General features: G+C 47.0%; 1 protein-coding gene and 1 pseudogene across 1 annotated transcript; one reads left to right on the top strand and one right to left on the bottom strand.

Moving 5' to 3' along the window:
• Window positions 1-70,883: 70,883 nt before the first annotated feature.
• On the bottom strand, window positions 70,884-75,300 carry LOC123145269 (3-hydroxy-3-methylglutaryl-coenzyme A reductase 1). The gene is made up of 4 exons (XM_044564639.1): window positions 74,117-75,300; window positions 72,355-72,536; window positions 71,699-72,045; window positions 70,884-71,460 (listed from the first exon to the last, which is right to left on the bottom strand). The coding sequence occupies exons 1-4, from the start codon at window positions 74,956-74,958 to the stop codon at window positions 71,218-71,220; spliced, it is 1,614 nt and encodes a 537-aa protein (XP_044420574.1). The 5' UTR covers window positions 74,959-75,300; the 3' UTR covers window positions 70,884-71,217.
• A 39,280-nt stretch (window positions 75,301-114,580) lies between these two features.
• Window positions 114,581-267,948, top strand: LOC123142624 (uncharacterized; annotated as a pseudogene).
• Window positions 267,949-288,358: the final 20,410 nt, after the last annotated feature.

The following is a 288,358-nucleotide window of genomic DNA, read 5'->3' as shown; positions in this document are numbered from 1 at the left end:
AACCGCGTTCTTGTAACGCTTCCGCTTAGCGATCTTCAAGGGTATGAAGATGCACTCCCTCTCTCTCGTTGCTAGCATCTCCTAGATTGATCTTGGTGACACGTAGGAAAATTTTGAATTATTGCTACGTTCCCCAACAGTGGCATCATGAGCTAGGTCTATGCGTAGAGACTATGCACGAGTAGAACACAAAGTAGTTGTGGGCGATGATTTGTTCAATTTGCTTGCCGTTACTAGTCTTATCTTGATTCGGCGGCATTGTGGGATGAAGCGGCCCGAACCGACCTTACACGTACTCTTACGTGAGACAGGTTCCACCGACTGCCATGCACTTGATGCATAAGGTGGCTAGCGGGTGGCTGTCTCTCCCACTTTAGTCGGATCGGATTCGATGAAGAGGGTCCTTATGAAGGGTAAATAGCAATTGGCATATCACCGTTGTGGCTTTTGCGTAGGTAAGAAACGTTCTTGCTAGAAACCCATAGCAGCCACGTAAAACATGCAACAACAATTAGAGGACGTCTAACTTGTTTTTGCAGGGTATGCTATGTGATGTGATATGGCCAAAAGGATGTGATGAATTATATATATGTGATGTGTGAGATTGATCATGTTCTTGTAATAGGAATCACGACTTGCATGTCGATGAGTATGACAACCGGCAGGAGCCATAGGAGTTGTCTTAATTTATTGTATGACCTGCGTGTCAATGAAAAACGCCATGTAATTACTTTACTTTATTGCTAACCGTTAGCCATAGTAGTAGAAGTAATAGTTGGCAAATTATGTCATAGCTTACGCTTTGGTTCTACTGTTTAAAATATGTTCCTAGAGAAAATTTAGTTGAAAGTTGATAGTAGAAATTATGCGGACCGGGTCCGTAAACTGAGGATTATCCTCATTGCTGCGCAGAAGGCTTATGTCCTTAATGCACCGCTCGGTGTGCTGAACCTCGAGCGTCGTCTGTGGATGTTGCGAACATCTGACATACACGTTTTGACGACTATGTGATAGTTCAGTGCGTAATACTAACGGTTTAGAATTGAGGCGCCAAAGACGTTTTTTGAAACGTCGCAGAACATATGAGATTCCAAAGACTCAAATTGGGATTTCAGACTAGTGCCCATGTCAAGAGGTATGAGACCTCCGACAAGTTTCTTAAGCCTGCAAACTAAGGGAGAAAAGCTCAATCGTTGAGCATGTGCTCAGATTGTCTGAGTACTACAATCGTTTGAATCGAGTGGGAGTTAATCTTCCAGATGAGATAGTGATGGTTCTCCATAGTCACTGCCACCAAGCTATTAGAGCTTCGTCATGAACTATAACATATCAGGGATAGACATGATGATCCTTGAGCAACTCGCGATGTTTGACATCGCGAAAGTAGAAATCAAGTAGGAGCATCAATTGTTGATGGTTAGTAAAACCACTAGTTTCAAGAAGGGCAAGGGCAAGAAGGGATACTTCATGAAACGGCAAATCAGTTGCTGCTCTAGTGAAGAAACCCAAGGTAGAACCCAAACCCGAGACTAAGTGCTTCTGTAATGAGGGGAATGGTCACTGAAGCAGAACTACCCTAGATACTTGGTAGATGAGAAGGCTGGTAAGGTTGACAAAAGTATATTGGATATACATTATATTAATGTGTACTTTACTAGTACTCTTAGTAGCACCAGGGTATTAGATACCGGTTCGGTTGCTAAGTGTTAGTAACTCGAAATAAAAGCTGCGGAATAAACGGAGACTAGCTAAAAGTGAGATGACGATATGTGTTGGAAGTGCTTCCAAGGTTGATGTGATCAAGCATCGCATGCTCCCTCTACCATCGAGATTGGTGTTAAACCTAAATAATTGTTATTTGGTGTTTACGTTGAGCATAGACATGATTGGATTATGTTGTTCATTTAAGAAGAATAATGGTTACTCTTTTTATTTGAATAATACCTTCAATGGTCTTGCACCTAAAATAAATGGTTTATTGAATCTCGATCGTAGTGATACACATGTTCATGCCAAAATATATAAGATAGTAATGATAGTACCACATACTTGTGGCACTGCTATTTGAGTCATATTGGGATAAAACACATGAAGAAGCTCCATGTTGATGGATCTTTGGACTCACTCATTTTTGAAAAGATTGAGACATGCGAACCATGTCTATTGGTATATATGCATGAAGAAACTCCATACAGATGGATCGTTTGGACTCACTTGATTTTGAATCACTTGAGACATGCAAATCATACCACATGGGCAAGATGACTAAAAGGCCTCGTTTTCAGTGAGATGGAACAAGAGAGCAACTTGTTGGAAGCAATACATTTTGATGTGTGCAATCCAATGAGTGCTGAGGCACGCAGTGAATATCATTATGCTCTTACTTCACAGATGATTTGAGTAGATGCTAAGTATGTTTACTTGATGAAACACAAGTCTGAATTATTGAAAGGTTCAAGTAATTTCAGAGTGAAGTTGAAGATCGTCGTGACAAGAGGATAAAATGTCTATGATATGATCATAGAGATGAATATCTGAGTTACGAGTTTGGCACACAATTAAGACATTGTGGAAATTGTTTCACAACTAATACCGCCTGGAACACCATAGTGTGATGGTGTGTCCGAACATCATAACTGCACCCTATTGGATATGGTGCATACCATGATGTCTCTTATCAAATTACACTATCGTTTATGGGTTAGGCATTAGAGACAACCGCATTCACTTTAAATAGGGCACCACGCAATTCCGTTGAGACGACACCATATGAACTATAGTTTAGAGAAACCTAAGGTGTCGTTTCTTAAAAGTTTGGGGCTGCGATGCTTATGTGAAAAAGTTTCAGGCTGATAAGCTCGAACCCAAAGCGGATAAATGCATCTTCATAGAATACCCAAAACAGTTGGGTATACCTCCTATTTCAGATCCGGAAGCAAAGTGATTGTTTCTAGAAATAGGTCCTTTCTCGAGGAAAAGTTTCTCTCGAAAGAATTGAGTGGGAGGATGGTGGAGACTTGATGAGGTTATTGAACCATGACTTCAACAAGTGTGTAGCAGGGCACAGGAAGTTGTTCCTGTGGCACCTACACCAATTGAAGTGGAAGCTTATGATAGTGATCATGAAACTTCGGACCAAGTCACTACCAAACCTCGTAGGTCAACAAGGATGCGTACTACTTCAGAGTGGTACATAATCCTGTCTTGGAAGTCATGTTGCTAGACAACAATGAACCTACGAGCTACGGAGAAGCGATGGTGGGCCCAGATTCCGACGAATGGCTCGAGGCCATAAAATCCGAGAAAGGATCCATGTATAAAACAAAGTATAGACTTTGGAAGAACTACTTGATGGTCATAAGGCTATTGGGTACAGATGGATTTTAAAAGGAAGACGGACAATGATGGTAAGTGTCACCATTAAGAAAGCTCAACTTGTCGTTAAGATGTTTTCCGACAAGTTCAAGGAGTTGACTACGATGAGATTTTCTCACTCGTAGCGATGCTAAGAGTCTGTTGGAATTATATTAGCAGTTATTGCATTATTTATGTAATCTTGCAGATAGGATGTCAAAAACCATTGTTTCCTCGACGATTTTCTTGAGGAAAGGTTGTATGTGATACAACCAGAAGGTTTTGTCAATCTTGAAAGATGCTAACAAGTATGGAAAGCTCCAGCAATCCTTTTAAGGACTGGAGTAAGCATCTCGGAGTTGGAATGTACGCTTTGATGAGATGATCAAAGATTTTGGGTTTATACAAAGTTTATGAGAAACTTGTATTTCCAAAGAAGTGAGTGGCAGCACTGTGGATTTTTGATGAGTATATGTTGTTAACATATTGTTGATCAGAAATGATGTAGAATTTCTGGAAAGCATACAGGGTTATTTGAAAAGTGTTTTTCAATGGAAAACCTGGATTAAGCTACTTGAACATTGAGCATCAAGATCTATAAGGATAGATCAAAAACGCTTAATAGTACTTTCAAATGAATACATACCGTGACAAGATTTTGAAGGAGTTCAAAATAGATCAGCAAAGAAGGAGTTCTTGGCTGTGTTACAAGGTGTGAGTATTGAGTAAGACTCAAGACCTGACCACGGCAGAAGAGAGAGAAAGGACGAAGGTCGTCCCCTATGCTTTAGACATAGGCTCTACAGTATGCTATGCTGTGTACCGCACCTGAAGTGTGCCTTGCCATGAGTTAGTCAAGGGGTACAATAGTGATCCAGGAATGGATCACATGACAGCGGTCGAACTTATCCTTAGTAACTAGTGGACTAAGGAATTTTCTCGAATATGGAGGTGGTAAAAGAGTTCGTCGTAAAGGGTTACGTCGATGCAAACTTTGACACTAATCCGGATGACTTTGAGTAGTAAACTGGATTCGTATAGTAGAGAAGTTATTTGGAATAGCTCCAAGTAGCGCGTGGTAGCTGCATCTACAAGATGACATAGAGATTTGTAAAGCACACACGGATCTGAAAGGTTCAGATCCGTTGACTAATAACCTCTCTCACAAGTGAGATATGAACAAACCCCATGGGTGTTGGATTCATTACAATCACATAGTGATGTGAACTAGATTATTGACTCTAGTGCAAGTGGGAGACTGTTGGAAATATTCCCTAGAGGCAATAATAAAATGGTTATTATTGTATTTCCTTGTTCATGGTAATTGTCTATTGTTCATGCTATAATTGTATTAACTGGAAACCGTAATACATGTGTGAATACATAGACCACAACATGTCCCTGGTAAGCCTCTAGTTGACTAGCTCGTTGATCAATAGATGGTTATGATTTCCTGACCATGGACATTGGATGTCATTGATAATGGGATCACATCATTAGGAGAATGATGTGATGGACAAGACCCAAACCTAAGCATAGCACAAGATTGTGTAGTTCGTTTGCTAAGAGCTTTTCTAATGTCAAGTATCATTTCCTTAGACCATGAGATTGTGCAACTCCCGGATACCATAGGAATGCTTTGGGTGTACCAAACGTCACAACGTAACTAGGTGGCTATAAAGGTGCACTACAGGTATCTCCGAAAGTGTCTGTTGGGTTGGCACGAATCGAGACTGGGATTTGTCACTCCGTATGACGGAGAGGTATCTCTGGGCCCACTCGGTAATGTATCATCATAATGAGCTCAATGTGACTAAGGAGTTAGCCACGGGATCATGCGTTACGGAACGAGTAAAGAGACTTGCCGGTAACAAGATTGAACGAGGTATTGGGATACCGACGATCGAATCTCGGGCAAGCAACGTGCCGATAGACAAAGGGAATTGTATATGGGATTGATTGAATCCCCGACATCGTGGTTCATCCGATGAGATCATCGTGGAACAGGTGGGAGCCAATATGGGTATACAGATCCCGCTATTGGTTATTGGCCGGAGAGGTTTCTCGGTCATGTCTGCATGGTTCCCGAACCCATAGGATCTACACACTTAAGGTTAAGTGACGCTAGAGTTCTTATGGGAAATAGTATGTGGTTACCGAAGGTTGTTCGGAGTCCCGGATGAGATCCCGGACATCACGAGGAGTTCCGGAATGGTCCGGCGGTGAAGATCGATATATTGGATGAAGGGTATTGGAGTCCGGAAGTGTTCCGGGGGTACCAGGCTATGGCCAGCATGACCGAAAGGTGTTTCGGGAGCCCCGGCAAGTGTTGGAGGGCCTCATGGGCCAAAGGGGAAGGGGAAAACCAGCCCACTAAGGGGTGGTGCGCCCCCCACACCCTTTCCCACGTTACTTGGGGAGGTGGGGCGCCTCCACCTGGCTTGGGAGGCAAGCCTCCACCTGCTTGGCTTGGGGGGCAAGTCTCCCTAGGATTTTCCCTAGGGAGATCCAATCTGCTTGGCCGCCGCCCCTAGGGGAAACCCTAGGGCGCCTCCCCCTCTCCCCTTGCCCCTATATATAGTGGAGGGGTGGGAGGGCAGCCGCACCTCTTCCTTGGCGCAACCCTCTCCTCCTCCAACTCCTCCTCCTCCTCCGTAGTGCTTAGCGAAGCCCTGCCGGAGAACCACGAGCTCCATTGCCACCACGCCGTCGTGCTGCTGGAGTTCTCCCTCAACTTATCCTCTCCCCTTGCTGGATCAAGAAGGAGGAGACGTCCCCGGGCTGTACGTGTGTTGAACGCGGAGGCGCCGTCCGTTCGGCGCTAGATCGGATCTTCCGCGATTTGAATCGCTGCGAGTACGACTCCATCAACCGCGTTCTTGTAACGCTTCCGCTTAGTGATCTTCAAGGGTATGAAGATGCACTCCCTCTCTCTCGTTGCTAGCATCTCCTAGATTGATCTTGGTGACACGTAGGAAAATTTTGAATTATTGCTACGTTCCCCAACAACATAGCAGAAGGCTCCAAAGGGAGTTATGAAGGCTGTCTTCTCCTGGTACTTAACTGCCATTTTGATCTGATGATAACCAGAATATGCATCCAAAAAACTTAAACGCTCATAACTCGCCGTAGCATCAATAATTTGATCAATACGGGGGAGGGCAAAAGGATCTGCTGGACAAGCTTTGTTGGGATCTGTGTAGTCCACGCACATACGCCAAGTGCCATTTTTCTTGAGGACCAGCACCGGATTAGCCAACCACTCAGGATGGAATACTTGAACGATAAATCCAGCTGCCAAGAGCCTGGCTACTTCTTCTCCAATAGCTTTGCATCTTTCTTCGTTGAACCGGCGGAGAAACTGTTTGACCGGTTTATACTTAGGATCAACATTGAGAGTGTGCTCAGCGAGTTCTCTCGGTACACCAGGCATGTCAGAAGGCTTCCATGCAAAGATGTCCCGATTCTCATGGATGAACTCGATGAGCGCGCTTTCCTATTTCGGATCCAAGTTAGCGCTGATGCTAAACTGCTTGGATGGATCGCCAGGCACGAAGTCAACAAGTTTAGTCTCATCAGCCGATTTAAACTTCAGGGCCGGATCATGCTCCGTAGTTGGTTTCTTCAATGAAGTCATATCTGCCGGATCACCATTTTCTTTGTAAAACTTCAACTCCTCTGTTGCACAAGCTGACTCAGCATAAGCTGCATCACCTTCCTCGCACTCCAGAGCAATCTTGCAGCTTCCATGCACGGTTATAGTTCCCTTGTGACCCGGCATCTTGAGCTGTAGATAGACATAACAAGGCCGTGCCATAAACTTGGCATAAGCTGGCCGTCCAAATAGGGCATGATACGGGCTTCTGATTTTCACCACCTCAAAGGTCAAGGTTTCTGATCTCGAGTCATGCTCATCTCCAAAAGCCACCTCCAGGGCTATCTACCAACAGGATACGCCGACTTACCAAGCACCACACCATGGAACACCGTATTGGACGGTTTAAGATTTTTATCTGTTAGCCCCATGTGACGGAAAGTTTCATAATAAAGGATATTGATACTACTCCCTCCATCCATGAGTACCTTAGTGAACTTATAAACTCCCACCCGAGGTGCCACCACCAGAGCCAGATGACCCGGATTGTCAACCCGGGGTGGATGATCGTCTCTACTCCACACAATGGGCTGTTCGGACCCGCGCAAATAACGGGGCACCGCCGGTTCAACGGCATTCACCATCCTTTTATGAAGCTTCTGATCGCGCTTGTCCAAGCTAGTGGTGAAGACATGATACTGTCCACTATTCAACTGCTTCGGGTTGCTCTGGTAACCCGACTGCTGCTGCTGCTGCTGATTGCCCTGATGATTATTGCCACCTTGGTTACCTTGATTATTTTGATTGTTGTGTCCACCCTGATTGCCATGGAATCCCGAACCAGAATTTCCTCCGCCATAACCCGGCCCATGAGAGCCAGAGCCCGAACCGCCTCCTGATCCATGATCATACCGGAAAGAGTCAGAATTTTTGAACTCTTGCATGATATAACAATCTTTCTAGAGGTGTGTAAATGGTTCCTCCTTCGTCCCATGCTTTGGACAGGGCTGGTTCAACAGATACGACAAACGGTCCGGATTAGGATTCGGCATTCCATTCCGCTGGTGTGGTTTACCCTTACGCCGCTGGCCCTTATCGTGCGTATTAGTGTTAGCCACAAAGTCTAAGCCGTGTTCCGCTTTATGATTGCCGCCGTTTCCATGACCCACCGGGTTGTGGTGCTGCCCCTTGGCGTTGCCGCTCTTCTTTCCCTTCCCTTTCTTATCATCGTCAGACTCGGGATCCTTGGTACTATCAGAGTCGGCATACTTCACCAGTGCAGCCATGAGGGTTCCCATGTCATTACAATGACGTTTGAGCCATCCCAACTTCAACTTCAAGGGTTGAAACCAGCAATTGCCTTCCAATGTTAAAACTGCGGTGTCAGCGTTGATGCGGTCTGATGAATGCAAAATCTCCGAAACCCCAATGGGTTGTTGACTCTCCTTCCTCCTGGACACAGGCAGCTAAGTCCACAATTGACATGGGCTGCTTGCATGTATCCTTGAAATTCTGAACAAACCGGGCTCTCAACTCAGCCCATGACCTGATAGAATTAGCTGGTAAACTCTTTAGCCAAGTGCGGGCCGTTCCTTCTAGCATCATGGTGAAGTACTTCGCACATGCCGCATCATCCACATCCAGCATCTCCATGGCCATCTCGTAGCTTTCAACCCATGTTTCAGGGGACAAATCGGCGGTGTAATTCGGCACCTTGCGCGGGCCCTTGAAATCTTTGGGCAGGCGCACATTGCGCAACGCCGGGACAAGACATGGCACTCCCAAGGAACTAGAGGTAACTCCTGGTTCCACCGATGTGGTTGGACGAACCGGAGTAAGCTGACGGGCCTCGTGCTGTGCTGCTAACTCGGCCTCTCTGCGTGCCCGAGCCCGGTCCACCACATCCTAAGCATCACCGGCACCACCCGCCGGGTTATGGCCACGGGGCGGATCACGGTTTCGCGCATTGCTTAACACTGCCGGTTCATCCATACGCCTGCTGTAACCCCGGCTTGGACGGGGAGTGGAATGAATCCGATCGCGACTATATGAATAAGCCTCCTGTTGAATCAAGGCTGTCTGAAGAAGCTCCTTAACCCGACGCGTCTCGACCGTTGCTGGAGAATCGCCTTCGATCGGGATGGCCGCCAGCCGTGAAGCGGCAGCGACAATGTTGTCCATTGGGTTAGAATAATGATCCGGTGGTGTGGGGACATGAGGTACCACAACGTTGTTCTGACGAGGCGGATCCACCAAACGTGGCTGAACCGGCGCCCCTGCTCCGGGTGCCTCTGCCCAGTTTACCACCGGCGGATTACTGGTTCCTGCCCCTGGGGTGTTAAAGAGATTTCTAGCATCGTAAACCGGCGGCAGGTGAGATCAGTGCCTCCTCTTCAGGACTTCGTTCGACGCACTCTGATCCAGCACAATCCGGTAGGCTTGTGCATCCAAAGCGGCCCGCTCCGCGGCTATCCTGGTATCCTCAGCTGCTAAGTCGGCTTTTGCCTGGGTGATCTGATCTTTCACTTTCGTGACTTCCGCATTGTGTGTATCCTGATCCGCCGGGTTAACCTCCGCCATCAGCGTTGCCAACACATCAAACAAATCAGATAGAACCTGAGCTGGCAGTCGCACAGGGCCTCCTGCCCCAGCCGCTGCCGCCACTGCTGACCATGAAATCATCGCCGCTGCGGTTGAAGAGTGGAGCGCTGGTTGCGTGCCGGCCATGAAGATCGCCACCCGGTTTGGCAGATTGAAGGGGTCCGTAATACTGTCACCATCGGAACAGCCCCCAATCCGGCCATCTTGTAACTGATATAACGACTCGGTCTCTCCACTCGATGACTCGTCGCCGGAATAAACGACGGTCTCACCACCAGATTCCGATCTATCCTCAGATTCACCTCCATGGATAACTCCCACGAAGGCACGCTTCATGACAGGCTTGACCCGGGCAGATCTCGCACGCTGAGCCATTTCGACGGGGTCGGTGCAGATGTCCGGCTCAGGGCCCGGTTCATCGATCTTGCCAATGAAGACGTGTATGCCACCAAAGGGGACCCGGTACCCGTACTCGATTGAGCCAGCCTCGGGGCCCCAGCCTGCATCGCCGATGTAGAGCTTGCCGCGACGACTCTTGGTCATCCGGCCCATAGCGTAACCCTTGAGTCCTTCGAAGCTGCCCTCGAAGAACTTGAAACCATCATGCGATAGCCCCACGGTGGGCGCCAACTATCGTGGTTTTGTCACGGTAGATGTCCTAGAGAAAGGACTTAGTCATGGAGCCATCACTACAGGTTAGCTTGAAGGGGTTAAAGCGGACAAGGGACGCAAGAGAGTTTTATACTAGTTCGGCCCCTTCGATGAAGGTAAAAGCCTACGTCTAGTTGTGATGGAATTGATGGGGTTTCGATGACCAGGGAGCGAATACGCTTTGCCTGTGTCTCGAGTTGTTGTCTGTTGTCCCTGAACCGCCGCCGGGTCGTCCCCTTATATACACGGGTTGACGCCCGTCGGTTTACAGACTCCGAGGCTAGCTCATAATCGTGTCCGGCTCGGTCTCTGCTACGTATATCTTACAACACAAGTTTACATCTCAATGCCGGTTTGTGTCTACATGCCTTGAACCGGCTTTGGGCCCCGGGCCTTCATGGAGCGTCACCGTCTGTCTTCATGGGCTTCAGATATAGATGAACCACTTATGAAGTTAACCCGGCCTCTCCTGGCCGGTTTACGCCCAGTGGTAATATCCCCAACAGATGGACTTTTCAAATCACTTGATTATGAATCAATTGGTACTTGCGAACCATGCCTTATGGGCAAGATGACTAAAACGCCGTTCTCCGGAACAATGGAGCGAGCAACAGATTTGTTGGAGATCATACATACTGATGTATGTGGTCCGATGAATATTGAGGCTCGCGGCGGGTATCGTTATTTTCTCACCTTCATAGATGATTTGAGCAGATATGGGTATATCTACTTAATGAAACATAAGTCTGAAACATTCGAAAAGTTCAAAGAATTTCAGAGTGAAGTAGAAAATCATCGTAACAAGAAAATAAAGTTTCTACAATTTGATCGTGGAGGACAATATTTGAGTTACGAGTTTGGTCTACATTTGAAACAATGCGGAATAGTTTCGCAACTCACGCCACCCGGAACACCATAGCATAATGGTGTGTCCAAACGTCGTAATCGTACTTTACTAGATATGGTGAGATCTATGATGTCTCTTACTGATTTACCGCTATCGTTTTGGGGTTATGCTTTAGAGACGGCTGCATTCATGTTAAATAGGACACCATCAAAATCCGTTGAGACGACGCCTTATGAACTGTGGTTTGGCAAGAAACCAAAGTTGTCGTTTCTTAAAGTTTGGGGCTGCGATGCTTATGTGAAAAAGCTTCAACCTGATTAGCTCGAACCCAAATCGGAGAAATGTGTCTTCATAGGATACCCAAAGGAAACTGTTGGGTACACCTTCTATCACAGATCCGAAGGCAAGACATTCGTTGCTAAGAATGGATCCTTTCTAGAGAAGGAGTTTCTCTCGAAAGAAGTGAGTGGGAGGAAAGTAGAACTTGATGAGGTAACTGTACCTGCTCCCTTATTGGAAAGTAGTTCATCACAGAAACCGGTTCCTGTGACACCTACACCAATTAGTGAGGAAGCTAATGAAACTTCAGATCAAGTTATTACCGAACCTCGTAGGTCAACCAGAGTAAGATCCGCACCAGAGTGGTACGGTAATCCTATTCTGGAGGTCATGTTACTTGACCAAGGTGAACCTACGAACTATGAAGAAGCGATGGTGAGCCCAGATCCCGCAAAATGGCTTGAGGCCATGAAATCTGAGATGGGATCCATGTATGAGAACAAAGTGTGGACTTTGGTTGACTTGCCCGATGATCGTCAAGCCATTGAGAATAAATGGATCTTCAAGAAGAAGACTGACGCTGACGGTAATGTTACTGTCTACAAAGCTCGACTTGTTGCGAAAGGTTTTCGACAAGTTCAAGGAGTTGACTACGATGAGACTTTCTCACCTGTAGCGATGCTTAAGTCTGTCCGAATCATATTAGCAATTGCCGCATTTTATGATTATGAAATTTGGCAAATGGATGTCAAAACTTCATTCCTGAATCGATTTCTGGAAGAAGAGTTGTATATGATGCAACTAGAAGGTTTTGTCAATCCAAAGGGAGCTAACAAAGTGTGCAAGCTCCAGCGATCCATTTATGGACTGGTGCAAGCCTCTCGGAGTTGGAATAAACATTTTGATAGTGTGATCAAAGCATATGGTTTTATACAGACTTTTGGAGAAGCCTGTATTTACAAGAAAGTGAGTGGGAGCTCTGTAGCATTTCTAATTCTATATGTGGATGACATATTGCTGATTGGAAATGATATGGAATTTCTGGATAGCATAAAAGGATACTTGTATAAGAGTTTTTCAATGAAAGACCTCGGTGAAGCTGCTGACATATTGGGCATCAAGATCTATAGAGATAGATCAAGACGCTTGATAGGACTTTCACAAAGCACATACCTTGACAAAGTTTTGAAAACGTTCAAAATGGATCAAGCAAAGAAAGGGTTCTTGCCTGTGTTACAAGGTGTGAAGTTGAGTCAGACTCAATGCCCGACCACTGCAGAAGATAGAGAGAAAATGAAAGATGTTCCCTATGCTTCAGCCATAGGCTCTATCATGTATGAAATGTTGTGTACCAGACCTGATGTGTGTCTTGCTATTAGCCTAGCAGGGAGGTACCAAAGTAATCCAGGAGTGGATCACTGGACAGCGGTCAAGAACATCCTGAAATACGTGGAAAGGACTAAGGAAATGTTTCTCGTTTATGGAGGTAACAAAGAGCTCGTCGTAAATTGTTACGTCGATGCAAGCTTTGACACTGATCTGGACGATTTTAAATCGCAAACCGGATACGTGTTTACATTGAACGGTGGAGCTGTCTGTTGGTGCAGTTCTAAACAAAGCGTCGTGGCGGGATCTACATGTGAAGCAGAGTACATAGCTGCTTTGGAAGCAGCAAATGAAGGAGTCTGGATGAAGGAGTTCATATCCGATCTAGGTGTCATACCTAGTGCATCGGGTCCAATGAAAATCTTTTGTGACAATACTGGTGCAATTACCTTGGCAAAGGAATCCAGATTTCACAAGAGAAACAAGCACATCAAGAGACACTTCAATTCCATCCGGGACCAAGTCCAGGTGGGAGACATACAGATTTGCAAGATACATACGGATCTGAATGTTGGAGACCCGTTGACTAAGCCTCTTCCATGAGCAAAACATGATCAGCACCAAGACTCCATGGGTGTTAGAATCATTACTGTGTAATCTAGATTATTGACTCTAGTGCAAGTGGGAGACTGAAGGAAATATGCCCTAGAGGCAATAATAAAGTTATTATTTATTTCCTCATATCATGATAAATGTTTATTATTCATGCTAGAATTGTATTAACCGGAAACATAATACATGTGTGAATACATAGACAAACATTGTGTCACTAGTATGCCTCTACTTGACTAGCTCGTTAATCAAAGATGGTTGAGTTTCCTAGACATGGACATGAGTTGTCATTTGATTAACGAGATCACATCATTAGGAGAATGATGTGATTGACTTGACCCATTCCGTTAGCTTAGCACTTGATCATTTAGTATGTTGCTATTGCTTTCTTCATGACTTATACATGTTCCTATGACTATGAGATTATGCAACTCCCGTTTACCGGAGGAACACTTTGTGTGCTACCAAACGTCACAACATAACTGGGTGATTATAAAGGTGCTCTACAGGTGTCTTCGAAGATACTTGTTGAGTTGGCGTATTTCGAGATTAGGATTTGTCACTCCGATTGTCGGAGAGGTATCTCTGGGCCGTCTCGGTAATGCACATCACTATAAGCCTTGCAAGCATTGTAACTAATGAGTTATTTGCGAGATGATGTATTACGGAATGAGTAAAGAGACTTGCCGGTAACGAGATTGAACTAGGTATTGAGATACCGACGATCGAATCTCGGGCAAGTAACATACCGATGACAAAGGGAACAACGTATGTTGTTATGCGGTTTGACCGATAAAGATCTTCGTAGAATATATGGGAGCCAATATGAGCATCCAGGTTCTGCTATTGGTTATTGACCGGAGACGTGTCTCGGTCATGTCTACATAGTTCTCGAACCCGTAGGGTCCGCACGCTTAAAGTTTGGTGACGATCGGTATTATGAGTTTTTGTGTTTTGATGTACCGAAGGTAGTTCAGAGTCCCGGATATGATCACTGACATAACGAGGAGTCTCGAAATGGTCGAGACATAAAGATCGATATATTGGACGACTATGTTCGGACACCGGAAAGGTTCCGGGAGGTTTCGGACATTTACCGGAGTACCGGGGGGGTTACCGGAACCCCCCGGGGAGTTAATTGGGCCTCATGGGCCTTAGTGGGAGAAGAGGAGGGTGGCCAGGGCAGCCGCGCGCCCCCTCGCCCTCTAGTCCGAATTAGACAAGGAGGGGGGGCGCCCCCCTTTTTCCTTCTCCTTCTCTCTCCCTTCCTTCCCTCTCCTACTCCAACATGGAAAAGGAGGAGTCCTACTCCCGGTGGGAGTAGGACTCCCCCCTTGGCGCGCCCTCCTCCTGGCCGGCCGCCTCCCCCCCTTGCTCCTTTATATACGGGGGCAGGGGGGCACCTCTAGACACAACAATTGATCTCTTGATCTCTTAGCCGTGTGCGGTGCCCCCCTCCACCATATTCCACCTCGATCATATCGTAGCAGTGCTTAGGCGAAGCCCTGCGTCGGTAGCAACATCATCACCGTCAACATGCCGTCGTGCTGACGGAACTCTCCCGTGAAGCTCTGCTGGATCGGAGTTCGCGGGACGTCATCGAGCTGAACGTGTGCTGAACTCCGAGGTGCCGTACGTTTGGTACTTTGATCTGTCGGATCGTGAAGACGTACGACTACATCAACTGCGTTGTGCTAACGCTTCCGCTTTCGGTCTACGAGGGTACGTGGACAACACTCTCCCCTCTCGTTGCTATGCATCACCATGATCTTGCGTGTGCATAGGATTTTTTTTGAAATTACTACGTTCCCCAACAATGCTGATGTCACTTGATATTTTAAAGGTAATGAACCCAACTCAACTCTCTCAGTTCAGACCTATAAGTTTATGCAATGTTCTATACAAGATTTCCTCCAAGGTTGTTGCGAACAGGCTTAAGCATATCTTACCAGATATCATTTCTGAGGAGCAGTCAGCCTTTGTCCCGAGGAGGCTCATAACTGACAATATTATCTGTGCCTATGAGTGTCTGTACTTTATGAAGAGGTCTAAGGCAAAAAACAAACAACTCTTATGCTCTAAAACTTGATATGATGAAGTCATACGACCATTTGGAATGGTCGTATCTGAAGGCTATCATGGGAAAGCTTAGTTTTGCTTCTTCTTGGGTTGACATTGTGATGAATATGGTTTCTTCGGTATCCTTCTCAGTCCTTTTTAATGGAGAGAAATTAGACCAGTTCAAACCTTCAAGAGGTATTCGACAGGGAGATCCTATTCCCCCTGACTTGTTTTTTATTGCAGCGGAAGGCCTTTCGTGCCTTTTAAAATCCAGTTCTCAGTCATCGGTACTTAGCGGAATCAAGGTGGCACCCACAGCTCCGGCTGTTAACCACCTTTTGTTTGCAGATGATAGCCTGCTGTTTTTCAAAGCAAGTGTTGAGGGTGCGGATGCGGTATCAAACCTGTTGGGTATTTATTGTGGAGCTTTTGGACAGAGGGTAAACAATGAGAAGTCTTCTATCTTCTTTAGTAGAGGTTGCCCTCAGACGGTTCGGGATAGTGTTAAACATGCTGTGAATGTGCACAAGAGTCGTTGAGCGATAAATATCTGGGCATGCCAACTGATGTGGGACATTCAAAGAATGGGACTTTCATATACCTGCGTGATCGTGTGTGGGAAAAGATCAAGGGGTGGATGGAGAAGCTACTTTCAGCAGCTGGAAAGGAAGTACTGATTAAATCTGTTGCCCAAGCAATCCCAGTTTACTCAATGGCTTGTTTCAGACTACCTAGAGGCCTATGTGAGAATGTCACGCCCATTATCAGGCAATTTTGGTGGGGTAGCAAACAGGGACGTCGGAAACCAGCATGGGTCCCATGGGATATAATGACTAGACCAAAGCATATGGGAGGGTTGGGATTCCAGGACCTCGTGATCTTTCACCTTGCACTCTTGGCCAGACAAGCGTGGAGGCTCTTGAATAACCCTGAGAAACTTAGCTCTATGATCTTGAAAGCAGCATATTTCCCGGACTGTGGTATTCTACAGGCTGAGTTGGGATCGCATCCATCTCAGATATGGTGTGCTATGATGGATGGGAGGGACATAATGAAACGAGGTGTGATACGGAGGATAGGGACTGGGGAAGATACACCACAAAAAAAGACACATCCGTGACATTTTGGGCCGAACGAATTTTTTTCCTGTCATACTTATGACACTTCTATGACGATAATTGTGACAAAACCCGGCATCATCATAGATGTGGTGGGGTCCTACTTATATGACAAAAAATATGACAGAAAATGGGCTTTTCGTCCGGGGCGGGCCTGAGATGCAGCTGCATGACATTCTTTGGGCCGTCCATGACGGAAAAAACTGTGGTAGAAGCGAGGGCGAGGAAAATATCGGGGTGTTCCCGGTTACGGTGGGTGGTCGGGGCCGAGCGATGCGCGTTTCTCTTGTACATGCACGCACGTGGGTGCGAGGCATTGGGCTCTAACTAAACCCGAGCGAGGCGTTGGGCTCTAACTGAACCCGAGCGATTGCAGTGCAGGCTACGCGTTACTAAACCCGAGCGATCGATCGATGGCTGTTAACTGAAGCCGATCGAGCGATTCCTTCGCTACTGCTGCTAACTGAAGCCGATCGACGCTGCCTCTGGATGAACAGAGAGCGTTGCTGGGGGGGTTTGGATGAACAGTTTCTGGTGGGGGTGGATGAACAAGACCCCGTGGTGTTGCCTCTGGATGAACAGGACCCCGATCGATCGAGCCGGTTGGGGCTGGATGAACAGGACCCCGTGGAGGGCAGGATGAACAGGACCACCCCGTGGAGGGTAGGATGAACAGTAGACGGCGTAGGGGTGGATGAATATTAGCCCGTGGAGGGGTGGTTGAACAGGAGCCCATGGAGAGGGCTGGTTGAACAGTAGCCGGTGGAGTAGCGCGCGGTGGAGGCTGGATGAACAGGAGCCCGTGGATGAACAGTCGTTGGTGGAGGCTGGAGGAGGTCGATGGTGGATGAACAGTAGCCCGTGGAGGCTGGAGGGGGTCGACAGTGGAGATGAATAGTATCCCGTGGAGTCCCGTTTTGCGGTACGCCACAGCCCTCCCGATGAACAGGACCCCCGTTTCGACCGTCGCGCTCCAACACAAGTCCGTTTCCTCCGTTTTGCAGTACGCCACACCCCTCTCGATCAACAGGACCCCCGTTTCGACCGTAGGAGGTTCGTTTCCTCCGTTTTGCGGTACGCCAGACCCCTCCCGATGAACAGGATCCCGTTTCGAACGTGGCCGGTCGAACACAAGGCCGTTTCCTCCGTTCTGCGGTACGCCAGGCCTCATTTCCATCGGCTGTTCCGTCCAAGCCCTCCCAATGAACACGACGACGCATTCCGTTCCGACCCAGCCGGTTGGCTCCCCGTGAACACGACGACGACGCTGTTTTCCGTTCCGACCAAGCCATGTACACAAGCCCTGGCCGTACGTACGCGCGAGTAGGCGTTCGAGACCCCGCCCGTATGTACGTACGTGGTCGTATTTACTTTCTTGCACCCTGGCCGCTGTACATACGTGTACATGCTACGTGCGCGCCTCTACTATGACACGTGCGCGCCTCTACATCGACCAGTATGTACGTACACGTTCGCGACCAGAATGACAATGCTACGTACGCTTCGACCAGGTGGGTCCCGACTGTCAGGCACTTCCTTGCGTGCGAAGATGTAGCTGGTGGGTCCCAGCAGTCAGGGGGCGAATCATTTTTTTCCTGGACGCACTTCCTTGCGTGCGAAGATGTAGCTGGTGGGTCCCAGCAGTCAGGGGAAATGTTTTTTTCGTGAAATACGGTGGCCCGTCCGGTGGGTCCCCGCTGTCAGGTGGAGGAATAATTATTTTGCGCATAATAAGGAGGCACTTCCTTGCTGCGGCCGTGGACCCAGCTGTCAGCCTCTACACGTACAGTCCACGTCCGATGGAAGCCGTTCCTGACCACGTTGACCATGCCACGCCAAGAGCACCAGGGCGGTGGACGACGGCGAGGCCTAGGAAGGGGACGACGCGGAGCCGGGGAAGACGCGGCAGTGGAAACCCGCGCGGAGAGGAGTACGAGGGTTCACTGGTTCGGCTGCGGTGTGAGGCTGCCGTCGCCGCAGGGCCTGGCCAGCGGTGGGAATAGTTGGGGCAGTGAGGCCTCCGCGACAGCACAGCCGGCCACGGGAGGCAGGAGCATGCGGCACGACCGGCGCTGCTTTGGGCGGCTGGAGCAACAAGACCAGCGGTTGAAGAAGCACTACGGCCGTTGGATGGACATCGTACGGTCACTGGAGCTAGAATCGTTCATATTGACTAAGTTGACAAAGCACACCGTCCCCATCAACTTAGTAGGCCCACAAGTCAGCCTCCCACCAAGGTGGGTCCCAACCAGCAGGGGGAGTATTCATTTTTTTGTGCGTAATAAGGAGGCACTTCCGGTGGGTCCGAGCTGACAGCGGGGGGAACGTTTTTTTTGCGCAATACGGTGGCCCGTCTGGTGGGTCCCAGCAGTCAGGGGGCAAACGTTTTTTCGCGAAATACAGTGGCCCGTCTGATGGGTCCCTGCTGTCAGGTGGAGGAATCATTATTTTCCGAGTAATAAGGAGGCACTTCCTTGCTGCCGTCGTGGACCCAGCTGTCAGCCTCTCCATGTATAGTCCATGTCCGATGGAAGCCGTTCCTTGACCACGTTGACCACGCCGCGCCGAGAGCACCAGGGCGGTGGGCGACGACGAGGCCTAGGAAGGGGACGACGCGGAGCCGGGGAAGACGCGGCAGTGGAAGCCCGCGCGGAGAGGAGTACGAGGGTTCACTGGTTCAGCTGCGGTGTGAGGCTGCCGTCGCCGCGGAATAACAGGGGGTGTGGGTGAGTAGAGGGATGGCCTAGCCAGCGGTGGGAGTAGTAGGGGGCGGTGAGGCCTCCGCGGCATCACAGCTGACCACGGGAGGCAGGAGCACGCGGCACGACCGGCGCTGCTTTGGGCGGCTGGAGCAAGAAGACCAGAGGTTGAAGAAGCACTACAGCCGTTGGATGGACATCGTACGGTCACTGCAGCTAGAATCATTCATATTGACTAAGTTGACAAAGCCCTTGGTACGCGTCAACTTAGTAGGCCCACATGTCAGCTTCCAAAACGGTGCGCCCCAGATGTCAGGGGGAGGAATCATTTTTTGGGCGGGTGAAGCTAGAATATCCGAGATTGAAGAAGAAGCACGGCATCCGTTGGATGGACATCCAACAGCCACTGCTGCTAGAACCGTGTGTTGACTATAATAAGTTGACAAAGCCTTGCATACGCGTCAACTTCCCTTTTTAGGGGACGCGTCAACTTAGTAGGCCCACAAGTGTGTGGGAGAGAACTTATAGCCCATTTGCGATTTGTAAGAATGTACAGCCCATTTTTGAATTCTAATGGAATTTACTACAGCCCATTTACAGTTTGTTAAAAGTACAACCCATTTTCTAGCTAGGACAACGATTAATAATTTCAACCAACCGTTCAAGACAGAGTTCAATAAAATTTCCCACATTTTGATGGGATCCGAAATATTTTTATCCCGAAATTTCTTGTCAGATTAAATATAAATTTGTATTACGTAAAAATCTAACAAAACATTGCGCGCGCAACAATTGAAAATTAAGATTTTCAAAATCCATAAATAATATTTTATAAACTAATTCCGTGCTTGGTGCATTTTTTATAGTTACTGCCCTGCTTTTATAATTACATCTCATTTATTATTTTTTAAAGCCCAGTTTCCTGTTAAGCCTAATGCATCCTTCCTAGGAAAGATTTGCAGCCCAGCGGGGTGGAGAATAACAAGTTGACCTTGCCTGGGTATTCCTAAAAAAACGTATAGCTGGGCTAGCCATTTTCATCTTGAAAAAAATTAATATCTGGGCTGGATATCTGTCCTGGGCTAGACGGGCCACAGCCCGCCCAGTTAATACCCTGCTCTCCTCTGAACAACAACGAAAACATCACCAAGAAAAACTCTGCAGTGCTCACACCTCAAAAACACAAATACAGCTCGCGCTGCTTGGTCCCAGCTGTCGGCCGCACCGTGTGCAATTCTCTCATTTATTGACTACATAGGTTAACAATGGTGTGGGATCGTGATGTCAGGAAACCAGGAGGAAGCAAAAAAAATAGTTGTACATAATAAGGAGGAACTTGCGTACGTACGGCTATGGCCCTAGTGGGTCCCTACCGTCAACCAGTCAAAATAAAGTCATCTCCTGAATCCTCATGTTCATTGACCATGTTAACAATGCTCGGCGCCACGGCGAGCGCAACAACCGAAGGACGACGGAGAGGGCCTCGCGGGCCCTACGAATGGTCTGATACAGTGCTCGCTGCTCATTCAGGAAGCCAGGATCATCGGACACCTATGAGCACCTTCGAGAGACCGAGACGGCATGAAACGGTAAGACCGCGCTTGGGAGCTCTGGTTTATTTCACAACTGTATTAAGATACAAGTGTAATTTACTCATCATCAAAAACAATGCGTAAAATACAAGCGTAATGAAACCGAGGGCCCGAGGTATGTAAGTAAAACCGGCGGGTTACGCGTGTAATTTGAGAGACCGGTGTATATTTTACTAGTCGAAATCGACCAACCAAGCGCTTCGCCCGAGACCATCTGCTTTTATTTACAAGCGTCAGTTTTACAAGCGGCTTTTGTTCGAAAATGACGATCCAATCACGGCCTAAGATGATGAGTTGGTCGGAAGATCATATGGTTTCACGTCTAACCTACCCGACTTGTCATATAGGCAATGAATGAAACATAAGACGATGAACTTGTTAAGCATGGAAACAACAGAAGAGGATGATCTTCCTAACAAGCAAATCACTGGCATTAGATCGACATGCAAAACAATATGAAGCATTATTCTCAGGAGGCACGGTGAACAGCTCGTGATGCCGCATGCCACAACATTCCAAGCTCAACTTTGCAATCAAACACAAGGCTTGGCATTACATAGACAATATTCAGAACAAACTCTTAAAATATCTTACATAAGTCAACATTCATGTGACTATGCATCTCAGTAGAGTAAATATTTACTTCTGAACTGAAGACAGGAATAGGAAGAAACGATCGACATTGCTCACAGCAAAGGGCGTCCCACTCAAAAATATCAAATGCATGTCTTCTGGCTAACATCAATCAGCAAAAATTGACAAGGTTTTCCAACTCCAATAGATTAAACTAATGTCAACTTTGACAAGCTTTTCCCATTCAAAATATGTAATGCCTATGATTGTGGAACGGGCAGGGTTTGTCATCAGTTTGTCATCTGATAGTCCGGTGGCTCAAGGTGACGACGACTGATTAGAGAACCATTCGATGTATTGTGCATGATGAAGTATTATTTTGGAGGACACGAACTATCTGAACATTTTGTGCAGTTCCACTAAAATCAAGCTGAGCATCCCTGTGGATTTCGTATTTATATGCTGCCAGAAAACAAAGACACATCAGCACACACATGAATATTGGCCCCAGTGTCAACCCACCAATCGGTGGACTAACAAACTGAAAGTACGGTAAACAGATTACCATACCCAGATGCCCCATCATTGTTGCTTAGAGTGACTTTGACAGACTTGGAGTCCTGTCCTGGCTTCTTGGTACTTGTTTGGGCACTTGTTTGCCCAGTGTTCCTCCGAACCACAAGTAAAGCAGTCATCTCTGCAGACTAGTCATGTCACCAGCGTCTACTAATACTCTGTAAAGCTTCGATCATTCCTTGTGTGATGTAGCGCAAACAGTGATTGCTTCTTTTTGCAAAGTGGTAAGACCAACTGGACCCACTAATGCAGCAGTTTGCCTTAGACACATTGGCTCCTTTTGTGCAGTTCAACTAAAATCAAAGTCGGAATAAAACCGAGCTTTAATTTTGATATCCCTGTAAGCAACAAAAGGTATAAGGGAAACAATTACTGAGAAATAACGGTTGGTTTAACATCCCAAAAATTCTAAATTTTGGAATGTTATATTAAATAGATAGTTTTGATTGATTGTTTGATTGATTGACTGAAAGTGAGTGAATTCGAAACTTTTGAAAGTTAAATGAGAGGGTATAAAAGGACTTTCCCAAACTTTCATTTTTACATTTATGGTCTCCGTGAGTTCAAATTCTTTTCAAATACAAAACCCTAGAGAGAAGATGACATGACTTCTTCCATTTAATAAAATGAAAAGGGTTTTGAAAAGATTTGAATTCCATTTGGAAATATTTTCAAAATTCAGAAACTTTAAGCAACTCAATGATTTTCATGAGAGAAGATAAAATGACTTCTTCAAATTATATGAAATATGAGTTGGGAGTTTCAAAGAAATCCAATTTAACGTCCTTTTGAAAATTATTTTTCACTTGGGAGTTATTTGGGTTTTATTCAAATTATTTTTCTCCAAAAATAAAATATATTGAAATTACGGTAAAATGATTCCCTACATCAGAAAATTGGAGAGAAATAAATTTGAATTTATTTTAGTATTTTTAAAATGATTTTTATGAGGTTTTAATTGCAACAGTAGCACTCTTTGCTTTATTTGAATTTTTGTGGATTTTATTTGATGCTAGAATAATGTTCAGCTTGTAGGAAATCTTTTTCTGAAAATTTTGATATATAATATACCTATGTTTTATTTTTAGCTTTTTCGCTTTTATTTATTTTTGCTTTCTGCAAAATGTTTTTTTTAATTCTCTTCCGACCGTACCGGGCCGGCCCAGCTAAACCAGCCAGGCGACAGCCCAGCCGGGCGACAGCCCAGCCGGCCCAACCGCCCGTTTCCTCCGCGCGTCCGACTCCAGGCGGGAGTCCGCCGCCGCCGTCTCCCTACCGGACTTCTCCTCCCTTGACCCCTCCTCCACGCCACGCGCCTTCCCCGACCCCCCATAAAGCCGCCGCCCCTCTCTCTCCTCCGCCGCGCATCGCGCCGCAGCCGCCACCGCACTCGCCGGAACCCGCCGCCGCCAGCGAGATCCGCTCGCCGCTCCCGCGCCGTTCCGACGCCGAAGTCGAGCGCCGCCACCACCTTCGGATCCGCCTCGCCGAGTCGCTTCACCCCGTGCCTACGCCCGATGCCGCCGGCCACCGGAGCCGCCGCCCCGGCCAAGACCGAAGCCGCCGCCGGCGTCCTCCCCGACTCCGGTGATCGCCGCAGTAACCGCCGCCTCCCGTCCGTTGGATCTGGATCCAACGATCCAGATCGCGTATTTCTTTTTTTTTCTTTTTTTCCAAAACGTTTTTTTGTGAGCGTTCACTAGTTCGATTTGTACAGCAAGCATATTCATTAGATTAGGTTCTGAAACGAACGTGCGTTGTTTAGTATTTTTCTTTTTCTTTTTAGTTTCGGCCAGGGACCTATTTGTAGCATTTCTTTTACAGTTTAGTCCTTGGACTTCAAACAATCACATCTTTTTGTTCGTTCATCCAAATCCAACGAAACCAACGCCCACTTCTTCGTTACGATCCCCTCTTTCTAGATAATCAACTTAAACATGTTTTTGAAAGTTTTAAAATTTGAATTTAAACAGATTTGTATTTGAACTTCCTTTGATCATAACTAGAGTTTTATAACTCCGTTTGAGTTGATTCTTTTTGCAAATTAAAGCTCTTGACCTAAACTTTCTGATAAGGCCAAATTCACATAATTTTGGTACTGTTAGAAATTGTTTTATGTTGCAAGAGTTATTTTCTTGCTTTTGATGCTTTTCGATTTGTTTTCTTCGTTCTTTCTGATCTTTTGAGTGATTGCTTATGTGTGGTTACTATTGCTAGCTCACGATAAATTGACCGGAGTGTGACGAGTAGAACTATCAGGAGTTATGAGTGCGAATCATCTTCATTCAACAGTACAAGGCAAGTAACACTTTGATCATACCCCTTTACTACCCAGTTTTATTGCATTAGATCAACCCTCAAACAATTGCATGATTAGGATCTGATTAATATGTGGGATTTGGGAAGTAGATGAGGTAGTACCTCTTACCTGTTTATTACCAAACCATTGGGAGTTACTTCTACATTTGCTTATATTGCTATGCCATGCTAGTAGACGTGGATTGGGTGAGTGTATCCATGACAGATCTGAGATTGTTAATTAATGGTTCAATTTAAGGTGGCTACTTAAACACACATCTGGGTGGATTGAGGCACCTGGGTATTCCAGCGATTGCCTTTTTTTATGGACCGCCACCCATGCTCAAAGGGATCATGAGATTATTCATGCTCGAAACTTCCGTGTGCAGCCACAAGCTATTCTGGACTCTAGCATAGTTGATTAAGTTGTGTGAACTCTTAAAGTGGTAGACTAACAGATGTAGGGGTTGTAGGTGGTACTGTCTACCCGATCGTAAGGTGCAAACGCTTCTGAAAGACTATGTCTTGGTCATCCGTTTCTCAAACATCATGTAGTGCGAGAATCCCAACGGAGGAGATCGAGTCTTGTGGGTAAAGTGTGCAAACCTCTGCAGAGTGTATAAACTAATCATGGTTAGCCGTGTCCCCGGTTATGGACATCTTGAGTATCTGGTTCTTGGATTATCATGTTGATCTCATCATGTTACTTAATTTAATTTGATTGGGTATAATCACGTTTCTTAATTGGGATTGAGTTGGGTAAACCTTCTCAATGTTTAACAACCACCATGATTGTTAAATAAAATTTATTCCTTTGCAGTAGGGAAAAATTGGCTTTTCGCAAAACTGTAACCATAGAGCTTTCCACCAGCCATATATGCATGTAATGATAGCATTTATCCTGTTCATTACTCTCCTGTGTTATCTTGCCAGTACATTCAATGTACTGACCCGTTTCGGGCTGCAACGTCTCATGTTGCAGGATTCTTACGACGAGTAAGTGATACGTTAGGGTTACGATTTCTACACTCAACTTTGCCGTTGGTGTTGATGGGAATCCACAACCTTGTTACTTCCGCTATTTGGATTGAGGTAATTGGTATTTATGTTATTTTATGCATGTGATTTACCTCTGTTATAAATCCTTCGAGTACTGTGTGGCAGCATACCTATCCAGGGATGACACTTAAGCACAGAGACTTGACCATCTGAGGTCGGGTCGCTACATGATGACTTGTACTCCTAGAAGAAAAACATCTACTGATCTACCTTATCTTAATGGGAAACAAAGCAGGAGAGTAGCAATTCTCAATCAGTGCGATTCATTCATATTAACTAGGACATTATCTTAACAATTCCTTGTTTCAACATGTATAAAGAACGACAAAGCAGAAAAGTATCATTCCTAAAACAATGCGACTGATTCATTTTAACAGAGACATTATCTTAATAATACCTTGGTTAAACATGTAGAAAGAACTACAAAGTAGGATAGTACTATTTGTAAAACACTGTAACTGATATATAATAACAGAGACATTATCTGAACAAGACATTTCTTAAACATGTACTCCGGCCGATCCCTAACATAAATGGTACTCCCGCCGATCCCTAACAAGTGTTGCAGTTTTGAACTAAGATTCAGTAGTTAATTCTGTGGAAAGTAGGTACTGACCTTTCAAGACCAAGATTTGAAACAACGCATGAGGTGGATCTAAAAGAGATCTCATCACATATATGGAAATCCGGTCTCATTTTGTGCAGTTCCACCCAAATTAAGCGAAGCAAAATGTCGCAATAGCAACAAGTTGAATAGATATCCCTGTTTTAACAGAGGCAAAAAAGGAATCAATTACTGGCCAATAAAGGAAGATGAAACATGCGGCCACAAAAATGGTAATCCCGCCAATTCCTAACAAGTGTTGCAGTTTTGAAATAAGATTCAGTAGTTAATTCTGAGAGTGGCATTGCTTAATTTTACCTGCGGCATTAGATTAACAAAAGGCATAAACAGTTCCAGGGGAGAGTGGGCGCAACAACAACATGTGCTTCCATCTACTTATAAAGGGGGTGATGCAGAGTTTGTTGTAACAAAGCAACAAGCATAATGTCTAGGTTGGTCCCATTTTTGTTCACTACTTAATGGGAAAAGACAGCAATACACTAGCTTCAATTCAACATTTATTTAAAACAGTACCAATACAAGTAGCACAACATCTCAAAACACACTGCACGATCATGTGGATGAAGGCAAGTACCAACCTGTCATGACGCATCACGTACGAATCTGCCAACACGAATAGGAAATCCAATCTCGTTTTGTGCAGTTACTCTTAAATCAAGTAAAGTCGCCGGTGAGACATTTAAGTTTGCTATAGCAACAAGTTGAATAGATATCCCTGATTTAACAGAGGCAAAAAGGAAACAATTACTACTAATAAAGGAGGATGAAACATGCGGCCACAAAAAGAAGCATCTACCTTATCTTGATGGAAAACAAAGTATAGGACAGTAGCATTTCTAAAACGGTTGCATTGATTCATAATAACAGAGGAATTCTCTTAAAATAGTTCAGTAGTTAATTCTGAGAGTGGCATTGCTTAAAATACAATAGCTTCAATTCAACATTTATTTAAAACAGTACCAATACAAGTAGTCCAACATCTCAAAACACACTGCACAATCATGTGGATGGGACATGGGACATGCCAGCACCATGTGCGTCCACACCTATAAAGGGGTGATGTAGAGTATGTAGCCAAGCAGCATATCTGCGTTGGTCCCATATTTGTTCTCTTTGAAACTTTTTCCGACGTGAGGGCAGCAAATCTAGTCCTGCACAAACTACCCGACCCCCCAGTTTCTTTCCCTTTTCAACAAAGAGTTGGGTTCCTTACAGATGTGTGTACTGGGTTACCCCCTTTTTCCCTTTTCGACCAACAGAGCGGCTGGATAGCTAGTCTATACTACTTTCCCTCCCTCCTTTCCTCACTGAACCACATCCTAGATTCATGCTCCACCCCACCGCACCCTTCTTTCCTCTTTGAACCACGACCTAGATTCGACTACAGAATCGAAAAAGATCAGCATGCGGCTAGACCAATGACGGTTTCAAAGAAACTTATACCTTAGGGTCATCGGGATGTGGCAAGGCGTGCGGCTGGAGGTCGGATCTGCCCACACTACGTACGACAGCGAGGAAGAAGGGGTCGGTGGCCCTCCCGCACAGGCGCTGGGTGAAAGAGAAAAGCGCAGCCGGCAGTGGATTGCCTCCCTCGCCGAAGGCGATAGAGTGAACGCTACACCTCCTCCCCTTCCCGGTGCGACGGGATCCGGACGCCTCCTTCGCCAGCTGTCTGTGAGGGGGGTGAGAGAGACAGAGGCCACAACGCAGTCTTATTTAGATCTGGTGAAGAGGGTGAGAGACAGTGAATATAGCAAACCCGAGCAAAGGAACCCTGAGCCTCCAGCGTGTATATATATATATGTAGTGCGGCGAGAGTGTGGAGAGTGCAAACCCTAGCGAACAAGCGGTGAGGCTCCAGCTTATATATATACTATAGTACGGACTGAGCTCCAGTGCCTTAACTGCACCTGCTTTTGGCTGTATGACAGGTGGGCCAGCCACATTTTGGGCCCACCTGTCATAAACCCAAAGGCAGGTGCACTAAAGTCAATGAATCTGCATCCATATAGTACTCGTGTATACGACTAATATATAGTGGAGTGGTTTTCTTATTCTCTCCATAACAATAGTTTTAAATTGTGTAAGTACGAAACGAAACTCTTTATTTAACGTACCAGTGAAGAAAACTACTACTCCCTCTGTTCCTAAATATTTGTCTTTCTAGAGATTTCAACAAATGACTACATACGGAGCAAAATGAGTGAATCTACACTGTAAAAAATGTCTATATACATCCGTATGTGGTAGTCCATTGCAAACCACTTGAAAGACAAATATTTAGGAACGGAGGGAGTACTTCCGATGAACTAACGATGCACGCGTCCTGGTCGCACTTCCTGTCCTTCACGTGCGGTACACTACCCTCCCTTAAGTGAACAACCACACATGCGCCAAATTATCGGAAACGTGTGAGAGTGTGTAAAAATAAAGAATTTTAATTTCAATTATCGGAAATGTTTGAGAGTATGTACAGTTTGCCCTCTCTAATAATTATGGTTTGTTGTGTTCGGCCTAAACTTGGTCAAACTTTACAAAGTTTGACTTCAGTCAAATCTAATATGCGGAGTAAATAAAAATGGAGGGCTACTACGTCCATCCGGGTTTTTAGTCCACACCACTTTTTTAATCAAAGTTAATAGCTGGACAAATAAAATTACAGGGGAGCTGGAGACAAAGTTGTGAGAAGGCTTAGAAATCAATTCAAAACTTATGCTCTTAGTACCAACTTCGATCCTTCTTCGAGGAAACATTTGGTTCATAGCCAATTGTGTGATAAAATTGCACCAACATGAAAGACGACTGTGTCTCCAACGCAACCAAGGTGAACTGACGAAGGATATCATCTTTGTGGGTAACAAGCAAAGAGCACTGATGGAAGACAACTTGTTTTTCATTGAAAATCGATCAGCTTCACCAGCCGACGCAACCATGAGGCGCAACCATGAGCATCGATAGGTCATCGTGGTGATGCATCATCCATTTGGCATCAACTTTGGGTGAGGCACCTATGAAGTTCGACAAATCCTCACTGTGGTCTGTTTCTTCTCAGTAGTCAAGCTCGAGGAAGGAAGAACCACGTGGCAGAGGACAGTGAGGCAGAACAACAATGGCCATCCAATTTTGTGCAGTTCCACTAAAATTGAGGAAGACATGCCCGGGTACGGAGATACGCATCACTGTTTCCAAAAATATAAAAAAGGGATATAGTGTTGTTACTTTGTTTTACAAGATTAACAACGACATCTCAATTGTCAATAAGAATTATGAAAAGTACACCAACAAATAGAAGCATCATGATTATCTTGATGGGAACTAAACCAGGATACCCGAGAAAAAAAACATTTCTTCATTTAACCAGTGATAGTATTAGATTAGCAGCAGCAATATGAGCATATGGACAATGACCGCACAACCACCATGTACTTTTTGTCGAAACAAAATGTATACCTCCACCGAGGCATAAATCATCACAACTTTTCGAGTGGCATTTCCTCTATAATAGTAGGTGATGTTGGACCAGCCGACGAACCCTAGCTACTATACATGGGGAGCTGGGAGTAGTCGCATAGAAGAAAACCCGCATGCAGTGACCTGGGGAGCTGGACCAGTACAAGAAGTTATACCTCAGGTGGGCGAGATGTCGATTAGGCGGGCGGGCGGGATCTGCCCACACGGCGGCAGCGAACAAGGACGTGGAGGACCTTCGTCCGCGCCAGCGCCGGCTCCGAGAGGACGGTGCGCATCGGCTTCCTCCATCGCCGACGGCGACAACGTCAACGCTGCACCTCCTCACCTCCCGCAGCGGACGAGATTCGGCCAGATCTGTGACCACCGGTGAGGAGAGAGATAGTGTGGACACTGTCATCTTGTTTTGATATGGAGAGGGTGAGAGAGCGAGACACGAGAAACTCTATCAAACAAGAGGCTATAATGGAGTAAAACAATCTCTCCATAGCAGTGGTTTTAAATAGAATACGCGCGTTCCCGGAAAAAGAAACGAAAACTGGCGACAATCTTTTAACGTACCAAGAAAGAAAACTCGATAAAAAACACGCCCCCGCTTCCAGGTCGCGAGAGTCGTCGCGCAGACACACATAGACATAGACATGCATATCCGTGTTTACGTAAAATTCCATTTCCATCTCCATCTCCAATCATATTTGTCCAACTGGCACATTATTTATGTTGTTAATTATATACGCGGCAATATTAACGTACAACATCTCTTGTTTGCGGGCGTCCGGACCGCTGCCACGGCCGCTCCTGACCAACCTGAACCCTCTTCATCACCCGCGCGTGCTTCCCGCACGAAACGGTCCGTGCCGCATTCATGCCCGGCCAAAGCGGACGCGACCTCTCATTGGCGTCGGCATTGAAGTGGCGCGTCGGCCGAGAGAGCGTCGCCCGCGCCGCTTACTGGTGCACGTGACTACTCCGCGTTCAAAGGTCGCAATAGCCGGCCACAACATGCATGTAAAAAGTTCTTGGGAGTCCGTGCTACAGCTAGCTGTCCTCCCCAACTCGTCAATCTCTTCCAGTAGTACTAGTACTCCATGGCGCGATCCATCGACAAGCAGGCGGGAAAGTTATCGTATACTCGGTTTGCGGTGAGTGGCATGCCGAGCGAGCGTGTGGGGTCGAGCCGTGGAGGAGGGTGAGACACGAACGCAACAGACGTGATTTAAACGTTGGTTTTGCTCGATGGCGCGATCCAACGAAACGAAACGTTGGTTTCTCTCCGTTTCCATTTTTTCTCCGGAAAAACGGAACTTTCCACTCCATTTTCATTCGTACTCCATGGTTGCCCCGTTACAACATTCCATCAAATACAAAGGAAAACTAACACGCATGCTGATGCATCTCAATGATTCACAGATCATAGCCAATATTTACTTCACAACTAAAGAAAAAAGTTGTGAGAGCGTGTACGAAAGAAAAACTACTGATGGGGTCACTACGACTTAAACCCTAAACCCTAAACAGGATTTAATTTCCTGGCCAGGTAGAACCTATCGAAGGAAAGACGGCTGGCACCCTCGGATCATACGATGCTTTTGTGCAGTTCCACTAAAATCGAGCTGAGCATCCCTGATGGCAAAGATATTGAAGAAGTTGTGATTAGAATAATAGTACTGGCACAAGTTCATGAGACATAAACTCATCACAAGTAGAAGCCGGTAGAAGTAGAGAAAGTTCGACATGGAGATGGAGCTACGTGGGGAGCTGCGGCAGTGGAGCAAGCCGGCTCCAAAAGGAAGATGGACTACCTGGGACGTCGGGCTGTAGCTAGAAGGGCGGTTGGGACGCAGCATTGGCCCATACCGCAGTGACCCCCAATTGGGACGCACCGACTGTGGATTTTCTCCCTCGCCGATGTCGACCGCGTCTACGCAAAACATTGTTCCCTTCCCCCAGCTGCAGGATTAGGCTGGATATGTGACCAGCGGTGTGGCCACCGTCGTTCTATGCTTGTGAAGAGAGCAACCCAAGCAAGCAGGCTTGTAGCTTAGGCTCCTGCTAGTGTGTATATAGTAGTTTTCTTTTTCTCTCCATATCAACTATTTTATATTGCGTACGTGTCATTGAAGAGTGAAATGATGGTTGCTTCTTCCGACTAACTTACTGTGTGATTTGACTGCTCCTTTAGTGGCCCCTACACGTACTCCCCCTACGTGTATGCAACAGTCACACGTACACATGGACGCAAAAACGCACGCTACGCCCTAATGCATGCATGTCCGAGCACATGACGGAACACACACGGTCACGCTCAAGTGCTCAACCTACACATGCATGCACACACATACTCAGCCAGGGTGAGCTAGTGACCGTATAAACACCGGAAAATGTATATATTGAGCGCAATGAGCGTATTATGAAGTCCACTGACCGTATTTTTACAAATATATAGTGACAGACAGCGTATTTATCTCGTTAGAAATTAAGCCATATTAACCGGAGAGGGGGCAGTATGGACTAGCATTACTACTTTGCTGTGTCCCGTCAACTTGCCGAATGAGGAGAAGCTTGCAGGATGGGAGAAGCTTGCGCGCGGTGGCTCGCAGGACAAGGAGAAACTTTTGACTAATGCAAGTTGTCCTTCGCTCAGGCGGTGGACGTGCAACAGTTAATTCGGTGTCAGATTGCCAGAAGCATACACTATACTAGTACTAATATTGTTGCACTTCCCGAAGAGGCGAACAGCCAAGCGCAAAGTTTACTAGTACTACTACTATAGTCTATAGAGGTACTATACTAGTACTAGGAACCGGATGGAGGAGCGTCTGCACTCTTATTATATTTTTAAAATGAGATAAAGCAATCTTCAACACATTTGGTTCTCTTCGAGGGTTCATGCATGTGATAATGGAAGTTGATTGCATGGAACACTCGCCACAATTCTCGCTTAATTCTGACTCATATCCTGTTACAAAGAGGAGCGCTCGGTAATATTTCCTCTTTTTTCGTTATTCAGCATGTAAACAGGTCAGCAAACCTTGCGGCGCATCTTTGTGCGAACCGTGCTTGCTGCACTTTGAATGTGGCCGAGAGCTGGCTTGATGAAACACCTCGCTTCCTACTTCTTTTTTTGCGGCGTACCTCGCTTCCTAGTGACCCGTGTCTTGGCTGATCGTCCTAAGAATGCTTATATATGAATAAAGCTCTCTCATTTACCTGCAAAAAAGATTAAGCCATATTAACCGGAAAGGAGGGAGTATGGACTAGCACTACTTGTTGGTGTGTCTCGTCAACTCGCAGAACGAGGAGAAGCTTGCAGGACAAGGTGAAGCTCGCTTACGCCTTTTGACTAATGCAACGTACCCTCGCCCAGGCGGTGGACATGCATCAGTTCATTCGATGTCAGATTGCCAGAGGCATATGCTACCTCTTGAGCACTGCGTTGGTTTTCCCTTGAAGAGGAAAGGGTGATGCAGTAAAGTAGCGTAAGTATTTCCCTCAGTTTTTGAGAACCAAGGTATCAATCCAGTAGGAGACCACGCACGAGTCCCTCGCACCTACACAAACAAACAAGAACCTCGCAACCAACGCGATAAAGGGGTTGTCAATCCCTCAACGGTCACTTACGAGAGTGAGATCTGGTAGATATGATAAGATAATATTTTTGGTATTTTTACGATAAAGATGCAAAGTAAAATAAAAGGCAATAAAAATAGCTAAGTGTTGGAAGATTAATATGATGGAAAATAGACCCGGGGACCATAGGTTTCACTAGTGGCTTCTCTCGAGAGCATAAGTATTACGGTGGGTGAACAAATTACTGTTGAGCAATTGACAGAATTGAGCATAGTTATGAGAATACCTAGGTATGATCATGTATATAGGCATCACGTCCGAGACAAGTAGACCGACTCCTGCCTGCATCTACTACTATTACTCCACACATCGACCGCTATCCAGCATGCATCTAGAGTATTAAGTTCAAAAGAACAGAGTAACGCTTTAAGTAATATGACATGATGTAGAGAGATAAACTCGTGCAATATGATATAAACCCCATCTTGTTATCCTCGATGGCAACAATACAATACGTGCCTTGCCGCCCCTACTGTCACTGGGAAAGGACACCGCAAGATTGAACCCAAAGCTAAGCACTTCTCCCATTGCAAGAAAGATCAATCTAGTAGGCCAAACCAAACTGATAATTCGAAGAGACTTGCAAAGATAACCAATCATACATAAAAGAATTCAGAGGAGATTCAAATATTGTTCATAAATAAACTTGATCATAAACCCACAATTCATCGGTCTCAACAAACACACCGCAAAAGAAGATTACATCGAATAGATCTCCACGAGAATCATGGAGAACTTTGTATTGAGATCCAAAGAGAGAGAAGAAACCATCTAGCTAATAACTATGGACCCGAAGGTCTGAGGTAAACTACTCACACATCATCGGAGAGGCTATGGTGTTGATGTAGAAGCCCTCCGTGATCAATGCCCCCTCCGGCAGGACGCCGGAAATTGCCCCAAGATGGGATCTCACGGGTAGAGAAGGTTGCGGCGGTGGAATTAGGTTTTCGTGGATGCTTCTGTTGGTTTGGGGGTACACAGGTATATATAGGAGGAAGAAGTACGTCGGTGGAGCAACGTGGGCCCCACGAGGGTGGAGGGCGCGCCCCCTACCTCGTGCCTTCCTGGTAGCTTTCTTGACGTAGGGTCCAAGTCCTCTGGATCACGTTCGTTCCGAAAATCACGTTCCCGAAGGTTTCATTCCGTTTGGACTCCGTTTGATATTCTTTTTGTGCGAAACACTGAAATAGGCAAAAAACAGCAATTCTGGGCTGGGCCTCCGGTTAATAGGTTAGTCCCAAAAATGATATAAAAGTGTATAATAAAGCCCGTTAAACATCCAAAATAGAATATAATATAGCATGAAGCAATCAAAAATTATAGATACGTTGGAGACGTATCAGCATACACTGTAGTACCGAACATCCGCAGTACCATCATTGTTCGACTTCACGAAGAGGCGAAGAGCCAAGCGCAAGGTTTAGTAGTACGAGTAGTACTACTACTAGAACCGCATGGTGGAGCCTCTGTACTCTTATTTTTCTTAATCTTTGATAAAGTACACATTTATTCCAGAGAAGGGCGGAAAACAGCAGCCCAACATGTAATGATGATATCGATCAACCATGCTCGAATATATCTTGGCCTTCGTGCGGGCCCGTCTGTGTGTTCTCGCTCCTTGTCTCTCTCAAGGAATGGCGGGTTGGCCATTTTGCCGTCAATTGAGATCGGTTTGCTCACACTCCGGTCCCACATGTCAGTGATATGCCAAGAGGAGGTGCGTTGACCGACTGGCCATGAGCGTACTTGGTTTTGCACCTTCATACTACTCCTCCCTCCGTCACAGTTTACAGGGCGCGCTTCATTATGATGCATTTCTCTCAATGCATTTCCACCACCAGAGAGACTTTAGACGCGTTTGGTTTAATGCTCAATTAATTAGGGCGTGGTAACCGCAATTTTCTCTCGATGTAGTACTACGAAGTGGAGTAAGTGCATGCATGTGTCTACTCGGGGTGGAAGCACTGCATGCATGTGTGTACGCATTATTTCCTCTAGTAATAGACGCCGTGCTATAACTACCAATGCTATTTTTCAGGCCGATCGCTAGTCGCCTTGGTCCCAGAGATTTTCTCTTTTTCTGAAGCGCGCTCTATAAACAGTGACGGATGGAGTAGTATGAGCGGATTCAAAGAAGAGCGTATTGATGGTTGCTTATTCCGAGCAACTTATAGTGGGAAAGGTGGGGCTTATGATTTGACTGCTCATTACTCACTATTAATGCGGCGCAACGACCAGTCTGAGTCTCCCATGCGGCTGTGCATTACCCCCTCGGTTCTTAAATATACTTTGGAGTATTTGTCTTTCTAGAGATTTCAATGAGTGACTACTCAAATATTTGTCTTTTTAGAGATTCAAATGGACTACTACATACAGATGTATATAGACATATTTTAGAGTGTAGATTCACTCATTTCGCTCTGTATGTAGTCACGTGTTGAAATCTCTAGAAAGACAAATATTTAGGAACGGAGGGAGTACACATACGAAGCAAAATGAGTGAATCTACACTCTAAAATATGCCTATTTGAAATTTGTAAAAAGACAAATATTTAGGAACGAAGGAGTATAATTTTGTGCATGGCACATGGACCCGGATGCCGAAGAGGCTTCTGGCAATGCTATCAAGCTTCGAGCATTTGTTTACATAATTGACGTACTATACAAATAATTTTCCAGCGACATGAAATTGTACAATGGTGTGAGCTTTCAGCTTTTGTTTCGTGTGTCTTGCCATCCATGCTCTTTCGGAAATAATAAAAAACTAACTTCCTTGCTAATTAGAGCTAATATTTACATCACAACTGAAGACAAAGTTGTGAGAAGGTGTTAAATTAAAATTGATCCATGCTTTCATTGGCAGCAACGTCCCCCCAGCTCTGTCTAAATCAACAAGGCATGTTGGGAAAAAAGTAGCTGTCTGGAGCATGCAACATTCCGATCATTTTGAGTTCCACTAAAATAGAGCTGAGCGTCCTTGTTCCAAAGATATTAAGTGTGATTACGATAATAGAGGACTGCTGATGAAACAATAAACACACAAATAGAAGCCGGTCACCTTTGCAGTCTCTCTTAAGACTAACTAGTTGGAGAAGATTAGGCTCGGAGTTGGATGAGGAGGATAGAGCAAAACCAATCTCCCTTTGTGCAGTCGCAATGAAATGTAGAGACGTTGCCCGTGTGACATTTTGGCAGAACTGCACAAAACACTCTTAAGAAAAAAGTGATTTGTACAGTTCACCAAAAGGTCGCAATAGCAACGAGGTGAAATGGTAGCCCTGTTTGCAGAAAAGAGGTAGAAAGGAAACAATTACTAGCCAATAACAGTTGATGACACATGCGACGACAAAAAAGAAGCATATTCCTTGTCCTAAGGGAAGATAACAACACGGTTGTGTTTGTCTAAAATGGTGTGAGGACGAGATTGCAATATGGAAAGTACGCCGGACGAGCTACGTTTTGGGCAAAGAACTATGGAAGATCCACATGCAGCGACGTGGGAAGACGGGCAGTGGAGCAAGGCCGGAGGGGATACCTGGAGGTCGTCGGGATGTAACTAGGTGAGCGGCGGCGGGCGGAATCTGCCCATACTGCGGCAGCGAGCAGGTGGCGTAGGCCCTACCACACCGGAGCTTGGTCAGAGAGAACGGCGTGTACCGCAGATCGGGACGTGCTGCCTCGGCGCCGTCGAACGGAGAAACGATGCACGTCCTCCGTTTCCGCCGGCAGACGGGATGCGGCCGGATCAGTGACCAACGGTGAGAGAGAGAGGCCACTACAGCCTTGTGTGAGATACTCTGAAGAGAGACAAACCAGGTAGGCAGGCTCCATTGTATATAGTGGAGCGGACTACCTTTTTCTCCATAAAAATCGTTTTATATTCTGTGTACGTGCCATTGAGCGATATAACTTTATTTAGAAATAACGCGCCAATGCATCAAGTCGAACTTTGTTTCGTGCACACGTGGTACACGACCTCCGTAGGTAAACAACCGCTACACGCGTTCAAATTAGCACGTGGGCTGCCATTTTCGTACAGAAATGAGCTCCACCGTGACCCCGTGCGGGTGTGGCTGGGCACGAAGCGTGAGTACGTGCACGGTGCACCTATTATCTTCTTGTATATGTACACCACCTACGTGAGGTTGTGTGAGAGAGATACAAACGTAGAGAGATATAGTGTGTGGGTTCATGAGAGTTTGGGGGGGTGGGGTAAATCAAAAAATGTAACATATGCAATGTGTGTGAAATAGAGTCCTGGATATATCATATATATAGAGGGGGCGATCCACGAGAAGAGAGTGGAGGCATCATCGGCTTGAGGTGTCCATAGAATCGAAGAGAGGGATGATGTGTGTGTGTGTGCGCGCGCGTGATCGATAAAGAGTGCCATCAAATTTGTGTGTGCCCACGTCAAAGATATAGAGTGGCTGGCCTACTGGAACGTGAGAGGGGACAGGTGCAGTTTGTCTCTGTGGTATGGATACCTACCTACAGCGCTCGACTATCGGTGTGTGGTGGGGGGGGAGGCCTAATTAACTATAGAGGTACAATCGTTGGTATATGTGTGGAGGAGGAGAGAGGCCTACCTCATGTATTAAGGGAGATCGATCTACCTCATGTATTAAGGGAGATCGATCGGCGTCCATGCATATGTGTAGGAGAGGAATAAGGTTGGGAGAGAGACAGAGCTAGAGTGTTGGAGGGGGTGGTAGTGGAGGTTCTTCTAACAAATGGTGGGATAGGCTTGCTAGACAACCGGAGGGCACGCCTGCAATATCAATAAGAGAGGGGATGGCTGCCTGTCTGTGCACGTGCGTGTGAGAGACGGGTCAGGAGGCATGCACGAATGATGAGGGGGGGGCGATATGGATGTGGTAAGCAGACATAACTACATAGGAAGATCAATTATCCTTTGTCAGAGAAAGGAGAGACATAACTTGTGAGGTACGTCGATCGATGGGGGGAATAGTTAAAGTCGACCTACGTATATGTTGGGAGATCGATCGGTATACATGCATGTGTGTGTTAGAAGCAAATGAGGCACGGGGAGAAGGATAGAGAGAGAGGGATGCATCTAGGAGGTGGTGCGAGAGTCATACTATATCGAGGGGGGAGAAGTGTGCGAGTACGAGATCGATGAAAAGAGTGGTGGGAGTGAGGCATGGACGGTGATAAGAGAAGAGGGGAAGCTTGTGTTTTGTGCTAGGCACACCTGGCTAGAGAGGCATATCGATCGATGTGTGCCGTAAAGAAGGAGCTGGGGGGCCTACACATCATGGGTGAACGACCTAAAGTGAAAAGACGAATTTGCGCGATGGAGCTAGAGAATGCTGAGGGAGGGTTAGAGGGATGCGGGCGTCTGCATGCACGAGAGAAAGTTAGCGCTAGCTAGCTACAAAGATAAGAGGATTGTGTGGGTGTAAAAGACGAACAGAGATCATACTTCATTATAAAAAGCGAATTCGGATATTTGAAGAATTTATCATAGTGTTTTAAACCGACGCATATGTGAATATATATAATGGTGATACACATGGTGTGGTTATGAACATGTTATACTACATATAATATATTTTGACTCTACTCTTATAAAAAAACGGAGTTGTTGATGATGGTGCCATCCTGCAATATAGGCCGTCCGATTTATATCTGACGGATAGGAAGGAAACTATGGCAATTTTGAAAAAAGATACCCAGACCCCTCTCCATATTTGCAAATTAGGCCTCCCCTTGATCATGTTGATGTTCTGTGGAACGCATGGGCATCTTGCTAGTACTACGTATAACATATAGAACATTGATCATAATTTGGGCTAATGTGTGGCTTTTGCAGCTCAGGTCTAAATACTTGTCATAATGTAGGGGGCGGGGCACTATACTATGTGTGATAAACACGGTGTACACGTATGGAACATGGTTTAGATTATGAATATGTAGTTAGTACATCAAATGTACTATTATTTGGAATCAACATCAAGTGTATTCAAGAAATAGAATTCGAGTTCATGTAGTACACATAGTTCATATCTATCTCTATAGTAATCATGTGGTGTGTTATTAAGGTAATACACAAATTATGGTTGAAGTTGGCAACAATCATTATTGTAGATTTGTTATTGAAATAGAGAAACGAATTCAAATTCAGTTCGAATTGCAGCGGTAGTATAGACATTTGGAATGCACTAAAATGTTGGTATGAGTAGGTTACATGCATTATACAGCAAGCGAAAAAATTTAACTGGACATAACATGGATTCATACTACCGAATAGCATTTAATTGCACTAAATTATTGGTATGAGTAGCTTTAAATAGCATTTTATAGTAAAACGGGGCAAGACTCTCTCTTTGTGTGGTGTGAATAGTTTTATTTTTTCGTTTTCTTTTTGGTTGAGGGAAGTGTGAATTGATTTGGTACGTACAAGTACAATATTATACGTTAGGATTGTCCCTAAAATTCAACCCGTGCCTTGTTATATCCCGAAAATTCAGATATCGTGCTCCCAAAACTGGCGCCATCACAACCCCGCGCCTTGCTATCCCGAAATTACAACGCGCGCGAAAACTCCCTCCAGCTGCCAAATCCCGACACGCGAAATCCCCCTTCTAACCCTGAGCCGAAAGGGCCGCTAGTTCAAACCAGTGCGGGGTACTTTCGTAACATACCCTACATTTTGGACAAGTGCGTCCCTAAGTCATGGTTCACCCCCTCCCATCGCCTCCTTTTTGCCATTCGAAATCCCAGGCCGCCATAACCTCTCTGCTCCAGCTGCGAAACCCGACCCTCCTCCGTCCGCCACCTCACCACTGCCCAGCCGGAGCCTCTTCCCCGACGACGTCGTCCACCGCAATAGCTCGATGTCCCTCGTCCACCTCCCCGGATGAGGATCCGTCGTCCATCTCGTCGTCCCGCCGGTTCAGCCGCCCCATCCTCCACCTCCAAGGAGCTGCTCCGACGATCGCCTCGTCTATCGCGGATGCTTCATCCCCACAGCGCCGCCTTAACCTGCTCCACCGGAACCGCAACATCCTCACCGACTCCTCAGACGAAGCCGAGGCCTACTCGGCGCCACCAAAGAGGTTGTACACTCATCGCATCGCACTTTCTCCTTAGCTCGACCTCCCGGCGCCGACGGTGCTTCATCCCGCACCCCCATGGAGCGGCTACCTTGAAGCCGGCGCCGCGGGCGACATCTCCATGGCGGCTCTCTCCCAGTGCGAGGCCCCTTCGCCAGCGGCGTCCATACCAGCCGGATCTGCTGCTGCTGCTCCGGCTCTCGCTCGCTCGCTCGCGCTGCTGCTGCTCCGGCTCTCGCTCGATCGCTCGCTCACCCAGCTGGTGCTGCTCCGGCTCTCGCTCGCTCGCTCGCGCTGCTGCTGCTCTCCCCCTCGCTAGTGCTGCTGCTCCGCTCCGATTTAGCTACACTTCAGTCGACTGAATCGACTTTTGGGTCAGCCGATTTTCAGGGGGTGGGGCGCTCGCCGGAGTTAAGGAAGAACCACCGACAGCGGGGACGGGGGCTCGCCGGAGAGGTACCCCACTATCTATCTTAGGGTTCAGGGTGGGGGTGGGGGCCTATAGGGCTCGGGGCGGCGAGGCGGCGCTGGGGCCGGCGGTTCAGTCGGTGGTGGCTGGCGGCTCAGGGGAGTGCAGGTTGAAGATGAACTGCAGGTCCTCCCTAAACTACATGTCAAGCGCCTCTCTGCTACCATTGCGTTCAGTTTTGACAGTAACATTCAGATTCCATAGTAAATTTCAGTTTCGGCAGTTAAGTTCAGAGTCAACAGTTTTTACCTCATCTGTTGTAGTCAGGTGGTTTTTGGTGATGTAAATTTTACATCTATTTTACATCATCTATTGGAGATGCTATTAGAATCCCACTTGAGATTGATGATGTCTGTCTTGTGCTGCTTCAGCCTTGACGTCTTACGACTCACCGGGGCTGCTTCAGCCTTGACGTCTTACGACACATGTCGAGGAAGCAATGAATAGTATCTCTGTCTAATATCTGGTTCACCTAGGGTATGCCTATATTGTTCATCTTGGGTGGGAAACAAATAGTAAAGCAATCATCATATGTCTTTTTATTAAATTAAAGCAATCATCAGCCTGCTATCATTATTTTTGGATCCATCCACTAGTTGTTACCATCACTCTAAATTTCTGCATGCTCTCCTTACATAATCTCACCATATTTTTTTCGTATGCATGTCAGATATTGTACACAGTCATGCTGAACATGTAGAGAAAAAGAGAAGAGTTTTGTGCGGCAATACAATGTCATGCAGACATCGCTCCATGGTGGGTTCAATGGCAAACCCTCTCCCACCCCTCTCCAGATTGTAATCCAGAGGAAGATATCTGTTCTGAGGCAGATTCAGACGCCGCTGACCACTCCTATTTACCCCCCAAGGTGTTTGCTCTACCTTGGCATGATGATGTTAGTCATATCATGCATATGTTGCCTTGCAGTGCCTACTTTTGACATCATATATGTCATCTGCTTAGTTTAGACATGTTCTGTAATGCCACATGTTTAGTTTCTATATCATATATGGGAATTGTGCAGTCTCATGTCTTTTAGCCAGCCATAATATACGTGAAATGTGCAATGCCATCCTGTATAACCAGGCATCATATATTTGAATAATATCTTGCACATCCTTTTCTTCATTACATTTCCATTTGTCGATAATGTTTGTACATTAAACTACTCTTCCTGTGAATCAGCCATTTGGGTGGGAGATTGAAAAATCTGGAGTGAAAACAAGGCCTTCAGCGCAGACAGTGCTACCTGTCGAAGCAGATCTCTTGTTGGGTCCCGATAGCTCCTCAGAGATGGATTCAGAGACATATGACCAGTCCTATTCCCCCACCAAGGTGTATGCTCTAACTTGGCATGGTTATACCGCTCATATCATGCATATGGTGTCTTGCATTGCGTAGATTAGACATCATATACACAATATTCAACACCATGTTCTTAGTTCAGACATCATATCTAATGCCCTCTGTTTAGCATATAAATCACATATGTGAATTAAATGATGCGATCCTGATTACTTAGATAACATGTAGGTGAATTATGTCATGCGATCCTGTTTAGTTATTCATCATATCTTTGAATTATGTTATGCTATGCTATCCAGTTTAGATAGACATCATATATGTGAAATTATGTCATGATATCCGTTTTAGTTAAACAATATACATGTCAACTATTTCATGCCCTCTTTTTTCCACACTATATATTGCATCTGTCTCTCATACAATGTCTGTACATTCAACTGTGTTTCCTGTTTATCAGCCATTTGAATTGGAGCGGGTGATGCTAGCATCTAGCGGACTAAAAACACGGTCTTCAAATAAAACAGTGCTACCTCTTGGTGGAGATAGCACCCCGGTTGTACATGCACGAGAACCAGCCCTACCACACATAACCCAAACTCTCGCAAATTGTACCCCTACTGCGATGGACAGAGAACCAGCTTCATCCAATCTAACCCCAACCCCAGCAGATAGTAACCCAGTTCCTGTTGACACAACACCATCTCCACCATAGAGCTCCCAAACAAGAGCAGTTAGTAAGGCAGCTCCAGTGCCCAAAGGGCTAGTACTACCACAGCGAACCCAACTCCACCAGTTAGTACGCCTATTCCTGTGGAGGAAGCACAACCAGCTAGTCGTAGTTTAGCATCTATCGCATTTGATGTTGTTAAATCGTATGTGCGTATCTTCCCATCTTGGAAATATTATACTAAAGATGAAGGAAAATGCTAGTTGCAGGTGTTTGTTCAGGAGTTATGTGTAAGTAATGTTATTCATGGCAATTACTTTGCTTTGTCCCATACATCCTACCTCCATGATGGTTATAATACATCAAATTTTCCCATTTTTCTCTATAGAGAAGGACCGATTTGGAAACTCAGGATGAGGTAACCTGTGCTAATACCTCTGCTATCTTCAAGAATGCTTGGTGGCAGTATCGGAATTATCTGAAGAAAACGTACTTCACCGGCAAAGAAACTCATCAAATTCCCTTACGTTCTCCTGAGACACATTTACTGGACGATGACTGGGAACGCCTTGTTCCGTACTGGACCCGAACCAAGAACGTGGTAAGGTCTATGAGCTCATTTCTATTTTTAAGTACTATATTCGTGCGTCTTACTGTACTCTGTTCATGTAGAACAAGTGCCTAAACCTGAAGAACAACTATTCTAATTTAAGATTCCATTTCTATCATAGTTCAAAAAAGCGCTAGGCGTTAATTGTGCGTTTTGCCACCGCCTTGCGCTTTACTGACCAAAGCGCATGCTTATGCGCAGTTATGCACAGATTAAGCGTAGTTATGCGCAATGCGTTTCGCCAACGCCTAGAGCCTAGGCGCGCTTAAGCGCTCGCTTAGGCGCGCCTTTTTAACTATGATTGCTATCGTGCATACTGCTTTGCTCTTGTATCACTGTATTTACTCATACAAACTTATTTTTAAATTGAAGGATCCAATCAAGACTTCAATGGCACAGCAGGTATGTTCACGCATGTTTCTTTAACAGGCTTGCTCTTATCAATAGCTCTGTTGATTTCAATTTCAATTGTGTATACAGTTGACTTCTCATATCATGCACATTACTAGCATCACAACAGAGCCAATAGTGTTGTTGTACATGTAGACCCGTGGTACCCATCTGAAATCTTGTTGTGCCGTGTAGTTTCCCACGCTTTGTATTCTTTCACTGCTGCTTTGTCTTGAACTGATATGATTTGAACCGTGTCTCTATTTTGATTTGGCAGGACAATGCAGTGACCATAGGACATAGATATATGTTTGTTTGATGCTTTTATTATGTACTAGTACTTGGCAATAGAAGACTTGGTATTTTAATCCTGTCCACCTTACTAATGAACTGGTTCACCGAAATGAGTTTCATATACTAGTACATGCTAAACTGTTATGTGTCTGCTTGTTTCTTCTTTTAGAATGCTGACAGAATATTGGGGAAGAGTGCCTTATTAAGCAATGGTAAAGGAAGTAATGCAGATAAGGTTCAGGATAGTGACACATCCTTGTTGGTCTCCAACAAAGCTGATAAAACAGCTAAGGAAGTGTCGGAGTAAATAGCCACGGGTAGCCTAACCGACTGCCCCTGGCTATTCAAGAAATTATCAGGCCATTTGGGCCTTTGAGCATTTCAAGCATTGGGCCGCCTTCCCCGGCCGGCTACCTCTGAAGCCGACTCTCAGAAGGCGACCCAGCCTCAGCAACCTCCCCCCAAGATAACCACGGGATGGCCGACTCCAGGAAGCCGGCCATAGAGGATGCCGACTCCCCAGAGCCGGCCATGAAGAACGCCGACTCCCCAGAGCCGGCCACGAAGAGCGCCGACTCCAAGAAGCCGGCCAAGACCGCACCCACCAAAACTACACCCACATAACGGTGACAAGACGGGGTGTGGCCACAGTGCGGCCCACTACCCCCGAAGCCCGAGGCAGGCATGGCCACAGGACGCCGTACGGGACGGCCATCTCCCGTCCGGCTCGGCACTGTAGCCATGCTGGCCTCAACGTCACCCACGACAGACGCCAGTACGGCCCACGGGCGGCGGGCCCCTTTAGCCAGAGAGAGGCGCGAAGGCGGCCCGGCCTCCCCTAGTCGGCCAAGGGCGTAGCCGGCCCCCAGAAGCCGGCTACCCCCTCCCTCGAAGCATGTGCCACATTAAGGAGACAAGACGAGGTAAGGCTACAGTGAGAGCCCTCGAGGCGGCACACTGTAGCCACGCTTACCTCGACGAAGCCCTCGTCATCAGGGGCGAGGCTACAGTAAGCAGCCGCCGACAAGACCCTAGGCAGTGGGGCCGGCCTGTCGACCAAGAGGCCGGCAGCCGGCGGGACCCACCAGTCGGCGGGCCCCAACGGCCGGCGGAGAAGCCGGCGAGCGTAGACACTGACGGCTGGGACCAGCGCCCAGCCGGATTACAATTGTACCCCCGGGGGGTAGGCCTATATAAACCCCCCGGGGCACCCATGCAAAGGGTTGGCTTCTTAGAGTTACACACACACCATAGAGAGAGGGAAGCAAGAGCTAGCCTTGTTCTTCTTCTCCCTTGAACCCAACAGCTCTAGGAGCATTTGTAGCTACTCTTTCTGATCTAGTGATCATGCGGAGACCCCGCAGAGCAGGACTAGGGGTGTTATCTCCTCGGAGAGCCCCGAACCTGGGTAAGATTCGCCGGCGTGCATGTCTTCGCCTCATCCCGTTTCCAGGCACCGGCGACGTCTTACTGGCACCCACCATGATAAGCCACCCGTTGGCATATGTCGCACCTACCACCCGACATTTGGCGCCCACCGTGGGGCCAGGTGCACCGTCGTCCGGAGACCTGTTCTGGACGGGAACCCTCTTCCTCCCCCGCGAGCGCAGCCAGCCTGCTGCGCCCGATGGCGTTTGCCTCGACGCGCTGCAAGGCGTCGACGACGCCTGCGCGGCGAGCTGCCTCGCCGATCTTCTCGGCGAGACTCGCATCTCCGACGAGCCCGCGTCCGACGCGGGCACGGACTACCCCGAGAGCCGCCTCGTCAGCCTCCTCGACCAGCTTCACGTCTCTAGCGAGCCTGCTGCAGATGTGGAGTCGGTCGGCTCCACCGACCCGATGCTCGTCGACTCCGACACGGCATCGCTCGACGCCTACCCCTCCGACGTGGTGGTCTTCGACGATCCTCTCCCTCGAGCTGACAGTGGCAGCAGCGCTGTCACCGAAGTGTTGGTCATCAGCCACGTCGCCAACTCGGGCGAGAACGCCCACGACGCCCTGCAAGCGGCGATGCACGACCTCTCCGTCCCCATCCCGGCCGACGCCGACGCCGAGACCCTGGAGGCACGTCGCCTCGCCCTCGTCGCGGAAGGCCAGAAGATAGCCTCCATGAGACGCCTCACCGAGGCCCACCAGCGCGAAGTCGACCGCGCCGCCTTCGGTACGCCGCCGCCTAGCGGCCGAGCCGAGCCGGCTTCGTCCAGAAGCGCGGCGCGGCTATCGCCAGCATGCTGGGGGCAGATCGCCCCGTCTACGCCACCCCGCTCGAGAATCTGCGAGCCGCTCAGGCGGCCGCCGAAGAGCTAAATGGGCTGGGAGCCGACGAGCTCCCCTACATGACAAGACGGATCCAGCAGCTGATCGACGCGGCTGCAGAACGGCACGAAGCCGGCGCCCGCGCCGATAGTCATCCCCCGCGCCGAGAGCACGCCGCGACGTCCCGCTCGCCGACTGCGAGCGGCGCCCGCCAGAAGAAAGACAAGGAGCCGGCTGCTAGCCGCAGCCGGACTCGTATCACCATCGAGCGCGACGCGGAAGGCCGCCCTCGAGCGGTGGAGCGCCAAGGAAATCTGCCTCCTCCCCCGCCTCGAAGAGAAAGACGTCTCACCCCGCCGCCCGTCACGCACCCGACTCTTGGTGACCGACTAGGCCGCCGAGAAGGAGTCGGCGAGAACGACGCCCGCCACCGGATCGACCGCCTTGCTCGATCCCTGGCGTTAGAAGAAGAAGACGATGTCGGCCCGCCATGCTTTGGCCCCCGCATCCGCGACGAGCCCTTCCCCAAAGGGTTCTCGCTCCCCAGAGACACGCCCAAGTACAACGGCTCAGTGAAGCCGGAAGATTGGCTCATCGACTACTCCACTGCTGTCAGCATAGCCAACGGCAATCGGCGCGTAGCCGTGAAGTACGTCCCCCTCATGCTGCAAGGCACGGCGCGCACCTGGCTCAACAGCCTCAAGCCCTACAGCATCAACAGCTGGCTGGACTTCACGGAAGTCTTCGTCCGCAACTTCACCAGCACGTACAAGAGGCCTCCCAAGCCTCGCCAGCTCTCCCTGTGCGTCCAAGGACCCAACGAGTCGACCCGCGACTACCTCACGCGGTGGGCCGAGCTTCGCAACTCCTGCGAGGGGGTGCACGAGGTTCAGGCCATCGAGTACTTCACCGCCGGGTGTCGAGAGGGCACCCTCCTCAAGCACCGACTCCTCTGCGACGAGCCGGCTACCCTCGACGAACTGCTGATCATCGCGGACAAGTACGCCACGGCCGACTCCTCGATGAAGACCGAGCTTCGAGTAGACGCCTCTGGGAAGGTGATTGCTCCGGCTCCCAAGACGCCGGCTGGCGACTCCAATCGGCGCCCCTACCAGAACGATCACAAGCGCAAGGCCCCCATGCCGACTTCCACCAGTCGGCAGGTGGCCACAGTTGAAGATGAGCAGCCCGAAGAGCGGCCCGCTCCCAAGAAGAAGGGTGGCAGGCCGGCTTGGCAGCCGGCTTTCTCTTACGAGCAGACTCTCGACGCCCCCTGCAAGTTCCACAGCGGCGCGAAGCCGTCCAACCACACGACCCGAAAATGCCACTGGCTCACGCGAATCTCCAAGGGCGAAGGGTTGTTGCCGCCTCCGCCTCCCGGCCCGCCGCCTCCAGCCCCCCAGCAGCCGGCGGCTCGGCCGGCAGTCGGAGCCATCCAAGATGAGTTCCCTGAAGAGCACGCCGCCTACGTCGTCTTCACCAGCCAAGCCGATGACAAGCGTAGTCGGCGCCGTCAGCATCAAGAGGTCAACGCAGTCGCCTCTAGCGCTCCCGAGTTCATGCACTGGTCAGAGAAGCCAATCAGCTGGAGCCAGGCCGACCACCCAGAGGTGATGCCATCCCCTGGCTCCTATGCACTGGTCTTGGATGTCACCCTCGCGACGGAGAGGCGAGCTGCCCGATTCTCCCGCGTCCTGATAGATGGCGGAAGCAGTATCAATATACTGTACCGCGATACCATGGAGAAGCTGAACATCAAGGCGAAGCAGCTTATGCCAAGCCGAACCGTGTTCCATGGTATCGTCCCCGGCTTGTCTTGCTCCCCAATCGGCAAGATTAAAATGGATGTTCTCTTCGGAGACAAAGATCATTTTCGCCGAGAAGCGATCTGGTTCGAAGTAGTGGATCTGGAGAGCCCCTACCATGCTTTGCTTGGCCGACCTGCTCTGGCCAAGTTCATGGCTGTGCCCCACTACGCCTACCTGAAGATGAAGATGCCGAGCTCGAAGGGGATCATCACGGTAGCCGGCGATTACAAGAAGTCCATCGAGTGTGCCATGGCCAGTAGCCGGCTGGCCGAGTCCCTCGTAGTGGCAGAAGAGAAGAAGATGCTGGAGCGGGTTGTGGCCATGGCCGGCAAGCAGCCGGCCCTGTCCCCCAACCCCAAAGATTGTGATGCGCAGGGCTCCTTCCAGCCTGCCAAAGAGACGAAGAAGATACCTCTGGACCCGGAGAATCCGGAGAGGTTTGCTGTCATTGGGGCAAACTTGGACAGTAAATAGGAAGGCGAGCTCGTCGACTTCCTCCGTGAGAATCGAGACATTTTTGCATGGTCCCCAAAGGACATGCCGGGTGTCCCGAAGGATTTCGCCGAGCACAAATTACATGTCCGAGCTGACGCGAAGCCGGTCAAGCAGCCCCTCCGCCGACTGTCAGAAGAGAAGCGAAGAATCGTAGGAGAAGAGATAGCCCGGCTCCTTGCCGCTGGCTTTATTATGGAAGTGTTTTTTCCAGAGTGGCTTGCCAACCCAGTTCTGGTATTGAAGAAGAATAACAAGTGGCGTATGTGTATAGACTACACCAGCCTGAACAAGGCCTGCCCCAAGGATCCGTTTGCTTTGCCACGGATTGACCAAGTGATAGACTCCACAGCCGGATGCGAGCTGTTGAGTTTTTTGGATGCCTACTCAGGGTACCATCAGATCAAGTTGGACCCAGCAGACCGCCTGAAGACTGCCTTCATCACACCATTTGGAGCTTTCTGTTACCTGACTATGACATTCGGCTTGAGGAATGCCGGTGCCACTTTTCAGCGTTGCATGCAGAAATGCCTCCTGAAGCAACTCGGCAGAAATGCCCACGTCTATGTAGACGACATTGTGGTGAAGACAGAGAAGCGCGGCACCCTGCTGGAAGATCTCAAAGAAACATTCGCCAACTTGCGCCGATTCCAAATCAAGCTCAACCCCGAGAAGTGCGTGTTCGGAGTACCAGCCGGCCAGCTGCTAGGCTTCCTGGTCTCCGAACGCGGCATCGAGTGCAACCCTGTGAAGATCAAGGCCATCGAGAGGATGGAGATTCCCACCAAATTGCGAGATGTGCAGAAGTTCACCGGGTGCTTGGCCTCCCTGAATCGCTTTATCAGCCGACTAGGAGAGAAGGCTCTCCCCCTGTACCGACTCATGAAGAAGTCCACTCACTTCGAGTGGAATGACCAAGCCGACCAAGCCTTCCATGAGTTGAAGAAGATGCTGACCACTCCGCCTGTCCTGGCAGCGCCGACTGAGAAGGAGCCCATGCTCCTCTACATTGCCGCGACTAGCCGAGTAGTCAGTACAGTTGTTGTGGTCCAGCGCCCGGAAGAAGGCCGAGCCCAGCTAGTCCAGAGGCCGGTGTACTACCTAAGCGAAGTGCTATCCAGCTCAAAGCAGAACTACCCGCACTACCAGAAGATGTGCTATGGGGTGTACTTCGCCGCCAAGAAACTGAAGCCCTACTTCCAAGAGCATCCCATCACGGTCGTGTGCACCGCCCCGCTCGCCGAGATCATAGGCAGCCGGGATGCATCCGGCCGGGTGGCTAAGTGGGCCATTGCATTGGCACCATACACGATCTTCTACCAACCCCGCACCGCCATCAAGTCCCAAGCACTGGCCGACTTCCTCGTCGACTGGGCCGAGACCCAGTACCTACCGCCGGCTCCCGACTCTACCCATTGGCGGATGCACTTCGACGGGTCCAAGATGCGCACCGGCTTGGGAGCCGGCATCGTCCTCACCTCTCCCAAAGGCGACAAGCTCAAATACACGCTGCAGATCCACTTCGCCGCCTCCAACAACGTGGCCGAGTACGAGGCGCTCGTACATGGGCTCCGGCTAGCCAAAGAGCTCGGCATACGCCGGATCCTGTGTTACGGCGACTCAGACTTGGTGGTCCAGCAGTCGTCTGGCGACTGGGACGCCAAGGACGCGAACATGGCGAGCTATCGATTCCTCGTCCAGCAGATCAGCGGGTACTTCGAAGGGTGCGAGTTCCTTCACGTGCCAAGGGCCGACAACGACCAAGCAGATGCCCTAGCACGGATCGGCTCCACCCGACAAGCCATACCGACTGGCGTCTCCCTCCAGCGCCTCCTCAAGCCGTCCATCAAGCCGTCTCCAGAGTCGGACTCTATCTTCGTACCGCCTGTGCCAGATGCAGCCGGATCCGACTGGAGGAACCCCGCAGGCGGCACGGGGACTTCGACAACTGGCCCGGGGACTGCCGTAGTCGCACCCGGCCCGGGGACTTCAGAACCCGGCCCGGGGACTGCAGCAGTCGGCCCGGGGACTGCAACGACACAAGAAGCGGTGGCCGACTCCAACTCCACGCCACCCAACCCACCCACCCGAGTCATGGTGGCTACGCTAACAGAAGAAGAAGTCACAGCTCCATCATGGGCCCAGCCCATCCTCAAGTTCCTAGTCAGCAGAGAGCTGCCGGCTGATGAGATCTCAGCAAGACTAGTGCAACGACGAGCCGGAGCATATGCAATAATCAACAGAGAGCTTGTGAAGCGCAGCGTCACTGGAGTCTTCCAGCGTTGTGTCGAGCCAGAAAAAGGAGTGGCAATCCTCAAGGATATCCACCAAGGCGAATGCGGCCACCACGCAGCCTCAAGATCACTTGTGGCCAAGGCTTTCCACCATGGTTTCTTTTGGCCGACTGCCTTGGAAGATGCCAAAGAGATAGTCAAGAGCTGCAGAGGATGCCAAGTCTTCAGTTCCAAGCAACACCTGCCGGCTTCTGCACTCAAGACCATTCCCCTTACCTGGCCCTTTGCCGTCTGGGGACTGGACATGGTGGGCCCTTTCAAGACAGCCCGCGGCGGCTTGACACATCTGCTTGTCGCCGTGGACAAGTTCACCAAGTGGATCGAAGCGAAGCCGATCAAGAAGCTGAACGGGCCGACTGCCGTAACATTCATCACCGACATCACTACTCGGTACGGCGTACCGCACAGCATCATCACCGACAACGGCACGAACTTCGCCAAAGGAGCACTGGCACGTTTCTGCGCGACGCAGGGCATTCGACTGGACTTAGCGTCCGTTGCCCACCCGCAGTCAAACGGCCAGGTCGAGCGAGCAACCGGCATCAAGCCCCGACTGGTTGTACCACTGGAGCGATCGGCCGGCTGCTGGCTCGATGAGCTGCCGGCTGTCCTCTGGAGTCTGCGCACTACACCCAACAAGTCAACTGGCTTCACTCCGTTCTTCCTTGTATATGGTGCCGAGGCTGTCATCCCAACCGACATCGAGTTCGACTCGCCTCGGGTCACCATGTACACGGAGGCGGAGGCCAAGGAAGCAAGAGAAGACGGCGTCGACCTACTAGAAGAAGGCCGGCTGTTAGCACTCAGCCGGTCCGCCATCTACCAGCAAGGGCTGCGCCGCTACCACAACCGCAAGGTCAAGCCAAGATCCTTCCAAGAGGGCGACCTTGTGCTTCGGCTGATCCAGCGAACAGCACAAGCTCTCGGCCCCTTGGGAAGGCCCCTTCGTCATCAGCAAGGCACTAGGCAACGACTCCTACTACTTGATCGACGCGCAAAAACCAAGAGCACGCAAGAGAGATGACTCCGGCAAGGAGTCGGAGCGACCATGGAACGCGAACCTCCTGAGAAGATTTTACAGTTGAAAGCAGTATGTATCATGCTACCCTTTTGTATTAAGTACGAACCAACAGGCCCCCCGAACAGTACTCGGGGACTGCCTTCATTTATCTATGAATGACGAGTGTCATATCCATGAATGTATTATTACATTTGATTTCTTGTCTGGCACCGGGTTCGACTAGTCGGCCCGGGGACTGGCCGCCTTGAGCTATATTAAAAGTTCTACCTGAAGTCAGACAAGTAGTGTGCCGGCTCCCGAGTCCTCTCTTGTTGAAAGTCGCAGCTCGAAGAACCGACTGTCCGACTAGCAAGAGACAAGGCAGAAAGGATGCCCACACGAAAAACGGCTAAGGACCAACGAACTTATATAGCAAAAAGACGGCCTCCAACTACGCCTGCCGGCTGTCAGAACAGCCGGCTGGCCGGCTTCCTAAACACTTAGCTCTAATCCAACAAAGCTAGAGTACTTGCCCTCCCAATTGGCCAAGCACTTCTCCAGCCACAGATTGCAGAGCAACTGTCTGACTGGGGAGGCGGCAACCAAGGGAGGGCGGCAAAGGAAACAGCAGAAGGATGAAAAGCAAAGTACGAGGAAAAGCCAAACGCATGCATAAGTCGTATATACATATAAAGCCCCCAACAGGCCGGCAATAGACATAAGTTCGAATACACCCCCAGTGGGTGGAATTGTGCAGACTTAACAGAATATTGTTCCAAAAGTGACAAGACAGGAAAACAAAAGATAGCAGACTAGACTAAGGCGCGGTGCGGGAGCCAGGCTGGTCGGTGGAGATGGCGTCGCCGGCTGAAGGAGTGGCCGGCTGGCGGGTCTCGGCTTGGTCACCACCGGTGGCAGGCGACGCACCCGCGCGTGACGTGGTGCTGGAGGCGCGGTCAGGCTGAGGCTGGTCGGCCGCTCCACCATCCGGCTCGGCGTCTTCACCCTCCTCCTCCTCCTCCTCGCCCTCGTCGCTGGAGTCGATCTCCTCCGCCGAGTCTTCACCGTCTGCCGGGTTCAGCCCGAACCACTCCTCCGGCTGGGCGACACCGTTGTCATCTACATCAGGGGCGAAGACGCTGGTGTCGGTGTAGTCGGCGATCGCCGAAGCCCGCCGGATGATAGCCGGCCGCGCCGGCTCCAGCTCCGTGTCGGCTTGCTGCCGCCAGGTAGCCAGCTGGTCCAGGCTCAGGCCGGGGTACCAGGCCTTGACGAACTCCAGCGCCCGCCTGGCGCCGGACCGAGCCGCCGAGGCCTTCCAGGCTTCGAAGCGACCGACCGCCACCTCCAGCCAGTCGGCAGTCCGACTGGGGGTGCGGGGAACCACTTCGCCGGGCCAGAGGGCGGCCAATACTTGCGCCCCGGCACGCTGAAGCCGGCGGAGCAGTCGGTGAGCCGGCTGGAGACGGGCCTGGATCGCCAAGAGCTGCTCCTCCAGCGAACGGCCAGCGCTTGGTGCAATCTCGAAGCCAGCTTGCCTTCGCGCTTGGCGGCGGGCCTCGATGATCTGGTTGGCGGCGGTAGAGTAGCCAGGGAAGTACTCTGCGCAAGAAAGAAAGAGAAAGAAGAGAAAACACCAAGTCAGAAAACGAGCCAAAAGCGGCGGACGGCAAGAAAGGACGAAGAAGTAGGCGGCTTACCGTCAACCAGATCTTCGATCTGACCATAGCCATTGATCAGAGTCTGCCTTGCTTCAGGCCAGCTAGCCGCTTATGTCTCGTACTCGGCCTGGAGGGCGGCTTCGCGGTCCTGCACCGCCTTCAGAGCCGCCTTATGGCCCTCCTCCTGGTCGGCCAACCTCTTGGCCAGGCGGTCACGTTCCTGCACCAAGGCGGCAAACTCGGCCTCCTTGGCACGAAGGGCAGTCTGAGACTCTCCCAGTTGTGCCCTCAGACTGGCGTTGGCCGCTGCAGGGACGGCAGAAAAAGAAGAAACAATAAGAGGAAGTCGTCAAGGAAGATCCGACCCGACTGCTCAGCAGTCGGCCCGAATCTCAGGGACTACACCCAGTGGATGCGCTGACGCGCCCCCACGTGAGATAAAGAACAAAGCACTTACCCCGGCTCTCAGTTAGGTCGGCGGTCTTCTGGGTCAGCTCCCGAGCCTGGGAGTTGAAGGCAGCCGCGCGAAGATTGTGGTAGTCCTGCAAGACAGGCAGAAGATCGAAGTAAGAACAAGAATAGCAAAGCCAAATCCACTAAGAAGTTCCAAGCCGCCTGCTCAGCAGCCGACTCGGAACTCGGGGACTACACCCAGTGGGTGCGCTGACGCGCCCCCACGGAAGAAACCAAGATCAAGAAGAAGCAAGATAAGAAGACTAACCCGGATGGCCGCCCGCGTCGCAAGGAATTCGTCGGTGTATTGCCTCAGCGCCGTAGCCTGGGCCTGGAGCCGGGTCCGGACGTCCTGCGCGGCCACGTTCATCACGGCCGTCCCTCCGCCCGGCGTCCACCCCGAGGTGGCGCTGGCCACCTCCACATCCTGGGCCGACGAGCTAGAGCCCGCGGCCGGCTGCGGCTCCGACGCAGCCTTCTGTGGCTCTGACGCAGCCTTCCCCGCGCGCCGGCTCGGCGGCATCCGGACCGCCAGCTCAGTCCTCGCGGCCGGCTCGCCCCCCGCCGACTGCGCAGGCGGCAGATCAGGCCGGCCGCCTTGAGCCGCCCCAGTCGGCGGGGTCGGCACCGGCGCCCTCTCCAGGATGACGACGTCGTCATCCCTCTCCAGCCCGGCTGGTCACCGCCGGCTTCTTCTGGTGGGGCCTCCGGGGCCCCAGGCGCTGCGACGCGCAGTGGGGTGACCAACAAGGCCCCCTCCGCCATCGCCGCAGCTGCAGCCTCCGCTTGGGCCTTGGCTGCGGCGTCGGCGCGCGCCTTCGCCGCCTCCTCCTCCTGCGCCGCCTGGGCGGCGGCCGCCTTCCGCGCCTCCGCCTCCCGCTCCTCCCGCACCTCCCGCGCGTTCCGTTCCGTCGCCGCCTGAAGGTCGGCACGGGGGTCCACGCGGCGAGTGGTGCTCCCAGATCCCCTCGGCGACTCAACGACGGAGGCGGCAGCCGCCCGCTCGAGCGACAATGGAGCTCTGGTCGTTTTGAGAAAAAGACAAGGATTCAGGAGCCACCAGAGAAAAGAAAAAAGAGTACACGAAGGAGTTTGAACTTACGCCGACACCGTCTATGGTTGCTTCACCGTTTTGCGGAAGCGAGCCGCCTTCGTGGCCGCCTCCTCCCGCCTAGTCGCCGCTGCCCCGCCTCGGGGCTTCTTCGTCCGACTACCAAACAAACCCTGCACGGCACGATGCTTTTGCCCGCCGCCCCGAGCAGGCGGTGCAGCGGAGGAACCCGCGCCGCGGCCAGACACCGGCTGACGGCGCGGGACGACTTCGGCCTCGTCGTCGTCCGGCCAGTCGTCGAAGCTGACTCCATGCCCGGAGCCGCCTGCTTTGCCGCCGGCTCGGTGTTGTCGTCCATAGCAGCCGCCCCCAAGTCGGGGTCCTCCAGATCGTGCTCCGTCCGGTCGGGGACAAATCGGCGCTCTGCGTCCGGCCCGCCGGCCGGCCGAAGAAGAGGGCTCTGTCAAAGACAAGCCAACTAGTCAGAGTCGGCCAAAGGAACTCGGCGATAAAACTGAGAGAAGAAGAGACAAGGAGAACATACCGTGGGCGGCGGATTGGCTCGGCTATATGGCTCCTTGCCGAACTGCCACTCTGCAGAGAGTTTGTAGTTCGCGAGGTAGTTCACCATATAGGCCACCTCGTCGTGCGGCATGTCCTTGGTACACATCCGGCTTGGATCGAGCTGGCCGCTCATCTGACAGATCAGATGAGGGCGGCTCTGGAGCGGGAGTACCCGGCACGTGACGAAGGCGGCCAGCAGGTCGGACCCCGACAAGCCCTCCGACTGGGTCATCCCTCGCACTCGGGCGACGGCTGCGGTTCCAGCCGGCGTCAGCGTCACGGCCCGGTAGGACCACTGGGGCCGCCTGCCCGCCGGTGGGCCGGCTACGTAAGCCGGCAGATTGACGTAGTCGCCCTGCGGGGCGACGTTCTTCACGTAGAAGTATGACTTTTGCCATAGCTTCACCGACTGGATCAGCGTGATAATGGGGAAGGGGTTGTCGGCGGCCACCCTTCGCATCGCGATGAAGGCGCCGCTCTGAGCCGGCACGCCTTGCGTGCGCGTGCCCAGCTTGGACTGGAAGAACTCCCCCCAGAGCTCGAGGGTAGGGAGGACGCCGAGGTAGCCTTCGCACAAGGTGACGAAGGCAGACAGCAGCACCACCGCGTTCGGGGTGAGGTGGTGCGGCTGGAGCTGGTAGAACTCGAGCCAAGAGCGGAAGAAGGCGCTCACGGGCAGGCCGATGCCGCGCAAGAAATGCGAGCGGAAGACCACCCGCTCGCCCTCCCGCGGCTCCGGCGTAATCTCCTTCGCCGGCGCGAGACGGACCTCCACCTTGTCCGCGCCGGGCAGCCGCCGCGTCTTGCGGAGGAATTCGACGTGATCCTCATGGACGTTGGAGCCGTCCCAATCCCCGCCATACTACTCCGTGGAGGGAGGCATGGAGAAAACGAGCGCGGCGGCGGAGCAACGAGTGGTGGAAGAGCGCGGCGGCGAGGCGCTGTTGCAAGAAAGGGCAGGAGGAAGAAGATGGTGGAAGAGGAGGAGCGTGCGAGAGCCTGCCGCTCTCCCCCTCCCCCTACTTATAGCTTCGCAAGGTGAAGCCGGGGAGGCCGGACGTGGGGTGAGACGTGGGATTAACTGCACCCACTCCCCCCACGCCTCGCGATTATTGCGCCCTAAAAGCGTGTCGAAACTGCCGCAGGGAGACGTGCGGCGGTTTCGGGCTACAGAGAATCCACGCCTGGGCCCAGGCGTGGGCGTGGCGGGCCCCCGCCCTGCGGCGACGTCCCGTCGCGCGCGTGGGCTGGCAGGCTTTTTTTAGCCTAGAGAGGCCACGTGGTTCGCAGGCGGCAAGTGGTCGGCCCGCGGCCCGGTGCACGCGCTGGCGAGCTCCCGCCCTCCGACTCCAAAATTTGTGGCCGAGACGGCGCGCCCAACCAAAGCCGGCTCCCAGCTGCCGGCTTGTCGAGATAGGAAGCTGATCGAGCTTCTCGACTCCTACCCAACCTCGAAGCCCAATCAGCTTCGGGGACTACTGTCGGAGTAAATAGCCATGGGTAGCCTAACCGACTGCCCCTGGCTATTCAAGAAATTATCAGGCCATTTGGGCCTTCGAGCATTTCAAGCATTGGGCCGCCTTCCCCGGCCGGCTACCTCTGAAGCCGACTCTCAGAAGGCGACCTAGCCTCAGCAACCTCCCCCCCCCCCTAAGATAACCGCGGGATGGCCGACTCCAGGAAGCCAGCCATAGAGGACGCCGACTCCCCAGAGCCGGCCATGAAAAACGCCGACTCCCCAGAGCCGGCCACAAAGAGCGCCGACTCCTAGAAGCCGGCCAAGACCGCACCCACCAAAACTACACCCACATAACGGTGACAAGACGGGGTGTGGCCACAGTGCGACCCACTACCCCCGAAGCCCGAGGCAGGCATGGCCACAGGACGCCATACGGGACGACCATCTCCCGTCCGGCTCGGCACTGTAGCCATGCTGGCCTCAACGTCATCCACGACAGACGCCAGTACAGCACACGGGCGGCGGGCCCCTTTAGCCAGAGAGAGGCGCGAAGGCGGCCCGGCCTCCCCTAGTCGGCCAAGGGCGTAGCCGGCCCCCAGAAGCCGGCTACCCTCTCCCTCGAAGCATGTGCCACATTAAGGAGACAAGACGAGGTAAGGCTACAGTGAGAGCCCTCGAGGCGGCACACTGTAGCCACGCTTACCTCGACAGAGCCCTCGTCATCAGGGGCGAGGCTATAGTAAGCAGCCGCCGACAAGACCCTAGGCGGTAGGGCCGGCCTGTCGGCCAAGAGGCCGGCAGCCGGCGGGACCCACCAGTCGGCGGGCCCCAATGGCCGGCGGAGAAGCCGGCGAGCGTAGACACTGACGGCTGGGACCAGCGCCCAGCCGGATTACAATTGTACCCCCGGGGGGTAGGCCTATATAAACCCCCCGGGGCACCCATGCAAAGGGTTGGCTTCTTAGAGTTACACACACACATAGAGAGAGAGGGAAGCAAGAGCTAGCCTTGTTCTTCTTCTCCCTTGAACCTAACAGCTCTAGGAGCATTCGTAGCTACTCTTTCTGATTTAGTGATCATGCGGAGACCCCGCAGAGCAGGACTAGGGGTGTTATCTCCTCGGAGAGCCCCGAACCTGGGTAAGATTCGCCGGCGTGCATGTCTTCGCCTCATCCCGTTTCCAGGCACCGGCGACGTCTTACTGGCACCCACCATGATAAGCCACCCGTTGGCATATGTCGCACCTACCACCCGACAGGAAGACTATCTCAAAGACAGTGAGACAACCCCAAAGTCCTGTCTTGGTTTAGTGTTCGAGTTACTGGCCACTACCGCTTGCACAAGCTATTCAAACTCACTGTCTGAATCAGTTCGGTTTTTTGAGTGTTAACTACAAGCTGAAAGACATCGATCAGCTGCGTTGCGACAAGAAGCGGAAGGACTGCGGAAGTCCCTGGAGCATTCAGATGCATACTTTCTGGTGCAACAGCAAGCGTTGGAGGATTTTAGCGCCAAACAGGACAAAGCTAATAAGCTTGCTAAGCTTATTGCCAGCATGGTGGATACCACGTTTCTTGAGCTCTTATGAAGTTGTTTCAGTTATGCTCGTGTTTTGCTGCCGTGTTTATTTGCACTTGTGGCCAATTTTGACGGCTAGTGTATGTAATATGCTGCTTTGTTCCCTATATTTGCACTGGTGGCGAACTTTGATGCCCAGTGAATGTAATATGTGTAATAGCGGTAATAGGCTAGCGTTAATTGCTTACTTATTTATTTCCTTATTATCTTGTTTAGTTGTTTGCTTCTAGTCACTGCAGTTCTTTTTCTGTGTTTTTCTAGTGGCCACAATAACCTATTTTTAGAAACTAGGCCAAAATAATCATGGCAACACACGGACTGTTGTAACCATGGGCCTCCTGCCGGCCGTATGATCCATGGGCCTTCTATGGGCCGTAGGATCCATTGGCCTTCTATACGGGCCGTAGGATCCATGGGCCTTCTACGGGCCGTACGATCCATGGGCCTTTTACGGGTCATAGGATCCATGGGCCTTCTACGGGGAGTATCGTCATTTCGCCAATCATGGGCCGTACTATTCGTGGAGAATAACGGGCCGTTTATTGGCCGTATTAACTCTATGAAAACAGCCCAACGGGTTTTTTTCGACATGAAAACGGCCCAACGTATTAACGGGCTACAAACGGGCCGACTGTACCACGGGCTAAATTTGGCCCACAAGCAGAAAATGACAGTAACGGGCCGTAAGTAACCGAATGCTGGAAATGAGCCCAAGAATAAATGGGCCCTGAGAAGGCCGAAAGATATCATGGGCTGGAAACGGCCCAACGGAATAATGGACCGTTAATGGTATAAAGTGATACACTGTTCATTACGGGACAGTTTTACCATGGGACGTTAAGGGGCCGAGGGTTATTAAGGGACTCATATGGGCCGAAAGGCGTTATGGGCCATACATGGGCCGGAAGTTAAAACGGGCTGGAATTATATTGGACGGCCCAGATGACGCTACTGGGCCTAATTCGGATAGGCCGTAAACGGGCCCTGGGATAGCGCGCTGTAAATGGGCTATATGCGAACAGGCGGTTAACAGGCTTGCCGTGGGCCGGCCCGCCACTTTTTGACCAAGTCAAACGGGCCGGCCTTTTCACAGGAATGGGCCTCTGTTGGGCTGTGCCACGTATCGGCGTATCATAGGCGCTTTGGGTCCAATGAGTGGATGACATCTGTCCCAACGGTGAGCCGACACGTGTTTCCTCCAGCCAATGATGATTTTACACGTGGAAAATCCCCATTGGCCGGGGCTGTTAACGGGTTATCGGATCCAAAACCGGACCCGATAGCTTAACGGCGTTCCGTTACGGTGGATGCCACGTGTCGGTCACCCTTGACGAAAGCACTTCTGTGACGCGCGATTTATCGTCATGGAAGTGCACACTTCCGTGATGATAATTTTGGTAATGTCATGGAACACTTCTACGACAGCACAGGTATGACTATCTTGATTCTGTCATAAATTTGTCATGGATGTACATGCATGACAGAAAACGTGACCTACTGTGACAAACACGTATCATCACGGAAGTGTATTTTTTGTAGTGATACACTTATATGGGAGCATAACTGGATTCTGGGACAGGACATACTTCGGCCGATCACATCTCTAGTTGCTGATCCACCAACACGGGTACATGAACTGGTAGAACAATCCACTTCGTCTTGGCGGGAGGAGCTAGTAAGAGCAGTTTTTATACCTATTGATGTTGAAGCAATTCTCAAAATACCTTTGTGTACAATGCGAGTTGATGATTTCTGGGCCTGGAGTAAGGAGAATCGAGGAAACTTCACTGTGCGTTCTGCCTACAGGATGATTCAGAATACTAAGTTGATGAGGGAACACTGGCTGTATCAAACGGGGGGCCCATCCAGTATTGCTGAGAGCAACGGCTGGACTTCTTTGTGGCGCACACAGGTTCCAAGTAAAATTCGAGTGTTCCTCTGGTGTCTAGCGAGGGAATCAATCCCCACTAATGATCTCCTCCATCATCGCAACATGGATGACTCGCAGGCGTGCCGGCTGTGTGGTGCGGCGGATTCGTGGAGGCACGCACTGCTCGAGTGCAATATGGCGAGGAGCATCTGGGCTTTAGCCCCAGAATCGCTGGTTGAACATATAAGCATCGACACTAATCCAAATGCCACGAGATGGTTGTTTAATATGCAAAGCCTGCTGAATCACACTGAGTTCACGCGCCTGTGTGTCACTCTTTGGGCGATTTAGAGTTCTAGAAGGAAAGTGATACATGAGGATATACACCAGACTCCCTTTGCAACCAATGCATTTGTGAACTCTTTCATTAATGAAATGCAGGTGTTGACGCAGCCCCGAGGCGTGCAAACGGCAGCCCAGCCAAGGTCCACCCGTTGGATAGCTCCACTGTAGAACTTGGTCAAAATCAATGTAGACGCTACACTTACAAGGAGCAGGAACGAGGGCACCGTCGCAGCAGTTTGCAGGGGGCGCGACGGACTGTTCATGGGCGCTTCCACTGTCACATTCATCGGAACCACTGATCCCACAACATTGGAACCTCTTGCAGTTCGGGAAGCACTAGCGTTGGCAGATGATTTATATGAACGCAGGATCTTTGTAGCTTCTAACTGTAAGATTGTCATTGATGATATCAAGCAAAGGAGTGCGACGAGCTATGGAGCTGTAATCCGAGAGATAATAGACCGTTCTAGTTCTTTTTTAGTTTGCTCTTTTGGTCATGAGTTTAGGAGCTCAAATACCGAGGCTCACAATTTAGCGAAGCATGCTACATCACTTGGGGTTGGCCGCCGTGTGTGGTTAGGCAATTCCGGTGATCTTTCTTTCGTCCCTGTAAACATTGTGACGAGTTAAATAAAAACTTCGCGAGATCGTCTAAAAAAACTTGATATTTTAAAAAATGCATATATTAAAAAAGCTTAAATTAACTTCAGAAATTTGAAACTATGAATCTGAAAAAAATGGTATAATGTATAAAAAATTGTCATTGCGGTTTAAAACAAGTTGATAGCCTAAAAAAATGCTAATGACAATGAAAAAAGTTCCCACTTTTTTGAAAAAATGTAGAAGTTTCAAAAAATGAATATTCAATTGTAGTAAAAACTGTTTGTATAGTTTAAAAAATCATACTATTGAAAAATATACGTTGCATTTTATTTAACTATTCATGTATTTCAAAAATGTTCATGAAATTATCAAGAATACTGTATACATATAAAAATGTTTGCATATGTTAATATTTTTTCTTTCCATTAAAACATCAATGTGTTATTTTACCGAAATAATAACGAGATCCAAAAAAGTTCAACATTTTTTCTATTTTTTTAATAGAATGTATAGAAATATTCGTGTAATTTTACGAAAATGTTTATTGCCATTGTACAATGTGCTTTTGGAAAATGTTGCTGTGTATTCAAAAAAATGTATTTAATGAAAATCTTCATCATGTATTTGAACAATGCTCAAGGTGTATTTTAAAAAACATTCATTTTGTACCGAGAAAAAACATAGGCATGTGTTAGAAAAAATAGATAAAAACCGACAATGAAACAAAAAGAAAACCAAGAAAGAAGCAAAAAATATAAAAATATATAAGGAAGAAAGAAATCAAAACTTAAAATATCAACAAGAAAATAAATAAAACCAATGTAAAATGAAGAAAAAAGAAAAACCGTGAAAAACAAAATAAAACTAAATAGAAAATAAAATAAAATGGACAAAACAACTCGATGAAAACTAGACCGAGCGAATCTAGAGACCACAACGAGCGGCAGCGCCTACCGTACTAAATGTGCTAGGTCACTAGTGATATCTCGGATTAATCGCTAACACGCGCGATGAATAACGGAGTTTTTTTCCCTCTAGTTAGGGTTTTGTTCCTCGAGGGGCGATCTCCGCCGCCGTCGAGACCTGTCCTTCCCCGCCCACGACTCCTTCCCGGCTGGCACTCCTGGATCGTAGGGGACCGCTCGCCCGTCTCCTCATCCGAGGCGTTGGCTGCTGGTGGGTTCGGGGCATAGGGTATCTGCAGAACCCGATCGCTAATATCGGGTTAGGGTTTCAACATGGCGGCCGATGGATCCCCGTGTCCAGAGGGGGTCACTGACGTTGAGAAGATGATGCAAGAGCTGGGTTTGAAGGAGGAAGACCTAGACGACGTGGTCTTCGACGAGAAGGATGCACCGGAGGCAGCACGGTGGATAGCAGTCGCTAGGGTTAATTCTGAAAAACCCTATAGCCAGTTTTGGTTCTTTCGGAATATGAGAGCTGCTTGGGACCTCGCGCAAGAAGCCAAGTTCAAGCCCCTGGAAGACAATCTCTATACCATCCAATTTTCCTGTTTAGGGGATTGGGAGAGAGTCATGCACGAGGGACCGTGGCACTTCCGGGGGGATGCAGTCATACTGAAGGAGTATGACGGAGTGACGAAGCCATCAAACGTCAAGCTGGACACAGTAGACATCTGGATTCAAATACATGACATACCAATCCTCTACGCCCACCTGGGTCCTTCTCTTGCGTCAAAGGTGGGAGAGGTTCTTTTCATGGAACCCCAGTCACATGATTTCACGGGAAACTTCCACCGTGTATGGGTGAGGATTAATGTTACTAAACCCCTCAAGAATGCCGTGTCCATGATACGGGGTGGCGAGAGGCAGATATACAAGGTCAAGTATGAAAAGCTACCGGATTGGTGTGCTGTGTGCGGTATGCTGGGCCATCTTTACAAGGAGCACGGGACAGGTATCCACCCTCCGTCAGCTCTCGTTTTCAAGGAGCTCAGGGCGTCTTGGGTGATGAGGAACGGCAGCGGCCCGGGAGGAGGCCGCGGACGCAGGGGGGTCGCAGAGGAGGACGGTCCGGTGGAAGCGGGCGCTCACGCTCCCAGCAAGATGAGGATGTTGGGAAGTACAGCGAACAAGATATGGAGATGGCTGATGCTGAGAAGGTCAGGAAGAGAGGATCGGAACAAACGCCGCATCAAGGCCTGAAGGTGCACTCGGAGGAGACAAAGGGGACTATGCTTGCACTACCCCCTCCCCCCAATCCGTCGGTGGCCCTAAGCCCAAGCGCGATACAAGAGTCAAAGAGAGCAAAGACAGTGCCGGAGACAGACAAGCTTTCAGCAGCGAAAAGTTTGTTTCTTAGCAAGAACGATTCAAAGCAGGCGGGCCCGAGTGACGGGCACCGCCGAGCCCAATGAGTGTTTTCTACTGGAACTGCCGCGGCGTGGGCAAAGCCGCGACAGTCCGTGAACTTCGCAAGTTTGCGAAGAAATTTGCCCCTACCCTTTTGTGTATTGTAGAAACTCAACTTGAAGACTCGTGGGTAGAAGCGTTAGCAGGAACACTTGGTTATGATAATAGTTATGCAGTTAGTAGGCGTGGTAGAAGTGGAGGCATTGGTTTGTTTTGGAACAATGAAATAAATATCGAGCTTTTGGGTTATTCTGATTACCACCTTGATTGCTCGGTCCTTGAACAGGGTGAAGATCCATGGAGATTGACTGTAGTTTATGGAGAAGCTCGGACCCAAATGAGATACCAGACTTGGGATATGTTAAAAAACATCAGTACTTTGAGCAGTCTCTCGTGGCTTTGTGTTGGTGATTTCAACGAGGTGCTACGTCCGGAAGAACACGTGGGAGTCGGTCAGCGAAGCAATGCGCAAATCCAAGCTTTCAGAGATGCCGTTGACGTGTGCATGCTGCTAGATATTGGCTATACGGGCATTCCATGGACCTTTGAGAAGAAGGTCACGGGAGGAACTTTTACAAGGGTGCGCCTTGACAGAGCCTTGGCCTCGGTGGAGTGGCAAGCCCGCTTCCCTTTGGCTGACCTCACGCATCTGGTGGCAACCACGTCCGATCACAGTCCTATATTGGCGAATTTGAACAGAGAGCAAAGACACAACCAGCGGCATAGCACTTTTAAGTACGAGGTCATGTGGGAGGGTCACGAGTCATGGAGCAGCAAGATTGCGGAAACATGGGCAAATACTGGTGCAGCCACCAGGTTAGAAGAGCTCAGGGCTAAACTTTCGGCCGTGTCACAAGATCTGGGGCGATGGAATAGGGACACTTTTAGTAGTGTGCGCAAGGAGATTAAACAGCTAAAGGGGGAACTTGAAAAATTGAGATCGGACGCAAGCAGAACAGCACCAACACATGCTGAACTTAAAATCAATGAAAAGCTTGTGGAATTGTACCATAGGGAGGAGGTCATGTGGAGGCAGAGATCCAGGGTTCAATGGCTCTCTTCGGGAGACAGGAATACCAAATTTTTTCATCTACGGGCAAGCATCCGGCGTAAGAAGAACATGATCAAAGCATGCATAACTCGCTTGGGGTGCTCACAGATGACCCGGACGAGCTGAGGGCCATGGTGAACGACTTCTACAAGACATTATACACCACGGAGGGGGTAAGCAACATGGAGACTGTCCTAAACAGCGTCCCAGTGAAAGTAACATCGGAGATGAATGAGTTGTTGTGTGCACCATACACAAACGAGGAGGTCAAGGCAGCCTTGTTCCAGATGTTCCCAACCAAGGCGCCCGGACCGGATGGTTTTCCGGCACATTTTTATCAGCGACACTGGGAGCTTTGTGGTACAGAGGTGTCTGAGGCAGTGTTGAGAATTGTGAGGGGGGAGGAGAGCCCGGAGTGCATAAATGACACCATCCTTGTTCTGATTCCCAAGGTAACAAACCCCACTGTCTTGTCCCAATTTAGGCCTATTAGCCTTTGTAATGTCCTACACAAAATTGCCTCCAAAGTCATTGCAAACAGGCTCAAGCAAATTCTACCGGATATCATATCTGAGGAGCAATCGGCCTTCGTACCGGGCAGACTCACGGATAACATTATCAATGCATATGAATGTCTTCATTTTATGAAGCGGAGCAAAGCTAAGGCTAACCGTTATTGTGCACTTAAGCTTGATATGATGAAGGCATATGACAGGCTGGAATGGGACTATTTGGAAGCAATCATGGGAAAACTCGGTTTTGCCCCCCCTTGGATAAAAACAGTCATGAGCATGGTGCGGTATGTATCCTTCTCAGTGCTTTTTAATGGTGAAAGTCTTGATCAGTTCATGCCGAGCAGAGGTATAAGGCAGGGAGATCCGATATCCCCCTATCTCTTCTTAATTGTAGCGGAGGGCCTTTCGTGCCTCCTGAAAACTAGTTCTTCGTCATCAAATATTGTTGGACTAAAGATGGCACCCACGGCCCCGGCCGTTAACCACCTTCTTTTCGCAGATGACAGCCTGCTGCTTTTTAAGTCAGGGAATGAGGGGGCAGTAGCGGTATCAAACCTACTTGAAACGTACTGCTTGGCTTCGGGTCAGAGGATAAATCATGATAAGTCTTCGATTTTCTTCAGCAGAGGATGCCCACAAGCGGTAAGAGATGATATGAAGAATGTTCTGAATGTGCATAACGAGTCCCTCAGTGACAGGTATCTGGGAATGCCAACGGAGGTCGGTCACTCGAAGAACGGGACCTTCAAATATTTGAGGGACCGAGTCTGGGAAAAGGTTAAGGGATGGATGGAAAAGCTATTATCTTCAGCAGGGAAAGAGGTACTGATTAAAGCAGTGGCTCAAGCAATTCCAGTATATTTGATGGCATGTTTCCGGCTGCCACGGGGTCTATGTGAAAGCATTACTTCGCTGATCAGACAATTCTGGTGGGGAAGCAAGCATGGGAAACGAAAACCGAGTTGGGTGGCATGGGACGTGGTGACCCTGCCAAAGCATCTTGGAGGTCTTGGCTTTCGGGATATGGAGATGTTTAACTTGGCCCTCCTAGCACGGCAGTCCTGGCGCATGTTGCAAAACCCACTGTCTCTGAGTGCGAGGATCCTGAAAGCAGTATATTACCCTAACTCGGACATATTTGGCGCAACACTAGGGTCTCATCCCTCGCAGATTTGGCGGGCTATTTTGGACGGCCGGGATATCATGGTTCAGGGGCTGGTGCGTAGAATCGGAGACGGTGAATCGACAAATATATGGGAGGATAATTGGTTGTCGAGACCAAACATGAAGAAGCCGGTCACCTCTCTAGTGCAGAATCCACCAACTACAGTGGCTGAGTTGATAGACCATACTTCATCATCCTGGAAGGAGGATCTAGTCCGGACGGTGTTTATACCAATCGACGCAGCGGCAATATTGCAAATACCCCTTTGTACACGCCAGACTGACGATTTTTGGGCTTGGTCCGAGGAGAGGAAGGGCATGTTTACCGTACGATCGACGTACCGGATGATCCAGCGAACGAAGCTAAGTCGCGAGGCATGGTTGTATGAAGATGGATCCTCTTCCGACTCCATTGGTGCTGACCAGGGTTGGACCGAACTGTGGCGGATCAAGGTTCCCTCAAAGCTGAAATTCTTCTTATGGAGACTCGCCAAGCATTCTGTCCCCACAGCAGCACTACTCCACCATCGAAATATGTCAACCTCACGAGCTTGCTGTCTTTGTGGGGCTGTTGACACCTGGCGCCATGCCCTTGTGGATTGCTCGGTCTCCAGGAGCACCTGGGCGCTGTCTTCAGAGGCGATCCTTGACAAGATGAGCACATGCATTGAGGAAAACGCAAAAAGATGGTTGTTCGTCATGCACGAAGCGCTCAACCAAGATAATTTCCTTGTCTTCGTCGTCACCCTATGGGCGCTATGGGGCGCCCGAAGGAAGGCAATACACGAGGATATCTTTCAGACACCTTATGCCATCAATGGGTTTGTATATTCCTACATAGCAGATCTCAAGGCTATCCAGAAGCCGAATGTCGCTGGTGTTAGGGTGCCACAACCTCGAATTAATCACTGGATTGCACCGCCATTGGGGATGGTCAAAATCAATGTAGATGCCGCAGTAGGCCGGGCGCGGGGTGCAGCGGGAGCAATCTGTAGAGACCAAGACGGAGTCTTCTTGGGAGCTTTGGCGGTGGTTTTCTCCCATCTCTCAGACCCCGACACCTTGGAGATGCTCGCAATCAGGGAGGCTTTGGCATTGGCAGATGACATATATGTCAGGAGGGTACATGTTGCTTCGGATTGTAAAGTGGCCGTCGACGACATCCAACAGCAAAACAAAGGAAGCTACGGGGCAATTGAACATGAAATCAGACAACATAGGTCTGAATTTGAGGCTTGTAATATACTTCATGAATTTAGGAGCTCGAATATCAAGGCTCACAAACTAGCAAAGCACGCTTTATCTCTCGGGGTTGGCCGCCATGTTTGGTTAGGCCAGCCCAACGATCTTGATTTCGTCCCTGTAAACATTGTGACGACGTAATAAAGCTTTGCAGTTTGTCTCAAAAAAACTAGTGATCTCTCGTAGGTGATTGCTGTTAGGAATCGGTACGGGGGAAACATAGCTATCACAGTGCGCAAGCACCAGCGCTTTAAGGCGTCCGTACCGATGCGTAATACGGATCGACTACAGGCGATGCCTTAGCTAGTTCGGTCCTGTTTCTTTGTTGTTTTTTCTTCATTTTTCCACCTTTTTTTTCTTTCTTCTTCTTTTATGCCTCGGTTTTCTTTGATTTTTCAACGTTTTTTAGTTTATCTTTCTTCTCCTTTATGCTTTGATTTCTTTGTTTCTTTCTTGGTTTCTTCGCTTTTCTTTTAGTTTTTTTGTCGTTTTTCATTTGGTTTGTCATACATGTATACTTTTTTCATACACATTCTAAATGTTTTGTATACATTTAATTTATTTGTTTTATATCAGTTTAACGTTAACCGAATACATGTTCAATATTTTTTACAGAAATATGTTTTGATTTGTTTTCAAATATATGTAACACATTTTTTTAATACATGTTGAAACATTTTTTATTGATAAAAATATTTGTTGGAACTAGGCTACATTTTTGTACATTGTAGAAATATTTTTTTAAATGTCACGAACACATTTTAGAAACTCGTCAATGGTTTTCAAAACATAGTTACACATTTTTTGGATGTACTCCCTCCGTTCCAAAATAGATGAGCCAACTTTGTACTAACTATGTACCCATAGTTAGTACAAAGTTGGGTCATCTATTTTGAAACAGAGGGAGTAAAACATATTTCTACTGTATCACTGAATATTTATTTACATTTTCATCAACAACTTTAAATGTCACGCACATGTCTTTTGAAACGTGCGGCATTTTAGAATTATCATAAATATTGTCGTGCATATGATTAACTATTTTTATATACATGATTAACATTTTTCTGTTCTTTACATTCACATTTATAAATTTTCATATACAACAGAAACATATTATGTACATGTTTCAACATTTTTAATGCAATATTAAGATTTTTCAAAATTTATGTAAAGTATTTTTTAATACTTAATTATTTACTTATTTTTGAAATATAAATACATGTAAAAAATAATTTAAAAATGTTATGAAAAAGATATGGACAAACACGCATGGCATCATCATGACATTAGCACGGAGCAGCAGCTTGTCACTGGGCCATCCTAATTCTGGTTCCCTGCAGGCCGTTCCTTGGCGTCGCAGCGGCTGGTACATAGCTGCGCCCATGCGCAGGCTTCCGATAGGAGCACTGCTATACCTTGCTTCTAGTGAGACCGAGGAAGCCTAGGCTGAAGGGATTAGCGAGACGGGCCGATACAGGGGTGTGGGAGGCCCCAACCTCCTTTTTATTTTTTAAGGTTATTTTGTTTTTTTACTTTGTTTATATTTTCAAATATTCGAGATAACTATATAACAATAGCACTTTACATAAAAACATTTGAAAAATTGTTTATAGAGAAAATGTTTCTCATGTATACAAAAAATACAATGTGTATGAAAAAAGTTGATCGTGTATTTAAAAATGTTAATCAAGCATTTGGAAAATAATGTTAATCTTGTATTTATAAAATATTAATCAAGCTTTTGAAAAATGTTATGTTTTTATAAAAAAATGTTGACCATGTATTAAAAAATGTTAATTTTGTATTTGAAAAAGTTAATCAAACGTTTGAAAATGTTAAATGTATATGCAAAAAATGTGATCTTGTATTAAAAAATGTTAATCTTGTATCTTAATGAATCATTTAAAAATTCTAAAAATGTGTATGGAAGACCATGTATCCTAAAAGGTTAATCCTATATTTGAAAAATGTTAAACTTGTATTAGAAAAATGTATTAGCTCTATACCAAAAATGTACAATATGTATGGAAAAAAGGACATAGAAAAATATAAATTTTCAAAAAAGTTAAACATGTATTTAGCAGGAAAGACAAAAATACAATCCGGCCGGCCCAACCTGCGGACTCTTCAGGCGAGACAAGAGCTATACTCGCGATAAGCGAGATATAGCTCTCGTAGGATTGTAGAACTTCTTGTATCTACGTTACAATGAAGCAGGCCCAGGGCCTGGCCCAATTCCGTCTCTGCCCCTGGGTGCAAGTAAAGATTTTGGGAGGATGTCACAGATCAACCTCCATGTCTGCTTCAACTAAAAAAAAAACCCTCCATATCTGCTTTTCCCTAGACTTTACAACTTGATCTTTAGTCAACATGTTAATGCCGCCAAAGATTTTAGGCACGATTTTGATTGCATTCTGTTCAGAAGATACTTGCATTCTGACACGTTGGATATGTGGAATAAGTTTTCAGATTTATGTGGTCAGGTGACTCTAAACAATGAACCAGACAAGGTTGTATGGCTTTTTTTTTGAAAGATCCAGTGTTCACTGGCATTTCATAGATTGAGCAGAATGGCTGTATGGCCTTTAACCAAGTGAAATGTTTTCCCGGTGAAGTCTCTCTATGATTATTTGATTGCATAGGCAGGCTCAATTTCCTTGTAACGAAATTTGGAGGATGAAAATGCATCTAAAAAATCAAAGATTTCTCTTTGCTAGTTGTTAAGAATAGCAACCTTCTAAAGACAATCTTAAGAAAAGAGGATGGGAGGATCAGGTAAATGTGGGTTATGTTGTATGGAAGAAAGCATTGATCACCTTTTATTCTTCTACTATCCTCTGGCTAAATTTCTCTGGAGTGCAGTGGGTAGGAAATGCTAGAAGTCCTAATTCTATTTTTGACTTACTGTTCCTGAATTCTGCTAGTTTAGTTATACCGTTCCTTTTTATTTTGAGCTGTCAGTTTTACTGTTCCTGGATGTAGTATGTGGTACTGTGCTAGTCTCTCGCTGTGTAAGAGTTGATTTCTTGCGTTGGCCTCAGGTTAGCTTTTGCAAGTTATTTTGCAGCTTATGAAAAGATTTTACACTCAGCTTGGTGGGTTAGCACCTTGTGGATGTAGGCTGTTTTTATTTGAAAAAAACACAAAAAGATATAGGATATTTTGACAGGTACTCTCTCCATGTGCTAGATACATCCGTTTGAGCGGCAACTAAATCCGGACGGAGGAAGTATCTCAGTATAATGGAAATGGGGCTATGAAGCTCCTTTCCTCCAGACAAAATGTAAAATCTAGCATACTGCATAGAGAGAACAGTAACATCAATCACAAGCTAATCTGATATTCTGATCTGCTGCTATCTCAAACAACTGAAGAAAAAACATGTCTAAATGGTTACACAAGAAAACATAAACATCTGCAGAGCTACACAAACAAAAGTTACAATCAGAAACTGCACGATAGGTCAGGTGTTTTCTCCTTCACAAATTATGCTCGCAATACAGGTCGCATCTGGTTTCTGATGCCTGCGATCCGAAGGGAACCTAAACAGGACTCGCTCGCTTAATCAGCAGTATGTACAGGCAAGTCTCACTACTCTGCTAATTTGCTAGTCTCCTGTCTCAACACGGTAAGCACTGGATGGATCCCAGGGGGCTACTCACGAAGCAGCATTCGCAACATCTTTACTCGATCGATTGTACTTCATGTGGCTCTTCACAAGCTGACCAGCGGCTAGAGCAGCGAGGAGAGAGAGCTCGCCGGCAAGCACACTGCCCGCTACAATGGTAGCCAAAAGTCTAGCATTCGCACCTGGCGAGCCATGATTTGGGCCCTTCACACCAAGCAGGTTCAAACACGCGGCCTGTGAGGTGAGAGAGGTGCCCCCTCCAATTGTACCAACCTGAGAAATACAAACTGAAGTCATTATAATGGACATATTAATATGAGAAGAACAGTAGAAATTTAGGATTGATCGAATTACGGATCAGAAAGCATAACACAAAAACAAATGATTCAGCAAAGACTTATTGGCTAATAATTTTAGTCACTGAAGCCTGGCGATTACAGACTGCACTACAATCTACATAGAGAAGGAACTTGATTCCAGCTACCAAGAATGGAAAGGAAAATGGGATCACCTCGATGGACGGCATGGTCACAGAGATGTGGAGATCTTTTCCCTCATTCACTGCCTCCAACATGGTGATGCACTGTGAGCTTTCGACATTTTGCGCAGGATCCTGGCCAGTAGCAATGAATAGTGCAGTTACAATATTGCTTGCATGAGCATTGAAACCTCCAAGAGCTCCAGCTACAGCTGACCCAGCAAGGTTTTTGATAATGTTAAGCTCGACAAGTTTTTCCACAGTGGTTTTCAGAACACTCTGCACAACTCTTCCTTTAATTGTAGCCTCACAAACAACAGATTTCCCGCGACCATCTATCCAATTTACAGCAGTAGCCTTCTTGTCTGAACAGTAGTTACCTGATATAAGCAAAAAATTAAATCATTTTTCAAATGCTGGACAAAGAACAATGGTGATATTGGGTACTACTATACATCCAGGGAAAGTGCTGAATTGGTCCACTACAACATATATCATAAATAGGACCATGATAAGTATTTATTTTTTTGATAAAAGGACTACGGTAAGTTTGCTCCGGGTCAACAGAAAACTAGCAGATCTATTGTTTGCTTTGATCAGCAAAGCAGTGCATTAGTTATCTGCTAAAAGGATGTATTAGTTTTTAGAGAAAGAATGCAAGTCACAGTTTGCAAGGAAAGAGTTTAAACCAGATATGCTGATGACATCCATGTCGGGGAAGTTGTTCCGCAGGTAGCCCAAGACATTTTCGACACCTTTTGACACCATATTCATCCCCATAGCATCTCCAGTACTACAGGTAAACCTCATGTAAAGGTTTCTTCCAGCTAGTGCACACTGAATACCTTGTAGCCTACCAAATCTGCTTGATCTGTGGATATACCAGACAATGCAAACAACTTGGTTGTTACAATTGCTACAGAGGTTTACCCTTACATTAACTGTATTAATTAATTTAGTTAAGAAAGGATGCATATTACACAGTGAATCAAGCAAGCGGGTTAAATTATCTAGGGGTAGAAGTACTTATACAGTATACATATACTTCATACAGAACTAAATGTGAGCCATGGAATATAATAAATAAGAGGCTAACAAACTTGGGTACTCATGAAATAAATCACACATGGAGTAAAAGCTGTTTGAGAAAATGCAATCCGTGTTTAAACATTAGCACCAAAGCAGCAAGCATCACATTAGCACCCTAACAACAGACCATGTACCTAAACTCTGAGTAATTTGACAGTATACGATGCACCAAGAATCAAATGCTAAAGCACAAGCTAACAAAGATGCCATTTGTTAAACTTATTACCAACTCTAAAGTACCCATGGAAGTTAACCAATGCAAAAACTGCTAAGGAATGACCTAAGCTAACATCTGCCAATGGCAACACATGTTACCATGATTTCTCTAGACTTTGAAAGAACAGAAAATAACAACGTAAAGAACGCCACAACTATGAAACGGTGTGAACGAACAATACCCCAATTATAAAGAGTACTAAAAATGACAATATTAAAAACTTCTACACATGGACCAAAAGTCCCTCTATGTTCGAAAAAAGGGAAATAATAACTGCCTAAGCATCTACACAGTATAGACTGACACATAGGTATAGTAACTAGGCCAACAATAAAACATTACAAACAGCAAGTAACAAGCTGAGTCTAAACGCCATGAACCGACAGAACATATGTGACGTGCATCCTGAACCTCTGAAAGAGGATACGCCAGCACATGCTAACGGTTTAAAGTGCACAAGATGACATCAATTTCAGATCCTCTAAAATTCAAGAAGCGAAAACCGACACACGTTTGAGGAGACTCGCTAACGGTTTAAAGTGCACAAGATGACATCAATTTCAGATGCTCTAAAATTCGAGAAGCGAAAACCGACACACGTTTGAGGAGACAGCGACACTTTGTCGCCGTTCCCGAGGTTTGAGGAAACACAAAGCGACACTTTGTCGCCGTTCCTCAAGGTTTGAAGAAACACAAAGCGACACTTTGTCGCCGTTCCCCGAGGTTTGAGGAAACGCAAAGCGACACTTTGTCCCCGCTCCCCGAGGTTTGAAGAAACGCAAAACAACAATTCATGGTCAAATAATGCAGAAAAGGTATACGCTGGCATTTATCGCAGTTAGCTAGTAGCAATCAGATGAATCAGGCAATATAATTCTAATGATGCCTCAATATGTGGTTAAAGACGTTGTAGTTGCCTTAACAGAGTGCATGTGCAATATGGCAATAATACCCTGTAGCCACTACCCCATCATCAACAAAATGAGAAAGGGACTTGCTTTGGTGTGCAATCACCTGACTACATGCAGAACTACTTCTAGCTATGAGCATCACACCAATACTGAAAACATCACATGACAGCAAAAGAAGGCATTTTTCAATCATCACTCACACTATACTAGATCATCAGAGAGTGAGAGGCCTACTTATTGAAGACAGCAGCCAGCGCCTCAAAATTGGCAGGCGCCTCAAGAAACATCTTGAGCTCCGCTGCCCGCTTGGCGCTAGGTAACTTGACGGCGGGTGCGCGGGACATGGCGTCACGGAGCAGCACGCTGAAGGCACCCCCGGACGCTGCAATGGCCCTGCAGCCGCGGTTAACGCTGGCAACGAGGCATCCCTCAGTGGTGGCCATGGGAACATGGTAGTCGCGCCCGTCCAGGAGCAGCGGGCCGGCGACCCCGACCGGCAGCTGCACATACCCGACGGGCATCTCGCAGCATTGCCCGAGAATGGCCTCATAGTCGATCCCGTCGAAGGGGAGCCCCTCCACGCCCCGCCCGGTTATCCGCCGCAGCGCCTCTCGCCTCAGCCTGGCCGCGCGGCGGCAATCCCGAAGCCGCGACTCCAGGCGGTGCGACGGGAGCTCCCCGGAAACCACCGCGGCGACGATCTCCTCGTCCCCGTCGTCCGGGCAGTCAGGCATTGGCGCGGGCGCGACGGCCGCCGGCGAGCGGCGGGAGCCGTCCTGCCCCTCCTCGCGGCGGGCGCTGGCGGACTGCGCGAAGGGCACGGCGAAGAGGCTGAGGAGGTAGACGACGGAGGCGAGCTGGCAGACGACGGTGGCGAACTCGCGGCCGCCGAGGGGGAACCTGAGGGGCCGGCCCGGGTCGCTGCAGAGGCGGAGCAGGTCGCAGGAGGAGAGCACGAGCGAGACCATCGCGAGGCCGTTGGTGATCCGCACCGGGAGGGGCAGCGCGCCCGCGCCCGCGCCCGTGAGGGCCCTCCGCGCCGCCGCGATGCGGCCGCCGACCCGGCGCTCGTCCATTGGTCTAATCGCCGGGCCGCCGCGCGCGGGGGTCGGGGCGAGATTGCGGGCAGTTACAGGACGGGGCCGAGCGAGCAGGAGCAGGAGCCGGAGCCGCCTGTGCGACCGTGCTGCAATGTGTGTCTGCGTTGCCGCTGCTGGCTCGGGAGGCGCGTGTGCCGTGTGCGGGGAAGAGTGGTCGGTTGGGTCGATCCAAGGACGGGGAGGCGTCGGGTCCGGGGATCGGACGGCGAGGAGCGCGGCGTGGAGGGTTCTTGGTGTGCACGGAAAATGCAGCTGCCGAGGTGCAGGTCAGATGTTCGGCGTGACACGGATCAAAGCGACAGAGCTTCTTTCTTTTCTTGCAAGCAGAGGACCAAGAGGTTTGGTCGTATCTAGTGGACGAGAGATGGCAAACAGAACCAGTCCACGGCCTCCTAGACATGTCGGCCAAAACAATCTTCCCAGCACCCCAACCCCCTCAAAAGCCCGTGCGTACCCCCGGCCACCATACCTGGCCATGAAAACCCGGTCCGGTCGAAATAGCCCGACCTGGCCCGGCTCGGTCTTGCCCATGGGCCAGGGCTGGGCCCAAGTTTTGAGTCTGGAGGCTGGGCCGGGCCAGGCTTGGGCTTGGGCTTGGCATATTTGTGTTTTAAGAAAGCGGCCCGACTCAAGGCCCGATGGGCTTTTTCATTGATGGGCCGGGCTTGGGTCTGAAATCTAGGCCCGATGGTCGGTTTAGGCCTGGGTTTTTTTGCTGCGGGCTTTGTTGGGCCTGGCCTGGTTAGTTCGACTTATGGCCAGCTATACTGGTCACTGACCAGTAAAAAAAATCGACCCAGACAGACGCCTCAAATGGACCTCGAACGTCCGGGTTGACCGGCACTCCTCATATCCAGCCCAAAAATGAAGCAGATAAGAGGATGCCCGGGCACGTCCACCACGTCGGACCCGACAGGCCTACCCTGTTGGGGAACGTAGTAGAAAACAACAAAATCGCGCCTACACACACCCAAGATCAATATGAAGATACATAACGGGTTGAGATCACGATCGTTACCGTCACCGAGTTGCGGCAGAAGAAGAACGTGTCGGTGTAGATCGTACTTACTCCCTTCAACCGTCAATGAACGATCGCGCGGACCGCCCATGAACAGTCCCTCAAACCGAAGACCGAAAGCACGACCTCTCTACTTGGTTGCAAGCATGCAGTCTTCACGATCCGACAACGCTTCGATGTCCAGAGCTAATTGTCGCCGGAGAATTAGAGGGAGAAGATTAGAACCACACTAGGCTTCTAATTATGAGGATTAGAGAAACTAGACCAAGCTCTAATTAGTTAATTAGGACCAACTAGAACTAGGACTGGATGAACTAGAGGAGGCTCCAAAACTTGTGTGTCTCAATAGAGAAAAAACCCTAGTATATATAGGTTAGAGGAGAGGGAGAGAGGGCAGCCACCAAGGAGGGAAGGAGCCTCCTTGGGGCACCGGCTAGGAGGGAAGAGTCCAACTCCTCCCCCGGTACAATTCGGCCTCCCCCTTCCATAAGGGGGGTGGCCTTTTAAGGCCCGTTTGTATTAAATTAAATATAAAAGTGTTCTAAATATTTTCAGACCCTTATATATATAATTTAACAGCCCTCAAAACATTTTCCACCTATATATTAATTATTGGTAATACCCGCTATTACCCAATACTCTTTGAAACCCTTCTGGTGACCTCGAAATGCTTTCGGATCCTCTCGGAACTATTCTGAACATTAATGAAAATATTCCAAAAATATGTTCTCATCACTCCCGTCCTACTAACACTCAGCAGATCGTGATTGCCTTAAGCTTGGGACCCCGTAGGTTCGGTAACTCATAGACATGAATGAAACACCTTCGTTCAATGACCGACAGCAGAACTGTGGACGTCCATATCGATCCCTATGAGCACATGAATGATATTCGAGTGAACCTTTGTTTATCATGTGATGTTCCCTTTGCTTCACGATACTTCACAAAACCAGGGATGCATCGGTATCCTCCCGAGTCATCACATGCTCATTATACTATTATCCTCGCTACCGGTTTGTTCTTCTTTCTCATTATTGTGTTCCGGCATCCCCGTGACGAAGTCACCTGTGTCTGGCCAGACGATGAAGGGCGGCGTTTGTGAAGACCATATCCGAACCACAAGGCAACAAACAAAGACACTTTGCAACAACGCAGGAAACAAATAGGAAGGATGTGGAGAGGGCATTTGGAGAGGGCATTTGGAGTGCTTCAACCTCGTTGGGGAGTTGTTCGTGGAGCTGCAATGATATGGGAATCAAAAACTTTATGGCAGCTGATGACATGTTGTGTTATTTTGCACAATATGATTGACGAGGATGAGGGCGATGGTGTAGCCCAAACCAATGATTTTGAAGCGCTTGGAGAACAAGTTGAAATCTCGGGAGATCAAGATGCAAATTAGCTTATGAACTTCCTGCAGATGCATCAAAATCTTCTAGATCATTAGATGCACGCACAACTACTCAATGATCTTGTGGAGCATATGTGACCCACAATGTAAACCAAAGAGCTAATGTCTGAGTTGTGCACTTAAAATAAAATTTATGTAAGAACTATGTATTTTCGGTGCCAACAATTGTTATTTATGTGCGACATTGGTGTGTATGATGGACGTGCATGGATTTGCATGTATTTGAGAATTCGGATTTGAGGTATGTGGATGCCGAGCATGCCATATGAGGGGGCCGTTCGGCTGGGTCTGTGGGCGTGCCCGGGCGTATACGTGGATGTATAGGGGGGGCGGATTTGCCAAGTACGGTTGTAAATGCTCTTAAAGCATCTATATCAATCCCAAAAGGTTAATTTTCCCATATTTGCCTAAGGTCTAGTCCAGGGTGACGTTGCCGGCTATGGTGTCCCCAGCGAGGCCTTGCCAGGACTGTACCTGAGATGATGTTAATGACGGCGACGTTGGGTGTAGAGAACCGGTAACGGGTTGACTTAGTTCAGATGATGGTGCGTGGTAGTCCATGATAGATTTGGTGTGGGGAGATTTAGAGGGATGGCAGGGGCGGCGACAACATGTCAGGGGCGTGGCTCGTGCAAAGCGGGGCAGCGAAGTGTGCCCACTCTCCCATCCTACCTCCTCTTCAAATGCCCTCTGGGGCCTCGGATTTTCGGATGAACTCTCATCTTTGACGAGCAGGGGCTCCTTCGTGGCGCTCCTCCTCCCCTCAGTGCGATATGGGTGCGGGTACTCATCTCCTGCCTCCCCCTCTCTCTCCCTCTCTCTCCAATATATATACTTTGCATTTGGGGTTCACTTGAACCATGGATTTTTCCGGTAGTGAGTAGATCGGGTAGAGAGTTGTGTTTCTTATGCCGAACAGGGAGTTACAGTGCCCGAGCTCAGAGGGACCCTGAATCCTATCCATTGTTTCGGCTCTCGGGATCCGTGAAATGATTAGGGCCAACTCTGATACAGGCTGCGCAAAAGTCGCGTGTTGCAGTGTGGAGGTACAGAATAGTGGCATACGGTAGGGTAACATGGAGTAGTGCCATGAGGATTTGAAGCGAGTGCGTCATCTCCGAGTGCCAATAGATTCTGGTCTGTGGCCTAGGAAAGGATCTTGTAGGTGAGCCATTGATAACCCACAAGTATAGGGGATCAATTGTAGCTTTTTCGATAAATAAGAGGGTCGAACCCAACGAGGAGCTAAATGTAGAATTTATATTCTCTTCAAGTTCTATCGACCACCGATACAACTCTATGCACAATTAACGTTCACTTTACCTAAAATAAGAATAAAACTAGAAGTACTTTGCAGGTGTAAAGGGATAGGTTTGCAAGATAATAAAGAACATGGAAATACAAGTTAGGTGCTATTTTACTAAAAGTACAATTAGGTTAGTATAGCGAGTGTGGAAAAGTGGTGGTAGAATTTACGAAATTGTCCTTAAGCAATTGGCTAAGTTATTAGACCGATAACAAGTTTTTATGTGGGAGAGGCCACTGCTAGCATGTCATCCCTTACTTGGAATTCTATGCACTTATGATTGGAACTATTAGCAAGCATCCGCAACTACTAATGTTCATTAAGGTAGAAAAATTCCAACCATAGCATTAAGATATATTGGTCCCCCTTCAATCCCGTATGAATCAATTTCTATGGTAGGAAGAAGCTTCTGCCACTTTTTGAAGGAAATATGCCCTAGAGGCAATAATAAAGTTGTTATTTATATTTCCTTATATCATGATAAATGTTTTGTTGGGAATCGTAGCATAATTTAAAATTTTCCTACGCTCACCAAGATGCATCTATGGAGTATACTAGCAACGAGGGGAAAGGAGTGCATCTACATACCCTTGTAGCTCGCGAGCGGAAGCGTTCCAATGAACGTGGATGACGGAGTCGTACTCGCCGTGATCCAAATCACCGATGACCGAGTGCCGAACGGACGGCACCTCCGCGTTCAACACACGTACGGTACAGCGACGTCTCCTCCTTCTTGATCCAGCAAGGGGGAAGGAGAGGTTGATGGAGATCCAGCAGCACGACGGCGTGGTGGTGGATGTAGCGGGATGCCAGCAGGGCTTCGCCGAGCATATACGAGAGAGAGAGAGAGAGGTGTTGCAGGGGGAGAGGGAGGCGCCCAAGGCTGTCGTGTTGCTGCCCTCCCTCCCCCCTTTATATAGGCCCCCTTGGGAGGGGGGGGGCGTCGGCCAAACCCCATCTAGGGTGGGGGGCGGCGGCCAAGGGGGGTGCCTTGCCCCCCAAGGCAAGTGGGAAGCCCCCCACCCTAGGGTTTGCAACCCTAGGCGCATGGGGGGAGGCCCATGGGGGGCGCCCAGCCCACTAGGGGCTGGTTCCCTTCCCACTTCAGCCCACGGGGCCCTCCGGGATAGGTGGCCCCACCCGGTGGACCCCCGGGACCCTTCCGGTGGTCCCGGTACAATACCGGTAACCCCCAAAACTTTCCCGGTGGCCGAAACTTGACTTTCTATATATAAATCTTCACCTCCGGACCATTCCGGAACCTCTCGTGACGTCCGGGATCTCATCCGGGACTCTGAACAACTTTCGGGTTTCCGCATACACATATCTCTACAACCCTAGCGTCACCGAACCTTAAGTGTGTAGACCCTACGGGTTCGGGAGACATGCAGACATGACCGAGACGCCTCTCCGGTCAATAACCAACAGCGGGATCTGGATACCCATGTTGGCCCCCACATGTTCCACGATGATCTCATCGGATGAACCACGGTGTCAACGATTCAATCAATCCCGTATGCAATTCCCTTTGTCAATCGATATGTTACTTGCCCGAGATTCGATCGTCGGTATCCCAATACCTTGTTCAATCTCGTTACCGGCAAGTCTCTTTACTCGTACCGCAATGCATGATCCCGTGACTAACGCCTTAGTCACATTGAGCTAATTATGATGATGCATTACCGAGTGGGCCTAGAGATACCTCTCCGTCACACGGAGTGACAAATCCCAGTCTCGATCCGTGCCAACCCAACAGACACTTTCGGAGATACCCGTAGTGCACCTTTATAGTCACCCAGTTACGTTGTGACGTTTGGCACACCCAAAGCACTCCTACGGTATCCGGGAGTTGCACGATCTCATGGTCTAAGGAAAATATACTTGACATTGGAAAAGCTCTAGCAAACGAAACTACACGATCTTTTATGCTATGCTTAGGATTGGGTCTTGTCCATCACATCATTCTCCTAATGATGTGATCCCGTTATCAATGACATCCAATGTCCATAGTCAGGAAACCATGACTATCTATTGATCAACGAGCTAGTCAACTAGAGGCTTACTAGGGACACGTTGTGGTCTATGTATTCACACATGTATTATGATTTCCGGATAACACAATTATAGCATGAACAATAGACAATTATCATGAACAAAGAAACATAATAATAACCATTTATTATTGCCTCTAGGGCATATTTCCAACAGTCTCCCACTTGCACTAGAGTCAATAATCTAGTTACATTGTGATGAATCGAACACCCATTGTGTCCTGGTGTTCATCATGTTTTGCTCTAGGGAGAGGTTTAGTCAACGGATCTGCTACATTCAGGTCCGTATGTCTCCATTTTGAACACTTTCACGAATGGAGTTGAAGCGACGCTTGATATGCCTGGTCTTCCTGTGAAACCTGGGCTCCTTCGCAAGGGCAATGGCTCCAGTGTTGTGACAGAAGAGAGTCATCGGGCCCGACGCATTGGGAATCACCCCTAGGTCGGTAATGAACTCCTTCATCCAGACTGCTTCCTGTGCTGCCTCCGAGGCTGCCATGTACTCCGCTTCACATGTAGATCCCGCCACGACGCTTTGCTTGCAACTGCACCAGCTTACTGCTCCTCCATTCAAAATATACACGTATCCGGTTTGTGACTTCGAGTAATCCAGATCTGTGTCGAAGCTAGCGTCGACGTAACCCTTTACGACGAGCTCTTCGTCACCTCCATAAACGAGAAACATATCCTTAGTCCTTTTCAGGTACTTTAGGATATTCTTGACCGTTGTCCAGTGTTCCATGCCGGGATTACTTTGGTACCTTCCTACCAAACTTACGGCAAGGTTTACATCAGGTCTGGTACACAGCATGGCATACATAATAGACCCTATGGCCGAGGCATAGGGGATGACACTCATCTTTTCTATATCTTCTGCCGTGGTCGGACATTGAGCCGTGCTCAATTGCACACCTTGCAATACAGGCAAGAACCCCTTCTTGGACTGATCCATATTGAACTTCTTCAATATCTTGTCAAGGTATGTACTCTGTGAAAGACCAATGAGGCGTCTTGATCTATCTATATAGATCTTGATGCCTAATATATAAGCAGCTTCTCCAAGGTCCTTCATTGAAAAACACTTATTCAAATAGGCCTTTACACTCTCCAAGAATTCTATATCATTTCCCATCAACAGTATGTCATCCACATATAATATGAGAAATGCTACAGAGCTCCCACTCACTTTCTTGTAAACACAGGCTTCTCCATAAGTCTGTGTAAACCCAAACGCTTTGATCATCTCATCAAAGCGAATGTTCCAACTCCGAGATGCTTGCACCAGCCCATAGATTGAGCGATGGAGCTTGCATACTTTGTTAGCATTCTTAGGATTGACAAAACCTTCCGGCTGCATCATATACAACTCTTCCTTAAGGAAGCCGTTAAGGAATGCCGTTTTGACGTCCATCTGCCATATCTCATAATCATAGTATGCGGCAATTGCTAACATGATTCGGACGGACTTCAGCTTCGCTACGGGTGAGAAAGTCTCATCGTAGTCAACCCCTTGAACTTGTCGATAACCCTTAGCGACAAGTCGAGCCTTATAGATGGTCACATTACCATCCGCGTCCGTCTTCTTCTTAAAGATCCATTTGTTTTCTATGGCTCGCCGATCATCGGGCAAGTCAGTCAAAGTACATACTTCGTTTCATACATGGATCCTATCTCGGATTTCATGGCTTCTAGCCATTTGTCGGAATCCGGGCCCGCCATCGCTTCTTCATAGTTCGAAGGTTCACCGTTGTCTAACAACATGATTTCCAGGATAGGGTTGCCGTACCACTCTGGTGCGGAACGTGTCCTTGTGGACCTACGAAGTTCAGCAACTTGATCTGAAGCTTCATGATCATCATCATTAACTTCCTCCCCAGTCGGTGTAGGCACCACAGGAACATTTTCCCGCGCTGCGCTACTTTCCGGTTCGGAAGGGGTGACTATCACCTCATCAAGTTCCACTTTCCTCCCACTCAATTCTTTCGAGAGAAACTCCTTCTCCAGAAAGGACCCGTTCTTGGCAACGAAGATCTTGCCTTCGGATCTGAGGTAGAAGGTATACCCAATAGTTTCCTTAGGGTATCCTATGAAGACGCATTTTTCCGACTTGGGTTTGAGCTTTTCAGGTTGAAGTTTCTTGACATAAGCATCGCATCCCCAAACTTTTAGAAACGACAGCTTAGGTTTCTTCCCAAACCATAATTTATACGGTGTCGTCTCAACGGATTTCGACGGAGCCCTATTTAAAGTGCATGCGGCAGTCTCTAAAGCATAGCCCCAAAATGAGAACGGTAAATCGGTAAGAGACATCATAGATCACACCATATCCAATAGAGTGCGATTACGACGTTTGGACACACCATTTCTCTGAGGTGTTCCAGGCGGCGTGAGTTGTGAAACTATTCCACATTTCCTTAAGTGTACACCAAATTCGTGACTTAAATATTCTCCACCATGATCTGATCGTAAGAATTTTATTTTCCTGTCATGTTGATTCTCAACTTCACTCTGAAATTCCTTGAACTTTTCAAAGGTTTCAGACTTGTGTTTCATTAGATAGACATACCCATATCTACTTAAATCATCAGTGAGAGTGAGAACATAACGATATCCTCCGCGAGCCTCAACACTCATTGGACCGCACACATCGGTATGTATGATTTCCAATAAGTTGGTTGCTCGCTCCATTGTTCCGGAGAACGGAGTCTTGGTCATCTTACCCATGAGGCATGGTTCGCACGTGTCAAATGATTCGTAATCAAGAGACTCCAAAAGTCCATCTGCATGGAGCTTCTTCATGCGCTTGACACCAATGTGACCAAGGCGGCAGTGCCACAAGTATGTGGGACTATCGTTATCAACTTTACATCTTTTGGTATTCACACTATGAACATGTGTAACATCACGTTCGAGATTCATCAAAAATAAACCATTGACCAGCGGGGCATGACCATAAAACATATCTCTCAAATAAATATAACAACCATTATTCTCGGATTTAAATGAGTAACCATCTCGAATTAAACGAGATCCAGATACAATGTTCATGCTCAAAGCTGGCACTAAATAACAATTATTGAGGTTTAAAACTAATCCTGTGGGTAGATGCAGAGGTAGCGTGCCGACGGCGATCACATCGACCTTGGAACCATTCCCGACGCGCATCGTCACCTCGTCCTTCGCCAGTCTCCGTTTATTCCGTAGTTCCTGTTTTGAGTTACAAATATGAGCAACCGCACTGGTATCAAATACCCAGGAGCTACTACGAGTACTGGTAAGGTACACATCAATTACATGTATATCACATATACCTTTGGTGTTGCCGGCCTTCTTGTCCGCTAAGTATTTGGGGCAGTTCCGCTTCCAGTGACCACTTCCCTTACAATAAAAGCACTCAGTTTCAGGCTTGGGTCCATTCTTTGACTTCTTCCCGGCAACTGGCTTACCGGGCGCGGCAACTCCCTTGCCGTCCTTCTTGAAGTTCTTCTTACCCTTGCCCTTCTTGAACTTAGTGGTTTTATTCACCATCAACACTTGATGTTCTTTTCTGATTTCCACCTCCGCTGATTCAGCATCGAATATACCTCAGGAATGGTCTTTTCCATCCCCTGCATATTGTAGTTCATCACAAAGCTCTTGAAGCTTGGTGGAAGCGACTGAAGGATTCTGTCAATGACCGCGTCATCCGGGAGATTAACTCCCAGCTGAGTCAAGCGGTTGTGCAACCCAGACATTTTGAGTATGTGCTCACTTACAGAACTATTTTCCTCCATTTTACAGCTAAAGAACTTGTCGGAGACTTCATATCTCTCGACCCGGGCATGAGCTTGGAAAACCAATTTCAGCTCCTCGAACATCTCATATGCTCCATGTTTCTCAAAACGCTTTTGGAGACCCGGTTCTAGACTGTAAAGCATGCCGCACTGAACGAGGGAGTAATCATCAGCACGCTGCTGCCAAGCGTTCATAACGTCTTGGTTTTCTGGGATTGGTGCTTCACCTAGCGGTGCTTCTAGGACATAATCTTTCTTGGCTACTATGAGGATGATCCTCAGGTTCCCGACCCAGTCCGTATAGTTGCTGCCATCATCTTTCAGCTTGGTTTTCTCTAGGAACGCGTTGAAATTGAGGACAACGTTTTCCATTTGATCTACAAGACATAGTGTAAAGATTTTAGACTAAGTTCATGATAATTAAGTTCATCTAATCAAATTATTTAATGAACTCCCACTCAGATAGATATCCCTCTAGTCATCTAAGTGAAACATGATCCGAGTTAACTAGGCCGTGTCCGATCATCACGTGAGACGGACTAGTCAAGATCGGTGAACATCTCCATGTTGATCGTATCTTCTATACGACTCATGCTCGACCTTTCGGTCCTCCGTGTTCCGAGGCCATGTCTGTACATGCTAGGCTCGTCAAGTCAACCTAAGTGTATTGCGTGTGTTCCGAGGCCATGTCTGTACATGCTAGGCTCGTCAACACCCGTTGTATTCGAACGTTAGAATCTATCACACCCGATCATCACGTGGTGCTTCGAAACAACGAACCTTCGCAACGGTGCACAGTTAGGGTGAACACTTTCTTGAAATTATTATAAGGGATCATCTTACTTACTACCGTCGTTCTAAGCAAATAAGATGCAAAAACATGATAAACATCACATGCAATCAAATAGTGACATGATAAGGCCAATATCATTATGCTCCTTTGATCTCCATCTTCGGGGCACCATGATCATCTTCGTCACCGGCATGACACCATGATCTCCATCATCATGATCTCCATCATTGTGTCTTCATGAAGTCATCACGCCAACGATTACTTCTACTTCTATGGCTAACGCGTTTAGCAACAAAGTAAAGTAAATTACATGGCGTTATTCAATGACACGCAGGTCATACAAAATAATAAAGACAACTCCTATGGCTCCTGCTGGTTGTCATACTCATCGACATGCAAGTCGTGATTCCTATTACAAGAATATGATCAATCTCATACATCACATATATCATTCATCACATCTTCTGGCCATATCACATCACATAGCACTAGCTGCAAAAACAAGTTAGACGTCCTCTAATTGTTATTGCAAGTTTTTACGTGGTTTGTAGGTTTCTAGCAAGAACGTTTTCTTACCTACGTATGACCACAACGTGATTTGCCAATTTCTATTTACCCTTCATAAGGACCCTTTTCATCGAATCCGTTCCGACTAAAGTAGGAGAGACAGACACCCGCTAGCCACCTTATGCAACTAGTGCATGTTAGTCGGTGGAACCTGTCTCATGTAAGCGTACGTGTAAGGTCGGTCCGGGCCGCTTCATCCTACAATGCCGCCGAAACAAGAAACGACTAGTAGCGGCAAGAAGAATTGGCAAACTCAACGCCCACAACTGCTTTGTGTTCTACTCGTGCATAGTAACTACGCATAGGCCTGGCTCATGATGCCACTGTTGGGAATCGTAGCATAATTTAAAATTTTCCTACGCTCACCAAGATGCATGTATGGAGTATACTAGCAACGAGGGGAAAGGAGTGCATCTACATACCCTTGTAGCTCGCGAGCGGAAGCGTTCCAATGAACGTGGATGACGGAGTCGTACTCGCCGTGATCCAAATCACCGATGACCGAGTGCCGAACGGACGGCACCTCCGCGTTCAACACACGTACGGTACAGCAACGTCTCCTCCTTCTTGATCCAGCAAGGGGGAAGGAGAGGTTGATGGAGATCCAGCAGCACGACGGCGTGGTGGTGGATGTAGCGGGATGCCGGCAGGGCTTCGCCGAGCATATACGAGAGAGAGAGGTGTTGCAGGGGGAGAGGGAGGCGCCCAAGGCTGTCGTGTTGCTGCCCTCCCTCCCCCCTTTATATAGGCCCCCTTGGGAGGGGGGGGGGCGTCGGCGAAACCCCATCTAGGGTGGGGGGCGGCGGCCAAGGGGGGTGCCTTGCCCCCCAAGGCAAGTGGGAAGCCCCCCACCCTAGGGTTTGCAACCCTAGGCGCATGGGGGGAGGCCCATGGGGGGGCGCCCAGCCCACTAGGGGCTGGTTCCCTTCCCACTTCAGCCCACGGGGCCCTCCGGGATAGGTGGCCCCACCCGGTGGACCCCCGGGACCCTTCCGGTGGTCCCGGTACAATACCGGTAACCCCCGAAACTTTCCCGGTGGCCGAAACTTGACTTTCTATATATAAATCTTCACCTCCAGACCATTCCGGAACCTCTCGTGACGTCCGGGATCTCATCCGGGACTCCGAACAACTTTCGGGTTTCCGCATACACATATCTCTAATACCCTAGCGTCACCGAACCTTAAGTGTGTAGACCCTACGGGTTCGGGAGACATGCAGACATGACCGAGACGCCTCTCCGGTCAATAACCAACAGCGGGATCTGGATACCCATGTTGGCCCCCACATGTTCCACGATGATCTCATCGGATGAACCACGGTGTCGACGATTCAATCAATCCCGTATGCAATTCCCTTTGTCAATCGATATGTTACTCGCCCGAGATTCGATCGTCGGTATCCCAATACCTTGTTCAATCTCGTTACCGGCAAGTCTCTTTACTCGTACCGCAATGCATGATCCCGTGACTAACGCCTTAGTCACATTGAGCTCATTATGATGATGCATTACCGAGTGGGCCCAGAGATACCTCTCCGTCACACGGAGTGACAAATCCCAGTCTCGATCCGTGCCAACCCAACAGACACTTTCGGAGATACCCGTAGTGCACCTTTATAGTCACCCAGTTACGTTGTGACGTTTGGCACACCCAAAGCACTCCTACGGTATCCGGGAGTTGCACGATCTCATGGTCTAAGGAAAATATACTTGACATTGGAAAAGCTCTAGCAAACGAAACTACACGATCTTTTATGCTATGCTTAGGATTGGGTCTTGTCCATCACATCATTCTCCTAATGATGTGATCCCGTTATCAATGACATCCAATGTCCATAGTCAGGAAACCATGACTATCTATTGATCAACGAGCTAGTCAACTAGAGGCTTACTAGGGACACGTTGTGGTCTATGTATTCACACATGTATTATGATTTCCGGATAACACAATTATAGCATGAACAATAGACAATTATCATGAACAAAGAAACATAATAATAACCATTTATTATTGCCTCTAGGGCATATTTCCAACATGTTTATTATTCATGCTAGAATTGTATTAACCGGAAACTTAGTACATGTGTGAATACATAGACAAACAGAGTGTCACTAGTATGCCTCTACTTGACTAGCTCGTTAATCAAAGATGGTTAAGTTTCCTAGCCATAGACAAAGAGTTGTCATTTGATGGACGGGATCACATCATTAGAGAATGATGTGATTGACTTGATCCATCCATTAGCTTAGCACTATGATCGTTTAGTTTAGTGCTATTGCTTTCTTCATAACTTATACATGTTCCTATGAGTATGAGATTATGCAACTCCCAAATACCGGAGGAACACTTAGTGTGCTATCAAACGTCACAACATAACTGGGTGATTATAAATATGCTCTATAGGTGTCTACGATGGTGTTTGTTGAGTTGGCATAGATCGAGATTAGGATTTGTCACTCCGATTGTCGGAGAGGTATCTCTGGGCCCTCTCGGTAATGCACATCACTATAAGCCTTGCAAGCAATGTGACTAATGAGTTAGTTACGGGATGATGCATTACGGAACGTGTCAAGAGACTTGCCGGTAACAAGATTGAACTAGGTATTGAGATACCGGCGATCGAATCTCGGGCAAGTAACGTACAGATGACAAAGGGAACAACGTATGTTGTTATGCGGTTTGACCGATAAAGATCTTTGTAGAATATGTAGGAACCAATATGAGCATCAAGGTTCCGCTATTGGTTATTGACCGGAGATGAGTCTCGGTCATGTCTACATAGTTCTCGAACCCGTAGGGTCCGCATGCTTAACGTTCGATGACGATCGGTATTATGAGTTTATGTGTTTTGATGTGCCGAAGGTAGTTCGGAGTCCCGGATTGGATCACGGACAGGACGAGGACTCTCGAAATGGTCGAGACATAAATATTGATATATTGGAAGGGTATGTTTGGACACCGGAATGGTTTCGAGTAAGTTCGGGCATATATCGAAGTACCGGGGGGTTACCGGAACCCCCTGGGGAGTCAATGGGCCTTATTGGGCCTTAGTGGGAGAGAGGAGGAGGCGGCCAAGGTGGGGGCGGCCCCCCAAGCCCAATCCAAATTGGGAGGGGGCGCCGGCCCCCCTTTCCTTCTCTCCTTCTCCCTCTTCCTTCTTCTCCTACTCCAACTAGGGAAAGGGGGGAGACCTACTCCTACTAGGAGTAGGACTCCCCCTTGGGCGCGCCATAGAGAGGTCCGGCCCTCCCCTCCTCCCCTCCTTTATATACGGGGGAGGGGGCACCCCATAGACACACAAGTTGATAGTTGTCTTAGCCGTGTGCGGTGCCCCCTCCACAGATTTTCACCTCAGTCATATCCTTGTAGAGCTTAGGCGAAACCCTGCGTCGGTAACTTCATCATCACTGTCACCATGCCGTCGTGCTGATGAAACTCTCCCTCGGCCTCAGCTGGATTAAGAGTACGAGGGACGTCACCGAGCTGAACGTGTGCAGATCGCGGAGGTGCCGTGCGTTTGGTACTTGGGTCGGTTGGATCGCGAACACGTTCAACTACATCAACCGCGTTACTAAACGCTTCCGCTTTCGGTCTACGAGGGTACGTGGACACACTCTCCCCGCTCATTGCTATGCATCACCTAGATGGATCTTGTGTGTGCGTAGGCAATTTTTTTGAAATACTACGTTCCCAACAGTGGCATCCGAGCCAGGTCTATGCGTAGATGTTATATGCACGAGTAGAACACAAAGAGTTGTGGGCGATAATAGTCATACTCCTTACCAGCATGTCATACTTTGATTCAGCGGTATTGTTGGATGAAGCGGCTGAGACCGACATTACGCATACGCTTACACGAGACTGGTTCTACCGACGTGCTTCGCACACAGGTGGCTAGTGGGTGTCTGTTTCTCCAACTTTAGTTGAATCGAGTGTGACTACGCCCGGTCCTTGTTGAAGGTTAAAACAACAAACTTGACGAAAAATCGTTGTGGTTTTGATGCGTAGGTAAGAATGGTTCTAGCTAAGCCCGTAGCAGCCACGTAAAACTTGCAACAACAAAGTAGAGGACGTCTAGCTTGTTTTTGCAGGGCATGTTGTGATGTGATATGGTCAAGACGTGATTATATAAATTGTTGCATGAGGTGATCATGTTTTGTAACATAGTTATCGGCAACTGGCAGGAGCCATATGGTTGTCGCTTTATTGTATAAAATGCAATCGCCATGTAATTGCTTTACTTTATCACTAAGCGGTAGCGATAGTCGTAGAAGCAATAGTTGGCGAGACGACAATGATGCTTCGATGGAGATCAAGGTGTCAAGCCGGTGACGATGGTGATCATGACGGTTCTTTGGAGCTGGAGATCAAAGGCACAAGATGATGATGGCCATATCATATCACTTATATTGATTGCATGTGATGTTTATCCTTTATGCATCTTATTTTGCTTAGTACGGTGGTAGCATTATAAGATGATCTCTCACTAAATTTCAAGGTATAAGTGTTCTCCCTGAGTATGCACCGTTGCTACAGTTCGTCGTGCCGAGACACCACGTGATGATCGGGTGTGATAAGCTCTACGTTCACATACAACGGGTGCAAGCCAGTTTTGCACACGCAGAATACTCAGGTTAAACTTGACGAGCCTATCATATGCAGATATGGCCTCGGAACACTAAGACCGAAAGGTCGAGCGTGAATCATATAGTAGATACGATCAACATAGTGATGTTCACAATTGAAAACTACTCCATCTCACGTGATGATCAGACATGGTTTAGTTGATATGGATCACGTGATCACTTAGATGATTAGAGGGATGTCTATCTAAGTGGGAGTTCTTAAGTAATATGATTAATTGAACTTTAGTTTATCATGAAATTAGTACCTGATAGTATTTTGCGTGTCTATGTTGTTGTAGATAAATGGCCCGTACTGTTGTTCCGTTGAATTTTAATGCGTTCCTAGAGAAAGCTAAGTTGAAAGATGATGGTAGCAATTACACGGACTGGGTCCGTAACTTGAGGATTATCCTCATTGCTGCATAGAAGAATTATGTCCTGGAAGCGCCGCCGGGTACCAAACCCGCTGCAGGAGCAACGCCAAATGTTGTGAACACCTGGCAGAGCAAAGCTGATGACTACTCGATAGTTCAGTGTGCCATGCTTTATGGCTTAGAACCGGGACTTCAACGACGTTTTGAACGTCATGGAGCATATGAGATGTTCCAGGAGTTGAAGTTAATATTTCAAGCAAATGCCCGGATTGAGATATATGAAGTCCCCAATAAGTTCTACAGCTGCAGAGTGGAGGAGAATAGTTCTGTCAGTGAGCATATACTCAGAATGTCTGGGTACCACAATCACTTGACTCAGCTGGGAGTTAATCTTCCAGTTGATAGTGTCATTGATAGAGTTCTTCAATGACTGCCACCAAGCTACAAAAGCTTCATGATGAACTATAATATGCAAGGGATGGATGAGACGATTTCCGAGCTCTTCGCAATGCTAAAGGCTGCGGAGGTAGAAATCAAGAAGGAGCATCAAGTGTTGATGGTCAATAAGACCACTAGTTTCAAGAAAAAGGGCAAAGGGAAGAAGGGGAACTTCAAGAAGAACGGCAAACAAGTTGCTGCTCAAGTGAAGAAGCCCAAGTCTGGACCTAAGACTGAGACTGAGTGCTTCTACTGCAAAGGGACTAGTCACTGGAGGCGGAACTGCCCCAAGTATTTGGCGGGAAAGAAGGATGGCAAAGTGAAAGGTATATTTGATATACATGTTATTGATGTGTACCTTACTAATGCTCGCAGTAGCGCCTGGGTATTTGATACTGGTTCTTTTGCTAATATTTGCAACTTGAAACAGGGGCTACGGATTAAGCGAAGATTGGCTAAGGACGAGGTGACGATGCGCGTGGGAAATGGTTCCAAAGTCGATGTGATCGCCGTCGGCACGCTACCTCTACATCTACCTTCGGGATTAAATTTAGACCTGAATAATTGTTATTTGGTGCCAGCGTTAAGCATGAACATTATATCTGGATCTTGTTTGATGCGAGATAGCTATTCATTTAAATTAGAGAATAATGGTTGTTCTATTTATATGAATAATATCTTTTATGGTCATGCACCCTTGATGAGTGGTCTATTTTTACTAAATCTTGATAGTAGTGATACACATGTTCATAGTATTGAAGCCAAAAGATATAAGTTTAATAATGATAGTGCAACTTATTTGTGGCACTGCCGTTTAGGTCATATTGGTGTAAAAGCGCATGAAGAAACTCCATTCTGATGGGCTTTTGGAATCACTTGATTATGAATCACTTGATGCTTGTGAACCATGCCTCATGGGCAAGATGACTAAGACTCCGTTCTCCGGAACAATGGAGCGAGCAACAGACTTGTTGGAAATAATACATACTGATGTATGCGGTCCGATGAGTGTTGATGCTCGTAGTGGGTATCGTTATTTTCTGACCTTCACAGATGATTTGAGCAGATATGGGTATATCTACTTGATGAAACATAAGTCTGAAACATTTGAAAAGTTCAAAGAATTTCAGAGTGAAGTGAAAAATCATTGTAACAAGAAAATAAAGTTTCTACGATCTGACCATGGAGGAGAATATTTGAGTTACGAGTTTGGTCTTCATTTGAAACAATGCGGAATAGTTTCGCAACTCACGCCACCCAGAACACCACAGCGTAATGGTGTGTCCGAACGTCGTAATCGTACTTTATTAGATATGGTGCGATCTATGTTGTCTCTTACTGATTTACCGCTATCATTTTGGGGTTATGCTTTAGAGACGGCTGAATTCACGTTAAATAGGGCACCATCTAAATCCGTTGAGACGACGCCATATGAACTGTGGTTTGGCAAGAAACCCAAGTTGTCATTTCTTAAAGTTTGGGGCTGCGATGCTTATGTGAAAAAGCTTCAACCTGATAAGCACGAACCCAAATCGTAGAAATGTGTCTTCATAGGATACCCAAAGGAGACTGTTGGGTACACCTTCTATCACGGATCCGAAGGCAAGATATTCGTTGCTAAGAATGGATCCTTTCTAGAAAAGGAGTTTCTCTCGAAAGAAGTGAGTGGGAGGAAAGTAGAACTTGACGAGGTAATTATACCTACTCCCTTATTGGAAAGTAGTTCATCACAGAAATCAGTTCCAGTAATTCCTACACCAGTAAGTGAGGAAGCTAATGATGATGATCATGAAACTTCTGATCAAGTTACTACCGAACCTCGTAGGTCAACCAGAGTAAGATCCGCACCAGAGTGGTACGGTAATCCTGTTCTGGAGGTCATGTTACTTGACCATGACGAACCTACGAACTATGAGGAAGCGATGATGAGCCCAGATTCCGCAAAATGGCTTGAGGCCATGAAATCTGAGATGGGATCCATGTATGAGAACAAAGTGTGGACTTTGATTGACTTGCCCGATGATCGGCAAGCCATAGAGAATAAATGGATCTTCAAGAAGAAGACTGACGCTGGCGGTAATGTTACTGTCTACAAAGCTCAACTTGTTGCGAAAGGTTTTTGACAAGTTCAAGGAGTTGACTACGATGAGACCTTCTCACCGGTAGCGATGCTTAAGTCCGTCCGAATCATGTTAGCAATTACTGCATTTTATGATTATGAAATTTGGCAAATGGATGTCAAAACTGCATTCCTTAATGGATATCTTAAAGAAGAGTTGTATATGATGCAACCAGAAGGTTTTGTCGATCCGAAAGGTGCTAACAAAGTGTGCAAGCTCCAGCGATCTATTTATGGACTGGTGCAAGCCTCTCGGAGTTGGAATATACGCTTTGATAGTGTGATCAAAGCATATGGTTTTATACGGACTTTTGGAGAAGCCTGTACTTACAAGAAAGTGAGTGGGAGCTCTGTAGTATTTCTGATATTATATGTGGATGACATATTGTTAATCGGAAATGATACTGAATTTCTGAATAGCATAAAAGGATACTTGAATAAGAATTTTTCAATGAAAGACCTCGGTGAAGCTGCTTATATATATTGGGCATCAAGATCCATAGAGATAAATCAAGACGCTTAATTGGACTTTCACAAAGCACATACCTTGATAAAGTTTTGAAGAAGTTCAAAATGGATCAAGCAAAGAAAGGGTTCTTGCTGTGTTAGAAGGTGTGAAGTTGAGTCAGACTCAATGCCCGACCACTGCAGAAGATAGAGAGAAAATGAAAGTCATTCCCTATGCTTCATCCATAGGTTCTCTCATGTATGCAATGCTGTGTACCAGACCTGATGTGTGCCTTGCTATTAGTTTAGCAGGGAGGTACCAAAGTAATCCAGGAGTGGATCACTGGACAGCGGTCAAGAACATCCTGAAATACCTGAAAAGGACAAGGATATGTTTCTCGTTTATGGAGGTGACAAAAAGCTCGTCGTAAATGGTTACGTCGATGCAAGCTTTGACACTGATCCGGATGACTCTAAGTCACAAACCGGATACGTATTTTTATTGAATGGTGGAGCTGTCAGTTGGTGCAGTTCCAAGCAGAGCGTCGTGGCGGGATCTACGTGTGAAGCAGAGTACATAGCTACTTCGGAAGCAGCAAATGAAGGAGTCTGGATGAAGGAGTTCATATCCGATCTAGGTGTCATACCTAGTGCACCGGGTCCAATGAAAATCTTTTGTGACAATACTGGTGCAATTGCCTTGGCAAAGGAATCCAGATTTCACAAGTGAACCAAGCACATCAAGAGACGCTTCAATTCCATCCGCGACCAAGTCAAGGAGGGAGACATAGAGATTTGCAAGATACATATGGATCTGAATGTTGCAGACCCGTTGACTAAGCCTCTCTCACGAGCAAAACATGATCAGCACCAAGACTCCATAGGTGTTAGAATCATTACAATGTAACCTAGATTATTGACTCTAGTGCAAGTGGGAGACTAGGAAATATGCCCTAGAGGCAATAATAAAGTTGTTATTTACATTTCCTTATATCATGATAAATGTTTATTATTCATGCTAGAATTGTATTAACCGAAAACTTAGTACATGTGTGAATACATAGACAATCAGAGTGTCACTAGTATGCCTCTACTTGACTAGCTCGTTAATCAAAGATGGTTAAGTTTCCTAGCCATAGACAAAGAGTTGTCATTTGATGAACGGGATCACATCATTAGAGAATGATGTGATTGACTTGACCCATCCGTTAGCTTAGCACTATGATCGTTTAGTTTATTGCTATTGCTTTCTTCATAACTTATACATGTTCCTATGACTAAGAGATTATGCAACTCCCGAATACCGGAGGAACACTTAGTGTGCTATCAAACGTCACAACGTAACTGGGTGATTATAAATATGCTCTACAGGTGTCTCCAATGGTGTTTGTTGAGTTGGCATAGATCGATATTAGGATTTATCACTCCGATTGTTGGAGAGGTATCTCTTGGCACTCTCGGTAATGCACATCACTATAAGCCTCGCAAGCAATGTGACTAATGAGTTATTTACGGGATGATGCATTACGGGACGAGTAAAGAGACTTGCTGGTGACGAGATTGAACTAGGTATTGAGATACCGACGATCGAATCTCGGGCAAGTAACGTACCGATGCGAAGGGAACAACATATATTGTTATGCGGTTTGACCGATAAAGATCTTCGTAGAATATGTAGGAACCAATATGAGCATCCAGGTTCCGCTATGGGTTATTGACCGGAGATGAGTCTCGGTCATGTCTACATAGTTCTCGAACCCATAGGGTCCGCACGCTTAACGTTCGATGATGATCGATATTATGAGTTTATGTGTTTTGATGTACTGAAGGTAGTTCGGAGTCCCGGATTTGATCGCGGACATGACGAGGAGTCTCGAAATGGTCGAGACATAAAGATCGATATATTGGAAGGGTATGTTTGGACACCAGAATGGTTTCGGATAAGTTCGGGCATATATCGGAGTACCGGGGGGGGGGGGGTTACCGGAACCCCCCGAGGAGTCAATGGGCCTGATTGGGCCTTAGTGGGAGAGAGGAGGAGGCGGCCAAGGTGGGGGCGCCCCCCAAGCCGAATCCGAATTGGGAGGGGGGCCGCCCCCCTTTCCTTCTCTCCTTCTCCCTCGTTATTTTTCTCCTACTCCAACTAGGGAAAGGGGGGAAACCTACTCCTACTGGGAGTAGGACTCCCCCTAGGGCGCGCCATAGAGAGGGTCGGCCCTCCCCTCCTCCCCTCCTTTATATACGGGGGAGGGGGGCACCCTATAGACACACAAGTTGACAGTTGTCTTAGCCGTGTGCGGTGCCCCCCTCCACAGATTTTCACCTCGGTCATATCGTTGTAGAGCTTAGGCGAAGACCTGCATCGGTAACTTCGTCATCACCGTCACCATGCCGTCATGCTGACGAAACTCTCCCTCGGCCTCAGCTGGATCAAGAGTACGAGGGATGTCGCCGAGCTGAACATGTGCAGATCGCGGAGGTGCCGTGCGTTCAGTACTTGGATCGGTTGGATCGTGAAGACGTTCGACTACATCAACTGCGTTACTAAACGCTTCCACTTTCGGTCTACGAGGGTACATGGACACACTCTCCCCGCTCGTTGCTATGCATCACCTAGATGGATCTTGCGTGTGCGTAGGCAAATTTTTTGAAATACTACATTCCCAACACTTTTGCCCTCCAATGCACAGTCCTATCAACATAAAACTAACCCTATGGTGTGATCCACACGCGCACTCATATGATGGGCACCAAAGGACGGAAACATAACCACAAGAAAATTAAACCAAATCATAGCAATTCACCAATTACCCCAAAGGATAACAAAAATCTACTCGACCATCATAGGATGGAAACACATCATTGGAGAATAATATGAAGCATAAAGCACCATGTTCAAGTAGGGGATACAATGGGTTGCGGGGGAGTGGACCCTTGAATATAGATGAGGTAAGGTGATGGAGGTGTTGGTGAAGATGACAGAGTTGTTGGAGTAGACCGCCGTCACACGATGATTGCCCCGGCGGTGTTTCGGCGCCACCAAGAGAGTGGGGGAGAGAGCCCCCTCCTTCTTATTTCTTGATCTCCCCCTAGATGGAAGGAGGGTTTCCCCTCTGGTCCTTGATCTCCATGGCTCCCGAAGGGCAGGAGCCCTCTGTTCTCTTTTGTTTCGCATTCCTGTTTTCTGGCCTTTCACCGTTTCTTAAATCCCTAGAGATCCATAAGTCCGCTTGGGCTGAAAATTTGAGTGGATTTTCTTCCGTATATTATCTTTCTTGCGGTGAAAGAAGGGCACCAATCACCTTACAGGGGACCCACAAGCCTACCAGGCATGCCCTCTAGGCTTGTGGCCCCCTCGAGCATCGTCTCGCGTTGATTCTTTTTCCCAAATTCACATATATTCCAAAATAAATCTCCGTAATTTTTTATCGCGTTTGGACTTCGTTTGATATGGATTTTCTGCGAAACAAAAAACATGCAACAAACAGGAACTGGCACTAGATCAATATGTTAGTCTAAAAAATAATATAAAATGTTACCAAAAGTATGTGAAAGTTGTAGAATATTGGCATGAAATGATAAAAAATTATAGATACAACTAAGACGTATCAGCATCCCCAAGCTTAATTCCTGCTGTCCTCGAGTAGGTAAATGACAAAAAAAATATAATTTTTGATGTGGAATGCTACCTAGCATAATCTTGATGATATAATCTAATTATGTCATGAATATCAAGACACGACTGATTCAAAGGAATAGTCTATAATTTGACATAAAGACATCAATACTCAGGCATACCAACAAACAGTCATGCCTTTCAGAATAAAAATGCTAAATAACGCTATCCCTACATAATCATATAGTCTTGTCATGCTCCATCTTCTTAACACAAAGTATTTATCATGTACAACCCTGATCACAAGCCGAGCAATTGGTTCATACTTTTTAACGCGCTTCAGCTTTTTCACCCCCAGGCAATACATGAGCGTAAGCCATGGACATAGCACTTTTGGAAATATGCCTTAGAGGCAATAATAATATGGTTATTGTCATATTTCCCGTTCATGATAAATGTTTATTATTCATGCTAGAATTGTATTGACCAAAAAATTAAATACATGTGTGAATACATAAACTACATCGTGTCCCTAGTAAGCCTCTACTAGACTAGCTCGTTGACCAAAGATGGTTAAGGTTTCATAATCATGGACATGAGTTGTCATTTGATAACGGGATGACATCATTAGGAGAATTATGTGATGGACAGACCCAACCGTAAGTTTGGCATCAGATCGTTTAGTTATTTGCTATAGCTTTCTTCATGTCAAGTATCAGTTCCTTAGACCATGAGATCATGCCACTCCTGGATACCAGAGGAATTCCTTGTGTGCTGTCAAACGTCACTTCGTACCTGGGTGATCATAAAGGTGCTCTACAGGTATCTTCGAAGGTGTCTGTTGGGTTGCATGGATGGAGACTGGGATTTGTTGCTCCGTGTGATGGAAGATGTCTCTGGGCCCTCTCGGTAAAGCAACATCATAAGAAGCTTCATGTGACTAATAAGTTTAGTCACGGGATCTTGTATTACGGAACGAGCAAAGAGACTTACCGGTAACGAGATTGAACTAGGTATGTGTAAGTGCATCTAGTGCCCCTTAGTGATTTTGGTGTATTGAAGACTTATAAGTTAAGGGACTAATGTATTAGTGACTGTACACAGGTCTAATAAGCCTATGAGGAGTTTGATATTTACGAAGAAAGTTGACCCCTAAAAATGAATGTCTTCAGTTGAAGACTTAGAAAATGAGGAAATTGGTGTGACCTTGAAGATATTGATATTGATGCGAGGACTATGAAGTGTGAAGACTTTTGTTTACATAGTTTCATTTTCCTTTCTTGAGTCATAGGAAACATCATACTGTTAAAGGGGGTCGAGGTAAAACTAAGGAAAAGTTTCCAAGTGATGCTCATCTCAAAGCCTACACATACCCAATCCTTAAAGTGAAGCCTTTGGAAATCTCATACAGTTCAGTCAATTTCTTCAGTGACAGAGACGAAGATCTTCTATTCTCTAAGGAATTTGTTCTAACTGAGGAGTTAGGAATTCGCCAGTGCAGATTGCCTACTGATACGTCTCCAACGTATCTACTTTTCCTAGCACTTTTCCTCTTGTTTTGGACTCTAATTTGCATGATTTGAATGAAACTAACCCCGGACTGACGATGTTTTCAGTAGAACTACCATGGTGTTGTTTTTGTGCAGAAATAAAAGTTCTCGGAATGGAATGAAACTTTGCGAGGATTTTTTTATATCAATAAAGAGAATTTCTGGAGCCAAGAGTTACCTGAGGGGGGCACCTGGGTGGGCACAACCCACCAGGGCGCGCCTGCCCCTCCAGGCACAACCCACCAGAGCGCGCCCGCCCCTCCAGGCGCGCCCAGGTGGGTTGTCCCCACCTGGTGGCCCCGCAGACCCTGAAACCGACGCTATAAAATCCTATTTTTCCAGAAAAAAATCAGGGAGAAAGAATTATCGCGATCCACGAGACGGAGCCGCCGTCACCTCCCGTTCTTCATCGGAGGCCAGATCTGGAGTCCGTTTGGGGCTCCGGAGAGGGTGATCTTCATTCTTTGTCATCACCAACGCTTCTCCATTGCCAATTCCATGATGCTCCCCACCGGGAGTGAGTAATTCCTTCATAGACTCGCTGGTCGGTGAGGAGTTGGATGAGATTCATCATGTAATCGAGTTAGTTTTGTTAGGGCCTCATCCCTAGTATCCACTATGTTCTAAGATTGATGTTGCTATGACTTTGCCATGCTTAATGTTTGTCACTTTGGGCCCGGGTGCCATGAATTCAAATCTGAACCGTTTATGTTATCAATATCTATGTTCTAGATCCGATCTTGCAAGTTGTAGTCACCTACTACGTGTTATGATCCGGCAACCCCGGAGTGACAATAGTCGGGACCACTCCCGGTGATGACCGTAGTTTGAGGAGTTCATGTATTCACTATGTGTTAATGCTTTGTTCTGGTTCTCTATTAAAAGGAGGCCTTAATATCCCTTAGTTTCCAATTGGACCCTGCTGCCACGGGAGGGTAGGACAAAAGATGTTATGCAAGTTCTTTCCATAAGCACGTATGACTATTTACGAAATACATGCCTACATTATATTGATGAACTGGAGCTAGTGTCGTATCGCCCTAGGTTATAACTGTCTCATGATGAATATCATCCAACAAGTCACCGATCCAATGCCTACGAATTTATCTTATATCTTTCTTGCTAAGTTACTACTGCTATCGTTACTGTTGCACTTGTTACAACACTACCGCTATCACTGTTACCGTTACTATTGCTGCTACTACTATTGTCAAAACTATCATATTACTTTGCTACTGATCACTTGCTGCAGATAATTAATCTCCTGGTGTGGTTGAATTGACAACTCAGCTACTAATACTTGCAAATATTCTTTGGCTCCCTTGTGCCGAATCTATAAATTTGGATTGAATACTCTACCCTCGAAAACTGTTGCGATCCCATATACTTGTGGGTTATCAAGACCTTTTTCTAGCACCGTTGCCGTGGAGCATACCTATATTTGTCGAGTCACTTGGGATTATTATCAATTTATCACTATGAAGAATGTGAAGGATGCTAAGACTAAGATTTATCCCTCTAAGACGAGGGGAGGTAAGGAACTGCCATCCAGTTCTGCTTTAGATTCACCTTCTGTTATAAGTAAACTGGCAACACCACCACATGCTATTAGTCCTGATATGTCGCAAGTTATTGATGATGCTACTTCTGCTATGAATTATACTTATGAGGATGCTAGTACCTTGCTTGATGACAATGATGTGCCACTTGGTGACTTTCTTGATGAACAAATTGCTAGAGTAATACAACATGATGTTGTTAAATCTGATGATGAGCTTGAAACTAAAACTCCTGAAACACCTGCTAGAACTACCCTTCCCAGATATGAATTGCCTAAGGTATCGGAAGGTTATGTTATGAATGAGGAGACAACTAGAGACATTCTTGCTTGTAAGGATCGAGATGATCTAGAGAAATTATTATGCAAGTATAAAGAAAAATCTCTAAATGCTAGAATGCAATATGATCCTAAGTTTGCTACTTCACATATCTTTATTGATGATAAGGATTATGAGTTCTCTGTCGACCCAGAGTTAATTACTTTGGTTGAATCTGATCCTTTCCATGGTTATGAAACTGAAACTGTTGTGGCACATCTTACTTAGTTGAATGACATAGCCACCTTTTTTACTCATGATGAGAAAACTCGCTATTACTTTATTCTCAAGTTATTTCCGTTCTCATTAAAGGGTGATGCTAAAGCTTGGTACAATACTCTTGCTCCAGGTTGTGTGTGTAGTCCCCAGGATATGATTTACTACTTCTCCGAAAAATATTTCCCTGCTCATAAGAAACAAGCTGCTTTACAGGAAATATTTAACTCTGTGCAAATTAAAGAAGAGAGTCTCCCACAAGCTTGTGTGAGGCTTTGCCAATTACTTAATGCTTTGCCTGATCATCCTCTTAAGAAAAATGAAATACTTGATATCTTCTATAATGGACTAACTGATGCTTCTAGGGATTTCCTAGATAGTTGTGCTGGTTGTGTTTCCAGGGAACGAACAGCTGGGCAAGCTGAAGAATTATTGAATAACATATTGAAAAATTATGATGACTGGACTCTTCCTGAACCACCACCTAAACTCACTCTGAAGAAGAGGGGTATATTATATCTTAGTCCTGAAGATATGCAAGAGGCAAAGAAATATATGAAGGAAAAAAGTATTAAAGCCGAGGATGTTAAAAATTTACCTCATATTGAAGAAATACATGGGCTTGATACACCACCACCATCTAAGGTGGTAGAGGTAAATTCTCTAATGAAATTTAATGATAATGACAATCCTCACAACATGCACCCTAGCCAATGCCTTTATGAGTTTGAAAACTACATTAGAAAACAAGATCACTTCAATGCAAATGTTATGAAACAATTGAAATAAAAGTTAGAACAAATTGCTAAATCTCAAAGAGAGTTGCTAGATGAAATGAACAATAATATACATGACTTTGCTGTTAGAGTAGCAACTAGAGGAGGTAAAATGACTCGGGAACCACTTTATCCTAAGGGACACCCAAAACGAATTGAACAAGACTCACAAAGAAATAACACTAGTGCACCTAGTTCTTCTAGAAAGAAAAAGAAGAAGAAAAATGATAGGACTTTGCATGCCTCTAGTGAACTAGAAGTAGAAAAATCTCCTGATAATGATAATGAAGTTTCTATTGCTGAAACTCAATCTGGTAATGAACACTCACCTTCTGATAATGAAAATGATAATGATGAGGTTCATGAAAATACTCAAACAAATAATAAAGAACCAGACAATGATGTTGAGATAGAACCACCAGTTGATCTTGATAACCCACAACCTAAGAATAAAAGGTATGATAAAAATGACTTTGTGGCTAGAAAACACGGTAAAGAAAGAGAACCGTGGGTTAAAAAACCTATGCCCTTTCCACCTAAGTCAACTAAAAAGAAAGATGATGAAGAATTTGAATGCTTTGCTGAAATGTTGAGGCCAGTCTTTTTGCGTAGTCGCTTGACTGATATCTTTAAAATGCCTCCTTATCCAAAGTATATGAAAGACATCATCACCAATGAGAGAAAAATACCGGAAGCTAAAATCTCCACTATGCTTGCTAATTATACTTTTAAAGATGGAGTACCTAAGAAACCTGGAGATCCAGGGATACCAACTATACCTTGCTCCATCAAAATAAATTATGTGAAAACTGCTTTATGTGATTTAGGAGCTGGTGTTAGTGTTATGCCTTTCCCTTTATATAAAAGACTTGATTTGAATAAACTCACACCTACTGAAATATCTTTGCAAATGGCTGACAAATCAACTGCCATACCTATTGATATCTGTGAGGATGTGCCTGTTGTTGTTGCTAATGTTACTATTTTGAGTGACTTTGTTATACTTGAGATGCCCGAGGACGACAACATGTCGATTATCCTTGGTAGACCCTTCTTGAATACTGCAGGGGTTGTTATTGATTGCAATAAAAGCAAGGTCACTTTCCATATAAATGGTAATGAGCATACGGTGCACTTTCCGAAGAAACAATTCCAAGTGAATGGTATTAATGTTATTGAAAAATCTCCGATAATCACTATTGGAAGTTTTCAAATACCTCTACCTACTGTCAAAAAGAAGTATGAAATGCTTATTGTTGGGGACATTCATATCCCCGTTGAGGTAACTTAGTGATTTACGAGAGTTCTTCGGTTTCATGCTAATCAAAAGTGGTTGTTAATAAGACTTGATCAACCTTATAATGGATCATTTTTGACAGGTATGAAGTTGATGAATTCAGTAAGCACTACCTTATGTCCCTACCTTTTGTTTTCCGTTTTTATTAGCTAAATAAAATAAAATGCCATGTTTTGTCTGTTTTCTGAATTTTCCGTGCAATAAAAAATGACCCAAAAATAAAAGTTCTCAGAATGCTCTGAAAATTTAATATGATTTTTCTGAATATTTTAAGAATTTCAGGTGCAAATAATATTAGAGGGAGGTGCACTAGGTGGGCACAACCCACCTCGGCACGCCAGGACCCCCAGGCGCGCCCTGGTGGGTTGTGGTCCCCACGTGGGCCCCTTCACTTATCTCTTTACACCACATCATCACCTACCTCCAGAAAAAATTCACCTTTGCTCTCTCTCTCTCTCTCTCTCTCTCGTGTTCTTGCTCTCAAACCCGGGGATTTCGATCTCTTTACTCGAAGCTCCGTTTTCGAAACTATTTCGGGGGATTGTTGCTTGGTATGTGACTCCACCGTTTGTCCAATTAGTTTTCGTTTTAGTGGTTTGTATTTTGAATAATTAGCTACTCTTGGTGCTGTTGTAGATGAGCTTGCATGTTGAATTCTTAGAGTTCTAAGTAGTTTGAATGCTTGCTATGGCTTCTATGTATCCCTATGAGTAGTTGCTATCAATTGTATAAAGTTTTCTTGATAAATTTTTGTCAGTCAAAAATTTTCAGAAAATTGTACGTGAACATGATGAACCTTTTTGGAAGGAGTTCTTCGAGGAGGAGATCCTCGGGGGCATCTTCTGGTGATAGTCTGGCTCAACCAAGCGAAAGTTCCATACGAGATGCCGCCACCAAAACATGCTTATGGCCTTGCGATGACTATATGCAAGGGAAGGTATTTTTTTCTTTAGAGCGAGGCCCGAGCCCACAACTCGGCGGTTGAGGCAGCACGGCAGGCCGAGGAATCCACACCGAGAGCCTACGTGAGCTACCACGCCGACTACTATCCAGACTACTGATCGATTACCAAGCTAGGCCAAAAGCCTAAGCTAGGGGGAGTACGTGTTTCCCACCGATATTACATTCATGTTCACACATTTCATTCCAGTTGTCGGTGTCCACACTTTTTCATTGTTTCATCCATGCTTAAATTTATTTTCTCGCTTTCTTCTTGCGTGTTTGAAAAACTTTAGAAAAACCAAAATAATTAGTTGTAGTTAGTTTACTTTCTATGCATGCTTAGTTGTAGTACTAAAAAAAACCAAAAAGATTTCCTTGTTCTTCTTTTGCTTGTTGGGAATCTTCCCGTGTAAATAGTTTTTCTCGTTTTTGCTTTTCCCTTTTATTTGCTTGTTCAAAAAAACCAAAAACTCCAAAAATATTTTAGTGTGTTTCTCTGAATTTCTTTTATTTTTATTTTGAGTCGTACCAAGGAGAAGACCACGATGAAAATGTTGAGTGGCTCTCATTTGCATAATTGATTGATCTAACAAAGAGCCCATTTTACCTTGTCTTCTCCTGTTGAATAAAATGTTTGCAGATTCCAGCTGAGTCCACGACACTCTTGCACTATTATTATTTTCATATCATTCGGTCGTGCAAGTGAAAGCCAATAATGACGATGTTCGATGAACTGACCGTGGCAGAGAGAAACGGGTATGAACTCGACTTGTTCTGTCTATGTAAATATGTTTAACCTAGTATCCATGATTCAGCCCATTATGATTAAACATGTTTGCAATGACAATTAGAGATTATAACTTCTCATGCCATGCATAAGTAGCTAGGAGTCGATAATGATTTATCTTGGATATCAACATTGCGTTAAAATGATTGTGATGTAGTATGATGATATGGTATCCTCCCCTGAATGTTCGAGTGGCTTGACCTGGCACATGTTCATGCATGTAGTTGAATCAAAACCAACATAGCCTCTATGATATTTATGTTCATGGTGTTGATATCCTACTCATGCTAGTGTCCAATGTTACTTATGCGTAATGCATGTTCATGACCGTTGTTGCTCTCTAGCTGGCCGCTTCTCAACCTATTTGCTAGCCTTCGCCTGTACTAAGTGGGAATTCTGCTTGTACATCAAAAACCTTAAACCCAAAGTTATTCCAGATGAGTCCACCATACCTACCTATATGCGGTATTACCCTGCCGTCCTAAGTAAATTTGCATGTGCCACCTCTAAAAACTTCTAATAAATATCATTTTTGTGTGCCTGGATCGTTCATGGAATGACAGGAGGTGGTCAGTATCTTCCATGCTAAGCGGGTTATTCTTAGGTCGAGTGTTTATTCACTCGCCATCGCAGGAGAAAAGGGCGGTAATAGGGATTCCCAGTCCCGAACTCAAAATGCAAATAATTAAACAAAACTCCCCCGGGACTGTTGTTGGTATGGACGACGCCCATTGTTTCGGACAAGCCGTATAGTGTGATTGATGGTGGAGGGGGAGTAAACCTTTACTTTTATCGCTTGGGAACCGCCACTAGCGTGCTTAGCATGGAAGATATTGATAACTGATAGTCGTGAAGTAAATGAGAAGGGTCCATGTCTCAAAATATCATTTACCTATGTTTTAAAACTTGAGCTCTGGCACCTCTGCAAATCACTGCTTCCCTCTGCGAAGGGACTGTCTATTTACTTTTATGTTGTGTCATCACCTTCTAAAATAAGCGCCAGAACCTGAGAGCACTACTGTCATGCTGATGCATTGTGTGTAGCTAATGTTGGGTGCATCATGACTGGATCTTTTCTACCATGATTACAATGTTTAGTCGCTGCTTGAACTTTGGGGGTGCTCTGCATTTATGTTGTGCAGTCTCAGAAAGGGCTAGTGAGATACCACTATTGTCATATTATATCATGGTTGTTTTGAGAAAAAAGTCCATTTTACTACCCTGAAAAAAGTTGGTGGTTCACTGTAACGCCCCGAACACACCCGCCGGTGGTCGTTACTCCTGGCGGGATCTAGACTAGCCCCACAGATCAATACTAGTCTTTTCTGTGCACTTTGTCCTCACTCGTGCACACCCGGGAGCAACTTCCCGGTCGGTCACCCATCCTGAAATTACCCCAAGCTGAGCACGCTTAACTTTGGAGTTCTGTCCGAATGGGCTTCCGGAAAAGAAGGAATTCCTTATTGATATGAGTAGTCTATCATCCCTAATAAGCCAGACTATCACATACACCCCCACTCAGAGGAACTGACATCCTCGTCGGGGCACAGGAACGTTCCCTCTTGGCACATACGTCTGTGCTTCTAGTCCGGCACATGTGCCATGCCGTGTGCCACGACGGGTCACAAACGTCATGCACAACATGACCACGCACCTGTCCGCAAACATCCGTGTAACCGCGAGGGTCGGCTCTGATACCAACTTGTAACGCCCACGATGCGGCTATATCTCCCACGTGTCGAGGCACGACTTAGAGGCATAACTGCATAGTGGTTTTGTCGCAAGAAGGGTCATCTTCACACAATCCCATGTAATGAACAAGAATGGGATAAAGAGTTGGCTTACAATCGCCACTTCACACAATACATAAATATCATTCATACATCATCCAAAATACAATCATATAGACCGACTACGGTCAAAGACCAGATGAAAATAAGACAACCCCAAATGCTAGATCCCCGATCGTCCCAACTGGGCTCCACTACTGATCATCAGGAAATGACACATAGTAACGACCACGTTCCTCGTCGAACTCCCACTTGAGATCGACGCCATCATCTGCACTGGCATCGTCGGCACCTGCAACTGTTTTGGTAGAATCTGTGAGTCACGGGGACTCAGCAATCTCACACCCGCGAGATCAAGACTACTTAAGCTTGTAGGAAAAGGAGGAGTAGTGAGGTGGAGCTGCGGCGGCAAAAGCATATATGGTGGCTAACTTGCGCAAATGAGAGCGAGAAGAGAAGCAACGGAACGGACGTCATCTAGCCATGACCAAGAAGTGATCCTGAACACCTACTTACGTCATTCATAACACAGACCGTGTTCACTTCCTGGACTCCGCCGAGAAGAGACCATCACGGCTACACACGCAGTTGATGTATTTTAACTTGGGTCAAGTGACAAGTTATCTACAACCGGACATTAACAAATTCCCATCTGCCTCATAACCGCGGGCACGGCTTTCGAAAGATAATACCCTGCAGGGGTGTCCCAACTTAGCCCATCATAAGCTCTCACGGTTAACGAAGGATAAACCTTCTCCCGGAAAGACCCGATCAGTCTCGGAATCCCGGTTTACAAGACATCTCGACAATGGTAAAACAAGACCAGCAAAGCCGCCCGAATGTGCCGACAAATCCCGATAGGAGCTGCACATATCTCGTTCTCAGGGCACACCGGATGAACACTACGTACAGCTAAAACCAATCCTCGAGTTTCCCCAAGGTGGCGCTGCAAGTGGCTCTAGTTTGGACCAGCACTCAGAGGAACACTGGCCCGAGGGTTTAAATAAAGATGACCCTCGGGCTCGCGAAAACCCGGGGGAAAAGGCTTAGGCGGCAAATGGTAAAACCAAGGTTGGGCCTTGCTGGAGGAGTTTTATTCAAGGCGAACTATCAAGGGGGTCCCATAAATCACCCGACCGCGTAAGGAACGCAAACTCAAGGAACATAATCCCGGTATAACAGTAACTAGGGCGGCAAGAGTGGAACAAAACACCAGGCATAAGGCCGAGCCTTCCACCCTTTACCAAAATATATAGATGCATTAATTAAATAAGAGATATTGTGATATCCCAACATATCCATGTTCCGACATGGAACAAACTTCAACTTCACCTGCAACTAGCAACGCTATAAGAAGGGCTGAGCAAAAGCGGTAACTTAGCCAAACAACGGTTTGCTAGGAAAAGATGGTTAGGGCTGACATGGCTAAAATGGGAGACATGATATAGCAAGTGATAGGTAGCGGAGCATGGCAATAGAGCGAACAACTAGCATAGCAAAGATAGAAGTGATTTCGAGGGGTGGTCATCTTGCCTGCAAGATTCTCAGAGTTGTCGAAAGCTTGATCCTCGTAAGCGTACTCGACAGGTTCCTCGTTCACGAACTCGTCTCCCGGCTCTACCCAAGACAAGAACACAAACAAACGGAACCACAATCAACAACGGGAAATGCGCAAGCAACATGATGCAAAACATGTATGATATGCAAGATCTGATATGCGATGCATATGCGTGCTCCGGAAGGAAAATGATGAACATGGAAGTAACTTGGCAAACCAAGCATGCCACTGGAAAGATGAGATGATTTCGGTCGAAATCGATATAAAGATCACCGGAATCGGATGCACGGTTTGCAAATGGCAAGCAAAACAAAAATGACACCAAGATAGCACTTAAAATGCAACAAGCAACAATGCTACAACACCCCAACATAGCAACAAAGCACATGGCAGTAATCTACAGGAGATGCTTGACAAAAGATGAACACTGAGCTACGGCTAGTTCACAATATATGAAGCTCAAACAAGCATGGCAAAAGTGCAAAAGATTACAGGTTCGCAGACTTGGTGAAAAACTGGACATGGCAGAAAACAGCATCAGGTAGCAATGTTCAGAGCACGAAATCAACATGCTACAGGAACTTAACATAGCAAAACAAGGAATGGAAGTGTTCTACTAAATGCACATGACAAAAGTCCCTTACTGACCATAAGCCAAAAAGGACCAGAAGATATGATGGCAAGCATGTAAACATAGCAAGTTTTGTTATCAGGTTTCAGACTTAGCAGAAAACAGAGCATGGCAGAAATATTAATATGTAGGCCTCTTTGTGAGCTTTATGCACTCAGTAATGCATGACAAACCAAGCATACCTACAGCAATATGGCATGTTTATGAAGCTAATCATGGCAAGAACAATAGCATAGCATGCATGGATCAACTACAATAAGCTTGGCAAAAATGCATGTCATGTTAAGAATCTGCCAGAAATATTTTATAGCAAAAGTAGAGCAATATTGAGTCATGCTATGTCACTCCATAATTGCAAACAATTGCAGGAATGGATCAATTACAACTATAGCTACAAAACATCCTTACTGAACATCTCCAAAATATGCATGTATCTCTCTGTAGCATCAAGTTTACATGGCAACAAAATTACAGCAGACAAGGACTTAGAGAAATCACTAAGTCCCTGAAATCAGAAATATTACGGGGCCTACTTTGCATGCTTGTGCTAGTCACCACAGAGGTCACAAAAATACATGGACTACACCACTAGAAAGATGGCATGGCATACTTCAAAACACATGTAGAGCTCATGCTCAAAAGATGCACAGAATAAATGATACAAAAATGACAAATCTCCAAGTTCTGATAAGAACCAGAGATTAACAGCAACTAGCCCTCTTCCAACGAAGATTTGGGCATCAAGATGACCTCTAATGAACATGGTGCAATTGAACAAAATGTAAAGCATCACGAGATATTACACGCGCGAATCGGAGCTACATGCACAAAGTTACGGCATCGGGAACAGAGGCACATGCTGATGAATTTCCAGGACTTAGAGAAAAAAGGGGGAGGCGAGAAAGTCAACGGGCACGTACGTTCCAGATCGGATCGAGCGTTGCTCGCTCAAGCTCGGGCTCGGGCCGGTGATGGCGCCCGTGGCCGGCGACGGAGGAGGCGAGGGAGATGGCCGGCGGGGGAGCGGCCGGAGGAGGGGCACCGGCGACGGAGGGGGGCGGCGCCGGCGGGCGGCGGAGGCCAGCGACACAGGAGATGGCGGCGACGGCGGCCGGCGCGGGAGGCGAGGCGGCGGCGGGCGCGCGCGGCGGCGATGCGGGCCGGCGCGGAGGCGGGAGGTCGGAGGCGGCGACACGTGGCGGCGGCGAGGCGGTTGGACGTGTCCGGCTCCGCCCGGACGTGTCCGGCGGCGGAGTGGGACGAGGGCTAGGGTTAGACTGCGGTTGTATTTCGGGATGCCCACATATTTATAGGTAGAGGGAGCTAGGAGACTCCAAATGAGGTGCGGTTTTCGCCCACACGATCGTGATCGAACGACCTAGAGCATGGAAGAGAGTTTGGTGGGTTTTAGGTTGGTTTTAGAGGGGGGTTTTGCTGGACACTCAAAAGGACTTTGCGGATGCCCGGTTAACCGTTGGAGTACCAAACGACCTCCGAATGGAATGAAACTTGACCGGTAGTCTCCGGGTGGTATATTAAGGCCACTTGACAAGCCTCGGTCCATTCCGAGAAAGTTTGACACACGCACACGAAAGAAAACAAGAGGGGTGCACCGGAGGAGATAGGAGCGCCGGATTGCAAAACGGACAACGGGGAAAATGCTCGGATGCATGAGACGAACACGTATGCAAATGCAATGCGCATGATGACATGATATGAAAATGCATGCCATGACAAAATACAAAACGAAAGACAAAACCCGACAACGGAGGGAAAATCATAACACATAGCCGGAAATGGCAAGAGTCGGAGTTACAAATATGGTAAGTTACATGCGGGGTGTTACATTCACATAACCCCCTGATCTTTATTTCTGTTACCTTCACCCCCTAAACAATCCCATACCGGACAAAATAGGTCCCTATGGTGGTTTGACTCAAATGGTTGCTGATGTGGCAGTGGTCAACGGCGGTTTTGACCACGGGTGGGCCTTCCTCATCAGGCTGGGCTGAGATAGAGGAGCTCCTACCAAGCCCCCCCTTGCGCCCGACCCGGCCGCCACCGGCCGACGCCGGTGACCGCCGGAGTTCCAAGCCGCCACCCCGAGCGCCATGCTTCTCCTTCCTCCCTTCTCTTTCCTCTCCCTTCCCTCTTTTCTAACCCAAAATATGCCTCATATCCCTTGTTCGTCGCCCGAAGCTCATGGTCGCCGTCACCGCGTCGATCCCGCGGCCCCCGGCCTCCCCTCATCACGCCAAGACGTCCAGTAGCTCCGCCATCGTCGTCTCCTTCACTCTCGCCGAAGGGCTCGAGCTAGGAGGCCACGTAGGCTCGCCATCGCCGTCACCTTCGTCCACGGCCGCCGCATCTCGTCGCCGATTTCGTCCTGTCCGTCGACACCTGCGCTCGCTAACCTCGTCCACGAGCTCCGGGGTGAGCTCCTCTGCCGATTGCCCCTTCGATCTGTGCCCGTGTGCGTCGCAGCTGCAACTACCCCCGTGCGCTCGCCCGCTGCTGCTTTGCGTTGTTGCTGCTGCTTTGCTTGTTGCTGCTGCTTGTGCCGTTGTTGCCTTGCTTGCTGCTGCTGCCGGGGGTACGCGCTGCATCGCGGGGGTCAATCCGTTGGTCGTAGCTCCGCCGGGGGTGGCCTGTGCCGCCGAGGCGAGCGCCCGAGCTCCTCTCTGTTCCGCGGGCGAGCGATGGAGGAAGGAGACAGACCTGTCAAGTGGACCCCGCCTCCTCTAGGCCCCACCTGTCAATCTAAGCCGCACCTGCCAAGGGAGGCCCACCCGCAGGTCAAAACCACTGTTGACCAATGCCACATCAGCAACAAGTGGAGACAAACCACCCAGGGGGTTCTTTCATTCGGTATGGGTTTGTTTAGGGGGTGAAAGGAACATAAAAATAGATGAGGGGGTAATGTGAACCACCAACTTTATTTAGGGTAGTAAAATGGACTTTTTTCTTGTTTTGATAACGTGTTGCCATTTGAGATATCTTATTATTGCTCGCTAGCTGATTATGCTATTGATATGAGTTAATATAATTTTTAAGAATTATTGTCGGCATGGTTAGATATAATGTTGACTGAAAACCTGGGTGCTGTTTAAGATTATTTATCCAAACAAGAGCAAACGAGTTCATAAAAGTTTTTCTTTTTCACTTTCAGTTTATCAACTGAATTGCTTGAGGACAAGCAAATGTTTAAGCTTGGGGGAGTTGATACGTCTCCAACGTATCTACTTTTCCTAACACTTTTCCTCTTGTTTTGGACTCTAATTTGCATGATTTGAATGAAACTAACCCCGGACTAATGCTGTTTTAGCAGAACTACCATGGTGTTGTTTTTGTGTAGAAATAAAAGTTCTCGGAATGGAACGAAACTTTGCAAGGATTTTTTATATCAATAAAGAGAATTTCTGGAGCCAAGAATTACCTGAGGCGGGCACCTGGGTGGGCACAACCCACCAGGGCGCGCCTGCCCCCCAGGCGTGCCCAGGTGGGTTGTCCTCACCTGGTGGCCCCGCAGACCCTGCAATCGATGCTATAAAATCCTATTTTTCCAGAAAAATCAAGTAGAAAGAATTATAGCGATCCACGAGACGGAGCCGCCGTCACCTCCTGTTCTTCATCGGGAGGCCAGATCTGGAGTCCGTTTGGGGCTCCGGAGAGGGGGATATTCGTTCTTCGTCATCACCAACCCTTCTCCATTGCCAATTCCATGACGCTCCCCACCGGGAGTGAGTAATTCCTTCATAGGCTCGCTGGTCGGTGAGGAGTTGGATGAGATTCATCATGTAATCTAGTCAGTTTTGTTAGGGCCTGATCCCTAGTATCCACTATGTTCTAAGATTGAAGTTGCCATGACTTTGCCATTCTTAATGCTTGACACTTTGGGCCCGGGTGCCATGAATTCAGATCTGAACCATTTATGTTATCAATATCCATGTTCTAGATCCGATCTTGCAAGTTATAGTCACCTACTACGTGTTATGATCCGGCAACCCCGGAGTGACAATAGTCGGGACCACTCCCGGTGATGACCGTAGTTTGAGGAGTTCATGTATTCACTATGTGTTAATGCTTTGTTCCGGTTTTCTTTTAAAAGAAGGCCTTAATATCCCTTAGTTTCCAATTGGACCCTGCTGCCACGGGTGGGTAGGACAAAAGATGTCATGCAAGTTCTTTCCATAAGCATGTATGACTATTTACGGAATACATGCCTACATTATATTGATGAATTGGAGCTAGTGCTGTATCGCCCTAGGTTATAACTGTCTCATGATGAATATCATCCAACACCTACTAGTGAGAAACATGATAGCCCTGAGGAATTTGAGAGCTCAAATTTCTGATCGTTGCTGTGCTTTGCGCCAGCTGTGCCAAATATCTTATCCACCTAACGATCATATCATTAGGGGCATTTATGTCTTATCATGTCGGGCTGCTCCCCCGCTATAAATACCCGCCCCCCTTCAACCACTAGCTGGTTGGCTGCTCCAAGAGAAACTGACACTTGTCATTTAGAGCATGCCATCCTCTGAGGACTTTCAGAGAAAATCATCAGTGAGGAAAAACCCAAAACCCCAACACCTAAAACCCAAAGTGACTGAGCATCACTGAAGAGATTGTTCCTGTGTGGAACCGATATTTGTTACCTTTGAAGATTCTGCATCTTCCAGATGGTTAGGTGTCATGGTCTAGAGTATCCAAGACGAATTGTGGATCGCCGGGTGACCAAGTCCGTGAAGGTTTGGAAGTCACCTTGAAGACTTACCACGAGTGATTGGGCGAGGTCTGTGTGACCTTAGCTCAAGGAGAATACTGTTAGGATTGTGTGTCCTTTGGTTTAAATACCAAGACGCTCCAACCAGATGTACAATTGTCACAGCAGTTGGAACTGGTCTACCAAATCACTTTCTTTGCAATCTCTTCAACCGCTTCAAAAGGCTCGACAACGAAAATGTTCAGCAAACTTTCGGTCGCCTCATTGACATCTCCAATGAGCTTCAAGCACTTGGTGCCACTAACATCATCGACCATGAGGTGGTGAAGAAACTGCTGAGATCACTCGATTCCTCATTCGATACACTGGCACTGATGATTTAAGAACGTGGAGACTACAAGTCACTAGATCCAGCTGGTATCCTAGAGAGACTGAATACACATGAGTTCCAACAAGATGAGAAGAGAGACCTCTACGGGCCAAGCTATGGAAGATCACGTACGCTAAAGACCAAGGCAATTTCCTCCTCTGAAGAGGAAGATTCTGACAGTAGCCTTAGTGATCCTAAGGAACTAAGCCAGGAGCTAGCAATGCTCGTGAGAAAATTTTAGAAGTTCTCAAGGCATGGCCATTTTGGAAAATCTTCAAGAGGTGATGACATCAGATCAGATTCCTCATTCTACGACAACAAGAAGAGGACTTGCCACAAATGCAAGAAGTCTGGGCACTTCATTGCTGATTGTCCTTAGTGGGTGAAGGAATCAAAGAAGAAAAAGTACAAGGATGGCAGTTCAGATGACTCGAAGAAAAAGAAGAAATCTTCAAGGTCCTCATCATCAAAATCCTCAAAGTCTTCATCTCATAAGAAGAGCAGTTCTAGAAAGGTTCATGCATTCATTGGCACGAAAATGGACTCTGAAGCTGAATCTGAGGAAAATGAGGAGTCGGACTCAGGTGTGGCAAGCCTAGCTTTCACTACTGCTTTCGTTAGCAAGTCCATCTTCAACACTGAAGAAAATGATGACTCCAACACTGCTGACAATGGCAATGATGACTTCGCTCCCACCTATTGCTTCATAGCAAAAGGTGCCAAGGTACTCAAATATCTCTCCTCTGAATTGAGTGAAGATGAATCTGATGAAAACCTCAAACCCAGCTATTCCAAGCTTGCTAATATTTCCACTAAACAACAAAAAGCTTTTGAAAGGGTTCAAAATCTGCTAGACAAAAGCGATGAACTGTTGGGTGAGGAAATGGATCAAACTCAAACTATGACTGATGATCTTAAACGACTTCAGTCCAAGTTTGATAACCTTCAAGGTCGTCATGAAACACTCTTAGTCGATCACGAGAAACTTTCTTATTAATTTCTTCAAAGAAAGCAAGATCTTGAGAAACTAAGGGTCAGTCATGAAGATCTTCAAAGGGAAAATGATTCTTTACTTTTTCAACAGATCAGTACCGCTCAAGAAGAATTTATTGCACCTTGTCTGAAATGCATCGAATGTGAATCTGCTAATTCTTCACCTAAAAGTTCAAATGCTTCTATTGTTGTAACTTCTTCAATTGTCTCGGTGGTTACAAATTCCTCATCTGAGGATACCACAAGTATCACTGACGAAAATGCAGGGTTGAAGGAATTGTATGTGATAGGAATGTACAAAAGTCTCAAAGGGCATCAGGCTCTTTGTGATGTGCTCAAAAAGCAGATCTTGAACAGGAACCCTAGGAAGGAGGGTATTGCCTTTGTGAGGAAACTCAATGCGGATGGGACCTACTGGAAACCTGAGCAGTATCCCACAACCTCATGGGTTGCTACAAAAGGACCTCCCGTAGATCCTTCTACTTTATCTGGCTTTACATGTGAATCTTCATGTTCATCTAATGAGTCATTTGACTCCAATTATAAGTTGTTCAAAAATCAGAATGGTGAAGTATTTGCTAGATATGTTGGAACTAACTGTAGGAACGGTTCCCCTATGAAGAAAATCTGGGTTCCCAAAAGGTGCCTTGAAATTCTTCAGGTGAATGTCCTCATGACACCACCTGTGAAGAATAGGAACCCCAGATCAAATTCTTCATATGGATCAAAGTCTTCATATGGATCCAAATCCTCATATGAACATCATCGTGCTAATGCTTCTGTTTCGCAGGGAAAATCTAAGAGTTGTGTGTATGTGCATTATAATCATTATGTTCATAAGTCCTTGAAGAATTTCTCTGCTTATTCATATGCATACTCTAACCCCTCTCCTGTGAAACAAGTGCGCTGGCTTCAATGCCACCATTCTCATATGGAGCTCGCAGAATGATGAACTCTTTGCCACCCCTCCAAATGTGGGTGGTGAAAAAAAAGAACTAATCTATTATGCAGGGTCAGGTCTCCAGACGAACTTCAACGTCTGAAGAATTTACTCGAGACCCGAGAATGCTTGAAAGGACGCAAGCTAATCATGAAGAAATGAATGACTCATTTCTCACGTCCTTATACTGCTATGTTTACCGCACTACTTGATGAAATTATATTTGATGAATTTGATGTCATATTCTTCACTATGAAGTATATGACTTCGTAAGATGCACCAATTCATCTGCAGGATGAATCTCTCAAAGCTACTGAGTGGGTCCTTGACAGTGGATGTACAAACCACATGACTGGTGACAAGAACTTACTGATAGACTCTACTCTATCTCCATCACATCTAAAGCATATTAATTACCTACGCTGACAAATGAAAAAAAGCAAGGTATTGGGTCCAGGTAGGGTTGCAATCTCAAAGGATCAACACATGGACAAAGTCATGCTTGTCGAGTCCCTCAGATTCAACCTCATGTCTTGTCTCAATGCTTTGTGATCTTGATATGGTTATCGTCTTTGGCAAATATTGCTGCATAGTACTCATAGAATCTGACAATTCCAAAGTCTTTGAAGGCTTTAGGAGAGGAGACTTGTATATTGTTGATTTCTCTACAGGACCACAGTCTGCCACATGTCTACTTGCAAAAGCTTCAGAACGCTGGCTATGGCATCGACGACTAGGTCATGCTGGGATGAGTAACTTGCACACTTTGGCGAAGATCGAAGAAGCACGTCATTGGCATCGAGGGTGTCAAATTCCTCAAAGACCATCTTTTCTGGGCTTGTGAGGCTGGAAAGACGACCAGATCCAAGCATCCATCGAAGACTATCATGACTACCACTCATCCGTTTGAATTTCTTCACATGGACCTCTTTGGCCCCACTCATTATGCCACACTAAAAAATTCAGCATCTCTATATGGCTTTGTTATTATTGATGATTATTCTCGTTACACCTGGGTGCATATCATCACTTACAAAACTGAAGTGCAGGAAGTCTTCAAACAATTTTCCTCAAGGGCCTCGACGAATTTTGGTGTGAAGATCAAGCATATCCAGAGTGACAATGGGACCGAGTTCAAGAATACTAGTCTTGATGACTATTGAAAGGATCGATATCGTTGACTAGAGGGGGGGGTGAATAGGAAACTAACAATTTTTAACTTTTCTTTACCAATTTAAACTTTGCATCAAAGTAGGTTGTCTAGATATGCAACTAGGTGAGCAACTTATATGATGCAACAACAACAAGCACACAAGCAAGCAAGGGATATAACACAAATAATCTTGCATAAGTAAAGGCACGAGATAACCAAGAGTGGAGCCGGTGAAGACGAGGATGTGTTACCAAAGTTCCTTCCTTTTGAGGGGAAGTACGTCTCCGTTGGAGCGGTGTGGAGGCACAATGCTCCCCAAGAAGCCACTAGGGCCACCGTATTCTCCTCACGCCCTCACACAATGCGAGATGTCGTGATTCCACTATTGGTGCCCTTGGAGGCGGCGACCGGACCTTTAGAAACAAGGTTGGGGCAATCTCCACAACTTAATTGGAGGATCCCAACGACACCACGAAGCTTCACCACAATGGAATATGGCTCCACGGTGACCTCCACCGTCTAGGGTGCTCAAACACCCAAGAGTAACAAGATCCGCAAGGGATTAGTGGGGGAATCAAATTTCTCTTGGTGGAAGTGTAGATCGGGGCCTTCTCAATCAATCCCTAAAGAATCAACAAGTTTGATTGGCTAGGGAGAGAGATTGGGCGAAAATGGAGCTTGGAGCAACAAAGGAGCTTGGGGATGGAAGAGGTGGTCAACTCGGAGAAGAAGACACGCCTTATATAGTGGAAGAACAAATCCAACCGTTATCCACCGACTCAGCCTGTGAGACACGGTACTACCGCACCGGAGGCGCGGTACTACCGCGAGGGCACACGGTACTACCGCACGGAACTGCGGTAGTACCGCCCATGCAGCAGTATCCAAACTAGCCCTGATGCGATGAAGCAGAGGGCGGTAGAACCGCTGGCGCGGTACTACCGCTCCCCCTTGCGGTACTACCGCAAGGCAGGGATAGACTAGATTTGGGAAGGCACGGACATATAAAAATACATCCGTGGCAACTTCCGCTAAGTTGGGATCTATGCAAAAATGCGACACGGTAGTACTGCAAGCCAGGAGCGGTACTACCGCGCGGGTAGGAAGTAAAAAATTACATCTGCCCCTACTGCCGCGCATGTTGCTGAGCCTGGCCAGAGCGCACGGTACTACCGCTCCATGGGTGCGGTACTACCGTGGGCACTTGCGGTACTACCGCGCCAGAGGCCGATACTACTGCAAGGGCCTGCGGTACTACCGCTCTGAGGAGCAGTACTACCGCATGCCCCAGTTCAGCAACATGACATTTTGCATAGACAAGGAAAGACGGAGGACGCTCCAAAGGGCCAAAGGAAAGATGGTGCAAAAGGAGTAGACGTGTACGTGATGATTCCACTCAAACCTTTCCAAAGCGGACCCCCTCTTAATAGTACGACTTTCCTACGACTCAAATCCACCGAAAAGAAACGTAGAGAAACGCCGTCTTCAATAGTCTTCGAGGGGCACCAAATCGTCTTGTGCCTAGTCATGATATGTCTGAAATACTCAATGCACACGATTAGTCCGCAAAAGCATTGTCATCAATCACCAAAACAACTAAGGGATAAAGATGCCCTTACAATCTCCCCCTTTTTGGTGGATTGATGACAATACGGGATTTGCACAAAGGGAGATAACATAGAGCATGAGCAACCCCACATCTCTAAAATATAGACGGGCCCCCCCTAGATATGTGCTGTCTAGAGAAGTGCTTTGGACTGCACGGCACACATACTAGGATCAACACTCCCCCTATATTTTATAGACAAGGCATATCTTGCAACAATAAGGCTAACACTAAGCAAGATAATAACTAAAAGCATAAAGTAAAGATCACAAGATAGCATAGGCTCAATAAGGTACGCTAGAGTGCATATGTCTTACACCATATGATAGAAAGGTCTCACAAGCACAAACCAAACCAAAGCAAACGAAGTTCAACGAAACGAAAGCAAAGCGACACGATGAAACACGGCACACGACTCACAAATCCTACACTCTCTCCCCCTTTGGCATCGAGACACCAAAAAGGCAGAGAGGACACCTACGACACATGTGGTGGCTCAAGCTAAAGTGATCACTCGTCATGCTCCTCGTCGGTCTCAGCAGCTGGGATGGGCTCCTCCTCAGAATTAGCCCACTTGTAGCCCTGTTTTGCCATCCATGCAGCCTCTGGAGTGATGTGCTTCTCGGATCCGCTAGAAATGTCCTCTCCAAAAGTCCTCAAGATCCTCTTGTCGCGGCGGCGACTCTCCTTGGAGGCAACGTGAGTCCGGTACTGCCCCTTTGCTTGCATGCAGAACAAGGCCTTCATCTTGGCCTTCAGATTCTTAGCCCATGAGGGCTCAGTAGAGGGAGGAGCATACCCAGCAGAGCTGTCCTCATCTGCGTCCTCCTCCTCAATCTCCTCCTCATCAACATCCATCCTAGCAGCCTCAGCCTCAGCACGAGTAGTAGTGTTAGCCCACTGAGGCTTGATGCGGAGCTTGATGGGGTCGTGACGGATCCAGTCAGGGGCAACGAACTCCTCATTGGGATAGAGCTTCTCCCACGTCTTCGTGATCAAGAGAAACAGACAAGGACCATAGATGGGTACCTTATGGTTGAACACCGCAAACCGAAGCTCGCACCACATGATGTGTGAGGCGTCAAGTGGTTGAGTCTGAGTGAGACGCGCCTCCTCACATATGAGCATCATATCCACAAGATAGGCATGCACCTTGTCCTTGTCCCCAATGCATGGAAAGAGAGAGTTGCGGAAGATCCGGTGCATAATGTCAAGGAATGGGTTCAGCACCCACGCCTTCTTGCCACTGGGAAGAGTCTTCTCAACATAGAATTGCTGAAGCTTGTTCTTGTTGGCGGACTCGGCGTTGGCATGAGGGCGGACACCAACGGGCATGTTGGGCCCCTCATCAGGCACCTGCAGCAGAGCCATGAAGTCCTTCCACTTAGCAGTCATCTGTTGTCCATTGGTCATCCAGGTCATGGACCGTTCCTCATCAGTGTGAAAGTGGACCGAGGCAAAGAACTGGGCCATGATCTGAGGGTCATAATCTAGATGGAAAGAGATCACATCCTCAATGCCAAACTGCTCCATGAGGTCCAAAGCCTCACCAAAGTAGGCACGGTGCTTATCCTCCCTCATGTGATTCATGTCAATCCAGTGCACGTCCACATATATGTTCTGCTTGGCCTTGTTCACATCCAGATAAATGAGATTCTGCTGCTTGGTCCAGAACAGATCATTCCCTCTAAAGTTGGCACGAGGATTCACATAAGGGTTGATCCTTCGAGTGACAAACTCAGCCAGTGGTATCTCCTCGATGCCCATGGAGGGCTCCTTGTTCTTGGTGGCGGTGGTCTTGGTCCTGCGTTGGGGGGCATTGGAGCCCTCTGGAGCTTCATCTTGGTTGCGCAGACGCTTGGAGCCCGTGTCACGGCCGGGATTGGAACGGCGTGCAGGGGCACCGGAGCCACCACCTATGACACATAACACGCAAGAGAAGCAAGAAGGATCAATGCAAAGACCACATCAAAACAGGTGAAACAAGTAGAACTAGCATTGGGAAAGTGCTACTTGAGAGATTTGATACCCACGGTAGTACCGTAGGTAGGCGCGGAACTAAAATTTTAGTGCCGCTCCTAGTCAAGGTAGTACCGCGCCAGGATGGCACGGTAGTACTGCGCCTTGGAGCGGAAGTAAAATTTTAGTGCCGCGCACCGCGCGGTAGTACTGCCCCTGAGGAGCGGTAGTACCGCACGGTTGGAGCGGAAGTACCGCACGTGGCTAGATCCAAACCACAAATGGATCTGAGCACAACTGCGACAACGAAGCGGTACTACGGTTGATCAAATCTACCAAGGAGCAACATACCAAGTACCATTTCTACGCATTACTACTGTCCTACATCCTACTCTTGCAAAGATTTGGCCTAAAATCTCGAGAACAACATGCGTCTCCCCAAAAACCTAGAAATGAAAGAACAAACCAAAGAGAGAGGGATTTGGGGAGAAACTTTGTTCCATGGCAAGAGGATGTGTTGGGGAACGATCCCACCGGACGGAATGCGAGGAAAGCGGCCGGAGACGGAGATCCGGCGAGGTTCTCCGGCGCCGTTCTTGGGCAGGAGAGAGAGAGAGAGACGGCATGGGGAAAAGGAGTTGAATGGGTATGGGGGAGTTGGAACTCCCCCTGCCCGCTCTTAACCCCCACGCGCTCTCGACTGCGCGGTAGTACCGCGTGTCATCGCGGTAGTACCGCCTGGGCGGAAGTACCGCATCGAGGGCGGTAGTACCGCTCCCCCAGCGGCAGTAACAAATTACTGCCGTGCTGGGTGCGGTAGTACCGTGCGCAGTTCCCGCGGTAGTACCATGGTGAGCCACGGTAGTACCGTAGAACCAAGAAGATGCATGTTTCAAAAAAGAGAAGAAAAGGGGCCTTTGCAAAGCAACCTTCCAGCGAACGGACACACCAAAGAGCTGACCCACGAGACAACACACACATGCTCGGCACGAAGAAAGGGAGGCAAGAGGCAAGACGGACTAAACACGCAACTCAACCTCTCCAAAGAGAGGGCGGTGGCCGGAGCCACCTATGTTTGAGTCAATTGGTATGGCACCGCGAAGAATTATCCTTGGGCCCATGACCAAAACTCGTCTTTGAGGCACAAGTACCAACAACAATGGCTAATGTGAAAGAGTTGATCAATTTATGCATAATGGGGGGAGGGAGAGTTCATTAAGAGAACAACACTCCCCCTATGTCCATGCTTACACCTAAACAAGATAACAAGTTGAGTATGGTGGGGCGTGCATGGGTTCAAGTAACATTGCTCGAATCAATGATATTTAGCTCATGCCTTAACTCGCGAAATCTTGCTTCATCCAAGGGCTTCGTGAAAATATCTGAAAGGTTGTCATGAGTGTTGACATAGTTGAGCTCGATCTCCCCTCGCCTAATGTGATCCCGGATGAAGTGATACCGAATCTCAATATGCTTCATCTTGAAGTGTTGAACCGGGTTGAGAGAAATCTTGATGGCACTTTCATTATCACACCAAAGAGGCACTTTGTCACAAATGACACCATAATCCTTTAAAGTTTGCCTCATCCAAAGAAGTTGTGCACAACAACTATCGGCGGCCACATACTCCACTTCGGTGGACGAGAGAGACACACAACTTTGCTTCTTGGAAGACCAACTCACCAAAGAGCAACCAAGAAATTGGCACCCTCCGGAAGTGGACTTCCTATCCACTTTGTCTCCCGCCCAATCGGAGTCCGAATACCCTACAAGCTTGAAGTTTGATCCTCTTGGATACCATAAGCCAAAGTTTGGGGTATGAGCCAAATATCGAAAGATTCGCTTGACCGCCACAAAGTGGCTTTCCTTAGGTGCGGCTTGAAACCGTGCACAAATTCCCACACTCAACATGATATCCGGTCTAGATGCACAAAGGTAAAGCAAGGAGCCAATCATGGAGCGATATACCTTTTGATCCACCGCTTTACCATTGGGATCTATGTCAAGTTGGCATTTGACGGGCATTGGAGTGGAAGCCGGCTTGACATCACTTAGCTTGAATCTCTTGAGCATGTCTTGAGTATATTTGGCTTGGTTGATGAAGGTTCCTTCTCTTCTTTGCTTGACTTCGAACCCGAGAAAGAACTTCAACTCTCCCATCGAAGACATCTTGAACTTTGAGGTCATGAGAGCGGCAAATTCCTCATTGAAAGCTTTGTTAGGGGAACCAAAGATAATATCATCAACATATAGTTGGCACACAAACAACTCCCCTTTGACCTTCTTAGTAAAAAGAGTGGGGTCGATTTTCCCAATTTCAAATCCACGATCTTGCAACAACTCGGTAAGGTGGTCATACCACGCACGTGGGGCTTGTTTAAGGCCATAGAGTGCCTTATCGAGTTGGTACACATGATCGGGAAATAGGGATCCTCGAACCCGGGGGTTGCTTGACATACACCAACTCATTAATAGGACCATTAAGAAAAGCACTCTTCACATCCATTTGTTGCAACTTAAAGTTATGATGTGAAGCATAAGCAATCAACATACGAATGGACTCAAGGCGAGCAACGGGAGCAAAGGTTTCACCGTAGTCGATACCCTCGACTTGGGAGTAGCCCTGTGCTACCAAGCGAGCCTTGTTGCGAATGATAATTCCATGAGCATCTTGCTTGTTCTTGAATATCCACTTGGTTCCAATGACATTATGGTTCCCCGTTGGCCTTGGCACCAATCTCCACACCTTGTTGTGCTCGAAGTTGTTGAGTTCTTCATGCATGGCATTAAGCCAATCCGGATCCTCGAGCGCCTCATAGACCTTTTGGGGTTCAACCCAAGAGAGACAAACGCCTGATGTTCACAATAGTTTGCCAATTGTCTACGAGTGCTTACCCCCTTTCGAATGCTTCCAAGCACATTTGTCATGAGATGACCCTTGGTAGAGAGCTTGGATGCAATCTTGGCGGCACGACGCTCCAATTCCTCCTCGGAGTGAGTTGAGGAGCGGTCACTTGATCATCTTGAGCGTCGTCTTGAGCTTGTTCTTGATCTTGAGCTTGCTCTTAATCTTGAACTTGCTCGGAGGAGAGAACTTGACCTTGGGCATCACTTGGTGATTCAACACCATCTTGAGATTGATCTTGCCCTTGGTCTTGTTCATGAGGTTGAGGGCCTTCACTTTGTTCTTCGGAAGCGTGTGGGCCTTGGGTTGGTGATGGCTCCACATGAGTGGAGCATTGTCCTTCTCCTTCGGCCACAAGGGGTTCCTCAATGGGTAGGATAAAACCAACTCCCATTCTTCTTATGGCTTGGGGAGGAATTTCATCACCTACATCACAAGTGCCACTTTGCTCCACTTGGGAGCCGTTATTCTCATCAAACTCCACGTTACACGTCTCCTCAATAAGTCCCGTGGACTTATTGAGGACACGGTAAGCATGAGAGTTTGTAGCATAACCAACAAATATGCCCTCTTGAGCTCTAGCCTCAAATTTAGACAAACGAACACCTTTCTTGAGAATGAAACACTTACACCCGAACACCCGGAAGTACTTGAGGTTGGGCTTGTTACCGGTGAGTATCTCATATGGAGTCTTGTTCAAGCCTTTGCGGAGGTAGAGCCAGTTGGATGCATGACACGCGGTGTTGATGGCTTCGGCCCAAAAGTTGTATGGAGACTTGAACTCCGCCATCATGGTCCTTGCCGCATCCATCAACGTCCGGTTCTTCCTCTCCGCTACACCATTTTGTTGAGGGGTGTATGGTGCGGAATATTGATGCTTGATCCCCTCATCACTAAGAAACTCATCCAAGGTGTAGTTCTTGAACTCGGTGCCGTTGTCACTTCTTATTGTCAAGATCTTTGCATTGTGTTGACGTTGGGCTTCATTTGCAAAGTCAATGACGGTTTGTTGGGTCTCGCTCTTCCTCTTGAAGAAATATACCCAAGTGTATCTTGAATAATCATCCACAATCACCAAGCAATACTTTCTACCCCCAAGACTATCAAAGGATGGAGGCCCAAAGAGATCCAAGTGAAGGAGCTCCAAAGGCCTCTTCGAGTAAATGATAGTCGTGGGAGGGTGAGCCTTTTCATGTAGCTTTCCTTCGATACAAGCACTGCAAGCACGATCTTTAGCAAAACTAACATTTGTTAGTCCACGGACATGGTCCCCCTTGAGAAGACTTTGCAAAGATCTCATATTGACATGGGCTAAACGGCGATGCCAAAGCCATCCCACGTCAACTTTAGCCATTAGGCATGTCGCGGTCTTAGTGGGTCGCTCCGAAAAGTTAATCACATAGAGACCGTTCTCGACATGCCCAACAAAGGCTACTTTAAGAGTCTTGCTCCACAAGAGGGCCACGGTATCAACATCAAAGAAAGTGGCAAAGCCCATGAGTGCAAGTTGACGAACGGAAAGTAAATTGTATGCAAGGGACTCAACAAGCATGACCTTCTCGATCGTGAGATCATGAGAAATGACAACCTTGCCAAGTCCCAATACCTTAGAGGACGAGGCATCACCCCACTCGACATTGGTGGGCATAGATGGAATCTTGTGAACGTCCACCACCAAGTCCTTGCTTCCGGTCATATGATTAGTGGCTCCACTATCGAGCAACCATGATCCCCCACCGGAAGCAAACACCTACAAGAGATCAATGCTTGGTTTTAGGTACCCATTTTGTAATGGGTCCTTTGATGTTAGTAACAAGGGTCTTAGGAACCCAAATAGACCATTCAATGTACTCATAAGAAGAACCAACAAATTTGGCATAAACATGTCCATCACTAGCACGGCATAACACATAAGAAGGGTTAAAGTCACCGGCTTTGTTGGGAGGGGTAGCATTGCCCTTCTTGGCATCACTACCCTTCACATTGTTCTTCTTCTTCTTCTTCTTAGAAGCACCCTCTCCCTCCTTCACAAAAGTTTGCTTGAGAGGGGGAGGTCGTTTGGCCTTGTCATCCTTCTTCTTGTTCTTGGACTTGGGTGTGAACCCAATTCCTTCCTTGGCCACAACTTCCTTTTGATTGCTCAAAAGGTCGTTGAGGTTCTTCTCACCTTGTATGCACGACACAAGGCCTTTCTCAAGTTGCTTCTTCAACTTTGCATTCTCCTCAACAAGATGCACATGCTCACAACATGGGTTAGTAGCATTTGCATTATCAATTAAGACCATATGAGGAAAGGTGGCTTTCTCCTTGGTTAGCTTTACTTGGAGTTGATCATGAGACTCTTTGAGGCTAGCATGAGCACCCTTCAAGAACTTGTGAGCCTTTTCAAGTAAATCAAACTCCTCTTTGAGCCTAGCAAGATCAACCCCAAGCTTGGCCTTCTCGGAGTTTAGCACACGAGATACAACAAGAGCATGATCAAGATCTTTCTTTAATTTAGCGTGGTCATCGTTGTATGACTCCTCAAGAGCCAAACGAAGACCTCGCTCTTCCTCAAGAGCATTGGAAAGATCCGAAATCTCATCGGCATAGTCACGACTATGCCCCTCCATCTTAGAGATGGTATCTTCGTGAGCCTCGATCATGTCATTGGCTTCACCAAGTTGTTCCAAGAGAGCAACGAAGTGCTTCTTGGATTTACCCTTGAGTTTACTCATAAAAGACTCAAATTCATTCTCCTCCACATTGGACCCCTCATGTTCATCAATGCAATCCATCAAGGAAGGATTATTAATGATGGTAGTTTTGATGTTGGGAGTTACCTTGTTGGTGGCTTTAGCCATGAGGCACTTGGCGGTGATGTTCTCATTGGGTGAGTCGAAGAGAGACACCCGTGGAGTTGTCGCAATGGCAACGGAGGCCATGGCAACCGACTCACCGTCTTCATCATCATCATCATCCTCATGGTACTATTCTTGTGCCACCAACCCCTTGGGAGGAGTCTTCTTGGTGAAGTTGCTCTTGTTGGGGAAAGACTTGGCCTTGTCCTTTTGGATGGGCTTGCCACCATTGTCTTCCCTCTTCTCATAAGGACATTCCACAACAAAGTGGCTCACATTGCCACAATTATAGCAAGTCCTCACTCGTTGCTTGACCTTCGCGCCACTTGAGTTGTTCTTGTTGAAGTTGGGCCTTGTGTTCTTCTTGCTCCAAAATTGCCTTGAAGCAAGAGCCATGTGTTCATGATAAGCATACTTTGTATCTTCGGGATTGCTCTCCTCTTCTTCCTCTTCGTCCTCTTCTTCCACACTAACCTTGGCCTTCAAGGCAAGGTTGGGCTTCTTTGCTCTTTGAGAACGTAACACTGCATTGTCGGCGGTCTTGTCCAAGTTGCTCATAGCCACAAACTCATCCAACACTTCACTTGAGGATAAGGTGTGGAAGTCCGGCCTTTGATGAATGACGGAGGACATAGCCTTGTGGTAAGGCATCATGGCCTTGAGGAATTTGCGCTTGATCCAATTTTCATCCGTATCCTTGCTCCCATGATCTCGAAGTGAGACCGCGAAAGTAGTTAATCTCCGATAAAGCTCATGAGGTTCTTCATCTTCTTTCATTGCAAACTCATCGGCTTCGTCTTGCACCACTTCATAGTTGGAGCGTTGAATGCTTGCGCTTCCCCTGTAGAGGGAAACAACATGGCGCCAAGCATCCTTGGCCACGGTGAAGGGCCGGAGATGAGCAAGTTCTTCGGATGGAATTGCATCTTGGATGATGAAGAGAGCATTCTCATTGAACTGATTATCCGCGGCCTCTCTAGGAGTGAAGTTGCTTCGGTCATGCGGATAGAAACCTTCTTCAATGATTCTCCAAAGATTAGTATTAACATGGTTTAAATGACGCTTAAAGCGATAAACCCAAGAATCAAAGTCCTCATTTTTCACAATCTTAGGGGGAGGACCGGCATGATTCAAATGAGTGGAAGGAATCGGTCCACCATAAGAAAGCGGAGGTTCCACATGGGCAAAGATGTCGTTGCCATTTTTACCACTAGAAGAAGGAGCCTTTTCACTAGTAGCTCCCCCTAGTCGGAATTAGCATCTGTCACCTTGTTAGAGGGATCACCCACTTTCATTGGTGCGGTGGATAATTTAAGGCCTTCTAAGAATTTGTTAAACATGCTTTCAACCTCGGTCGTCATGGAGGTTTTCAATGTGTCCAAAGCCACATTGAATTCCTCACGAGAGACCGCGGTTCCCCCATCGGCCGTAGACGAGAACGGATTCACACTGGAGTGCTCCTCCCCACCGTCTACGGTGTAAACCATACTCTTCGGACGACAAAGTCCTTAATAGAGAGACGAGGCTTTGATACCAATTGAAAGGATCGATATAGTTGACTAGAGGGGGGGGGGTGAATAGGCAACTAACAATTTTTAACTTTTCTTTACCAATTTAAACTTTGCATCAAAGTAGGTTGTCTAGATATGCAACTAGGTGAGCAACCTATATGATGCAACAACAACAAGCACACAAGCAAGCAAGGGATATAACACAAATAAGCTTGCACAAGTAAAGGCACGAGATAACCAAGAGTGGAGCCGGTGAAGACGAGGCTGTGTTACCGAAGTTCCTTCCTTTCGAGGGAAGTACGTCTCCGTTGGAGCGGTGTGGAGGCACAATGCTCCCCAAGAAGCCACTAGGGCCACCGTATTCTCCTCACGCCCTCACACAATGCGAGATGCCGTGATTCCACTATTGGTGCCCTTGGAGGCGGCGACCGGACCTTTACAAACAAGGTTGGGGAAATCTCCACAACTTAATTGGAGGCTCCCAACGACACCACGAAGCTTCACCACAATGGAATATGGCTCCGCGGTGACCTCAACCGTCTAGGGTGCTCAAACACCCAAGAGTAACAAGATCTGCAAGGGATTAGTGGGGGAATCAAATTTCTCCTGGTGGAAGTGTAGATCGGGGCCTTTTCAATCAATCCCTCAAGAATCAACAAGTTTGATTGGCTGGGGAGAGAGATCGGGCGAAAATGGAGCTTGGAGCAACAAAGGAGCTTGGGGATGGAAGAGGTGGTCAACTCGGAGAAGAAGACACACCTTATATAGTGCAAGAACAAATCCAACCGTTATCCACCAACTCAGCCTGCGAGACACGGTACTACCGCACCGAAGGCGTGGTACTACCGCGAGGGCACACGGTAATACCGCACGTAACTGCGGTAGTACCGCCCATGCAGCAGTATCCAAACTAGCCCTGATGCGATGAAGCAGAGGGCGGTAGAACCGCTGGCACGGTACTACCGCTCCCCCTTGCGGTACTACCGCAAGGCAGGGATAGACTAGATTTGGGAAGGCACGGACATATAAAAATACATCCGTGGCAACTTCCGCTAAGTTGGGATCTATGCAAAAATGCGACACGGTAGTACTGCAAGCCAGGAGCGGTACTACCGGGCGGGGCGCGGATGTAAAAAATTACATCCGCCCCTACTGCCACGCATGCTGCTGAGCCTGGCCAGAGCGCACGGTACTACCGCTCCATGGGTGCGGTACTACCGTGGGCACTTGCGGTACTACCGCGCCAGAGGCCGGTACTACCGCAAGGGCCTGCAGTACTACCGCTCCGAGGAGTAGTACTACCGCATGCCCCAGTTCAGCAACATGACATTTTGCATAGACAAGGAAAGATGGAGGACGCTCCAAAGGGCCAAAGGAAAGATGGTGCAAAAGCAGTAGACGTGTACGTGATGATTCCACCCAAACCTTTCCAAAGCGGACCCCCTCTTAATAGTACGGCTTTCCTAGGACTCAAATTCACCGAAAAGAAACGTAGAGAAACGCCATCTTCAATAGTCTTCGAGGGGCACCAAATCGTCTTGTGCCTAGTCATGATATGTCTGAAATACTCAATGCACACGATTAGTCCGCAAAAGCATTGTCATCAATCACCAAAACAACTAAGGGATAAAGATGCCCTTACAACTATCTTGATGAACTTGGTATTACTCATGATTTACCTGCCCCATACACTCCTTAGCAGAATGGCATTGTGGAGGCAAGAACAAGACTCTTGTTGAGATGGCTCGCAGTATGCTTGATGAATACAAGATGCCTCGTCACTTCTGGCCTGAGGCTACTGATGCCGCGTGCCACATCATCAATAGGGTATATCTTCACAATTTCTTCAAGAAAACTTCATATGAGCTCCTCACTGACAAGAAACCCAATGTGAGTTATCTCAAAGTCTTCGGTGCTAAATGTTGGATTAGAGATCCTCATCACAATTCTAAATTTGCATAGAAAGCACATGAGGGTTTTATGCTTGGTTACGGAAAAAACTCGCACACCTACAGAGTCCTCAACACCTATCACCACAAGGTTGTTGAAACTGTAGATGTGCGGTTAGATGAGACTAATGGCTCGCAAAGAGAGCACCTACCTCCTGTGCTAGATGAAGTACCTCCTGAAGAATACATTAAGCTCAAGGCTACTGAGGATGTCATACCCACTGAAGAACCTGCTGAAGAAGTTATTCCAGACCATGAAGAAAATCATACTGGTGCTTCTGAGGAAAATGGTGCTGAAGAAAATGCCCAGCCAATCAAAGTCGTCAAGCTGCTCATCCTCGTGTGGCAAATGAAGTGCAGATTGACAAAATCCTCAACAACATCAATGCACCGGGTCTTCTCACATGCTCAAAAGCTTCACATTTGTCTAACTATTGTGGGCACTTCGCTTTTGTCTCAATGACAGAGGCCACCAAAGTTGATGAGGCATTTTTGGAGCCTGAGTGGATTCAGGCAATGCAAGAGGAATTGCATCAATTCAAGCTCAACAATGTGTGGGAGCTTGTAAATCGACTAGATCCTCGCAAGCACAATGTCATAGGTACCAAGTGGATCTACCGCAACAAGCAAGACGAAAATGACCAAGTGGTGAGGAATAAGGATCGTCTTGTAGCTCAGGGCTACACACAGGTTGAAGGAATTGACTTCGATGAAACTTTGCACCTGCTGCTAGACTTGAAGCTATTCGCATATTGCTTGCTTATGCTAACCATCATAATATCATCTTATATCAAATGGATGTGAAAATTGCATCCCTCAATGGTAAGCTTGAGGAAGAAGTATATGTTGCTCAACCCCTAGGTTTTGAAGATCCTAAGCATCCTCACAAAGTCTTCAGACTCAACAAGGCCCTCTATGGCCTCAAGTGGGCCCCTCGAGCGTGGTATCATACACTGAAGGAATTCCTCATGAAGAAAGGCTTCAAACCCGGTTCACTTGACCCAACTCTTTTCATAAAAACTTATGATGATGAATTATTCGTGTGCAAAACTTATGTGGATGATATTATCATTGGCTGTACTGACACACGTTACAGTGACGAATTTGCCTATATGATGAGTGAAGAATATCAAATGTCTATGATGAGAGAATTGAAATTCTTCTTAGGTATCCAAATTCATCAACAACGCAATGGCATTTTCATATCTCAAGAGAAATACCTCAAAGATGTACTAAGGAAATTCGGCATGCAAGATTGCAAAGGCGTAAAAAACCCTATGCCCACAAATGGCCATCTATGCACTAATCAAAATGGTAAAGACTTCGATCAAAAGGTATACCGCTCCATGATTGGCTCTTTATTGTATCCATCTAGGCCAGATATTATGCTTAGTGTTTGAATGTGTGCCTGATTTCAAGCTACACCGAAGGAATCACACCACAAGGTTGTGAAACATATTCTTCGATATCTGGCTCACACTCCAACACTTGGATTATGGTATCCCTAGGGCTTGGCTTTTGATCTCATCGGATATTCTGACTCTGACTATGCTGGTGATCGAGTGGATCGCAAGTCAACATCAGGCACATGCCATTTCCTCGGACAATCCTTAGTATGTTGGTTTTTAAAGAAGTAGAACTACATATCACTCTCTACTACTGAAGCTGAGTACATTGCTGCTGGTTCTTGCTGTGCTCAATTGCTGTGGATGAAGCAAACCCTCAAGGACTTTGGCATCAACATGAAGAATGTGCCTGTCTACTGTGATAATGAGAGTGCCATCAAGATTGCTCATAACCCATTTCAACACTCGAAGACAAAGCACATCCAGATTCATCATCATTTTCTTCGCGATCATGTGTTGAAGGGCAACATCTCCATCGACCACGTGAAGACTAAAGAATAGCTAGCGGATATCTTCACAAAGCCCTTGGATGAAAAGAGATTTTGCAAGTTGTGGTGTGAGCTAAATATCTTAGAATCTTCAAATGTTCTTTGAAAGGACACGCATCCTATCACTTATGCAAAATTGATGACTTAGATGTGCAACACACGAAGTAACGTTTTTCTTCAATCAATGAAGACTAACCCTCTAAGTGTGAAGAAATTAATGAAGATTTTGTTTCTCAGAGCCCTACAATAATTGTACGTGGTGTCTGAAATCATAATTCTTATACGGTGGGTCACGCCACCAACTCAAGTTGAAAATCTTAAAATTTGAGTTTTTCTTCATTTTGCAAATTCTTCAATTTTGAAATTCCTCAAGTTTGCAATTTCCTCAAAATTTTCGACTGGTGTTTTTCATTGACTATACACACACACACACACACACATACACACATATATATATTTGAGTTTTCAATGTCCTCAACAGCATTCACTTATTGCTAATTCTTCAAGTTGATTTTCATCTAAGTGAATGTAATCGGACCCGTTCCCCCTCTGTGCTAAACTCAACCCAGTTTGTTCACAAATTCTTCATGTGCGTTCTTTTTTAAACCCGTTCAAAGTCTTCACTATGTCCTTGACAGCTGAAGAATTTGCGAACAAAACTTTAAAAATGTCACATCTGAATTTTTGGTTGTTGTCGATCAAACCGTTCCACTTCCCACGATGGATTAAAATACTCACCCATGATCCCCCATGATCTCCACCTTCAGTATGTGGGTGACACATGTCAATAGGATAGCAAGGTTTAGGGGCATGTTCGTCCAAAATCTTCGGGCAAGCAGTTTTTCACCGCGGCTATAAATACCCCTCACCCTCATCAGACTTCATTTACTCCTATGACCTCAACTCCCCTCACTCGAGCTCTCAGACCTAGCGTCGCCGCTATACTCCATCGTCGCTGGTGAGGAAGATCTTCACTGCCTCAACCTCGTCGCAGTAGTACTCGCGCCGGCCGCGGAAATCTTCACTCCGCCGCGGCCTTAGCTATCTTCCGCCGCTGAGTTAGGGCGTAGGAGATCTGAACTGACGAACTTCTCCATCTCAACTCCCAGTTCATCGTGTTCTTTGTCGAGGGTAATTAAAATCTGATTTTACTACCCTACTTTGATTTTTATGATTTTCACAAAATCTTCAAAAGGTGTTTATTCTTCAACAATCCACTCCTTAAACATCCCAATGCTTCTTTCCCTTAATTTGTTTCTCTAAGCTCTGATTCCTCAAGATTCCTCAACTGTGTGGATTTTCTAATCTTTACAACTCTGGAACTTGAGTCAAGAACGCTTAGTGAAATTCCTCAAGACATCTATGGTCAAATTCCTGAACTTGATACTTTTTGAAAAATTTCTAAGAACACATATGACCTCTCCAAATTCTTCGCACCTATACTATGTTCACAGGTACAAAATGTCTGCAGATGAATTACTAGGTTCTCATCAACTTAACTCATTTGTAGTGTTTCTAGAAGAAAAAAATGCATACTTCCTCAAAAACATCAAAAGTTCAAAGTCCTCAAGTGAAGAAAATGGCAGATGGAAAAAGACCTCATAAAGGAGGAAAGAGGCCAGAGACAAACACTGCATTTGAAATCCCTGAGGATATCTATCATGAATATTGGACACCTGATGAACTCATGGCAAAGAGACCAAGACTCGGCGCAAAGTGCGCATACAGAGGATTGAGAGAAGATGGGCAAAGGAATGGAGGGAATACCACTATGTTACTCCAAAGTAAATGAATAAATTTGCGGTGAATCCTCCTTGCCCTAGACCTCCTCTAGCTGCTAGTCAACGAGCTGCCCCACAAGCATCAAACGTGGCGAGGAATTTCCAAAGGAATCGGCCAAGCACCAAGCTAAGCTTCAGAAAGTTGCTGCAGAAGTAGTGAGGAAATTCAATGTGGATTCTCAAGCTGCTGCTGCTGAGACCTCTGCTAGTAAGCCAAAGAAGGCTATGCTGAAGAAATTTGTTGTGAAGCCAAGTTCCTCAACAACAATGCCCTCATGGCCAAGTCCTCAACAGCAAAGTCCTCAAGGCAAATTCCTCAGGCAACTTCCTCAAGGGCAACCCGATTCCCTTAGTTGCTGCCACCAAATCCTCAACACCTGTAAACCTTGCAACGCGTCGGCGGACTGTAGGATTCTCAATTGCATCAAGAGCTTATGCTAGTTCCTCAGCTCAACCACAATCCTCAGGTAGTCCAACTATACTGAAGGTCAAGTCCACTGTTGGACGTGGAAAGAGGCCAAGTCCTCATAAGAAGCAAGTGGCATTCCAAGTTCCATCTGATGATGAAGAACTTGCTGAAATCATCAGGGACAGACAAGAAAGGGCTACTAGAGCTAAAGGCAACACTGTGCCTCTTATGTTGGATCCGAAGAAGACCGTGGACTTTATTGATCTATGGCACAAGGATCCCAACACTCCACTGCCCGACCTGAATCTGACTCCTAGTCAAAGTCACATGCTGAATGCCTTCATAGGCGAAGAGAAATGGAAATTCAAGAAGGCCAGGCGCGTCAAGAAGGACCAATAAATTTTCCCATAAAAGAAAGAAAGATTTCCGAGGAACAACGTTCTTACACTGGTCCCTGAAGAACTTGTCACTGTTCAGAAGGAGATCAGAGACCTTAGTGATGAATTTGACAGATATTATGCAGATTGGCTTGGTGCCAAGGTTAGATTTGTCAAGATTGCTAAGAACCTCAAGGCAAATGTTGCAGCACCGTCGCAATAACAACTTCCTCAGGCGAAAGCATCTGCTCAGCCTACTGATGAAAATCAGGCTGCTGAAGAAGCTACCAGGGCAGCTGAAGAAATTCCTGCTCCTGAAGACAATGGTAGGGCAACCATCAATGTCACGCCTGAAGAACAACCCAGGCCAGTTGAAGAATTTGCTGTACCTGAAGAAACTGCTCCGACTTCATCTGCTCCTCCTGCAAACTCTTCAAAGGTGAAGAAAATCATATTTGCTTCTGCGTCAGAAGTGAAGAAAACGAAAGCTGCGGAGAAGGAAGCCGCGAAGAAAAGGAAAGCATCAAACTCTGCAGAGTCCTCAGCTCCCAAGAAAGTGAGTACTTTGACGAGCTCTTTCAATGAACCAATTGATGAAGTTCTGATTTCAATGGTACCATCAAAGGAACTAGTCCCGTTTGGTGAAGAGTATGTCATCCCTGATGATGACATTGATGAACATAATCCTTCTGCTGCTTCCTCAGAGCAGTTGGATGAAGAAATTGAAGTGGAAGATGTTATTTCCACACCATTGGTATCATTCCCTGTGCCTCAGTTCATTGCTGAAGAGGCGGGCGTTGAAGACATTGAAGAAGAGATGGACATTGGATCTACAACCCCTATGCTGAATGATGATTATTGGGAAAATATTCACCCCAACTCTCTGTCACAGCCTGATTTTTGGCCCTTTCTTTTGATTTTGATTTTCCGAGATTTTTGCTCCAGTTTTGTTTTTTCGTGGCTATGTGGTCTGGAAACTGAAGAAGACGACCTCTTCTTTCTTTCCAGAGTGGCTTGTCATCCCCAAACCCTTCCCAAGACCTCGCCATTTTCATCCTAGCCCAACCCCAATATTCTTTTGCTAGGGAATATTCCTTTTTCTATTAAAGGAATAACCCCATTTGCCCTAGGTTGTGAAGCAACCTATATTTCCATCACTCCTAAAATTCCCAAATAATTCTAATAAATTGTTTGGGTCATATCTTCCTCAAATATGGCAAAATATTTTATTTGTCAGGTTCCTCATGATGCTCAATTAATTCCTTTCCTATTTTGTCCTGGCTGGCAGTTTGTGAAGCAAGTGCCATTTACCTTTGCCCAATTGACCTCAAACTTTTTGGACACCTTTTCATGCCCATATAATTCCCTCATGCCAAAATTAAACTCCATTTGCCTAGTAAATATTTATGAGCAATTTTTCAAAGTTCCCGTCTGAGGGAATTCATTGTGAAGGAAATACTAGCTAGGTTAATCCAATTGAGTTGAATTTTTCATGGCCCTTCATATCCCAAATCATCACCCTCCTAAAGATTTGAGCTCATGCAATGCATCCATGTGAGCATACCTCCAAATCTTTGTTTCTGTCCAAATTTTCAGTTAGTGAAGCAAGTATATTTATATTGCTCCATTAGTGCTGAAAATTTTCAAGGACCTTCTCCTACCCATATAACTTACCTCCACAAGATTTGGGCTCATTTCATTCAACCATTTTCCCTCAGGATTTTTCCTAAGTTTCTGTCCAGAGAAGTGTTGTATGAAGGACGTACCATTTTGGCTTGGCCAAATGGCATGAAATTTTTATGGCACTCTCATATGCCCAAATCATCCTTCCATGTTCATTTTCAGCCCAAGTCATCACTCCTAGTGAGTGCTTCTTCCTGTTTTTGACTCTGGACCAAATTAAGTAGTTGTAAAGCAACTATATTAATTAGTGGACTAAATCCCTTCATAATTCACAGGACTCTTGTCCCTTCTACCCTAAACATCCCAGACATGCGCTCTGTCTCTTATCTCTTCTCTGTTCTTGACAGTTTCATGCAACAGTTTGCAACAACAAACTTTAGTGGAGTAATCCCATCGATCCACAGCCTTCCTTGTTGATCTAACACCTCCTGTATGCTCATGGGAGAAGGCACTACACCTTAGATAGCGTTCTCCTGCCTATCTTGTCCTCGTCATGCAAGTCTGCGCGGTGACCACCGTTTTGGCATGCTGTGAGCGTGTCCAGGACGTCGCTTTGCTCTGGCCCGGCTCGTGATCGTCGCATTCGCTCGCTCGTGCATGTCCATCGTGTTCCCCTCGTTGTCGCTGTCCTCCTGGATCCATTTCCTCCTTCGTTTGCGTTCCCAACAAGCCGCCCCCGTCGTGAACAGAGCACGTCCATGGGCGATCTGTAGCCGACCGTCTCTGTTCGCGCCGCGACGTCTTCCTCCCCGTGCTCTTCGACTTCTTCTGCCCTGTGAGCCTGCCCTCTGCTCCCTCGCGTTGCCTACCATCAAGAAAGCTCGCGTGCCCATGCGTCCGCGGCTCTGGCGACATGTCACGCGACCATGCTCAGCCACCCGCGTTACCCCGGCTATTTATAGCCAGCCCCGAGCCCCTCCGAGCACTCCATCGCCTCCACCTCACTCCCAGGACCCCGCCCAGCCTCTCGCCCGAGCTCCAGGAGCTCTCCACTCTCCGGTTCGTCGCCATGTCCGCCGCTCCCTGCCGGCCAAAGTTTCTCAAGCCGAGCCCTCCATCTCCTCATGGCCACCACCAGAGATCTCCACCACAACCCTAGAGCCTCCCCGCCGTTCCCCTCCTCCTCTGGTAGCCTCTGGCCGCGGTCCCCATCTCCGGCCGAGACCGCCCTCCGCTCTCCGCCACAGCCTTGGCCCTGCCCCCTCCAGCACTCTCCGACAAAAACGGGATTGTCCAGGCGGGAGGTCCTCGTCCTCGCGGTCGCTCTGGTGGTTCGAGCTCCACCGAAGGTGGCCAGAGCCACCCGGGAGCCTCACCGGCGCCGCGCGCTCAGCCTCTGCCTCGCGGGCAGGGGCGAGGTTGAGGGCGACGACCCAGCTGGTGGGCCCCACCTCCCGCGGGCCCCTCCAGTCAGTCGGCCAGCGCATTTACTTGGACCTGCCGAGGTGGATAAGTGAAGGCGTATTCCTATGAATACGTCTTCCACCACCGAAAGCGCCTTTCAGATCTTCTTCGGGCGTAAGTACGCTTCATCTAATATGAAAGCGTATTTTCCTCCTCCATCGGCCAAGAATACGTTTTCCCTGTTAGTAAGCATATTCACAGCTTTTACGCTTTCTGTTTTCAGTCAGGGGCTGGTTTGTGAAGGTTTTATTTGCAGATGGGTCCCTGGAAGAAAAACTATCATAACTTTTTGCTCGTAACTCCGATTGAGGTGATTCCAACTCCCACATCTTCGTCTCGTCGAGCCCGTTCTATTCACATCATTTTCACTATGGTTTGACATACTGGAAATGACCTTATTGCCCTTGCCCTAATCAGCCCCCTCCGAGGGACAACCTTTTTTGGTGATTCCTTCCGCGATCATTCCGCACATCTCCCCGGTGTATTCTTCATCCCAGGCAAGCCACAACAACCACTTGCATGATGGCCATGCAGTAGCCATGGTTTTAAACTTGAATATTTAATAAATGTCTGCTTGTTTTGACACGGTTATCGTTGTTTCGGTGATGCTTATGGATATGTGTTCACTTTCATGCGATGCTAGTATGCACTTGGTTATCATGTATTATTGCTAGTATTATTTTCGTATGGCATGCTCGGTAGCAGTACCTGTTCGTGTTGGTCATGTTCTTCGGTGCATGACTATCGTCTGTTACCGAGTACCGTTGTTATGCATGTTCCTTCGCATCTAGCTGGTTATATGCTTACTTGGTAGTAGTATTGTTAGGTTCTTACATGGTAGTTATTTCCGATGCTAGTGGTCATGTATGTTATGAGTAGTGTTATACTTGTGATATTCATGCCGTTAGTATGCCATGCTCATTCGGAGATATGATTTATTGTTGTTGATATGCTTGATGATTATGTTGCGCCCCATGCTCATGTTGATATCATGCTCATGCATATAGTTGCATCATGTTACTTTTATTATGGCTCAGCTCATTGCATTCAAGTTTAACCGGATAATAATGAACTTGAACAACTGTTGGCTGAGTCATGGTGCCACCATATCGAGCTGACCAGTGCAACCACATTTGCCTTTTATGGGAAGGTCCTAACTGGGTCTATTGTCATGCCTCTCGCCGGTGCCTCCAACGAGGGAAGGTTATGCGCGAGCGCTACCTTGGCTGGGTAGGACAGCATAAGCCTTATGTGCCCAAGTTGTTTGCGCGCTTTTGTTCCATTTGGGACCGTTTATGTTTTGCCACGACGGTGGCCGTTGATGCCTTTTGTAGGCACGGGGCCACCCATGACTTATCCCAGAGGGGAGTTGGTCGGAGTGGCCGGGAGAGTGTCATGGCAGTAGATTGGTTTTGTCGGAACGCCATTGGTCCACACGTATGGGAGTGCGAGACCATGGGTTCCGTGGTGTGGGTATAGTGTGCTAACCTGTGCAGAGTGTGTGTTAAATCTATCGATAGCCGTGCCCGCGGATAAGGGCCCAGTTCGTAGTTGGTCACACTATGGGTCAACAGTAATAATAATAATGTGCTTAATAACAACCCTGGTTTGATGATGAGAAAGAGGTTGATTGTGATTGTGAGATGATCACCGTGGTATTGAGGATACCGAGTTGATGGATATTTGTGATGTTGTGCGAGAATCACGGGTAAAGGTCAAGCTCCTTGTGGTCATGTAATGATTACTACGGTATGGTAATACCAAGCTTGATTGGATCCTGAGATGATCATGCAATGTCCGTGATGGTAAGCTTATGCATGTGATGGTTACGAGGTAACCCGAGCAGAGTAAGTTGATGCATGATAGCGTCATCATGTTGCATGCTAGTATCATCATGTTCATATGTTCATGTCATGCTCATATTGTTCTAGCTGTATCATGTTCATCTTCTTCATGCTATGATTGATAGGTTAATATCATGTTAATCCTTGTTAACCTGTAATTGCCATGCTATTGTTTGTCTTGATTGCTCTTGGTTGCTGTGGGCTTGCAAGTACATTCAATGTACTGACCTGGCGTGTCATGCTAGTTTGCAGGTCATGCCGGATTTGATTTCTTGTTTTTCATGGATTCCTTGTTTGCGAGCTAGGATAAGTGTACCAGCCAGAGTCCCTACGGAGTGGAGTTCATCACCGTCATCGCTGTTCCGCTGCTAGAAGTCATTCTGCTGCTTCGTGTTGTTCTGCTGCTTGCATGGAGCAACCGTGGCAGGCGTAGTGTCGCCATGCCGATGCAATCCCCTTGTATCCATATAGCTTATAATAAAGAGTTGATTTGTTCTATGCTAAGCAGTGCCATATTCCAGAAGACTTCTCCTCGATCTCTGGGCTGGAATATAGGCGTTCCGGTTTCTTTGAGCCGGGGTGCCACATGCTTGGTATCAGAGCAGGTCTGGTTGTAGGAGGCCCTAGCCCGCGCGAGCGTTAGAAAGCGGTAGTATAGAGCCCAGGTTGTTTGTTGCACTTGATTGCTGCATTTGTTTGTTGCATAGCATGCATATAGATTATTATCTGGTCACTGATAGTAATCTTGCGTGTGTAGGTGGTATCGGTTTCGATCCACTGCTTGCACCCTCCCTCTTTGCACGATATATTCGAATTCAACATAACATGGATTGAAAAATTGAAATTCGAGATCCTGGCATTTGTAATCATATAAAATAGTACATGACTCTTTCTTGTGGTGGGAATTGATTTGCTTTTTTGTTGTTGTTGAGGGAAGTGCGAATTGATTTGGTAGTGTACAGGCTAATCTTGTTCTCCCAATTTTTTTTAGATTTTTGTTGTAGTTTTTTCAATGGAATTTGTAGCAATATAGTAAAAGGGGACATCCTCGCGAAAAAAGAAGTAAAAGGGGACATGACTCTCTTGTGTCTTGTATGAATTGTCTTTTTTGTACATGTTAAGATTCTTCTCCCAAATTTCAAGCAGCGCCTTGTTATGCCGAAATTTCAAGCTAGCATCTCTGTCTATTATGCTATGAAACTCCCGCCACTTCAAGCCGCGCCGCGCCTTGTTATCCCAAAATTTTGACGCGCGCGAAAACTCCCTCCTCATCCGAAATCAGTCGCGCAGCCCAGACACGCGAAATCCCCCTTCTACCCCTCAACCGGAAATGTCGCCTCGACGTCGCGTGGTCAAATCTTGTAGGGGTACGTGCGTGACTTACCCCACATTTCGTACAAGCGCATCCCTAAGCCATGGCTCCCCCTACCTTCCCCTTCGCCCCCATTCATACACCGAGGCTGCCAAAACCCGCGAAACCCCACGCTCCTCCGTCGGCCTCCCGACCGCCGCCCAGCCGGAGCCTCTTCCCCGGCGATGTCGTCCACAACAATAGCTCGATGTCCCTCATCCGCCGCACCGGACGAGGATCCTTCATCCCGCCTGTTCAGCCGCCCCGTCCTCCACCTCCAAGGAGCGTCCCTGACGTTCACCTCATCTATCGTGCCACCTCCACCCCCACAACATCGTCTTCACCTACCCGACCGAAACCGCGGGCGGCACCCTCACCAATTCCACCGATGAAGCCGAGGCCTACTCGGCGGCACAAAGGAGGTTCTGCACTCACCACTGCATTTTATTTTGTATCCGATCTCATGGGGCTGCCAGTGTTTGATACCGAGCAGCCATGGCGGGTCTCCATCGACGGCGCCGTCACCGACCACTTCCTCCATGGCATGTCTCCCCCATGTCATTGCTTCCTCAGCGACGACTTCCACACCAGCACTAGCTGCTACTGCTCCAGCTCTCGCTCGCGCTCCGGCTCTGCTCTTGTTTTCGATCACTTTGCTACTCTGCTCTTGCTTTTGTGCGTGTTGCTGCTCTGTTCTGTTCTTGTTGTCGATCGCACTGCTGCTCCGCTCTTGCTCTTGTTCGTGCTGTTGGTCTGCTCTACTCTTGCTCTCGCACGCGCTGCCGGTGCTGCTACACGACCTACGGCAGCTACAGGAGTTGCTACTTTAGCACTCGCTCACGGTGCTGCTGCATGACCTGCTCTCTACTAGTGTGTTCCCTGCTCGAGCGGCTGCTGATTTAGATCAATGCTTCTCTGCTACCAGTGCTCGAACGACCTAAACTTCCATTGCGGTGCTCTGCTACTAGTTCAATCTGTTTCATCAGTAAAATTCAGTTTCCACAGTAAAATTCAGTTTCGACTCTAAAGTTCAGTTTCTTCAGTTAAGTTCAGTGTCAACAGTATTTACAGCATCTGTTAGAGTGGCCGCGGCTGATGCATTTTACATCTAGCACTTTTTGGTGATGTATTTTACATCATCTATTGCAGATGCTATTAGAATCCCACTTCAGATTAACGTTGTCTGTCTTGTCCTGCTTCGGCCTCGCCGTTGTACACCTCACCGGAGCTGCTCCAACAATGTAATTGTCCATCACAGCAGAGCAGTACCCTCAGCGCCGTCTCTAGAGGCCTCAGATCTTCTTCCTCGCCTCCGAGGGTCACACCAGCATCACCATCCTCCACGTCCAACCTAATGATGCTGAGGTCAACAAGGCTACGCCAAAGAGGTTGTACACTCATCGCATCACTTTTTTACTCTACATTCATGTCGATCCCTCAGGGATCCTTTGGTTCAAAGAAGTTGCAAATCTAGGAAGAAATGAATCATGGTCACAAAGTTAACAGGGAGAAAACTAAATGCTCTTTTGAATCACAATTTGAATCGGTTTAGCAAGATAGCCATTACATGATATTCATGTGGACCAAATAAGCTCACAAAAAATTTCGAGGGCAGGCTTCAGCCTGTTGAAGACTGCCTGCTTGAATCGCCACTGGTTCAAAGAAAAAGTGAAGGAAAACATAGGAATTGGAAACTTTCCTATGGTACTACTATTCATGCATTTGGTTAGAAGGAATGGAGCAAAGAAAAACTGCAGGATTTTTTCCTTTGGTGTCTCTTTCAAAGAAAAAGCGTAGGATTTTTAATATCCACTTGGATGTCCTTTTCAAATTAATATGCATGAAGAACAGGACTAAGTTCATTACTGGCATAAGAAGATTCTTATTTTAATTTTTCATGTGGTTTGACTTTAATTTGACCATGTTTCTCCTTTCCTGTGTTCTTCCAATTCATGTGAACGAAACACCCAGGTTGACAGAAATCCTGTGTTTGCAAATGCTTTGTTTTGCACGTGCTTTCCTATCATATTCCTATGTTTTTCCTGTCCCTGCATTTTTAGAATCCTCCAATTCTAAGGAGCCCTTACAGATTTACTTCATTTTCAGATAGGTGTCAAAGAAAACTATGTGTGTTTTGTCCCGCTCCTGCCGTGCCGTCATCCACCCCACCTAAGGTGCACCATCAACGGAAGCGTCCAACGTAGCAGAGATCCCCCCTGCAGACCTTCTTTTGCCACCTCAGATCATCTTCCCCCTTGCCGATAGCAACACCAACTGCATTACGATCATCAATAGAGCAGATGAACCTGAGGACTACACAGTTCTGGAAGAGAGGTCGCACTCTTTTGTGTTTGCTTACGTTATACATCGATTATTATAACCTACTACTTTATCATCATGTTCACCTCTTAGACTCCGAGTCAGGTCCAAATAATGTTCAAACTTCAGTTTTAAAATGCATGTGGGACACATATCACGACAGCAACGAATAGTATCTCTGTGTACTATCTGGTTCATATCGAGTCTTGTATGTGGTTCATGTTGGGCGGGCAAAAAAAAGTAGACGAGCCATCAACTATATTTTTAAACTGAAGCTATCATCTGCCTGCTATCATTAGTTTTGGATCTATCCACTCATTAGCTACCATCAGTCTTGATTTCTGCATGCACCCCTTAGGCCTTGATACATCTCCAATGTATCTATAATTTTTGATTGTTCCATGCTGTTATATTATCAATCTTGGATGTTTTATAAACATTTTATAGTCAATTTATATCATTTTTTTGGTACTAACCTATTGACATAGTGCCAAGTGCCAGTTGTTGTTTTTTTCCATATTTTTACATCATAGAAAATCAATATCAGACGGAGTCCAAATGCCTCAAAACTTTACGGAGAATTTTTATGGGCCCGAAGGAACACAACGGGCCCTGGCTGCGCCTGGGGGTGCCCCGAGGGGGGCACAACCCACCAGGGCATGCCAGGAGTCCCAGGCGCGCCCTGGTGGGTTGTGCCCACCTCAGGTGCCCCCCGTACCGCCTCTTTGCTCTATATATACCCCAATATTCCATAAACCCTAAAGGCATCGACGAAATATTCATCCAGCCGCCGCAGAGTCCAGAACCACCAGATCCAATCTAGACACCATCTCGGATGGGGTTCACCACCTCCATTGGTGCATCTCCAATGATGCATGAGTAGTTCTTTGTAGACCTTCGGGTCCGTAGTTAGTAGCTCGATGGCTTTCTCTCTCTTGCTGGATTCTCAATACAATGGTCTCTTCGAGATCCATATGATGTAACTCTTTTGCGGTGTGTCGGAGTAAATGGCCACGGGTGGCCTAACCGACTACCCCTGGCTCTTCAAAAAGTTACCAGGCCATTCGAGCCTTCAAGCATTCAAAGCATTGGCCGCCTTCCCCAGGAGCCGACTCTCAGAAGGCGACCCAGCCTCAGAAACCTCCCCCAAGATAACTACGAGATGGCCGACTCCAGGGAGCCGACCATGGAGAATGCCGACTCCCAAGAGCCGGCCACGAAGAGCGCCGACTCCAAGAAGCCGGCCAAGACCGCACCCACCAAAACTACGCCCACATAATGGTGACAAGATGGGGTGTGGCTACAGTGCGGCCCACTACCCCCGAATCCCGAGGCAGGCATGGCCGCAGGACGCCGTATGGGTCAGCCATCTCCCATCCGGCTCGGCACTGTAGCCATGCTGGCCTCAATGTCATCCACGACAGACGCCAGTAAGGCCCGCAGGCGGCGGGCCCCTTTAGCCAGAGAGAGGCACAAAGGCGGCCCGGCCTCCCCCAGTCGGCCAGGGGCGTAGCCGGCCCCCAGAAGCCGGCTACCCCCTCCCTCGAAACATGTGCCACATTAAGGAGACAAGACGAGGTAAGGCTACAGTGAGAGCCCTCGAGGCGGCACACTGTAGCCACGCTTACCTCGACAAAGCCCTCGTCATCAGGGGCGAGGCTACAGTAAACAGCCGCCGACAAGACCCCAGGTGGTGGGGCCGGCCTGTCGACCAATAGGCCGGCAGCCGGCGGGACCCACCAGTCGGCGGGCCCCATGGGCCAGCGGAGAAGCCGGCGAGCGCAGACACTGACAACTGGGACCCGCGCCCAGCCGGATTACAATTGTACCCCCGGGGGGTAGGCCTATATAAACCCCCCGGGGCACCCATGCAAAGGGTTGGCTTCTTAGAGTTACACACACACCATATAGAGAGGGAAGCGAGAGCTAGACTTGCTCTTCTTCTCCCTTGAACCCGACAGCTCAAGGAGCACTTGTAGCTACTCTTTCTGATCTAGTGATCATGCGGAGACCCCGCAGAGCAGGACTAGGGGTGTTATCTCCACGGAGAGCCCCGAACCTGGTTAAGATCCGCCGGCGAGCATGTCTTCGCCTCATCCCGTTTCCAGGCACCGGCGACGTCTTACTGGCTCCCACAATGATAAGCCACCCGTTGGCATATGTCGCACCTACCACCCGACATTTGGCGCCCACCGTGGGGCCAGGTGCACCGTCGTCCGGAGACCTGTTCTGGACGGGAACCCTTTTCCTCCCCCGCGAGCGCAGCCAGCCTGCTGCGCCGATGGCGTTTGCCCCGACGCGCTGCAAGGCGTCGACGACGCCTGCGCGGCGAGCCGCCTCGCCGATCTGCTCGGCGAGGCTCGCATCTCCGACGAGCCCGCGTCCGACGCGGGCACGGACTACCCCGAGAGCCGCCTCGTCAGCCTCCTCGACCAACTTCACGTCTCCAGCGAGCCTGCTGCAGACTTGGAGTCGGTCGGCTCCACCGACCCGATGCTTGTCGATTCCGACACGGCATCGCTCGACGCCTACCCCTCCGACGTGGTGGTCTTCGACGACCCTCTCCCTCGAGCTGACAGCGGCAGCAGCGCCGTCACTGAAGTGTTGGTCATCAGCCACGTCGCCAACTCGGGCGAGAATGCTCACGACGCCCTGCAAGCAGTGATGCACGACTTATCCGTCCCCATCCCGGCCGACGCCGACGCCGAGACCTTGGAGGCACGCCGCCTCGCCCTCATCGTGGAAGGCCAGAAGATAGCCTCCATGAGATGCCTCACCAAGGCCCACCAGCGCGAAGTCAACCGCGCCGCCTTCGGTACGCCGCCGCGTAGCGGGCCGAGCCGAGCCGGCTTCGTCCAGAAGCGCGGCGCGGCCATCGCCGGCATGCTGGGGGTAGATTGCCCCGTCTACGCCACCGCGCTCGAGAATCTACGAGCCGCTCAGGCGGCCGCTGAAGAGCTGAATGGACTGGGAGCCGATGAGCTCCCCTACATGACAAGGCGGATCCAGCAGCTGATCGACGCGGCCGCAGAACGGCACGAAGCCGGCGCCCACGCTGATAGTCATCCCCCGCGCCGGGAGCACGTCGCGACGTCCCGATCGCCGACTGCGAGCGGCGCCCACGGGAGGAAAGACAAGGAGCCGGCTGCTAGCCGCAGCCGGACTCGTATCACCATCGAGCGCGACGCGGAAGGCCGCCCTCGAGCGGTGAAGCGCCAAGGAAATCCGCCTCCTCCCCCGCCTCGAAGGGAGAGACGTCCCACCCCGCCGCCTGTCACGCATCCGACTCTTGGTGACCGACTAGGCCGCCGCGAAGGAGTCGGCGAGAACGACGCCCGCCACCGGATCGACCGCCTAGCTCGATCCCTGGCGCTAGAAGAAGAAGACGATGTCGGCCCGCCATGCTTTGGCCCCCGCATCCGCGACGAGCCCTTCCCCAAAGGGTTCTCGCTCCCCAGAGACACGCCCAAGTACAACGGCTCTGTGAAGCCGGAAGATTGGCTCATCGACTATTCTACTGCGGTCAGCATAGCCAACGGCAACAGACGCGTCGCCGTAAAATACGTCCCCCTCATGTTGCAAGGCACGGCGCGCACCTGGCTCAACAGCCTCAAGCCCTACAGTGTCAACAGCTGGCTGGACTTCACGGAAGTCTTCGTCTGTAACTTCACCAGCACGTACAAGCGGCCTCCCAAGCCTCGCCAGCTCTCCCTATGCGTCCAAGGGCCCAACGAGTCGACCCGCGACTACCTCACGCGGTGGGCCGAGCTCCGCAACTCCTGCGAGGGGGTGCACGAGGTTCAGGCCATCGAGTACTTCACCGCCGGGTGCCGAGAGGGCACCCTCCTCAAGCACCGGCTCCTCTGCGACGAGCCGGCTACCCTCGACGAGCTGCTGATCATCGCGGATAAGTACGCCACGGCCGACTCCTCGATGAAGACCGAGCTCCGAGTGGACGCCTCTGGGAAGGTGCTTGCTCCGGCTCCCAAGACGCCGGCTAGCGAGTCCAATCGGCGCCCCTACCAGAACGACCACAAGCGCAAGGCCCCTATGCCGCCTTCCACCAGTCGGCAGGTGGCCACAGTTGAAGATGAGCAACCCGAAGAACGGCCCGCTCCCAAGAAGAAGGGTGGCAGGCCGGCTTGGCAGCCGGCTTTCTCCTACGAGCAGACTCTCGACGCCCCCTGCAAGTTCCACAGCGGCGCGAAGCCGTCCAACCACACGACCCGAAAGTGCCACTGGCTCACGCGAATCTCCAAGGGCGAGGGGCTGGTGCCGCCTCCGCCTCCCGGCCCGCCGCCTCCAGCCCCCCAGCAGCCGGCGGCTCGGCCAGCAGTCGGAGCCATTCAAGATGAGTTCCCTGAAGAGCACGCCGCCTACGTCGTCTTCACAAGCCAAGTTGAAGACAAGCGTAGTCGGCGCCGTCAGCATCAAGAGGTCAACGCAGTCGCCTCTAGCGCTCCCGAGTTCATGCACTGGTCCGAGAAGCCCATCAACTGGAGCCAGGCCGACCACCCAGAGGTGATGCCATCCCCTGGCTCCTATGCACTAGTCTTGGATGTCACCCTCGCGACGGAGAGGCGAGCTGCCCGATTCTCCCGCGTCCTGATTGATGGCGGAAGCAGTATCAATATACTGTACCGCGATACCATGGAGAAGCTGAACATCAAGGCGAAGCAGCTCATGCCAAGCCGGACCGTGTTCCATGGCATCGTGCCCGGCTTGTCTTGTTCCCCGATCGGCAAGATCAAGATGGATGTTCTCTTCGGAGACAAGGATCATTTTCGCCGAGAAGCGATCTGGTTTGAGGTAGTGGATCTGGAGAGCCCCTACCATGCTTTGCTTGGCCGACCTGCTCTGGCCAAGTTCATGGCTGTGCCCCACTACGCCTACCTAAAGATGAAGATGCCGAGCTCGAAGGGGATCATCACCGTAGCCGGCGACTACAAGAAGTCCATCGAGTGCGCCATGGCCAGCAGTCGGCTGGCCGAGTCCCTCGTAGTGGCAGAAGAGAAGAAGATGCTGGAACGGGTTGTGGCCATGGCCGGCAAGCAGCCGGCTTTGTCCCCCAACCCCAAAGATTATGATGCGCAGGGCTCCTTCCAGCCGGCCAAGGAGACGAAGAAGATACCTCTGGACCCGGAGAATCCGGAAAGGTTTGCTGTCATTGGGGCAAACCTGGACAGTAAATAGGAAGGCGAGCTCGTCGACTTCCTCCGTGAGAATCGAGACATCTTCGCATGGTCCCCAAAGGACATGCCGGGTGTCCCGAAGGATTTCGCCGAGCACAAATTGCACGTCCGAGCCGACGCGAAGCCGGTCAAGCAGCCCCTCCGCCGACTGTCAGAAGAGAAGCGAAGAATCGTAGGAGAAGAGATAGCCAGGCTCCTCGCCGCTGGCTTTATTATGGAAGTATTTTTTCCAGAGTGGCTTGCCAACCCAGTCTTGGTTTTGAAAAAGAATAACAAGTGGCGTATGTGTATAGACTACACCAGCCTCAACAAGGCCTGCCCCAAGGATCCGTTTGCTTTGCCACGGATTGACCAAGTGATAGACTCCACAGCCGGATGCGAGCTGTTGAGTTTTTTGGATGCCTACTCAGGGTACCATCAAATCAAGTTGGACCCAGCAGACCGACTGAAGACTGCCTTCATCACACCATTCGGAGCTTTCTGTTACCTGACTATGACATTCGGCCTCAGGAATGCCGGTGCCACTTTTCAGCGTTGCATGCAGAAATGCCTCCTCAAGCAACTCGGCAGAAATGCCCACGTCTACGTAGACGACATTGTGGTGAAGACAGAGAAGCGCGGCACCCTGCTGGAGGACCTCAAAGAAACATTCGCCAACTTGCGCCGATTCCAAATCAAGCTCAACCCCGAGAAATGCGTGTTCGGAGTACCAGCCGGCCAGCTGTTAGGCTTTCTGGTCTCCGAACGCGGCATCGAGTGCAACCCTGTGAAGATCAAGGCCATCGAGAGGATGGAGATTCCCACCAAATTGCGAGATGTGCAGAAGTTCACCGGGTGCTTGGCCTCCCTAAACCGCTTTATCAGCCGGCTAGGAGAGAAGGCTCTCCCCCTGTACCGACTCATGAAGAAGTCCACTCACTTCGAGTGGAATGACCAAGCCGACCAAGCCTTCCATGAGCTGAAGAAGATGCTGACCACTCCACCTGTCCTGGCGGCACCGACTGAGAAGGAGCCCATGCTCCTCTACATTGCCGCGACTAGCCGAGTGGTCAGTACAGTTGTCGTGGTCCAGCGCCCGGAAGAAGGCCGAGCCCAGCTAGTTCAAAGGCCGGTGTATTATCTAAGCGAAGTACTATCCAGCTCAAAGCAAAACTACCCGCACTACCAGAAGATGTGCTATGGGGTGTACTTCGCCGCCAAGAAGCTGAAGCCCTACTTCCAAGAGCATCCCATCACGGTCGTGTGCACCGCCCCGCTTGCTGAGATCATAGGCAGCCGGGATGCATCCGGCCGGGTGGCTAAATGGGCCATTGCATTGGCACCATACACAATCTTCTACCAACCCCGCACCACCATCAAGTCCCAAGCATTGGCTGACTTCCTCATCGACTGGGCCGAGACCCAGTACCTACCGCCGGCTCCTGACTCTACCCATTGGCGGATGCACTTCGACGGGTCCAAGATGCGCACCGGTTTAGGAGCTGGCATCGTCCTCACCTCTCCCAAAGGCGACAAACTCAGATACACGCTGCAAATCCACTTCGCCGCCTCCAACAACGTGGCCAAGTACGAGGCGCTCATACATGGGCTCCGGCTAGCCAAAGAACTCGGCATACGCCGGATCCTATGTTATGGCGACTCAGACTTGGTGGTCCAGCAGTCGTCTGGCGACTGGGACGCCAAGGATGCAAACATGGCGAGCTATCGATTCCTCGTCCAACAGATCAGTGGGTACTTCGAAGGTTGCGAGTTCCTTCACGTACCAAGGGCCGACAACGACCAAGCAGATGCCCTGGCACGGATCGGCTCCACCCGACAGGCTATACCGACTGGCGTCTCCCTCCAGCGCCTCCTCAAGCCGTCCATCAAGCCGTCTCCAGAGTCGGACTCTATCTTCGTACCGCCTGTGCCAGATGCAGCCGGATCCGACTGGAGGAACCCCGCAGGCAGCACGGGGACTCCGACAACGGGCCCGGAGACTGCCGTGGTCGCACCCGGCCCGGGGACTTCAGAACCCGACCCGGGGACTGCAGCAGTCGGCCCGGGGACTGCAGCAGTCGGCCCGGGGACTGCAGCAGTCGGCCCGGGGACTGCAGCAACACAAGAAGCGGTGGCCGACTCCAATTCCACGCCACCCGACCCACCCACCCGAGTCATGGTGGCCGCACTAACAGAAGAAGAAGTCACAGCTCCATCATGGGCCCAGCCCATCCTCAAATTCCTAGTCAACAGAGAGCTGCCGGCTGACGAGATCTCAGCAAGACTAGTGCAACGACGAGCCGGAGCATATGCAATAATCAACAGAGAGCTTGTCAAGAGCAGCGTCACTGGAGTCTTCCAGCGCTATGTCGAGCCAGAAAAAGGAGTGGCAATCCTCAAGGATATCCATCAAGGCGAATGCGGCCACCACGCAGCCTCAAGATCACTTGTGGCCAAAGCTTTCCGCCACGGCTTCTTTTGGCCGACTGCTTTGGAAGATGCCAAAGAGATAGTCAAGAGCTGCAGAGGATGCCAAGTTTTCAGTTCCAAGCAACACCTGCCGGCTTCTGCACTCAAGACCATTCCCCTCACCTGGCCCTTTGCCGTCTGGGGACTGGACATGGTGGGCCCTTTCAAGACAGCCCGCGGCGGCTTGACACATCTGCTTGTCGCCGTGGACAAGTTCACCAAGTGGATCGAAGCGAAGCCGATCAAGAAGCTGAACGGGCCGACTGCCGTGACGTTCATCACCGACATCACTACTCGGTACGGCGTACCGCACAGCATCATCACCGACAACGGCACAAACTTTGCCAAAGGAGCACTGGCACGTTTCTGCGCGACGCAGGGTATCCGACTGGACTTAGCGTCCGTTGCCCACCCGCAGTCAAACGGCCAGGTCGAGCGAGCAAATGGACTCATCCTCTCCGGCATCAAGCCCCGACTGGTTGTACCACTGGAGCGATCGGCCGGCTGCTGGCTCGATGAGCTGCCGGCTGTCCTCTGGAGTCTGCGTACTACCCCTAACAAGTCAACCGGCTTCACTCCATTCTTCCTTGTATATGGTGCCGAGGCCGTCATCCCAACCGACATCGAGTTCGACTCGCCTCGGATCACCATGTACACGGAGGCGGAGGCCAAGGAAGCAAGAGAAGACGGTGTCGACCTACTGGAAGAAGGCCGGCTGTTAGCACTCAGCCGGTCTGCCATCTACCAGCAGGGGTTGCGCCGTTACCACAGCCGCAAGGTCAAGCCAAGATCTTTCCAGGAGGGCGACCTTGTGCTTCGGCTGATCCAGCGAACAGCCGGCCAGCACAAGCTCTCGGCCCCCTGGGAAGGCCCTTTCGTCATCAGCAAGGCACTAGGCAACGACTCCTACTACTTGATCGACGCGCAAAAACCAAGAGCACGCAAGAGGGATGACTCCGGCAAGGAGTCGGAGCGACCATGGAACGCGAACCTCCTGAGAAGATTTTACAGTTGAAAGCAGTATGTATCATGCTACCCTTTTGTATTAAGTACGAAACAACAGGCCCCCCGAGGAGCACTCGGGGACTGCCTTCATTTATCTATGAGTGACGAGTGTCATATCCATGAATGTATTATTACATTTGATTTCCTGTCTGGCACCGGGTTCGACTAGTCGGCCCGGGGACTGGCCGCCTTAAGCTATATTAAAGTTCTACCTGAAGTCAGACAAGTAGTGTGCCGGCTCCCGAGTCCTCTCTTGTTGAAAGTCGCAGCTCGAAGAACCGACTGTCCGACTAGCAAGAGCCAAGGCAGAAAGGATGCCCACACGAAAAACGGCTAAGGACTAATGAACTTGTATAACGAAAAGACGGCCTCCGACCACGCTTGCCGGCTGTCAGAACAGCCGGCTGGCCGGCTTCCCAAACACTTCGCTATAATCCAACAAAGCTAGAGTACTTGCCCTCCCAATTGGCCAAGCACTTCTCCAGCCACAGATTGCAGAGCAACTGCCTGACTGGGGAGGCGGCAACCAAGGGAGGGCGGCAAAGGAAACAACAGAAGGATGAAAAGCAAAGAACAAGGAAAAGCCAAACACTTGCATAGTCATATATACATATAAAGCCCCCAACAGGCCGGCAATCGACATAGTTCGAATACACCCCCAGTGGGTGGAATTGTGTAAACTTAACAGAATATTGTTCCAAAAGTGACAAGACAGGAAAATAAAAGATAGCAGACTAGACTAAAGGTGCGATGTGGGAGCCGGGTTGGTCGGTGGAGACGGCGTCGCCGGCTGAAGGAGTGGCCGGCTGGCGGGTCTCGGCTTGATCACCGCCGGTGGCAGGCGACGCACCCGCGTGTGACGTGTTGCTGGAGGCACGGTCAAGGTAAGGCTGGCCGGCCGCCCCACCATCCGGCCCGGTGTCTTCACCCTCCTCCTCTTCTTCTTCGCCCTCGTCGCTGGAGTCGATCTCCTCCGCCGAGTCTTCGCCGTCTGCCGGGTTCAGCCCGAACCATTCCTCCGGCTGGGCAACACCGTTGTCATCTACCTCAGGGGCGAAGGCGCTGGTGTCGGTGTAGTCGGCGATCGTCGAAGCCCGCCGGATGATAGCCGGCCGCGCCGGCTCCAGCTCCGTGTTGGCCTGCTGCCGCCAGGTAGCCAGCTGGTCCAGACTCAGGCCGGGATACCAGGGCTTGACGAACTCCAGTGCCCGCCTGGCGCCGGACCGAGCCGCCGAAGCCTTCCAGGCTTTGAAGCGGCCGACCGCCACCTCCAGCCAGTCGGCAGTCCGACTAGGGGTGCGGGGAACCACTTCGCCGGGCCAGAGGGTGGCCAACACATGCGCCCCGGCACGTTGAAGCCGGCGGAGCAGTCGATGAGCCGGCTGGAGGCGGGCTTGGATCGCCAAGAGCTGCTCCTCCAGCGACCGACTAGCGTTTGGTCCAATCTCGGCGCCAGCCTGCCTCCGTGCCTCGCGGCGAGGTTTGATGATCTGGTTGGCGGCAGTAGAGTAGCCAGGGAAGTACTCTGTGCAAGAAAGAAAGAGAAAGAAGAGAAAACACCAAGTCAGAAAACGAGCCAAAAGCGGCAGGCGGCAAGAAAGGACGAAGAAGAAGGCGGCTTACCGTCAACCAAATCTTCGATCTGGCCATAGCCATTGATCAGTGTCTGCCTTGCTTCGGCCCAGCCAGCCGCCTCTGTCTCATACTCGGCCTGGAGGGCGGCTTCGCTGTCCTGCACCGCCTTCAGAGCCGCCTTGTGGCTCTCCTCCTGGTCGGCCAACCTCTTGGCCAGGCGGTCATGTTCCTGCACCAAGGCGGCAAACTCGGCCTCCTTGGCACGAAGGGCAGCCTGAGACCCTCCCAGCTGCGCCCTTAGACTGGCGTTGGCCGCTGCAGGGACGACAGAGAAAGAAGAAGCAATAAGAAGAAGTCATCAAGGAAGATCCGACCCGACTGCTCAGCAGTCGGCCCGAATCTCGGGGACTACACCCAGTGGGTGCGCTGACGCGCCCCCACGTGAGATAAAGGACGACGCACTTACCCCGGCTCTCAGTTAGGTCGGCGGTCTTCTGGGTCAGCTCCCGAGCCTGGGAGTTGAAGGCAGCCGCGCGAAGATTGTGGTAGTCCTGCAAGACAGGCAGAAGAGCGAAGTAAGAGCAAGAATAGCAAAACTAGATCCGCTAAGAAGTTCCAAGCCGCCTGCTCAGCAGCCGACTCGGAACTCGGGGACTACACCCAGTGGGTGCGCTGACGCGCCCCCACGGAAGAAACCAAGGTCAAAAAGCAAGATAAGAAGACTAACCTGGATGGCCGCCCGCGTCGCAAGGAACTCATCGTTGTATTTCCTCAGCGTCGTAGCCTGGGCTTGGAGCCGGGTCCGGACGTCCTGCGCGGCCACATTCATCACGGCCGTCCCTCCGCCCAGTGTCCACCCCGAGGTGGCGCTGGCCGCCTCCATATCCTGGGCCGACGAGCTGGAGCCCACGGCCAGCTGCGGCTCCGACGCAGCCTTCTGCGGCTCTGATGCGGCCTTCCCCGTGCGCTGGCGCGGCGGCATCCGGACCGCCAGATCAGTCCTCGCGGCTGGCTCGCCCCCGGCCGACTACGCAGGCGGCAGATCAGGCCGGCCGCCTTGAGCCGCCCCAGTCGGCGGGGCCGGTGCCGCAACCCTCTCCAGGATGACGATGTCGTCTTCCCTCTCCAGCCCCGGCTGGTCACCGCCGGCCTCTTCTGGCGGGGGCTCCGGGGCCCCAGGAGCCGCGACGCGCAGTGGGGTGACCAGCAAGGCTCCCTCCGCTATCGCCGCAGCCGTAGCCTCTGCTTGGGCCTTGGCTGCGGCGTCAGCGCGCGCCTTCGCCGCCTCCTCCTCCTGCGCCGCCTTGGCGGCGGCCGCCCTCAATGCCTCCACCTCCCGCGCCTCCCGCTCCTCCCGCGCCTCCCGCGTGTTCCGCTCCGTCGCCGCCTGAAGATCGGCACGGGGGTCCACGCGACGAGTAGTGCTCCCAGATCCTCCCGGCGACCCAATGACGGAGCCGGCAGCAGCCCGCTCGAGCGACAATGGAGCCCTGGTTTTTTGGAGAAAAGACAAGGACTCAGGAGCTACCAGAGAAAAGAAAAAAGAATACACGAAGGAGTGTATACTTACGCCGACACCGTCTGCGGCTGCTTCACCACCTTGCGGAAGAGGGCCGCCTTCGCGGCCGCCTCCTCCCGCCTGGTCGCTGCTGCCCCGCCTCTGGGCTTCTTCGGCCGACTGCCGAACAAGCCCGGCGCGGCACGACGCTTTTGCCTGCCGCCCCGAGCAGGCAGCGCAGTAGAGGAACCCGCGCCATGGCCAGGCGCCGGCTGGCGGCGTGGGACGACTTCAGCCTCGTCATCGTCCGGCCAGTCGTCGAAGCTGACTCCAAGCCTGGAGCCGTCTGCTTCGCCGCCAGCTTGGCCACCGTCCGTCTCGGTGTTGTCGTCCATAGAGGCCGCCCCCAAGTCGGGGTCCTCCAGATCGTGCTCCGTCCGGTTGGGGACGAATCGGCGCTCCGCGTCCGACCCGCTTGCAGGCCAAAGAAGAGGGCTCTATCGAGACAAGCCGACTAGTCAGAGTCGGCCAAAAGGAACTCGGCGACAAAACTGAGAGAAGAGAAAGAGAAAAAGAGAGCATACCGTGGGCGGCGGATGGGCTCGGCAATATGGCTCCTTGCTGAACTGCCACTCTGCGGAGAGCTTGCAGTTCGCAAGGTAGTTCACCATATAGGCCACCTCGTCGTGCGACATGTCTTTGGTGCACATCCGGCTCGGATCGAGCTGGCCGCTCATCTGACAGATCAGATGAGGGCGGCTCTGGAGCGGGAGCACCCGGCGGGTGACGAAGGCGGCCAGCAGGTCGGGCCTCGACAAGCCCTACGACTGGATCATCACCCGCACTTGGGCGACAGCTGCGGTTCCAGCCGGCGTCAGCATCACGGCCCGATAAGACCACTGGGTCCGCCTGCCTACCGGTGGGCCGGCTACGTAAGCCGGCAGATTGACGTAGTTGCCCTGCGGGGCGACGTTCTTCACGTAGAAGTATGACTTCTGCCATAGGTTCACCGACTGGATCAGCGTGATGACGGGGAAGGGGTTGTCGGCAGCCACCCTCCGCATCACGACGAAGGCACCAGTCTGAGCCGGCACGCCCTGCATGCGCGTGCCCAGCTTGGACTGGAAGAACTCCCCCCAGAGCTCAAGGGTGGGGAGGACGCCGAGGTAGCCTTCGCATAAGGTGACGAAGGCGGACAGCAGCACCACTGTGTTCGGGGTGAGGTGGTGCGGCTGGAGTTGGTAGACCTCGAGAAAGGAGCGAAAGAAGGCGCTCACGGGCAAGCCGATGCCACGCAAGAAATGCGAGCGGAAGACTACCCGCTCGCCTTCCTCCGGCTCCGGCGTAATCTCCTTCGCCGGCGCAAGACGGACCTCCACCTTGTCCGCGCCGGGCAGCCGCCGCGTCTTGCGGAGGAACTCGACGTGATCCTCATGGACGTTGGAGCCGTCCCAATCCCCGCGGAACTGCATCATGGCGTAGGGCTGGCGAGAATGAGCGCGGCGGCGGAGGATCGAGTGGTGGCGCGGTGCGGCGGTGAGGCGCTGTCGCAAGAAAGAGCAAAAGGAAGAAGATGGCGGAGAGGGGAGGGGCGTGCGAGCGCCTGCCGCTCTCCCCCTCCCCCTACTTATAGCTTCGCACGGTGAAGCCGGGGAGGCAGGGCGTGGGGTGAGACATGGGATTAACTACACCCACTCCCCCCACGCCTCGTGATTATTACGCCCTAAAGGCGTGCCGAAACCGCCGCAGCAAGACGTGCGGGCGGCTTCGGGCCGCAGAGAATCCGTGCCTGGGCCCGGGCGTAGGCGTGGTGGGCCCCCGACCTGCGGCGACGTCCCGTCGCGCGCGTGGGCTGGTAGGCTTTTTAGCCATGGCGTGCCACGTGGTTTGCAGGTGGCAAGAGGCCAGCCCGCGGCCTGGTGTGCGCGCTGGCAGGCTCCCGCCCTCCGACTCCAAAAAAATTCGCCAAGACGGCACACCCAACCGAAGCCGGCTCCCAGCTGCCGGCTCGTCAAGATATGAAGCTGGCCGAGCTTCTCGACTCCCACCCAACCTCAAAGCTCAATCAGCTTCGGGGACTACTGTCGGAGTAAATGGCCACGGGTGGCCTAACCGACTACCCCTGGCTCTTCAAAAAGTTACCAGGCCATTCGAGCCTTCAAGCATTCAAAGCATTTGGCCGCCTTCCCCAGGAGCCGACTCTCAGAAGGCGACCCAGCCTCAGAAACCTCCCCCAAGATAACTACGAGATGGCCGACTCCAGGGAGCCGACCATGGAGAATGCCGACTCCCAAGAGCCGGCCACGAAGAGCGCCGACTCCAAGAAGCCGGCCAAGACCGCACCCACCAAAACTACGCCCACATAACGGTGACAAGATGGGGTGTGGCTACAGTGCGGCCCACTACCCCCGAATCCCGAGGCAGGCATGGCCGCAGGACGCCGTACGGGTCAGCCATCTCCCGTCCGGCTCGGCACTGTAGCCATGCTGGCCTCAACGTCATCCACGACACACGCCAGTAAGGCCCGCGGGCGGCGGGCCCCTTTAGCCAGAGAGAGGCACGAAGGCGGCCCGGCCTCCCCCAGTCACCCAGGGGCAGAGCCGGCCCCCAGAAGTCGGCTACCCCCCTCCCTCGAAACATGTGCCACATTAAGGAGACAAGACGAGGTAAGGCTACAGTGAGAGCCCTCGAGGCGGCACACTGTAGCCACGCTTACCTCGACAAAGCCCTTGTCATCAGAGGCGAGGCTACAGTAAACAGCCGCCGACAAGACCCCTAGGCGGTGGGGCCGGCCTGTCGACCAGTAGGCCGGCAGCCGGTGGGACCCACCAGTCGACGGGCCCCAAGGGCCGGCGGAGAAGCCGGCGAGCGCAGACACTGACAACTGGGACCCGCGCCCAGCCGGATTACAATTGTACCCCCGGGGGGTAGGCCTATATAAACCCCCCGGGGCACCCATGCAAAGGGTTGGCTTCTTAGAGTTACACACACACCATATAGAGAGGGAAGCGAGAGCTAGACTTGCTCTTCTTCTCCCTTGAACCCGACAGCTCAAGGAGCACTTGTAGCTACTCTTTCTGATCTATTGATCATGCGGAGACCCCGCAGAGCAGGACTAGGGGTGTTATCTCCACGGAGAGCCCCGAACCTGGGTAAGATCCGCCGGCGAGCATGTCTTCGCCTCATCCCGTTTCCAGGCACCGGCGACATCTTACTGGCTCCCACAATGATAAGCCACCCGTTGGCATATGTCGCACCTACCACCCGACACGGTGTGTTTGTTGGGATCGATGAACTTTGAGTTTATGATCAGATCTATCTTTTTATATCCATGAAAGTTATTTGAGTTTCTTTGATCTCTTATATGCATGATTTCTTATAGCCTCGTATTTCTTCTCCAATATTTGGGTTTTGTTTGGCCAACTTGATCTACTATCTTGCAATGGGAAGAGGTGCTTTGTAGTGGGTTCGATCTTACGGTGCTTGATCCCAGTGACAGAAAGCAAACTGACACGTATGTATCGTTGCTACTAAGGACAAAACGACGGGGTCTATCTCTACATAGATAGATCTTGTCTACATCATGTGATCGTTCTTATTGCATTACTCCGTTTCTCCATGAACTTAATACACTAGATGCATGCTGGATAGCGGTCGATGTGTGGAGTAATAGTAGTAGATGCAGGCAGGAGTCGGTCTACTAATCTTGGACGTGATGCCTATATAATGATCATTGCCTGGATATCGTCATGATTATTCGAAGTTCTATCAATTGCCCAACAGTAATTTGTTTACCCACCGTTTGCTATTTTTCTCGAGAGAAGCCACTAGTAAACCTACGCCCCCCGGGTCTTCTTTCTCATATATTTGCCTTTGCGATCTACTTTCTCTTGCACTTATTTTCAGATCTATTAAACCAAAAATACCAAAATACTTTGCTGCACTTTATTTTATTTGTGATATATTTATTCAATCTATTACAATCTCCCGTCTGCGCACCGTTTCTGGCGCCGTTACCCGAATGGGATTGACAACCCCTTTAACACGTTGGGTTGCGAGTGGTTGTTATTTGTGTGCAGGGGCTGTTTATGTTGTGTTGCTTTGTTCTCCTACTGGTTCGATAACCTTGGTTTCATATCTGAGGGAAATACCTACCGCCGCTGTGCGTCATCCCTTCCTCTTTGGGGAAATACCGATGTAGCTTTAAGCGATATCAAAAGGAATTTCTGGCGCTGTTGCCGGGGAGGATCTTCAACATATACCAGGTTCCTAATCACAAATCTCATCTCCTCGCAATTTACATTATTTGCCATTTTCCTCTCGTTGTCCTCTCCCCCACTTCACAAAAATTTGCCGTTTTATTCGCCTCTCTTTTTCGTTCGCCTTTTTCTCGTCAGATCTGTTCTTTGAAATCATGAGTGATTTCAGTATGGCACCAGCAGATGATGGCCTAACTCCTAAGATAGGACGTACGGGCAATCTGGATGCTAAAACCTTTATCTTGGGGGCAAGGGAACGTTATGGGAAAAGAACGTATCCAAGAATTTTTCAATTGTGTTGGAAATCTAAGTCTTGATGATGCTCCTATACTTAAAACTACTAGATCTTATGCGGATGCTATGTCACCACTAGTTCTGAAACTTGAAAGTAAATTTATTCGTACTCATCCTACTTTGCAAAGATTGTTTTTTGAGCTTCCCGAAATAAAGAATCCTAGGGCTAAAAAGTTAGCCACTCGTTCGTATGAACGAGTTTGACTACATAATTCGGGAAGCTAGGGAGATCTTTGATTTTATGGTATGAATCGTGAAAAACCCATGATAGATGAAATTCTTTACAATAGTGACTATGCATTAAGGCATTTACTTGGGGATAATAAGATCTTTGATGAGAATCTTAAAAAGGAAGTCCCTGTTCTAGATATAATCCAACAAGTTTTTAATAATGTTAATCAAAACTACTCCTGGATTGTTGCGGGAAATCAAAAGGGGTATGATGGAAACCAACTTAGGATCGCTAAGGCCTCTATGGATAACATGTTTTATGTTGTGTTTACAAAGCCTCATGATGAAAATACCTCTAAGAAAATTAAGACCAAGAAAGACAAAACTTAGATCCTTGCTTTATGCCTAGCTAAGGGCGTAAAACTATAACGCTTGTTGGGAGGCAACCCAATGAATAAATTTTATTTTTTCTTTTTGATTTCTGTTCTTGAGTGTTTACACAATTATGCTACTGTTATGATTGTGTTTTTGTGTTTTAATTAGTGTTTGTGCCAAGTAGAACCGACAGTTGTTTGATCTTGCGCTAATGAAAACAATTCTCATTTCTTATCAGAAAGTGCTTTTGCCCTGATTCATTTTGCAGAAGATTAATATACAAATTTCTCCGGCCGTCCTTATTTTTCAGAATTTTTGGAGTTCCAGAAGTTTTCAAAATAGTCAGATTGCTACAGACTGTTCTATTTTGACATATTTTGTTTTTTTGTGTTGTGTGCTTATTTTGATGGCTCTATGGTTTTATTTGATGAGTTTTTGCCATAGAAAAGTTGGAATACGGTAGATATAATACAAAAACAAAATATGAATTGGTTTGATACAATATTTATAGTAGTGGTTTGCTTTCTTACACTAATGGATCTCACGGAGGTTTTGTTGAGTTTTGTGTGATTGAAGTTTTCAAGTTTTGGGTTATCTTACGATGGATGAAGGAAGGATAGAAGAGCCTAAGCTTGGGGATGCCCCTGCATCCCAAGCTATTATCCAAAAAATGAGCAACCAACTAAGCTTGGGGATGCCCCCGAGTGGCACCCCCGGTTTCTTCCAACGACCATCGGTATTTTACTCGAAACTATATTTTTATTCGTCACATGATATGTGCTTTGCTTGGAGCGTCTTGTATGATATGAGTCTTTGCTTGTTTTATTTTGTGTTTTAGGTCATCAATCCTTGCTGGACACACCTATTTGAGAGAGCCAAAATTATGTCATGACTTGTTAAAATTGCTCTCTATGCTTCACTTAAATTTTTATGAGCTATGGACTTTCTCTAGTGCTTCACTTATATCTTTTTGAGCATGGTGTGCTTTAGTATTTTTGAAGAAATGCTCTCTTGCTTCACTTAGATTTATTTGAGAGTTAGTAAATTTTTCAAGAAATTCTCTCTTGCTTCACTTAAATTAATATGAGAGAAAGAAAGAAAATTATGCTCATGATCTTCACTTATATTTGTTTGAGCTTATGAAAAGCAACACATGAATATTAGTTCCGAAGTGATAGATATCCAAGAAGGATATAATAAAAACTTTCATGAAGATCATTGAATAAAATAAACTTGATTCTTAGTAATAGTTTTGAGATATGATGATGTGATATGTGAGTTATGTTGGTGAGTAATTATGCTTTAGTAAGAATATTGGCGTTAAGGTTTGTGATTCCCCATGCAAGTACGAAAGTCAATAGTCATGCAATGAAATTATATCCTACTTGTGGTGCATTATTCGGTGTTATTTATGCTTAATGCTTGCTTATGAGATTATCCGTTTCTTGGTTGGTTGCTTCTCAATCTTTTGCTAGCCTTCATTTTGCACTAAGTATGATCTCTACTTGTGCACCCAAAAACCTTTAAACTAGTTTATCCACATGAGTCCACTATATCTACCTATATGCGGTATTCTTTTGCCGTTCTAAGCAAATTTGCATGTGCGATCTCTAATTTTCAAAATAAACTTCTCTTTTGTGTGTTTGTTTCGCTCGCGGAGCGGTGAGGGGTGGCTAATATTTTCCATGCTAGATGTGTTATTCTCATGATGAGTGTTTAGTCACTTGTCATTGCACGAGAGTAAGGCAAAGGTATTAGGGATGCCCAGTCCCGAAATGCAAAAAAAATGAATTTACTTTATGTTGTAAAATAATAAATTCCTTGGAAAGTGTTGGTATGGAGGGCACTCGTGGATACGGTTAGCCATGGAAAGTGAAAGTATGATGAAAAAGGAATACACTTTATTTTCTGTTTGGGAACTGCCTATGATATATCTAGCATGGAAAGTGTTGGGAACTCTAAGTCGTTTTCATTGGTGGGATGGATACACCTCCCAAAATGTTTTTATCTCTAAGTTTTTTGCTTTGAGCTCTGGCACCTCTAACAATCCCTAGTTCCCTCTGCGAAGGGCCTTTCTTTTACTTTATGAAATTTTTATTTTGAGTCTCCATCTTCTCTTATAAAAGCACCAACTAGGGGGCAATATGATTGTACTTAAGTATTGGGTGTAGCTAATATTCGAGTGTGTTTCATGAATGGATCAATGTTTGAGCATGATGGGCTAGGGATAACTTATTTTAGCATTGATATTTTGAAAGACATGGTTGCTTGTTGATATGCTTGAGTATATAAATTATGTTGTCAAAACTAGACTATTGCTTTGAACAACTAAAATTCCAAATGTCCATGTTATAAAGAAAAGAAATATGATATGACATGTTAGGCAGCATTCCACATCAAAAATTCTGTTTTATCACTTACCTACTTGAGGAAGAGTAGGAGTTAAGCTTGGGGATGCTGATACGTCTCCAACGTATCTATAATTTTTGATTGTTCCATGCTGTTATATTATCAATCTTGGATGTTTTATGATCATTTTATATCATTTTTTTGGTACTAACCTATTGACATGGTGCTAAGTGCCAGTTGCTATTTTTTTCCATGTTTTTTACACCACAGAAAATCAATATCAGACGGAATCCAAATGCCCCGAAACTTTAGGGAGAATTTTTATGGGCAAGAAGGAACACAACGGGCCCTGGCTGCGCCTAGGGGGTGCACCGAGGGGGGCACAACCCACCAGGGCGCGCCAGGAGGCCCAGGCGCGCCCTGGTGGGTTGTGCCCACCCCGGGTGTCCCCCGGACTGCCTCTTTGCTCCATAAATACCCCAAACCATAAACCCTAAAGGCCTCGACGAAATATTCATCCAGCCGCCACAGAGTCCAGAACCACCAGATCCAATCTAGACACCATCTCGGATGGGCATCACCACCTCCATTGGTGCCTCTCTGATGATGCGTGAGTAGTTCTTTGTAGACCTTCGGGTCCGTAGTTAGTAGCTAGATGGCTTTCTCTCTCTCTCGCTGGATTCTCAATACAATGGTCTCTTGGAGATCCATATGATGTAACTCTTTTGCGGTGTGTTTGTTGGGATCGATGAACTTTGAGTTTATGATCAGAGCTATCTTTTTATATCCATGAAAGTCATTTGAGTTTCTTTGATCTCTTATATGCATGATTGCTTATAGCCTCATATTTCTTCTCCAATATTTGGGATTTGTTTGGCTAACTTGATCTATTTATCTTGCAATGGGAAGAGGTGCTTTGTAGTGGGTTTGATCTTACGGTGCTTGATCCCAGTGATAGAAAGGGAACCGACACGTATGTATCATTGCTACTAAGGATAAAACGATGGGGTCTATCTCTACATAGATAGATCTTGTCTACATCATGTCATCAGTCTTATTGCATTACTCCGTTTCTCCATGAACTTAATACACTAGATGCATGCTGGATAGCGGTCGATGTGTGGAGTAATAGTAGTAGATGCAGGCAGGAGTCGGTCTACTAATCTTGGACGTGATGCCTATATAATGATCATTGCCTGGATATCGTTATGATTATTTGAAGTTCTATCAATTGCCCAACAGTAATTTGTTTACCCACCGTTTGCTATTTTTCTCGAGAGAAACCACTAGTGAAACCTACGGCCCCGGGTCTTCTTTCTCATATATTTGCCTTTGCGATCTACTTTTCCCTTGCATTTATTTTTCAGATCTATTAAACCAAAAATACTTTGCTGCACTTTATTTCATTTGCGATCTATTTATTCAATCTATTACAAATTTCTTCCGTCCGCGCACCATTTCTGGCGCCGTTACCCGAAAGGGATTGACAACCCCTTTAACACGTCAGGTTGTGAGTGGTTGTTATTTGTGTGCAGGGGCTATTTACGTTGTGTTTCTTGGTTCTCCTACTGGTTTGATAACCTTGATTTCATATCTGAGGGAAATACCTACCGCCGCTGTGCTGCATCATCCCTTCCTCTTTGGGGAAATACCGACGTAGCTTCAAGCGACATCAGGCCTTACATGATCTAACTATGTTTTTTATTATGTATGTTAGTTATTGTACACAATCGTACTGAACATGTACACAAAAAGAGAAGACTGTTGCGTGGGAATATAATGTCATGCAGACGCCGCTCCATGGTGGGTTCACTGGGGCCCCCCTCCCCCCATTCCAGATTGTATTCCAAAGGAAGATAATTGTTCAGAGGGTGATTCAGAGGGAGCCGACCACTCCTATTTACCCCCTGAGGTGTTTGCTCTAACCTGGCATGCTGATGTTGGTCATATCATGCATATGACGCCTCGCATTGCTTACTTTATACATCTTATATGTCATCAACTTAGTTTAGATATGCTTTGTGTGAATGCCACCTGCTTGATTTCTATATCATATATGTGAATTATGTAATGCCATCTTGTTTAGCCAGGCATCATATACGTGAATCATGCAATGCCATCCTGTTTAGCCAGTCATCGTATATGTGAATGCCATACTATTTTTTCATCATGTATTCCATTTGTCGACAATGTTTGTACATTCATCTACTCTTTCTGTGCATCAGCCATTTGAGTCGATGATGCGAAAATCTCGAGTGAAAACATGGTCTTCTGAGCAGTCAGTGCTACCTGTCAATGCAGATTTCTTGCTGGTTACAGATAGCTCCTTAGAGGAGGGTTTAGAGACAGATGACCAGTCGTATTCCCCCCTAAGGTGTATGATCTAACTTGGCAAGGTTATATTTCTCATATCATGCATATGGTGTCTTGCATTGCCATGCCATCTGCTTAGATTAGACATGCTTTGTGTGAATGCCTCATGTTTACTTTCTATATCAGATATGTGAATTATGCAATGCCATGTTTTTAGCCAGTTATCATATATGTGAATTATGCACCTACATCCTGTGTAGCCAGGCATCATATATGTGAATTATCTCATGCCATCCTTTTTTCATTACATATTCCATTTGTCGACAATCTGTGTATATTGAACTACTCTTCATGTGCATTAGCCATTTGAGCCAGTTATGGAAAAATCCGGAGTGAAAACAAGGTCTTCAGAGCAGGCAATGGTACCTGTTGAAGCATATATCTCGATGGTTACAGGTGGCTCCTCAAAGGAGGATTCAGAGACAGATGACCAGTCCTATATCCCACCTGAGGTGTATGCTCTAACTTGCAATGTTTATATTTCTCATATCATGCATATGGTGTCTTGCATTGCTTAGTTTAGATATCATATACACAATATTCAATGTCATCTGCTTAGTTTAGAGATCATAGATGCGATTGCCAGCTGCTTAGTATATGAATGAATTATGTGAATTATATCATGCCATCCTGTATACTTAGACAACATGTATACGAATTATTTCATCCCAACCTATTTTAGAAAGACATCGTATAGTTATGTCGGGTCATCGTGTTTAGATACTCATCATATGTTGAGTTATGCAATTATATCATGTTAAGTTATCCATCATATATCTGAAACTGTGTCATCAATTATGTCATGTTAAGCCATCATATATGTGAAATTCTGTGATGCTGTCCTATTTGGTTAGACAACATATATGTGGATTGCCACATCTGTCTATCATACAATGTCTATACATTCAATTTTTTTTCTTGTTTATCAGCCATTTGAATTGGAGGGGGTGATGGCCATATCTAAGGGAGTAAAAACCCGTTCTTCACAAAAGATGGTGGTACCCGTCGATGCAAATAGAACCATGGTTGTACTGGCCCACGAACTAGCCCCACCACACATAATTGAGACACTTCCAGCTTGTACACCTACACTGTTGGACAGAGAACCAGCTACACCCCATCTAACCCCAACCCCAGAAGATAGTAACCCACTTCTAGTTGACACAACACCATGTCCACCACAAAGTACCCCACACGAGCAGTTTGTAAGGCAACTGCAATGCCCAAAGCACGAAGACCACCACAACAAACCCAAACTCCATGTTTAAAGCAGAAGAGCAACTGTTCTCAGGTCAGATTTCATAGCTATGGTGCATACTCCTTTGCTCTTGCATCACTGTATTTACTCATACCAACTAATTTCAAATTTGAAGGATCCAACTGAAACTCCAATGGCGCAACAGGTATCTTTTACACCTATTTCTTTAACTGCATTATTGTTCTAACTTCTTGCTCTATGTTGATTTCTGTTTCAGTTGTATAAATAGTTATGCTCTCATGTCATGCACATTACAAGTGTTGTTAGTGCTGTGTAGTTTCCCACACTTATATTTTGTCTACTGTTGTGTCTTAAAAAGATATGATTTGAACTATGTCTCTATCTTGATTTGCCAACATAAACTAGAATGATATAGACAATATAGTGACCATAGTACATAGATATATGTTTGTTTCATGTTGTTATCCTGTCCACCTTACTACTGAACCGGTTTACCAAAATGAGTTTCATATACTACATGATAAACCGTTGATGTGTCTGCTTGTTTCTCTTGTAGAATGTGAACAGAATATTGGAGAAGAGCTCCCCATTATGCAATGTATAGAAAGTAATGCAGATAAGGTTCAAGATAGTGAGACAATGCTGTTGGTCTCCAAGAAAGGTGATAAAAACTATCTTGTAGACAGTGAGACAACCCCTGTGTTGATGTAGTGTTCGAGTTAATGGCCACTACCACTGGCACAAGCTCTTCGAACTCGCTGCCTGAATCACTTCGGCTTCTTCAGTCTCAGCTACAAGATGAAAGGCAACAGTTAGTTGTGCTACGGCAGGAAGCAGAAGGATTGAGGAAGTCCCTATAGAATTCAGATGCATACTTTCTGGTGCAACAACAAGCGCTGGAGGATTTTAGCGCCAAACAAGAGAAAACTAATAAGCTTGCTAAGCTTCTCGCCAGCATGATGGGTATCCAGGATATCGTTTCTTGAGCTCTTCTGAAGTGATTTAAGTTCTGGACTTGTTTTGCTGCCGTGTTTATTTGTACTGGTGGCCAATTTAGACCCAGTGTATGTAATATGATGCTTTGTTCCCTATATTTGCACTGGTGGCGAACTTTGATGCCCAGTGGATGTAATATGTGTAATAGCCGTAATAGCCCAGCGTAATTCGCTTGCTTATTTATTTCCTTATTGTCTTGTTTATTTGTTTGGTTGTAGTCACTGCATTTTAGCACCAAATATTTTTTAACTAGGCCACAATAACCATGGGCAACATACTGACCGTTGTAACCACGGTCCTGCTACGTGCCGTAGTGACCATGGGACTCCTATGGGCCATAGGATCTATGGACCTTCTATGGGTCGTCGAATCACTGGGCCTTCTACAGGCCGTATGATCGATTGGCCAAACATGGGTCGTACTATTTGTGGACCAATAATGGTCCACAATATGGGCCGTAAACAGGCTAGAGTGGAAATCGTCAGTTTATGGCCACACCATAACGGGCCTTAATAGGCCGATATGTATAACAGGCTTAATTCTATCGACAGGCATAACGGGTCGTTAATGCGCCGCATTTGATGATGCTTTGAAAACAGCCCAATGGGTTAATGGGCCACAAATGGGCCGACTGTAACCACGGGCTGAATTTGGCCCACAAGCAGAACAGACCAGTAACGGACCGTAAGTAACCGAATGCTGCAAATGAGCCCAAGAATAAATGGACCCTTAGAAGGCCGAAAGGTAACACGGGTTGGAAACGGCCCAATGGAATAATGGGCCGTTAATGGGCATAAAGCGATACACTGTTCATTACAGGCCAGATTCACCACGGGCCTTTAATGGGCCTAGAGTTACAAAGGGCCTCATGTGGGCCAAAAGACGTCATGGGCCATACATGGGCCGGAAGTTAAATGGGCCGGAATCATATTGGACGACCCAGATGACGTTACTGGGCCTAATGCAGATATGCCATAACAGCCTGTGAGTTAGCGGGCTGTAAATGGGCTCTATGCGAATAGGCCGTTAACAGGCTTTCCATGGGCCGACCTGCTTCCTTTTGACCTGAATGGGCCACTATTGGGCCTTGCCACGTGTCGACGTATCATAGGCGCCTCCTATCCATTGCGCGGTTGACATTTGTCCCAACGCGGAGTTGACATGTGGTTGCTACTGCCAATGAAAAAATTTACACGTGGAAAATCCCCATTGGTCCGGGCAGTTAACGGGTTATCGGATCCTAACTGGAACCCGATAGCTTAACGGCGACCCATTCGGTGGATGCCATGTGTCGATTACCCTTGACGAAAGCACTTCCATGACGCACCATTTATCATCGTGGAAGTGGACACTTCCGTGATGATAATTTTGGTATTGTCATGGAACACTTCTACGGCAGCACATGTATGACTATCTTGATTCTGTCATAAAATCGGCATGGATGTACATGCATGACAGAAAATGTGACCTACTGTGACAAACACGTATTATCACGGAAGTGTATTTTTTGTAGTGGCATGACGGCCATTAGCGGGAATGAGAGCTCCTCGAGCTTGGTGGGGTGGTCGGGGAGGGCTAGATGATAGTGGAGAGGGAGCTCGGGAACGGCTTAAATAGTTGGGCCGAAGTTGCCGTGGATGGGGGCTGCCGCGGATGCGTGGTCGATGCTCTGGCGCGATAGCATACGTGTGCTCTCGTGGGTATGTTCGGACGTCGACATGAGAGAGCTAGTGGAGCGCCAGAGAAGCATGGAGGGCAGACGCAGTGAGGGCGAAATCCGGTCTGCCACAGTATCGGGGGCAGGGTCATTGTGGCATGCCGGGGAGGAAAGAGGAGGGGAGAGGGCTCCAGAGCGAGCACATGGCTGCCATGAAGCTCTGGGACATGCTGGGGCATGCGAGAACGACGAGCAGAGGAGGGGCCATAGCTAAATGACGCTCGGGGCGCGACTAGACGGGCAGAGCACGCGCATAAGCTTGCCAGCAGCGCAGTCACCGCGTGTATCGACGTGTGCATGGTGACTCAGCTAGTCGACCATGTCAAGTGTGTATTCCCTCCAACATGTGACCTCTCTGAAGTGATGGTTCGACTAAAGACACTCTTGGCTGATGGGATGGGTCAGCTAATGTTTGTTGTAGCAAACTTGGGCCAACAGTTGAGGTAAACTGGGATGTTGAAATGGGGTAGAAAGGTGTCATAGAGGCTTAGGGTAGGAAGGACTAAATTCCTGTGAAATATGAAAGGATTTGAACCAAATTTGATCATAGTTGCTTCACAACTGCAAATCTGGTCCAGAAAATGGAATTGGATGATGCACTCACATGGAGTGTTACATTGAGCTGAAATTTCGTGGATAGGAGTTATTTGGGCATATGAAGGCACTATAAAAATTTCATACCATTTGGATAATTAAAAATGGTACTTGCTTCAGAGTGCTTCATCCTGGGCAGAATCTTGGGAAAATTATAGAGAAATAATGGCAAGATGAAGTAATCTCAAATTTGTTGGAGTGAGGTTATAATGATAGGAGAATGTCCTGGTAAATTTTCTGAAATTATGGAGCAATATAAAATATAGTTGCTTCACAATCTGAAAATATGACCAGAATCAAAGATTGGATGGTGTGCTCACCATGAGCATGGAATCTTCAATATTTTAACATATCCAAGGTCCATATGATTCAAAGGAATTTTGAGAAGTTTTGGGGAATTTTGGGAATGACAAAAATGTAGTTTGCTTCACAACCTAGAGCAAAAAGAATTATTCCTTTAATAGAAAAGGAATATTCCAAAAAAAAATTTGGATTTGGGCTAAGATGGGAATGACATGATCTTGGGATGGATTTGAGGATGACAAGCCACTTGAGGAAGAAAGAAGAGATGCTCTTCTCAGGTTTCAGGACTACAAAGCCCCAAAAAAAGCAATTCCAATCAAAGAAATCCAAAAGAAAAAGAAATGGCCAAAAACCAGGGTGTTACAATTTTATGACTAACCATGGGAATGACCAATTCTTGTTGACTCTCTAAATAGATATAAGTGATGCATGAGAGTTTAATTCTTTCTACAAAAGAGTTGCCCACCACTACTGCAGGATGCTGCTAACGCGACACTACGATCAGAGACCCTTTGACAAAACTGTGTGCGATGCATTAATCACAAATGGGGATGTAAAAAACCCGTCAAAAAAGGTGCAAAACATTTGCGATGGAGGATGCATCAAACATGATTCAGATTTTAGTTGCGTGTGCGATGCAGGGCACACGGTTAACCCGTTCGAACTGTTTGCGATGAGGCAGAACAACAGAAACGGGAGGCCATATCAATGTGTGTGCGATATACGGCATACAGTTCGCTCCGATGAACCGTTTGCTATTAGGGAGTGCAACATAAACGGTTAGCCAGATCAAGGTGTGTGTGATATAGGGCATACGGTTCACTCAGACGAACTGTTTTCAATTAGCGAATGCAACAGAAACGGTTCAACTTAACAAGATGTGTGTGATACGTGGCAAATAGCCGACTCGGATGAACTGTTTGCGATGAGAATTTACAACACAGACAGTTAATATAGTTAGTTTGTGTGTGATTCTGTGTGTACAAAAAACTTTGAAAAATGCAAACGAGTTGCTTGCGGTGGCCAGGAGTATCGCACACGATGCGTCTACGAGTACTCGTGTGCGATGACTAGTAAGTTACACATGCATTTGCTTATGCTAACACTTTTGTGATAAATAACATGTGGCACCGGATACGGTATTCGGGTTGTGCGTGTGCTCCACTTAGTCTTCCCGCACTCCAGCGAATGCTTCCCGTGCTCCACACGGGTGAATTGTAAAATCCACGCCTATTCCCTTGACATGTCTCCAACGTATCTATAATTTTTTATTGTTCCATGCTATTATATATTCTGTTTTGGATGTTTAATGTGCTTATTTATACACTTTTATATTATTTTTGGGACTAACCTATTAACCGGAGGCCCAGCCCAAATTGCTGTTTTTTTGCCTATTTCAGTGTTTCGCAGAAAAAGGATATCAAACGGAGTCCAAACGGAATGAAACCTTCGGGAGCGTGATTTTTGGAACAAACGTGATCCAGAGGACTTGGAGTGGACGTCAAGCAACCAACAAGGCGGCCATGAGGCAGGGGCGCGCCTACCCCCCCAGGCGCGCCCTCCACCCTCGTGGGCCCCTCGTGGCTCCACCGACCTACTTCTTCCTCCTATATATACATACGTACCCCCAAACCATCGGAGAGCACCACGAAAACCTAATTCCACCGCCGCAACCTTCTGTACCCGTGAGATCCCATCTTGGGGCCTTTTCCGGCATCCCGCCGGAGGGGGCATCGATCACGGAGGGCTTCTACATCAACACCATAGCCTCTCCGATGATGTGTGAGTAGTTTACCTCAGACCTTCGGGTCCATAGTTATTAGCTAGATGGCTTCTTCTCTCTCTTTGGATCTCAATACAAAGTTCTCCTCGATTCTCTTGGAGATCTATTCGATGTAATCTTCTTTTGCGGCGTGTTTGTCGAGATCCGATGAATTGTGGGTTTATGATCAAGATTATCTATGAACAATATTTGAATCTTCTCTGAATTCTTTTATGTATGATTGGTTATCTTTGCAAGTCTCTTGGAATTATCAGTTTGGTTTGGCCTACTAGATTGATCTTTCTTGCAATGGGAGAAGTGCTTAGCTTTGGGTTCAATCTTGCGGTGCTAGATCCCAGTGACAGTAGGGGAAACGACACGTATTGTATTATTTCCATCGAGGATAAAATGATGGGGTTTATATCATATTGCATGAGTTTATCCCTCTACATCATGTCATCTTGTTTAAAGCGTTACTCCATTCTTATGAACTTAATACTCTAGATGCATGCTGGATAGGCGGTCGATGTGTGGAGTAATAGTAGTAGATGAAGGGAGGAGTCGGTCTACTTGTCAGGGACGTGATGCCTATATACATAATCATACCTAGATATTCTCATAACTATGCTCAATTCTATCAATTGCTCGACAGTAATTCGTTCACCCACCGTAATACTTATGCTCTTGAGAGAAGCCACTAGTGAAACTTATGGCCCCCGGGTATATTTCCCATCATATTAATCTCCCGTTATTTAAATTACTGTTTACTTTGCTTTCTTTACTTTTACTCTTTATCATAAAAATACCAAAAATATTATCTTAACATCTCTATCAGATCTCACTCTCGTAAGTGACCGTGAAGGGATTGACAACCCCTTTACCGCGTTGGTTGCGAGGTTCTTATTTGTTTGTGTAGGTGCAAGGGACTTGAGTGTAACCTCCTACTGGATTGATACCTTGGTTCTAAAAAACTGAGGGAAATACTTACGCTACTTTACTGCATCACCCTTTCCTCTTCAAGGAAAAACCAACGCAGTGCTCAAGAGGTAGCAAGAAGGATTTCTGGCGCCGTTGCAGGGGAGGTGTGTGTTGGTAATCGTAGCATAATTTTAAAATTTTCCTACGTTCACCAAGATGCATCTATGGAGTATACTAGCAACGAGGGGAAGGGAGTGCATCTACATACCCTTGTAGATCGCGAGCGGAAGCGTTCCAATGAACGTGGATGACGGAGTCGTACTCGCCGTGATCCAAATCACCGATGACCGAGTGCCGAACGGACGGCACCTCCGCCTTCAACACACGTACGGCGCAGCGACGTCTCCTCCTTCTTGATCCAGCAAGGGGGAAGGAGAGGTTGATGGAGATCCAGCAGCACGACGGCGTGGTGGTGGATGTAGCGGGTCTCGTGCAGGGCTTCGTCGAGCTTCTACGAGAGAGAGAGGTGTTGCAGGGGAGGAGGGAGGCGCCCAAGGCTGTTGTGTGCTGCCCTCCCTCCCCCCCTTTATATAGGACCCCTGGGGGGGCGCCGGCCCTGGAGATCAGATCCAAGGGGGGGGGGGCGGCGGCCAAGTGGAGGGGAAGGGGTGCCTTGCCCCCCAAGGCAAGGGGGAACTCCCCCTAGGGTTCCCAACCCTAGGCGCATGGGGGGAGGCCCAAGGGGGGCGCCCCAGCCCACTAGGGGCTGGTTCCCTTCCACTTTCAGCCCACGGGGCCCCCCGGGACAGGTGGACCCACCCGGTGGACCCCCGGGACCCTTCCGGTGGTCCCGGTACAATACCGATAACCCCCGAAACTTTCCCGGTGGCCGAAACTGGACTTCCTATATATAATTCTTCACCTCCGGACCATTCCGGAACCTCTCGTGACGTCCGGGATTTCATCCGGGACTCCGAACAACTTTCGGGTTTCCGCATACATATATCTCTACAACCCTAGCGTCACCGGACCTTAAGTGTGTAGACCCTACGGGTTCGGGAAGGATGCAGACATGACCGAGACGCCTCTCCGGTCAATAACCAACAGCGGGATCTGGATACCCATGTTGGCTCCCACATGTTCCACGATGATCTCATCGGATGAACCACGGTGTCGAGGATTCAATCAATCCCGTATACAATTCCCTTTGTCAATCGGTATGTTACTTGCCCGAGATTCGATCGTCGGTATCCCAATACCTTGTTCAATCTCGTTACCGGCAAGTCTCTTTACTCGTACCGCAATGCATGATCCCGTGACTAACGCCTTAGTCACATTGACCTCATTATGATGATGCATTACCGAGTGGGCCCAGAGATACCTCTCCGTCATACGGAGTGACAAATCCCAGTCTCGATCCGTGCCAACCCAACAGACACTTTCGGAGATACCCGTAGTGCACCTTTATAGTCACCCAGTTACGTTGTGACGTTTGGCACACCCAAAGCACTCCTACGGTATCCGGGAGTTGCACGATCTCATGGTCTAAGGAAAAGATACTTGACATTGGAAAAGCTCTAGCAAACGAAACTACACGATCTTTTATGCTATGCTTAGGATTGGGTCTTGTCCATCACATCATTCTCCTAATGATGTGATCCCGTTATCAATGACATCCAATGTCCATAGTCAGGAAACCGTGACTATCTGTTGATCAACGAGCTAGTCAACTAGAGGCTTACTAGGGACAGGTTGTGGTCTATGTATTCACACATGTATCACGATTTCCGGACAATACAATTATAGCATGAATAATAGACAATTACCATGAACAAAGAAATATAATAATAACCATTTATTATTGCCTCTAGGGCATATTTCCAACAGTCTCCCACTTGCACTAGAGTCAATAATCTAGTTACATTGTGATGAATCGAACACCCATTGCGTCCTGGTGTTGATCATGTTTTGCCCTAGGGAGAGGTTTAGTCAACGGATCTGCTACATTCAGGTCCGTGTGAACTTTACAAATATCTATGTCTCCATTTTGAACACTTTCACGAATGGAGTTGAAGCGACGCTTGATATGCCTGGTCTTCCTGTGAAACCTGGGCTCCTTCGCAAGGGCAATAGCTCCAGTGTTGTCACAGAAGAGAGTCATTGGGCCCGACGCATTGGGAATCACCCCTAGGTCGGTAATGAACTCCTTCATCCAGACTGCTTCCTGTGCTGCCTCTGAGGCTGCCATGTACTCCGCTTCACATGTAGATCCCGCCACGACGCTTTGCTTGCAACTGCACCAGCTTACTGCTCCTCTATTCAAAATATACACGTATCCGGTCTGTGACTTCGAGTCATCCAGATCTGTGTCGAAGCTAGCGTCGACGTAACCCTTTACGACGAGCTCTTCGTCACCTCCATAAACGAGAAACATATCCTTAGTCCTCTTCAGGTACTTCAGGATATTCTTGACCGCTGTCCAGTGTTCCTTGCCGGGATTACTTTGGTACCTTCCTACCAAACTTACGGCAAGGTTTATATCAGGTCTGGTACACAGCATGGCATACATAATAGACCCTATGGCCGAGGCATAGGGGATGACACTCATCTGTTCTATATCTTCTGCCGTGGTCGGGCATTGAGCCGTGCTCAATTGCACACCTTGCAATACAGGCAAGAACCCCTTCTTGGACTGATCCATACTGAACTTCTTCAATATCTTGTCAAGGTATGTACTCTGTGAAAGACCAATGAGGCGTCTTGATCTATCTCTATAGATCTTGATGCCTAATATATAAGCAGCTTCTCCAAGGTCCTTCATTGAAAAACACTTATTCAAATAGGCCTTTATACTTTCCAAGAATTCTATATCATTTCCCATCAATAATATGTCATCCACATATAATATGAGAAATGCTACAGAGCTCCCACTCACTTTCTTGTAAACACAGGCTTCTCCATAAGTCTGTGTAAACCCAAACGCTTTGATCATCTCATCAAAGCGAATGTTCCAACTCCGAGATGCTTGCACCAGCCCATAGATTGAGCGCTGGAGCTTGCACACTTTGTTAGCATTCTTAGGATCGACAAAACCTTCCGGCTGCATCATATACAATTCTTCCTTAAGGAAGCCATTAAGGAATGCCGTTTTGACGTCCATCTGCCATATCTCATAATCATAGTATGCGGCAATTGCTAACATGATTCGGACGGACTTCAGCTTCGCTACGGGTGAGAAAGTCTCATCGTAGTCAACCCCTTGAACTTGTCGATAACCCTTAGCGACAAGTCGAGCTTTGTAGATGGTCACATTACCATCTGCTTCCGTCTTCTTCTTAAAGATCCATTTGTTTTCTATGGCTCGCCGCTCATCGGGCAAGTCAGTCAAAGTCCATACTTTGTTTTCATACATGGATTCTATCTCGGATTTCATGGCTTCTAGCCATTTGTCGGAATCCGGGCCCGCCATCGCTTCTTCATAGTTCGAAGGTTCACCGTTGTCTAACAACATGATTTCCAGGACAGGGTTGCCGTACCACTCTGGTGCGGAACGTGTCCTTGTGGACCTACGAAGTTCAGCAAACTTGATCTGAAGCTTCATGATCATCATCATTAACTTCCTCCCCAGTCGGTGTAGGCACCACAGGAACATTTTCCCGCGCTGCGCTACTTTCCGGTTCGGAAGGGGTGACTATCACCTCATCAAGTTCCACTTTCCTCCCACTCAATTCTTTCGAGAGAAACTCCTTCTCTAGAAAGGACCCGTTCTTGGCAACGAAGATCTTGCCTTCGGATCTGAGGTAGAAGGTATACCCAATAGTTTCCTTAGGGTATCCTATGAAGACGCATTTTTCCGATTTGGGTTCGAGCTTTTCAGGTTGAAGTTTCTTGACATAAGCATCGCATCCCCAAACTTTTAGAAACGACAGCTTAGGTTTCTTCCCAAACCATAATTCATACGGTGTCGTCTCAACGGATTTAGACGGTGCCCTATTTAAAGTGAATGCGGCAGTCTCTAAAGCATAACCCCAAAATGAGAGCGGTAAATCGGTAAGAGACATCATAGATCGCACCATATCCAATAGAGTGCGATTACGACGTTCGGACACACCATTTCTCTGAGGTGTTCCAGGCGGCGTGAGTTGTGAAACTATTCCACATTTCCTTAAGTGTGTACCAAATTCGTGACTTAAATATTCTCCACCACGATCTGATCGTAAGAATTTTATTTTTCTGTCACGTTGATTCTCGACTTCACTCTGAAATTCCTTGAACTTTTCAAAGGTTTCAGACTTGTGTTTCATTAGGTAGACATACCCATATCTACTTAAATCATCAGTGAGAGTGAGAACATAACGATATCCTCCGCGAGCCTCAACACTCATTGGACCACACACATCGGTATGTATGATTTCCAATAAGTTGGTTGCTCGCTCCATTGTTCCGGAGAACGGAGTCTTGGTCATCTTACCCATGAGGCATGGTTCGCACGTGTCAAATGATTCGTAATCAAGAGACTCCAAAAGTCCATCTGCATGGAGCTTCTTCATGCGCTTGACACCAATGTGACCAAGGCGGCAGTGCCACAAGTATGTGGGACTATCGTTATCAACTTTACATCTTTTGGTATTCACACTATGAACATGTGTAACATCACGTTCGAGATTCATCAAAAATAAACCATTGACCAGCGGGGCATGACCATAAAACATATCTCTCAAATAAATAGAACAACCATTATTCTCGGATTTAAATGAGTAGCCATCTCGAATTAAACGAGATCCAGATACAATGTTCATGCTCAAAGCTGGCACTAAATAACAATTATTGAGGTTTAAAACTAATCCTGTGGGTAGATGCAGAGGTAGCGTGCCGACGGCGATCACATCGACCTTGGAACCATTCCCGACGCGCATCGTCACCTCGTCCTTTGCCAGTCTCCGTTTATTCCGTAGTTCCTGCTTTGAGTTACAAATATGAGCAACCGCACCGGTATCAAATACCCAGGAGCTACTACGAGTACTGGTAAGGTACACATCAATTACTTGTATATCACATATACCTTGGGTGTTGCCGGCCTTCTTCTTGTCCGCTAAATATTTGGGGCAGTTCCGCTTCCAGTGACCACTTCCCTTGCAATAAAAGCACTCAGTCTCGGGCTTGGGTCCATTCTTTGACTTCTTCCCGGTAACTGGCTTACCGGGCGCGGCAACTCCCTTGCCGTCCTTCTTGAAGTTCTTCTTACCCTTGCCCTTCTTGAACTTAGTGGTTTTATTCACCATCAACACTTGATGTTCTTTTCTGATCTCTACCTCAGCTGATTTCAGCATTGAATATACCTCGGGAATGGTCTTTTCCATCCCCTGCATATTGTAGTTCATCACAAAGCTCTTGTAGCTTGGTGGAAGCGACTGGAGGATTCTGTCAATGACCGCGTCATCCGGGAGATTAACTCCCAGCTGAGACAAGCGGTTGTGCAACCCAGACATTCTGAGTATGTGCTCACTAACAGAACTGTTCTCCTCCATTTTACAGCTGAAGAACTTGTCGGAGACATCATATCTCTCGACCCGGGCATGAGCTTGAAAAACCAGTTTCAGCTCCTCGAACATCTCATATGCTCCATGTTTCTCAAAACGCTTTTGGAGACCCGGTTCTAAGCTGTAAAGCATGCCGCACTGAACAAGGGAGTAATCATCAGCACGCTGCTGCCAAGCGTTCATAACGTCTTGGTTCTCAGGGATTGGTGCTTCACCTAGCGGTGCTTCTAGGACATAATCTTTCTTGGCTGCTATGAGGATGATCCTCAGGTTCCGGACCCAGTCCGTATAGTTGCTGCCATCATCTTTCAGCTTGGTTTTCTCTAGGAATGCGTTGAAATTGAGGACAACGTGGGCCATTTGATCTACAATACATAGTGTAAAGATTTAGACTAAGTTCATGATAATTAAGTTCATATAATCAAATTATTTAATGAACTCCCACTCAGATAGACATCCCTCTAGTCATCTAAGTGAAACATGATCCGAATTCGACTAGGCCGTGTCCGATCATCACGTGAGACGGACTAGTCAAGATCGGTGAACATCTCCATGTTGATCGTATCTTCTATACGACTCATGCTCGACCTTTCGGTCCTCCGTGTTCCGAGGCCATGTCTGTACATGCTAGGCTCGTCAAGTGAACCTAAGTGTATTGCGTGTGTTCCGAGGCCATGTCTGTACATGCTAGGCTCGTCAACACCCGTTGTATTCGAACGTTAGAATCTATCACACCCGATCATCACGTGGTGCTTCGAAACAACGAACCTTCGCAACGGTGCACAGTTAGGGTGAACACTTTCTTGAAATTATTATAAGGGATCATCCTACTTGCTACCGTCGTTCTAAGCAAATAAGATGCAAAAACATGATAAACATCACATGCAATCAAATAGTGACATGATATGGCCAATATCATCATGCTCCTTTGATCTCCATCTTCGGGGCACCATGATCATCTTTGTCACCGGCATGACACCATGATCTCCATCATTGTGTCTTCATGAAGTCGTCACGCCAACGATTACTTCTACTTCTATGGCTAACGCTTTTAGCAATAAAGTAAAGTAATTTACATGGCGTTTATTTAATGACACGCAGGTCATACAAAATAATAAAGACAACTCCTATGGCTCCTGCCGGTTGTCATACTCATCGACATGCAAGTCGTGATTCCTATTACAAGAATATGATCAATCTCATACATCACATATATCATTCATCACATCTTCTGGCCATATCACATCACATAGCACTTGCTGCAAAAACAAGTTAGACGTCCTCTAATTGTTGTTGCAAGTTTTTACGTGGTTTGTAGGTTTCTAGCAAGAACGTTTTCTTACCTACGTATGACCACAACGTGATTTGCCAATTTCTATTTACCCTTCATAAGGACCCTTTTCATCGAATCCGTTCCGACTAAAGTAGGAGAGACAGACACCCGCTAGCCACCTTATGCAACTTGTGCATGTCAGTCGGTGGAACCAGTCTCACGTAAGCGTACGTGTAAGGTCGGTCCGGGCCGCTTCATCCTACAATGCCGCCGAAACAAGAAACGACTAGTAGCGGCAAGAAGAATTGGCAAACTCAACGCCCACAACTGCTTTGTGTTCTACTCGTGCATAGTAACTACGCATAGGCCTGGCTCATGATGCCACTGTTGGTAATCGTAGCATAATTTTAAAATTTTCCTACGTTCACCAAGATGCATCTATGGAGTATACTAGCAACGAGGGGAAGGGAGTGCATCTACATACCCTTGTAGATCGCGAGCGGAAGCGTTCCAATGAACGTGGATGATGGAGTCGTACTCGCCGTGATCCAAATCACCGATGACCGAGTGCCGAACGGACGGCACCTCCGCGTTCAACACACGTACGGCGCAGCAACGTCTCCTCCTTCTTGATCCAGCAAGGGGGAAGGAGAGGTTGATGGAGATCCAGCAGCACGACGGCGTGGTGGTGGATGTCACTACTGGAATCAGCTAATTTGCCATCTGCCAGCTCTTTGCCGTCTGCTAGCTGACGGCAAAGAAGCTCTTTGCCGTCTGCCAGCTCTTTGCCATCAGCTACCCAAAAGCAGACGGCAAAGAAGCTCTTTGCCGTCTGCCAGCTCTTTGCCGTCGGCCAGCTGACGGCAAAGAATCTTTGCCGTCCGCTGGCGGACGGCAAAGAGTGAGGTGGCCCCCACCCCCCGCCCGTTTTTGAAAAACTTAACGGGCCACCTCTTTGCCGTCCGCTAGCAGACGGCAAAGAGGCAAAAAAGCGGACGGCAAAGGGGGGCGGACGGCAAAGAGCCTACTACCTAACGGCCCGTACCCCCGCCCGTTACTCGCTTCTTCCCTCTCCCTCCCACGCCGCCGTTTCTCTCCTCCCACGCCGCCGCCCGCCGCGCGCCGCGCGCCGCCGCCGCCCCGTCGCCCCCGCCGCCCCGGCTCGCCGCCGCCCCGGGGCCCCGTCGCCCTCACCGCCCCGGCCCCCCGCCGCCCCGCGCCCCCCGCCCCCGCGCCCCCGCCGCCCCGTCGCCCCCGCCGCCCCGTCGCCCCCGCCGCCCCGTCGCCCCCGCCACCCCGGCTCGCCGCCGCCCCGGGGCCCCGTCGCCCTCACCGCCCCGGCCTCCCGCCACCCCGCGCCCCCCGCGCCCCCCGCCCCCCGCCGCCCCGTCGCCCCCGCCGCCCCGGCTCGCCGCCGCCCCCAGGCCGCCTCCTCCACCGCCCCGCCCCCTCCTCCACCGGCCTCCTCCACCCCCCAGGTGAGCCCCCATTTTTCAGTTTTTTTTCTGTTTTTTTCTTTTTTATTCCTTTTTAGTTTTAGTTTTAGTTTTAGTTTAGATTTAGTTTTAGTTGTAGTTTTAGGTTTAGTTTTAGGTTTAGGTTTAGTTTTAGGTTTAGGTTGTAGAAGAAAAAAGAAGAAGAGGAAGAAGAAGAAGAAGAGAAAAAGAGGAGAGGAGGAGAAGAAGAAGAGGAAAAAGGAAAGGAAGAAGAAGAAGAGGAGGAGGAGAAGAAAAAAGAAGAAGAGGAAGAAGAAGAAGAAAAAAGAGGAGAGGAGGAGAAGAAGAAGAGGAAAAAGGAAAGGAAGAAGAAGAAGAGGAGGAGGAGAAGAAAAAAGAAGAAGAGGAAGAAGAAGAAGAGGAGGAGGAGAAGAAAAAAGAAGAAGAGGAAGAAGAAGAAGAAGAAAAAGAGGAGAGGAGGAGAAGAAGAAGAGGAAAAGGAAAGGAAGAAGAAGAAGAGGAGGAGGAGAAGAAAAAAGAAGAAGAGGAAGAAAAGGAAGAATAGGAAGAAGAAGAAAAGGAAAAAAGAGGAAAAAACCCCGACCCGACACGGCACCCCGACCCCGACGCGGCACCCAGACACGACACCCCGACCCCTAGACCCCGACCCTGACACCCCGACCCCGAGCCTGACCCGACACCCCGACCCCGACACCGACACGGCACCCCGACCCCGACCCCGACATCCCGACCCCGACCCCGACACCCCGACCCCGAGCCTGACCCGACACCCCGACCCCGACCCGGCACCCCGACCCAGAGACGGCACCCCGACCCGACACCCCGACCCGACACCCCGACCCGGCACCCCGACCCGACACCCCGACCCCGAGACCCCGAGCCTGACCCGACACCCCGACCCCGACACCGACACGGCACCCCGACCCCGACCCGGCACCCCGACAAGACACCCCGACCCCGAGCCTGACCCGACACCCCGACCCCGACACCGACACGGCACCCCGACCCCGACCCGGCACCCCGACCCCGAGACCCCGAGCACGATACCCCGACCCGGACCCCGACTCCGACACCCCGACCCCGAGCCTGACCCGACACCCCGACCCCGACACCGACACGGCACACCGACCCCGACCCGACACCCCGACCCGACACCCCGACCCCGAGACCCCAACCCCGACCCCGACACGGCACCCCGAGACCGACACGACACCCCGACCCCCGACACGTCCCGAAAAGGTGTTCTTTGGCCTTCCAGAAGCCGACGGGGTCATATATTTGTGAATTATTAGTTAGGTCATATATCTTTCGATTTTGTTATGAAAAACATCATATATAATTGTGTTGATCGGGTAGTTTTAAATGTGCAGTTGTTTCATCGCTGCGAGGTTTGGTGTTCGACGACCTGGCTGTGCGTTTGACGAGCTCTGCCCCTTCGTTCGTGGGTGAGCACAAATGACATGTCCTCCTCCCCCATTAATTATTTGATCTATTCCGATGAAACTTGATAGCTAGATATATATGTGTCTTGAATCATCAGTATGCGTAACCAATATGTGTCTCCCGTTCGAAAGCGTCATAGTTATAAATATGCATGCATTTGCATATTTATAACCTTGATTCTTTCGAATTGTCCAACGCTATCCATGGACAGCCCGAGTATGTTTAGATTGGGTTCGTTTTCCCATATGCTTTGCTCCGGATCCGACGCATAAATTTCGTCAGTGCCTCCCCTGTTGTTCTCCGGGTACACATCCTCTCTGTTTATTGCAGAGACGTGTATCAGGAGAACAGCGGGGAGGTGCTGCCGAAATTTTGCGTAGGATCCGGGGCATAGCATGGGAAAATGAACCCAATCTAAACATACTCGGGTGGGATTAGGACCTATCATTACCTATTAGAGTGTAGGTTGCATGGACGTAATAAAATTGACAAAGTAGATCAACTGATGAATACATACATGGTGAATTATATATATATATTTGTTGTGTGTCTAGTAGCTCTGAAAGTCAAGATGAGTGATCGTGCGTGGATGTACACCGGTCACACTGGTCAGAACAAATGGAGCACTGAATGGTTCACAAAAACCAAGGGGTTTGTGCGAGCCGCATTTGCAAATGGCCAGAGGAAAACCTGGTGCCCCTGTTTACGGTGCGGCAATTGGGAAAAGAGGACAGAGGCTGAAATGGGCAAACACCTGCAGAAGAGTGGTTTTACGCCCGATTATACGGTGTGGACATTTCATGGTGAGTCTGCCCAACGTGACCGAGCTGAGGTGGATCGTCGTCGCACCGACGAGCATGGTACCGGTATGGAAAACATGGTGCAAGACTTTGATGATGCTCGGGATTCGGACGAGGAGATGGAGGAATCTGCAAAGGCCTTCAATGAAATGTTGGAGTCTTCAAAACGTCCGCTCCATGAGCACACTGAGCTTTGTCAGTTGGATGCCATCTCACAAGTAATGGCTCTGAAGGCTCAGTTCAACTTGGGCAGAGAATGCTACGATGCAATGATGACAGTATTTGGACGCTTTCTACCCAAAGGCCATGTAATGCCTGCAAACCTGTACCAGTCGGACAAAATCCTCCGTGCACTGAAGATGCCCTATGATAAGATACATGCCTGTGAGAAAGGATGTGTCTTGTTTAGGCTTGACTATGCGGACTTGAACTGTTGTCCCATTTGCAAGTCTTCCAGGTATGTTGTGGTAGACAACGGTATGGGTGAGAAGACACAGACCAAAATCCCCGTTAGTGTTCTTCGGTATATGCCAATCGTACCAAGACTTCAACGTCTTTTCATGGTCGAAGAGACGGCCAGACAGATGACATGGCACAAAACGGGCAAAAGAACCGAACTAGATGCAGATGGGAATCTGATGATTGTACACACATCGGATGGTGTTGCGTGGAAAAAGTTTGATGAATTACATGGTGACAAAGCGGCAGATCCGAGGCATCCTCGAGTCGGCATCAGCACGGATGGGTTCAGTGTGTTTGGTATGACGGCAGCCCAATACAGTTGTTGGCCCGTATTTGTCTTTCCACTCAATCTCCCCCCCGGACAGATTATGCAAAGAAAGAACATTTTCCTGACGTTGATAATTCCAGGGCCCAACTATCCGGGGAAAAATATGAATGTGTACATGCAACCGCTTAAGGACGAATTGCAAGAAGCCTGGGATAATGGGTTCAAGACATACGATGCCTATAGCAAACGGAACTTCATAATGCGTGTCTGGTACATGTACTCGACGCATGACTTGCCGGCGTATGCGCTATTCGTTGGCTGGTGTGTGCATGGAAGGTTCCCGTGCCCCACATGCAAGGGAGCTCTTGAGTTTCGTTGGCTTCAGGCCGGTCGCAAGTTTTCTTGCTTCGACATGCATAGAGAGTTCCTGAATCCTCGCCATAAGTTCAGGAAAGACAAGAAGAACTTCATCAGAGGTAGAGTTGTCAAAAACTCTGCACCACATGCATTGACAGGCCAACAGACCCTGGATCAGTTAAACGCTCTCGAGCCAGATCCCGAGCGTCCAGGGTACTTCAAGGGGTATAATTCTAAGCACGCCTGGACTCACAAAACATGCTTATGGGATCTGCCTTACTTCAAAGACCTCCTTTGCCCACACAACATCGACGTGATGCACACTGAGAAGAATATCGCCGAGGCACTTTTTGGTACATTGTTCGGCATAGATGGGAAGTCAAAGGATAATACTAAGGCTAGAGTCGATCTGGAGGCGCTATGTGATAGGCCGTTACAAAACATGAAAGAACCGAAAGGAAAGCAGAACTGGACGAAGCCAAAGGCATGGTTCAATCTTGGAAGGCCGGCTATGAGGGAAATTATCTTGTGGGTGAAAATGCAGTTGATGTTCCCCGATGGGTATGCAGCGAATCTACAGAGGGGAGCCAGTCTTGATAAATTGAAGATATTTGGTCTCAAGAGTCATGATTGGCACATATGGATTGAGCGGGTAATGCCGGTGATGTTGCGTGGCTTCATCCCTGAGGATGAATGGCTAGTACTGGCAGAACTCAGCTATTTCTTCCGTGTTCTTTGTGCGAAAGAACTATCGCCTAGCGTGCTAGAAGAAATGGAAGAGTTGGCGCCGGAGTTGATCTGCAAGTTAGAGAAGATCTTTCCACCGGGCTTCTTTAATCCAATGCAACATTTGATTTTGCATCTCCCGACCGAGGCAAGATTGGGGGGGCCCGTGCAAAATCGTTGGTGCTACCCAACTGAGAGGATGCAGAAGACGCTTCGACAAAAATGTAAAAATAAACGTAGAATTGAAGCATCGATGGCTGAGGCATTCATCACTGAGGAGGCGGCAAACTTCGTGACAGCACACTACGAAGCCAAAAATCGTCATTTGCATAATCCGAAGCCTCGGTACAATGCTGACGACCCTAAAAAGGGTGGATCCAACCTCAGCCTATTCAAAGGGAATCTCGCACCAGCCAGTGTTTCAAATCCAGTATCTTTGGATAACGAACAATGGCGGACCATTTCGTTGTATATCTTCAACAACCTGATAGAAGTGCGGCCGTACATCGAGTAAGTTCTCGGTACATAGTTTCGCAACTTCTATTTCCTTTGAACTGCTCTTATTCCTGGATATTTCATACAGTCGATACGTCGCCTTATTCTCGTATGGAGCGGTGATCCAAAAGGATTCTGTCGAAGAGTATGAGCTTCTCGCAAAGCAAGGTGGCGGCTATCCCGGTTTCATCTCTTGGTTCAAACAAACGGTAATTTCTATTAGACTTGTAGGCTAATTTGTAGGCGGCTATCCCGGTTTCATTCGCTAATTTGTGTGTAATGCAACAATCCTTTCATATTAAACTTGTAGGCTAATTCAGAGTCTATGGACGCCGAATTGAGACAAGTCGCTAATGGTTTTGACTATAAGGTCCGTTCATTTGACAAATACGACATCAACGGGTATCGCTTTCGTACCTATGGCAAAGAGCTATCTATGGCCGACCGAAAGTCTACAAATTGTTGTGTATCTGCTATCGGCGAAGGAGGTACCGAGTATTATGGGAGAGTTGAAGCAATTTATGAACTTCTATTCTATGGTGAAAACCCACCGAATGTCGTAGTCTTCAAATGTTATTGGTTTCAGCCGAAGGAGACTAGAAGAACTCATGAACATATAGGGCTAGTTGAAATCAACCAAAGCACCCATTTAGATGTTCCTGATGTCTATATTACGGCTCAACAGGCGACCCAAGTATTCTATCTACCGTGGGCCTGCCAAACTAATCCAAATCTGAAAGGTTGGGAAGTCGTTTATGAAGTGCCGCCACGTGCTAGACTATCTCCCCCAAAGGAAGAGGATTATGAACCTCACATTAACCCAGACACATATGAAGGAGAATTCTTCCAAGAGACACGTCTTTCCAAAAAGCGTTTCAAGAACCGCTATACTTCACCCCAAAACATTGAAGTAGACAGTGACAGTGAATCCGACATCACCCCAGAGGAGGAACAAGAAGAGCCGGAACAAGAAGAGGTTACTGCTGCGGATGACCTGTCATTGCTTGACCGATTACGTCAAGGTGGCCTTGCATATGTTGATGCCACTGAACCCTATGAGCCCGTCATTGATTATAGTGATGATGATGATTATGCATTTATTGATGATACTGATCGAGATTATTAGTAGTGTCAGGTATTAAATTTTTTAATGTTGTACTTGATGATGATACACTTAAGTGATACACATATTATTATTCATGTCGGTCTTTTTTTTATGTTGTACTAATTTCGTTTACTGTTTGTCATGGCAGGTGTTGAAAGATGGTGGGCGCTGGTCGGGAGCGCGCCAAGGCCCCTTCTTCCTCGGCGCGTGGTCTGAGGTCTTCGATTCCAGACGTACCTCTTCGCCGAGCGTTGCTGGACAGTATGTCCACACCGCCGGGCCCTTCTTCGTCCACCGCGGTGCCCAGCAGGGGACGAGGTAGGAAGAGAGGAGGTGGGGCACGTGGTCGCGGGAGAGGAGGTAGGGTGACTGCTAGGGAGCCTTCCTCGCCGCCACCCCCAGCTGTTTCACCCGAGCACGTGACTGCTAGGGTGGACTCGTCCGAGGAGGAGGCTACACGGACTCCGGTCCACGAGCCTCCGGTCCACGGGTCTTGGGCCCACGAGCCTCGGGTCGACTGGCCTTCGGCCCACGAGAGTTCGGCCCACGAGACCCCGGAGGAGCACACGTCCGGATGGGGTACCTGGCCGGATCAGCCCGAGGAGCCGAGTGGCCATGCTGATGATGGCGGGGAGCCGACTGATCTTGAGGAGGAGGGTGGCACCGTCTACCAGCGTGGTGCTACACGGCTCCCGTCCGTGCCGGCGACCCGCGAGCAGAGGTGGTTGATCTTCCCTGATGGGGAGAGGTACGTAAGTGCATTTAATATTTTTGTACCTTCTGCATTCACGTTTCTTCAAATAACTAATGCGTTGGCCTTGTCATGCTGCAGGGGTTGGGACCACCATCATAGTGTCCGCCGGCCCAACTCCGTCCTTGGAGTTCTTTGCCGGCAAAACTTCCCGGGGTTTGTCACGTTGCCTGGTGAGGGTCGGCTTCCAGAGCTTGGGTTGAGCTGGGAGCACTACGTGGCTGCCCCGGCCCCGCCGGATGTCATTATCGACGGTGTCGTGTGCGACACGAGGGCAGACATGGTGATCAGGACGTTCTGGGTAATTTCTCCTTTACACATTTCAAAATCTTCAACTAGCTAGTTATTAATTGTACTAATCAATATTGTCTCATTTGATTGCAGACATTCTACAGGTGTGAGGAGGGATACGAGGAGGAGTGCGCAAATGTTATCGAGAACGTCTGCAAGCGCCTACTCCAGAACTTACGGCACGAGGCTCGGGTGCAGGCTGTTCGAGACTACTACGCCTTGCGTGGTATCAAGAAGACCAAGCCGGCGTGCCGCGATAAGTTCCTGAGTAAGGAGCAGTACATGAAGGTAATTCTTAAGGCCTTCTACTTAAGTTCCTTCATTTAGTAATTCTTAGCCGTAGCGCTCAAGTTTCTATTTGCTAACTTAGGCGCCTCCGAGATGGTGTGCGGATCGGATGGATTGTTGGGAGGTGTTGGTCGATGAGTGGTGCTCACAAGAATGGCTAGCCCTCCACAACCAGGCCAAGGACAAACGTGCCCAAATGGAAGGTGTGCCACACCATCAAGGCAGCTCCAACTTATATCAGTTCGGGCGCAACTGGGTATGTGGTTTGCTTCATGATTCATGCAATTCATTCATCATGCTAGCTTGAGCCCTTTAGTTACTAATTTTCATTGTTTCTCTCTTTCAGGCACGCCACAATAAGGCGGATAAGGTGCCAGAGGTGTACGACCTGTATGCCATGGCCCACACTGGCTCTTACAAGAAAGTCAAGGCTTTCTCTCAGTCTGACCTCGATGATGCAAACAACTTCACCAACATCTCCTCCCACAACAAGCTCGTGAGATATAGAGATGAGGGGAAGGCGAGGAAAGGGGAGGACTTTAACCCGAGCCAGGGTCCCATTGATCCAGAGCTGGTGATGATATCTGGTGGCGGGAGGTCCCATGGCTCCATAGCCATTGGAGATGGACTTATCCGTTGTCCTAGCACTCTCCCAGAGATCAAGGCGCGCCAGTCGAGCTCCGCTCCTGAGATAAGGCCTCGTGAACGGCCAGTGCAACTCGCCATCAAGGTTAGTGATACGTACTCAGCTATCTTTCTCCATTACATTGTGTGCGCTTCCATCAATGATTACAAATGGTCATGTGAGTGGTGTTGCAGGCTGCTATACAGAGTGAGAGAGATAGAACGGAGAAACTTCTGGCGGAGGCGGCGGAGAGGCAGCGGGAGTTGGAGGAGAGGACGACAAAGATGATGGAGGAGGAGAGGGCACGGAATGACATGCAGGCAAGGGCCATGTACGAGCTCCTTGTGGTAAGTTTCTTCTGCAGATTAGCCAAAACATTCATGTAGTGTTTGTCTCATTACTAACTAGTATGACTGAGTCGTCAAAACCAAATGTGCAGTCTGTGTGCGAGAAGACCGGTCAGACCGCTCCGCCGATGCCAGTGATTGCTCCTGGGACCACGGTGAGTTTAATTTGAATGGACATTACTTGCTAGTCTTAACATTTGAGTGTCATAATGCTAACGAGACATTGGAAATGATCTTTGGTGCAGCTTAACTCCAGAAACGCATCGCATGATCCTTCTCCAGCTACCGGCACTAGCCAGCCCGCTCCTACACCTCCCTGATCACGGTAAGTTTCTCTAGTGTTTTGCTTAACAAATGCATAAAGACCTAGACTTAGCTTTATTTCCTCCAATATGCTTACCATAATGACCTAGAGTTAGCTTCTTTTCCTCCAAAATGACTTAATAAGCTTACTGACCTCATAAACCATCCATTTTACCTAAGTTAGCTCTAAAACGATATGTACTTAGCTTACTTATGTCAAAAATTGCATAATTAGCTCATAAACGACCCATTTCACCTAGGTTAACTCATAAACGACCCATTTCACCTAGGTTAGCTCATAAACGACCCATTTCACCTAGGTTAGCTCATAAACGACCCATTTCACCTAGGTTAGCTCATAAATGACCCATTTCACCTAAGTTAGCTCAAAAAGATCCATTTCAACTAAATTAGCTCATAAATGATCCATTTCACCTAAGTTAGCTCAAAAACGATCCATTTCAACTAAATTAGCTCAAAAATGATCCATTTCAACAAAGTTAGCTCAAAAACGATCCATTTCAACTAAGTTAGCTCAAAAACGATCCATTTGACCTAAGTGAGCTAAAAAAGATCCATTTCACCTTAGTTACCTCAAAAACGATCCATTTCAACTAAGTTAGCTCAAAAACGATCCATTTCAACTAGGTTAGCTCCAAAATGACCCATTTCACCTTACTTAGCTCAAAAACGATGCCCTTCACCTTAGTTAGCTCATAAACGACCCATTTCAACTAAGTTAGCTCATAAATGATCCATTTCAACTAAGTTAGCTCATAAACAACCCATTTCAACTTAGTTAGCTCATATATGATCCATTTCACCTAAGTTAGCTCATAAATGACATATACTTCTTGTTCTAGTCTTCTTCTTGTTCTAGTCACCTATTTCTAACTTTCTTATTTACCATTTTGCAGATTTCATTCACTTGATGGAAGCTAGCTTGCTATGATGGAGTGCCTTTGATGAAACTTTGCATTGTATCTAGCTTGCTATCTTCATGACACTTTGCATTGTAATATATATATGGATGGAACAATGTGTATGGATGGAACTTCCTTATGTATGAACAATGTGTATGGATGAAACTGATGTGATATGTGATATGTGCTGGATATGTGATATGTGATATGTGCTGGATATGTGATATGTGATATGTGCTAGATATGTGTTGGATATGTGCTGGATATGAAACTTATATATGTGATATGTGCTGCAAATTGTGGGATTTAATAAAAAACAGAAAAAACAGACAATATGCAGGCTCTTTGCCGTCTGCCACCGACGGCAAAGAGCCTTTGCCGTCTGCCGCGGACGGCAAAGAAGCCACGTGGCAGCCAACTGTGCTTCCTGGGAGCTGACCCATTTGGTCAGTTTGCCTACAGTGGCAGACGGCAAAGACTTTGCCGTCCGTGGCAGACGGCAAAGAACCTGCACTTTGCCATCAGTGGCAGACGGCAAAGAACCTGCCATCTAGTGACGTGTACATGACATCATAAGGCGGACGGCAAAGACCAAAGGCTCTTTGCCGTCTGCGGCGGACGGCAAAGGTCTGCCGTTAGCCACTTAACGGACTGACAGCGCAATTATTGCCGTCCGCCCTCTTTGCCGTCCGCCGCGGACGGCAAAGAGCCTTTGCCGTCCGCCGCCAGGAAGCAGACGGCAAAGCAGCTGTTTACCGTAGCCTTCTTTGCCGGAGCCTTTTGCCGTCCGCGGCTGATGGCAAAGGTCTTTGCCGTCCGCCTTTCGAGCCTTTGCCGTCCGCCATGGCAGACGGCAAAGTAGCTGTTTCATGTAGTGTGTAGCGGGTCTCGTGCAGGGCTTCGCCGAGCTTCTACGAGAGAGAGAGGTGTTGCAGGGGAGGAGGGAGGCGCCCAAGGCTGTTGTGTGCTGCCCTCCCTCCCCCCTTTATATAGGCCCCCTGGGGGGGCGCCGGCCCTGGAGATCAGATCCAGGGGGGCGGCGGCCAAGTGGGGGGGAAGGGGTGCCTTGCCCCCCAAGGCAAGGGGGAACTCCCCCCTAGGGTTCCCAACCCTAGGCGCATGGGGGGAGGCCCAAGGGGGGCGCCCCAGCCCACTAGGGGCTGGTTCCCTTCCACTTTCAGCCCACGGGGCCCCCCGGGACCGGTGGACCCCCGGGACCCTTCCGGTGGTCCCGGTACAATACCGATAACCCCCGAAACTTTCCCGGTGGCCGAAACTGGACTTCCTATATATAATTCTTCACCTCCGGACCATTCCGGAACCTCTCGTGACGTCCGGGATCTCATCCGGGACTCCGAACAACTTTCGGGTTTCCGCATACATATATCTCTACAACCCTAGCGTCACCGGACCTTAAGTGTGTAGACCCTACGGGTTCGGGAAGGATGCAGACATGACCGAGACGCCTCTCCGGTCAATAACCAACAGCGGGATCTGGATACCCATGTTGGCTCCCACATGTTCCACGATGATCTCATCGGATGAACCACGGTGTCGAGGATTCAATCAATCCCGTATACAATTCCCTTTGTCAATCGGTATGTTACTTGCCCGAGATTCGATCGTCGGTATCCCAATACCTTGTTCAATCTCGTTACCGGCAAGTCTCTTTACTCGTACCGCAATGCATGATCCCGTGACTAACGCCTTAGTCACATTGAGCTCATTATGATGATGCATTATCGAGTGGGCCCAGAGATACCTCTCCATCATACGGAGTGACAAATCCCAGTCTCGATCCGTGCCAACCCAACAGACACTTTCGGAGATACCCGTAGTGCACCTTTATAGTCACCCAGTTACGTTGTGACGTTTGGCACACCCAAAGCACTCCTACGGTATCCGGGAGTTGCACGATCTCATGGTCTAAGGAAAAGATACTTGACATTGGAAAAGCTCTAGCAAACGAAACTACACGATCTTTTATGCTATGCTTAGGATTGGGTCTTGTCCATCACATCATTCTCCTAATGATGTGATCCCGTTATCAATGACATCCAATGTCCATAGTCAGGAAACCGTGACTATCTGTTGATCAACGAGCTAGTCAACTAGAGGCTTACTAGGGACAGGTTGTGGTCTATGTATTCACACATGTATCACGATTTCCGGACAATACAATTATAGCATGAATAATAGACAATTACCATGAACAAAGAAATATAATAATAACCATTTATTATTGCCTCTAGGGCATATTTCCAACAGTGTGCGCCAAGTCAAGTCAAGTTTTGACTCCCAACAACAAGCCATTTTTGGCGCCGTTGCTGAGCCTACACAAGTCAAGACATACCAAGTACCCATCACAAACTCTTATCCCTCGCATTACATTATTTGCCATTTGCCTCTCGTTTTCCTCTCCCCCACTTCACCCTTGCCGTTTTATTCGCCCTCTCTTTCCATTTGCCTCTTTTTCTCTTACGTCGCTGTTATGGCTAGTCCTTTATCTACTCCTTTGTCTCCCGAGAATGAAGTTCTCAATTTTAAACAAAGGGAGGGAGAAAATCTAAAAGATGCTTGGTATAGGATTTGCAACGCTCAAAATAAATCTGCTAGAAAGCAATCTACTTCCATTATTCTTCGCAATTTTTATGTAGGCGTCACGCCTTGGAATAGATATATTCTTGATACCATTACCGGAGGAAATTTCTTGGGAAGCCATACTTTTGATTCTTATAATGCTATGATAGATTTGTTTGGCCCACCACCTCTTTTGGTTGACGGAACTATTTTAACTTTGGAACATGTGATGCAACGGCTTGAAATTATTGAAAATAAAGTTGCCACTGTAGAGTTGATTGAAAATTTGGATAGAAAGATCCACAACCAAATTACCCAATACAGATCTAAGGTAGGAGTTGCTCTTAATTTTTTTAAAGAAAAGGAACCTATGGTTAATGAGAAAATAGATCAAGATTCCACTAGAATTGATAAAATTGAGGATATTATTACCAACCTAGGATCTGCCTTTTCTTCCGTGAAAAACACTCCTTCTAATTCTAAGATTGCTAAATTGATGTAGATTCCTAAAAATAAGGGTGAAACTTCTAGTAAGGGAAATGCTGATCTCAAATCCATAAGTGTTCACCCCAACTTTCTCGCTATCCTTAAGGAACCTTTTGCTACAAATGATTTTCTCGATTTTGTGCCTAGGAGTTTGATAATTAATAAAAAGAAAGAAACTCCTAAGGGTTATAGGTGTCTTATTGAGGAATTTCCTGGCAATACCTAGATCTATCCTTGTTTTTATGCCTAGCTAGGGGCGTTAAAGGATAGCGCTTGGTGGGAGGCAACCCAATTTTATTTTTTTAAGTTTTTTTGCTTTTTGGTTCTGTTTAGGAATAAATCTTTGATCTAGCCTCTTGTTAGATTTGTCTTTTTGTTTTAATTAGTGTTTGTGCCAAGTTAAACCTATAGGATCTTCTTGGATGATAGTTATTTGATCTTGCTGAAAACTCCAGAAACTTTATGTTCACAAAAACAATTGTTAAAAATCACCAGAACGTGATAAAATACTGATTCCAATTGCAGTAGATCTTTAAACAAATTATATAGGTCGTCCTATTTTGGTATAATTTTTGGAGTTCCAGAAGTTTGCGTTAGTTACAGATTACTACAGACTGTTCTGTTTTTGACAGATTCTGTTTTTCGTGTGTTGTTTGCTTATTTTGATGAATCTATGGCTAGTAAAAGAGCTTATAAACCATAGAGAAGTTGGAATACAGTACGTTTAACACCAATATAAATAAAGAATGAGTTCAATACAGTACTTTGAAGTAGTATTTTGTTTTATTTCGCTAACGGAGCTCACGAGATTTTCTGTTAAGTTTTGTGTTGTGAAGTTTTCAAGTTTTGGGTAAAGATTTGATGGATTATTGAACAAGGAGTGGCAAGAGCCTAAGCTTGGGGATGCCCAAGGCACCCCAAGGTAAATCCAAGGACACCAAAAAGCCAAAGCTTGGTGATGCCCCGGAAGGCATCCCCTCTTTCGTCCTCATCCATCGGTAACTTTACTTGGAGCTATATTTTTATTCACCACATGATATGTGTTTTGCTTGGAGCGTCTTGTATGATTTGAGTCTTTGTTTGCTAGTTTGACACAATCATCCTTGCTGTACACACCTTTTGAGAGAGACACACATGCTTCAGAATTTGTCAGAATACTCTATGTGCTTCACTTATATCTTTTGAGCTATACAGTTTTTGCTCTAGTGCTTCACTTATATCTTTTAGAGCACGGCGGTGGTTGTATTTTATAGAAATTATTGATCTCTCATGCTTCACTTATATTATTTTGAGAGTCTTAAACAGCATGGTAATTTGCTTTAATTTTGAAATTAATCTTCCATATTGAGTTCATTGAATATCATGAGAAGTTAGATACTTGATAAGTGTTTTGAGATATAAAGGTGGTAATATTAGAGTGTGCTAGTTGAGTAATTGTGAAATTGAGAAATACTTGTGTTAAAGTTGGCAAGTCCCGTAGCATGCACGTATGGTAAAAGTTGTGTGATAATTTTCACACATAGGTGTTCTTTTATTGCTTTCCTTATGAGTGGCGGTCGGGGACGAGCGATGGTCTTTTCCTACCAATCTATCCCTCTAGGGGCATGCGTAGTAGTACTTTGCTTCGAGGGCTAATAAACTGTTGCAATAAGTATATGAGTTCTTTATGACTAATGTGAGTCCATGGATTATACGCACTCTCAACCTTCCATAATTTTCTAGCCTCTACGGTACCGCGCATTGCCCTTTCTAACCTTGAGAGTTGGTGCAAACTTCACCGGTGCATCCAAACCCCGTGATATGATACGCTCTATCACACATAAGCCTCCTTATATCTTCCTCAAAACAGCCACCATACCTACCTATCATGGCATTTCCATAGCCATTCCGAGATATATTGCCATGCAACTTTCCACCATTCCGTTTATTATGACACGCTTCATCATTGTCATATTGCTTTGCATGATCATGTAGTTGACATCGTATTTTGTGGCAAAGCCACCGTTCATAATTTTTTTCATACATGTCACTCTTGATTCATCGCATATCCCGGTACACCGCCGGAGGCATTCACATAGAGTCATATTTTGAGTTGTAATTGTTGAGTTGTAAATAACAAAAGTGTGATGATCATCATTATTAGAGCATTGTCCCATGTGAGGAAAGGATGATGGAGACTATGATTCCCCCACAAGTCGGGATGAGATTCCGGACTAAAAAAAAGGGGAGGCCAAAGAAAAAAAAAAGAAGGCCCAAAGAAAAAAAAAGAAAAAAATGAGAGAAAAAGAGAGAAGGGACAATGTTACTATCCTTTTTCCACACTTGTGCTTCAAAGTAGCACCATGATCTTCATGATAGGGAGTCTCCTATGTTGTCACTTTCATATACTAGTGGGAAATTTTCATTATATAACTTGGCTTGTATATTCCAATGATGGGCTTCCTAAAAATGCCCTAGGTCTTCGTGAGCAAGCAAGTTGGATGCACACCCACTTAGTTTCTTTTGTTGAGCTTTCATATATTTATAGCTCTAGTGAATGCGTTGCATGGCAATCCCTACTCCTCTCATTGACATTAATTGATGGGCATCTCCATAGCCTATTGATTAGCCGCGTCAATGTGAGACTTTCTACCTTTTTTGTCTTCTCTCATAACCCCCATCATTATACTTTAATCCACCCATAGTGCTATATCCATGGCTTGCACTCATGTATTGCGTAAGAGTTGAAAAGGCTGAAGCGCGTTAAAAAGTATGAACCAATTGCTCGGCTTGTCATCGGGGTTATGCATGATGAGAACGTTTGTGTGACAATATTGAAACATGGCCTAACTATATGATTTTGTAGGGATAAGCTTTCTTTGGCTATGTTATTTTGATAAGACATAATTGCTTGGTTAGCATGTTTGAAGTATTATTGTTTTTGTGTCAACATTAAACTTTTATCTTGAATCTTTCGGATCTAAATATTCATGCCACAATAAAAAGATTTACATTGAGAATTATGCTAAGAAGCATTCGACATCAAAAATTCTATTTTTATCATTTACCTACTCGAGGATGAGCAGGAATTAAGCTTGGGGATGCTTGATACGTCTCCAACGTATCTATAATTTTTTATTGTTCCATGCTATTATATATTCTGTTTTGGATGTTTAATGGGCTTATTTATACACTTCTATATTATTTTTGGGGCTAACCTATTAATTGGAGGCCCAGCCCAAATTGTTGTTTTTTGCCTACTTCAGTGTTTCGCAGAAAAAGGATATCAAACGGAGTCCAAACGGAATGAAACCTTCGGGAGCATGATTTTTGGAACAAACGTGATCCAGAGGACTTGGAGTGGACGTTAAGCTACCAACGAGGCGGCCACGAGGCAGGGGGCGCGCCTACCCAACCCCCACCCCCCAGGCGCGCCCTCCACCCTCGTGGGCCCCTTGTGGCTCCACCAACCTACTTCTTCCTCCTATATATACATACGTACCCCCAAACCATTGGAGAGCACCACGAAAACCTAATTCCACCGCCGCAACCTTCTGTACCCGTGAGATCCCATCTTGGGGCCTTTTCCGGCGTCCTGCCGGAGGGGCCATCGATCACGGAGGGGTTCTACACCAACACCATAGCCTCTCTGATGATGTGTGAGTATTTTACCTCAGACCTTCGGGTCCATACTTATTAGCTAGATGGCTTCTTCTCTCTCTTTGGATCTCAATACAAAGTTCTCCTCGATTCTCTTGGAGACCTATTCGATGTAATCTTCTTTTGCAGTGTGTTTGTCGACATCCGATGAATTGTGGGTTTATGATCAATATTATCTATGAACAATATTTGAATCTTCTCTGAATTCTTTTATGTATGATTGGTTATCTTTGCAAGTCACTTCGAATTATCAGTTTGGTTTGGCCTACTAGATTGATCTTTCTTGCAATGGGAGAAGTGCTTAGCTTGTTGGGGAACGTAGCAGAAATTCAAAATTTTCTACGCATCACCAAGATCAATCTATGGAGTTTACTAGCAACGAGAGGGAAGGAGTGCATCTACATACCCTTGTAGATCGCGAGCGGAAGCGTTCAAGACAACGGGGTTGATGGAGTCGTACTCGTCGTGATCCAAATCACCGATGATCCTAGCGCCGAACGGACGGCACCTCCGCGTTCAACACACGTACGGAGCAGCGACGTCTCCTCCTTCTTGATCCAGCAAGGGGGGAGGAGAGGTTGATGGAGATCCAGCAGCACGACGGCGTGGTGGTGGAAGTAGCGGGATTCCAATAGGGCTTCGCCAAGCGCTGCGGGAGGAGGGAGATGTGTCACGGGAGGGAGAGGGAGGCGCCAGGGCTTAGGTATTGCTGCCCTCCCTCCCCCCACTATATATAGGGCCAAGGGAGAGGGGGGGCGCAGCCTTGGCCCTTCCTCCAAGGAAGGGTGCGTCCAGGGAGGAGTCCATCCTCCCCAAGGCACCTCGGAGGTGCCTTCCCCCTTTAGGACTCTCCCTTTCCCTTATCTCTTGGCGCATGGCCTCTTGGGGCTGGTGCCCTTGGCCCATATAGGCCAATGTGCACACCCCTACAGCCCATGTGCCCCCCCGGGGCTGGTGGACCCCCTTGGTGGACCCCCGGAGCCCTTTCGGCACTCCCGGTACAATACCGATAATGCGCGAAACTTTTCCGGCGACCAAAATAAGACTTCCCATATATAAATCTTTACCTTCGGACCATTCCGAAACTCCTCGCGATGTCCGGGATCTCATCCGGGACTCCGAACAACTTTCGGGTTACCGCATACTAATATCTCTATAACCCTAGCGTCACCGAACCTTAAGTGTGTAGACCCTACGGGTTCGGGAGACACGCAGACATGACCGAGATGACTCTCCGGTCAATAACCAACAGCGGGATCTGGATACTCATGTTGGCTCCCACATTCTCCTCGATGATCTCATCAGATGAACCACGATGTCGAGGATTCAATCAATCCCGTATACAATTCCCTTTGTCTGTCGGTATGTTACTTGCCCGAGATTCGATCGTCGGTATCCCGATACCTTGTTCAATCTCGTTACCGGAAAGTCTCTTTACTCGTTCCGTAACACATCATCCCGTGATCAACTCCTTGGTCACATTGTGCACATTATGATGATGTCCTACCGAGTGGGCCCAGAGATACCTCTCCCTTTACACGGAGTGAGAAATCCCAGTCTCGATTCGTGCCAACCCAACAGACACTTTCGGAGATACCTGTAGTGCACCTTTATAGCCACCCAGTTACGTTGTGACGTTTGGTACACCCAAAGCATTCCTACGGTATCCGGGAGTTGCACAATCTCATGGTCTAAGGAAATGATACTTGACATTAGAAAAGCTCTTAGCAAACGAACTACACGATCTTGTGCTAGGCTTAGGATTGGGTCTTGTCCATCACATCATTCTCCTAATGATGTGATCCCGTTATCAACGACATCCAATGTCCATGGTCAGGAAACCGTAACCATCTATTGATCAACGAGCTAGTCAACTAGAGGCTTACTAGGGACATGGTGTTGTCTATGTATCCACACATGTATCTGAGTTTCCTATCAATACAATTCTAGCATGGATAATAAACGATTATCATGAACAAGGAAATATAATAATAACCTATTTATTATTGCCTCTAGGGCATATTTCCAACAGTCTCCCACTTGCACTAGAGTCAATAATCTAGTTCACATCGCCATGTGATTAACACTCATAGGTCACATCACCATGTGACCAACATCCAAAGAGTTCACTAGAGTCAACAATCTAGTTCACATCACTATGTGATTAACACTCAATGTGTTCTGGTTCGATCATGTTATGCTTGTGAGAGAGGTTATTAGTCAACGGGTCTGAACCTTTCAGATCCGTGTGTGCTTTACGAATATCTATGTCATCTTGTGGATGCTACCACGCGCTATTTGGAGCCATTTCAAATAATTGCTCTACTATACGAATCCGGTTTACTACTCAGAGTCATCCGGATTAGTGTCAAAGTTCACATCGACGTAACTCTTTACGACGAACTCCTTTTCACCTCCATAATCGAGAAAATCCTTAGTTCACTAGATACTAAGGATAAGTTCGACCGCTGTCATGTGATCCATTCCCGGATCACTATTGTACCCCTTGACCAACTCATGGCAAGGCACACTTCATGTGCGGTAGACAGCATAGCATACTGTAGAGCCTACGTCTGAAGCATAGGGGACGGCCTTCGTCCTTTCTCTCTCTTCTGCTGTGGTCAGGTCTTGAGTCTTACTCAATACTCACACCTTGTAACACAACCAAGAACTCCTTCTTTGGTGATCTATTTTGAACTCTTTCAAAATCATGTCAAGGTGTGCGTTCTTTGAAAGTATCATCAGGCGTCTTGATCTATCTCTATATATCTTGATGCCCATTATGTAAGCAGCTTTATCCAGGTCTTCCTTTGAAAAACTCCTTTCAAACAACCCTTTATGCTTTCCAGAAATTTTACATCATTTCGGATCAACAATATGTCATTCACATATACTTATCAGAAATGTTGTAGCGCTCCCACTCACTTTATTGTAAATACAAGTTTCTAACAAACTTTGTATAAACCCAAAAACTTTGATCACTCCATCAAAGCGTATATTCTAACTCCAAGATGCTTGCTCTAGTCCATGGAAGGATCGCTGGAGCTAGCATACCTATTTGCATCCTTAGGATCGACAAAACCTTTCTGATTGTATCACATACAACCTTTCCTTACAAAAACTGGTAAGGAAACTTGTTTTGACATCCATCTGCCAGATTTCATAAATGCAGCTAATGCTAACATGATTCCGACGGACTTAAGCATCGCTACGGATGAGAAAATCTCATCGTAGTCAACTCCTTGAACTTGTGGAAATACTCTTTGCCACAAGTCGAGCTTCATAGACGGTAACATTACCGTCCACGTCCGTCTTCTTCTCAAAGATCCATTTATCTCGGATTTCATGGTTTCTAACCATTTGTTGAAATATCCCACCATCGCTGCTCGTAGGTTCAGTATTGTCCAACAACATGATTTCTCAAACAGGATCACGTACCACTCTGAAGTAGCACGTATCCTCGTCGTCCTACGAGGTTTGGTAGTGACTTGATCCGAAGTTTCATGATCACTATCATAAGCTTCCACTCCAATTGGTGTAGGTGCCACAGGAACAACTTCCTGTGCCCTGCTACACACTAGTTGAAGCGACGGTTCAATAACCTTATCAAGTCTCCACCATCCTCCCACTCAATTCTTTCGAGAGAAACTTTTCCTCGAGAAAGGACTCGTTTCTAGAAGCAATTACTTTTGCTTCTAGATCTGAAATAGGAGGTATACCCAACTGTTTTGGGTTTTCTATGAAGATGCATTTATCCGCTTTGGGTTCGAGCTTATCAGCCCGAAACATTTTTCACATAAGCGTCGCAGCCCCAAACTTTTAAGAAACGACAACTTAGGTTTCTCTAAACGGTGTCGTCTCAACGGAATTGCGTGGTGCCCCTTTTAAAGTGAATGCGGTTGTCTCTAATGCCTAACCCATAAATGATAGTGGTAATTCGATAAGAGACATCATGGTATGCACCATATCCAATAGGGTGTAGTTATGATGTTCGGACACACCATCACACTATGGTGTTCCAGGCGGTATTAATTGTGAAACACTTTCCACAATGTCTTAATTGTGTGCCAAACTCGTAACTCAGATACTCATCTCTATGATCATATCACAGACATTTTATCCTCTTGTCACGACGATCTTCAACTTCACTCTGAAATTACTTGAACCTTTCAATAATTCAGACTTGTGTTTCATCAAGTAAATACACTCAGCATCTACTCAAATCATCTGTGAAGTAAGAACATAACGATATCCACTGCATGCCTCAGCACTCATTGGACTGCATACATCAAAATGTATTACTTCCAATAAGTTGCTCTCTTGTTCCATCTTACTGAAAACGAGGCCTTTTCAGTCATCTTGCCCATGTGGTATGATTTGCATGTCTCAAGTGATTCAAAATCAAGTGAGTCCAAACGATCCATCTGCATGGAGTTTCTTCATGCATATATACCAATAGACATGGTTCGCATGTCTCAATCTTTTCAAAAATGACTGACTCCAAAGATCCATCTACATGGAGCTTCTTCATGCGTTCTATACCAATATGACTCAAATGGCAGTGCCACAAGTATGTGGAACTATCATTACTATCTTATATCTTTTGGCATGAACATGTGTATCACTACGATCGAGATTCATTTTAGGTGCAAGACCATTGAAGGTATTATTCAAATAAACAGAGTAACCATTATTCTCCTTAAATGAATAACCGTATTGCGATAAACATAATCCAATCATGCTCAACGCAAACACCAAATCTCGATGGTTGAGGGAGCATGCGATGCTTGATCACATCAACCTTGGAAACACTTCCAACACATATCGTCATTTCACCTTTAGCTAGTCTCCGTTTATTTCACAGCTTTTATTTCGAGTTACTAACACTTAGCAACCAAACCGGTATCTAATACCCTGGTGCTGCTAGGAGTACTAGTAAAGTACACATTCGTATATCCAATATACTTCTGTCGACCTTGCCTGCCTTCTCATCTACCAAGTATCTAGGGTAGTTCCGCTTTAGTGACCGTTCCCTCATTACAGAAGCACTTAGTTTCGGGTTTGGGTTCAACCTTGGATCCTTCACTAGAGCAGCAAACGACTTGCTGTTTCATGAAGTATCCCATTTTGCCCTTGCCCTTCTAGAAACTAGTGGTTTTACTAACCATCAACAATTGATGCTCCTTCTTGATTTCTAATTTCGCGGTGTCAAACATCGTGAGTTGCTCAAGGATCATCATAACTGTCCCTGATATGTTATAGTTCATCACGAAGCTCTACTAGCTTGGTGGCAGTGACTATGGAGAAGCATCACTCTCTCATCTGCGAGATTAACTCCCACTCGATTCAAGTGATTGTAGTACTCAGACAATATGAGCACATGCTCAACGATTTAGCTTTTCTTCCTTAGTTTGCAGGCTTAAGAAACTTGTCTGAGGTCTCATACCTCTTGACGTGGGCACTAGTCTGAAATCCCAATTTCAGTCTTCGGAACATCTCATATGTTCTGCGACGTTTCAAAAACGTCTCTTGTGCCACAATTCTAAACCGTTAGCATTACGCATTGAACTATCACGTAGTCATCAAAATGTGTATGTCAAATGTTTCGCAACATCTACAGACGACGCTGAGGTTCAGCACACCGAGCGGTGCATTAAGGACATAAGCCTTCTGTGCAGCAATGAGGACAATCCTCAGTTTACGGACCCAGTCCGCATAATTGCTACTACCAACTTTCAACTAAATTTTCTCTAGGAACATATCTCAAACAGTGGAACTTAAGCGTATGACATAATTTGCAAAGACCTTTTGACTATGTTCATGATAATGAAGTTCATCTGATTATGAACTCCCACTCAGATAGACATCCCTCTAGTCATCTAAGTGATACATGATCCGAGTCAAACTAGGCCGTGTCCGATCATCACGTGAGACGGACTAGTCATCATCGGTGAACATCTCCATGTTGATCGTATCTACTATACGACTCATGTTCGATCTTTCGATCTCTTGTGTTCCGAGGCCATGTCTGTACATGCTAGGCTCGTCAAGTCAACCTAAGTGTTTTGCATGTGTTCCGAGGCCATGTTTGTACATGCTAGGCTCGTCAACACCCGTTGTATTCGAACGTTAGAATCTATCACACCCGATCATCACGTGGTGCTTCGAAACAACAAACCTTCGCAACGGTGCACAGTTAGGGGGAACACATCTCTTGAAATTTTAGTGAGGGATCATCTTACTTACTACCATCGTTCTAAGCAAATAAGATGCATAACATGATAAACATCACAGGCAATCAAATAGTGGCATGATATGGCCAATATCATTTTGCTCCTTTGATCTCCATCTTCGGGGCACCATGATCATCTTTGTCACCGGCATGACACCATGATCTCCATCATCATTATCTCCATCATTGTGTCTTCATGAAGTTGTCACGCCAACAATTACTTCTACTTCTATGGCTAACGCGCTTAGCAATAAAGTAAAGTAATTTACATGGCGTTATTCAATGACACGCAGGTCATACAAAAAATAAAGACAACTCCTATGGCTCCTGCTGGTTGTCATACTCATCGACATGCAAGTCATGATTCCTATTACAAGAATATGATCAATCTCATACATCACATATATCATTCATCACATCTTCTGGCCATATCACATCACATAGCACATGCTGCAAAAACAAGTTAGACGTCCTCTAATTGTTGTTGCAAGTTTTTTCGTGGCTTGTATAGGTTTCTAGCAAGAACGTTTCTTACCTACGTAAAACCACAACGTGATATGCCAATTTCTATTTACCCTTCATAAGGACCCTTTTCATCGAATCCTTTCCGACTAAAGTGGGAGAGACAGACACCCGCTAGCCACCTTATGCAACTAGTGCATGTCATTCGGTGGAACCTGTCTCACGTAAGCGTACATGTAAGGTCGGTCCGGGCCGCTTCATCCCATAATGCCGCCGAAACAAGATAAGACTAGTAGCAGCAAGAAGAATTGGCAACATCGACGCCCACAACTACTTTGTGTTCTACTCGTGCATAGAAACTACGCATAGACCTAGCTCATGATGCCACTGTTGGGGAACGTAGCAGAAATTCAAAATTTTCTACGCATCACCAAGATCAATCTATGGAGTTTACTAGCAACGAGAGGGAAGGAGTGCATCTACATACCCTTGTAGATCGCGAGCGGAAGCGTTCAAGAGAACGGGGTTGATGGAGTCGTACTCATCGTGATCCAAATCACCGATGATCCTAGCGCCGAACGGACGGCACCTCCGCGTTCAACACACGTACGGAGCAGCGACGTCTCCTCCTTCTTGATCCAGCAAGGGGGGAGGAGAGGTTGATGGAGATCCAGTAGCACGACGGCGTGGTGGTGGAAGTAGCGGGATTCCAACAGGGCTTCGCCAAGCGCTGCGGGAGGAGGGAGATGTGTCACGGGAGGGAGAGGGAGGCGCCAGGGCTTAGGTATTGCTGCCCTCCCTCCCCCCCCCCACTATATATAGGGCCAAGGGAGAGGGGGGCGCAGCCTTGGCCCTTCCTCCAAGGAAGGGTGCGGCCAGGGAGGAGTCCATCCTCCCCAAGGCACCTCGGAGGTGCCTTCCCCCTTTAGGACTCTCCCTTTCCTTTATCTCTTGGCGCATGGGCCTCTTGGGGCTGGTGCCCTTGGCCCATATAGGCCAAGGCGCACACCCCTACAGCCCATGTGCCCCCCCGGGGCTGGTGGACCCCCGGACCCCTTTCGGCACTCCCGGTACAATACCGATAATGCGCGAAACTTTTCCGGCGACCAAAATAAGACTTCCCATATATAAATCTTTACCTCCGGACCATTCCGGAACTCCTCGTGACGTCCGGGGTCTCATCCGGGACTCCGAACAACTTTCGGGTTACCGCATACTAATATCTCTATAACCCTAGCGTCACCGAACCTTAAGTGTGTAGACCCTACGGGTTCGGGAGACACGCAGACATGACCGAGACGACTCTCCGGTCAATAACCAACAGCGGGATCTGGATACTCATGTTGGCTCCCACATGCTCCTCGATGATCTCATCGGATGAACCACGATGTCGAGGATTCAATCAATCCCGTATACAATTCCCTTTGTCTATCGGTATGTTACTTGCCCGAGATTCGATCGTCGGTATCCCGATACCTTGTTCAATCTCGTTACCGGAAAGTCTCTTTACTCGTTCCGTAACACATCATCCCGTGATCAACTCCTTGGTCACATTGTGCACATTATGATGATGTCCTACCGAGTGGGCCCAGAGATACCTCTCCGTTTACACGGAGTGACAAATCCCAGTCTCGATTCGTGCCAACCCAACAGACACTTTCGGATACCTGTAGTGCACCTTTATAGCCACCCAGTTACGTTGTGACGTTTGGTACACCCAAAGCATTCCTACGGTATCCGGGAGTTGCACAATCTCATGGTCTAAGGAAATGATACTTGACATTAGAAAAGCTCTTAGCAAACGAACTACACGATCTTGTGCTAGGCTTAGGATTGGGTCTTGTCCATCACATCATTCTCCTAATGATGTGATCCCGTTATCAACGACATCCAATGTCCATGGTCAGGAAACCGTAACCATCTATTGATCAACGAGCTAGTCAACTAGAGGCTTACTAGGGACATGGTGTTGTCTATGTATCCACACATGTATCTAAGTTTCCTATCATTACAATTCTAGCATGGATAATAAATGATTATCATGAACAAGGAAATATAATAATAACCTATTTATTATTGCCTCTAGGGCATATTTCCAACATAGCTTTGGGTTCTATCTTGCGGTGCTCGATCCCAGTGACTGTAGGGGAAATGACACGTATTGTATTGTTGCCATTGAGGATAAAAAGATGGGGTTTATATCATATTGCATGAGTTTATCCCTCTACATCATGTCATCTTGCTTAAAGCGTTACTCCGTTCTTATGAACTTAATACTCTAGATGCATGTTGGATAGCGGTCGATGTGTGGAGTAATAGTAGTAGATGCAGGCAGGAGTCGGTCTACTTGTCACGAACGTGATGCCTATATACATGATCATACCTAGATATTCTCATAACTATGCTCAATTCTATCAATTGCTCGACAGTAATTCGTTCACCCACCGTAATACTTATGCTCTTGAGAGAAGCCACTAGTGAAACCTATGGCCCCCGGGTCTATTTTCCATCATATTAATCTCCCGTTATTTCCATTACTGTTTACTTTGCTTTCTTTACTTTTACTCTTTATCATAAAAATACCAAAAATATTATCTTATCATCTCTATCAGATCTCACTCTTGTAAGTGACCGTGAAGGGATTGACAACCCCTTTATTGCGTTGGTTGCGAGGTTCTTATTTGTTTGTGTAGGTGCAAGGGACTTGAGCGTAACCTCCTACTGGATTGATACCTTGGTTCTAAAAAACTGAGGGAAATACATATGCTACTTTACTGCATCACCCTTTCCTCTTCAAGGGAAAACCAACGCAGTGCTCAAGAGGTAGCATCCCTCACCAGTTTCCCGCCACCAGCTAACGGCTTGCTGCATATAACCCAGGCGGCAATGCACCGCCGCGACACAATGCGAAGATCTAGTCCTCACCCATCTACCATTAGTTATTCCAAGCATGCTAGGCAACGACCAAAGCTTCGACGTCGACGCCTACCTGTGTTACATCTTCGGCGAGGAGAACGAGCCGGAGCAGGTCGAGGAGCAAGAGCTTCATCGGCCGGTGCAGGCACCATGGCCCGTCGGCAGTGATATCGGCGTCACAGTCCTTGGGAGCACAATCGACATATTGCAGAGGATGTGGGATGAGCAGTTTGCCATCCACCGTGCAAAAGATCCAGAGCTGCTCGGCGGCATGATCGACGACCCACCCGAAGAATCGCCGTCACCAGTGCTCATCGAGAGCCTGATGCCCCGCAAGGAATGGGCAGAGGACCTCTATGATTCAGTCAAGACAAAGGCAGCCTGCGGCTTCATCATTGCCCGCGACGGCCATGTCAACCTCGATCCCGATGATGTGGTGGCCAGGCTCAAGCGCATCCTTGGCGGAGTTGACGTCCCTGATGAAGTAGAACATCACCAACGTGATATCTTGAGGATGCAAGTGATCGACGGAATTTGCTACCAGGCCAGAGACATGGAAATGGAGCGGTTCCGCGGAGTTGTCATGCGCGCGATTGCACGATGTCAAGCTCTTCTGGAAAAGGCCCAGTAGCCCCAAGAGCCTCCCAGCGCCAGCAGCTCCGTAGGTGGAGGCAGGTCGGGACACTCTGAGTGAACGGCCGCAAGGGTGCTATGTTGATCATGGAGTCCGAGAAGACCATCGTCGGAAGACCGCCAGCTTAGCCTATTATCTTATATTTTATTATAATTGTATGCATATGTAGGTCGTGAGTGTTCTCGGCCTTGCTGCATTTGTCATTTTAAATTATCCTGAATATGTAAAAAAAATATTAAGTATTATTAACCGTTCCCATTGTAACTTTGCCTCAAAGGCGAGCAGAGTGCGCGCAGGGACGCCAGAGCGGAGCGCGCCGCGGCCGCCTCAACGGCGAGCAACCACGTGGTCAACCTTCTGCCATCAATAAATTTTGACCTTGTTTCTCGTCACATTGCTGATTACAATGCAATAAGTAATTGCAAATCGGTTCACACCTATCAAACTAATATGTGTTCACACTTAGCACCGGGCTATAAAAACTACCCACTCGAAAACTACTTCACAGTTTCTCTCCTCATCACCCACAAAACTGGTTTTTTCTGTCAAGTCGTTCCGCCATGACCGGTAGGAGGAGTTTAGGGTGGACATATAACCAGGCAGCAAAGACCAAGCCCGCGGAAGCACTAGAGAGGTCCCGCCGCGAAGCCGCAGCCGCAGCAGAGATGTCCCGGCGCACCGCGGAGCCCTCGAATGAGCTCTCACGGGAACGCGAGGGCTCTCACAAGCACATTCGTCGCGGCGGCCATCGCGACAAGCCGGCGTTCCTAAAGTCCTTCGCCAGAGACGACAACATTCTCGCTGGCGTCACTACGCAGCAGGAACTGGTCGATGGCTTGATGAAGCTGCTCAAGATCAGCGATGCCTCAGTTGACAAGGCAACTGGCCTCGTCGAGCAACTCATGGGTGACAATGCGAAGCTCCTCATGTTGGTCACCGAGAAGGAGGAGGAGGCCACCGACTGGAAGATGCTGCATGAGCAGAGCAGTGCCTTGGAGATGACGCTGAAAGAGGTCATCGAGGAACTGATGGGTGGCTTGAGGAAGCTCCAGATCAAGCACGAGCAGGAGGTGGAGGAATCCGTGGCTGCTTTCAAGCAAAGTCGTGAGCAATTGAAGAAGGAGCTGGAGGATTTCGCCGCCCGGCGATCCATCGACGAGTAGAGACAGTAGCGACCCAGATCGTTGTCTGCAATTTCCTTCTTCTCTTGCCCCCGTGTCTTCCGGACTTTGCCGCATGTGGCATTTTTAATTATCCGAAATATGTAAGACAATTGTTATCTGCACCATTGTAAATTTGTTGTCGTATTATCCGTTGCCATTTTATTTGTGGTCGTATTATCCGTCGCCCCATGTGGCAATTTAAATTAGGGCGGAATACGAGTTGAAAACACGAACAAAGCAAATGCCGCCATGGGATCACAAGCAAACACCCTCCGTCCAGGTGCTTTAATTAACCCATTAATGGAGAAGTTGTGAGTGAGGCGGGCGGCGGCTGGTGCATGGAGGTCAAAGAGCTCGCTTCCCGGTGAGCATGGGCGGCCTTGCTGCTCGCACGTGTCCCGTTGAGCCTGCAAGGTGGACATGATGCACGCATCCCGTCGAGCCTGCGCGGCGGACTGCTCGCACGCGTCCCGTCGAGCCTGCACGGCGGACTTCTCACGCTCGTCCCATCTAATCAAACAGCTGCGGGCACGCCATCGAGTATGGTTAAATTTTGACACGGTTAATATAATACAACCGTTTGTGATATTAACGTGTCAGTTTTTTGTTTCAAAAAGGACTTCGTTGGCTACTAATGTGTGCGCCTCTTCTCAAACTGGACGATTTTTTTACCACGGCATATATGTGCCATGTCATGAAACCATGCCAAGTTTCACGTTTTTTGTGTGACTTTTTGATTTACTGGGATTTAAAAACCGAGATTCTCAATGTTTCAGGACGATGACAAGTTTGTAATTCATTCCCATTCCTTAAACGAGACCTAAACATGCACCCAATGACACATGTACGATTTCCCACCCATTTTGCTTCACTGGAGCATGTGGTTGTAGTTCAAATTTGAATTATGGACTACATTAAATACATAGAAAACTTAGTAATTAGTAATATATATACAATGGCCAAACGAACCCTGTACAGTTTCAAATTTCAGCCCGACACTCCTGTTATTCTATGTTGCCTGTAGAAAACAAAGTTCAAGGCGAGAAGAGGCAGCGATTATCGTTTCGCCCACAAGAAGGGCATGTTTCCCTACCGGAACCACGAGGGTTGCGACAAGCTCCGGTTTGTAAAAGGCTTGTAATATAGCTTCGCCCAAATTGGACAATTATATGTACCATGTAGTGACACCATGCCAAGTTTCATGATTTTCTGGTGAGTTTTGGATTCACAGAGATTTAAAAACCGAGATTCGCAATGTTTGTGGCCAAGCCAGGACGGCGAGACGGTTGAATTCGTTCCATGGGATGTCACAACCCTAGCTTTAGCCTTGGTTTGTCTTTGCATCTCATCATGTCATAATCATGTTAAGTTCATGAAAGTTGAATTGAGGTTAGTTGAAACCCTCAGAAATCAGTTCAGAAATAATCAACATTAAGATCTCATCAAAGAAGCCCAAGAAAATGTTCCTGTTGAACCTTGAAAAATATTGGAAAAAATAAAATTCAAACCAATATTTTTGGAGGATTTAAAATAATTATTTTGGGCCTTTGATTTAAATCATAAACTATTTGAATTGGATTTATTTCTGTTATAAAAGAGATACATGTCCAATAATCCTGAAACTTTATGAGTGGCTTTGGTTATTTTAGGGGTATAACCAAGCTTTATTGCTCAAAGTCCACATGAATATTTTCAGGAGCAGCAAAAATGATTTAGTATTTTTACTTTTTAGAGGGTGATTTAGTATTTTTACTAAATCCAAAACTACAGAGAAACAAAATAGAAAGGAAAGCCTACCTGGCTCTTACCTGGCCCACACTGTAGCAGCCCACTCCACCAGGCCCGTGCCAGTCATCTCCCTCCTCTCGCCAGGAGGACGAGAGGCGCGTGCCCAGCGCCTGCGGCCACACGCCGTGGCCACCTCCTCTCTCCCTGCCTGCATGTCCCCTTCCCGACGCCGCTGTGGACGCCATGACCCCCTGCACCTCTCCCTCTCTCTCCCTCGAGCGCCCTCCCTCCTCTATCTCTCTCGCGCACGTCCACCCGAACGCGCCCATCGCCGCCGCTCGCCACCACCGCAGCCACTGCCTCCCCCTTGACCTTTTGAGCTGACCACGAGCTCCGCCGCTGCGTCCTCGACCTCCTCACCAAGCCAAGCATCGCCAGATGCCCTGCATCACCGGCATCTTCCTCGTCTTCAAGCTTCGGCAACGCCGACCATCGCCATCGATCCCCAGCAACTAGAGCATCCCCGAGCCCCTGAGCGACCCTGTCGCCTCCTTATGAGTGCCCGCTTCGAATCCCCCTCTTCCCCGGCCTTTCCGCGTCTTCTAGGCCGTAGCTGCATGGACGCTGAAGCTACGCCGCCGCATATGCTCACTGCCGCTACACGCCGTCCCCGGCATCCCCACGACCACCGCTGGATGCCCCGCACCACAGGCTCTCCAACGCACCTAACCGCGCAACCAGTCGTGGCCGGAAACGGCTGGCCGGTGATCGCCGCTGCGTCGGGTCATCACCGGCATAACCGTGCTGACGTGGCATGCTTAATTAGCCCTAACCGCACCACTGAGCCACTGACAGTGGATCCCAATTCCGCTAATGTTTTGGTTAGGAAATAATTAATCCCAATTAGCACCGTGACACTGACATGTGGGACCCACGGCTCAGGTTTGACCCCAGACAGCTGTGTTGACCAATAACATCATAGTGATGCCATGCTGATGCAGTAAATGATTTTCTGGATTAAAACTAATCAAGGAAATTCCAGAAAATAGTTTAAACTACTAAAAATCATATAAAATCAACCGTAACTCCAAGTGAAATAATTTATATATGAAAAATGATCAGAAAAATATGAGGAATCTGTTTATGGCATTGTCATGCATGTTTGAACAACTTAAAGTTGCTGTCTAAGACAACTTGAATTGTTGCATTTGAAATGCCTTATATGGAGTTTGAATTTGAATCTAGTGTTCAAACCAACTCCATTTAAATCATTGCTACCTGCATTAGCTCAAATCACAGCATATTGCCATGTCACATTCATGCATCATATTGTTGCATTGCATTGATTGTGTTCCTTCTCTGTTTGCCGGTGTTGTTCCCTCTCAGTGGACGTTGTTCCGACGTTGTGATCGTTGACACTGATGAAGAGCTATACTATCTTCAGAAGTGCCAGGCAAGCAAAACCCCCTTGTTCATTCCGATACAATCTCACTCTCTCGCTCCTGCTCTCTTTTACTGCATTAGGACAACAACGATTCAACTGTTACATGCTGCGGTAGTTGAACCCCTTTCCTCTGCATGACCTGTCATTGCCACAGTAAATAGATGAAACCCACTAGCATGAGTAGGAGTTGTTTGAGCCCTGATGTGCCTACTCATTCATGCTTGTTGTCATGCCTGCTACTGCTTAGAGTTGAGTCAGGTCTGATTCATCGGGGATGAATTGGAATGTGGTGAACATGTCTTACTGTTGAGAGCTAAGTGTGTGAACACGATTTGGTAAAGGTAGCGGTGAGAGGCCATGTAGGAGTACATGGTGGGTTGTCTCATTGAAACCATCCTCAGTAACTGAGTTCTGTGTTTGTTATCCATGAACAGCTACTACCACACGTTGGGCCCTGAAATATGACCCCGCTCGACTTATTAACCCCTTGTCCTCTGTACAGGAGTTGCAAGTAGTTTCTGGTGTTTGTAGTATGCTGGAGGCCGTGCGTAGTGCTGACTCAAGGGGTGGGCTTTGATGTGGTAGGCACGTGGCACGATGTACCGGGACGCCCGTTTGGTGCCTCGGGAACCCTGCACACATCGTTCGGGGCCATAGTGGAAACCTCGGCCGGACTGCCTGTGGATGGAACCTGAATAGGCGATAAACCTGGACTAGGGACTTGTGTGGTTAGTCAGGCCGTGGTCTACACCCACGTCGGCTTTCGCTTGAAGTCTGTCGAGCACATGTCGTGTGCAGATGCTAAGTGGTGGAAACATGTGTGAAGAAGTACACCCCTGCAGATTTATAAATGATCTATTCGAATAGCCGCGTCCGTGGTAAAGGACTTCTGGGTTGCCTATACAGTTCATAGACAAGTGAAAGTGGATACTCTAAAATGCGCAAGATAAGCGTGAGTACTATGGGAGACGGGAGCGGATCCATAGTGGTGTATTGATTGGTGAATATGTGGACTCGTGTGCGCCACCCCAAAAGAGTTACCTGAAGACGTAGTTCAGGATAGCCACTGAGTCAAAGTTGGCTTGCTGCAGTTAAACTCCACCACCCCCTTTGTTGATACTGATGCATATGTAGCTAGTTCTGATGTAAGTCTTGCTGGGTACATTTGTACTCACGTTTGCTTAATTTATGTTTTTACAGAGAGACTTCAGTCTCACTAGTAGTTCTGCGTGGACTTCGACGTTTAGCTTGTTACCTCAGCTACGATCTTGTACCCTTGGGAGGATCTTGTAGATAATCAGGCTTCTCAGCCCTTTTTCATTTGTAGTTGTCTGTACTCAGACAAGTTAAGCGGCATGTGCTTATTGCTTGTATGACTTGAATGTTGGGTCATCAGACCCATGTTTGTAATATCTGGCTCCTCGGAGCCTAATGAATAAATACTTTGAGTCGTAGAGTTTTGTTGTGATGCCATGTTGTATTTGCACATATCGAGCATATTGTGTGTATGTTATTGAAATGCTTGGTATGTGTCGTGGTTTTGTCACAGCTGATGTCCTAGAGAAAGGACTTAGTCATGGAGCCATCGCGACGGGTTAGCTTAAAGGGGTTAAAGCGGACAAAGGACGCAGAGAGTTTATACTGGTTCGGCCCCTTGCGGTGAAGGTAAAGGCCTAATCCAGTTGTTGTGGAATTGCTAGGGTTTCGATGACCAGGGAGCGAATTCGCTAAGCCCGGCTCTCGAGTTGTTGTTTTTTATCCCTAAACCGCCGCCGGGTCATCCCCTTATTTACATGGGTTGACGGCCGCCGGTTTACAGGATCCCGAGGCCGGCTCATAAACGTGTCCGGACCGGTCTCTACTCTTTCTATCTTACAACACCAGTTTGCATATCAATGTCGGTTTATGTTTACAAGCCGTAATCCGCCTTTGGGCCCTAGTCCTTCATAAAGCGCCTCCGTCTTCGTCTTCATGGGCTTCAAGTATAATAACTTATCTTGGGGATAACCCAGCCTCTCCCGGCCGGTTTATACCCAGTAGTAATATCCCCAACATTAGGCCCCAGATTGATTTGAACTGGTTCATGTCAATTTTCAACACTTCATCGCCTTCACAAAAATCTTGTAAACCGCCATGACGTCGTCTTCCAGAATCGTGATAAACCGCCATGACATCACCTGCTATTTAAAATTGCATATAGCTCACCTTCATTAATGAGCCTCCGACAATCGAGGCGACAGCTTTGCCACATATCCAATTTTTAGGCCCGTCGATTTTCGCGCCTGTCACTTATCCCTTTGCCTTTATAAATAAGACCAGGGGGTCCTTTCCATTTCCCCCCGTGCCTTTTCGCATCGTCTTCTTCCTCGCGCCGACCGAACCTTGGAGCTCTGCCATCGCCATCGATCTTCGCATCTGCCTCAACAACGGCCGCTGCATCAACCTGATCGTACCAGAAAGCCGCGGTTCTTCTACGTTGTTCTTTCGTCATTGGTAAGTCTTTTCTCCTTCCACCCTAGATCTTATCATTAGGGTTTGTACTCGTCGGAGTTCTTCAAAATTCTTGGAGTTGTTCTTCCTATACCTCTTTAGTAGTACAAATGGCGATTTAGATATGATATTTCCCAGTGCCTTTGTAGTCAAAACTCAGTTTCCCTCATTAGAACATCTGCTTTGTGTAGAAAAACTCATCTGGAACTGTTAAACACCTCAAGTGCTTGCGCTTTAGCTAGATCAGAATATATTTTGATTTATCAACCCGCTATAGATCTGAAATTACCATGCCAAGCTGTGAAACTTGTTTTTCCTTCACTTATGCATCTTAGATCTATATCTTCTATACCAGAGTAGGCGGTTTAATCTCATAGAAAAATGATGATCCGGTAAATACCATTAGTCCCCTGTTGAACCGCCAAGCTGCTTTATCTTTGTATCATCTCCCATGTCTGATTCCGGTTTAACAATGTCTATACTCCTGTCTTCTTCTGCTCTTGCACCGCTTTATACTTGTCCAATATAAACCTTAAACCGGCAATAACCATGTTTCAGCTTTCCATTGAAATGGCCAAACAAGTCTATGAGTGCAACTGGGTTCCTTCCCGGGTCACTGAAGAACAATTAGACAGATGTGTCGCAACTGGCGCTTTAGCCAAGAAAGAGGTCATCCACTGTAGGGCCCCCGGTCCGGAAAATCCTCCTGAACCCAAGGACGGAGAAGTAGTTGTTTTCGTTGACCATCTGGGTCGAGGCTTTAGCCCTCCCGGTTCAAAGTTTTTCCGAGATGTGCTTGCCAGTTTTCAGCTCCACCCTCAGGACATCGGCCCAAACTCTGTGTCCAACATCTGCCATTTCCAAGTCTTTTGTGAAGCTTATCTTCAAGAGGAACCCACAGTTGAATTGTTTAGGGATTTCTTCTACTTAAACCGTTGCACAGAGTTCACAGATGAACCCAATACTGAGCTCGGCGGAATGGCGGTTCAAAAGAGGAAGGATGTCAGCTTCCCTCACGCCAAGCTTCACAGTCACCCCAAGGAGTGGAACCAGACTTGGTTTTATTGCAAAGATACATCTCCAACTGATGAAAACCCTTTGCCGGGTTACCGCCCTCACCATCTTAGCAATACACATCCCTTTCCTCAGAGGTTAACTTCAAAGGAAAGGTCCAACTATGCTCCACAACTGTCAAAGCTTAGAGCTTTTATGGCGAATGGTTTAACAGGTGTTGATTTTGCTCGTTGTTGGATAACTTGGAGCATATTGCCCTTAAGCCGACGCCCCGGTTTAATGTGTGAATACACCGGGAGTTTGAAGGACCCTCAACGACACATTGATATTCAGCTTACAGATGCTGAAGTTACTGAGGTTGTGAAGAAGATACTGAATGAACCGGAGGCTGTCTGCAGCCAGACCGGATTAAGCCCTTTCTGTGTTTCCAACAAACTGCCAACTGTAAGGATCCCATAACTTTTTTGATCTAACTTACTTATTTCAAATATTCTCTCAAAATTTTGTCCATCTTTGATAGGGTGACGATCCGCTCTGGAAGAAAAAACCACAGGATAAACCGGCAGAACCACAAGACAAACCAGCAAAACCCCTTCGCCAGAAGACCAAGGTTGTCAAAAAACCTGCCAAGAAGAGGACCACTGCGTCTTCCGAGCCAAATGCTGATGCCGATTTGGCTAATCCGGACTCAGAGGTAGAACTTGACTCTCTTGGTTCATTTTTCATACATCTCATTGACAATGACCATTATCAGGACGATGTTGAAGGCAGCCAAGCTGACGATGTAGAGGTAATTATCCTTTCCTCCGGTTCAGATCCTCTGCCAACACCGAAAATCCGTCGAGCAAACCGGAAAGTAAAATTTTCTCACCCCCTCGCTCACTTGGACCCAAACTTTCTTTTGAAGATGCAGCAACACGAAGCTCGCCGCACAACCCGGCACAGTGGCCAGGTAGTCACCTCAGCCGGTTTACCAAATACTCCAGTCCGGAAACATCAATCATAGGTCTCTTACATTCCTGACACTTCTTGTCCCAAGGCGGGTTGTTTCCGTCAGCCTCTTAATCCGTCTGATTCAAATTATCAGGGCACACCCAACTCATCCTCCGGCGAGTCATCGGCCACACAGCTTCCACCCCTCAAGACAGTTCCTGGGTGAGTCATACCTTAAATTTATTTTCCATACCTTATGTTTTACACAATGTATTGACCTTTATTTTTGTTCTTTCTCAGTGCCAAGCCAAGACCCAGCAAGAAGGCTCGGTTCAACAAACTGTCAGACGAAAATGTGGTTATTGAACCGGAGAAAACCCCAGATCCAGTAGAGACCAATGCAGATGCTCAGCTTGATGATCCGCCACCACAAGATTATGACTTCGTTGCTGAGCAAGTAGAAGTTGATACCACCAGTCACACTGAACAACCGACTAGTCCGGCTCGCACGGATGATAAACCGGCCAGTCCAGCCAAGGCTGCTGATAAACTGTCCACTCCAATGAAGGCTGCTAATGCTACAGAAGATGACATTATGATTACCGGCGTCAGTTATACCGCTCCTGGCAACCCGGTCGCTTTATCCAAACATAGCGCCAAGGATGAGCTTTCTGCTACGGGCAAAGGCAAATGGAACACCGATTTGTCCAACTACGCCCATCTCAACGCCCAAGACATTCACTCTGGCTTCTTGAACCGTCTGTACACCAGTCGCGATTATGAAGCCGGTTTAGTAAATCTAATGAAGGAGCAATATGAGGTAACCACACAACTGTTTCTCTTATGTCCAATTTCAAATGTCAACTCCAGTAGCCCCCAAGGGCCGGTTTATGATGTTAATCTGAACCGGGACTGTGTAATATCTTAACTTTGCATGCTTAGCCTCCAGGGATCGGGTTATCTCTTTAAGATGAACCGGTACTTTAGAATTGTAACATTGTATCTTTTATTGGTGCAACCCCCAAGTGCCGGTTTAACTTATGAAGGTGAATCGGGACTTTAGAAGAATTCCCATAACATTACTTTGAGCAAACATACATTAGCCCCCAAGTGCCAAGAGTAATACTTGTATTGTGCTTGGGACTTGTAGTAATTTTCGAGAACAAGCAAATATGCATTAGACCCCAAATACCAGGTGCATAACTTGTTATGTACTTGGTACTTTAAATATGTACCGTCAACTCATGATATGTCTGTCTCTTATAGGCTGAGCTGAGCAAAAAGGAAACTCAAACTGCCGATCTGCAAGAAAACATCAAGTCCCAGCAAGCCGAAACCTCCAAGGCCAAGGATGAGCTGACCAGCGCTTTAGCTGCTATGGAAAAACTGAAGGAGAGTTTCAACAATGAGCGGGCAGATTGGGAGACAGAAAAATCCGCTTTGCAAAAAAGAGCCAAGGACGCAGAAGCAGCTCTTAAACTGGCAGTAGATGAACTGACTGGTGTAAAGCGGCAGATACATGCCATGACGGCTGTTGTATTTGGTAAACATCCTTGCCTCACATTTTCAACATAGCATTCCATACGAAGCCAGTTTACTGATGTTTGTAATTATGTAGGGACTCGCATTAGTCATCTGGGCTCTGACATACAGAAGAAGCTGAAGGCTGCCTATACTCTTATAGAGTAGTTATATACCGGCGCGCAACGAATCATCTGCACCACTTCTCACAACAAACCACCCCCAACTTTAATCAAGGAGACCTTAGAAAGACTGTCAATGCTGCCTGCCCGGATAGAAGAGCTAAAGAGATCTGCTGCAAGGGCTGGTGCTCTGACCGCACTAACCCGGGCAAAAGCATGGGTGCCTGATCTTGATCCGGTGGATGTGGCTAAAGGCTACCCAAGCTTAAAAGAAGACGGATCAGAATTTGGCAATGAGGACCTCCATGCCATAAACCGGGAAGTACGTCCACTGGCTTGCCAATTAGCTGAAGAAGCTGATCTTTCATATTACCAGGCGAATTATGACGTCAACAACAAACGGGTTGCTGCCCCAACTCCGGAGGCTCAAAATCTCATCCCGCCAATTCGTAAGCACACCTATGCCCCTGACATTGAACCGTCCACCCTTATAAGCGATGAAGATGTGTTCCAAGCCTTAATTGGGATCGACTGGGCAACTATTGACTTCCAGCCGCTGGGTAGAGACGAGGAGGATGAACCGGTGCAAGATGATCCGCAGCCGTCCAGTCAACCTGGTGACGAATCATGATCCGGAGACCGGGTTAACCTTCTGCGAACCGCAACACTTGTTTGAAAAACAATTATTCTTTTGGGCACTGAAATGCCTTGTAATAGGCTATTTCAAATACTTGGTCTGTTATGCCTTCGTGCATATTTATTTTGCCTGATACTTGGTAATTCGCCATGCTTAAGATATATGATATTCATAATCCGTAGCTGCGCCTGCATATAAGAAGTTGAAAATATCCTGGCGGTTTACCACCGGACGGGTCATGATGCCCAGATATATAGCCAGGGTTTATAACCAAGGCTGTAAAAAGATAATCAAATATGGAAATACTTGATACCTATGACCTTGAGTCATAATGTTGGCTGACCAACTGTTGTAGTGAGGGTGATAACCCTAATCTGTAGTAACAGTAACTCCTGTCATATTATGCCGGTTTATGATAAAACCGTTCTGGGTTGTGATAAATACCGGTTTATCCATATTCAGTTCTGGCGACTTATAGTCGAAACCAGACCGGGTTAAAAAGCGTCGGATTATAATTGATCATGTACTGAAAAATTGTAGTTGAAAGTCAAGCCGGGTTAATGAACGCCGGTTTATCAAAACATTATAAATGTCATCAAAAGAGAAAAACTTGGCAAACAAAAGCATATGAAAAACTTGTAGTCGAGGCTTTTCACGGGCTGCCAGGCCCCAAATTAGAGGCTTTTCATGGGCTGCCAGGCCACTGAGTTAAACCATTACACAAAGCCTTTTAAGATGGTCCTCAATCCTTAACCAATCGTCGTTTTAACTTTGACAAGTTCAGGGTCTTATGAGATTGACTTGTCGAAGTTCGGCGGGTCATACCAGGTTTACCTGGATGGAGTGACTTACTTAAAAAGGCAGGCTAACCTGGGGTTTTAGGTGTATACACCAGGCTTCCAAGCCGTGGCTTGATAGCCTATTACAAGTGTAGATTCTTTGTTCATTGCGATAGCAAAGAATCCCCAAGCAATATTTTGAGCTGTGCTCAGTGGGTGCCTATGTTTGAGTTGTTCTTTTGCAACACTCTCTTTGGCCCCGAAGTAATTTGGCTTTGAGCCGATCAAGAGGTGTGACTATGGTTCGAATACGACCAAGTCCCCAAGTGATTTTTCTGGTGGCCTTGCGCTGATCAAGAGGTGTAGCTATGGTTCCAGTACAACCAAGCCCCCAAGTGATTTTTTATATAAAGCTTTTTATAAGCTGAATCAAGGGGTAAACCAAACGCCGCTTTATGAACTAGAAGCCCCATGTAACCACACATGATTTAAGAAAAAACAAATACCCCGCTTTAACTGAGGCTCCGGTTTATTATATTGATCATAATATATACATTGTCATAACTATGTACATAAGCAGAGCCTATGGCTCAAGTATAGTAGGGCCGAAGATGAGCAATATTCCACGGCCGGTGGGTCTCCTCCTCCGATTTACATGAGTCTTTGTGCTCTCGAACATCTATAAGGTAGTATGACCCGTTATGCAAATTCTTGCTGACCACAAAGGGTCCTTCCCAAGGCGGGGATAACTTGTGCATATCTGTCTGATCCTGGATGAGTCGGAGCACCAGATCGCCTTCTTGAAAAATTTCTGGTTCTAACCCGACGGCTGTGATAACGACGCAGATCTTGCTGATAAATCGCCGAACGGGCTGCTGCAATGTCACGCTCCTCGTCCAACAGTTCAAGCGCTTCCTGTCGTGCCTTCTCATTGTCAGCTTCAACATACGCCGCCACACGAGGCGAGTCATGATGGATGTCACTAGGGAGGACCGCCTCCGCTCCATAAACCATGAAAAAAGGTGTATAACCCATGGATCTGTTGGGCGTGGTATTGATGCTCCATAACACAGAAGGTAACTCCTCCACCCAACAACCCGACGTCCGTTGCAAAGGAACCATGAGCCGGGGCTTGATGCCTCTCAAGATCTCTTGATTGGCTCTTTCTGCTTGACCATTAGACTGGGGGTGAGCCACTGATGATACGTCAAGCCGGATGTGCTCACGTTGACAGAACTCCTTCATAGCACCTTTGGACAGATTGGTACCATTATCAGTTATAATGTTGTATGGAAAACCAAACCGGAAAATCACCTTCTTGATGAATTGAACCGCCGTAGCTGCATCACACTTACTGACTGGCTCTGCCTCCACCCACTTAGTAAATTTATCAATCGCCACCAAAAGGTGGGTCTTCTTGTCCTTGGATCTCTTAAAGGGCCCAACCATATCCAGCCCCCAAGTTGCAAACGGCCAAGTGATTGGAATCATCCTCAATTCCTGGGCCGGAACATGGGCTCGACGTGAGAATTTCTGACAACTGTCGCATTTTTTCACCAAGTCTTCCGCATCAGCATGAGCCATCAGCCAATAGAAGCCATGATGAAAAGCTTTTGCTACCAGGGACTTTGAACCGGTGTGGTGACCACAATCTCCTTCGTGGATCTCACGCAAAATTTCACGGCCCTCTTCAAGAGATACACAACGTTGAAACGCCCCTGTCACACTGCAATGATGTAACTCTCCATTGATAATAGTCATGGACTTGGACCGCCGGATTATCTGCCTGGCCGAAGTTTCATCCTCTGGTAACTCGCCCCGGTTCAAATACGCCAAATATGGAACCGTCCAATCCGGGATAACATGAAGAGCCTGTTGGAAATATGCCCTAGAGGCAATAATAAAATGGTTATTATTGTATTTCCTTGTTCAAGATAATTGTCTATTGTTCATGCTATAATTGTATTAACTGGAAACCGTAATACATGTGTGAATACATAGACCACAACATGTCCCTAGTAAACCTCTAGTTGACTAGCTCGTTGATCAATAGATGGTTATGGTTTCCTGACCATGGACATTGGATGTCATTGATAACGGGATCACATCATTAGGAGAATGATGTGATGGACAAGACCCAATCCTAAGCATAGCACAAGATCGTGTAGTTCGTTTGCTAAGAGATTTTCTAATGTCAAGTATCGTTTCCTTAGACCATGAGATTGTGCAACTCCCGGATACCATAGGAATGCTTTGGGTGTACCAAACGTCACAACGTAACTGGGTGGCTATAAAGGTGCACTACAGGTATCTCCGAAAGTGTCTGTTGGGTTGGCACAAATCAAGACTGGGATTTGTCACTCCGTATGACGGAGAGGTATCTCTGGGCCCACACGGTAATGCATCATCATAATGAGCTCAATGTGACTAAGGAGTTAGCCACGGGATCATGCGTTACGGAACGAGTAAAGTGACTTGCCGGTAACGAGATTGAACGAGGTATTGGGATACCGACGATCGAATCTCGGGCAAGTAACATACCGATTGACAAAGGGAATTGAATACGGGATTGATTGAATCCCCGACATCGTGGTTCATCTGATGAGATCATCGTGGAACATGTGGGAGCCAATATGGGTATCCAGATCCCGCTATTGGTTATTGGCCGGAGAGGTGTCTCGGTCATGTCTGCATGGTTCCCGAACCCGTAGGGTCTACACACTTAAGGTTCGGTGACGCTAGAGTTGTTATGGGAAATAGTATGTGGTTACCGAAGGTTGTTCGGAGTCCCGGATGAGATCCCGGACATCACGAGGAGTTCCGGAATGGTCCGGCGGTGAAGATCAATATATTGGACGAAGGGTATTGGAGTCCGGAAGTGTTCCGGGGGTACCAGGCTATGGCCAGCATGACCGAAAGGTGTTTCGGGAGCCCCGGCAAGTGTTGGAGGGCCTCATGGGCCAAAGGGGAAGGGGCAAACCAGCCCACTAAGGGGTGGTGCGCCCCCCACACCCTTTCCCACGTTACTTGGGGAGGTGGGGCGCCTCCACCTGGCTTGGGAGGCAAGCCTCCACCTGCTTGGCTTGGGGGGCAAGTCTCCCTAGGATTTTCCCTAGGGAGATCCAATCTGCTTGGCCGCCGCCCCCTAGGGGAAACCCTAGGGCGCCTCCCCCTCTCCCCTTGCCCCTATATATAGTGGAGGGGTGGGAGGGCAGCCGCACCTCTTTCCTGGCGCAGCCCTCTCCTCCTCCAACTCCTCCTCCTCCTGTGTAGTGCTTAGCGAAGCTCTGCCGGAGAACCACGAGCTCCATTGCCACCACGTCGTCGTGCTGCTGGAGTTCTCCCTCAACTTCTCCTCTCCCCTTGCTGGATCAAGAAGGAGGAGACGTCCCCGGGCTGTACGTGTGTTGAACGCGGAGGCACCGTCCGTTCGGCGCTAGATTGGATCTTCCGCGATTTGAATCGCTGCGAGTACGACTCCATCAACCGCGTTCTTGTAACGCTTCCGCTTAGCGATCTTCAAGGGTATGAAGATGCACTCCCTCTCTCTCGTTGCTAGCATCTCCTAGATTGGTCTTGGTGACACGTAGGAAAATTTTGAATTATTGCTACGTTCCCCAACTGAGCCTCCGGATCAGGAACAGCCAAATCCTCTTCGCCAGGGAGCTTGACGGACGGATTATGCAGCACATCCAGGAAGACATTGGGTGGAACCGGTTTACGTTGGGAACCCAAGCGGCTTAAAGCGTCCGCCGCTTCATTCTTCCGCCGGTCCACATGATCGACCTGATAACCTTTGAAGTGACCTGCAACAATATCCACCTCTCGACGATATGCTGCCACGAGTGGGTCCTTGGAATCCCAAGTACCAGACACTTGTTGAGCCACCAGATCCGAGTCACCGAAGCACTTAACTCGGCTTAGATTCATCTCTTTAGCCATACGAAGACCATGGAGTAAAGCCTCATATTCAGCTGCATTGTTAGTGCAAGGGAACATTAAACGGAGAACATAACAAAACTTATCACCTCATGGGGAAGTTAGTACGACTCCAGCCCCCGAGCCCTCCAATTGCCTGGACCCATCAAAATGAATAGTCCAATAAGTATGATCCGGCTTCTCTTCTGGCGCATGTAATTCTGTCCAGTCATTCATGAAATCCACAAGTGCGTGAGATTTGATCGCTGTACGGGGCATATATTTTAACCCGTGAGGCCCAAGCTCAATAGCCCACTTAGCAATCCGGCCAGTTGCTTCCCTGTTTTGGATTATATCCCCCAAAAAAGCAGAGCTGACCACAGTGATGGAATGACCTTGGAAATATTGCTTAAGCTTCCGGCTTGCGATAAAAACTCCATACACCAGCTTCTGCCGATGCGGGTACCTTTGCTTGGACTCAATAAGTACCTCACTGATATAATAAACCGGTCGTTGAACCGGATACTCCTTTCCGGCCTCCTTGCGCTCCACCACAATAGCCACGCTAACAGCCCGGGCGTTAGCTGCCACATATAGCAACAATGGCTCTTTATCAACAGGAGCAGCAAGAACCGGCGGATTAGCCAGCTGCCGCTTTAAGTCCTCAAATGCTTCATTGGCGGCGTCACTCCAGACGAAGTCATCCGTTTTCTCCAGCATCTGATATAAAGGGATGGCCTTCTCACCAAGGCGACTGATAAACCGGCTCAAGGCGGCAATCCGGCCTGCCAGGCGTTGAACATCATTAATACACTTCGGTTTAGTCAATGAAGTTATAGCCTTGATTTTCTCCGGATTAGCTTCAATGCCCCTGTTAGACACCAGAAATCCCAAGAGTTTGCCTACCGGTACACCGAAAACACACTTGGCCGGATTAAGCATCATTTTATAAAAGCTCAAACGCTCACAACCCACCGTAGCATCAATGATTTGATCAATACGAGGGAGAGCAAAAGGATCTGCCGGACAAGCCTTGTTCAAATCTGTATAGTCCACACACATACACCAAGTGTCGTTCTTCTTTAGCACTAGCACCGGATTGGCCAACCATTCAGGATAAAATACTTCAACAATGAACCCAACCGCCAAGAGCATGGCTACTTCCTCACCAATAGCCTTGCGTCTTTGTTCATTGAACCAGCGAAGAAATTGCTTGACCGGTTTATACTTGGGTCGACATTGAGAGTGTGCTCAGCGAGTTCTCTCGGTACATCTGGCATGTCAGAAGGCTTCCACGCAAAAATGTCCCGATTCTCACGGATGAACTCGATGAGCGTGCTTTCCTATTTCGGATCCAAGTTAGCGCTGATGCTAAACTGCTTGGATGAATCGCCTAGAACAAAATCAACCAGCTTAGTCTCATCAGCCGTTTTAAACTTCAAGGTCGGATCATGCTCTGTAGTTGGCTTTTTCAAAGAAGCCATATCCGCCGGATCAACATTGTCCTTGTAGAACTTCAACTCCTCTGTTGCACAAACCGACTCGGCATATGCCGCATCACCTTCTTCACATTCCAAAGCGATCTTTCGGCTCCCATGAACCATGATGGTCCCCTCATGACCCGGCATCTTGAGCTGCAGATAGACATAACAGGGCCTTGCCATGAACTTAGCATAAGCCGGCCGTCCAAACAGGGCATGATACGGGCTCTTGATTTTCACCACTTCAAAAGTCAATGTCTCTGACCTTGAATCATGCTCATCTCCAAAAGCCACCTCCAGAGCTATCTTACCGACAGGATATGCCGATTTACCAAGCACTACACCATGGCAGATGTGTTGGACGGTTTAAGATTTTTATCTGTTAACCACATGCGACGGAAGGTTGCATAATAAAGGATATTGATACTACTCCCTCCATCCATGAGTACCTTGGTGAACTTATAACCTCCAACCTGAGGTGCCACAACCAATGCCAGATGACCCGGATTATCAACCCGAGGTGGATGATCCTCTCAACTCCATATAATAGGCTGTTCAGACCAGCGTAAGTAACGGGGCACCGCCGGTTCAACGGAATTCACTGCCCTTTTGTGCAGCTTCTGATCGCGCTTGCACAGGCTCGTGGTGAAGACATGGTATTGTCCACTATTCAACTGCTTCGGGTTGCTCTGGTAACCCGACTGCTGCTGTTGCTGCTGACTCCCCTGATGATTATAACCACCTTGGTTGCCCTGATTGCCTTGATTGCCATGTCCGCTCTGATTGCCATGAAAACCAGAACCGGAACTGCCTCCACCGTAACCCGGCCCATGAGATCCGAGGCCTGAACCGCCGCCCGGTCCATGATCATACCGAAAGTCTGAATTTTTGAACTCCTGCATAATATAACAATCCTTTTAGAGGTGCGTGGCCGGTTTATCCCGTGACCCGTGCTTCGGGCAAGGCTGGTTTAACAAGTAAGACAGGCGCTCCGGATTGGGACTTGGCACTCTGCCACGCGGGGGCGGTTTACCCTTACGACGCTGGCCTTTTTCCTGCACGTTGGTATTAGCCACGAAATCTAAACTGTTATCTGCTTTACGCTTACCGTTGTTTCCATGACCCGCCTGGTTATGCTGCTGCCCCTTGGTGTTGCCGCTCTTCTTTCGCTTCCCTGTCTTGTCATTGTCAGACTTGGGGTCCTTGGTACTATCAGAATCAGCATACTTCACCAGAGCAGCCATAAGGGTTCACATGTCATTGCAATGACGTTTGAGCCGTCCCAGCTTCAACTTCAGAGGTGTAAATCGGCAATTTCCTTCCAACGTTAAAACTGTTGTATCAGCATTGACGCGGTCTGATGAATGCAAAATTTCCGAAACCCGGCACCCAATGGGTTGTTGATTCTCCTTCCTCCTGGACACAGGCAGCTAAGTCCACAATTGACATGGGTTGCTTGCACGTGTCTTTGAAATTCTGAATAAACCGGGCTCTTAACTCGGCCCATGAACCGATGGAGTTAGCTGGCAAGTTCTTCAGCCAAGTGTGAGCTGTTCCTTCCAACATCATGGTGAAGTATCTAGCACACGCTGCGTCATCTACATCCAGCATCTCCATTGCCATCTCATAACTCTCAACCCATGCCTCGGGGGATAAATCGGCAGTGTAATTTGGCACTTTACGCGGGCCCTTGAAATCCTTGGGCAGCCGCACATTGCGTAACGCCGGGACGAGACACGGCACCCCAAAGAACTAGAGGTCACCCCTGGTTCCACCAAAGTTGTTGGATGAACCGGAGTAAGTTGGCGGGCTTCATGCTGCGTAGCTAACTCAGCCTCTCGACGTGCCCTAGCATGATCCACCACATCCTGAGCATCACCACCGCCACCCACCGGGTTATGGCCACGGGGCGGATTACGGTTTCGCACACTGCTTGACACGGCCGGTTCGTCCATATGCCTGCTGTAACTCCGGCTTGGGCGGGGAGTAGAATGGATCCTTTCGCGGCTATATGAATAGGCCTGCTGTTGAGTCAAGGCTGTCTGAAGAAGCTCCCTAGCCCGACGTGTCTCCACCGCCACAGGGACTCACCATCGACTGGGAGGGCTGCCAATCGTGAAGCGGCAGCGACTATGTTATCCAAGGGGTTGGAATAATGACCCGGAGGTGTCGGCACATGTTGGGATGGGATGACCTGAGGGGGATCCATTGCGCGCGGATGAACCGGCGTTCCCGCCCCACGCGCTTCAGCCCGGTTTACTACTGGCTGGTTGCTGGTCCCTGCTCCTGGCGTGTTGAAGAGATTCCAGGCTTTGTAAACCGGAGGCAGGTGATATCGGTACCTCCTCCTCATGACATCATTCGATGCGTTTTGATCCAACATGAGCCGATAAGCCTGTGCATCTAACTCAGCCTGCTTCGCCGTCATCCTGGCGTTCTCGGCGGCCAGGTCTGCTTTGGCTTGGGTTATTTGATCCTTTACCTTTGCCACCTCCGCGTTGTGCCGCTCCTGATCCGCCGGGTTGACCTCAGTGGCTAGCAGTGCTGCCAAGGTGTCAAATAAATCGAACAAAGCCTGAACCGGTGGTGGTGCGGGGCCTCCTGCCCCAGCTGCCGTCACCGGCGTTGAACCGGAGACCATCGCCGCGGTGGTCGAAGATTGTGGCGCTGACTGTGTGCCGGCCATGAAGATCGCAACTCGGCTTGGCGGATCAAAGGGGTCTAGAATACTGTTGCCATCGGAACAGCCCCCAAACCGGCCATCCTGAAGCTGGTACAATGACTCGGTTTCTCCAGTAGATGACTCGTCCCCGGAGTAAACGACGGTTTCGCCATCATATTCCGATATATCTTCAGATTCCACTCCGTGGATAACTCCCACGAAGGCACGCTTCATGGAAGGCTTAACCCGGGCAGATCTCGCACGCTGAGCCGTCTCGATGATGTCGGTGCAGATGTCCGGCTCAGGGCCCGGTTCGCCGATCTTGCCAATGAAAACGTGGATGCCGCCGAAGGGGACCCAGTACCCGTACTCGATTGAGCCGGCCTCGGGGCCCCAGCCTGCGTCGTCGATGTAGAGCTTGCCGCGACGACTCTTGGTCATCCGGCCCACAGCGTATCCCTTGAGTCCTTCGAAGCTGCCCTCTAAGAACTCGAAACCATCGTGCGATAGCCCCACGGTGGGCGCCGACTGTCGTGGTTTTGTCACGGCAGATGTCCTAGAGAAAGGACTTAGTCATGGAGCCATCGTGACGGGTTAGCTTAAAGGGGTTAAAGCGGACAAAGGATGCAGAGAGTTTATACTGGTTCGGCCCCTTGCGGTGAAGGTAAAGGCGTAATCCAGTTGCTGTGGAATTGCTAGGGTTTCGATGACCATGGAGCGAATTCTCTATGCCTGGCTCTCGAGTTGTTGTTGTTTTTGTCCCTAAACCGCCGCTGGGTCGTCCCCTTATATACATGGGTTGACGCCCGCCGGTTTACAGGATCCCGAGGCCGGCTCATAAACGTGTCTGACCCAGTCTCTACTCTTTCTATCTTACAACACTAGTTTGCATATCAATGTCGGTTTATGTTTACAGGCCGTAATCCGCCTTTGGGCCCTAGGCCTTCATAAAGCGCCTCCGACTTCGTATTCATGGGCTTCAAGTATAATAACTTATCTTGGGGATAACCCGGCCTCTCCCGGCCGGTTTATACCCAGTAGTAATATCCCCAATAGTATGTGTGGGATCCGACAACCTAGTTGTTTATTCTTGGTAGCCTCTCTTACCGGGAAATGTCTCCTAGTGCTTCCACTAAGCCATGGTAGCTTGCTACTGCTCTGGAACAATTAGGCTGGATGGCATGTGTCCTTCTTCGTTCCTATGTCTGTCCCTTCAGGGAAATGTCACACGTTGTTCCTTTAAGTCCTTGTAGCTTGCTACGACTTGGGTTCATACGTTGTTGATCAACACATTCGTTGTTGGGTCATGTATGCCTGTCCCTGTAAGTTAGTGCCACCTTGGGTTTACGACTAGTCATGTCGGCCCAGATTCTTTGTCATATGGATGCTAGCGACACTATCATATACGCGAGCCAAAAGGCGCAAACGGTCCCGGGCCAGGTAAGGTGGCACCCGTGGGAAAACCGTGAGTGAGGCCCCAAAGTGATATGATGTGTTACATGCTAGATCGGTGTGACTTAGGATCGGGGTCCTGACATGGGACCTTAACATGCACCCCAAGGAAACATGTACATTTTTTCTAGCCATTTTGGTGCACTGGAGCATGCATTTGTAGTTCGGATTTGAATTATGGACATTAAATGCCTAGAAAACTCAATTAATGAATAAAAAGGTCAAACGAACCCTGAATAATTTCAAAGTTCACCGCGAATCTCCAGTTGTTCCGTGTCGCGTGTAGAAGAAAATACGAGGCTAGAAGAGGGAGTGATTATCGTTTGGCCCACAAGGGGACACATTTCCCTATCGAAACCACGAGGGTTCTTGCGACAGACTCCGGTTTGTAAGAGGTTTGTAATAAAGCTTGGCCCAAATTGGCAATGTTTTTACCATGACATATATGTGCCATGACATGACACCATGCCACCTTTGATGACTTTCTGGTGAGTTTAGGATTTATGGGGACTTAAAAACCGAGATTCGAAATGTTTGAGGACGAGCCAGGGCACCGGTACGGTTGTAATTCGTTCCCATTCCTGGCATGATACCTAAACATGCACCTAAGGACACATGTATAATTTTTCTAGCCATTTTGGTGAACTGGAGCATGTATTTGTAGTTCAGATTTGAATTATGGACATTAAATGCCTAGGTAACTCAATTAGTGTATAAAAAGGCCAAACGAACCCTGAATAAGTTTAAATTTTAGCACGGATATCATGTCGTTCCATGTTGCCCATGGAAGAAAATACAAGGCGAAAAGAGGCAGTGATTACGTTTTGCCCACAAGGGGAACACGTTTCCCTATCGGAACCACGAGGCTTCTTTGAGAGAGCTCCAGTTTTTGTAAGAGGTTTGTAATAAAGCTTGGCCCAAATTGGACAATGTTTTTACCATGACAAATATGTGCCATGACGTGACACCATGCCACCTTTGATGACTTTCTGGTGAGTTTAGGATTTATGGGGACTTAAAAACCAAGATTCGAAATGTTTGAGGATGAACCGGTACAGTTGTAATTTGTTCCCATTCCTGGCATGGGACCTAAACATGCACCCAAGGACACATTTATATTTTTTCTAGCCATTTTGGTGAACTATAGCATGTATTTGTAGTTCAGATTTGAATTATGGACATTAAATGCCTAGGAAACTCAATTACTGTATAAAACGGCCAAACGAACCCTAAATAAGTTTAAATTTCAGCACGGATATCTATCGTTACAGCTGCCCATAGAAGAAAATACAAGGCAAAAAGAGGCAGTGATTATGTTTCGCCCACAAGGGGGACACGTTTCCCTATCGGAACCACGAGGCTTCTTTGAGAGAAGCTCCGGTTTGTAAGAGTCTTGTAATAAAACTTGCGCCACAATGGACGAAAAAAATTCCTCGACATATAAGTGCCATGTCTTGACACCATGCCAAGTTTCACGATTTTCGGCTTAGTTTTGGATTTACGGGGATTTAAAAACCGAGATTCTTCTCACGAAATGTTTTCAAATAGCACACGGTTCACTCACGAAAGCCGATATTCAATGAAAACTTCATGGAAACCATATTTTAAAGTTTCATAAAAATCTGAAAAAAAATGTGGGATGTTACGAAGGTGATGTTTTATTGCGACACAAAATTTCAAGTTGAAAAACATTACTAGATGTGAGCTATGAAAAAGACAAATTCAGCCATGAATAGTGACATTACTATTCGGCACTATTCAACACTGATTTTGTCTTTTTCATAGCTCACATCTCGTAATGTGTTTCAACTTGAAATTTTGTGTGGCAATAAAACATCATCCTCTTAACTTCCCGCATTTTTTCAATTTTTTTAAACTTCAGAACATCTTTTTCTCATGGTTTTCACCGGTTTCCACCGAATGTTGGTTTCCGTATGATATCCCCCCACCCCCGCTGCGCGCGCGATCTGAGTCATGCGTTCTAACTGGCCAGAACCCAAACCCCACGGATCATACGTGTGCACCATTTGATGCTCCCAGATCGAACAACAGCCCTGAGCCCTTTCGACAGCACATGCAGTACATGGGTAAGCACTGTGCGCATGCGTTGTGTAGCTCACGCTTCCTTCTCTACTAGGTTTTCATTCAAAATAGGCTACCGTTTCTCGCCACTCCTCTCATCGGTTTCCCGCCTCTTCTCCCAGATATGCATGATGTAGATGTTTGTTTAATTCTTATAGTTCATCTCATCCAAAATCAATTAGTTTTATAAAAAAATCTATTTTAAGATTCATGGAATTGTGCATTGTAAAGGTAAAAACAAAAAGTAACAATTCATTTAGAAAAAAAAAGTTTGGGCAATTAAGATATGGAAGATTCTAGAGAACAAAGGAGAAGTGCTTGTGTTTTGAGGTTTGTGCATTATGCTCAAGGTCAACCATGGAGTCTTCTAGATTGTACATGTGGCAGAATCTGGTGGAATGTAGATGATATCCAAGGCCTAGTAGTGCTCGGATTTGCCATCTCTGTACCGTTGGATTGGCTTCATCCAACGAGCAACTTTCAAAGTTATTCGCACACTATATAGGTGTATAGATGTATAGATATATATAGATGTGTCCCATGCTAGACAAAATAAAGTTTGAGCGCATGCATGGGACGACCCCCCCCCCCCGGGGGTCGCCACCGCCTCGAAGTTGGGAAACTGACATCGTACGTATTGAACCAGGCTTGGAGTCGGGTACACTGTTTGGTTTGTAATGTAGTTGGTGGCCCATCGAAGTTGTGCATTTGGGATTTAAACACATCATACACCATCGTACCCATACATATTTTCGGGCCGCATGCAGTGTATACGGGGTCTTCTGATCGACCACGTCTCCCTTGTGCGGTTTTTTGTGATGACACGGATATCTGTGGGCTCCCCGGGTGTATATATATCATCCCTTTGACCGATAATGAGGGGTATGTGTTGGCCATGAATGGATTCCTCCTAGTTCCTGTTAGGGACGGTCACCGTCAAATGTCGGTCAACCAAAGCTCGAGCTCATGCGTTGTCAGGATTCCCTCCCAGATGCTCGGATTGCTGGGTTCGACCTACATCAAACTCTGCGTATCTCGTCCTTAACTATCTTGCCTTCATGGTTGTTGTCTGTATTGAGAGGTAGGCACCACATCTAAATTGTACATTATTCTATATTGAAAACACACATCACCCCTTCCCAACGTACATCATTTTGGGCCGCATGCAAGAGGTGCTGGTTTTGTGGTGCCTCTCATGCGATTTTTATGATGGTTCATTCTATTGGCCCAAGCGGTTTATCGACAACAACAACTGCCATTTGACCAAATGATAGATTCATTGGTCCGTCTTATGGTAGGTCATGGCGACATGCATGTATGACCAATGTATCGATAATTGCGTGCATCCGCCCCGCTGACACGAAGTGGGAGGTGGTGGGCCAAGCGTCCTAGGTAGGTACGACATTATGTCATTATATATATATATATCCTAGCTAGGTGGTTGTTAGGGTGCTTTCGGGTTTGCGAGGCAGGTGCCACCAAAGTTATGCATTGTGTATTTAAATTTTTAAACATCCCCAATATTCATACATATATTTGGCCACTTCCAGGTGGTTCTTGACTTCTGGCCCCTCTCATCGATCTTCAATGACGCGCCCAACCGTGGGCCCGCGGCGTCAAAGTTGTGCATTGGAATTTTGAACATCACAGACCGCCCTTTTCACTCATATATATTTGGGCCACATGCTGGTGTGGCTGTCTTTTGACCCTCTCTAACGTTACTTTTTGCTACAAAGACTCTGATGACCCTCAACGGACACGGGGTATAATATCTTAACCGTGTGTGATACAAGTGTGATGTGAATCACCACGCCTGCGCAAGCGCGAGAAAATTAAGGTGGAGGTACTGGCTCAACCGTGTGCGATGCAAGTGCGCTGAAATCACCACGACCGCGCAAGCGCGAGCAAAGTAAGGTGGAGGTACTGGCTTAACCGTGTGCGATGCAAGTACGCTGTAAAACCACCACCTGTGCAAGCTAAAGGCGAGTAAGTTTATTTGGAAATTAGGACGAACCGTGTGCGATAGACCAACTAGCTAGAAATATAAAAAACAAACTACCCGCCTTGAGCGTTGCAAAAATCGGCGGATCCGCGCCACTTTTCCTTATTATCATACACACTTATTGTTATTGGACCGTGCGCGATCTTGGGCACTCCCGCCCCGCATCAATTCCTTTACCCAAATTTTAGTAGCCACCGTACTTCAACCGTCGCCCACATTCCTCCAGCACCGACCTTATAGTAAAATTGCAGTAGCCGAGGCATTTGAACTGTCACCCTCCCTCGTCCACCACCATCTCCACCCACCACTACTAAAATTTTCAGTAGCCACGGCGTATCCTCAAACACCAACCCCCCCCTCCACAGTCCCCCACCCGCCCCCTCGAACCCTAGCTTGCGGCAGCCACCGGCGCCGCCATCAACCCCTGCCGGTCTGCCCATTCCTCCTAGTTTAGATAATAAAGTTCAGGTTACCCGGCGATTCCCATACCATCGCCCCACTCCCCCTGAGTTTTTAGATGAGGCTTGCGGTGTCCCTCCTCGCCAGATCCACACCCCGCGCTCTAGAATGTCGCAGCCTAAGCTCGACCACGTATCCCGGGGAGCCCGACGAGCGTTCGGCCAAGAAGAGGTTTATCATGGCCTCTCCGGCGAACGTTGGTGAGGTGGCCGCCGTTCGCCCCGACCTGTCGATCCCGGGGCAACACGTCACCGCGGAAGCCGGCGAAGACGTTGACTACATTGCCATGCCGAAGGCTTCATGTCAGCGGGCTAGCGTATTACTGTATCTCGGGAAAGCTGGCTAGGACATCAAGCTCGTCCACACCGACGGCTTCACGCGAGCCATGTCACAAGTTAAGTGGTCCATCCCCAACCCCTCTAGTTCAACCGCCGTCGATCTCTTTGACGGCCCTGCCGCTGATCTCCTCCGCCAAGTGGTCAAGGATTTGCGAGCTTTATACGCCATCAAGCCCATTTTGTCACTTCTGAAGGACACGTTCTACGGCGGCGGCTTGGGATCCTCAATTGCCAAGTCAGATCTCATCGAGCACGACCACGACCACGAGGAGGGCACCCATGAAGGTTCTTCCAAGGCGAAATAGCCCATCTGTGACATCAAAGAGCGCACCATGGGTTTGTGCTCTTCCAACTGGAAGGATCCCGTCCATGAGATGTGAGGCAACATTCTATCAGCAAATCTTACCTTTTCTAGCTTGCCAACCCGTACCCTTTGTTGTAGTAGCATTTGCCGTGCGGTGCTTTAACTGTGCCATGTTTAATTATTTCAGTTATGCAGAAATGTATTGTTCAATAGGTCTATGTGATTAAGTATGAATTGTCCACTTCAGTTTCACGAATGGCTATATTTGGTTGTTTATAGTGAGTAGATGCCTTGTTTATCTGTATTTGGTTGTTAGGTTGGTTGGAGTGAGCATGTTTCCAGTTATCGAGCAGATACCTTGTTTATCTGTATTTGGTTCTTAGTTTGGTTGCAGTGAGCATTTGTCCAGTTATCAAGCAGATGCCTTGTTTATCTGTATTTGGTTATTAGGTTGCTTTTTTTAGCATTTGTCCAGTTATCAAGCAGATGCCTTGTTTATCTGTATTTGGTTGTTAGGTTGCTTTTTTTAGCATTTGTCCAGTTATCAAGCAGATGCCTTGTTTATCTTTATCTGCTTGTTAGGTTGGTTGCAGTGAGCATTTGTCAAGTTTTCAAGCTGTTTATCTGTATTTGCTTGTTAGGTTGGTTGCAGTGACACTATGTCTAGTTTTCAATGGCTATATTTGGTTGTTATACTGGTCATTTATGCCTTGTTTATTTCAGTCATTCACAATGTGTTGTTCATTATGTGCAAGTCGGAACTGTGCCGCTCGACTACATCAATACCAGTTTGAACGGCTATATTTGGTGTAGTTAACACATGTCCTTTATTTCAGTTTTACACATTTATCCAGTGTGATGTTTAAGCATTATCTACGTTCTATTCATTTTCAACAATACCAATTTGAATTGCAATATTTGATGGTTGTTATGCCTGTTGTCGGTAACATTGCCTTCCATTTTATATCTGCTTTAACAACATGCTGAGACCAACACATTCAAGCTATCATTTGGAGATGATGTTGTTTACCTTTGCTATATTTGTTTGATGTTAAGATTGCTATACTTATCATGCCTTTCCACTACTTATGCAGGACAACAACGGGAGTGGCCACCATTTTCCGCCGAGGTTAGCTTCATCCCTCGGCTTGTACTCCCCCGTCGTTCCATAATGTAGTGCATATAGATCCAGGCCTGGACACTAGTTAGCTTCTAATATTGACTTGTTGCTTGTAGGTACATATGCCCTTGGCAAGGATCCACGCATCGACCCTTTTTGCGTATGGGGCAATGAGATATTGATGAACAAGCATCAAGTGAGGAAACTGATAAGGATTATTAGCAAAAAGATACGAATGGTGGCAAGCAAATTATTTGTTTATGCTCTATCCAACACAACAGTGAGCTGTAGGATGGTAACTACAAACTCTGCAGCCTTCTCTTTTTACTGCCCATAATGAGTTGTTAGACAACAATGTCTGAATCTTTTTCGTTCCCAGTGGTTCCCGAAGCAGTTCACTCAAGATTACCTCACAAAGTACATGATTGGTGGACACGCAATGAAGGTTAAAGTATTTCATCCAGACTACAATGAGCATCGAGAAGTCCTAATGAAGACAGTGAAGGATGGACGGGCAGCCATCACAAGGGGTTGGCCTAGAGTCGTGCGCGCATTACGCATGGAGGAGGGCACAATATGGGCATTCCGCTTCACCTTCTCCAGCAACCAGAATGTCTTTCGCCTCTCTCTTTACAGTCTTTAGTACAACTGTGGTTCATCATTCTTTACTTGGTGCTTCTGTAGTTCTTCAGTATATGTACCTGTGCATCGAATTATGGATTCGTGGTTGAACCTATATTTGTAATAAACATGGTTGGATATGAAATAAGTGATTGCCTACTTTCAAATTCAAAACATGTGATTTTTAAATTAGGGATTAATTAGGGATTACACTACACACAGTTTGCCAAAGCGAAACGTCTGCGATATACGTGGAGATCAGAAACGTTTCTAGGATCCACTACGTGTGCGATCAATCTCCACTGCACACACGACTTTCTCTTGAAAACTGTTTGCATTAGGCCACCTTGCGCAAACGTTTACCACATAAAAAGTGTGTGTGATGGACAGCCTTTGCCACACAGTTTCTTCTATGCACCGTGTGTGATGCATTCAATAACGCGAATGATAAAATTATTAATATCTTGTGCAATGGCAACGCTATCACAAACGATTTAACGGAAAAAATTGTGTGTGATGTGCCTGTGAACGGAAATATTTTCCTTGGAGTGACTATGTGGGATGTACATACAAACGTAAACGTTTAGCGGGGACTGACTGTGTGGGATGTACTTGCGACCGGAAACAATTTCGCCGTATAATTGTATTTTTTAGCTCTACTGTACGTATTTTCGTATTTGAGCGCTCGCCGGTCGCACACGACCTCATTTTGCCGAGCGTGTGTGCCAGGAGGGCATATCCCCGATGTTTTCTGGGTCGTGTTGGAAGGACCCCCCTATCACCCACACTCACTTGGCGACGGTTCCAAATGCCATCGCGGAAAGGGGTTAAAAATCGTTTGTTTAGGACCGACGCGCACCAGTGCACGCTTAACAAATATAAATGAAGCGAAAGAGCATTCTACAAATAACGGTTTCTATATGTAGAGAAACAGGCATCCAAACTTCAAATGATTTAAGTGAAGCACATGAAGCATTCTATTAAGCCATACTCAAAAGATATAAGTGAAGGGCAAAGAGCATTTTATAAATCAACACAGGACTATCTCAAACTAGCATGGTGCACTATTAAAAGAAAAAGAAAAAGCACACGAGGCTCCAATTTTTTTTGCATATCATGTGAACAAAATAAAAGCCGAGATATACCAATAGTTGTCGAAGAAAGATGACATGCCTTCCGGGGCATCCCCAAGCTTAAACGCTTGAGTCTCCTTGAATATTTACTTGGGGTCCCTCGGGCATCCCCAAGCTTGAACTCTTGCCTCACCGTATTCTCCTCATATTGATACCTCCTCGATCTTCGAACACTTCATCCACATAGAACTTAACCAAACTTTTGATTAGAAGGGTTAGTACATATAACATCAAATCCAATCATGTCCTACTGTAACATTATTGTATAATTATAATCAAACATTACCCACTATATGCTATCACAATTCTACGGCTCCTGAGTCAACGAGGCTCAACAAGATTTCAAACATAAGCAAATAACGAAACTATAACAGCAATATGTGAAAAGAGGATAGTCTATAAAGATACAGATGGTACATATACTTCTGTAACTCAAAAAAATCTGAAAAAATTAGGACAAAATAAAAAAACTACATATTAGTTTCGTGTAAAAAATTCAGAAACTTTTGACGTTCCAGTAAAAAAATGTAGGTTCATGCACTATAGCCAAAGTTTTGTTTTTGCACTACACACACCAAACAAGCAATTTAAACATCCTACAAGTAAATCTTGGCACATTATTTTTATAATACAATGGGTTTGTACAATGGGATAACTGTTTTTGCGAGAAACTTCCATGAAAAATTCTACATTGTTTCCATGAGCATGAACACAAGTGTTCAAGGTCAACCCACACTTCTCCAATGCATAACCTTCCAATCACTTCTCTTTTTGAAAAAAAATTAGGTTCCCCTCTATATTTTTTTGTTTTTGAACTTCTTAGAAGCACAGAACAGAAATAAATGACTCTCTAAAAATTCCGGGTTGTCTCCCAGGCAGCGCTTTCTTTAAAGCCATTAAGCTAGGCATATGAACGGCATGAATCCAACGGTCGGATTTTGGGCACAACGGTAAAATTGCTTGCGGAGCAAGTAATGCTAACTCCTCAGTTCGAAAGATATCTCCTGCAACACGAAGAACAATGTCTACTGCTGCCAGGTAGTCATTCGAAGCAGAAAGAGATTTCTCTCGGATCTTTCATAGGATACAGGCTAAGCATCACAACGGATCTAAGCTTCGAGAACCTATACCCCTCTTAATAGTACGGAGGTCCTATGACTCAAATGAATAGAAGAAGAACAACAAACTAAATACTACGTCTTCACTTTGTCTTCGACTTCCGTTCGCTGCAGTCAATTTCTTCGGACAGCAACACCGAGCCAAATGCTTCGCTTCAGCAGTAAAACTTCGAGGGGGTAATTCCTTCACATCAATCTTCTCGTCTACATATCTTCAACAGATGTAGCTCGTTTTTCTCTGCAACGCAGATATACTTCGGTGAAGTTCCTCGAATTGGGCACCGCAGACAGCATTCTCTTCGGTTTCCGTATGGACTATTTCTCTCTGTATGCACTAGCGAACAAATCAGTCCATACCTGTTTCTGTCACTAATCTCCAAAACACGGGAAGTCAGATATTGCACCAACACGTCTGTCTGAGTGACTAAGAGTAATTGTGTTCATTGAAGACAAAGTCTATTGAAGGTTTGGAGATTGCTAATGAGAATCTACCACGAGTGAAATCAACTGAAGTTTGAGGAACTTCACGTTGAGGAGAATAGGATGAACAAATATTTGCTCATGTGTTTAATCACAAGTCCCTCCAACCAGACGTATCTCTTTTGCAGAAGAGTGAACTGGTCTACCAAACCATGTGTTGCCTTCGAGCACCCCTGGTCAATTCTATCTAGAACATTACTCTCAGTTGTTCTGTGTTGTTATGTCGTGTGCTTGTGCAACAGTTTTCGTACTTCAAAATGTTTGTCTTCATGTTCCAACTAGTTGTTCTTAAGGTGATTTGTTTTTGTGTTTGTCTGTTTTACATCTAGTGCTACTTAGTCATTCGTCTCAGTCTTGGACTGATGAACATCTCACAATAGTGTGCATGTTTTCTTTTTGTTGTAGTTTTCTTTCATAGATCTGCATCTATTTAGTTTTTGTGTTGTGCTGAGTGATTTCAAGCTAAAGTTTGGAAAGAAATTTTAAATCTTCCATTCACCCCTCTGATCGATATACTCCGGCTAGTTGCATGTTAAGACAAATATGTTAGTGGGGACTAGAGATTAACTACTTAGTTATACTAGATGATACCCTGCGTGTTGTTGCGGGAAAGAATTGCAACATATTTCAATGTGATTTGGTTGTATGAAACATGAACATTTGAATGAATAATATATAAACTAACACTAATAATACATATTACATATTTTATTTGATTGTTATATAGTTGAAAATTATTTTTTGAATATAAGTGGCATAATATAATAGAAAAAAATCACATGCACGTTGAGTGGACCATTAAATACGTGGCATGTGTGGTAAGATGGATGTGTGCATGTTTGAGATGAATGCAAGTAGTGGAGATCAACTAAATGATGAAAAAAATCCCATGCATGTTGTGGTGGGAATTTAATGAGGTTGTATGTGTGCATGTTAAAGATAAAAGAGATAATGAGGATCAAGTAGTCAGGTATACAGGATATAGAATAGATGATATAGTCCTATCTATGTGTGACGTGACATTTCTATTTTTATTTTACATTTAAAATAATGTTTCTTGTGTAGCAGCATGCACGGCTCCATGCTCATGCGGATTTGCATGATCTACTTGTTGCGTGAAACGTGCAAGCTCTGCAGTATACGGCTGCACAAGTAGGGCATCTCCAACGCGAATTCCTAAAACGGATATACTATTTATCCGTAGCCACTAATGTGAAACCGATCATTTAACCTTGTTCCTTAAATGTCCTTTTTTTATAATTTTGAAACACTTAAAATAATTATAGAAAATAGTATAATTCATCCACAAATAATTTGCAAATATCCCTAATGCATCATAATGTAAATATTACATTCAAGATATCAAGATGTTCATTAAGTTTTCTAAAATCATCAATACTAGAGTCAGAACCGGCATATGTCGTCCCACACATAGTTTTCCTTGAGCTTCATCCAACAATATACGAGCGTAAATGGTATGTCCTCGCTCATGTGGTACAACACAACACCACATTCAGACTATACGACGTGACGGAGAGCGAAGGGACCCCGGATCTGAGGCCTAGGCATGTACATAGCAGGGTAGGTTTCTTTTGCAGCGCCGGCAAGGTGGTGGTGGTGGCGGCGCAGTGGAATAAATTGGCTAGAGCTTCTTCCCCATCTCGGCGACATGGCAATGCAGCGGTGCCGACAAGCTTCCAGCGTTATCTGCTCCTGGATCCGTCGATTGGGTGGGCGCCCGTTCTCCAGGTGTGGTCGTTGTTGCGGAGGCAGCGGCCAGCTACATGATAATTTGTCCCTCGCCTCCATCTTCGTCATGAAAAGGATGTTCCTATTCTTGTTGTGGGAGTTCTGGGGGTGGTGCGGCGAGGTGCTGGCGCCTGGCGCTGGTCGATCTCGTCGGCTGTTCAAGTGGATCTCAGAGGCGTGTCGTCGCCAATGTTGTGCAGCAAAGGTTGGCCTAACACTCCTTCTAGCGTGCTAGTCCTCTCAGGCCGAGGCTGTTGACTTCCCGTCCTCGTACAATCTGGCTGAAGAATCTAAGATTACGTCGTTGCGCGGGAGCAACAGCGCGCCGGCAGTCCGTGATGGATGCAGGGCTAGGCCGGTTCCCCAGGGACCTGGTTTCTATTTCTTGTTTTTTGGGGGTGTCCCGTACAACTGTTTGGTGATAATATAATTCTGAGGTCCTTCCACAAAAAAGACTATACAATGTGATGGTTATCAAGTTGCAACATTGAGTGAATCAACAAATTGACCAACCTGTAGAGCAACAAGAAGCAAAACTTACGATCTCCATGGTTGACGAGGCCGATGCCACATTGTCTCCACTCGTGCAATCGCATCGCAAAACTCCATGACGGAGTTGGAGAAGATGTACCACGATGTGTTAGCGACTTCGCATTGCATTCATGGATGACATGCATGTCACATGGCACGAGGTTCCTTTGCTCATGAAACAAAGAATGCACATTTTGCCAAAAAGGTCAAGCCACCTTGCTTCATGCCTATGAAGTCCACAGATACGACCAACCACATATCGCAGAACAACTCATCCTTGATCATCGAGTACCCGCCCATCGTTCTTACTATAGAAAATAACAAGAAGTTCAACTAAAAAGCTCAATGGCACTTGACCGGGCACCTACCAGGCATGGTGTCCGGCATGGATGACGACGGCGGCGGGGCGAAGGGTACCTGACCGCAGAGGGATCCTAGATGGACGACATCGTCGTCCATGGTGGGCATGCACGTGGGTGAGGGCTGCGGAGGGATCATGGATGAACGACATCGTAGTCTAAGACGGGCATGCGCGTCGATGGGGGTTGCGGAGGGATCATGGATGGACGCCATCATAGTCCAAGGCGGGCATGCGCGCCGGTGGGGGCTGCAGACATCCGAGGATGCCTGGGTGACGGCCACAGAGGTACAATGATGATCTCGGACAAGGATGGTGTGGATGAAAGCAAAGAAGGAGCCAGAACGGAGTAGAAGAAAAGTGGACCTAAATGGGGATTTGAATGGGTCGGGGGTGTCGGAGTCCTACGTGATAGCGGTCCGGACTCCCGTGAAGCCCCCCCAGTTTGCTTTCGGCTTACAGAAAAACGGATAGATAGACGCGCCATAGGACCAATGCGGGACTATATTGGATAGCAAAGTGCATCTAGACTGCTTGCAAATAGTTTGAGGAGAGGAACGAGTTGGAGATGCGAAAAATGCTAACGAAGCTCAAGCCAGAGGGTGCTCGTTTCCAAAATTCAAATTTCCACGGTGCGATTTCTTTATTTTTATTTTTTATTTTTGTGAACACATACACACATGTAAGCTATGTACGTGCAAAATTCACAACATTATACTTACGCACGTGGTGTACAGAAAAAAAAAGACATACGTATCTCTGAAATGGGCCTTTTATTTTTGTTGTTGGGCCAAATTTTTTTTCTATATAGCCAAAAATCACAACATTTTAAAACGAAATTTTACACAATCATGCGGAACACATATAAGTTTCCATGGGAAATATTTTGGATATTTTTGAAACATTTAAATTGTTTTTTGGTTTTTTTAAATCACCGATCTTGGGCACCAAAAGTCTGCACTGAGTTGGAGATGCCCTTACTTCGCTTCTCATATAAATGGGCAGCGAGCCAGGTATGCTGCAGGAGGGCTAGTTTTTTCTTTTTCTTTTGACATAGCCAGAGTGCTCAGGGGTTGGCTAATAGCAGGGTCCACCCATAGGCCCGGCAAAAGGGTCGACCGCCCCGGGCCCAAGAGGGAAGGGGCCCAACTAAAACTTATACTACTAAGATATACTAGTAAGAACTATACAAGTATACATTACATCTGAAAAATTATTAAATGGATAAAATAGAGCCTCAATTTGCAGAAACGTAAGTTCACACTACATACTGATAAGTTATACCACGCATAGGCAAATCAATCTGACTGGCGAAGTTGAGTTCAAATACATTAGTTTTTCTTTACGATGCATGTCTTAGTATCATAATGAAAATTATGATAACTAGATTTCAATGTTTAAATCAATGCATAATTTTTAATTCGATAAACGTGTAGGCATCTCATTTGCATCAAATCAAACCAAATGAATCTGGACGAGCATGTTAGGTAATCGAATCATGCGTAAAAGTATAATGAAGAACATTTTTTGTTCTTCGATGATTGTATTAGAGCATCTCTAGCAGACACCGCAAAAAAACCCCGACCCGCAAAATAACCGCCAAAATGCGGGTCGGCACGGAAAATCCCACCCGAACAGACCCCGCAAACGCGGCTGGCCCACAAATATTTTTGAGGCGCGCGGCAAAATCTTGATCCCAACCCGTGAAAATAAGGATTTCGGAGACGACCCGAGGACAACCTGTATACGTGAAAGACCATTGGCGGGAGTCCAACTTCCAGCGAAAACTTCATGGCTCGCTCCCGCCGTTCGTCCCCAGCCGCTACCCGCCCATCCCCGGCCACCTCTCGCCCGCCCCAGTCGTCGCGCTCGCCTGCCGTCCGCCCAGGCCGCTGCGCCCGGCCGTCCGCTGTGTAGGCCCGCCGTCCGCCCGCGGCTCTCCCGACGGAGGAGCTAGCTTGCTAGCTAGCTGAATTAAATCGATTCGAACGTAGCTAGCTAGCTAGCTAGCTCTGGATGAATGGATGCATGTCTAGCTAGCTCGCTACGGTGAATGGAGGAGTCCGGCCACCGCCCGCGCAACCGCGGCCACCCTGGCCTTCGCCCGCGCACCATGGCCGCGTCGCGTCTTCCTCGTCTGCCCGTCTGCCGGCGTCCACCTCGCATCTTCTTCATCCGACTGTCCACGATTTCAAATCGGCCTGTGAGGAAGAGGATGACCAGAAAAAAAAAGGCCAACTATGGACCCTTTCAATATATTCAAAGAATATTCTCTTTTATGGGTTGATTATATGGGGTCTATTTGGCCGCAGCAAAAATCAGCCCTAAAAACACGTTTTTCTCGGCCCGTAAAACATTTATACGGGTTGCAGTTTTAAGGGGTCTGCTAGAGATGCTCTTACTACACCCAACTTGCAAGCCACATTTTCTATGCCCTAAAAGTGGTGGGCAGAAGTGGTGGGCTTGCTCTTTGGTGGAGAGAACATGTACAGGTATCCATTAGACCATGGTGCCAATATTTTCTGGATGCTGCTGTGGTGGTTGATGGTAAAACCGTTAGAATCACTGGATTCTACGGCGAACCGGACACTGAGAAGAGGAAAAAATCTTGGGATGCATTAAGATATGTTCGATCACAGGATAATCTCCCGTGGCTTTGTGCGGGCGACTTTAATGAAGCTATGTTTCAATCTGACCAGCAAGGGGGGAACATGAGAAGTTTTTCGCAAATGGAAGACTTCAGAGACTGTGCGGCCGAATGTGGACTAGCGGACCTGGGGTTCTCTGGCTATAGATACACGTGGGATAACAGGAGAGATGGTGATGCAAATGTCCAAGTCCGACTAGACCGTGCAATGTGTACGGATGACTTTTTGGAGATGTACCCAGAGACTCATGTTGAGCATATCATCACGGAGGAATTGGATCACTTGGCTCTGCTTGTGCATGTGCTGGAGACGGCTCCAACACATAGACAGAGGGGAGCGTTTCCTTTCAGGTTTGAGGAGGCTTGGACGAAGCATGAGGATTACGAGCGCATGGTCGCGGCTGCGTGGCTTGCAGCGAGCTCGGGTGCCAGAGGTTTAGCAGCTGTATGGGAGAAGATCCATCTGGTTTCTGCGGATATGCAGCGATGGAGCAGGGCTGTGTTTGGGTCTATCCGCAGACAAATATCAAAGCTCAAGAAACAGCTTGAGGAAGCAAAGCAGAGAGCGCTGGCGACAGGCATCTCACTGGAGGTACGCGATATTGAAGGCCAACTAAGAGATATATACGCGAGAGAGGAGGTATACTATAGGCAGCGTTCGCGTGTGGACTGGTTGAAGGATGGTGATCAAAACACCAAATATTTCTAGGGCCGGGCCTCTCACCGTAAAAGAAAAAATACTGTACGAGGCCTACGACGCGATGATGGGACGAAATGTATGGTTGATGAGGAAATGAGGGGGATGGCAGCGACTTTCTATGAGTTGTTGTTTACCTCCGAGGGATCAGAGGGCGCGCAGGAGCTTCTTGAGATAATTAACCCGGCCGTTACAGAACAAATGAATGAAAAACTGGTACAAAGTGTGACAGATGCAGATATTGAGGAGGCGTTGTTTCAAATGGGGCCAACAAAGGCCCCAGGGCCGGACGGTTTACCTGCGATTTTCTACCAAAGGCACTGGCCGATGGTACGGGAGGACGTATGCCGGGCGGTAAGGGATTTTCTTGAGGGTGTTGCTGCTCCAGACTCGTTCAATGCAACGACGATTGTGATGATTCCGAAGGTCAACTCACCGGAGTTGCTTTCTCAATTCCGCCCAATCAGTTTGTGTAACGTTTTGTACAAAATGGCAGCGAAGGTTCTTGCGAATAGGCTAAAGGTTATTTTGCCCGTGCTTATCTCTGAGGAACAGAGCGCCTTTGTACCGGGCAGGCTTATAACGGACAACGTCTTGGTGGCATATGAGTGTGTGCATGCGATCAGAACCCGGAGACGAAAGAAACCTTTATGCGCAGTTAAGCTCGACATGACGAAGGCCTATGACAGGGTGGAGTGGATGTTTCCTGAACAGATGCTGTCAAAGCTTGGGTTCGCCGAGGGTTCGATCGCCATGGTTATGAGATGTGTGACCTCTGCCAGATTCATGGTGAAATTGAATGGTGGGCTATCTAGAGGTTTTTCACCATCCAGAGGGCTGAGACAAGGGGATCCTCTATCCCCCTATTTATTCTTATTCTGTGTGGAGGGATTCTCAGCTATGCTTAAGAGGGCTCAAGAAGAAGGAAGTATAAAAGGGGTGGGGTTTGGGGGCACTGGCCCCCAAGTCACACATCTCCTGTTTGCAGATGATAGTATAGTATTCATGCAGGGCTCCGTAGAAAATCTTCAGGAGCTAAAGAACATATTGGCTAGATATGAAGCAGCATCGGGACAAAAAATCAATCTCCAAAAGTCTTCAATTTTTTTTGGAAAGGTTGTGAACAGCAGCAAAAGGAGGTTCTGAAGCACACTGTTGGCATTGAACAAGAGGCGCTCAGTGAGAGATATTTGGGTCTACCAACACTGGTTGGGAGATCTAAGGACGGGACTTTCAAATATCTAACGGAATGTTGTAAGGGCAAGGTAACGGGATGGAAAGGACAAGGACTGTCGAAGAAAGCAAGAGAGGTATTAGTTAAGTCTGGGCTACAGGCAACACCAACTTTCACCATGAGTTGTTTTCACCTACCAAAGAAGATGTGCCGGAAATTGACTTCAATCTCTTCGAAATTCTGGTGGGGTGCAATAAACGGGAAAGTGCACTGGATCGCATGGGATAAAATGTGCCACTCAAAACGCACTGGAGGGATGGGCTTTAGGGACCATGAAGCTTTCAACCAGGCGCTATTGGCGAAGCAAGCATGGAGGATTTTGCAGGTACCGGACTCCCTTTGTGCTAGGGTACTTCGTGCGAGATACTTTAAAGACAGCTCAATTATGAGTGCAACATGTCCGTCTGGTGGATCATACACCTTCAGAAGCATCCTCCATGGGCGAGACCTACTTCGGGAGGCTATTATTTGGAGGATAGGAGATGGATCGTCAGTGAACATCCACCATGACCCGTGGATTCCACGCCAAGGAAGCCTGCTACCACTGGGTGCAGTGTTCCAACAGGGAGTGGTGAAGGTATCGAACCTGCTGGACCATACTGGTACTGCATGGGATAACCGTAGGATTGAGGACATGTTCTCATCGGATGATGCAGAGGATATAAAAAAGATTGCAGTGGGTGGCCCGGGAGTTAATGACTATATTGCATGGAATTATACTAGGGACGGGAAATTCACAGTGCGCTCTGCCTATCACCTGAAGATGAGCCTGAATGCAGCGAGGGTCGGACGGGCAGGGCCATCCTCGGATGCCTTTACTCACAGGGGCTGGCTGTCTATGTGGGACACGGCCGCGCCGGGCAAGGCAAAAGTACACATGTGGCGACTAATGAGGAACGGCCTGGCTACAGGTACAGAGTTGCTGCGCCGGCGCATCAAGGCTGGAGTATTTTGCATAGCATGTGGACGGGAAGAAGATGGATATCACAGATTTTGGGGATGCCCGCACTCCCTGTGTTTTTGGAGAAAGCTGAGCTCGGAGTTGGGAATCTCGGTGGCAACCCCACCACGCAACATTGATTCCCAGAGCAAGCTAGAGAAGTGGTTGCTGGAATGGTTCGCTCAGGCGGAGGACCTGGAGAGATCGGTCATGGTGCAGGCTGTATATACCCTTTGGCTAGCGAGAAATGAGGCTAGAGATGGACGCAAGATTACAGAACCTCACGAACTATCAACCAGGGTAGCTACTTATCTCAATGAATGGGCGGAGGTGCATAAGAAGGAGGCGAGGCAAAGGGAAGCAACGGTGCAACAAGTCTGGGAGACGCCGGAGGACGGCTGGACTAAGGCCAATGTTGATGGCTCTTTGTGCAAACACAGGCAAAAGGGAGGCGTGGGGGTGGTGCTGCGTGATCATCAAGGTGCGTTCAGAGCGGCCTCTTGCCAATTTCTCGGTGCGATGGTTGATCCGGAGAGAGTGGAGTTACTCGCATGCAAGGCGGCAGTACAACTGGCGACAAGCGTGGGAACGACACAGCTGTTGGGGAACATAGTAATTTCAAAAAATTTCCTACGCACACGCAAGATCATGGTGATGCATAGCAATGAGAGGGGAGAGTGTTGTCCACATACCCTCGTAGACCGACAGCGGAAGCGTTATCATAACGCGGTTGATGTAGTCGTACGTCTTCATGATCCGACCGATCAAGTACCGAACGCACGGCACCTCCGAGTTCAGCACACGTTCAGCTCGATGACGTCCCTCGAACTCCGATCCAGCCGAGTGTTGAGGGAGAGTTTCGTCAGCATGACGGCGTGGTGACGATGATGATGTTCCACCGACGCAGGGCTTCGCCTAAGCTCCGCAACGGTATTATCGAGGTGTAATATGGTGGAGGGGGGCACCGCACACGGCTAAAATATCGTATATCAAGTGTGTTTAGAGGTGCCCCCTGCCCCCGTATATAAAGGAGCAAGGGGGAGGCCGGCTGCCCTAGGCGCGCCAAGGAGAGGGGGGAGTCCTCCTCCTAGTAGGAGTAGGACTCCCCTTTCCTAGTCCAACTAGGAAAAGAGGGGGGAAGGAAAGAGAGGGAGAGGGAGAGGGAAAGGGGGCTGCGCCCCCCTCTCCTAGTCCAACTAGGATTCCTCCTGGGAGGGGGCGCGCCACCTCCTGGCTGCTGCCCTCTCTCTCCCCTCTAGGCCCACTAAGGCCCAATACTTCCCCGGGGGGTTCCGGTAACCCTCCGGCACTCCGGTTAAATCCGAAACTTCTCCGGAACACTTCCGGTGTCCGAATATAGTCGTCCAATATATCAATCTTTATGTCTCGACCATTTCGAGACTCCTCGTCATGTCCGTGATCACATCCGGGACTCCGAACAACCTTCGGTACATCAAAACATATAAACTCATAATATAACTGTCATCGTAACTTTAAGCGTGCGGACCCTACGGGTTCGAGAACTATGTAGACATGACCGAGACACCTCTCCGGTCAATAACCAATAGCGGAACCTGGATGCTCATATTGGTTCCTACATATTCTACGAAGATCTTTATCGGTCAGACCGCATAACAACATACGTTGTTCCCTTTGTCATCGGTATGTTACTTGCCCGAGATTCGATCGTCGGTATCTCGATACCTAGTTCAATCTCGTTACCGGCAAGTCTCTTTACTCGTTCCGTAATACATCATCCCGCAACTAACTCATTAGTCACAATGCTTGCAAGGCTTATAGTGATGTGCATTACTGAGTGGGCCCAGAGATACCTCTCCGACAATCGGAGTGACAAATCCTAATCTCGAAATACGCCAACCCAACAAGTACCTTTGGAGACACCTGTAGAGCACCTTTATAATCACCCATTTACGTTGTGACGTTTGGTAGCACACAAAGTGTTCCTCCGGTAAACGGGAGTTGCATAATCTCATAGTCATAGGAACATGTATAAGTCATGAAGAAAGCAATAGCAACATACTAAACGATCGGGTGCTAAGCTAACGGAATGGGTCAAGTCAATCACGTCATTCTCCTAATGAGGTGATCCCGTTAATCAAATGACAACTCATGTCTATGGCTAGGAAACATAACCATCTTTGATTAACGAGCTAGTCAAGTAGAGGCATACTAGTGACACTCTGTTTGTCTATGTATTCACACATGTATTATGTTTCCGGTTAATACAATTCTAGCATGAATAATAAACATTTATCATGATATAAGGAAATAAATAATACTTTATTATTGCCTCTAGGGCATATTTCCTTCAGTCTCCCACTTGCACTAGAGTCAATAATCTAGATTACACAGTAATGATTCTCACACCCATGGAGTCTTGGTGCTGATCATGTTTTGCTCGTGGAAGAGGCTTAGTCAACGGGTCTGCAACATTCAGATCCGTATGTATCTTGCAAATTTCTATGTCTCCCACCTGGACTAAATCCCGGATGGAATTGAAGCGTCTTTTGATGTGCTTGGTTCTCTTGTGAAATCTGGATTCCTTTGCTAAGGCAATTGCACCAGTATTGTCACAAAAGATTTTCATTGGTCCCGATGCACTAGGTATGACACCTAGATCGGATATGAACTCCTTCATCCAGACTCCTTCATTTGCTGCTTCCGAAGCAGCTATGTACTCTGCTTCACACGTAGATCCCGCCACGACACTTTGCTTAGAACTGCACCAACTGACAGCTCCACCGTTCAATGTAAATACGTATCCGGTTTGCGATTTAGAATCGTCCGGATCAGTGTCAAAGCTTGCATCAACGTAACCATTTACGATGAGCTCTTTGTCACCTCCATAAATGAGAAACATATCCTTAGTCCTTTTCAGGTATTTCAGGATGTTCTTGACCGCTGTCCAGTGATCCACTCCTGGATTACTTTGGTACCTCCCTGCTAAACTTATAGCAAGGCACACATCAGGTCTGGTACACAGCATTGCATACATGATAGAGCCTATGGCTGAAGCATAGGGAACATCTTTCATCTTCTCTCTATCTTCTGCAGTGGTCGGGCATTGAGTCTTACTCAATCTCACACCTTGTAGTACAGGCAAGAACCCTTTCTTTGCTTGATCCATTTTGAACTTCTTCAAAACTTTGTCAAGGTATGTGCTTTGTGAAAGTCCAATTAAGCGTCTTGATCTATCTCTATAGATCTTAATGCCTAATATATATGCAGCTTCACCGAGGTCTTTCATTGAAAAACTCTTATTCAAGTATCCCTTTATGCTATCCAGAAATTCTATATCATTTCCAATCAGCAATATGTCATCCACATATAATATCAGAAATGCTATCGAGCTCCCACTCACTTTCTTGTAAATACAGGCTTCTCCAAAAGTCTGTATAAAACCAAATGCTTTGATCACACTATCAAAGCGTTTATTCCAACTCCGAGAGGCTTGCACCAGTCCATAAATGGATCGCTGGAGCTTGCACACTTTGTTAGCTCCCTTTGGATCGACAAAACCTTCCGGTTGCATCATATACAACTCTTCTTCCAGAAATCCATTCAGGAATGCAGTTTTGACATCCATTTGCCAAATTTCATAATCATAAAATGCAGCAATAGCTAACATGATTCGGACAGACTTAAGCATCGCTACGGGTGAGAAGGTCTCATCGTAGTCAATCCCTTGAACTTGTCGAAAACCTTTCGCAACAAGTCGAGCTTTATAGACAGTAACATTACCATCAGCGTCAGTCTTCTTCTTGAAGATCCATTTATTTTCAATGGCTTGCCGACCATCGGGCAAGTCAACCAAAGTCCATACTTTGTTCTCATACATGGATCCCATCTCGGATTTCATGGCTTCAAGCCATTTTGCGGAATCTGGGCTCACCATCGCTTCTTCATAGTTCGTAGGTTCATCATGGTCTAGTAACATGACCTCCAGAACAGGATTACCGTACCACTCTGGTGCGGATCTTGATCTAGTTGACCTACGAGGTTCAGTAATAACTTGATCTGAAGTTTCATGATCATTATCATTAACTTCCTCACTAATTGGTGTAGGTGTCGCAGAAACTGATTTCTGCGATGATCTACTTTCCAATAAGGGAGCAGGTACAGTTACCTCATCAAGTTCTACTTTCCTCCCACTCACATCTTTCGAGAGAAACTCCTTCTCTAGAAAGGATCCATTCCTAGCAACGAATATCTTGCCTTCGGATCTGTGATAGAAGGTGTACCCAGCAGTCTCTTTTGGGTATCCTATGAAGACACATTTCTCCGATTTAGGTTCGAGCTTATCAGGTTGAAGTTTCTTCACATAAGCATCGCAACCCCAAACTTTAAGATACGACAACTTTGGTTTCTTGCCAAACCATAGTTCATAAGGCGTCGTCTCAACGGATTTTGATGGTGTCCTATTTAGAGTGAATGCAGCCGTCTCTAAAGCATAACCCCAAAATGATAGCGGTAAATCAGTAAGAGACATCATAGATCGTACCATATCTAATAAAGTACGATTACGACGTTCGGACACACCATTACGCTGTGGTGTTCCGGGTGGCGTGAGTTGCGAAACTATTCCGCATTGTTTCAAATGTAGGCCAAACTCGTAACTCAAATATTCTCCTCCACGATCAGATCGTAGGAATTTTATTTTCTTGTTACGATGATTTTCAACTTCACTCTGAAATTCTTTGAACTTTTCAAATGTTTCAGACTTATGTTTCATTAAGTAGATATACCCATATCTGCTCAAATCATCTGTGAAGGTGAGAAAATAACGATATCCGCCACGAGCCTCAATATTCATCGGACCACATACATCTGTATGTATGATTTCCAACAAATCTGTTGCTCTCTCCATAGTTCCGGAGAACGGTGTTTTGGTCATCTTGCCCATGAGGCACGGTTCGCAAGTACCAAGTGATTCAAAATCAAGTGATTCCAAAATTCCATCAGTATGGAGTTTCTTCATGCGCTTTACACCGATATGACCCAAACGGCAGTGCCACAAATAAGTTGCACTGTCATTATCAACTCTGCATCTTTTGGCTTCGACATTATGAATATGTGTATCACTACTATCGAGATTCATTAAAAATAGACCACTCTTCAAGGGTGCATGACCATAAAAGATATTATTCATATAAATAGAACAACCATTATTCTCTGATTTAAATGAATAACCGTCTCGCATTAAACAAGATCCAGATATAATGTTCATGCTCAACGCTGGCACCAAATAACAATTATTTAGGTCTAAAACTAATCCCGAAGGTAGATGTAGAGGTAGCGTGCCGACGGCGATCACATCGACTTTGGAACCATTTCCCACGCGCATCGTCACCTCGTCCTTAGCCAATCTTCGCTTAATCCGTAGCCCCTGTTTCGAGTTGCAAATATTAGCAACAGAACCAGTATCAAATACCCAGGTGCTACTGCGAGTATTAGTAAGGTACACATCAATAACATGTATATCACATATACCTTTGTTAACCTTGCCATCCTTCTTATCCGCCAAATACTTGGGGCAGTTCCGCTTCCAGTGACCAGTCTGCTTACAGTAGAAGCACTCAGTTTCAGGCTTAGGTCCAGACTTGGATTTCTTCTCCTGAACAGCAACTTGCTTGCTGTTCTTCTTGAAGTTCCCTTTCTTCTTCCCTTTGCCCTTTTTCTTGAAACTAGTGGTTTTACTGACCATCAACACTTGATGCTCCTTTTTGATTTCTACCTCCGCTGCCTTTAGCATTGCGAAGAGCTCGGGAATTGTCTTATCCATCCCTTGCATGTTATAGTTCATCACGAAGCTCTTGTAGCTTGGTGGCAGTGATTGAAGAATTCTGTCAATGACGCAATCATCCGGAAGTTGAACTCCCAGTTGAATCAAGTGATTATTATACCCAGACATTCTGAGTATATGCTCACTGACAGAACTATTCTCTTCCATCTTGCAGCTATAGAACTTATTGGAGACTTCATATCTCTCAATCCGGGCATTTGCTTGAAATATTAACTTCAACTCCTGGAACATCTCATATGCTCCATGACGTTCAAAACGTCGTTGAAGACCCGGTTCTAAGCCGTAAAGCATGGCACACTGAACTATTGAGTAGTCATCAGCTTTGCTCTGCCAGACGTTCATAACTTCTGGCGTCGCTCTTGCAGGAGGCCTGGCACCTAGCGGTGCTTCTAGGACGTAATTCTTCTGTGCAGCAATGAGGATAATCCTCAAGTTACGGACCCAGTCCGTGTAATTGCTACCATCATCTTTCAACTTAGCTTTCTCAAGGAACGCATTAAAATTCAACGGAACAACAGCACGGGCCATTTATCTACAATTAACATAGACAAGCAAGATACTATCAGGTACTAAGTTCATGATAAATTTAAGTTCAATTAATCATATTACTTAAGAACTCCCACTTAGATAGACATCCCTCTAATCATCTAAGTGATTACGTGATCCAAATCAACTAAACCATGTCCGATTAACACGTGAGATGGAGTAGTTTCAATGGTGAACATCACTATGTTGATCATATCTACTATATGATTCACGCTCGACCTTTCGGTCTCTGTGTTCCGAGGCCATATCTGTATATGCTAGGCTCGTCAAGTTTAACCTGAGTATTCCGCGTGTGCAACTGTTTTGCACCCGTTGTATTTGAACGTAGAGCCTATCACACCCGATTAACACGTGGTGTCTCAGCACGAAGAACTTTCGCAACGGTGCATACTCAGGGAGAACACTTTATCTTGAAATTTTAGTGAGAGATCATCTTATAATGCTACCGTCAATCAAAGCAAGATAAGATGCATAAAGGATTAACATCACATGCAATCAATATAAGTGATATGATATGGCCATCATTATCTTGTGCTTGTGATCTCCATCTCCGAAGCACCGTGCTTGTGATCTCCATCTCCGAAGCACCGTCATGATCACCATCGTCACCGGCGCGACACCTTGATCTCCATCGTAGTATCGTTGTCGTCTCGCCAACTTATTGCTTTTACGACTATCGCTACCGCTTAGTGATAAAGTAAAACTATTACATGGCGATTGCATTTCATACAATAAAGCGACAACCATATGGCTCCTGCCAGTTGCCGATAACTCGGTTACAAAACATGATCATCTCATACAACAAATTATATCACATCATGTCTTGACCATATCACATCACAACATGCCCTGCAAAAACAAGTTAGACGTCCTCTATTTTGTTGTTGCAAGTTTTACGTGGCTGCTACGGGCTTAGCAAGAACCGTTCTTACCTACGCATCAAAACCACAACGATAGTTTGTCAAGTTGGTGCTGTTTTAACCTTCGCAAGGACCGGGCGTAGCCACACTCGGTTCAACTAAAGTGAGAGAGACAGACACCCGCCAGTCACCTTTAAGCAACGAGTGCTCCGAACGGTGAAACCAGTCTCGCGTAAGCGTACGCGTAATGTCGGTCCGGGCCGCTTCATCTCACAATACCGCTGAACCAAAGTATGACATGCTGGTAAGCAGTATGACTTATATCGCCCACAACTCACTTGTGTTCTACTCGTGCATAGCATCAACGCATAAAACCAGGCTCGGATGCCACTGTTGGGGAACGTAGTAATTTCAAAAAAATTCCTACGCACACGCAAGATCATGGTGATGCATAGCAACGAGAGGGGAGAGTGTTGTCCACGTACCCTCATAGACCGACAGCGGAAGCGTTATCACAACGCGGTTGATGTAGTCGTACGTCTTCACGATCCGACCGATCAAGTACCGAACGCACGGCACCTCCGAGTTCAGCACACGTTCAGCTCGATGACGTCCCTCGAACTCCGATCCAGCCGAGTGTTGAGGGAGAGTTTCGTCAGCACGACGGCGTGGTGACGATGATGATGTTCCACCGACGCAGGGCTTCGCCTAAGCTCCGCAACGGTATTATCGAGGTGTAATATGGTGGAGGGGGGCACCGCACACGGCTAAAATATCGTATATCAAGTGTGTTTAGAGGTGCCCCCTGCCCCCGTATATAAAGGAGCAAGGGGGAGGCCGGCTGCCCTAGGCGCGCCAAGGAGAGGGGGGAGTCCTCCTCCTAGTAGGAGTAGGACTCCCCTTTCCTAGTCCAACTAGGAAAAGAGGGGGGAAGGAAAGAGAGGGAGAGGGAGAGGGAAAGGGGGCTGCGCCCCCCTCTCCTAGTCCAACTAGGATTCCTCCTGGGAGGGGGCGCGCCACCTCCTGGCTGCTGCCCTCTCTCTCCCCTCTAGGCCCACTAAGGCCCAATACTTCCCCGGGGGGTTCCGGTAACCCTCCGGCACTCCGGTTAAATCCGAAACTTCTCCGGAACACTTCCGGTGTCCGAATATAGTCGTCCAATATATCAATCTTTATGTCTCGACCATTTCGAGACTCCTCGTCATGTCCGTGATCACATCCGGGACTCCGAACAACCTTCGGTACATCAAAACATATAAACTCATAATATAACTGTCATCGTAACTTTAAGCGTGCGGACCCTACGGGTTCGAGAACTATGTAGACATGACCGAGACACCTCTCCGGTCAATAACCAATAGCGGAACCTGGATGCTCATATTGGTTCCTACATATTCTACGAAGATCTTTATCGGTCAGACCGCATAACAACATACGTTGTTCCCTTTGTCATCGGTATGTTACTTGCCCGAGATTCGATCGTCGGTATCTCGATACCTAGTTCAATCTCGTTACCGGCAAGTCTCTTTACTCGTTCCGTAATACATCATCCCGCAACTAACTCATTAGTCACAATGCTTGCAAGGCTTATAGTGATGTGCATTACTGAGTGGGCCCAGAGATACCTCTCCGACAATCGGAGTGACAAATCCTAATCTCGAAATACGCCAACCCAACAAGTACCTTTGGAGACACCTGTAGAGCACCTTTATAATCACCCATTTACGTTGTGACGTTTGGTAGCACACAAAGTGTTCCTCCGGTAAACGGGAGTTGCATAATCTCATAGTCATAGGAACATGTATAAGTCATGAAGAAAGCAATAGCAACATACTAAACGATCGGGTGCTAAGCTAACGGAATGGGTCAAGTCAATCACGTCATTCTCCTAATGAGGTGATCCCGTTAATCAAATGACAACTCATGTCTATGGCTAGGAAACATAACCATCTTTGATTAACGAGCTAGTCAAGTAGAGGCATACTAGTGACACTCTGTTTGTCTATGTATTCACACATGTATTATGTTTCCGGTTAATACAATTCTAGCATGAATAATAAACATTTATCATGATATAAGGAAATAAATAATACTTTATTATTGCCTCGAGGGCATATTTCCTTCAACAGCTTCATCTGGAGAGCGACTCGGTTCGAGTCGTCGCGATGCTAAAGAAGGAGGAGAAGAATCTGTCTACCCTGGGACCGATTGTGGAAGAGGTTAAAGCTATGCTAGGTGCTTTCGCTTCTTTCTGTGTTTCGTGGGTGCGACGTAGTGCAAATGCCGTCGCGGATAGGTTAGCTAAGGTGGGAATGGGAGATGAACTTTCTCAAGTATGGCTCTCTTCCCCGCCAGAATGCATTTTGGACATTGTATCGGATGAGATTCCGAGTTTCATCTCATAAGTAAATAAAGCGGCGAGAGTTCCCATAAAAAAAGTTTCCATTAATATGACTGCCTAATATACAATAGAAACTACCATTAAAATATTTGTTAGCGTGTCAATTATTGATAAATGTCTATCATAATATTTGATATAATATTAAAGAATATATGAACAGACACATATATATATATGCAAATGTGTACACACTACATCATTTATACAATATTAGAAAAATAAATATGAAAGATTGTTTTAACAATAAATAAAAATTTTGGTACATCATAAATTTTTCACTTTGTAGAATTAAATTTTCAATGATATACATTACAATTTCATACCAATGAATAATATAAATATTATTTGAAAACATTTTATGTGGCTAAGTAATAGAAAATATATTAATTACAACTGTAATATGGTACACTTAGTTTAAAATAAGTATAAAAGTTTCGTATAAAAACAATTGTTTTACATCGCCTCGGGCCCAAAATTTCTTTTCTCTTGTGGATCGGCACAAGGAGAGACTAAGAGAGCTTGGATCAAACGGTGATAAAGTTGGGTAAATACTACAGTACGACTTCTTTTGTGCAAACATAGCAGCGCAGTATGTGCCTCAACTCCGCCAACCAGTTCAAAACCCGCCCTTTAATATGTACTGCAATTAATTAGTCACCCTCACACAGCTAAAAACCCCAACCCATCCATCGGCGGCCAGCACTCTACTTGTGCCATGAGAGAGAGAGAGAGAGTAGCCACGCACGCCCTTCTTTTCTTCTTCTCCACCCTGAGCGGGGCAATCCCCTGCGAATTCTTCTTCCTTTCTCCCCGCCCACCCTGAAACCTAGCCACACCAAACTCTGGCCTACCTTCATGGCGGGTCAACCTCCACCGCCACAGCGGGTTCCACAGCTACCGAGGAGGCTGACGGGGCTGATATGCTGCCCATACTAGAGGAGCCTTGGGGTAAGAACCAAAAATAAATCCCATAATTTGTTTCGATTTTGAGATATGGTCGATCGCCACGTGTAGCGACGACGGGTTTTTTGATTGGTGTTGCATTGCACATGGAGTATTTGCGAGGAGTGAGTTTGTGTTTGCGGGGTTGTTCTAATTTTGGCATGATGGGGACAAGGGGCGCGAGGCCCAAATCTGGGTAATAGTATAACTGGCCTAGCACTAGTAGCGGGTGGGCTGAAACACATAAACCTTTCAACCATCCCATCCCGTCGCTCACCTCCCCCGCCCGCCGCCTCGCCCCCGCGTGCTCCGGGAGGACCCGCTTCCTTCTGGCAGCCCGGAACCTGCGTGCTCCGGGAGGACCCGCTCCCTTCCGGTAGCCGGGAACCCGCGTGCTCCGGGAGGACCCGCTCCCTTCCGGCAGCCGGGAACCTGCGTGCTCTAGGAGGACCCACTCCCCTTGCCACACATTAGGGTGTGAGCGCCGCTCCCGCATGGCAATCAGAGAATTATACCCTAGTCATGTTCCATCTATCAGATTTGGGGCGATGGAGGGTTCAATTAGGGCTTTTGGGTCTGTGAATCCGCTGTGCTGTGTGTATGTGGGAAGAGATTGTTTTTAGAAGAGGTAGAGGACAACACCAAAATAAAATATACAACTCAAACCAATCATGATCATCAATCAACCCATAGGACAAAACATATCTACTCAAACATCATAGGGTAACCACATATCATTGGATAATAATATTGAAGGAAATATGCCCTAGAGGCAATAATGAAGTTGTTATATATATTTCCTTATATCATGATAAATGTTTATTATTCATGCTAGAATTGTATTAACCGGAAACTTAGTACATGTGTGAATACATAGACAAACAGAGTGTCACTAGTATGCCTCTACTTGACTGGCTCGTTAATCAAAGATGGTTAAGTTTCCTAGCCATGGACAAAGAGTTGTCATTTGATGAACGGGATCACATCATTAGAGAATGATGTGATTGACTTGACCCATCCGTTAGCTTAGCACTATGATTTTTTAGTTTATTGCTATTGGTTTCTTCATAACTTATACATGTTCCTATGACTATGAGATTATGCAACTCCCGAATACCGGAGGAACACTTAGTATGCTATCAAACATCACAATGTAACTGGGTGACTATAAAGATGCTCTACAGGTGTCTCCGATGTTGTTTGTTGAGTTGGCATAGAGCGAGATTAGGATTTGTCACTCCGATTGTGGGAGAGGTATCTCTGGGCCCTCTCGGTAATGCACATCACTATAAGCCTTGCAAGCAATGTGACCAATGAGTTAGTTACAGGATGATGCATAACAGAACGAGTAAAGAGACTTGCCGGTAACGAGATTGAACTAGGTATTGAGATACCGACGATCGAATCTCGGGCAAGTAACATACCGATGACAAAGGGAACAACGTATGTTGTTATGCGGTTTGACCGATAAAGATCTTCGTAGAATATGTAGGAACCAATATGAGCATCCAGGTTCCGCTATAGGTTATTAACCGGAGATGAGTCTCGGTCATGTCTACATAGTTCTCACCCGTAGGGTCCGCACGCTTAACGTTCGATGACGATCGGTATTATGAGCTTATGTGTTTTGATGTACCGAAGGTAGTTCGGAGTCCCGGATGTGATCACAGACATGATGAGGAGTCTCGAAATGGTCGAGACATAAAGATTGATATATTGGAAGGCTATGTTTGGACATTGGAAGGGTTCCAAATGAGTTCGGGCATTTACCGGAGTACCGGGGGGTTACCGGAACCCCCCGGGGAGTCAATGGGCCTTATTGGGCCTTAGTGGGAGAGAGGAGGAGGCGGTCAGGTGGAGGGCACGGCCCCCAAGCCCAATCCGAATTGGGTGGGGGGCCGCCCCCCCCCCTTTCCTTCCCTCTCTCTCCCTCTTCCTTCTTCTCCTACTCCAACTAGGGAAGGGGGGAATCCTACTCCCACCGGGAGTAGGACTCCCCCCTTGGGCGCGCCATGAGAGGGCCGGCCCTCCCCTCCTCACTCCTTTATATACGGGGGAGGGGGCACCCCATAGACACACAAGTTGATTGTTTAGCCGTGTGCGGTGCCCCCCTCCACAGATTTCCACCTCGGTCATATCGTTGTGTCCTTAAGCGAAGCCCTGCGCCGGTAGCTTCATCATCACTGCCACCACATCGTCATGCTGACGAAACTCTCCCTCGATCTCAGCTGGATCTAGAGTTCATGGGATGTCACCGAGCTGAACGTGTGCAGATCGCGAAGGTGTCGTACCTTCGGTGCTAGGATCGGTCGGATCGTGAAGACGTACGACTACATCAACTGCGTTGTCATAATTCTTCCACTTTCGGTCTATGAGGGTATGTGGACAACACTCTTCCCTCTCGTTGCTATGCATCACCTAGATGGATCTTGCATGTGCGTAGGAATTTTTTTGAAATTACTGTGTTCCCCAACAGTGGCATCAGAGCCAGGTCTATGCGTAGATGTTATATGCACGAGTAGAACACAAAGAGTTGTGGGCGATAATAGTCATACTACTTACCAGCATGTCATACTTTGATTCAGTGGTATTGTTGGATGAAGTGGCTCAGACCGACATTACGCGTACGCTTACGCGAGACTGGTTCTACAGACATGCTTCGCACACAGGTGGCTAGTGGGTGTCTGTTTCTCCAACTTTAGTTGAATCGAGTGTGACTACGCCCGGTCCTTGTTGAAGGTTAAAATAGCAAACTTGATGAAAATCGTTGTGGTTTTAAAGCGTAGGTAAGAATGGTTCTTGCTAAGCCCGTAGCAGCCACGTAAAACTTGCAACAACAAAGTAGAGGACGTCTAACTTGTTTTTGCAGGGCATGTTGTGATGTGATATGGTCAAGATGTGATTATATAAATTGTTGTATGAGATGATCATGTTTTGTAACACAGTTATCGGCAACTAGTAGGAGCCAGATGGTTGTCGCTTTATTGTATGAAATGCAATCGCCATGTAATTGCTCTACTTTATCACTAAGCAGTAGCGATAGTCGTAGAAGCAATAGTTGGCGAGATGACAACGATGCTTCGATGGAGATCAAGGTGTCAAGCCGGTGACGATGGTGATCATGACGGTGCTTTGGAGATGGAGATCAAAGGCACAAGATGATGATGGCCATATCATATCACTTATATTGATTGCATGTGATGTTTATCCTTTATGCATCTTATTTTGTAGTATGGCAGTAGCATTATAAGATGATCTCTCACTAAATTTCAAGGTATAAGTGTTCTCCCTGAGTATGCACCGTTGCTACAGTTCGTCGTGCCGAGACACCACGTGATGATCGGGTGTGATAAGCTCTACGTTCACATACAACGGGTGCAAGCCAGTTTTGCACACGCAGAATACTTGGGTTAAACTTGACGAGCCTAGCATATGCGGATATGGCCTCGGAACACTGAGACCGAAAGGTCGAGCTTGAATCATATAGTAGATATGAGCAACATAGTGATGTTCACCATTGAAAACCACTCCATCTCATGTGATGATCGGACATGGTTTAGTTGATATGGATCACGGATCACTTAGATGATTAGAGGGATGTCTATCTAAGTGGGAGTTCGTAAGTAATATGATTAATTGAACTTTAATTTATCATGAACTTAGTACCTGATAGTATTTTGCATGTCTATGTTGTTGTAGATAAATGCCCGTGCTGTTGTTCCGTTGAATTTTAATGCGTTCCTAGAGAAAGCTAAGTTGAAAGATGATGGTAGAAATTACACGGACTGGGTCCGTAACTTGAGGATTATCCTCATTGCTGCACAGAAGAATTACGTCCTAGAAGCACTGCTGGGTGCCAAACCCGCTGCAGGAGCAACGCCAGATGTTGTGAAAACCTGGCAGAGCAAAGCTGATGACTACTCAATAGTTTAGTGTGCCATGCTTCACAGCTTAGAACCAGGACTTCAACGACGTTTTGAACGTCATGGAGCATATGAGATGTTCCAGGAGTTGAAGTTAATATTTCAAGCAAATGCCCGGATTGAGAGATATGAAGTCTCCAATAAGTTCTACAGCTGCAAAATGGAGGAGAATAGTTCTATCAGTGAGCATATACTCAGAATGTCTGGGTACCACAAACACTTGACTCAGCTGGGAGTTAATCTTCCAGTTGATAGTGTCATTGACAGAGTTCTTCAATCACTGCCACCAAGCTACAAAAGCTTCGTGATGAACTATAATATGCAAGGGATGGATAAGATGATTCCCGAGCTCTTCGCAATGCTAAAGGCTGCGGAGGTAGAAATCAAGAAGGAGCATCAAGTGTTGATGGTCAATAAGACCACCAGTTTCAAGAAGAAGGGCAAGGGGAAGAAAGGGAACTTCAAGAAGAACGGCAAACAAGTTGTTGGTCAAGTGTACAAGCCCAAGTCTGGACCTAAGCCTGAGACTGAGTGCTTCTACTGCAAAGGGACTGGTCACTGGAAGCGGAACTGCCCCAAGTATTTGGCGGAGAAGAAGGATGGCAAAGTGAAAGGTATATTTGATATACATGTTATTGATGTGTACCTTACTAATGCTCGCAATAGCGCCTGGGTATTTGATACTGGTTCTGTTGCTAATATTTGCAACTCAAAACAGGGGCTACGGATTAAGCGAAGATTTGCTAAGGACGAGGTGACGATGCGCGTAGGAAATGGTTCCAAAGTCGATGTGATCGCCGTCAGCATGCTACACACACATGCGCGCTCGCTGCCTCTTCAGGGTCAAGCAATTGCAGCTGAGTCTGCGGCTTGGCGCCTTGCAATAGTAGTATGTAATGTTTATTTCTTTGCCACTAATACTAGGAATCAGAAGTAGCTTAATTGCATTATTAGCACAGTTAAAAAAACAGACAGGGGTACAGAGTACCATATATCATCATCTTTTATTGTGTTTTTTCCTGCAGCACCTGTCTTGTCGAGCCAGTCGCATAATCTTGCAGTTGCAGGGCCGAGCTGCTCCCAGTCTTTGCTTTTCCTCCAGGACTTCAGGTAATTTTTGATATATATATATTTATTATCTCCCTTTATTTTTATCTATCGGCCCATGGATCTGTTTTGAGTTGCACATTCCTTTGGCGCATCAATGCATATATGATTCATGATTCGTTCAATATGGCTATGTTACATTTGATTCAAATCAAAATCAGACATACATCTGCACAATAATTATTTTAAACACCATCTGTTTGTTGTAACAGATATTGTGGAAGTGATTTCACATGATAATTATCTGATTGATCCAGTCACCAGGATGTTCTCCAAAAAAATTAATGAGACCGCGAAGTACAGTAGGTACCATAGACTCATTATTGTGAAGGAAATATGCCCTAGAGGCAATAATAAAGTATTATATATTTCCTTATATCATGATAAATGTTTATTATTCATGCTAGAATTGTATTAACCGGAAACATAATACATGTGTGAATACATAGACAAACAGAGTGTCACTAGTATGCCTCTACTTGACTAGCTCGTTAATCAAAGATGGTTATGTTGCCTAGCCATAGACATGAGTTGTCATTTGATTAACGGGATCACCTCATTAGGAGAATGACGTGATTGACTTGACCCATTCCGTTAGCTTAGCACCCGATCGTTTAGTATGTTGCTATTGCTTTCTTCATGACTTATACATGTTCCTATGACTATGAGATTATGCAACTCACGTTTACCGGAGGAACACTTTGTGTGCTACCAAACGTCACAACGTAAATGGGTGATTATAAAGGTGCTCTACAGGTGTCTCCAAAGGTACTTGTTGGGTTGGCGTATTTTGAGATTAGGATTTGTCACTCCGATTGTCGGAGAGGTATCTCTGGGCCCACTCGGTAATGCACATCACTATAAGCCTTGCAAGCATTGTGACTAATGAGTTAGTTGCGGGATGATGTATTATGGAACGAGTAAAGAGACTTGCCGGTAACGAGATTGAACAAGGTATCAAGATACCGACGATCGAATCTCGGGCAAGTAACATACCGATGACAAAGGGAACAACGTATGTTGTTATGCGGTCTGACCAATAAAGATCTTCGTAGAATATGTGGGAGCCAATATGAGCATCCAGGTTCCGCTATTGGTTATTGACCGGAGAGGTGTCTCGGTAATGTCTACATAGTTCTCGAACCCGTAGGGTCCGCACGCTTAACGTTACGATGACGGTTTTATTATGAGTTTATGTATGTTGATGTATCGAAGGAGTTCAGAGTCCCGGATGAGACCGGGGACATGACGAGGAGTCTCGAAATGGCTGAGACGTAAAGATCGATATATTGGACGACTATATTCGGACTTCGGAAAGGTTCCGAGTGATTCGGGTATTTTTCGGAGTACCGGAGAGTTACGGGAATTCGTATTGGGCCTTAATGGGCCATACGGGAAAGGAGAGAAATACCCCAAAGGGTGGCCGCACCCCTCCCCATGGGCTAGTCCGAATTGGACTAGGGAAGGGGGGCGCCCCCTTCCTTCTTTCTCCTTCCCCCTTCCCTTCTCCTACTCCCACAAGGAAAGCAGGAGTCCTACTCCCGGCTCCTCTTGGCCGGCTGCCTCCCCCTTGCTCCTTTATTTACGGGGGCACCCCAGAGACACAACAATTGATCCTTGAGATCTCTTAGCCGTGTGCGGTGCCCCCCTCCACCATATTCCACCTCGATAATATCGTAGCGGAGCTTAGGCGAAGCCCTGCGTCGGTAGAACATCATCATCGTCACCACGCCGTCGTGCTGACGAAACTCTCCCTCAACACTCGGCTGGATCGGAGTTCGAGGGATGTCATCGAGCTGAACGTGTGCTGAACTCGGAGGTGCCGTGCGTTCGATACTTGATCGGTCGGATCGTGAAGACGTACGACTACATCAACCGCGTTGTGTTAAACGCTTCCGCTTTCGGTCTACGAGGGTACGTGGACAACACTCTCCCCTCTCGTTGCTATGCATCACCATGATCTTGTGTGTGCGTAGGAAATTTTTTGAAATTACTACGTTCCCCAACATATTGCATCTCCCTTTTTGTTCCTTGTACAAAAACCGAACCTTGATCTATAACTAGAGAGGATGTTTGGCTTCTTACAGTGTAGTTCAGACCTACGTTTAATATTTCATTTATCTTGGTTTTGCTGTTCTCCTTGCCCTCGCACCTTCAGCCTCTTGCAGTCTCTACCCTGGTCCAACGCATTTCCACCTTCGGGATTAGTTTTAGACCTGAATAATTGTTATTTGGTGCCAGCGTTAAGCATGAACATTATATCTGGATCTTGTTTGATGTGAGACGGTTATTCATTTAAATCAGAGAATAATGGTTGTTCTATTTATATGAATAATATCTTTTATGGTCATGCACCCTTGATGAGTGGTCTATTTTTACTAAATCTTGATAGTAGTGATACACATGTTCATAGTATTGAAGCCAAAAGATATAAGTTTAATAATGATAGTGCAACTTATTTGTGGCACTGCCGTTTAGGTCATATTGGTGTAAAGCGCATGAAGAAACTCCATTCTGATGGGCTTTTGGAATCACTTGATTATGAATCACTTGATGCTTGTGAACCATGCCTCATGGGCAAGATGACTAAGACTCCGTTCTCCGGAACAATGGAGCGAGCAACAGACTTGTTGGAAATAACACATACTGATGTATGCGGTCCGATGAGTGTTGATGCTCGTGGCGGGTATCGTTATTTTCTGACCTTCACAGATGATTTGAGCAGATATGGGTATATCTACTTGATGAAACATAAGTCTGAAACATTTGAAAGGTTCAAAGAATTTCAGAGTGAAGTGGAAAATCATCGTAACAAGAAAATAAAGTTTCTATGATCTGATCGTGGAGGAGAATATTTGAGTTACGAGTTTGGTCTTCATTTGAAACAATGCAGAATAGTTTCGCAACTCACGCCACCCGAAACACCACAGCGTAATGGTGTGTCCGAACGTCGTAATTGTACTTTATTAGATATGGTGTGATCTATGATGTCTCTCACTGATTTACCGCTATTGTTTTGGGGTTATGCTTTAGAGACGACTGCATTCACGTTAAATAGGGTACCATCTAAATCTGTTGAGACGACACCATATGAACTATGGTTTGGCAAGAAACTCAAGTTGTCGTTTCTTAAAGTTTGGGGTTGCGATGCTTATGTGAAAAAGCTTCAACCTGATAAGCTCGAACCCAAATCAGAGAAATGTGTCTTCATAGGATACCCAAAGGAGCCTGTAGGGTACACCTTCTATCACAGATCCGAAGGCAAGATATTCGTTGCTAAGAATGGATCCTTTCTAGAGAAGGAGTTTCTCTCGAAAGAAGTGAGTGGGAGGAAAGTAGAACTTGACGTAATTGTACCTACTCCCTTATTGGAAAGTAGTTCATCACAGAAATTAGTTCCAGTGATTCCTACACCAGTAAGTGAGGAAGCTAATGATGATGATCATGAAACTTCTGATCAAGTTATTATCGAACCTCGTAGGTCAACCAGAGTAAGATCCGCACCAGGGTGGTACGGTAATCCTGTTCTGGAGGTCATGTTACTTGACCATGACGAACCTACGAACTATGAGGAAGCGATGACGAGCCCAGATTCCGCAAAATGGCTTGAGGCCATGAAATCTGAGATGGGATCCATGTATGAGAACAAAGTGTGGACTTTGGTTGACTTGCCCGATGATCGGCAAGCCATAGAGAATAAATGGATCTTCAAGAAGAAGACTGACGTTGACGGTAATGTTACTGTCTGCAAAGCTCGACTTGTTGCGAAAGGTTTTCGACAAGTTCAAGGAGTTGACTAAGATGAGACCTTCTCACCCGTAGCGATGCTTAAGTCCGTCCGAATCATGTTAGCAATTGTCGCATTTTATGATTATGAAATTTGGCAAATGGATGTCAAAACTGCATTCCTTAATGGATATCTTAAAGAAGAGTTGTATATGATGCAACTAGAAGGTTTTGTCGATCCAAAAGGTGCTAAAAAAGTGTGTAAGCTCCAGCGATCCATTTGTGGACTGGTGCAAGCATCTCGGAGTTGGAATATACGCTTTGATAGTGTGATCAAAGCATATGGTTTTATACAGACTTTTGGAGAAGCCTGTATTTACAACAAAGTGAGTGGGAGCTCTCTGGCATTTCTGATATTATATGTGGATGACATATTGTTGATCAGAAATGATACTGAATTTCTGAATAGCATAAAAGGATACTTGAATAAGAATTTTTCAATGGAAGACCTCGGTGAAGCTGCTTATATATTAGGCATCAAGATCTACAGAGATATATCAAGACGCTTAATTGGACTTTCACAAAGCACATACCTTGATAAAGTTTTGAAGAAGTTCAAAATGGATCAAGCAAAGAAAGGGTTCTTGCCTATGTTACAAGGTGTGAAGTTTGAGTCAAACTCAATGCCCGACCACTGCAGAAGATAGAGAGAAAATGAAAGTCATTCCCTATGCTTCAGCCATAGGTTCTATCATGTACGCAATGCTGTGTACCAGACTTGATGTGTGCCTTGCTATTAGTTTAGCAGGGAGGTACCAAAGTAATCCAGGAGTGGATCACTGGACAGCGGTCAAGAACATCCTGAAATACCTGAAAAGGACTAAGGATATATTTCTCGTTTATGGAGGTGACAAAGAGCTCGTCGTAAATGGTTACGTCAATGCAAGCTTTGGCACTGATCCGGATGACTCTAAGTCACAAACCGGATACGTATTTTTATTGAATGGTGGAGCTGTCAGTTGGTGCAGTTCCAAGCAGAGCATCGTGGCGGGATCTAGTGTGAAGCGGAGTACATAGCTGCTTCGGAAGCAGCAAATGAAGGAGTCTGGATGAAGGAGTTCATATCTGATCTAGGTGTCATACCTAGTGCATCGGGTCCAATGAAAATCTTTTGTGACAATACTGGTGCAATTGCCTTGGCAAAGGAATCCAGATTTCACAAGAGAACCAAGCACATCAAAAGACGCTTCAATTCCATCCGCGACCAAGTCAAGGAGGGAGACATAGAGATTTGCAAGATACATACGGATCTGAATGTTGCAGACCCATTGACTAAGCCTCTCTCACGAGCAAAACATGATCAGCACCAAGACTCCATGGGTGTTAGAATCATTACAATGTAATCTAGATTATTGACTCTAGTGCAAGTGGGAGACTGAAGGAAATATGCCCTAGAGGCAATAATAAAGTTGTTATTTATATTTCCTTATATCATGATAAATGTTTATTATTCATGCTAGAATTGTATTAACCGGAAACTTAGTACATGTGTAAATACATAGACAATAAGAGCGTCACTAGTATGCCTCTACTTGACTAGCTCGTTAATCAAAGATGGTTAAGTTTCCTAGCCATGGACAAAGAGTTGTCATTTGATGAACGGGATCACATCATTAGAGAATGATGTGATTGACTTGACCCATCCGTTAGCTTAGCACTATGATCGTTTAGTTTATTGATATTGCTTTCTTCATAACTTATACATGTTCCTATGACTATGAGATTATGCAACTCCCGAATACCGGAGGAACACTTAGTGTGCTATCAAACATCACAACGTAACTGGGTGACTATAAAGATGCTCTACAGGTGTCTTCGATGGTGTTTGTTGAGTTGGCATGGATCGAGATTAGGATTTGTCACTCCGATTGTCGGAGAGGTATCTCTGGGCCCTCTCGGTAATGCACATCACTATAAGCCTTGCAAGCAATGTGACTAATGAGTTAGTTACGGGATGATGCATTACGGAACGAGTAAAGAGACTTGCCAGTAACGAGATTGAACTAGGTATTGAGATACCGACAATCGAATCTCGGGCAAGTAACATACCGATGACAAAGGGAACAACGTATGTTGTTATGCGGTTTGACCGATAAAGATCTTCGTAGAATATGTAGGAACCAATATGAGCATTCAGGTTCCGCTATTGGTTATTGACCGGAGATGAGTCTCGGTCATGTCTACATAGTTCTCAAACCCGTAGGGTCCGCACGCTTAATGTTCGATGACGATCGGTATTATGAGTTTATGTGTTTTGATGTACAGAAAGTAGTTCGGAGTCCCGGATGTGATCACGGACATTACGAGGAGTCTCAAAATGGTCGAGACATAAAGATCGATATATTGGAATGCTATGTTTGGACATTGGAAGGGTTCCAAATGAGTTCGGGCATTTACCGGAGTACCATGGGGTTACCGGACCCTCTCGGGGAGTCAATGGGCCTTATTGGGCCTTAGTGGGACAGAGGAGGAGGCGGCCAGGTGGAGGGCGCGCCCCGCCAAGCCCAATCCAAATTGGGTGCCCCCCTTTCCTTCCCTCTCTCTCCCTCTTCCTTCTTCTCCTACTCCAACTAGAGAAGGGGGGAACCCTACTCCCACCGGGAGTAGGACTCCCTTCCCCCCTTGGGCGCGCCATGAGAGGGCCGGCCCTCCCCTCCTCCACTCCTTTATATACGGGGGAGGGGGCACCCCATAGACACACAAGTTGATTTTTTAGCCGTGTGCGGTGCCCCCTCCACAGATTTCCACCTCGGTCATTTCGTTGCAGTGCTTAGGCGAAGCCCTGCGCAGGTAGCTTCATCATCACCGTCACCACGCCGTCGTGCTGATGAAACTCTCCCTCGATCTCAGCTGGATCTAGAGTTCGTGGTATGTCACCGAGCTGAACGTGTGCAGATCGCGGAGGTGCCGTACCTTCGGTGCTAGGATCGGTCGGACGTGAAGACGTACGACTACATCAACCGCGTTGTCATAATGCTTCCGCTTTTGGTCTACGAGGGTACGTGGACAACACTCTCCCCTCTCGTTGCTATGCATCACCTAGATGGATCTTGCGTGTGCGTAGGATTTTTTTTTTGAAATTACTATGTTCCCCAACAAATATATAGTGTTGAGCACCATGTTTAAGTAGAGAATTACAACGGGAATAGAGAGGTTACACCGCTGCATAGAGGAGGAGAGAGTCGTTGTTGACAGCGGCAAAGTTGTTGGTGTAGATCGACATCACGATCCTTGCCCCGGCGGCGCTCTGGCGCCACCGGGAGAGACGGGGAGAGAGCCCCCTCCTTATTCTTCTTCGTTGACCTCCCCACTAGATGGGAGGAGGGTTTCCCCTCTGGTCCATGGCCTCCATGGCAGCGGAGGGGTGAGAGCCCCTTCGAGATTGGATCTCTCTCTCTCTCTCTCTCTCTCTCTCTGTTCTCTTCTGTTTCGCGTTCCTATTTTTCTGGCCGAAAACCGTTTCTTAAATATCCGGAGATCCGTAACTCCGATTGCACTGAAATTCTAACACGATTTTTTCCGGATATAAGCTTCCTTGCGCCTGAAGAAGGGCCCCAACCGACTTACGGTGTGCCCACTAGACACCATCGCGCACCAGTGGGGAGGCCGCACCCTGGTGAGTAGTGGAGGCCGCGGGCCTCCGTTTGCGTTGATTCCACCTCCCAAAAATCACATATATTCCAAAATAATTCTCCATACATTTTTATCGCGTTTGGACTTCATTTGATATGGATATTCTGCGAAACAAAAAACATGCAACAAACAGGAACTGACACTAGGCACTGGATCAATATGTTAGTCCCAAAAATAATATAAAATATTGCCAAAAGTATGTGAAAGTTGTATAATATTGGCATGGAACAATACAAAATTATAAATACGGCGGAGACGTATCACAGAACTATCTGTGTGGTCCCTAGAAGCACCGGTTAGTCCATTATGGAAGATATCAAGTATTTCATTTTCCTTAAGAGGATGATCAGGCAAAGTATTAAGTAATTGGAGAAGCCTCCCCCAAGCTTGTGGGAGACTCTCTTCTTCAATTTGCACAAAGTTAAATATTTCCTATAAAGTAGCTTGTTTCTTATGAGCAGGAAAATATTTTTCAGGGAAGTAATAGATCATATACCAATGAGCAAGAGTATTGTACCATATCTTAGCATCACCCTGTAACGAGAAAGGAAATAACTTGAGAATATAGTAATAGAAAATATTTTCATCATGAGTAAATAGGGTGACTATATCATTTAATTTAGTATGATGTACCACAACAGTTTCAGTTTCATAGCCATGGAAAGGATCAGATTCAACCAAAGTAATTAACTCAGGATCTACAGAGAATTCATAATCCTTATCAGTAATAAAGATAGGTGAAGTAGCAAACTTGGGATCGTATTTCATTCTAGCATTCAAGGTTTTTTCTTTCAACTTGCATAATTTCTTAAGATCATCTCTATCCTTACAAGCAAGAAAGTCTCTAGCTACCTCTCAATCCATAACATAACCCTCGGGTATGTCAAACAATTAATATCTAGGAGCACTATTTCCAATAGGTGAATCAAAATTTCCAGTTTCAATAATTTCATTAGTTTTAGTAATCTCATCAGTTTCAGCATTCTCAATTTCTTTAGCTCCAGCAAGTTGTTCATCAAGAAATTCACCTAGTGGCACTTTCTTATCAAGCAAAGTACTAGCATCATTCATAGCAGAAGTAGTATCATCAGTGACTTGCGACGTATCAGAATTAATAACAAGTGATGGTGTCGCAAGCTTACTTAAAATAGAAGGTAAATCAAGTGTAGAGCTAGATAACAGTTCCTTACCTCCCCTCGTCTTAGAGGGAACGGTCTTGGTTCTATCATCCTTAAGATTCTTCATGGTGATCAACAGATATAAATTCCAAGTGACTCAGCAAATATAGCTATGCTCCCCGGCAAAGATGCCAGAAAATGGTCTAGATAACCCACAAGTATAGGGGATCGCAACGGTTTTCGAGGGTAGAGTATTCAACCCAAATTTATTGATTAGACACAAGGGGAGCCAAAGAATACTATTAAGTATTAGCAGTTGAGGTGCCAACTCAACCACACCTGGAGACTAAATATCTGCAGTAGAGTGATTAGTAGCACAGTGGTATAATACTTTGATAGCAGTAGCAATGATAGTAACGGTAACAGTAGCAGTAGTAGCAGCAGTTTTATAGCAGTTGTAACAGTAGTAACGGCAGTAGTAACTTAGCAAGAACAATATGTAAAAAACTTGTAGGCATTGGATCGGTGATTTCGTTGGATAATATTCATCATATAGCAGGCATAACCTAGGATGACATAGAACTAGTTCCAATTCATCAATATAATATAGACATGTATTCTGTATATAGTCATACGCGCTTATGGAAAAGAACTTGCATGACATCTTTTATCTACCCTCCTGTGGCAGCGGGGTCCATAAGGAAACTAAGGGATATTAAGGCCTTCTTTTAATAGAAAACCGGAACAAAGCATTAACACAGTGAATACATTAACTCCTCAAACTACGGTCATCACCGAAAAGAATCCCAATTATTGTCACCTTGGGGTATGCGGATCATAACACGTAATGCGTGCATATAACTTGCATGGTAGGATCTAGAACACAACTTTTTTGTGAAAACATAAACGGTTCAGATCTGAAATCATGGCACTCGGGCCGTAGTGACAAGCATTAAGCATACCAAAGTCATAGCAACGTCAATCTCAGAACATAGTGGATACTAGGGATCAAGCCCTAACAAAACTAACTTGATTACATGATGAATCTTATCCAACCCGTCACCGTCCAGCAAGCCTATAAAGAGATTACTCACTCTCGACGGTGAGCATCATGAGATTGGTGAAGGTGGATGGTTGGTGATGACGATGGCGACGAATCCCCCTCTCCGGAGCCCAGAATGGACTCCAGATCTGGCCTCCCGATGAAGAACAGGAGGTGGCGGCGGCTCCGTATCGTGAAACATGATGAAACTTTTTCTCTCTTTTTTTCTCGGGAAATCTGAATTTACAGTGTCGGAATTAGGGTCAGCGGTGCCCCGTGGGCCCCACTACCCACCAGGGTGCGATAGAGGGGGGTGGCGCGCCCTGGTGTCTAGTGGGCAGCAGGGCCCCCCTCCAGTGGGTCTTTGCTCTAGTATTTTTCTTTTATTTTAAAACAATTCTCCAAAAAGTTTCGTCAAATTCCGAGAAATTTTATTTCTGCACAAAAACAACATCGTGGTAGTTCTGCTGAAAACAACGTTAGTCCGGGTCAGTTTCATTCAAATCATGCAAATTAGAGTCCAAAGAGTAAAAGTGTTTGGAAAAGTAGATACGACAGATACGTATCAGAGTGCCCACCATGTACACCACAAGAGATGAGAGTTTTTCAAGGAAAACTCAACAGACCGAAAGTCAACCCGTGCTGAATAGTGATTTGTGTGTTGAGTTCTTGGTATTTGCTGTCAATTTTTAATCTTTGAATTATAAGCACATGAAATGTCTGGCGACGATAGGCTCCCGGAGTGCGATTACTGCACAGACGGCGGGGGTATGTGCAACATGCCTCGCCTAGAAAACGATAGGTGCTTTACTCTCAAGCTGAAGGAGACCTTCGAACATTTTATGGTAACGACGACAAGTATTTTTTTAATTAAGCATGACTTGTGCTTTTTTTGCTTTAACATGTAATTTCCATTTTTTACAATTCAACTAGTGCACACCCTGCTATGCAATACCTTATGCCTTAGAGAAGTTCGATTTCGAAGATAGGGAGAGTATGGAGATGAAGAAAGCTCACCTTAAGACGAAACGTGGGTGGGGGCTAGGCGCGGAGAACCTTATTATATCTTCAGAGAGCCCCCGTCGCCTCGTCTCTCTGAGCAGAACAAAAACCCTAAGAAAACTCAGAATGGCATTAAAAATGAAGCCCTCCAGCCGGCAAAGGTTGGGATCCACCATGCCCCCATGACCCTAAGGCCACAGGAGACGAGGCAAACTAGCGTCGGCGCTGGCGGGAGGCAGAAGAAACCCTAGTGTCGGGTGGGTAGGAGCACTCTTTCCTGACGGTTGGGTACTGAAATCTAATTGCCCGACCATCTATAGCGACGATGTGGTTCTTAACTCGATCTGCACCTATAAAAAATGTTCTTGATGTATATACAAAATGTACAATGTGTAAAACAAGACATGTGTTGAAAAACATAAAAAAAATATAAAGGAAAAATAAAAATCATATAAGGAAATAAAAAAATCATAGAACCCATAAAGAAAAACTAAAAAAAACTGAATAAACCGGAGGAAAACCTAAGAGAACAGTTGCCAAGCTCTGAAAAAATGATAAAAGAAAACAACGGGAGAAAAAAAATACTCACACGGTAGTTCAGGTAGTGGGCTGTCCTAGTAGCGCTCGCAGGGCAAATCTTATTCCCGAATAGGTCGGAGAATAGTCAGGTATCGCGTACCCATTGAGTGCTGATGCGTTATATGGGGCCAGCCCACATTCGGGATTCAGTGAGCCTTCTTCTACTGGGTTTCGAAAGGTTCTATAACTTTTCCTGAACCGTTTTCCTATTATTTTTTGGTTTCCTCTTTTATTTTTACTAGATGAAGCCCCACACGTTGTTGCAGGAATACTTTGCAATATATTTCAAAGATATTTATTTTATGGCAATAAGAATATTCGTAGAAATAATATGAGAGCTAAAATTAAAAATGCATATGGTTTATTTTGTTTGATTATTGTATTTTTGTAAAATATTTATTAAATATATCAACATGTTTGCATGTTGAGGTGAACCTTTTCTTATGACTCATTGAATGTTGAGGTGGGCCTTTTGTAATGCATGTTGCTTGATGAGGTGTCAAACTTGCATGTTGAGAGAAATAGGTTAGTGGGGGCTAGCCATTTAGATATAGAAGATTTCCTTCTTTTCATTTCATAATTTCTTTCAAAAATAAAAATAAATAAATGCGAGAACAATTTTTTCAAATTCGGTATCAATGTTCATATCAACAAATAATTTTAAAATCTGTCAACTTTTTTGAAATACAGATTTTTTTTAGATTTGTTTTATGAATTCAAGAATATTTTTTAAATTCATGAATATTTTTGGAATACTTTAAAATTCAAGAACATTTTTTGAAAGCCTGGAAAATTTTCAAAATTCTTGAACATATTTTGAAATAGAATAGTTTTTGAAATGTGGGAACAATTTTAATTTTTTACATATTTTTAAATTCATGAATCAATCTTAAAGTTATAATTTTATTGAAATACAAAAAAAATATTCAAATTCATGAACATTTTTTAAAATACAAGGAAAAAAGTCTATTTCGTGAACATTTTTGAACTCCTGAAAAGCATCAAAATTCATATACATTTTTTTACGTTCTAGAACATTTTTTAAATTAGTGAACCTTTTTTTGAAATCCCAAACTTAAAAAAGGTAAAAATAGAAAAGAAAAACAAAAGGAGGAAAAAAAAAGGGCGCCTCGCGCTGCAGTGGACCAGCCCAAAGTGCACGGGGGTGCGTGTTTGCTCGCTACCCCACACACAGGTCGTGGAACAGGAGCTCTTCTCTCGCCGGAGGCGAGAAACAGCTCTTGCGAACCTTTAGAGACTTCCAAGTATATTTTTTTTTTGCGCATGACTTCCAAGTAGTTTTTAACAGCTCTTGAGAAACAGCTCTTACACCAGAAAGCCAATCGAGCAACATGAGCCCAGAAGGTTTAACACGGACAAAATGTTCCAAGTTGTAGCATTGGACTGCCGGACGGACGGTTAGGTTGCGGCAGGCGGGATCGGTGGCCTGCTGCGTTCTCTACCAGATTGTGCATTTGTCTCAAAAAATAAACAGATATTGGTGCACAGTGGATTCGTAGTTTACTTCATCTTTTTTCTCATAAGTCTTCATTTTGAATCGATGTTTATCATATTTCACTTTCTTCGGCAAGCATGGCGTTAATATGTTGCCCGTGCAGACACCAGTGGTGTAGCACGGTAGCACAGTGTCTATTTTTCTCCATCCATTTCTAAATATAAGTATTTTTATAAATTTTAATATAGACTACATACAAAGCAAAATAAATGAATCTATACTCTAAACTACGTTTATATACGACCAGTTCGTATTGAAATATTTAGAAAGACTTATATTTAGAAACGGAGGCAGCAGTCCGCGTCCAAGGGTGGCCGCACCTGGCAGCGTTGATGGTTTTATCTTATCAACTACTCTGGACACATCCAGCTACAAATGGACGTAAATTAAATCTATAAAACTACTGGACCCAACTGTTCGCTCGTTAATTTATTTTCTACGGAATATTAGGTGAAGTACAGTGCAACATGGCTACTCGCTGATTCGACCGATCACTTGAATATCGAGCAGCCCGTCCCTGCTCTCTTGTACGATTCTGCCGATCAGAAGAATACACTCATTTTATCAAGTCGGACGGCGAATGGACAACTGCTGCTTGGAAGTAAGTTAAGTAGTAGCACGTGCCACGACTTCTCAACTGGAATTGGCAAGGCAGGCAATCCCTAGCTGCATGTTTATATCATATTTTGTCCTGAATACCAATGCTTATTTTTCCCGGCTGCAAGCCGACAGTGTCATATGACTGAAACACCTGCTCAGCATGACCTCTACCACGGCACTTGGTTGGGTAAGTACCTCATTGCACGAACTGCCGAGCTGTTGACGGTGTGTTTGTTTACACAACAACTTCTCGGAAACATAAGGTGGACTCAAGGTGGGATATTTCTTCAGCTGGTCTCACCCGTCTGAATCTGAGTAGAGAGGATATTTTTCCGTCCTAAAACTTAAAAATTGAAAACTGCCTCTGCTAAAGTGTTTCCTAGATGGATGAGGGGATATTGCCTGCTGGAAAGTCATCGAAGCATTTAACGTTAGTTGACCATTCTCCGTCAAGAAAAAATGTCAGTTGATCGCTTAATTAGTGCTAATATGCTAAAATATGATTCGGCTGCAGACTGAGGCAGATAGTGTGTTGTTCACAGGGAAAGTTGCTGCTTATTCTACCAGAAACTGAAGACACATCCCCGCCCGTAGTCCAGCCCTACACTGGAAATATGCATTGCTGCTGGTGGTATTTTTATGTGTTTAAAAAAAATATTTCTATGTGTATTTTAAAAAGCTTAACATGCATTTGAAAATATGTTATTAATGCATTTGAAAAACTACAAATGTGTATAAAAATGTTTTTGATATATACGAATAATGTACAGTGTGCATAAAAAATGTACACATTGAAACATATATCTGAAAATATGTGAATTATGTATTTGCATTCTTTTAAACGTGTATAAAAATGTTCCCAATGAATATAAAAATTCACAATGTGTAAAATTATACATGTGTTGAAATAAAGAAAAAGGAAACCCCAAACAAGGATAAAAGCGAAGAAAACTGAAGAAAAACTGTAGAATATCGTTGCAAAGAAGTGAAAAGAACAACAATAAAGGAAACCATAGGAAAAAATAATACTAACATGATAGTTAGACTACTCAGCCATCCCGGTAGGGTCGCGCTAGAGGCGAGACTTACTTACGTCTCGCAAGGTGGATCCTATTTCTCGCATAGGTCGGGGAATAGACAGGTACCGCGAGCCGAAAAGCGCTCGTGCAGTATCCTGAACCAGGATTTTCATATTTTTCCTTTTTTGTTTCTTTTTGTTCCTATTTCCTTCTCTTGTCTTCTTCTAATTTCGTGAACACTTTTTAAAATGTTCAGTTTTTCAAATGCGGAAACATTTATTGATATCTGTGAACTTGTTTTGAACTTCAAAATTAATTACCAAATCAATGAACATTTCTTAATCCAGGGGAAAATTGAAAATTCGTGAACTTTTTTATTAATTTGGAACAGATTTCAAATTTATGAACATTTTTTTTAAAACTCTAGACTTTTTTCTGATTTGTGAACGTTTTCTGAAATACGGGGGATTTTTTCAATTCATGAACAGCTTTTTAAATCCTCCAGAAATTCTAAAATTTAAGAACATATCTTGAAATTTATAATATTTTTTGGATACGGGGGAATAATTTCCAGATTCATGAACATTTTTTCGGGGACCATTTTCAAGTTTATGAACATCTTCTGAAATTGAGAGGAAAATTCGTGAACATTTTTTAAAATACTGGATTATTTTTAATTCGTGAACACCTTTTAAAATTTAAATTATTTTTTGCAATCCAAAAACATTTTTTAAATTCATGAACATTTGTTAACGTTCAGAAGTTTTCTTTTGAAATCCCAAATTTTCTTAAAAAGCAAGTAAGAGAAGAAAATAAAAACAAAAAGTGGAAGTGAGAAAAAAAACAGCGGCGCCTCACCCGGCAATGCGAAGATATACCCTTTCATAATGATTTCGAAGTAGACACCACCAAGCCATTCGAGCAACATTTGCCCAGATGGTTTAACACATACTAATGTTCCAAGTAGTAGGATTGGGATGCGTGTATGTACGTATGTACAAGCATTTACATTTGTATTGTATTTAAAAGAAAGTAGTAGGATTGGGAGTGTCGGGCAGATGGTTGGGTCGGCAGGGGGTTGGTGGCCTACTGCGTTCTCCACAAGATATGAATGCATTTGTCTTAGGGAAAAAACAGATATAGGAGCATAGTGGATTTGTAGTTTATTTCATCTCTTTTCGTCGATTTGTCTCCATTTAGAATCGATGTTTATCCTATTTCACTTTCTCCGGCAAGCAAGTCGTTAATCTGCCGCCCGCGCCGACATCAGTGGTATAGCACAGTAGCACACTGTCGATTATAGTCTGCATCTAAGGGGGTCGCATGCTCGCAGCTGGCAGCATTCATCTGGGACGCGTAAGATTCACATCTCTGTTTTAGGGTATTTTGCATACTTGTCCTAGTTGGACCTGTTTGAGCTAATGCGGGTTAGAAACCAACATTTGCATGTAAATTGGTTGACTGCATTAGGCTCCCTGCAAGAGGGAAGCAATTTCTACGACGATGTTTGGTTGTCTGCCTCGCTGTTGTTAGACAAACAACATGTTTGGTTGCAAACGGCATAAGGTGTGATTACCACTTCTCCCTAGTGATGACCTTACCACACACACTGAACATCGTCTTGTCCTAGCTAGAAAACAAATGGCAGTTTATCTTAACTACTAACAAATGGCAGTACAAATTATTAAGAGTCATGTGGCTGAAAATGGGAGAGTTTATCGATGCTAACTAGGTGGAAGGCCTTCTTCTTCTTCTTCTAATGTTGTTGCCTCTTCTTCTTCTTCTTTTTCAGATCCATGTCTGACCTCTGTTATCCCACATTGCCTGAGTCCACTCCAACATTTTGTTCTTCCATGCTTCGTTGTCAAACACCTTCACACCATGGTTGGAGCTGACCACCTCATCAGGCGTCACATCTTCTTCCTCCAGCACAAGATCATCACAACCCCATTGTAGGATCCAGTTGTGAAGGATGCAACATGCAAGAACAAGCTTAAGCTGGGTAGGGTAAGGCTGGAATGACCTCTGGTCTAGGATTTTAAACCTATTTGTCGGGGGTGACCCCCGGGTAGGCGCATCCACACTTAGCGTTTTTCAAAAACACTGGGGCGGCAAACGCCCCTCAATCCGTCGGCTCGGGCGGTTCGGCTAGGTATAGCGCGACGCCGAGGGCCGGCTCGCCACAGCCGGCAGGCCGGCGCCCGTCCCGTCCAGCCGTACGACAAGACAACCCCTCCACGACGAAGGAGCATCGCAACAGTGCACCCCTCACCGCTGACCAGAGGAAGCGCGGCTACCGTGCACGTTGCTCCGCTGACCCAGGCGACCGACGTCCGCGCGGCCCGGCGTTGTACCAACCACTCCATGACGTGGTCGAAGACATGCCACATAGACGCCATGCCGATGGGTCCCGCAGACGGCGGGCCCCGCAACCGGTTGAAAGTGCGTTATATCGACTAGAGGGGGGTGAATAGGCGATTTTTATAAATTCTTCACTGAGGAATTTGTGGGTGAGGAAATTCCTTAGCGAAGAACTACTTGCAGCGGAATAAGTACTCAAAAGTATGCATAGCAGAGCACAAGCATAGTCATCATGATGAAATGAAAACAAGCACAGAGTACAGAAAGCGTAAAAACGGGATAACACAGGATGAAGACAAACAGACTGAGGAAATTGAACTGAGGAAATTGAGAAAATCTTCAGTCAAAGTCTTCAAACACAGATATGAACAAGCATACAACACAGTAATGAGGAAATGAAAGAGTTGAGGAAATAGAACTAGTAAGCTTGGTGAAGACAATGATTTGGTAGACCAGTTCCAACTGCTGTCTCAGTTGTACGTCTGGTTGGAGTGGCTAGGTATTTAAACCTGAGGACACCTAGTCCCGGACACACAGTCATCACCGTATTCTCCTTGAACTAAGGTCACACAGACCTCGTCCAATCACTCGTGGTAAGTCTTCAGGTGACTTCCAAACCTTCACAAACTCGGTCACTCGGCGATCCACAATTTCCTCTTGGATGCTCTAGACCATGACGCCTAACCGTCTGGAAGAAGCACAGTCTTCAAAGGTAACAAGCGTCGGATCCACGCAGGATCAATCTCTTCAGTGATGCTCAATCACTTTGGGTTTGTAGGTGTTTGGGTTTGGGGTTTTCCTCACTTGATGATTTTCGCTCAAAGTCCTCGGAGGATGGGATGCTCTCAAATGACAAGTGTCAGTTTCTCTCGGAGCAGCCAACCAGCTAGTGGTTGTAGGGGGCGGCTATTTATAGCCTAGGGAGCAGCCCGACATGATAAGACATAAATGCCCTTCAATGATATGACCGTTAGGTGGATAAGATATTTTGGGACAGCTGGCGCATAGCACAGCAACGGTCGGAAATTTGAGGTTCAAATTCCTCAGGGCTATCATGTTCCTCACTGTGTAGGCAATCCGCACTGGCGAATTCCTAACTCCTCAGTCAGAACAAATTCCTCAGAGACCAGAAGAACTTCGTCTCTGTCACTGAAGAATATGACTGAACTGTATGAGATTTCCAATGGCTTCACTCGAAGGGATTGGTAGGTGTAGGATTTTGAGTTGAGCATCACATGGAAATTTTTCCTTAGTATTTCCTCGACCCCCTTTAACAGTACGGTGTTTCCTATGACTCAAGAAAGAGAAAATGAAACTACGAAAACAAAAGTCTTCACGCTTCATGTTCCTCAAATGAATACCAAGTCTTCAAGGTCACACCAATTTCTTCACTTTCAAAGTCTTCAGAAAGTCTTCAGAAATCCAAGTCTTCAGTCGAAGAACTTCATTTTTAGGGGTCGACTTTCTCTGTAAATATCAAACTCCTCATAGACTTATAGACCTGTGTACACTCACAAACGCATTAGTCCCTTAACCTATAAGTCTTCAATACACCAAAATCACTAAGGGGCACTAGATGCACTTACAATCTCCCCCTTTTTGGTGATTGATGACAATATAGGTTAAGTTTTCAACGGGGATAAACATATGAAGTGTAAATACTGATATTGAGGAATTTGATTGCAAGATATAGAAGAACTCCCCCTGAAGATGTGCATAGTGAGGAATTTGCTTTTGAAGCAATGCACACTTGAAGAGTTGAATCATGGAGATCTCCCCCTATATCTTGTAATTCATACACGCATTTGACATAATATATGAAGAATTTGAAATGCATGATGAAATATGGTGACTGATGTAATTCAGCATGCGTGCAATGATATTAACGAGGAATAAGCATGCAGAAGAAACAGCAAAAGTATCAGACCACCATAGAGTTTAAGTTTACAACTCGATCCAACAAAGTCATCAGAAGAACGAGAGTTGTAACTTTAGAAAAAAAACGCCCATATAAAATGTCATCAGAAGAACCCGCTTGAAGACTAACTCAAATTTCTCCCCCTTTGTCATCAAATGACCAAAAGGGTCGAAAATGAGGACTAATGCCCCTGAAGAATATCAAGGTGATGAAGGAGCGTCAGCGTTGTTGGGGTCGTTTGTTGGAGTAGGTCCTGCCGCAGTGTCATCCAAATCTTCATGTTCATCAGTGTCACGTGATGAAGAATAGGAGCTGGCCACCAAGGAAGGAACCTTGACCTTCTTGTACTTCTTCGGAGGAGGTGCAGCCCAGTCAAGATCTTCCTTGAGACCCATTTTCTTCAGATCGTCTTCACTATAGACTTGAGACAGAACAACCCAGGTGCGGTTGAGGGTTTCATGAAGGTAGTAGTGGTTTTTCTTCACTGCATTATGGGTAGCAGTCATGTTGTGAAGAATTGAACCAAACTGACGCTTGACCCATTTATGATTGCGATCAACCTTCTGGTGAAGACTGAGGAGAAGCTCACGGTCAGTCATCACCCTGGGTGATGTGCCTTGAGGATTTTGCTTGGGTGCGTTTGCGGCAGAGTCATGGGTGGCAGAGTCATCATTGGTGGAGTAGGATGCAGCCTTGCGAAATTGTCCATCCAATGGACGAATGCCTTCATCAATTAGAGCCGTAGCCTTGCCCTTTTCATCAGCTGAGGAAAATGTCTGTTTGAGGACTTCGATCGGAGGCAAGTAGCTGCAATGGTTCAGTGTATCAGCTTTATAGTTGAGTGAAGACCTTGTTCTGATGAATCTCATAATCCAAGGTGCATAAGGCTTCAGCTCAAACGGTGACATGGCGACATTGGACAGAGTCCTCATGAAGAAATCATGGAAGTTGACGGGAACGCCATGAATGATATTGAAAAGCAGATTCTTCATGATGCCAACGACTTCTTCTTCATTCGAGTCGTGGCCCTTGATTGGACTCAATGTCTTCGTCAAAATGCGATAGACAGTCCGTGGCACATACAGTAATTCCTTCACGAGGAATTTGGTTGGTGGGGCCTGCCCTGGCTTCAAAGGCTTCATCAGCACTTGCATATAGTGATCGGTAAGCTCAGGTTCATTGTAGACGCAACAAGCACCTTCAAGGGGAGGACTGAGTGGTAAGGCACGAAGCAATTCGGTAGCTGGTGCCTTGTAGTGAGTGTTTTCAGACATCCAGTCTAGCACCCATGAATTCACATCTTCAGAATTTCCGGTGATGTGCAGCGTCGCATAAAATTGAAGAATAAGTTCTTCATTCCAATCACAGATGTCAGTGCAGAAATTTAACAATCCAGCGTCGTGAAGAACACTAAGGACTGGCTCAAAGCACGGCAGAGATTCCATATCCACGTGAGGAATGTGCTCATGATCGAAGACTTTGTCTTTGTTGAACAGCACTGAGGAATAGAAATTTGCCTGGCTGGCAGTCCAGAAACGCCTCTTCCTTATGCGAGCAGAGTCATAAGGGTTGTAATCAGTGAAGAATACATGCTCGCCAAAGAAGGCATCCGTCTTGAATTTTTGCTTCCTGGAGAATGGATCCTTTGGCTTGGGCAGAGGAGTGTCAGTGAGTTGCATCACAACCTCAGGAATCGCAATCTCAGGTTCTTCAGGCTGAGGAATTTCTGGTTCCTCTTCAGTGGCAGCCTAGTTCTTCAATTCTTCATTTTCATTTTCTTCAGCACTAGCGGCTGGAATGTCTTCATGAGCTTCATCAGATCCCATTTGAACTGTAGTGACTGGGGACTGAGGAATTTGCTGCAGTGGAGTGAAGAGTGGAGAATTGGGGTGCTGACTTTCTCAAAAGTCATCATTCATCACTGGTGTGGTACAGCCAATGTCCACATCTTCTTCTTCAATTTCTTCAACGCCGGCCTCTTCAGCAGTAAACTGAGGCATAGGCGAGGAAACAACTGGGGTTGAAGGGATTTCATCCACTTCAATTTCTTCATCCATCTGCTCTGATGTAGCAGCAGAAGGGGTTTCTTCATCAGATCCGCTAGGGATCACATATTGTTCATCAAAAGGAACAAGGTCCTTTGATGGCATGGTTGAGATTGGAACAGCATCAATCGGGTTTGCAAAAGAGCTGGTCATAGGCTTCATTTTCTTTGGAGCTGAAGAATCTGAAGGAGCTGATGCTTTCCTTTTCTTCACTGTTGCACGCTCTGCAGCCTTGGTCTTCTTCACATCTGATGCAGATGGAAGGACTGGAGTTGGAGTAGGCGGAGGAGCAGCAGAGGAATGTGGTTCATTTTCTTCAGGCACAACTGATCCAGTTGCCCTGACCTCCTCATTTTCTTCAGGCGCACCACTAGTGGGTGCCCTGGGAATTTCTTCAGTGGCTGGAATGCAGTCATCAGCCTTGGAACTCACATTATCTTCAGCAGCCTGATTGTCATCAGCGGTGCTGGCATGTTCTTCAGTTGGCTGAGCAGATGCTTCAGCCGGAGTGACTTCAATATGCACAGGGGCAGTGGCACTTGAAGTGAGTGTCTTCGTCAGATTGACGAACCTGACCTTGGCTCCTTTCCAATCAGCATAGTAAGCGTTGAAATCATCGTCGAGGACTTTGATTTCAGACTGGAGCTTTACAAGTTCATCAGTTGTCATAGAGACAATGTTGTTCTTCAGGAACTTCTCCTTCCTGTACTGTGCTTTCTTGAGCTGCCTGGCCTTCTCATATTTCCATTTTTCTTCACTGATGAAATGGGTCAGCATGTGACTTTGGCCAGGTGTTAACTTGAAATCAGGCATAGGAGTGTTTGGCTCCTTGTGCCAGAGATCAATATAGTCGAGGATCAACTTTGGATCCAAAAGCAGTGGCACATATGTGCCCTTGGCTCTAGCGGCCCTGACTTGTCTATCTCTGATGATTTCAGCAAGTTCTTCATCATCAGCTTCGTCTTCTTCAGACGGTACTTGGAAGGCGACCTGCTTCTTCTGAGGACTTGGGCGAGAGCCTCGTCCAGCAGTGGTCTTTGTCTTCAGCAGAGATGGTCCTGTTGAAGAATTTGGTGCAGCTGAGGAACTAGCCGAAGCTCCAGAGGCAATAGAGATGCATGTAGTCCTTTGGCACGTGGCGAGATGCACAGGTGCTGAGGATTTTGTCGGAGCAGCTGAGGACTTTGGAGGAGCAGGAGCGGCTTGAGGAATTGGCCGTGAGGGCTTAGCTGAGGAAATTGGCCGTGAGGGCATTGAAGAAGAGGCACTTGGCTTGTGCGCAGGCTTCTTTGCCATGGATTTCTTCGGCCTTACAGAGGCCTCAGCAACAGCAGCAGTGGAATCTTCGTTGAATTTCTTCACTGCATCTTTCACCTGTTTGGCCAACTTGGCCTGGCACTTGGCCCATTCTTCAGGAAAATCCTCACCGCGCTTGATGCTAGTGGGATCTGCCTCTTGGCCAGGTGCCAATGGAGGTCTTGAGCATGGAGGAGTAACAGCGAATTTCTTCATGTATTTTGGAGTCACATACCTGTACTCCCTCCACTCTTTTGCCCATCTCCTTTCTATCCTCTGAATGTGCACCTTGCGTTGATTTTTATCTTCCTCAGGGGGTGTGCAGTACCCAGCATAAATGTCATCAGGGATTTCAAAGGCAGTATTGACCTCAGGCCTCTTTCCTCCTTTCTGTGGCTTCTTTCCATCAGCCATTTTCTTCAGTTGAGGAATTTGAACAATTGAACTTTCTGAAGAAGTATGCAACTTTTCTTCAAGGAACGCTACAAATGAGTTAAGTTGATGAGAACCTAGTGATTCAGCAGCGGACATGAGTACCTGTGAACAGAGTATAGTTGCGAGGAATTTGGAGAGGTCATATGCGTTCTCAGAAGGATTTTCAAAAAGAACAAGTTTGAGGAATTTGACCAGATGAGTCTTGAAGAATTTCACTAAGCGTTCTTTGTCTTAGGTTCCAGAGTTGTATAGATCGAGGATCCACACAATTGAGGAATCTTGAAGAAAAATTATTGCTTAGAGAAACGAATCAAGAACAGATGACATGTGAGGTGTTCAGTGTGTAAGGATTTGAAGAAAAACACCTTTGAAGATTTTGTAGTAAACATTTGAATCAAAGAGGGCAGTAAAAGTAACTTTTAATTACCCTGAACGAAGAACACGACGAACAGTGAGGTGGAGAAGTGAAGCTCATCTGTGCAGATCTTCCACGCCCAAACTTGGCGGAGGAAGACGGCTACGGCGGCGGCGGAGTGAAGATTTCCGCGACCGGCGCGAGTACGACGGCGACGAGGTCGAGGCAGTGAAGCTCTTCCTCACCGGCGACGATGATGTAGCGGCGTCGCTAGGGTTTGAGAAGCTCGAGCTGGAGAGAGGTCGAGCGGAGTAAAAGAAGTGAGGAACGGGAGAGGGGGTATTTATAGCCACGGTGAAAATGGTTCGCCCGAAGAAATTGGACGAACGTGCCCCTGACCCCTCATTCGCTTGACATGTGTCACCCACGTACTGAGAAGTGGAGATCGTGTTAGATCGTGGGTGAATAGATAAGTATATCGTGGGAAGCGGAACGGTTTGAGCGGCAAAGCCAAAAATTTGGATAAGATAAGTTAAAAGTTCCATTCGCCAATTCTTCAGCTGACAAGGACACAGTGAAGATTTTGAACGAGTTTCAAATAGAACGCACATGAAGAATTTGTGAATAGATTGGGTTGAGTATAGCAACTCCAGATGTAACTTTCCATATTTGTAACTCCAACTCTTGCCATTTTCGGCTATGTGTTATGATATTTCCTCCGTGGTTGGGTTTTGTCTTTCGTTTTGCATTTTGTTCATGTCATGCATTTCATATCATGTCATCATGTGAATCTCATTTGCATACGTGTTCGTCTCATGCATCCGAGCATTTTCCCGTTGTCCGTTTTGCAATCCGACACTCCCACTCGCACCGGCGCACCCCTCTTGTCTCTTCTCGTGAGCGGGTTTTAAACGTTCTCGGAATGTACCGAGGTTTGCCAAGTGGCCTTGGTACACCACCGGTAGACCACCTGTCAAGTTTCGTTCCATTTGGAGGTCGTTTGATGCTCCAACGGTTAACCGGGTAACCGCAAAAGCCTTTTGTGTGTTGCAGCCAAACACCCCTCCAAACAGCCCAATAACCCATCTAAGCCCCCTCCATGCTCTCGGTCGTTCGATCACGATCGTGTGGGCGAAAACCGCACTCCATTTGGACACTCCTAACTCCCTCTACCTATAAGTATGCCTTCCCCTTCCAAATTCGCGGTCTAACCCTAGCCTCTTCCTCCTCCCGCCGCCGGACGCGTCCACCCCGCCGTCGGACACGTCTACGCCGTCGCCCCCGGCCAATCCCACCTCGCCATGTCACCGCCGCCGGGCCCCCTCTCTCTCCTCCGCCGCCAGGGCCCGCGGGGCCCAGATCCGGCCCGCGGGGCCCGAGTCGCCGCCCGCCGCCGCCCGTACGTCGCGCCTGCGCCCGAGCGCGCCTCCCGCGCAGGACCCCGCCCGCGCCCGCCGCCGACCGCCGCCGCTCCGCGCTCCATCGCCGGCGCGCCCGCACCCGAGCCGGCGAGCTCCCGCGCCAACTCCGGCGACCCCGTCCCCGCCGCTCGAAGCCCTCGCCGCCAGGTCTCCCCCTCGCCAGATCCGGCGCCTCCTCCCTCTCCGGTGCCTCCCCCGAGCTCTCTCCGGCCACTTCTCCGGCGAGCCGCCGCTGCCTCGAAAGTCGCGCCGCAAACCCTAGATCGAGGTCGTTTTCCCCTCTGTTTTCTGCCAAGTCCCGAATATATCACATTATGTTGCTCTGTTCATCATGGCATATCTCTTTGCATACTGCTCCGTTTTGCGTGCATGATATATCGAAATGTTCATCACGAGATGCTCTTCATTTTGTTCCATTGTGCCATGCTTTTTTGAGTCCATCTTGAGGCCCAAATCTCTGATGCAAGTGTGCTATATGTTGTTTACTGCTGTTACTTATCAGAACTTGATGTTTTGTTATTTTTGTTGCATTTGATGTGTGCATCTTATGAGCATGAGCCCTACATGTGTTTTGATCTATGCCATATCATCTTTAGAGGGGTGTATTTCATGTAGTTTTGTGATCTATGTGGTGACTAGCACAAGCATGCAAACTAGGCTTCGTGATGTTTCTGTTTTCAGGGACAGGATTTTGCTAAGTCCTTTACCTGCTGTTATTTTGTTATCATGTATCCATGTGTCTACAGTGAGATCCATGCTTCTTTTGGTTATGTTCAGTAAGGATGTTTTGTAGATATAGTTGTTCTCTATCCATCCATGCCCCTGTTTGCAATTATAGAGTGCCCTAGCATGTCTTAATCTTGCTCTACTTTTGCTATAAAATGTTCCTGGCAAAATGTTAACATGATATTCAATTTTGCCAAGGTTGTTGTAGTTGATCCATACATGCTATGAACTTGCTCTTGACATGGTTAGCTTCATGAACATGCTATCTTGCTGTAGGTATGCTTGTTTTGTCATGCATTGCTTTGTGATGAGTGAATCGAGCTCACAAAGATGCCCTCATAATTCTGTTAATGCCATGCTCTGTTTTCTGCTGTTTGAAACCTGTTAACGAAACTTGCTATGTTTACATGGGTGCCATCATATCTTCTGATCCTTTTTGTCTCATTGTCAGTAAGGGACTTTTGTTCTATGCATTTAGTAGATTCATGCCATGCCTTTTTTTGCTATGATAAGTTCCTGTAGCATGTTGATTGCTTGCTCTGAACATTATTACCTGATGCTGTTTCAGCCATGTTCAGTATTTTCACCAAGTCTGTGAAGCTGATATCTTTTGCACTTTTGCCATGCTTGTTTAAGCCTATTATTATGTGATCTAGCCATAGCTCAGTGTTCATCTTTTGTCAAGCATCTCTTGTAGATCACAGCCATATGCTTTGTTGCTATGTTGGGGTGCTGTAGCATAGTTACTTGATGTATTCTAAGTGTTATCATGCTGTTAATCGCAGAATCGTGTCATTCTTGTTTTGCTCGCCATTTGCAAACCGTGCATCCGTTTCCGGTGATCTTTATATCGATTTAGACCGAAATCATCTCATCTTTCCAGTGGCATACTTGGTTTGCCAAGTTGATGCCTTGTTCATCCTTTTTCTTCCGGAGCACACATATGCATCGCATTTCACATCTCGCATATCATGCATGTATTGCATCATGTTGCTTGTGCATTTCCCGTGATTGATTGTGGTTCCATTGCTTGTGTTCTTGCTGTGGGTAGAGCCGGGAGACGAGTTCGTGAACGAGGAACCTGTTGAGTACACTTACGAGGATCAAGCTTTCGACAACAATGAGAACCTTGTAGGCAAGATGACCATACCCTCGAAATCACTTCTATCTTTGCTTTGCTAGTTGTTCGCTCTATTGCTATGCTGCGCTACCTACCACGTGCTATATCATGCCTCCCATATTGCCATGTCAAGCCTCTAACCATCCTTTCCTAGCAAACCGTTGTTTGGCTAAGTTACCGCTTTTGCTCAGCCCTTCTTATAGCGTTGCTAGTTGCAGGTGAAGTTGAAGTTGGTTCCATGTTGGAACATGGATATTTTGGAATATCACAATATCTCTTATTTAATTAATGCATCTATATATTTGGTAAAGGGTGGAAGGCTCGGCCTTATGCCTGGTGTTTTGTTCCACTCTTGCCGCTCTAGTTTCCGTCATACCGGTGTTATGTTCCTTGATTTTGCGTCCCTTACGTGGTTGGGTGATTTATGGGACCCCCTTGACAGTTCGCCTTGAATAAAACTCCTCCAGCAAGGCCCAACCTTGGTTTTACATTTGTCTACCTAAGCCTTTTTCCCTTGGGTTTTCGCGAGCCCGAGGGTCATCTTTATTTAAACCCCCGGACCAGTGCTCCTTCGAGTGCTGGCCCAAACCGAGCGATGTCCGGCGCCCCCTGGGCAACCAGGGTCTATGCCAACCCGACGTCTGGCTCATCCGGTGTGCCCTGAGAACGAGATATGTGCAGCTCCTATCGGGATTTGTCGGCGCATTCGGGCGGCTTTGCTGGTCTTGTTTTACCATTGTCGAAATGTCTTGTAAACCGGGACTCCGAGACTGATCGGGTCTTCCCGGGAGAAGGTTTATCCTTCGTTGACCGTGAGAGCTTATAATGGGCTAAGTTGGGACACCCCTGCAGGGTATTATCTTTCGAAAGCCGTGCCCGCGGTTATGAGGCAGATGGGAATTTGTTAATGTCCGGTTGTAGAGAACTTGACACTTGACTTCATTAAAATACATCAACCGTGTGTGTAACCGTGATGGTCTCTTTTCGGCGGAGTCCGGGAAGTGAACACGGTTCGGGTTATGTATGAACGTAAGTAGTTCAGGATCACTTCTTGATCATTTCTAGCTTCGCGACCGTTGCGTTGCTCCTCTTCTCGCTCTTATTTGCGTATGTTAGCCACCATATATGCTTAGTGCTTGCTGCAGCTCCACCTCATTACCCCATCCTTTTCCTACAAGCTTAAATAGTCTTGATCTCGCGGGTGTGAGATTGCTG

This window comes from Triticum aestivum, chromosome 6D (assembly GCF_018294505.1).
Source record: "Triticum aestivum cultivar Chinese Spring chromosome 6D, IWGSC CS RefSeq v2.1, whole genome shotgun sequence".
Taxonomy (NCBI): Eukaryota; Viridiplantae; Streptophyta; class Magnoliopsida; order Poales; family Poaceae; genus Triticum; species Triticum aestivum.
This window is presented reverse-complemented; position numbering and strand designations above follow the sequence as displayed.

Bases quoted from the DNA above. Each gene is read 5' to 3' on its own strand.
- LOC123145269 (XM_044564639.1), bottom strand. From the start codon at position 74,958: ATGGACGAGCGCCGGGTCGGCGGCCGCATCGCGGCGGCGCGGAGGGCC. The intron at 72,046-72,354 runs GTTTAAACTCTT...TGCTTATATCAG, and splicing joins GGATGTCATCAGCATATCTG to GTAACTACTGTTCAGACAAG. The intron at 71,461-71,698 runs GTGATCCCATTT...TGTATTTCTCAG, and splicing joins TGACCATGCCGTCCATCGAG to GTTGGTACAATTGGAGGGGG.